Source organism: Microtus pennsylvanicus, chromosome 14 (assembly GCF_037038515.1).
Source record: "Microtus pennsylvanicus isolate mMicPen1 chromosome 14, mMicPen1.hap1, whole genome shotgun sequence".
In the NCBI taxonomy this organism is placed as follows: Eukaryota; Metazoa; Chordata; class Mammalia; order Rodentia; family Cricetidae; genus Microtus; species Microtus pennsylvanicus.
The window spans coordinates 34,266,119-34,481,165 of NC_134592.1; the positions used below are offsets into that span (position 1 = coordinate 34,266,119).

Genomic DNA, 215,047 nt, shown 5'->3' on the forward strand with positions numbered 1-215,047 from the left:
GCCAGGCAATCTGACTTTCAGAACACTATGGCTCTACTTTCCAGGTGCTAGATGCTGTATTTTGCTGCCATTTCTTCATATCAGATTTTCAAAATTCTGAGACAGTACACAAATAGTCTCATCTGTATAGATAAAATAGCTTGATGTTTAAAGAAAATAACTTGCCCCAGATGTATAGCTGTTTGGTTACCAGATCTGGTAGTTTATTTCAAACCAGTAAGGACTCCTGTAATCTTGAAGTACTTTAGAAAATGAAAGCTTATATATAATTAATTTGCTCCAATCATGCTGTTACATTTTTCCATTATGGACCATAATATGAACTTGAGTGTACTAAGGTAAATGCTCTATAGGCAAAGGAGTAGCACCATTCTGTCTTTATATTAAGTGTTTGGGAGCAATCGCAAATATTTACTCACCCTTTTTTATTGCCCGAACCTAAGATGGGAAGCAGAAATGGATTTTTGTCATAGTTTAATAAAAACTTATTAGACATGAAAATTAAGCTTTATCCCATGAGTTTGTATAGAACTGAGTTTGTTATTTTTTAAAAAGGCAGTTTATATTGTTGATCATTGGTGTTATAGGGTTTAAACATAGTTCATAATGAATTATTTGGTAAGTAGTCTGTAGTATTTATGGGATGACTATTGTGGTAGACAAGGTATGTCAGTTATTAGCTACATACTGAACCATTGCAAAAAAATAAGTCACTTACTGCAACAGTGTATCCGTAATTCTTTGAAAAGTGAAAATTCTGTCTAGTGATTATTTCTTCTAGTAGCATCAGGTGCAGCCCACTGGCTGAATGACTGTACCATAGATGGGTAGTCCAAGATTGTTTCTCATTATGCCTAGCAGTGCTGACTGTTGAGTGCCTTGAGTTTTTTCTCCACGTGACCTCTCATCTCTTCCAGAAGATAGATAAGACGTTTGCACAGCATTGGGGTGGGGGGTCTTCTGGAAAGCATTTCAAGAAGGGCAAATCCCAATGGAAAAGTACTTATCAAACCTTTTGTTGTACTTGTTAGCATCTTCTAAAAAATGTTTGCTACTACTATTATTTTTATTATTTATCTTTATATCCTCATGTTACCTGATTTCCTGGCATTTGACAAACATTTGGTCACATCAAATTACTGAAAGAAATGTTCATTTGCTTCTCTGAATCATATTTCCCTGCTACAGTCTGCTGCTGGTACATGGGAATTTAAATATAGCACCACCTAGATTTTGTCCTACAACAAGGCCTTCACAGTGTGTCAGACAGACTTGGCTTAAATGGCTGTCAAGAGGAGTGAGGTGCATGTCAACAAGGAGAGAATCCATTTGGCACCGTCATCAGATGATTTAGCTTCAGTATTCTGAATCGTGGGGGATATTCTTTCATACCCACTGTCCGGGCAGCAGGCAAGTCCCAAGTTTCTATTGAAGCTAATCATCACTCAACTGGAAGATCAAGACCTGAAAGTTCTCGCATATAGATACTAGTTTCACAGACTTGAAGATCATCACCACATTCTTCTGGATATGGAGCCAAAGCAGAATCTGGGCTGTTTTCTTGTCATTTGCAATAATTGATTTCTTTAATCTTGGAATTCTCCAGTAGTGAAGGCTCCTCTGGCTTGATCCAAGGTCTGTCAATCAGGAGAGCCCAGGGGGCTGTGGGCCATGATGATGATGTCCTTGGAGTGAGACAGTACTGGATCAGTTTGTCCTGGGTGAGGTATAGACAGCACTCAACCTGGCTAATAACCGGTTTTTTAGTTCAGGCATGTTCTATAGCCTTTCAGTCTAGAAGTGCTTGAAGTTGGAGATGCCCAGGGCTTCCATTAGCCACCAATTGTCTACCAGTTCTTCCCTGACATCCCAGGCATCCAAGAATGTTGTTTTACGGGTCAGAACACTGCCTTTATCATCTTTGGGGAGTAACTCCTTTTCAGGCTGAAGTACTTGTGACTGGTGAATAAGACAATCCAGTTTCAGATCTATGAAAGTCTTATGAAAGACTATCAGTTTTCTCTCAAAGCAGGTGGTCCACAAATTGCTGACAATAAAGAGCCTACCCCTCAGTTTCACAATTTTCTCTTCCATCTTCTCTTGGATTGTTTCTCCCATTTCACTCTCATTGTATATTTGTGGTCAATGTGACAATACCCAGCAACAGGGGCAACCTTCACAGCTTCCTCGGTTGGCCTAGGGGAAGACTTCCAGGTCCCAGGTCCCCAAGGGTCATCTTGGTTTGGGTACTGAACTCCACAAAGGCGGCATTGATTGCTGCAGAAGTCTTTCTTAGAGTAGATGTCTGTCCTTTTGTCAGTTTCTTCATAGCTGAAACAAGTCAGTGAAGTCCAGAATCAGCCTGTAAACTTGAGATCACAAGTCAGCAAACTTTCCCTCAAAAAGTCACCTAGTAAATGACTAGGGCTTGGTGTAGGAGATTATTCTGTTCATGTGTTTCTTTCATTGGTTAAATGAATAAAGAAACTGCTTTGGGCCTGATGGGGCAGAACTTAGGTAGGCAGAGAAGACAGAACTGAATGTTGGGAAGAAGGACAGGGTGAGAGACGCCATGGATCTCCTGCCTGAGATGGACACTGGTTAGAATCTTGCTGGTAAGCCACAGCCACGTAGCCATACACAGATTAATAGAAATGGGTTAAATTAAGATGTAAGAATTAGCCAATAAGAAACTAGAGCTAGGGGCTGGAGAGATGGCTCAGTGGTTAAGAGCACTGACTGCTCCTCCAGAGGACCCGGGTTCAATTCCCAGCACCCACATGGCAGCTCGCAGCTGTCTGTAGCTCCAGTTCAAGAGAATCTGACATTGTTATACCAACGTGCATGAAATAAAGTTAAATAAAAAAAAAAGAAAGAAACTAGAGCTAATGGGCCAAGGAGTGTTTTAATTAATACAGTTTCTGTGTTATTATTTTGGGTGTAAGCTAGCCGGGCGGCCAGAACAAACAAAGGGCCCTCACTCTCTTTGTAACAAGGGCTGGAGGGAGATGACTTAGCAAGTGAGGCACCTCCTGTGAAGCCTGAGGACCTGAGTGATTCCTGGAACCCACATGAACCTGGTGCCCTCAAGTTGTCCCCGACCAACACTTCAGCACCAAGATGCATGTGTCCCCCTCCCCCAACACACACACTTGTAAAATGTTTTAGGCTTACAGTTTTTTTTTATTTTTTTATATGTAAAAGCAACCATGAGTATCAAAAAGTATAGCTATATTCTAATAAAGTTTTATAGTAATGGATTACTTAATAGTGATACAGTCAAAGTACTGTCAACCTTGTAACTGTTTGTACTTAGGCAAACCTAGAAGGTTGAGCCTGTTCTTAGGTTTCAAATTCATATAGCATGTAATTAAACCTTTGTTTATCAAAACAGAAAAGATACAGTTTAAAAAAAATACTAGTCTATAGGATTTTCAGCTGCTAGGGTTTTCAAGAACCTCTCCCTGCCTTGTATGCAGTCCATAGGTGGCTAAACTATTGTATGTTCCATTACTAGTTGACAAAAAAAAAACCCCAAACCTCCAGACAAGTCCTTGTTAGACTCTTGTTCACATCACTAAAAATTATAGGCTAGACTTGTCTGAAGTAGTAAAAATGGAAGAATGTTCCCAGATGTTGGTCCCTTTGAGTTCTAAACGGAAAACTATTACACATTAAAAGAACGGCTCTTTAAAAATTCCTGGATGTGGAGAAGGCTCAATAGATGATGTGTTTGTTGTGCAAGCACGAGGGCTTGCGTTTGGCTACCCATTAACTGTGTAAAAGTTGGGCATGGTGGCACTCATCTGTAACACCAGTAGTTGGGCATGGTGGTACTCATCTGTAACACCAGTAGTTGGGCATGGTGGTACTCATCTGTAACACCAGTAGTTGGGCATGGTGGTACTCATCTGTAACACCAGTAGTTGGGCATGGTGGTACTCATCTGTAACACCAGTAGTTGGGCATGGTGGTACTCACCTGTAACACCAGTAGTTGGGCAGGTGGTACTCATCTGTAACACCAGTAGTTGGGCATGGTGGTACTCATCTGTAACACCAGTAGTTGGGCATGGTGGTACTCATCTGTAACACCAGTAGTTGGGCATGGTGGTACTCATCTGTAACACCAGTAGTTGGGCATGGTGGTACTCATCTGTAACACCAGTAGTTGGGCAGGTGGTACTCATCTGTAACACCAGTAGTTGGGCATGGTGGTACTCATCTGTAACACCAGTAGTTGGGCATGGTGGTACTCATCTGTAACACCAGTAGTTGGGCATGGTGGTACTCGTCTATAACACCAGTAGTTGGGCATGGTGGCACTCATCTGTAACACCAGTAGTTGGGCATGGTGGTACTCATCTGTAACACCAGTAGTTGGGCATGGTGGTACTCATCTGTAACACCAGTAGTTGGGCATGGTGGCACTCATCTGTAACACCAGTAGTTGGGCATGGTGGTACTCACCTGTAACACCAGTAGTTGGGCATGGTGGCACTAATCTGTAACACCAGTAGTTGGGCATGGTGGCACTCATCTGTAACACCAGTAGTTGGGCATGGTGGTACTCACCTGTAACACCAGTAGTTGGGCATGGTGGTACTCATCTGTAACACCAGTAGTTGGGCATGGTGGTACTCATCTGTAACACCAGTAGTTGGGCAGGTGGTACTCATCTGTAACACCAGTAGTTGGGCATGGTGGTACTCACCTGTAACACCAGTAGTTGGGCATGGTGGCACTCACCTGTAACACCAGTAGTTGGGTGATGAAACAAGATCCCTAGGATTGGTTGGCTTCCTGGCCAGCCAGTCTAGCCAAAATGGATAGCTCCAGGTTTAAAGAGAAACTGCACAAAAAAAATAAGATGGAGTGAGAGGAAGACACACTGTTAACCAACCCCCTCCACCAGCACGTAACATGGAGAGGGAGCACATAAGCACAACAGCCTCCAAGAGAGGAGCCAGCAAAAAAAAATCACAAACGTTCACTTTGTTCTGTTTTTGAAAGTTAACAGTGGCTATTGCTAGAATTGAAAGTGAGCACCCATGCTCAACCTGCTGTTCGGCTATGGATCATCGCATCTACTTCCTTTGGCTCTATGATGACAGGGTAGTCACCAATCTGATTACAGGGGAAGACCAGCTCAGGCACCCTCTCCACTATTGGTAGGAATCTTACCTGGGGTTATCCTTGTTGGTTCCTAGGAATTTCCCTAGCACCAGATTTCTCCCTAACCCCATAATGGTTCTACCAAGAGATCTTTCATTGCCTTCTCCCTTCATCCCTCCCCCAGCTCCACCATCCTGTTCCCTCATGTTCTCCCCACTCCTGCCCCCAACTCCTCCCCTCTAACATCCCACCCCCATCTCCAGTTTACCCAGGAGATCTCATCTATTTCCCCTTCCCAGGATGATCCATTTGTGTTGGGAGCTGTGACCCCCCCAGATCCTGAATTTCTTGTAAACAACGTGTTATGCTTGCAGCTGCTCTGAGCACAAGACCCTCAGGAGTTCCTGATGGCAGGAGAGTGGTTTCTGGTGTGTTTGGCTGGGGCGTGGCTATCAGTTAAGGATCCCTATATAAGTTGTCCCTGAACACAATAAAGGGGGGCATTCCTGTTTCAAGGATGACCCGTGGCTCTGTCTGTGTGTCTTTGTGTGTTTCAATCTCCAGGCCCTCGCCCAGCTGGCGAATGGTCCCGTGTAGTAATAAGAGTGGCAGGGCTTTGCTCCCATCACCCCGGCCGCCTGCTAGCTTATGCCCCGAAATAACACACAAACTGTATTCATTTAAACACTGCTTGGCCCATTTCTATCTAGCCTCTTCTAGGCTAATTCTCACATATTAATTTAGCCCATGTCTAATCATCTGTGTAGCACAGCTAGGTGTGCTTACCGGGAAGATTCTAGCCTATGTCCATCCTGGGTCAGGGGAGCATGGTGTCTCTGAGAAGAGCTGCATGGTTTCTGAGCTCACTTCCTCTTCCTCCCAGCATTTTGTTCTGTTTACTCCTCCCACCTATGTTTTAACCTATGAGGGCCAAGCAGTTTCTTTTTATTGCTTAACCAATGAAATCAACAGATTGATATATGACACTCCCACATCAGTCCCGTAGTTCAGGCTCTGCACTACGTAGTAGTATGGATGCCACACTTTTTGTCCCTCTTATGGTCTTCCTTGTTACCTAGTTTCTTTAGAGCTGTGGGTTGCAATCTTGTTATCCTTTGCTTTACATCCACTTAGGAGTGAGTACATACCATGTTTGTCTTTCTAAGTTTGTGTTACCTCACTCAAGATATTTTGTAGTTCTATCCATTTGCCTGCAAATTTCCTGATGTCATTGTTTCTTACAGCTGAGTAGTACGTCATTGAGTAAATGTACCACATTTTCTTTATCCATTCTTCAGTTGAGGGGCATCTAGGTCGTTTCCATGTTCTGGCTATTACAAATAATGCTGCTATGAACATAGGTGAGCAAGTGTCCTTGTAGTATGATTAAGCATCCCTTGTGTATATGCCCAAGAGTGGTACATGAATTGACTTTTTGGAGCACATTCCCTATAGTGGGATGCCTTACTCGGCCTTGATGCAGAGGAGAGGGGTTGGTCCTGCCTCAACTGAATGTACCAGGCTTTGTAGACTCCCTATGGGAGGCCTTACCCTTTTGGAGGAGTGGATGGGGTGGGCTAGGGGGCAGTGGGGGGAGCAGGAGGAGGGATGGGAGGGGGAATTATGACTGCTATGTAAAATTAATTTTAAAAATTAAAAAAGAAAGATATAATAAAAAAGTGAGCATCAATCATGGCCAGAATCCCACTCTTTAGATTCAAGCATTCACATGAAAATATTGAACTATATTGGACATTTACTTTATAGAAGTGTTCTCATTTATTGTTTAAAGTAAGTATACCAAGGCTGAAGAGATGGCTCAGAAGTTGAGAGCATGTACTGCTCTTGCAAAGAACCAAAGTTCAAATCCCAGAACTCAGTTTGCCTAGCTCACAACCATCTGTAACTCCAGTTTCAGGGGGTGATGCATAGTTAATAAAAACTCAGAGAGAAAAATTGGGGTTCAATCTGAATGTATGAAAAGCAAAACAACCAGCCACTGACTCTTACCTCGACCTCACTCCGAAATGGTGATCCTCCCTCCAGGAATCTCAGAATGAGACTGTGTTTGAGAGCTGTCCCCTCTCATTTTATGATCCTTTCTAGAACTGGGATTAAAGGTGTGTGTTACCACTGCCTGGTCTGTAAGGCTGACCAGTGGGGCTGTTTTACTCTCTGATTGTTGAAGGAGCTGCGGTGGGCTACGTTCCCACCCAGCTCCGCACGGCTAGCTTTACCCGAAATAATTACATGGAAACTGTATTCTTTTAAACACCGCTTGGCCCATTTCTATCTAGCCTCTTCTAGGCTAGCTCTCGCACCTGGACTAGCCCATTTCTAATAATCTGCTGTAGCCCACGAGCTGGCTTACCAGGAATGATCTTAACCTGCGTCTTCCTGGAGTGGGAGAATCATGGTGACTCACTGACTCAGCTTCTTTCTCCCAGCATTCTGTTCTGTTTTCTCCTCCCACCTATGTTTTAACCTATGAGGGCCAGCCAAGCAGTTTATTTTTTTTAACCAATGAAATCAACAGATTGATATATGACACTCCCACATCATCTGATCTTCAGGCAAGCTTTATTTATTAAAATACAAATGGAATATCACTACACAAGGGACATGATACCTTTGGTCTCCGAGGGCATCTGCATTCACATGCACACACATACACACAACTATAAACAAAACTCCATAAAATGAGCCTATTATTTTCCCTGTGTAGAAGATGGAAATTTGGGGTTTAAGAGGTATGAAGTTACTGTCTCCAGTTAATACAGAATTTTAAAGGAGTCAAAGTATAAAGCATGGATCCCAACTTTTTGAAAAGTGTCCCGTGAAGAGCCATGAGGTTTGATTGTATGTGCACAGACCACTGGTTACCTTCTTTAAAAATTAGTTCAAGTAACATCTCCTTATGTTATAGGCCACCTCACTTTGCCACAGAAATACCCTGAAACCCTGCTCCTGTGGAGGTGAATTGGAGACCTAATGTCTTGTCACCATGTGAATAAACTACATTGTGAATAAATTTTACTCAATGCTTTGGTAACCAATCTGCATGAGGGTGGGGGCTTGACTCAGTAACATTTGATTTTTCAAGTGATTACTTCAGGGAGTAGTTTGTTTTGAGTTAGGTAGGTTTGTTTTAGATGATCAGTGTTTTATAAGAAATGTGTACAGTGATATCTCATCAATTTTTAAAAGCCAGTTGTGGACAACAGATGTTACTCAATCACTTAACAGAAAATATGCATATACACTGGCCCATTTTGTAATGCTTTTATTTGCAAAAACTTAGTCATGAGACTTGCTCTAGAATCAAACTTGTCTTTATATTTCTAAATATGTTTCTCTGGAAAGTTTTTGCCCTGTTTTGAGACAAACCTATGTGGAAGTGACTGTGTTGCCCAGACTGGCCTCCCGCAGTCCTTCTGCCTCAGCCTCCTAGATGCCAAAATTAGAGGCATGTACCTAAACACTTGGCTTGGAAATGTTCAGGCCTAGTGAGATTGTTCAGCGAGTAAATGTGCCTGATTCCAAGCCCATCAATCTGAGTTTGATCCCTAGAACCCATATCATGAAGGAGAGAAAAGACTCTCCTCCTTTGTCTCCTGACTTCCACATGCCCACAGCACCATAGGACACAGGCACCCACACACATATACAAAAATAAATACATGTAAAAACTAAAGCTTAACAAATAATGTTTCACCATTGGCATATAACAAATCTCACATTCATCTTCCAGAGAAGGAAGATGCTCCAGTTAACTGTCAATAACTTGATAGCCTTTAAATTAAATAAGATGGATCTTCCTGCCTCATGATGTAGGGATTACAGAATGAAGCTATGGTTCCCAGTTTTTAGCAATGTACCAGAAACCCTCCCACCGTGATTTAAAATTTGAAGACAAAATGTGTTTAGGGAAAGAAGATAGATCATAGATCCTCAAAGTGTCCCTGTTTCAGCATGACCTGGTATCTCGTTAGGAAAACATACCATAGGTCCCATTCTTCACCTGCTCAAATCAGAAGCTGGTGATAGGGCCTACAGTAGATTTTAGTAGTCTCTAGAGGAGACAGAGACATTGGGAAAGGAATAGTGAGATGGCTTGGGGTTGTGGTTCTTGCCACCAAGCCTGAGAGCCTGAATGGTGAAGGGAAGAGCTAATTCCTCAAGTCCCCTGTAGTAATCCTCCCCAAATAGTTCCACCAACTGAGAACCAAATATTCCAACATTTGAATCTATGGGATTGTTTCTCATTCTAGGAATTAAGGCTCTAATTTAAGGGTTACAAGACTGAAACAAAACAGTCTGCAAGTTGGGGAGGATCCATGAAATGTCCATAGAAGCCCCTTTCAATGAGGTAATAGTCAATTCTATAAGAAGTTATATTTGGAAAATATCTACTAATATCTCTACTACTTGACAGTGTGACCTTTGAGAAGCCTGTTACCCTTTATGAATCTGGATAGATACCTTATATGAAAAGGATAACAGGCTTCTGGTTAGAGTATTATCTAAAATATATGTATAGGATTAAACCCATTAGAAACTACTAGCTGGGTGCAGAGCTTTGGTGGAGAATGGCTAGAAAGATGATCTTGTACATAGTGAGGAGATCAGAAAAGGGCCAGAGTTTGGGAGCCAGGCTCCTTGACTTCTAACTTCCGATGAAGAGAGAAGTAATACACTTAAGTAACATTGCATGGGTTTTGATATGTCATAGGGAAACAAATAAGATGATGCCATATGTAAGTGCTATACAGATCACAATATATTCATAAATCATGTAAGCAGGTGGTGGTGGCCAATGCCTTTCATTCCAGCACTCAGGAAGCAGAGGCAGGTGGATCTCTGAGTTTGAGGCCAGCCCAGTCTACAGATCTTGTTCCAGGACTGCCAGGGATACAGAGAAAGCCTGTCTCAAAAAACCCAAACCAAACCAAAACAACTTAAATAAGTTTTATCTCCCCTTATGGTTTTATCTTTGCACGGACAAGATTTTTTAAGACAACAGAAGTTTGTAATCCAAAGCAAGGTGCAATAAGTCCACCTGTTCGGCTTGTGCTCTGGTGCCAGGGGGACCAGTACAATCAGCCCAAAAGAATAAATCTCAAGAAGACCCCATCCATAAGTTATAGCACCCCTATTATTATAAACCTATTCCTCCAATCCTAAGTTCTGCTCGACTCTTTTCAAGAAATCTTCACACTTCTAATACTCCCACGTGTGTTTCTAGCCTCTCAGTTTCTACTACTTCACTCCCAGACCTGCATGTTTCTTCCACAGTCAAGTGCAGAAACAGGAGGGAGGAAAGGGATGAACACAAAGCCTTACTTTTATAAAGGCTGTCCTGGACACATCAAAGTTTCCTTTGGATTAATGCAAGTGATGTCTCTCCCCCCCACCCCCACCCCCGCAATATTGAAATTTAAACTCTGAAATATTGTTGCTATCTTCCTGTTTCCTTGTTTACTAGTAAGAGTGGGAATGCTTTTATAACTGGCACAGTACACGGTGTTGCAAGTTCTATGTCAAAGGCTATGGGAGCACTGAGGGAATAATTCATGTTGCCTATTTATAGAGTACAGTGAACTTCAAGCACTGCGTCCCAGGAGGTGCATACTGAAGGTGTGGAAATTCAGGCATATTCAATAAGAATATTATGTCTTCCTGGATGGAGTATGGAATGAACAGCAGCAAAACAACAAAAAACCAAACCATACCACCACTCCAGAAAACGTCACCAGACCCAAGTTGTTTTTTTTTTTTTTTTTTTTTTTTCGAGACAGGGTTTCTCTGTGGCTTTGGAGCCTGTCCTGGAACTAGCTCTGTAGACCAGGCTGGTCTCGAACTCACAGAGATCCACCTGTTTCTGCCTCCCAAGTGCTGGGATTAAAGGCGTGCGCCACCATCGCCCGGCTTAGACCCAAGTTTTTAAGCTTGTTAAAACAACCAAAAAATAGTGACGCATGGAGGCACAGCCAAGAGAATCTGATCATCATTATGTATTAACCCGTCTCCCGGTGGTGTGGAAGGTTAATTTCACAGCCACTCCCTCTCCCCTTTACCCCCCTCTTTTAACCCCCCCGCCCCCCCACATAGTCCTTAGCCTAAAGAGGTAAGGAGCTTCTCCTGTGGAGACAACTTGGGAGGCGACACCAGAAGCATTTCAGTGGCATTAGAGAGGCAAGGGCAGACTGAAAGGTTTTCTCTGGCTCAGCCTGGAAAATGGCACAGTGGGTGTTTTGTTTCCCCAAGCTCTCCTACTTTAGACCTTAGTTGGTGTCTCCATTAGATGGTCTGTTTTTTCTTTTTCGTCTCCATGTTCCTTGAGCCATCCAGAAGCACACAAACAGGTCGTAAAGTTGCTTAGTCCATGGAAAACAGGAATTCATTAACTACAGGCCATTGCACTTGTATTAACATTAAAGGTTAGGTTATAACTTAAGCCACGATTTAAAGTCTTCATCTGCTGAATTACCCACACTACCTTGTATTAGCTTCGGAAAAACACCCATACCCCTTAACTGAGTTATCAGGCCAGAAGGCACTAGTCAAGATCCAGACTATGAGAATTACAGGTTTTCCAAAGCTTAAATCCAATCGTCCCCGGCGTCCCGGAACCAAAACTCAGAGGCCTCGACTTCCGGGGAGTGGGGGACCGGAGTGTGTTAGGACGACTCGATTACTTCGGACTTGCGGAGGCCTACCGGGCGAGGACTCCGCGCCCAAAGCCAGTGTTCAGTCTACAACTTCGCTTGAGAGGCGGGCGAGGCCGCTGGACTCCAGGGATCGCTCTGGGGCCGCTCCAAAGGAGCGAAGCCGGCCACAGCTTCTGCCATGGTTGGGCCCGCCGTGCTGCGCGCTCTGCGCAAGAACAAGACCCTTCGCTACGGAGTCCCCATGTTGGTGAGTGGCTGCGGCCCGAGCAGGGCGGGGCTTGGGCGGGGCTTCCTGGAGAGGCGGGGCCACCTTCGCCGACTGGTGCCGTTGTGCTGCAGCCTGTGCTAGGAAGGGGCTGCTAGAGATGTTAGATTTTTCCTGGTTCACACGCAGAAGGGTTCTCTCTTTCCCTTCATGAACATGCGTGTTGTCACTGTCCCCGTTTCCTGGGGTTGAAGGTTGAGGTTGGCAGAAAACCAATCAGAGCACCAGTAATTATGTTCAAATTTTTGTTTGATCGTCGACAAGTTAATTTGCTTTAATATCCGCCCATATCATATTAAAGCTTTTAAATATACTTTTATTACTTTGGTGTGGCAATTGGCACAGGTGAATCTCCAGCTTTTGTATTTAAGCAGTGCTGAAAGAGAGAGGCTGACTTCAGAAATGTAATAAGATTTTTAGTCATCTTTGATGTATGTGGATTTTGTTTTCATCTTTAGGAAACTATGCAGTCAGCTTTAAGAGTTTCAGGATAAGCATTAGCTCTTAGAGAAACGACAACAGTTCGTGTAGATAAGGCATGGGTAAAATTTGTTTTCTGCAGTTCCTCTGCGGTTCGGAAACACTGATTTTAGTCGCTGACTTGGAATCACCCGTCTGTCACTATGGGAACCAATTTGATTTTCTTCCCTTTCAAAATAAGAAGTCAAGAACTTAGTGAAAGACAAAAAGAAAGCAGAAAATTAAACAACCCCTAAAGGCAAGGCTTTCTGCGTAGACTTGATTTCCTGCTCTATTTTCAGAGTTGATCAGCAAGAAGGAAACCCCTTCACAGTCGGTTTTTAAGTGGTCACATCAAGTGTTATGAAGACACATACCCTGGACCTGTCTGGATAAAACTTCTAAACCTAATTCGCTTTCCAGTCAGATGTTCTTCCACTGGGTAAACAAAGAGCACTTTCAGTGCCCACCCAATCTGAGAAACCCTCCTTTGAGGTCTGAGGCTTTCTTTTTCTGTTTTATCATACCATAATCAATCAGGTGTATACCACAATCAGGTGTGCACTGGCAAATTAAACCTCCAGCATGTAACAAAAGCAACATCTGCAGATGATGTATTCATTTTGATCTTTTACCCCACAGAAGTTTAACCAGTTATTCCTTTCTGTTTGTTGCGCGCGCGCGCGCGCGCACACACACACACACACACACTCACTCACTTCTAGAGTGTTTATGTGAAATAGCATTGTTTTTATTTAAAAATTATATATATTGAGAATTTCATAGATGAGTACTGTATTTACATCATTTCCACCCCCTACCTGTCCCCCTCCAACTTCTGCAATCCTCTTCTCCCTCACAAATTCATGGCGTCTTTAATTATTGTTGTTACATGTTGATATGTATGTATAACACAATTGCATGTTATATGTATGTATAAAGATAGCCTGATATAGTATTGGTCTTGTGTAATCCAAAGTAGTATTCTTTTTTAAAGTAGCTAAGAATATTTTATATGTATAATTGTTAAATATAAGCTTCTTATTGTGGCTGCTACTTATCTAAAAATCATGGGGGTGAAGATAAAGAGCCCTAAAACCTGAGAAGTGGCTCTCTAGACCGCAAGAGAGGCAACAGCAGGCGAGAGCATGCTTGGAGAGAAGAAAGCATCAAGTTAAGGCAGATCCTCTAACTGAGCCCCTGATCTAGTGAACACAGAGACTCTATGTCAACTGCTAGGTTTTGTTTTGTTTTGCTTTTTACTCCCCCTCCCCCATCTTTGAACACACATCATAGATGCTCTCCCCATTTGTTGTCCTTCTTGGTTCTGAATTGGTCGTTTATTTTTTTTCTTTTTTTGTGAGAAGTTTCAAAGTTACAACTGTGAAGTTTTGTTACTTTTATGAACCTCAGATTTTAAATTTATATCTCATAGTTTTATGCTCTTTATATTTTAATTATTTAATCAGTGATATAGGGATCAACCTTTTCCCCCTAATGGCTAAGCTTTTGCTTCTCTGGCCTGAGAATTACAGTTCAATTTCTGGTAAAATAGCAGTGGCAGTGTGAAATCTCTTTTAAGAGTTTCTGCATACTGAGAAATGTGGCCTACACTCCAAGACTCCTTTATCACATGATAAGAAAAAGGACAATGCCTTCCAAATGCTCAACTTTTCAAAATCATAAAACTGAAAGAAATTCTCCACAGACAAGGCCAGCATTTTATTCCTAGGTTTACCCTATGTAGTGATAGTATTAAAAGAAAAACCTGACAGGTGGGAGGGGTGGCTCCCGATTGAGAGCCCTTGCTGCTCTTTCAGAGGGCCAGTGCTCCCCAGAACCTCTCTCAGGCTGCTTGTGACTGCCCGAAGCTCCAACTCTAGGATATTTGATGCTCTCTTCTGCCCTCCACAGGCACCTACATGCACCTGCGCATTCACAGACATGTGCACATACACATGCATACATACTCAAATGAGAAAATAAATCTTAAAAATAAAAAGCTGTAAGCAAACAAATGTTACCGATTTTGTGTGAGCAAAGAAGGCTCATGAATCGAGCCACACTCAGAACCCGAAGAAGTCAATGACAGTGAATATTTATAAACAAAGACACTACAAAAATAACTTAATTGGTTAGAGTTAGACATTTGCAGGTTTTTTTTTTAACTTGGTCTTATCAGTTAGTTGACCAATCAGTTTTCTGTTTGTTTGCTTTCTAAGGTTACATAAACTCTCTACAGAAATTTAGGTATGTAGACAGCTTCACTCTAAACCTTATACTTAAGAGTAGCCTATCATTTAGTTGGGTGTGCTTTTATTTCCTCTTGAATTTGGAAACGGGAGGATCAGAAGTTCAAGGCTATCTTGGTGAATGAGATGCTGTGTCTTAGTTGGTGTTCTATTGCTGTGAAGAGATACCGTGACCACAGCAAACATTTAATTGGGCCTTGCTTACAGTTTCAGGGGTTTAGTCCATTGTCATCATGGCAAAGAACACAGTAGCATGCAGGCAGACGTGCTGCTGGAGAAATAGCCTAGAGTTCTACATCTGGATCTGCAGGTAGCAGGAAGAGAGAGACACCAGGCTTTGGCTTCTGACACCTCAAAGATCACCCCCAGTGACATACTTCCTCCTTCAAGGCCACACCTCCCAATCTTTCTAGATAATGCCACTCCCTGATGGCTAAGCATTTAAATATATGAGCCTATGGGTGCCATTCTTATTCAGAGTACCACACCCTGTCTCAAAAAAAAAAAAAGAAGAGAAAAGAAAGAAACCCAGCAAATCAGAAAAGTCAAAAACATATGTAGGGTTGATGTATAGCCTTCAGTAAAAATCTACTATAAATTTTCCAGCATAGCATAGTAGCCTCCATTACTGAGGTTTCACTTATTGTGTCTCAGTTGTTGTAAAGAAAAGAAAATAAATCACATGGAAAGTTCCAGGTATGGATAATTCATAAGCTTTACATGGCATTTATTACAATATATCATCACTGTTGTACTTCATTATTGGTTATTGTTGCTAATCTTATTGTACCTGTTTTGAAAATTAAACTTTGATAAAAAGGTATATATGTATAGGAAAATACATAATGTATTTAGGGTTTAGTATTTGTCCAGGTTTCTGTAGTGGTATATTATTTGTGTTTTAATAAATAAAACTTGCCTGACAAGATCAGAGAGTAAAGCAGCCATACTAGTCAGCCATACAGACCAGGGAATGGTGTTACACACCTTTAATCCCAGGAGACAAAGGCAGGTGGATCTCTGTAAATTCAAGGCCACCCTGGGGTATACAAGATTGAATCCGTCCAAAAGAGAAGCAGAGGTCACACAAAGGTGATCCCAGCACTTGGGATCATATACCTTTAATCCCAGTACTAGGGAGTTGGAGACAGGAGTGATATGGCTGGGCGGAGAGAGGAATACAAAGAGGAAGAGAAGTAACTCAGTGTAGTATGGAGTTTGAGGATTCGTGGAGACAGAATCTCTCTCGCCCCTTCCGTCTGAAGATTTGACAGAGGTCAAAGGGCTTTCTAGTGGTTGGCTGCTTTGCTTTGCTTATTTCAGGTTGAACCCTAATTTCTGTCTCTGGGTTTTTATTATTCATGCTACAGGTTTCAGGGGTCCCTGGAATGCCTTTGAGGACAACCCCACCACATCTACTTTTAAATGATAGTAATAATTTTAGATAGTTTTTTATATTCTGTCTTAGGCTCTGTTAACTGAATGAGCTCGGCCGAGGCTGCCCTTCTATTTCATACAGCTGTTCCTTTCTTTTGTTTCAGTTGCTGGTTGTTGGAGGTTCCTTCGGGCTGCGTGAATTTTCACAGATTCGATATGATGCCGTGAAGATTAAGGTAAGAACTGTGATTGGTGTTTGACTTGTGTCCGAGTGTATGGTTTTTGGTTAGAAGAATTCTATGCTCACTTCATTTAGCAATATTAATCTGTCTTGAAAAACCCAATAGATGATCTTTGAGCCTTCCCTTGTTTAAAATATCACTAATGAGGCCATGAAAGCGAACCATATATAGCATTTGGTGGCAGTTCTTTGTATTCACTAGGGAATTTGTAATATCATTGTTTCTTCCCCAAAATATTCTCAGATGTAGTTGCTTTTAGGATTTATAGGGAGTAAAGAACATGAACGAACAATCTTACTTCATTTTATTTTTCTAAATTATAATTTCAGTATTTTATTTTAATGCCAGTAATGTATACTATCTTGCATACAGTCAGTTGGCCATTCCAGAACAAAACTAGGATTCTCGTCCTCTGTAATTAGACATTCACTGTCAAATTTATGCCATATAGTTACATGAGAACTCTGGTTCATTCATTGAGAAATATGTTGTAATTTGGGGAGAGAGAGCGTATACTTGATATGTGAAGGTTTTTCTGAGTGATATGTAATGTATCATCACATGCCAATACAGACATTGTTCACTTTGGTAATGGACCCTCCATTGCTACATCACACCACGTAATATGACTAAGTGTGTATTTTAAGTAAGGCACTTGTGAATAGGACAGTTTGACTTGCCTATCCATTGTGCTTTGTTATAAGATACTACTATGTTAATATTTAATGTAAATATTGTGGCCCTATTTTTAAGATCAGACAATGAAAATAAGGATAACTGTAATAGCAGTGTTATATGATCCAGACATCACTGGAAAAGAAAGCTAAATAATTCTGTTACTATAATGACAGATGAAAAGGACACCGACAGCTGGATTAGGGAGTTAAATAGCCAAAATAGCCTACTGTACCATATGCCAAAAGAAATTGCAGTTGGGTGGTCTAGAGAGATGGCTCAGCAGTAAGGAGCACTGCTTGCTCTTCCACAGGTCCCGAGTTCAATTTCCAACAACCACAGGGTGGCTCACAACCATCTGTAATGAGATCTGGTCCCCTTTGAGGAAGAGACCTGGTCAGTTGTCCTCATCGACTTAGACCATGAAACCCAATATGGACAAGTTCAACCAAACCACCATATACAGGCTGCCCATGCTTCAGCATTGCCAGGGCATAAATTTTATTTCATTCATATTGGATACAGGGATTGGAACACATAAGAAGACTGGATCTCACATATCCAGTACAAGACAGACAAGTACTTACAAATCAGTCTTAAATCGGTTCATCTTAAAATACCAATTCTTAACCTCAAATAGTAATTGTTGCGTTAACTTGTGCATACCGCACTAATTTATTATACTTTGACTGATCTACTTTTTAAAATTACGTTTTTCTGATTAGGAAAGGTAGAACTAAATATAGCTTAATGGTGAACAAAAGTTGATCTTGTTCAGTCTTATCATGGGTCATCCTTTCTATTCTATTATACACAGTGGTAGCTTGAGCTAGGGGTGGAACTCAGCGGTAGAGCACTTACTTAACACGCAGAAAGTCCTGGGTTTGACCTGCAGCCCAATGTGTGTGTGTGTGTGTGTGTGTGTGTGTGTGTGAGAGAGAGAGAGAGAGAGAGAGAGAGAGAGAGAGACAGAGAGACAGAGAGACAGAGAGACATTGAATCATGGAAGCAAGAAATGTTTTCCTTAACTCTTAGGCAGTCTAACGTAGGGGGGAAATGGAGTTTCAAATTGTCATTTTATTCTTTGAAGATTTTAAGCAAAAGAAAAGGGAAGCATAAAACAAAAAGGTTGATGTTTTATAAAATGCCCCCGCCCCTAGTTTTCTTTCTGCTTTCTACCTGGGACTTTAAAGTCCATAGAGTGTACTATTAAACTAGGCCTAAGTTCAAGGGCTACAAGAGCTACAGAATGCATGTTCCTGTTAAACTATGGCTAGCTGCAGGTGGCTGTTAAGAGTTGTTGCGTGATCTGTTAAGTTATGTGTAAGTGCATGGGCTTTAAGAGCCTAACTCTTTTTGTATATATGCCCATCGCTGGATTCTGATGTCTTATCTTCTCATCACTAAATCTGTGTTTTGTTAAATTCGGTTTCTTACTAAACCCATCCTCTGACTTTGTGATTTGGTACATATTTTTCACTTCTCAGCTGTTCATTTAATTCTTTATTATGTATTTCAGTACTCTAGAGAAATTTTCCATAATGTTACATTTTATCCCTTTTTTCTAAACTCTTTATGAATTATAATTACTCAAAAGGCCCATCTTTTATAAGGATATAATTATTTAATTTTTCTTCATTTTTGACCATATGATTATGACTTTGAATATGTCTTATAATCATTTTCAGTTAAATATTGATTATTGTTTATAAGTAGCTGTAGATGTTCTAGGTGGTATTGCTTTCCTTCAGAAACAATTTATCTTTTTTTTTTTCCCTAAGTGGTAGAGCGGAATCTGGTCCCCTTAACACTTGGGTGTGAGCCGGGTCCTGCCTGGCTTGTTTAAAGTTGGAGTCAGCCCTTGTGTATCTCTTCCTTGCGCTTGTTCTTAAGACCTGACCCTACATGACTTTCAGTTAGGATCCAGGAAGCTCACCTCTACTTTCCAGAGATTTTCAGCTTAGCTGTATACCTGTCTTATGGAGTTTAGAATGTAGTAATTTCTTTGAAGGCGCTAGATCTCTGTCATGTGTCATTTGCTTTCTATGTTTGTTACTATAGCCCTGTGTGATGATTTCTCTAGCCCCCAGTAGCTGCATCTACCTGCCTTCCAGCTGTGGCTCCTCTTATTTTTAAATTAACATATAAACTGCACAGAGTGATAAGCCTCATCGTGGCATTTCCATACATGTATGTAATGTGCTTTGTGAATGTTGGCTCCCCTAGAACCCTTCCTTATCCCCCTTCTCCTCTCCCCTTTTCCAATACACCTTTCCAATAATCCTTGTACTTTCTGTCCTTATTTTTCCACAGTTTTCATATCTGAGAGCACCATGTGCTACCTGGCTGTCACACTAACCCTTGGTTATGATTCTGTACTTGTTCCTGGCTTGGCAAGTATAGCCAAGGGGAAAATGGGTTTCAGCTCCAATTCTCAGCTCTTAGAAAACCCTCTTATTATAGTGGCATTTTTTTTTTCTGTTGCGCCTTAAACTGAAGACTTAATTGAGTTTTTATTTGATTTTATTTGATTTTTTTTCTTGTTTCACAAATTATTTTGACATCATTGGATCCCTTTTTACTCTTACTTTGTACAGGAAATAGAAGCACAAGAAAGTAGCTTATGGAAATGTACAATGGGATAATGTTTACTGATAAGGCAGAAATGGCGTGTGACCAGTAGTGCTGATGTAATTCTGGCTTCTCAGGCATGCCTGTGCTGGGGTTTTTGGATCTGCTTGTCCTAACATACCTTGTTTGGATCTGTGTCATTTGTCTCCATCTACGTATCACGGAGTCCTGGGATTGTCCCCCAGCTCAGCACTTTGCTCACAGGCTGCTCTTAGTCATGCAGACGCAGCTGGTCCATTTCCTGTTTGTTTCACTGTCACTCTTCTTGGTGACATGCAGGTAGCAGGTATGCGCTTCAGTGGACCTCTGTGGAACCCTAAATATTCTATTGCTTGCTCTTCGTTTGATCCGTGGAAGGGGTTCTTTCATTTTTTAAGTGTGTTATATAGTAGCCCTTTAAATATTTCTGTGCTACAAAATCTGCATGGCTGGTGACTAAAGCTGCTCTGGAGGCAGAAGGCCGGTGCTCAGCACTGCACACGCATCTTTCACAAGGTACTTAAGCGTCTGCAGGTTTCCTGACATGTAATAATGAGGATGAAGTTCACGCTTATCTCACAGGTCTTGTGAGCATTAAACAAGATGGTGTGTCAAGTGTCTAGTACCGATGCTCAGTGTGCATTGGTGGCTATTAGTGGCGGTGTGTCCTAATTACCACAGAGGAGAGGAGAGATTTCCACATACGGTTTCAATGGACTGAACTGTCCCAGCCAGCTTTCCTATGACTTCATTTGAGACAAGGTCTCACTGTGTCCCTGGCTGGCTCAGGACTCACTATGTAGACCAGGCTGGCCTCAAACTCACAGAAGTCCTCCTGTTTCTGCCTCCTCAGTGCTAGGATTAAAGGCATGTGCCACCAGGCTTCAGCTCACCTGTGACTTTTAAAAGTAAAAAATGAAAACAAAATAAAGTGAAAAATGAATGTGAAAGAATTTAGTAACATATGGTTTTTTTCCCCTTTTCAACAGGTTGATCCCGAATTGGAAAAAAAATTGAAAGGAAATAAAATAACTTTAGAGTCAGAATATGAGGTATGGTATGTTAGTATTCTATGTTTGTAACAATCTAACTAGTCATCACTGGTTCTATTTCTTAAGATAAATCAGTAGTGAAGAAAGAATAAATTTAATCTGACTGTGTGACATTTGGTAAATTACCTAAGATCTCGAACCGGAAGTGCTGGAGATTATAGCTTTTCAGGTAAATGTCACCATGGAGCACTACAAATATGAGCTGCTCCAAACCTGGAAGCTCTTTGTTGCTTGGTTTGTTCTGTAAAGGGGAATCTGGGGACAAGCCCTGTTGTTTCCTGGGCCTGGTAACTTGGTAACACCTGTGCCAGGGCATTGTTCAGGCTTGGTTTTAAATTTGGCGTGGTGAGCCTCAAGTAAGCTTAACTCTTGAGCAACAGTGGCCTTTCAGTGTCTTAGCTGGGTGTCAGGAGCAGTGAGTACTGAGGAGAGGTCTGCACTCTGGTGGGTGGGGTGTGGAGCCCCTATCCACCCCACCCCATCCCCCGCCCTGGCTTCCCGACCCCCGACGCTTTCCTCACTATGTCTTAGGCTCCTCATTCAGTCCTGTGGCAGCTGGGTGTTAGGGGGAGGCTTGGGTCATGCCTAGCACATGCGCATAGCCTGGTGTTCAGCCAATTGCATGGTTTACAGATTGTCTACCAGGAGTTCTTCCTGTATATGACCTCTAAAGACAGCATGTTCTCATGACTCTGTCCTGCCAACCTTGGCTCACAGCTTAAGAATTATTTCAAATTCCCGTGAGCACATGTATGTTGATGTATCTGGAGAGTGGCTTGCTCTAGTAACACCTTCTCCCAGGACGGGTGGCCCATGTTTGTTATTCCAGTGCTTGGGGAGACTGCGGCACTAGGATTGCTGCCAGTTTAAAAGCCAACTTAGGCTACATAGTGAGTTCAAGGCTGGGCTATATAGACGATATCTCAAAAAAAAAGAAAACAGAAATAACTACACAAAAGACCTTTTACTACCTTGAGAATCTAAATGTCCTAAAGTTTAGATAGTTTCATAACCATACTTGAAAATACTTATTTGCTAAATTAATAGCATTTTGTACATCCACATATATGTGATCCTGACTTTTCAAGAAAAATGCTTTCATTTACTGCTTTCCTGTCATTTGGTAAAAACCTTGAACTGTCTGCTTGAGAAGTAATTGCTTTTGGGCAGTGATGTTCTGGAGGCTTTATCTGGGAGTAGATTTTCCTTGTAGTTCTGAAGAAACGATAGGAGTTAAGAGCCAAATATAGAATATTTTGTCTCACCTTTTGCAATCACTTACAATAAGAGTCGATGCCGGTCACGTGGTGGTGGTGCAAGCCTTTAATCCCAGCACTTGGGAGGCAGAGGCAGGCGGGTCTCTGTGAGTTTGAGGCCAGCCTGTTCTACAGAGTGAGTTCCAGGACAGCTAGGGCTGTTATGCAGAGAAACCCCGTTTCCAGGGGGTGGGGAAGAGTCGATGCCAGGGTGGCCTTGCTACATGCTAAAGATTGCATAGTCAGTAAAAGAGCGGATAACCTAGTTGATACTTAGATCTAAACCTCAAGAGAAACATAGATCATTTTCTCCAAGTTTGGATTTAAATTGTCCCTTGATCTCTCCTAGCCCTTTTCCTCCCCTCCTTAGTTATTCCAGGCCAGAGGCAGGTGTATAGAAGTGACCATTCGAGAGGATAAGGGACCTTTTCCGTCCATCCCTTTTCTCTTGCCTTCTTCCTGTACTCAAGACATTCGAGACTACGTGAAGTGGGGATGCTCCAAAGTGTAGTTGGGTAGTTTGCTCGCTGATGAGTGAGTTCCCTCAGGTTGCCCGTGGAGAGTGGCTTCAATCTGAAGCCCAGCGTCGTTTCTCAGGCACAGAAGAAGGAGCTTTGGTCCTTTTCTTTCATGTGAAGATGTCAGGGTCTTGTCCGCGGTGACCCACACCAGCCCTTCAGCTGTTGCTACGCTAGAGCAGTTTCCTGTCTACTCTTCTTTGCCCAGCCCCTCCCTTCTTTGTGCTCCTAGAAACAGAGGGTAGACGCCTTCTGTCAGTAATAGTCTGTCCTTATGGGGAAAGGTAGATGTGAAGTCTCTCCACAGCAAGCCAGGAGAGTTCTGAACCTCAGGAAGTTCTTGAGCTTGCTTTGGAGTTGGTTTATTTCCTGAACTTGTCTGGGAGCCTGTTGGGTTTTCCTTCCCTACTCAGCCCTCAGCGATGCCTCATCCAAAGCCCCTGGGCATTGGTACTAATGTGTTTAACTTCATGGTTCTATAGAAAATAAAGGACTCCACTTTTGAAGACTGGAAGAATATTCGAGGCCCGAGGCCCTGGGAAGATCCTGAACTCCTCCAAGGACAAAACCCAGAAACTCTTAAGCCTAAGGCAGCCTGACTGTGCTCAGCTTTTCAATAAAATGGCCCTGTACTCCACTAGGAAGAAGATCCCAGACCTGTACAGACTTGGATGTGAGTAATGTAATGGCAGAATGTTTCGATTAAAAAGTCAAATGTGAGTCTTTATGCTTCCCGGTCAGTCTGATTGCAGATGAAAGGAGCAGTGTTGAACACACGCACGCACATGCACGTGCACACACACATGCACCCCCTAGTAAAAATGTGACCACCATACGAGCCATAACTCCTGCCACCATAACGAGCCACACATCCTCCCTCGCTACCAACCACTAGTACATTTTGCTACATTATTTTGGATTCTGATGAAAATCAAAGGCTGGGATCCAAATTTTCCCAATAAAATTGTGACTTTATGTTAAACTGATAAGTGGTCATAATCTAGTAATGGTCTGTCTTTTATTCCTAACACGTCATAAAGCAGCCTCTGAAACCATTGAGCCGATTAAGGAAATTGTATCATTTACCGAATCCATGTGCAAGTGCAGTGCATGCCGGTAGGAAGATAGGCCACGTTCGTGGAGGTTATCAGATGCCTGCGGCTTGGGCTGGAAGTCAGTTCTATTTTGCCTGTGAGATAAGCTGTGGTCTGATTCCTCAGCGAAGTGGGAGGGAAGGCAGGGTTTGTTCTTAAACCAACAGCTCATTTTCCCCTTTCACCTCTGCTTAGGCAGGCCCAGCCCTCCACCCCGTGTGGTTATAATGCTGAACTCTAAATACCTGGAGTTTCAGCTGTGATAGCCCCACTATCACTGCTCCTCAAAATAACAAAACATCCTACTTTTCCCTCTACCAGGCTTCTAGTTTGTTTCAACAGATTAGTATTAGTAATCTTAGAATGATATTTAGTGGATAATGACAAACTGATTTCAAAGTTACTGTCTTAGTTACTTTTCTTTTTTTTATAATTTATTTTATAAAAGAAAACAAACTATCTTTTTTACCAATCCCAGTTTCCACTCCTTCCCTTCCTCCCATGGAGAAACATGCCTTACCGGCTTGCCCCCATCGCTGACCCAGCTTCATTTCTTATAAACCCCAGGGTCGCTCTTCCGTCAAGCACAATGGGCTGGGTTCTCCCACATCAATCGTCACTCAAGAAAATGACTTGCGGACTTGTCTCCAGGCCAATTATTACAGAGGCGTTTTCTCAACTCTGATTCCTTATTCCCAGATGACCTGATCTTGTGTAGAGTTGACATGAAAACTGAGCATAATATCCACCCCCTGTCAACTTGCAACACGAATACAGCACTTACTAAGCCATAGCCTGTCTTGCTCTTCCATGGTGTCATACTGATATTAATATGACAATGTAAAGACCCCAGTCTTTAAAAATTTCAGTCTTTAAAGTTCAGTCTTTAAAATATCGACTCTTTCAAAGTTCAAAGCCTCTTTATAATCCAAAGTGTCTCTGAAATATCCAAAGTGTCTCTAACCATGGGCTCCTGGAAGATGAAACAAGAACAAAACTAAAGAAAACAGCTAAATCCTTTCTTCCTCCGTGAGGGAAGAGCCAGGGCATGCGCAGTCACAATCAAATAAAATCATCCCAAAATTCACCAGTGTAAAGAGTTTGATGCTTGGCGTCTGGGATCCATTCACAACCATCCAGACAGTAAAGGTCACCTGCCACAATCCCCCAAACTGTGTGCTCCTGGTCTCCTGTGCCAGTGCATTCAAGGCTACTTCCCACTTTCCCTTTTGTCAGGTTCAGTGTAACTGGTTTCACACCGAGTTCCTCGATTCACTTGGACTTGAGTTTTGTGCATCTATTTGCAATCTTCTACATGGTGATATCCAGTTATGGCAACACCATTTGTTGAAGATGCTTTTCTTTTTCCATGGTACCATTTTTGCTTCTTTGTCAAAAATCAGGTGTTCATAGGTATGTGGATTAATGTCAGGGCCTTCTATTTGGTTCCAGATGTCTGTTTTTATGCCAATACCAAGCTGTTTTTATTATTATAGCTCTATAGTAGAGTTTGAAGTCAGGATGATCCCACCAAATGTTCCTTTATTGTACAGGGTTGTTTTAGATATTCTGAGTTTTTTGTTTTTCCATATGAAATTGAGTATTGTTCTTTCAAGGTCTGTGAAAAATTGTGTACAACATGATTTTTAAGATATACATGTGGGGGGGGGGCTGGAGAGATGGCTCAACGGTTAAGAGCGTTGGCTGCTCTTCCAGAGGTCTGGAATTCAATTCCCAGCAACCACATGGTGGCTCACTGCCATCTGTAATGAGATCAGGCACTCTCTTCTGACATGCAGGCAAACATGCAGACAGAACACTCTATACCAAATAAATACATTTTTTTTAAAGATATACATGTGTGGAAAGTCTTTTCTTTGTTTTCTCCAAAATGCTTAATACCTTTTGCCTTCGAGAGCACATGGGGTTATTTCAATTTATGTCGAAGCCATGGGTTGCGTTCTACATTGTCTTTTGAGCTCTCTATCCTAAAATTAGGGTTTTAACACAAAGTAGCAACATAAAACTTACCAGGATTTAATAGGGAAGAGACCAGGAAAGTTTATACAGCTCTACACTGTCTACTCAAGAAAAGCTCTTAACAAAATTTCCTCATAAAACCCTTTCTGTGTTGGACTACTCCTGGTACCCTGTTCTTGTCTCATCTTAGTTGGACCCCTGATGGATTCTATCTTTTCTGTTTCTGGATCTTCATTTGCTCATATACAGCACCCCCGCTCTTCCCTTATACCAGAGTTCACTAATGCATAGAGACATTAGCCCTTTTCTCCTATAAACTAACACACCCAAAGCCCAGATCTTCTGAAAATAAGCTTGTTCCTACTCTATACCATAGCAAGGAAGATGCTATTCTACAGGTTAAATGAAAATAGGAATTACCATCTTAGCAAAATTGAACTACTTACCTCCTCAGCCTCCTCTTGTAGAATCAGGGATAGTAATGCCAGTACCACTGTCATAAGTTTGAAATGAGTTCAGTTGTATAATGCTCTTAGAACAATGGCCAACACAGAGAAAATAGCCGATAGTCATTAGCTGTTATTAATACAAATCAGGGAAAGCTTAGTAGTAACAACAGTTATTATTAAATTACTTGGTCAGGTAGTGTTTTACTAACACTGTTTAGGAGACTGTTCCATAAGTAGCAGTTGCATGTGGAATACAGTGAGACTAGTGGACGTCAGCCGGACTCTCAGGTCTGCTATTTATAAACTGTGACCTTACACAGATTACATAACCCTTTTGAATCTGGGTGACTGCATTTATGGGCTGGAATTTTGTATTGGTGTCTGCTAGTTAACCTAGGCGGGAGATGCACGAGACCTAGTGAAGAGGCCAGAGGGAAGGAATAAGTAACAAAGAAGTGGCTGTTATTATGGGTTAGTGCAAGAAAGATGCTCTGTTCACAGGTGCTTAATAGGCATCACTGCAAGTAATACAGCATTTTCTCTTCTAACTCGTCGAGTTTGCTTTCTGATTTTTGGATCTTAAACAATGTTTATGATGTTGGAAGTCCAATTAGAATGTGGGAAGTGAGTGGGCAGCGTGTTTTGGAAACTGAGTGGATGATGGTCATGTACTGGCCATCAGACTGTGAGCAGGGAGGCAGGCACTGGATTTTGAAAGGACACCGTCAGTCAGTCTGCAGCTCTTCCAATGGAAATCACCATCTGGCAAGTGTTGAAGAGTTATCACTCTTACCACCAGAGGGAGCTCTAAGACCATACAACTCTACTGACTTCCGATGGTCCATGTTTTATTATGGTACAGAGGGATAAGTAGCCAGCCTGGTGGGGAGGCACGGCAGCAGGAGCAGGGAGCTGAAGCGTGAAGAAATGAGAGAAAACTAGGAATGCTGTGTGGTCTGTAATCTCGGAGCCCACTCACTTTTCTCCTTCATTTTTCTTGTCATATTTTTAAAATCTAGATTCTGCTTATGAATAAAGACACGGTACTTGTCATTTTCATTGATATTCTCTGGGGCTGGGGACGCGTATATGTCTCAGTAAAGGACTTGCCACATAAGCATGAGGACCTGAATTCAGATTCCCAGCCTCCATATAAAAACTGGCACATGTCTGTAACTGAGTGTGGAGTAAGGCTTAGGTGTTCAGATCCCTGGATCTCACTGACCAGCCAGTGCAACCAAACCAGTGAGTTCCATGCTCACAGTGAGAGACCCTGCCTCAAAAACTAAGGTGGAGAATGACTGAAGAAGACACCAGATGTTGACCTCTGACTTCCATGGATATGCACACATATGTACACATGCATGTTCATACACATATACACAAATATGAAACATATACATCACATACTAAATAAATAAATAAATAAATTTTTACTGGCAAAGATTAAAGCATTTGGTAACATGCAGGATTGATGAAAAGGGGTAAAATATGGCTCTGGGCAGATGGCTCAGTGGTTGAGAGTGTATACCGCTCTTGCAAAGGACCCAGGTTTGTTTTATAGCATACACATTGGGCAGTTCACAACTCCCTGTAACTCCAGCTCCAGGGCTTCTGACACCCTCTTCTGGCTTTCAGAGAGACGGCCATCATGTGCACAAACCCACATTCTCACACACACAGATACACATAATTAAAAATAACCCTTAAAAAGGAAATGTGAAAAAATACATACACGCGCAGTTGATCCTGATTTGATACAAGTTTGATGAAACATCAAAATTAAAAATTCTTTTTGGTCAGATATTTCCCCCTGTAAGTAAATAATCAGATGTTCTTTACAGTTTTGTTTGTATAAAGAAAAAAGTGGATCACCCAAATGTCTATAAAAATAGATCTAATTCATATAAGTTATATCTATAAGAACAGTATATAACCTTTAAAATGTGTGGACAGAGGACTTGTAGTCCTTGGCAAAATGACAGATTCCAATCTCTATCAGCATTGACTCTTGAAAGACCCTAATCATAACACAAGCAAATATGGGAAGATTCTGGAAGGAGTTAAGAAAATTGAAGATGGCCTGGCAGCTTCATAAAAGTAAACTAAGGACTGAAATGAAGTTCTCCCCTGGCCTCTGGATGGTAGATATTTTATTCTGTTCGTATTGTGGGTAGAGCTTTTGGTCAAGCATATTAAAAACAAACAGAAACCCCTCCTGGGCTGGCAAGATGGCTCAGCAGGCAAAGGCACCCGCCACCGGTGCTGCTGATGAGTTTGATTTCTGAGCCCTGCATAGAGGCTTCATGATGGGAAGGAGGAACCAACTCCTGTGGGTTGTCTTCTGGTCTCCACATGTGTGCCATAAAACATACGCACATGTGTGCTTGCAAACACACAGACACACACAAATGTAATTTTATAAATGTCTTGAAAAGAAGCATGATCGATCAGCAGCATGGGTAAATCATCCCAGGTTTTCCCATACATGTATTTACTTCTTAGTTTTAGGAGTGTTGTGCTCATGGACAAGATGGCTGAGAACCAGGTGGCAGCTAAGCAGGGGTTGCTAAATTCTACCCAGGCGTTCTAAAGAAACATACATACTTATTGTTAACCTGCATCTGTGCAGGTAGGAGGGAAAGAGAATTTTCACTAGCAGCTCTCTACTGTGGATCCTTTGAAAGTAATAGAATTAAGTTCGGTGAATAACAACAGGGAAAGGTCATAGGATTTTCAGGGAGAAGGGCGTGTGGAGGGTCCTGGTCCTCTTAGGTAGGGGATGCTAAGTCCAGGAAAGAAGGTGGTCACAGATTTGGTCCAGGATGGACTTACTTAGTTGTATCTTCTGCCCCCCAAAAATGCAGTGATTCATTGGCAATGACTGAATCAAGAATAGATGTAATTCCATTAAGCTCCTCTAGGAGTCAGCCTTCTCCAAACACCATCACACACTCCACCTGCTCTGCCTCCCTGATTTTCTTCAGCATCCTCTCTCCATCCCTTTCCCCAATAGTTCTTTTGAGCAGCAGTCACCACTTTCCCTGAGAACACCTGGATCATGAGTGGCATCTAACTTTGGTAACACTGGTGTTACAAGCTGCAGGGTTTGGCCTTACAAAGTGATCAGTTGGGCTAGCCGTGGAATTTGGATTGCTCTTGGCTTCATAGTTGCCATGGCTGATTCCCTGTGAGCAACTTAAGCCACCCAGGATCAGTTTGATACTTGAGATCAAGAAACCAAACCGGTGTAAAGGTTGGTAAAACACTCGCTGTGTGTTGAGACCCATGGCTACAAAATGAGAGCTGCGCAGTCTGTCCTTCCCAGCGAGGATTCATGGTGGAGTTGAAGGGATCTGGCAACTTGAGAGGTGACTCCAGGGTCTCCACTGTCAATAGGAATAGATGGGGTCATTTGAATAAACCTCTGGAGAAAACTAGAGAACCTAGGTCAAATTTGTATTAAAAACTTGCATGGAGGCATAAACCTGTAACAAGACAGGTCCATTTATCTAGCTGGGAACAGAGTAAAAAAAAGTTACCCTGGAGGTAACTGTGGAATTTGGCGTTAGTTTTCCGGCTCTGAAAGCTGTGTCTAAGATGCTGTGTAGGGGGGGCAGCACTAACAGCATCATTATACAGGGGTGGGAAGACCAAAATCCTGGGCCATCAAAAGGGCGACCTCAGAAGCCGCCTTGGCTTTTCATTGGAAGGCCAGAGAACTGCACACCCATTCAAATACACGTATGTGCCACATGATGACATTCCAGCCAGTGATGTGCTACAAATAGGATGGTCATCCCACACGGCTAAAATAATCAATCCTTCCATCTGATGAAACATGGTCGTTATCGTAGACCATAATGCACAACTCACATGCTTGTGGGGTGCTGGTGTGAGCAAACCTGCACCGCCAGCCATATAAAAGCACAGCTGTGTGATTAGACATACTCCTTATACATATTGGACACGGCTGTGACCTTCCTGGCTTGGGTCTGGAACCCCGACTGGGTAGTAAGGGGATGGAGAAAAGATCGAAACAGACACATGTACAGAAGAGCTGGGCTCAGGTGGTCTGTGCTGCTCTGACGGAACCACCGAACTGGACCCTAAGGTAGAGCATGGGGTGAGTAGTTAGCTGGTCTTGGTAGGAGGTCTCTGTAGGGGAGCAGTCTCAGGCTTTAAACATCTAGGAGGAAGAAGCTGCACTTGCTAGTTTTTGCACCACACAGGTCTATGGTTTGTAAACACGAGTACTTAGACCGGTATAAACCACTCATGGGGCGTCCATTTGCTCCACCACCCAGGAAACTGAGGGAGGGTGGAAGCCCAAAGTTTGAGACCAGCCAGGGTTATACGATGAATGCAAATCTAGGCTACACCATTTAGGGCCTAAGCAGCTGCTCTCCTGAAGGCTGCCACTCACAGCTACTCATCCACGAGTCATTTTATGCTCGTGTGTTTGGAAGGGGAGTTTCTTAGGCTCTGGAGGAACAGCATTGCAAACACTTTCCAGATTCTTCTCTTGGATGCACACAGCACTTAAGAGTGCGGGAGGTTACTGACTATCGGTATGTTCAGAGGTGGGTTCACATGGCATTTGACAAACTTTTGTTGCCGCACAGACATTCCTGTTAACTCTAACACAGGGTGGTCTGTCTTCTTCTTCTTCTTTTTGTGAATCGGGATTTCCTGTTCTATAGGTTGGCTACTCTCTCACCATCACTTGAGTCTGAACATATTCCAACTCTAGGTACAAAAGACAACAAAACACCACCAGTCAGCGGTGGCACACACCTTTCATCCCAGCACTTAGGAGGCAGAGGCAGGTAGATCTTAGTCCAAGGCCAGCCTGGTCTACAAAGTGAGTTCCACGACAGCCAGAACTATTACATAGAGAAACCTGTCTCCAAACAAGCAAACAAAACAACAACATCAAAGTTACTTTGTGTAGACCCTTGAGTTGGACATAAAACCAAGAATGTAGCTATGCATTGCTGTCCACATGCCCACCATCCAATGCAGTCAAAGCTTTGCCTGGGATGGCTCCTCTAATTCGGCACTATTCTCTCTTTGCTAACTTCATTGCTCTGGGTCCAGTTTTCCTCATCGGCTAAGGATAAAGTAAATAGATATATGTAGAACACTTAGAATAACACCTGGTATCTCAGATCCAGTCCACATAAGGGATATGTGCATATAACAGTTCATATCAAATGCTTGCATGTATGTACAGTTGCTTTAGTTGAAAGGAATCCACTTGATCCTTCACGATTGAGAATGGAATTAAACACGTTGTAGTGATTTTGTTTGTGATCTAACAAATAAAGCTTGCCTGAAGATCAGAGTGCAGAACTAAGCTGCTAGTCAGCCATAGAGGCCAGGCAGTGGTGGCACACACCTTGAATCCCAGCACTTGGGAGGCAGAGGCAGAAGGATCTCTGTGAGTTCAAGCCACTTTGGGTTAAACTAGATTGATCCAGTCTCAAAGACAAAGAGCCAGGCAGCAGTAGCTCACACCTTTAATCCCAGCACCTGGGAATTACACGCCTTTAATCCTAGCACTAGGGAGGTAGAGACAGAAGTGATATGACTGGACGAAGAGAGGGCTGTAAGGTGGGTGAGAGCAGACAGGAGCTCAGATGCAATCTGAGCATGTAGTCTGATGATCACTCGAGACAGGATCGCCCCTCAGTCTGGGATTCGGTAGAGGTAAAGGGTTTCCTCAGTGGTTGGCTGCACTACTTCTTTGATCCTTCAGCTCCTCCCCCACCCCAATATCTGACTCTGAATGTTTATTATTAAGAACAATTAGAATTTGTGTTACAAACTTCTCTCAATGTCTGTTCCCGTCTTTCCTCTTGTTTAGTGTTCTCTTCCTGGGGGTCCAAAGTATAAATGCTTCAAGTAACAGGAGAGAAGGAAGGCTTGCAGGGGATGAGAAACAGGGGCGAGTTGGATGCTGCCTGCCTAGGATTGGGATTTGTTTGCAATGTCTCCATTTTACTTTGGACTTCATCTGCAAGGTGGCTTTTCACTTGGATGCCGCACAGGGCTTCATAAGGCAGATTGACTGCATGCCAGTAGCAAGAGACCTTGACGAGATGGGAACCAAAGGACCAGTGTGTCATTTAACTAAGTAAGCAGTGCATACAGCCCCAGCTTGGGCTTGAGAGGACATGGCCGGGACCAGAGGTAAATAGAGAGGGAAAGGTTTATAACATAGTTACCTGACTTTTCTGTGTTCTGGGAACTGAACTTTACACATGCTGGGCAAACACTCTAACACTGAGCTCTAGCCCCATCCCTTCCCTGGATTTTTATTTTCTGACTTACAGTTATGTTTTACATGTGGATTGGTGACCTCAGAGGTCCTGTGTTAAAGGCATGGTCTCTCAGAGTGACAGGGGGTGGTGGAACCATTGAAAAGTGGAGGCTAGCAGGAATCCTTCGATCACTTGGAGGTGTGTCCCTAAAGGAATTATGGTATTCTACCAGCCCTGTCTCTTCCTGCTTTATTGTTTGTGGTGTTATTGGTTTGTTTCACCATGTTCTCCTAGCCTCTGTCATCTGGTTCCCTCAGCAGAGGCCCTAAGCAAAAAGGCCATCCAGACTTGTACAAGAATCTCCAAAACCTTGAGCTAATTACTTGTTTCAAGCTAATTATCCCCCATGTTTAGTTATAACTAAACTAGTACATTTGAGAATTGTTGGAAGAAAATATGAGTATCCAGCCAGACATGCTGGCACGTGCCTAAAATCGCTGCGGAGGCCAAGATAGGAGGACTGGAAATTTCAAGCCTGGTCTACAGAGTGAAACACTGTCAGTAAAATAATATAAAATAAAAGAAGAAAAAGGAAGTAAAGATGGTGGAAATAAGAAAACTAACAAAAAAAATTCAGAGATTTCTACTTTGAATTTACCCTCTTCTCATTTCCCATGAGTTCCGCCTTTTTGTCTTAGGAAGATAAGCACACAATAATTTAGCTGCCTTTTGCCCATCATTAGCTTTGTTAAATCAGTGTGTCAGTCTTATTGTTCCTGACCTGTAGGTAATAATTTTGGGGCTAGGAAGATTGCGGTTGTATTAACTTCCCTGGGGAGAGGAACAAATGTCTATTCTCCCAGACAGGGAACCAGTTGGGTTTATTTGCAGCATCTTGGATGACTAAAGGCAGATGAATCACTGAAAACCCTACAAAAGCAGGCATTTCTTGTCCCAACTACCCAGTCCCAAATATCTGTCTCAGAGGCTGAATATGAATTATAGATACTTAGCCTATAGCTCAGACTTATTACTAACTAGCGCTTACATTTTAAGTTAACCCATATCCTTATTTATGCCGTACCTTTATGAACATGGCATGTTCATCTGCTCCCTCTGTGTCTGCCACGTGTCCTCTGACTCCGCCCTTCCTCATCCCATCATTCTCAGTTTGGCTTTCCCACCTAACTGTATCCCGTTCAGCTGTTGGCCAGTCAGCTAGTTTATTAAATCAATCACAGCGACATATATTCACACAGTGTAAAGGAATGTTCCTACCCTAGCCTTCATACCTGGAGTTCCAGACTGGAGAAGTTTCCTCCAGGCCTCCACGGTGGTCAGATAGTCTTCTCTCAGAAGGTCTTACTGCTTAAATAACCTTAGGAAGAGGCCATGTGAATCTTGTTATTTTCAGAACTTCCTGAGACTTCTGAGGTCTTTGCTTCCTGAGTCTCCCAGTGGCCCTCCTGCCTCTGAGGTGGGGGTGGGGTGGGGGGGTTTCAAATGGGAGGAAATTGATACACAATAGTGGTCCCTGGGTAAAGTACTCATGGTAGAAGCATGGGCACTTGAGCTCAGCTTCCTAGCATCTGTTTCAAATCTGGGTGTAATGTCAGAAATATATAACCCCAGCACTGAGGGAGTTGGAGGATGCGCAGATCTCCTGCATGCCAACACCAGCTAGTCTAGCAGGATTAGTGAGCTTCAGTTTCGGTGAAGAGACCAGAGCTCAAAAATTAGGTGGAAAGTGTTAGAATACACCCAAGTATCTCTCTCTCTCTCTCTCTCTCTCTCTCTCTCTCTCTCTCTCTCTCTCTCTCTCACACACACACACACACACACACACACACACACACACACACGCATATACTCAACATTTTTAAGCCTAGTTATTTCCTGTGTTTTAACATGCAATAGACAGTTCCTAACAATTGTTTTCAGTGATTTAAAATCAAAGGCATTGAAAGAGATGAAACTATTTTATTGTTTAAGACATCATTCAGGCTTCAATTTAAATGTAACCCCCTACTTTCAGAGGTTAGGCCACAAAAATAATACAAGAGACTGTCTGAAAAGAACAGGGGCTGAGCCTTTTTCATCCTTAGATCTATAGCAGGGCCCAGTAGGTGGCTTGGATATTGTCATTCATGGAAAGCCCTTGTTCTGGGAGAAGGGCTTCAAAACCCCAAGCTCATTTGCAAGCAGAGGTTATACAGATGTGAATTCTCTTCATAGCCACGATGGGCTCTGCTAGATAACAGACTGGCTCAGAATATTGGAGCACAGTGCCAGGAACTTTCCAGCATCGTGAGTAATTCTCGTTCTTTTCCATGAATAGGACTCATTTCTAATTTTACATTATTATACTAATCGCCCTTGACATTTTATTCTTCTGAAGAGTGGTAAATTCAATTTCCTGCTGTACTTAGCAATTTGACTACAGTAATTCCTCTGGTAGGATATTCCTAAGAGAAGAAAGCCTATGCAGACACGTTATTTCCCCAAGTGACAAATATCTCCTTTGCTTCCTTTACAATATTGTGAAAATATTTTTGTAATAAAGACCTGGACTGTATTTATTGTTTGACTGTGACATCTTTTTTTTTATTTAATAGAAATCGTGTGTACGTGTGTGCCATGTGTCTCAGTTAATGTACCATGAGCAAGGCATTCAATTAGGGGTTTGTTTACAGTTTCAGAGGGTTAGTTCATGACCATGGGAGGAAGTAGACAGGTATGGCAGTGTAGCAGTAAGTGAGAGTTTACATCCTATTCTGCAGTCAGAGAGAGAGAGAGAAAGAGAGAGAGAGAGAGAGAAAGAGAGAGAGAGAGAGAGAGAGAGAGAGAGAGAGAGAGAGAGAGAGAGACTAGGCTTGGTATAGGCTTTGAAACCTCCTAGTGACATACCTACTCCAAGGCCATACCTCCTGATCCTTCCCAAGCAATTTTAGTCCCTAGTAACTTAAGTATTCAAATAGATGACTCTACGGGGACCATTCTCATTCAAACCTCCACATTCTACTCCCCGTCCCCATAGGCTTGTAGTCATGTCACAGTACAAAATGCATTCAGTCCAACTTCAGACATCTCCATAGTCTAACAGTCCCATCACTGTTCAAACATCCAAAGTTCAAAGTCTCTTCTGAGGCTCAGGCAGTCTCTTAACCGTAATCCCCTGTAAAATAAAAATCAAAAAGCACGTCATGTCCTTCTAACATACAGCGGTACAGAATATACATTGTCATTCCAAAAGCGAGGAAAGGGAACGTAATGAGGAAACACTGGACCAAAGCAAGATCAAAAACCAGCCAGGCAAACTGCAAATTCTGCAGCTCCATGTCTGATGTTCAAAGGGGTATTAGCTGGCCCTTCCCTCCTAGCTTTTTGAGTATGACCCCTCTCCCCCTCCTCTCTTTCCACACTCAGTCTGCAGCTTTCCTTAAGTATCCCATAGCACTGGCATCTCCAACATCTTGGGATCCCTAATGCAAGTCGGGCTTCACCTTCACAGCTTCATGCAATGGCGACTCCCCTGCCAAATCCTGGCTTCAGTGGCTTTCCTTAACTGTGGAGAGAGTTTCTAAATCCTTTTCCTGTATCCTTGACTCTAAATCCAGAACCCCATGGCTGAAACTACCAAGTTCTGTTTGCTGGAGCTGAAAACTGGCCCCCTTCTTGAATTATGGTCGCATAAACTTTTCAGTGTTGCTTAAGCCTAGGAAAGCCCTCAGCCCTTTCACAGGCTGCAGGGTTAGCTGGGTGGGGTCTTGCCTTCAATCATCACTCTGTATTCCATTTGGCATCAAGCTTTAGTTTAAGCTTTTTATTTCCTTGAGTACAAGACGTGATTCCAACTTTACATTCCCTGGTGATCCTTTTCTTCTCAAACTATACATTTTATATCTCTCTTTTCCCTGCCTATGCCTTCTCATTGTAGATCTGCATAAAAGTAATCACTACCAAGCATGCAACACAGTCAATACTAGGCTGTCTTGAAATTTCCACTACTAAAGGCCATAGTCCAAAACTTTTCAATTTGGCTTTAAGCATATTTTCGGGGCAAGGGCATAAAGCAGCCACATTCTTTGCCAAAACACTACAAGAATGGTCTCTACATCAATTGCTAATATTCTTCCTTTCTGAAACCTCTTGAGTCAGGCTTCCATGGTCCAAATTTCCCTCAGCACACTGTCTTTCCTGTTACTACTAGGAGAGCCAATTAAGGCCCAATTAAAATGATTAACCCCATTCCTAGTCCAAAGTCCCAAAGCTTATGAAACAAGGTCTCACTGGGCCTGGAGATGACCAAATGGGCTAGACTGGGTGGCCAGCAAATCTCGGGGATCCTCCTGCCTGCACCTCCCCAGCTCTGGAATTATAAGCATGCACATTTTTACTTGGGCTCTCTAATCGATCTCAGGTCCTCATGATGGTATGGCAAGTGTTCTTCCCACTGAGCCATTCGTTCCCAGCCCTGTTCTGGATTTTTATTTCACTTCTTGAATGCATGATTCTATTGCCTTGACAGTGCTATGGTCTTGAGACTGCAGCTATAAACCGGCCCTTGTCTTCTGGCTTGCCTGCCTTTGCTCTTAGGTTCTTTTTCTGTCTTGGTTCTTTGCTCTTCTGTAATGTTTTGTATTTTGTCCAGTGTGAGTATCCTTTAATTATCTAGCTTAGGGTTTGGAAACCTCCAATCTGAGTATTCTTGTCTCTCATCTATTTAAAAACAATTCAGCCTTCGTCTTCACAAATATTCTCTTTGTTGATTCTGCCGTGAAGTTCTGCGCTTCAGGATGTAAGGTAGGAGATCTTACTATGAACTTTGGGATTCTTCTGTCCTATTTATGCTTTGTTTCTTAAGTCCCTTTCTCAACTCACTAACCTTTCTTTAATTGTGTATAAACTGCCATCATCTCTTTGACTTTGTGTTTTGGGATAAATTACGTTTTCATATATTGAATATATTCATACTTTTTCAAAGATATATTTGTTTTTATTTAAAAGCACTTGTCCAGTCATTTTATAGTTTATTATTAGTATCCCGGTATCTTCAAGATTTGTTTTGTTTTTAGTTCTGAGGCTCAAACCCCATCTCTTTCACATACCAAGCAAGCAATCTCCCTCTTCTTATACCTTTAAAGAAGCAGTCAGGGATTGAAGAGCTAGCTCCTGAGCAAGAGAATGAGAAGCTGAGTTTCTCAACACCCTGCTAAAAGTCTGGGCATGGCCAGGTATGTCTTGGGCACCCATGCTACAGGAGGGCAGACACAGGAGGATCACTGGGGAATCTGGTCACCAATCCAGCTCCAGGTGCTCTGACAGACTTTGTTTCTAAAGGGAAAGGTCGAGGGATAAAGCAGGACATCTGAGGTCCTACTCTGGCTTCCACAATCATGGTGGAATTAGTCAATAGCATCCCCCCCTTCTGTTTGGTTTAAGCCTGGGTTCAAATACCTGAAGGATGGCAACACCATCTCTTCTCTGTAGAGTGGCCAGTTTTTACTTTTCCCCAAATGTAGCTCCATTTCTTGAGATATTCCATTCTCTGGCTTCCCACAAGATTCAAAAGGCCTCTCTAGACAGGTCCAACCTGCAGACTGATGGCTCATGTGGGCCATGGGAGCTCCGAGTGCAGCTCAACACAAAATGGTAAACTTACTTGAAACATTATAAAGGGAAGGTTTTTTAGATTAAAAACCATGTTCATGTCATGTGGTGGTGGCACATGCTTTTAAACCCAACACTCGGGAGGCAGAGGCAGCAGATCTCTGAGTTTGAGACCAGCCTGATCTACAGATTGAGTTCAAGGACAGCCAAGGAAACAGAGAAACCATGCCTTGAAAAAATATTTTTTAAAAATGTTCATTATCTTTTTTTTTTTTTTAAAAAAAAACTATTTACAAGCAACTCAATTACATGGTTCTCAAGAACGAACTTTGTAGATGACAGGGCCTGTGGCAAGATGAGGTTGACGTGTCTGGTAGAGCTCGCGTGCAGGCAGGCCTTGGCTCAGTTAGCCAGTCCTACCACAAGGGGGCAGTGTGAAGCAACAGAAGGGAAGCCAAGAGAAAGAATTTTAAACCGTGCCCCAGAATTTAACAAAACTTCAGTAATTTATCCTTGAGATTTACAGCTCGACTTCTCGTGCTTGCTAGGCGTTCACTCGCCATCGAGCAAAGCCTTCAGTCCAGAACAACGTTTAACCATTGTGTGAATTTCCATCAGACTCTGCTAGGCTGTACTAGTTCTAATCCAACACTGCGTTCACGGAGTGGAAGTGCTGCCAGATTTTTCCATTATGAATTTAATTTACTTAAATAGAGTTTATCTTTACCAAAAAACTGTGGTGATTTCTTTGGAATAAACTGCAATGGGTAGAGATGCTGGCTAAATTCCTCAAGAAGGATGCATCATTTTCCAATGTGCAGTATACGTTTTATTGCATTATACTTTATATTATCTTCATTATGCTCATTTCTATGTTAATTACTTGGGCTACCGTGGGTTGACTCTTTTATTCACACATTTATCCCCTTTCTGATCTTGATTTTCCAGTGGTACCCTTGATGTAGAATGTTTTCTGGATTGTTAGTCTTTAGTTTGGATCCTGTCACCCATAGGATAAGAAAGCACTGGCAAAAAAATTAGTATAATTCTGTTTTTAACAAGTACCTTCATTTCTTTTAAAGCCCTCTTTTCTGCCCCCTCTTCACGATCCCCTGGCTCTTTTCATTACCCAGTTTACACGGGGTCCCTGTGAAGAGTCTGTGGAAGCATCCAGGTCAGACTGACAGTGCTCGGGACAGGTCCCTGGACCCCGGACTCCATCATCTGACAAGGAAGCGCCCCGCCCCCAGCATCCCATAGGCTCTGCTTGGCGCACTAGATTCCATTCACTCTGTCCTGCAGCTGTTCTGAATTCACCCCAGAGCCACGTTTCCTGTCACCACATCGCCACGTTAAACAGCACTGGCATTCTGTAAGACTGAGGAGGAGATAAACAGTAAGCGAGCAGAAAGAGAAAAATGAGGCAGGAACTCTGAGGCTTGGGTGGGGAATTAATGTGAAATAGACTCCATTGTTTGGGATCAAGTCCTTGTATTATCTCTAGTGCGTCAGGGACAGTGATGCCACCAGAAGTTCCTGTATCGTACAGGATTGCTTTAGCTATCCTGAGTTTTTGTTTTCCATATGAAGTTGAGTTGCTCTTTTGAGGTCTGTGAAGAATTGTGTTGGGATTTTGATGGGAATTACATTGAGTCTGTAGATTGCTTTTGGTAAGATTGCCATTTTTACTATGTTGATTCTACCTACCCAAGAGCAAGGGAGATCATTCCATTTTCTCATATATTCTTCAGTTCCTTTCTTTAAAAACTTAAAGTTCTTGTCATCCAGGTCTTTCACTTGCTTGGTTATAGTTACCCCAAGATATTTTATATTATTTTTGGTTCATGGTCTATCAGTTGGCTCCATTGGTATGAGTCTGTGGTGAGGCAAAACACCATGGAGAAGGGGACACGCGACAGAGGAGGCCACCCCTGTCATCAAGGCCAGAAAGCATAGAGTGAGACAAGGAGGAACTTAGAACAAGATATAGCATCTAAGGACATGCTCCCAGTGAGCCACTTCTTTGACCTAGGTCCAAACTCTGAAAGTTTCTATCAATTCCCAGGAATGTTATCAAAGTCTGAATCCATTGTGGATTAATGCATTGATTAGATCAGAGCCCCAGGATCTAAACACCTTTCAATGTGAAGAAAGCCTTCAATGAACAAGTCTTTACAAGATGATGGGAAAATATTATACACAAGCCAGAGCAATATTAAAGCATGACATCTTACTCAGGGCGCTATGTGGTGGAGATTTTGGTTGTACGCATCTAGTAATATTTAGAGTCCATGATGAAAATAACCATAAATAATTGCCAATGAAGGAATTTGCAAACTGAATGATCACCCATTAGTCAAGACTTTGTAGAAATGGAAATGTTATCATACAGCTGGAACTAAGGCACTTCCAGTTTCTTCTTGGAACACACAATTTGTACACGTATGTGAGATAGATGCTTGCTCCAACACTTTCTCCAGTGCCTGTGCACAGCTCTTTCCAAGGCCTCATGAGTCTCACTCCCTGCCTTTGATAGTCCTTGTCCAAAACATTAATGCTAACTCCAATACACTTAAACTACAACCCAAAGCCACGTTTGTCTTAAGCAGCTTTTGGTCACTGTGACAAATATCTGGAAGAAATAATCTACAATGAAAAGGTTTATTTGGGCTCATGATTGTTGAAAATTAAAATGGATAGTTAAAAAATGTTCTAAAAATACAATAACCCCGTGCATTCATAAGCAGATTCTGGCTGCCCAGGAAGGAGCAGATCCTTCTCCTGTCACAGCAGCCCTCCCAGAAGTAGAAGGGGAGAAGCCTCTAGCTTACGTCCAGACTGCTCGGACCATGAGCTTCAGCTGGGTAAGAATACAATATTCAACTCTGAATGCTAAATGCTGGCTTAAAAACCCCTTTTAAAGTAGCATGCTAAAATGATCAGTTTATAAAAATGATGATAATGCTTACAAGTTCCTGTTTAGAATGGGTAGAGAGTAAGAAACTGTGGAGTGCACAACCCTCAAAGGGACATCTGTAGCTCAGCCCTCTCCCCAAGGCTCAGGAATCTTCAGGGAATACGGAGCAGAAAGAGTCCAGTGTCAGGGGTGGTTGATGACTCCAAGGAAACAGTGTTTGCTGGACCCAGGAGGGAAGCTCCAGGCATGCACTCACAGCTATTGTGGGAGTGTGTACAAGACCTGTTCAGTCGTCCAGACTGGGATGCTCTGGACCTCAAAATAGTTTGGAGTTTCATTTCTCTGATGGCTAGGGATATCACATGCTTTTAAAAATAGTTACTGTCCATTCTCTCTCTCTCTCTCTCTCTCTCTCTCTCTCTCTCTCTCTCTCTCTCTCTCTCTCTTTCTTTTAAAAAACTGTCTATTCAATGAATTGGCCAAATCACTGATTAGTAGTTTACTTTTCATGGTATCTGATTTGCAACTCTTTGTAAATTATGGTTATTAGTCCTCTGTCTGAAGTACAGCTAGTAAAGATTATCTCCCATCCTGTCTGATCTCTTGATGACTTTTTGTATTTTATTTTATTGAATGTAGAAACATTTTAAGAATTCCATCTTGTTGATACTTGGGGCTGATTCCTGTATTATTGGTGATATATCCAGAAAGTTCTTGTCTACCATAGTCTTGAAGAGTGTTCACTATGTTTTCATCTAAAAGTTCCAGTACTTCAAGTTTTAAACTAATGTCCTTTATCCATTTGGAATTGGTTTTTGTGCAAGGTGAGTGTTATGAATCAACTTTCATCTTCTGTAGGTAGATATTCAGTTTTTCCAGCACCATTTGCTCTCTATGCTTTTTCCCCTTTTGCTGTGATTTAATCTACACCTTTATTTTTTTAATGTGTGTTATTCAGATTAGCAGCAACGTTTATTGGGAGCTTGTTAAGAATGCAGAATCTCAGGCCCTTCACATATCTTTTGCAAGTAGTTGTGGGCTGGAGATAGTTTCTTGGTTAGGGAAGGGAGATCATGCCCACTTCTCCTTTTAGGTGCTGGGAACCCATTTTACTTGAATCTGTGCAGGAGGGATCACTATGCCCAATTTAAAACTGTACTACAGAGCTATAGTAATAAAAACAGAATTGTATTGACTGCAAAACAGACACATTGAGCATTGTAATGGAATTGAAAGCACAGACATAAACAAATCAGCACACCTATGAACACCTGATTTGATTTTAATAGAGAAGCCAGAATCACACACTCAAAAAAGACTGCATCTTCAACAAATGGTGCTGATCAAACAGTATAACTGTGTATTAAAGAATCCAAAATAGATCCATATTTATCAACCTGAACAAAACTAAACTCCAAATAGAACAAAGACCTCAAATTAAGGTCAAATATCCTGAATCTGATAGAAGAGAAAGTGTGGATTAGCCTTGAACTCACTGGCACTGAAAAAAGACTTTCTGAACAGAACACCATTAGCCCAGGCACTAAGATCAATGATTAATAATGGGACCTCATGAAGCTGAAAAACTTCTTCACGACAAAAGGACATTGTCATTTGGACAAAGTGACAACCTATAGAATGGGAAAAGATTTTTTACCAACTCCACATCCAATAGAGGACTAATATCTAAAAATATATGAAGAAATAAAAAACACAAAACATCCAGATATTGAGAAAACCAATAATCCAATTAAAAATGGGGCATGGATATAAATAGAGAATTCTCAATAGAGGAAACTGAAATGGCTGAGAAACTCTTAAAGAAATGTTCAGTATCCTTAGCCATCAGAGAAATGCAAATCAAAACCACTTTGAGATTTCATATTAAACCAGTCTGAATGGCCAAGATCAATAAGACAAATGTCAGCTATTGTGAGGAAAAGGCAACAGTCATCCATTGCTGGTGGGAGTGCAAACTTGTACATCCATTATGAAAATCAGAGAGCAGTTCCTCTGGAAGATAGAAATTGACCTATCTCGAGATTCAGCTATAACTCTTGAGCATATACCCAAAGGATACTTCATCATATGACAGAGACACTTGCTCAACCATGTTCATTGCTGCTCTATTCTTAATAGCCAGAAAGTGGAAGCAGCCTAGATGTCCCTCAATAGAAGGATGCATAAAGAAAATGTTACACACACACACACACACACACACACACACACACACACACACACACACAGGAATATTATTCATCTATTAAAAATGACACCATGAAATTTGTAGGTAAACAGATGGAACTAGAAAATAAATCACCCTGAGTGAGGTATCTCAGACTCAGAAAAACAATATGGTATGCATTCATGCATGTGTGGACATTAGCTGCTAAATTAATAATAACCAAGCTATAATCCATAGAACCACAGTGGGTAGGTGTAGATAGAGTAAGGGACTAGAGGGTACAGATGGATCTCATTAGGAAAGGGAAATAGACTGGACGGTTATAGATGGAGGTGGGCTGGAGCAAGAGGATCAAGTGGGGAAGGGGAGGAAAGAGGAGATGAAGTAGGGAATGTGGGAAGAGACATAAAATTAAGGGCCATTTTGGAGGTATGGGAACCTAATACAGTAGAAGCTTCCTAAAATGTATACATATATAAGAGCTATCTAAATGAAATTGCTAAGTAATGGGGGAGACAGTGTTCCAAATGGCCATCTCGTCAACAGATGAAGCTTTCTGGAGCCGAATTGGATTATATCTAATTGAGTTGTTGACCAAAGGGGTTCTATGGGACTCCCCAAACAACCCAGACTTTTCTCAAGACAAGAGGTTGCTCTCTACAATCTGACAACAAGGGCCTGTTGCTAAAGACAACAGCTGTACAAGTTATTGAATATGGGGATGTCAAGCTGTAACGGTGTAAACGAATGCAGACAGATTGTAAAAATATATATACAGCTTTAATGGAGAAATAGACTTACAGAACCACCATTCCTGCAGAGACCAGGAAAGCAGAAGCAGCTGCTGGGAGCATGCTTGCCAAATGTATAGGCAAACATTAGCCCGAGGAGAACACGCCCCCTTAGGGGCGGGACTTATCCCTACATCAAGCTGGTGTCTACATGGAGCCTTCACCTCTAGGTTCTAGTGTCCCTGGGACTCTGTACACTACCAAAGAGATATAGAAACATTAAACCAACCACAAACCCTTTGATCTACAATGGCGTCTTGCTAGATAGGCTAGGACAATGGTGGCACCAAACTTGTAGAAGTGACCAACAGATACCCCCTTGACTGAAGGCCCACTCCACAAAATGGAACCCATACCTGACACCTTTGGGGGTGATCAAGAACCAGAGATTAGATAGTCCAGGGACCTAAAGTAAAACCAAATAATAATGCTCTAAAAAAAAAATCAGCAAACAGACAAAGCAAAACCCGTAGTGATATAATGACTCATAAAGACATTGTGATGTACTCATAGATCAGGGCCTTATCTGAGAAGCTTCCTCCTGCAGCAGATGGGAACAGATACAGAGACCCACAACCAGATAGTACGCAGAAAGTGAGAGACATTGAAACACTCCCTCAGGCCTAAATGAGATGTCTCCATCAAATTCCTACCCTCGGAGTTTAGGAACCCCACAGGAAGAAGAAGAAGAGGCAGAAACAGTGAAAAGCCAGAAGACATAGAGGACACCAAGAAACATGGCCCCTTCAATCAGTAAGATCAAAGCTCACAGAGTAGAGACTGGGGCAGCATGCACAGGGCCTGCGCCATTCTGCATGAGCTCCTTTTCCTATATATTATAGCTTCCAGTTTAGTGTTTGATGGGATTCCTGAGTGGACAAATGAGTGGGTCTCTGATTCTTCTGCCTTCTCTTGGGCTCTTTTCCTTCTGTTTGCCTTATCCAGCTCTGATGGGATAGTTTTCATTTCATCTTATTACATTTATTTTGTTATATTTTATGATCAAGCCTTAGAAGCCTGTACTTTTCCAATGGGAGACAGAAAAGGAGTGGATCTCCATGCTAGGGAACAGGGGAGGAGCTGAGAGGAGAGGAAGGGGAAACCATAATCTTGATATATTACATGAGAAAAGATTCTATTTTCAATAAAAGAACTGAAAAATATCTATTTTCCCTGTTTGTATTTTTGTTTTCTTTGTCAGAATCGAGGTGCCCACAGGTGTATGAGCTTTTGTCTGGGTCTTTAATTCAATGCCATTGATCAACATGTCTGGTTTTATGCCAATGCCGTGCTTTAAAAAATCCTAATATAGCTCTCTGCAGTACAATTTGAAATAGAGGATAGTGATACCCCAGCAGTTCTTTTGTTATTCAGGATGATTTTAGCTCTCCTGGATTTTTGTGTTTCCATAGGAAGCTGAAAATTGTCCTTTCTGTTTCTGTGAAGAATTGCGCTGGGATTTGGTTGGGGATTGCATAAATCTTTCCATTGCTTTTGGCAGGATGGTCATTTTCACTAAACAAGTCCTACCAATCCATGAGCATGGGAGATCTTTCCGTCTCCTGACGGCTTCTTCACTGTGTGAGGTTTTATTATGGCAGTCTTTGACTTGCCGGGCTAGAGGCACACCAAGTTATTCCGTTTTGTTTTACTTGGAGGCTACTGGGAAAGGTGTTGCTCCCCAGAGTTTTCCCTCAGGCCCTTTGTCATTTGGGTGTTAGAGGCTACGGGTGTTTGTGCGCTCACTCTGTGTCCTGCCACTCTGCCGGAAGCACTTAGCAGGTATAGACATTTCATGGAGTAATTAGGATCTCTTATGCAGACAATCCCATGGCCGCAAATAAAGAGACTTGACCTCTCCCTTTCCTATTTGATCTCCCGTAGGTGTCTTAATGCTCTAGCTAAGACTTCAAGTACTATAGTGGATGGTATCAAGAGCGTGTGGGCGTTTTTGTTCCTGATTTTAATGAATAGGCTTTGAGTTTCTCTCTGTTTAGGTTGGTTTGGCTGTGGGCTTGTTGTGTGTTGCCTTCAATATGTTGAGGTATGTCCCCTGTGTCCCTAATATCTCCAGGACTTTTATCATGAAGGGATGTTGGGTTTTGTGAAAGGCCTTTTTTTGCAGCTAATGAGATGATCATGTGGCTTTTGTGTTTCATTTTACTTAGGGGTATATTACGCTTATCAATTTTCATTTGTTGAACTGTCCCTGTATCTCTGGAATGAAGATCTCTTGATCATGGCGGATAATCTTTTTGACGTGTTCTTGTCTTTGGTTTGCAAGTATTTGATTAAGAAAATTTGAATGTATGTTCATGAGGGAAATTGGACAGTAATTCTCTTTCTTTGTTGGGTCTTTGTATGGTTGAGGTATTAGGTTAATTATGCCTCATAAAAAGTAGTAGAAATGTCTCTTTTGTTTCCACTTTGCAGAAAATTTGAGGAGTATTGGCATATTTCTTTGAAGGTCTGGTAGAATTCTACACTGAATCCATATGGCCCCAGCTTTTTATCTCTTTTTTTAAATTTTTTTTTTGGTTGGGAGACTTTAAATTACTGCTTCTATTTCTCTAGAGTTATGGATCTGTTTAAATTGTTTAACTGATTTTGATTTAACTTTGGTAAATGGTATATACCAAAAAATATTCATTTCTTTTAGGTTTACAAGTTAGGTGAACTAAAGATTTCTAAAGTATGTCCTTAAGATTCTCTGGATTTTCTGTGTCTATAGTGATGTCCCTGTTTTGTCTCTAATTTTATTAGTATGGATTTCTTCTTTCCATCTTTTGTTTTATTTGGCTAAGGGTTTATTAATCTTATTGATTTTCTCAACCAACTCTTTATTTAATTGATTCTTATTTTTCTTAGTATTATTTGTATGTTTTTTGCTCCTATTTTGTAAACTAACTGTAACCCTGAGTTTGATTATTTCTAAAATATATCCATGTGTGAAGACAAGCTAAGTGAAATCGCCAAGTAATGGGGGAGACAGAGCCCCAAACGGGACTTCTCTTTTCACCATAGTTACATCGAATTAAGCTGTTGGACAAAGGTGCCCTACTGGAACCTCCCAACAACATAGGCTATTGCTGACACAGTAGGTTGTTCTCCACAAACTGACAACTAAGCCCTGTTGCTAAAGACAACACACATATCTCATCAGACACAGCAAAGAGAAGCTGTCTCCTCCCTGAAGCCTTCACCACTACAGACCGTGTTCACGGTAACTGAAAGGTACTCTGAATGCTACCAGGGAGACAGGTAAACACCAATGCAATTAAACGCTCTTTGATCTATAATGATGACTCACTTGCCAGATTCTCTAGTGTAGCAGCAGAGTGATTCTTGCGGTAGTAATCAGTTACTGCACTGGATTTGAAGCCCACTCCCCAGACACTGCTAAGGTGGCCAAGAACCCGAGATCAGATGGGCCACGGCCTAGGGAAAAACCAAATACGGTTGCTCTGCTAAAGGAACACAATAATAAAACGACTCTTAATGACATTCTGCGATACTCATAGCTCAGTGCCTTGCTCAGCCGTCATCAGAGACGCTTCCTCCTGCAGCAGACGGGAGCAAATACAGAGACTCCAGCTGGGCAATGAGCAGGGAACCTTGGAATACTTAGTCCTCCTCTCAGAGCTCAGAGAAATCTGAATATAAGGAGGGAGAAGGAGTGTAAGAGCTAAGCAGGATTGGGGGCATCAAGGAAGCAAGGCCTTCTATACACAGAAGGACTGATGTACATATAAGCTCACAGAGACTGGCAGCCTGCACTGAACCTACACAGGCCTGCGACAGATGGGGTCACAGTGCTGACAGAAGAGGACACAATGCCCCATTCCTAACCCAGAAGCTATCTCTAACTGATAACTACTCACGAATGAAAGATTAGTTCTAACAGAGTCTCTCATAAGGTCAGGCCACATGCCCAGCTGTAATGTCCAACACAAAATGAACTTAATGGCATATTTGGACGTTTTTCATTTCATAATGTCTTATCAGGGACTCTTGTATTTTTCTTTCTTCCCTTCTTTTTTTAACCTTAAAGGTCTTTTGTGTATGTGTATGTATGTATATATATATATATTATATATGTGTGTATGTAAACATACATATATACACATACATATTAGATTCCAGTTTTGAGTTTTTACTGGATTCCTGTGGGTATGATTCTTTCTTACCCTCTCTCAATTTCACTATCTCCGCAAGCATGCTGGCTTCTTGTGTGCCCGTTTGTGACCTTCCTAGCAGGAGATGGTTGCCACAGATCTAGACTGTAAGACTTCACACAACATTCAACAATGAGGAACGGGGCACAATGGAAAACCTTCACATTCATCAGGAAAGGGAAAAAACAAACAAACAACCAGGGTTTGGCCTGTGCTCATGGCAGAAACCGAATGACACAACCATGTCTAACCGTGAGACTAAAAGGCAAGCATCTAGTCAAGGGAGTGGAGTGTAGGATTTCACAACTGCCTGGGGCAAATCACAATTTATGTTTCTCCCTACCATTTTGACATCGTTTGGAAACATACTCTCTTGCTCAGGCCAATGCAAAGGAAGGGGGAAGTGGTCATCGGGCAACTAACATCTCCCATCACTCACGTGATGGGGTATCATCCTCAGAGCTCTGATAAGTAATAACAGGCAATGCAACTTCCTGTGCCCTATAGTGAAGGCTGGTCAAGAAGTGGGTGAGGTCTGTATGTAGCTCCTGCTTTTATCTTAGTCACAGAATGGAAAAGATGACAAAGATACCCAAGCTATAGGGCTATACAAAACAGATAAAAATCTTCTATAGATAGATTCATTGCAAAACACCATTAAGATGATGAGACTGGCTGAAAAATAAAGAGGCAGAAAAGATCAAATTTCTGGTAGGATCTTTGTTGAAAGAAGCTCCCCTTACCCTTTAAGACAAACAAGCAACACCAATCAGCCAAGTCCCTCTAGGAAGACCCACGTAGGAGGTCAATGATTAGGAAGCGTGTGTGATGATGAGCAGCCCCCAAACCTTTTAATACGACTTGTGTGTTTGTCTGTATCCCTTAACATGCACTGTGTGTGAAAATGAGACTAACAGCCACATGCCAAATACAACAATTTACTTTTAATCTGGATCCTGAGGTCTCCTGCCCCATCCTCATTGGTTGAGACCTTATGAATTGGGGAGGGGAGTCAAGAAGCTGCCCTAACTGTAGCACAGTACTGTTTAATCCAGGAAACAGCCAAATGGGACATAATCTGAGCTTTTCTCACCACAGTTTCTCTCTGGGCTAGATTCTTTGGTGCCACTGGAGCCTAGAGGCCAGTCTGTGACCTTACAAAGCAGGTCTGCGTGGAGACAATTCCTACGTATTAGTCAATATAAAAACTACTCCACAGAGCCTACTTATGAAGTGAACAACTCCGCTTAGTGTGCAGTTCTGGGAACAGGGCGTCCAGCGGGTGGACAGGGTGTCCAGGAGTTGTAGTGAGGACTTGGTGAAGGTCTGTCCTTAGCTGCATCATTTTATGCTGTAGAGGAAATGGGAAGATTCAGGGTGGGGCAAACAATTGGTCACCTTGCTGGGCAAGAGCGAAGAGAGGTGGGTAGTAGACTTGCTCCTTTTTTTCCTTTTTTTTTAAAAAATTTTTTATTGAGAAAAAGAAAAAAAAAGTTTCCGCCTCCTGGCAGCCTCCCATTTCCCTCCCCCTCTTCCCACCCTTCTCCCCCTCCCCTCATTCCTCTCCCCCTCCCTCTCCAGTCCAAAGAGCAGTCAGGGTTCCCTGCCCTGTGGAAAGTCCAAGGTCCCCCCCACTCCGTCCATGTCTAGGAAGGCGAACATTAGACTTGCTCCTTTTATGACTCTCCTCTCTGGCAAACTCAAGGGGTCATACTTGAGAACTACCTTCTGTGAGTAGGTCCCCAGGATCTAAGGCTCTCTCACTAGGCTCCACCTCTCAAGGGTTCCCAGCCACACCTGCTAAGGACCAAGCTGCCAAGACATGGCTCTTTGGCTCTGACACAAACCATGTCTAAGCCGTAATACTACATTATGCTGAATTGGAATTAAGATACAGAATGATTGCTTCTGACTGGTATTGGGCACACTAAGTTTATATGTGTATTAACTAAACTTAGAAACCCCAATAACAGTTCTCCTCTCAGATTGTGGTATTTGGATATTTAATTTCTTGGCAATTTTTTTTCTTGGCAATTTTATGCACGTCTGATTTCCGCACATATTGCTTTCAGAATTGGGTAAAAAAAAAATCATCAGTGGAGTGTTTTCTTTTGGTAAGGAGTGTCACCCGAGCAGATGCTGTTGTAACAGCTGACCTGAGCCCCAGCATGGGAAGCCCTAAACTTTTCAAGGGCTGTTCTCTTGTCTTTGAGTGGTGGGTTGCTCAGCAGGCATGGGAACATGACTGATAGATCAGGCCCGGAAGCTGTGTGCCGACTTCCTGAGGAAGAGGCTGCCCAGGAGCCTGGAGTTTGTCATGTCTTGCCCAATGCTGCTCTTCCACCTCTGTGGAAATTATCAGATGAATCACTGTGCTCCTGAACAGAACGTCCTTCAGGTTCCTGTACAATTATCGTGGATCAATCAAAATAAAGTAACACTTAAAAAAAAAGCACAGTGATTCAAGAAGACACTTTATTACCGCAGCTTTATTTCCTTGAAACTGTGGACAAAGGCAATAGACAGAGGGCTCCTTTCCCTATGAAAAATAACAGCCTGCCATTAGGAAGAGGAGCGATCAAGCCAGGTGAAAGAAGGGTATATTATCTTAGGAAAAAAAAATACAGGACTGTAGGCTGCTGGGTGTCTCTCTCCACCTCAGCTCTAACAGTGATGGCTGCTTTTTTATCCGTTAGACACGGCCACAGCCGCTCCTCTGCCTCACACAATATTTGATTCCATTCTAGTCAGCACACAATTGTCACTTCTGTAGAGAGACCACTGAAAGACAGGCAGAGAAGCTTCCAATAGAAAGCAAGTTCAGGTTGATGTGACGCAAGCGTCACAGACTGGGGTGGCCTAAACAACGGTCTCAAAGTCCAAGATGAAAGTGCTGGCTTCTTTTGGGGGGATACCTGGTTTTCAGAGTGGTACCACCTGGCTCTGTCCTCATAGGAAGAGGGAAGAAATAGCTTGTTCCCTTCCTTTCCTCATAACAGCATCGGTTTCATCGCTGAGGCTCTATTTCATGTCCTCCTCCAAACCGAATTCTCTCTCCAAGGCTACATCTCCAAAGAGCATTTCTTAAGAGCCTCTCTCTATAGCTAAATTTCCTCCATGACGGTATCCTCACTGTGGTCACTCTGAAGCCTTTCCTGGCCGGAGCTTCAGTCACAGGGCTTATTTGTACCTTAAGCTCATGAATATAAGCCTTAGTTCACTGTTTACTGTCCTCCATTGTCACAGAGACACAGTGAGGGGAGGGACTTTCTTGTGTTTGCTGAATATATAATATATATATAATATATAATCAAAACCTATACCCCCATAGGAAATTCCACAATGAACAAAGGGATGAATGGACGGGTGGATGAACAAATTACACCGCTCCCCCAGGCCCCATCACATATGAGGTGGGTTTGTGGCTGCCTTCTTGCCTCTCATCAAAGTGAGATGCTCAGGTGAATGGGTGGGAGATCATGCTGGGTGATACCATGTTTGCCCCCTCTACTGCATCAGCAGGACACGCAACAGTCATCTCTCCTTTCTATTCTTTCATTATTATTGTCATCGTCAACAACAGCTTCATCATCATCATAATCATTTTTAATTGAAATAGAATTAACACCACTTTCCCCTCTATTTCTGCCCTTTAACATTTCCCAGGTCTCCTTCCTCAAAACCCTTTCATGCGCTTCACTCTTAAAGTGATAGTCTCTTGCTGGGCAATGGTGGCGCATGCCTTTAATCCCAGCACTTGGGAGGCAGAGGCAGGCGGATCTCTGTGAGTTCGAGACCAGCCTGGTCTACAAGAGCTAGTTCCAGGACAGCCTCCAAAACCACAGAGAAACCCTGTCTGGAAAAACCAAAAAAAAAAAGATAGTCTCTTTTTGATTATTATGGTTACGTATGTGCATATAAAATATGACCTTCAAGGCCTGTTGTTGTTATTGGTGTAAGTGTGCTTTCAAGGCTGACCACTCTGCCCTGGACAACATTAAAGAGCTTCATTTCTGGGAGATGCTAATTCTCCTTCTCCCAGAAATAACTAGACCCCTGTAGCTCTTGGCTTAGAGGTGGGACCAGTGAGCATTTCCCCCTTCCACCCTAACATGTCTAGTGATAGTGTCATTGTCATGGTCTTGCTTACACAGCTATTTCTAGGAGAGACTGTTTCACTGAGGACTTCCTGGTGTTTTGAATATCACAGCAAACTCCATTGGACAAAATAGATCAACAGATGAAGAAGCTTACAGAACACCAAATAGACAAGACCAAAAACTTCCCCTCACCACATAATAATCAAAACACTAAACATACAGAATAAAGAAATACTATTTAGAGCTGCAAAGGAAAAAGACCAAGTAATGTATAAACACAGATCTATCAGAATAACACCTGCGTCCTCAGTGGAGACTCTGAAACCCAGAAGGTCCTAGACAGATGCTATGTAGACAATAAGAGATCACAGATGCCAGCCCAGACTACTATACCCAGCAAAACTTTCAATCACTATAGACAGAGAAAACATGATTTTAAACAGCACCTAGCCACAAATCCAGCCCTACAGAAAACTCTAGAAGGAAAACTCCAGCCCAAGTAAATTAGCTACACCCAGGAAAACACAGGCAATAGATAATCCTACACCAGCAAATAACAAAGAATGGAAACACACACACAACCATTAAAAAAAAGAGGATAAAGAATTACTAGTCATCAATATCCCTTAATATCAGTGGACTCAATAGAAAGGATATGAAAACTGGATCCATCCTTCTGCTGCATATAAGAAACACAGCTTAACTTCAAAGAGAGAAACTAACTCAGTAAATGATTGGGAAAAGACTTTCTAGTCAAACAAACCAAAGAAGCAAGCCAATGTAGCTATCCTAATATCTAACAAATTAGACTTCAACCTAAAATTATTCAAAAGAGATGGAGAAGAACATTTCATATTCATTACAGGAAAAAAATCCATCAAGATGAAGTCTCAATTCTGAACATTTATGCCCCAAATACAAGGGCACCCACCTTTGTAAAAATAGTGGGAGACTTCAACACTCCCCTCTCACCTATGGGCAGGTCTGCCAGACATAAAATTAGCAGAAAAATAAGGAAACTAACAGATGTTATGAATCAAATGGGAAACAACCCTAGCATGCATTCTCTGTGAGTCCCTATCCAGTGATGTCCAGAGCTCTTACAGCTACCACAGTATCATGAGACAGGAGTAAGCCAAACATGGCCCTGTGGAATTTTCCACCTGCGAGATGGCTTCCCTTGAAAAGTGTCATGACGTAGTGGGAATTCCTTTCTGGTGGGCCCTAGGCTATTTGAAGACCACTGTGGGAGTCACCGAGTGTACAAAAGTGGAAATTCATGGCTTCTGCTAACTATGGCAAGCAAGGGAGCATAACGAGCTATTGTTCCTTTTAGTCCTTCAACCAGAGTGTTCCCAATAAAGGACAAAGACCAAAAATAGCACAAGTGCCTAAAGTTAGGCAGTCACCTTAGCTCCGGAAGCCTTGATCATCAATGCTCTCCTTTCCATATTATTATGAATGGTTTGGCCCTTGCTCGAAAAGAGCTCTCTTAAAGGGGAAAGCACTGGGATGTTCCCACCTCATGGATCCCCAGGATAGAAGTAAAAATTAGGCATGTCTTTACATTTATGCCAAGGGCTAGATGTACACTCTTGCTAGGGTGTGTCTTATTACATTCAGATATCACTGGTAGTAACCAATACACATTTTACTCCTTAAAATACACAATGCCAGGCTCTTGGGTAGAGGCATTTAATGAAAATTTCATTTCAAAAGGCCCCAGATATTTGGTTTAATTAAAAGACATAAAGTTCTCCTCAAATAACTCCTCTGCAAATTCCAACAAATAAGCCCCTAAATACATTTCTGTTTTGTCCCAGATCTTATTTTAAATATTTGAGGCTTGTCTCCATAGGGCTGGAGGCTAACTTCAGGATGCATGCTTTCCCGAGACTCAGTGAGCATAGATTGCCCCATGGCTCGGAAGTGTTCGTCAGATGACAGAACTCGTTTCTAACACAGTTTCCACCAGAGAAAGAAGTCAAGTGCCCAGGCTGTCAAACACAGCTGTAAGCTACTGCCCTGAAGGGTTTTTCTAACTGTTGATTTGTCTATTTTTCTTGGTTTACACTTTGGAAGCCCACATAAATGTCTCCACTTAAAAAGAATACCACAGTGGCAGACCCTAGACAATCACCACAACAAATGAATTAGTCTCGAAGGTTTTCCACCTCTCTCACACACTTTTGATCAGAGGGTTTGACTCCTCAGCCCCTGTGGGCACCGGTTTCTTGCATGGAACTGTGAGCAGTAGGTGATTTCTATTACTTCTGACATTCTCCTGGCACACCTGACTGGCACATTCGAGTCTAATTCTCCTGCCTCCTGGACTCTTCTAGAGACCGGTTATTTTTGCACCTGTCTGTTCTCAGAGAGACAAGACTCAAAAAAGTCACATTCCCATTAAAATCAGAAACTCAAAAATACATCCATTTTTCTATCATTCAACTTAGCTTTATGAGTTTTAGTCAATACAATAAAAGTGAGATGACCATTATAAAAATGGGAAAACAACAACTTTAAAATTTTTAGTTTAAAGGGGTAATTTCTTAAAGCAATTGAGGAATTTTGCTTAGGACCCACATTTCCTCATTGGTAGATCTGGTGTGATGGCATCAACTACACAGAACAGTCATGAAACTTAATGTGTGGACAATGCTTATCTCATTGTTAGTTGACCGTCAACACCAGAGCTTATTGTTGAAGGGATCATATGAAGTGATTGGATACAGAATCAAATGTGGAAATTCATAATTTTAATTAACAGATATTTAAGTGTCAGGAGGATTAAATTTTGCTTTTAATAAAGACCAGAACTGAAAAACACACTACAAAGACTCTCACAAGAAAGGAAAAGAATAGCAAAGTTGAAGAGGAAAATCATCAGTATGATAAAAAGGTCAACAACAGCAAAGAACAATCCAGCAAGGAAATTGAGATTTTGAAAAAAATAATAGAAATGTGGAAATGAAAAACACAACTGATGATGGAAGTTACAAAATAATCTCACACTAGTTCAGAATTATGTATAATAAAGGGTTATTTATTTAGGGGTAGACTCACAGATCACAGTCCTATCACAATCCTCTGCACGAAATGGGGAACAAGAACAGAATCTAGCAGCCAGAAGCAAGAGAGCAGGAGAGCACATGCTATACAGCTGCATTTATAGTATAAGAGACTACACCCAAGTGTTCTGGTATCTTAAAGGCTATTGACTGAAGGAGCTCCCATAGCATCTCTCCATTTTGTTTAAATAAGAGAATTCCAAACCCAATACAAAACTATACACACTAGGAACAGATATCAAGTATAAAATTAGAATTACAACCAGCATAAACAATATTAAGCAAGGAACATATGTTAAATATTTTAATAAGCATTCTATTCTAAGTCACCTAAGTCTTGTAATGGCTTGGCTAGATTAGAAGAGGAAGTAACTACGACTATCTAATTTTCAACCCCACTGAAGGCCTGAGAAGGGAGATAATATTACTCAAGTAGGTAGGAAGTGTAATCAAGCAGTTTCCAAAATGTTCAGTAGATGACAGAGATAATTGGCTGCCTGAACAATCACATTTGTAATGTTGAAGCAACCAACTTTGGCTAAGACCTAGAGTAACTGACATGATTTTCAGAGGCAGGAAAATTTTCAGAACTATTTTACCCTGTCCTGGAAAGGTTTGGCAGTCTTTTTCTTATATCCTGCTAGTCCAGTCCAGATATCATGCACTTTGTTAGTGGTCAAGACATGGGTAGTTCCTTATCAAAGGCCAGTTGTGCAAGAAGAAAACAAAGCTCCAAGTAGAGTGTCTTCAGTGCTCAACACTCTCTCAGGAATAAATTGGTACTGCCAGGAGCAATTGTGTTTCACATCAACAGAATCATAAGTTATTTAAATGTCATATGCTACATATCTTTGAAGTGGTTGAAGATTACCTATCTATGCAGAATATAATCTCTATGTATCTAAAGAACCTAATTAGTCTGACTAAAAGTATAACAAATATGTATGACTATTGACCTATAATACTTAATACCTATATAACTTAAACAACTATCCAGTAAAGGAGGACAATGACTTCAAAATGTAAACAATGTGTAAGTATCTTGATCAGAGTTAGAAATGTATATTGCAATATAATAAATATATCCTAAAATTTTATCAAGATAAAAAATATCTTAAGCAAAGGTAGAAACATGAATGCATATAATCTGACAAAATAACTTTGTATAGGTGTACAAATATTGTAAATAGAAATAGCACATCCAATATAACAAATATGACTTTAACTTGTATCAATATACAAAAAATCTATACCAATGTAAATTGTCTATAAGTAATAGCTCACAAGAATTTACTCTGTTGCTCACTATTATTACTATTAGTGTAAGTTCACACTAATCTACCTATTATCCCATTTAGTTTTCTGTCTTTATTTATTTGTTTGTTTGTTTTTGAGACAGAGTTTCTCTGTAGCTTTGGTGCCTGTCCCGGAACTAGCTCTTGTAGACTAGGCTGGCCTCGAACTCTCAGAGATCTGCCTGCCTCTGCCTCCTGAATGCTGGGATTAAAGGCGTGTGCCACCACCGCCTGGCTTTATTTTTTTTTTATGAGATCTCTGGGCCTACATAATTTCTACCCAAACCCCAAACCCTATTTGAGTAATAATAAACCCCCAAATGGTGTTCCTAGCCCTGAGGACAACTTTGTTGGAAGAGGGTATGCCATCTTCTAGGATTGCTTCCAGCTGTCACTGGGTGAAGTTCTTTCTTTGAGATCCTGTAAAAGTAAAATGATGGTTAAGTTTCAAGATTGCTGCTTTGCATAATTGCAAATGGTCTCTGAGTAGTCGATAGGGTTTTGCTGAAGTTCTTATTTGGAGTTCAATCCAGAATATTGTAAGAAGGTGCATCATTTCAGCAGCTGGTATCCAAAAACCAGTCTCATAGTATTGCTATCAGCACCATGATGTCATATTGACCAGATGGAGTCATTGTGGGGCCCCATATTCTTCTGGAAACTTCAGAGATTACTGCAGGAAAATCTACTGTTCATTGTAGAAAACTTCAACATTATTCATATAGACATATACTCAATGAAAGATATAATATAGACAAAATGGGCACAGAGAAAAGTAAAATATTGCCTTAAAATCTATCTTCTTTCTGTTTTATACCAGATGGCTCCTGACATGAGACAGAAATTCTGAATTTTTTTTACAACATGCTTGGATTTAGAGAAGGATCACCATTGTCCAACTCCAAAGCCAGCTCTGATTTTTAAGTAGAGTGTATACATGTCCAGATAATCAAATTTTACTGTGTCTTTTTTTCTATTTGCTTGTTGATTCTTTCTGGATAGCTATCTTTTCTTCTTTAGGCATCTAGATGCCCAAAGTCTCTCGACTCTTTGAAGATGAGTAGTTTTCTGCAAAGACAAGAACAGAACTCTGCCCCCAGTGCTTATGAAGTTTTCTTATCACCTATATGATTGCCACCTCTGTGGATGAGCTGTCATTTCTCTTTCTCAAGAGGTTTTTCCTTTTCAAACCAAATGTCTATTAATTTTGATGGTATCCATAGCTTTTCTTCTCCTGTGGAAACAGGAGCGAAACCCTTTCCTCAATGTAGCACATCTCCTGGCTTCCATTGTGAGGTCAACACATCCTTGAAACACACTGGTTGATTTAATTTAACAAGTTTTTTTTCTATTATCCAATATCTCTCTGCTGCTGTTATTCCTTGCTCATTAGCATTAAGAAGATTCAAGGTTAACAAAGCATTATGCAATCTATTTCTGGGGTATTTTACATCCTCTTCTGTTTGTTTAGCATATCCTTTATAGTTCGATTTGATCTTTCTACAACTGCCTGACCTGAAGGATTGTTTGGTATACCTGTAATATGCTTTATATTATAATAAGCAAAAAACTGTTTCATTTTCTTAGACACATATGCTGGACCATTGTCTGTCTTTATTTGTGCAGGTATACCCATGATGGTCATAACTTTTAATACATGCATGGTTATTGAATAGCCTTTTCTGAGCTCAAGGCAGTTGCCCATTGAAAACCTGAAAAAGTGTCAATGATGTGGTGGTACATATTTTAATTTTCCAAATTTTGTAAAGTAGAACACATCCATCTGACAGATTTCATTCATTTGAGTAACTTCTGTCCCTGCATGTAATAGAAAACTCTTTCTTTAAACCTTTGCTATTGACATGGTTTTTTTTTGAAATTCTGAGGCCTTCAGCATATTTTCAATCAATTTCTGCATTACCTTGTGCTTAAGGACCAGGCAGACCCGTATGGGATCAGATGTGTGTTATGTATTTGGGACAAAACTATTCCTGATAATATCTTGAACCTGAATAAATAATTAAGTCAATTCTGTATCATCTTGTATATAATCAACAGTTTCAATATGCAAGACAACTCTTTCTGAATTTTGTGAATCAGTAATTATATTGAGAGGTTCTTTAAAATCCCTTGGTACCATGAGAATAGCATATAACTCTGCCTTTTGAACAGAATTATAAGGGCTTTGTTTCACCTTACTTAATTCTTCTCATTTGTAACCTGCTTTTCCTGATTTATTTGCATAAGTATAGAATGTACAGGCTCCAGTTATTGGTGTGTCACGTACAACTTGGGGAAGAATCCAAATAGTTCTCTTTATAAGGTTAATTCTAACACTCATAGGATAATTGCTATTAATTTCTCTCAAAAAATTAGCACAAGCTCTTTGCCATGGTTCATTGTCTTCCCATAATTTTTAATTTCATCAGTAGTAAAGGGCACTATAATCTCTGCTGGGTCTATACTTGCTAGTTGACAAAGTCTCAATTTTCCTTTTATAATTAATTCAGAAGCTTTTTTCCACATAAGTTTTTAATTGGTTTATGTGGTAAAATGATCCATTCTAAGAAATATCTTCCCGATGCATTAAAATTCCTGTAGGGGAAATTCTGGGAGGCAATATGACTAGAATACAATTAAGATTTAGATTCACTCTATCTCCATGTGCCTCCTGTAATTTCTCTTAAATGACTGTCAATTCTTTTTCTGCTTCAGCTGTTAATTACCTGGGACTATTTAAGTCTTTGTCACCATCTAATGTTTTGTTTAAGTAAATTAGTAAATTATTAGATCAGGTATTATCCCAATAGCCAGTCATAGACTGGAAACGCCATCGAATAATCTGTGGAAGTCATTAAGAGTCCTCAATTGGTCCCTCCTAATTTGTGCCTTTTGTGTTCTAATATTTTGTAAATCTATTTTGTAACTTAGGTAATCGATAGAGTCTCCTCTCTTTATTTTTAGGAGCAATATGTAGTCCCCATGTAGGCAGAACTTTCTTTAATTCTTCAAACATTCTTCCTAATGTATCGACATTTGAGTCAGATAACAAAATAACATCCATGAAATGGTAAATTATAGACTTAGGAAATTGCTTTTGTATTATTTCTAATGGCTGACTTACAAAGTTTTGGCAAGGGGTGGGGCTATTGAGCATTCCCTGTAGGAAGTTTGTCCACTGGTATTTCCTAGTAGGCTGAGAATTATAAGTAGGCACTGTGAAAGCAAATTTTTTCAGTCCTTTTCTTGTAAAGGTATAGTGAAGAAAAATCTTTTAAGTAAATAACTATAAGAGACCACCCTTTTGGTAATAGAAAAGGCAGAGGAATTCCAGATTTGTATAGGGCCCATAGGTTTAACAACGTTGTTGACAGCTCTTAGATCTGTCTCCATTCTCCATTTTTCCAGATTTCTTTTTAACAACAAATACAGGAGAATTCCAAGGGCTGGTAGCTTCTTCAATATGGCGAGCCTCTAGCTGCTCCTGTACCAGCTATTCTAAAGCCTGCATTCTTCTGCTAAAGGCCATTGTTTAACCCATATGGTTTTCTCAGTTAATCATTTTAAAGGCAGGGCCATTATTACCTCAGAAGGTTTGCTAGTTGCTTTGTGTTCTTGTACAGCCTGAATAGCTGGTGACCTTTGTTTATAATATCTTACAATATCCTTCCCAGAAACATGAGTTTTGTGACTGCAGCCATGTTAACCTGGGTATTCCATTGCTGCAATAGGTCATGGACCCATAAATCCAGTGCAATGTTAGCTATATATGGCCTCAGCCTTCCTTTTTGTCCTTCTGGCCCAATGCATTCAACCCATTTCATGTTTTGTTTCACTTGAGATAGGGTTCCAATTCCTAGGAACTGAATATCTGCCTCTTGAAGAGGCCAATTCAGATTCCAAGATTCTGGAGTAATGATACGTTCACACCCATGTCTAGTAAACCCTCAATTGCAATGTCATTTATATGTACTCTTAGCTTTGCTCTTTGAGCATTTATAGAAGTCTGCCAAAATAAATGTTTCTTATTTCCTATAGGAGTTTTTGATTCATCTGCCATGTCTATTCTTCATCTAGAACAGAATGTTTTTTTTTTTTTTACAGTAGGCACTGGGTTGTTTAATTTACCTGGTGAGATGTGTTCTCCTCAGTGACTGGGAATGACTGGACCTTTTTTGACATGAGGGCCTATGAATGGATAAAGAAAATGTGATATATGTATACACACACACACACACACACACACACACACACACACACACACTCAGTATAGTTTATGCAGGCACAATAAAAAATGAAATATTTTTATTTGCAGACATTTGCAGAAAAACGAATACAACTGGAAATCATTATGTTAAGTAAAACAATTGGGAAAGACAAAGTGAATTTTTTCTCTCATATGTGAAATCTAGATTTAAAATTGTATTTATGTGCACTCATATATGTGTATTTATGTGCATGGGATGAGGTTATGAAATCAGAAAGGGCATCATGAGACGGGAGGCAGAGATTTTAAGTGATATGAGAAATTGGGTAATGACACAGTAAGAAAGCAGAAGTGGGGCCGAGAGTGGTGACACATGTCTTTAATGCCATCACTAGGGAGGCAGAGGCAGGTGGATTTCTGTTAGTTCAAGTCCAGCCTGGTCTACATAGTGATTTCCAGGACAGCCAAAGCTATGTAGAAAGACACTGCTTTGAAAAGAAAGAATGAAAGGAAGGAAGAAGGGAGGGAGAGAGGGAGAAGGAAGGAAGGAAAAAGGAAAGAAGGAAAAGTAAGTAAGCCATCTCAATAAATGGGGTAGGAGAGCATTTTCTAATGTTCAAAAAACAATGATTTTAAAACAAAAGAGTGAAAAAATATTAAGAAATGGAGAAGAGAGAGGCATTCCACTCCTCCGAAGATTTTCTGTAAGGCACAAACAGGACCGTCATAGTTAGTGGGACAGGACTGCAAGCACTTTCACTGAGTTCAGGTTTACAGTTTCAGAAGTTTAGTCCATTATCGTCATGGTAACACATGGTGGTGTGCAGGCAGATGTGATGCTAGAGAGGAAGCTGAGAGTCCTCTATCTTGACCCCAGTCAACAGGAAGTGGTCTGAGGTACTGGACGTCCACAGTGACACACTTCCTCCAACAAGGCTATTTCTATTTCAACAAGCCACACATCCTAAATAGTGCCACTCCCTGCCAGCCTATGGGGGCCAATTACATTCAAACTGCCACCGGACCCCAGGGCCTCCCCACTTTCCCTCTGCTTCCCAGCTGCGGGTTTATCACACACAGGAGTGAGGAGTCTCCTACCGTGTCCTACCGTGTGGACAACTGTGATGTATTGTACTCCACAGCCCCAGACAATGGGGATAAACAACCTGGGATTAGGAACCTATGAAATCATGAGCCAAAATTTCCTTTCTTAAATTTATTATCTTAGATATTTTATTGCATCAACATATAACTGACTAGCATATGGTGATAACTATTTTTCTTGCACTTTCTAGAAGTTCAAAGTTCAAGATCAAATATTTAGCACATTTATTTTCATTCTTCCTAACCTGCAAATGTCTTCCCCTTTGGTGTTCTTACAAGGTCATTCACTCGTCTGTATCCCAATCTTTCTCTATAGATACTTGTCATATTGCATTGAAGCTTACCTAATTGCCCTGTTGCAAATTAATCACTCTTTTTCCAAATTATCATTCTCTCTCTCCCTCTCTCTCTCTCTCTCTCTCTGTCTCTGTCTCTCTCTGTCTCTGTCTCTGTCTCTCTCTGTCTCTGTCTCTCTCTCTCTCTCTCTCTCTCTCTCTCACACACACACACACACACACACACACACAGCATGCAAGCATGTGTTCATGGAGACCAGAGGTAGACAACATCAGGTATCTACTTCATTTTTCTCTTTGTCTTATTTGAGACAAGATCTCTCACAGAACCTGCCTCTGGAGACCGGCTGAGCATCTTCCTGCCTCTGCCTATCCAGGGCTGAAGTTACAACTATCTACTGCTACATCCAGGTTTTACCTGACTGTGGCAATCAAACACATTTTTACACAGCAAGCACTTCACAGATGAAGCCATCTCACCAGCCCCTTAAATGATCACACTTTAAGTGAGGCACTGGTGGTTAAGGCTTCAATATGAATTTTGAGGCACACGATTCAGATCCCTAATAAGAGTCTGACTTTAAGCTCTATGACTGGGTGGCATAGCTTCACTTTTCTGTGGAACAGGAGGTTTACGAGTCTCCCACCGCCGACAGTAAAGAGCTTGTGCGCTTGCTATCCTATGATAATCCCCTTTAGTTCTAGCACAGCCAGGAATAAATGATCAAATGACGGCAGAAGTAGAAGACAGACTCTCATCAAATTTGATGTTTTCCATGAAACGAGATCATTCAGAGTTCAGAGAAGCCTGAGACTTCATTGGCCACAGGAAAGGGGCTGCTGAATGTAATGGTGGCGGGGGGTGGGGGTGGGGGATAGGCTAAGAGAGAAAGAGATGGAGAATGAAAAAAAATCACTCATATTTAGGAATTATTTTATAATCAGAGTCTCCCCAAATCCTCACAGCTCCACTCAGAGGGTGTCATTATCATGACTGTTATTAATATTCCCATTTTCCTGATGAGGATGTTAAGGCCCAGAGTGTGAGGCTCACCTTTGTTGTTTTGGCCTCCTGAGGACTTCTCGAACCCACACAAAGTAACTCTTTATGTTCTGCACATCTCTGGCCTCTCCCGCCCTTCTGCTCAGCCATGCCCTGACAGGGGTTAGAGGACACTGTGCTTCCTGCCTTGTTGTGAGCTATTTGATTACACTGTGTGAAGATGTGGCACTGTGATTGGTTTAATAGAAAGCTAAATGGCCAATAGCTGTACAGGAGGGACAGCCGGGACTTTTGGACAGAGAACTCTGGGAAGAAGAGAGCCGGAGTTTCCAGCCAGACTGGGAATAACCAGATGGGCGTAATGGAGACGAGGTAATGAGTGCATGGATGAGCGTAGATTCAAAAATATGGATTAATTTAAGTTATAAGAGCTAGTTAGAAACAAGCCTAAGCTAAGGCCGAGGTTCCATAATAATAAAACTCCATGTTGTTTATTGTAAGCTGGCGGCCCAAAGAAAAATCTGCCCACATTGTCTGGTTTTTTATTTTTAATATCTTATTAGTGGTGGTGGTTTGCTTTTTAAGAGTCAAGAATAGTATTATTCTTAATGTGGCTGGTGGTGCGTGGTTTTAGAGACCAGTTAATGTTCAATGAAGACCCACTTCATGTGATGGTTACTGTTGATTGCCAGAATCTGGAACCACCTAGAAAGCAAGTGTAGGCACACCTGTGAGGGATTGTCTATATTAGGCTAGGCCCTGGGCTTGCCGGGTTCATCCATAGGGAAGGCTCACCCCGCAATGGGGTGGCACCATTCCCTAGGCCCTGGTCCTGAACTGGACATGAAAGAGGAAGCTAGCTGACTGTGAACGCACGTCATGCTCTGCTTCCTGGCTGCAGGTGCAATGTGACCATCTCCCAAGCTCCTGCCACCATGCCTTCCCATCGAGATGGACAACAGACTGTACGGGGGAACACTGAGTCTGAATGATGAGCCCTTCTTCCCTGAAGGTACTTTTGGCAGAGTGTTTTTTTTTTCTCTCACAGCAACAGAAAACTAAGATGAATAGCAATAGATGAGCGTAACAAGGAAGACCGCAACAAAACTATCCAGGGAGGCTTATCAGCTAGCAGTAGAGTGGAGAAGGGGTGCACGCAAGGGGCTGGGGAGAGCTTTGGACGAGGGAGACAATCCAGTTCCTGATTTTGTTGTTGCTTTGCTTGTGAACACTTTTTACCAGACTTGTTGTGCAAGTTAATGTAGCATTGCCATCATAAGTGTCTAAGAGAAAAGGTTGGTTCTGGGTGCTCTAACCCATGACTGTGGGTTTGCAGTTGCTTAGGGTCTGCTAAGGCAGGGGCATGTGATGGCCAGAGCACGTGGCAGAGCAAAAATGTTTATCTCATGGCTAGGAATGAAAAGAGAGGTATAACCTCACGGTCTTGTATGTGCATATGTTTGCTGGTGTGTGTGTGTGTGTGTGTGTGTGTGTGTGTGTGTGTGTGTGCGCGCACGTGTGCTCCTGTGCGTGCATGTGAACATGCTCTCTAACTTAGTTTCTGAGACAGGGCTCTCACTGAAGCTGGAAATGCCGAGTTGACTGGTCTGGCTGGCCAATGCACTCCAGGGATCCTCCCGTCTCTGCACCCTACCTGCTGTCCAACACTGGATTACAGGCATATGCCACCATACCTGGCTTTTATATGGGTTCTGGGGGATCCAAACTCAGATCTTCATGATTGCATGACACATACTTTACCATCTGAGCTCCCTCCCCCTCTCTCCCTCCCAATCATTTCTGAAGGTATGTTTCTAAGACCTAAAGACTTCCCACTAAGCATCAACCTCTCAGTAGAACCTTAAAAGTAAACCTTCATGGGAGGGGGGCACTGAAGATCCAAACTGCCACAAACATCAACTTATGTACTTAAAGCAAGTGGTTTGATTGTACATAATTTACTCCTCAAAAAGTATGTGTGTATAAATTTAAAATCACTAGAAATCCTACCACCAAGCATAGCCACTTAAAATGTTTTATGTGTTTTTATGTTGTCGTGGCACGGCCACACCTCCCCCCCCCCCCGCCTTTTTCTCAGTCTCATATATCATGGAAACCTTTCCACGTCAATACACAGACTGCTGCATCAGCATTTTATATGGTAGTGTGTCACTGCAGAGTGATGTATTCCACCAATTTTGTTGAAAAATTTCAGGTTTCTCCTGTTATAAGTACCACCACATACATCCTTGTAACCCAGCTCTTTATGCGTACCCTTGGTTATTGCCATATTCCAGGAAGATGACTGAGTCCCAGGACCTGTCACTTTCATAAGGGATGTGAGGCGTCTTTGGGAAAGGATCACCTTTCCTAAGAGCTGTCCCACGGTGCACACCCTCCATCCCTCTCTGTCTTCACTGCAGTCCAGTCAGATGCCCCACGACTGCTTCATGGAGCAGCGCTACCGTTCCATGTAGACAGCATAGGGTAAAATCCTGCTGCCTGGTGTATATGATACCTCACCCCTTCGGGAGTCACTGAAACCGGACAAAGCCAGAGTTTCAGCCAGGAAGCCTCCACATTCAAAGCCCACAAAAAGGTCTGAAAGCACTCCTAACAACCATCCTGGATGCCGAACCATCCAGGGCCAGATTGCTTCCTGACTTGCTAAAGAAACACTGAATCAAGGGCCTGACGAAAAGAGTATTTTCTCTTCCAAGCTCGGCTGCTTTCTGCCTCGTATTCTCAGGTAATTCTTTGGAGCAAACTCTGTTGGAGAGGCACATCTCCCGGGTCGCAGGGACCTAGAAGTTGTGGCATCACACCTGCTGCTTGTTATTACACCTCCAGTTGTACCCCTATTCCCAGCCTGCTGCACGTAGCCTCAGGATAGCCGGTTCAGCTCTTCAAGACAAAATATCAACAACAAAAAAGTGCAAGTAGTAATCGCGTTTGTTTCCTACCCTCCTGTGAGGATGCCATCAAATAATGCAACCAAATTCGCTGGCACTAACCCTAGCCCTGCTCAGGAGATGCTGATGTCTGGTGTTATGACGCCCTGTGATATGACGCCCTGTGATTCACCCCTATACTTGGCCTCAGGCAGGAGAAGCTTTGGAGAACGGTTTCTGTCCCATCTACAAAGGGGCAGTCACTACTCTCACTTCACAACTGCCTGAGGACACCGATAAACTGAGGACACGCAACCCCATCCTTAGGTGTGGTCTGTCCACGCCTCCTGCAACCAGGACCACGCCTGACAAATAGAACAGAAATTACAGGCGTCTGATTTAAGGCTGTGTGTGTGTACACTACTCTCGAGCCAAGCCCCAAACCCTAGCTCTGTGGCTGCATCAAAGGGCCATCTCTGCTCCAGCCTCCAGGCCCAGAGTAAGCAGCAATTTGAAAGGCAGCCCCCTTTTATTTTTAGCCTCAAAAAAACCCCAAAAGCTTACAGAGCAGCGCTCACCAAAGCGTCTCTTACAAAGCTGTTGTTTGACTTGGGTTGAGAAAATGACAGGCTGAGTTCTGCACCAAGAAGAGAAGGGGGATAAACGGCAAATGGGGGGGGGGGAGAGAAAAAGGAGTGCCCCCCTGCCAACCTCCATCTCCCTGAGTCCTCCCCTAGGCCTGGGTGGACCCTGCCTGGGTAATCGTCCCCTGCTATATTTAAAAACCACAGATGTGTTTGGAGGGGACTTAATTTTGGAATTGCGGGCGGCGTCTCCTGGGGACAAGGGGAAAGCCGGTGCTGAGCTCCCGCCTGCTAGCTTCCAACTCTGGGGAATCCAGGTCAGGACGCGTCGCCTTCTCGCAGCTGCCGCCTGCCGCGAAGCTCCAAGCTCCAGGGCCCAACGATTGGGTGGGTGGCCTCCGGGTAGGGCTTGCGTCCGCGTTCGATCTTCCGGGGGCTCTCTGTGTGCGAGGATCGGGCCCGATGTCCCTGGCCCGCCGCGAAGCGCTGTGCAAGTCTCTCCTCCGTGTGCCAGGCTAAATATGCGCGGCTTGTCATTCGGTGTGGCTGTCTCCCAGCTGATAGGGTGACGTCGGGTTTGGAGGCTTGGAGATTGGCTTTTTGATTTGGCTTCTTGCGGAGGCTTAATGGGCAAAGCTCTAGGCTCGCCCAGAAACCGGCCCCTACGCTCGTCCCCTGTGCACGCTGCGAGGCCGAGACGTCTCCCGCGGTGACGGCGGGCGAGGTTGAGTCGCGCGCTCCCAGCCTCGGGAAAGCCCGGGCGACGCGGCAGCCAGCCCCCGCCGGGGTCCCTCCGAGCCGCCAGGGCGCGCCGCGCTGCTCTCCGTCCCGCCCCTCCCGCAGGGATCCCCAGGCGAAGGCGGCCGGGACTCCGGGCCTTGCCCGGGCCACTCTCGGGCCATCCGTGTTCCTTGGCTCGGCGCCGCCGAGGGTCCGCACTCTGCGCCCTGAGCCCTGGCCCCCCGGCGCTCGAGTTCCAGATGCGCTGCCCCGCAGCCCCCTGACAGCTGCCAGCCCACGAGCTCCGGCGGGTGGCCGCGGCGGACTGTCATGCCCTGGAAGCCGCTGCAGCCGGCCCGCAGCCCGCGGGGGCGATGAGCCGCTGCGGCCGGTGAGGAGCCGGGCGGCTCGGGCATCGCGCACCTTTCTAACCCGCCTCACTTGCCCATCGGGCTCCGGAGGCTGAGTGGAATCGGTGAGTAATGGGATGAGCCCACAACCCACCCCCACCCCGGTGGGCGGCAGAGGCAGAAGACGCCAAGATCTGGGGTTTAAGATACCCCCAAGAGGGTCCCTGGTGGAGAAGAATCATAAGTTATTTCTGAAGATCATTCGCATGCACTGCCTTCCTGTAGGTTAGTGCCAGAAGTGGGGGAGGGAGCTCGGGAAAGTGTACGTTGTGTATGCGGTGTTGCGGGGAGGATCTCGCAGAGTGTCTAGGCGAGGGTGCTTGGGTTGCCTCCAGAGATGCCTTGTGAGCCACGGTACTGGAAACGTGGCTACAGTCCTGTCGTGGGTTTGCTGACTTAATGGAGGGGGGCATCTCAATGGGGGAATCTGCTTGCCAGATGTGTGTGTGTGTGTGTGTGTGTGTATGCGCGCGTGCGTGCGTGTGTCTCGCCGGTGCCAGGGCTTGTTGGGCTCCTGGGGCTGACTGCCCACCGGTTCTGGGGTTAGGAGGGGGACCGCGTTATTCGCTTGGCACGGACCCAGGTACACACACATACACACACACACATACACACACACACACACACACACACACACACACACACACCACCGCACACTGCACACGTACACGGGCACACCAACCTTGGGACTCCTTTGGCGCCGGCCCGCAACTGCAGCCCTAGCGCGCCCGTTTTCCTCCACCCCCCCCCACCCCCCCCGCAGACTCCTGGGCCAAGCAGAAGATAAGAGAGACTCCTAAGTCCTGAGATTTCAGAGCCCCCATGGTCTGGGAGATCCCAGGCCCTGGAGAGAAGTGAAAGTATATAACTAAGCCCCCCTTCTCATCAATCCTTCAACTCTCTCTTCCTCTCTCTCTCTCTCTCTCTCTCTCTCTCTCTCTCTCTCTCTCTCTCTCTCTCTCTCTCTCTCTCACACACACACACACACACACACACACACACACACACACGCCCTCATTTTAAGGCTAGCCCTGCTTCTGCAGGCCCTGACTGACCTGCCCTGAGAACCTGAGCCACTGGGGCAGAGGATGAAAACGATTTGCTAGAGGGGCTTTGCGGGGTGGGGGGGCGGGGGAGGAGGCAGTTTTTTCCTTTTTATTCGTTGTGTTTTATTTTTAACCATGTTGAGGGGGGCTAAATAGAGCAAACGCCTTTAATGCAGTGCTGTAAATTTCCTCGCTCACTGCCTGCCTCCTATCCCTCTCCCCCCTCCCCTTTCTCTTTTGGCAATTAAAAACAAACCTCTGAACCTTTGGTGCTAAGGTTTGTTTCCCAGGCAGAAAGATTGAAATTGGGTGCAATTTATCAGAAATGCAGGCTGCAGCTGGGCGCCAGGTGCCCAGCTCCTGGGTGGCCAAGAAACCCCAAAGGGGGAGGCTTGTGGGTACATGATAGGAACACATCCGGTCTTCTGGTGGGGTACCAAAAGGGAAGCCTGCGGGCCTCCAGCGACCTGGTGACTTGCAGCCGCGCTCCTGTGATTAATCTTCCACAGCTGTTGTGCTCTGTCTGTCCAATTGAGCTGAGCTCTTGTTTACCTCGGTTTTCAAATATAGCTGCTGCGCCACGATCTTCCTGAAACAGGGGCGTCAGTTCACTGTGGATGGACAAATGACCTCCGGCTGGCCCTTCTCCCTATCTTCCCAGCCCCATAACTAACTGCCTCTGTCTGGCTCACCCAGCTGTAAGAGGAAGCTGTTCCTAAACTCAGGCCTTGCAATGTTGCAAAAGAGGATGGTTGATGGCCAGAGCTTTTGGCGACTGGATGGGGACTAGTCACACGGGGCTGGCACTGCAATCTACATTCTCATTAGCCGTCCTTCGCACACGTCTCTTTCTTTAAATAAATGAACGGTGTGTGTGTGTGTGTGTGTGTGTGTGTGTGTGTGTGTGTGTGTGTGTAAGGAGATCCCACAGAGCCCATATAACTGGGAACTGACTGTAGTGGTTCCTTCTTAATTTGATGAAGACCAGAAGGCTATGGTGCAGGTCCCTTTACATGGAATGCCCATTGTTCTTCCACATGCCAGTCCTCAACACCCCTAACGGGGGAAAGCCTTCCATTCCTTCTGACTAGGCTCGATTTCCTTACTCTGTCAACCCACAATCTGAACCTATCACTTTGAAGTGATCTAAGACGCAACTCAATTTTACTGATGTAACTGAGCAACGCTGAGAGCAGCTCTGGACAATGAGCCCTGCAAAGACAGGAGGAAGGATAACTGGCTGTTTATCCCCAATGCATCCCCAGGGCCTAACCCTGTGCCTGGCATCAAGCCGGCACTTGGTGACTGTTTTGTTAAACTAATGGAACCAGAGGGTTATGCTGCATCCTCGCCCCTGTGGGTCTTCTACTCCAGGTCAGAGAAGAGAGGGAAGTTTCCGAACTAACTCTGTTTTGCTGTTGTTGGCTTTGTTTCGTCTGTAGAATCAAGCCAGGCCTGGCAGCGTCTGTCTGTAGCCTCAGCAGGAGGATTACAGATTCAGGGCCTGCCTGGGCAATGTAGTGAGAGCCCATCAACAACAATGAAGAAGATTGGTGTGTGGGGGTGTGGGCCAGTAAAACAAGGTTGTAGCTCAGTGGGAAAGCTCTTGACTAGGATGATCGTTTAATCTGTAGTACTATAAAAAATAAAATCCCCTCGCTCTGGATCCCTCCATGAGCTGGCACCCTGACTCCGTGCTCCAGCCCTCTTCTATTCCTTGTGCCAATCAGTTCTTTTGTATAATCTCTGGTCACAGTGATGCGTTTCATTCCTAGGCAGCGGTGTGACATTGTTTCCCACCCTGTCTGGTCCAGCCATTGCCCACAATCAGGATTTGGATTTGGGAGATGTCACCATCTTGGTTTCTTTTCACAGTCTTAAGTTTGATAAGTGGGGTGGAGTAATTCCCTTCACTCCAGTCCAGTTGCTTTGCCTAGAGGTTCAAATATTTTCTCCAAAAGAGAAAGCCTTCTCTTGATATTTTGGGGAGACATTTATTGAACAAACATTCAGAACGCACTTACTCTGCCAGATATAAGCTAGGTAACAGAGGCATGCGAGACCGAATGGTTCCTTTCCTCATAAACACACATGCTAGCAGGGACACCAACCAATGAGGAGTCAAATACTGTATAAAGTGATTTCTGCTACCCGAAGGGCAATGTCAGATCAGTGGAAGTAAATGGAAACAGTCACCTCTTCTTGGGGCCTGGAGGCTACCTCTTAGGACAGATGAGCTCAGAAAGGAAGGATGGGTTCAGGTTAGCTTTGGTGAAAGCAGAGAGGGGATAGAGGGGAAAAGAAGACAGCGCTGAGCAAAAAGATCAGTGTTTGAGATGTCTAAAGTGGAGAGGGTTTTTTCTAAATGCCTGGACACAGAGATGCAGGGGGATGAGGCCAGAGAAGCTGTAGGGTCAAACCGCGAAGGGCTTGCACTCTGTGCTAAGGAACCACACGGAATTTTCCAGTGAGGCTTTAGGAAAGCTTTAACTCCAGAAGTGAAGGAGCAAACTAGAGTTTTATACAATGTGCAGACACTGGCTGGAACTGGGATGTAGGACCAGTGGGAAGCTTCTGTAGCTCTCCAAGTGTGCTAATGGAGAGAGGGGTTATGTGCAAACTAGAATGATCTTATAGTTTGGGTTGTGAACCAAGCTTTTAAATATCTCCAGCCCTAGAATGTCCTTTCGAGGAAGGTGGTCCTCTGATTTTCTTCAGTGAGGCCGGCTTATGTTTGACTGTCCATATATGTCTCGAATAGACATTGTAAACACAGCCTTGGAGGAGAGAGGCCTTGAGAGGAGGAATGGCTCCAGCACGGAAAAGGCTTACTTCCTGGTACTCTGAGCTACAAAGCAAGACAAACCCTGAAAGATGAAGGATGGAGAGGTCTTTAAGGATATAAAAGCCTTCCCACCCTCAGAAGGAGCACTGGAAGATGAGACAGATTCATATTTATATTAAATCTGTCGAGACCATTGGAGCAGGACTTCTAGATATGTGTTATGAAGACAGACTTCTTGAAGGAACCGTTTGGGGGAGTTGCTAAATCTAGTCGCAGGATCCTGGATACTTGGCTGTTTTATACAGAGTCCCACCTACTAAGAAAACCGCTTCACTTCATCCTAGATATAGCATGGAGCAGGCCAAGAAGCACGAGCTGCTCTGATTCGTGGCTTGACAAAATCAGGTGACCCCGGTTGTGCAAGTGCGCTGGGTCATGTGGTAATTGAATCTGGGAGCAGGGACTAGAAGCTAAGTCTCCCTTGCTTCCAGGTGGTGCTTTCTAGATCCTTTGAGAGGAGAGGAACTCACTGTCCAGGGGAATGAAGACTGTGTGGTGCAGTCAGACCCTTTCCCTGTATCATGTCTGTTCCACTCGGCTTAGGACCCCTCTTCTTTTCTGAAGAACTACCGCTCTCTTGCTAAACAGGACTCCTCTTATCTGGAGTCGCTTGCACCTTGAACACAGAATCCTGTCTCTCCACAAGCCCTGCTCTAAAAAGAGTGTTGCGTGTCCACTTTCCCCTTCCACCACCCTCTCCCCATCTGACCTTATTAAAGTTTTGAAATTGTATAGTGGTAATTATTTTATTTCCTTATCACTCCATTGCTCATCACTTCCTGCTTTTCACCTTCTACCCCAGGACCTCCCGCTCTCCAGACTGTAGTGAGCATGCTCTCTCTCTCTTTCTCTCTCTCCCCATACTCACTTTCATCAGATAATGTGGACCGTTAGCTCCTAAGACCTTTCCTTGCTGGGCTTCTGGTGGATTGAGCTCTCCTATGGTCCCTCATCTTCTTCTCAAAGAATCTTCCCCCTTCCCATTTCTCCCTTTCTCCACCATCCCTTGGCGGTCTTCCCTGGTGGCTTGTGCTATTACTCCAGGATGTTCCTGGAGCGTGTGCCTCTAGCTCCGCATGCCTCTGCCTTACGTCTAGCCACTTGCACACTGTCTGAAACAAGATGTCCATCAGTTTCAGGAATTGGATATACTCAGTGATACTCAGTTGACCTTCCTCAGTGTGCAGTCCCTAGTGGCCTTCTACTGCAATACTCAACGGCTTTCTCAGAATGACTGGCAGTGCTCTGGGCCCCCAAATGCTCCAACTCTCCTGTTTCAACCTCAGCAACACTTTCTCCTAGGGAAAAAATACGTTAAAATAAGAATTCAATACAAACACTGTGTCTAGGGGTCTACCAAAAGCTCTGCCCATGTGGGTCATGTGACCCACACCCGTCATACTCCCTCCCTAGCCAGGCAGGGAACCACCTTGTGGCTGTGCCTTTTTGCTCCTCAGAAGGAACTAAAGGGGGAGTAAATTTGAGGGGAATCATGAAGGGAGGGGGAGAGAGAAAGAGAGAGAGAGAGAGAGAGAGAGAGAGAGAGAGAGAGAGAGAGAGAGAGAGGAAGCAGCTTCAATGACAGCAGCAGCTAGAAGATGTTCCCTGTGAAACAGAGGCAGGCCCGCATACCACTGGGGTTGATGGCATGAGAGAAGCCCCCAGCTCTATCTCAGAGAGACGACTCTGATGGCTTGCCAGACCCCATTTGTTTTTCATTTAGGCAATGATATGATTGAATTCCCTATTTCAACATTTTAAAACTTAAGATAAATGAAGTGACATTAAAATGAATCAAACCATGGGAGAACGGTCTAAGGAAAACCTGTGTAAAAGACAGCAATTCCCAGCTTCCCTCAGCCACAGGTCAGAAGGACGCCAGCACTCTTGCATTGACGTTGAGTCACGTCAACCGTAGAGTCTAGAGGTGGTCTCTGTGGAACAGCCAGGGACAGGAGGAAGAGCAACATCTAGGTAGATGTGGATGTTTCTCACACCTCTGCCCGCTGACCCAATTTTCTCTCAGTTCAGGGATTGCTTTTCTTTGGCCCTTCCCCCGCCTGACATATACCAGCAGGATGGGTGGAAGGAGACTTCTGTAATCAGCGTAGAAAAGTTCGCTCTTGGCTCCATACTTATCTGTATAGAAATCTTGACTGTTGACTGAACACCAGATTCTTCATCTGTGTGATCACCCCCCCCCCCGATAAAGATAAAGGGAGACCATGCAAGTGAGAAGGCCTTTGTAAACTCTTGGCGCATTGACTAGCTAAATCTCTGTTGAATGAATGATTCAGGGTCAAAACGGGTTCTCATGCTCATAGCCTCCAAAACAAGAGGCAGGTGTGGGTGAGAACGCTCCAGCTGAGGGGAGGAACTGAGCTGATTGGACTGTAGGCAATGCTCTCACACCACATGGTTCTTCTGGTTCGTCTAAAGGAACAGAACTTGCTGTTTTCTGAGGGTTTTAGCTAACTATTTACTTCTCTCCCTACGGGTCATCGGGAAGCTTTGAAGTCTCAAAATACATGGCTTCCTAGTCATTTAATTCTATGGTCATTCTTCATTCATTCAATAAATATGTATCGAGCCCTCCATATCCCAGTCTCTAGTCTGAAGCACATTTCTTGCCCGGATAGAATTTTTGTTTCTTGGTAAGCCAAAAAATAAATAGACAAAAGCAACAATGTGTTCAGCAAGTGATATGTGCTCTGAAAGGCATGAAAATGACATGGCAGAGAGTCCTGGAGAAGGGCCAGAGTCTGGGAAGGAAAGTGCCATTGGGGACCAGAATGGAATGAAAAAGGGACATGTGTGGATGTGGTTGAGACAGACCCATAGCCAGAATCATTAGCTCACTTTACCTTAGTGGGGCTGCAAAGCATGTCAACAAGAGGTAAAGTCGGTCAATTAGCAGTTAGAAGAGGAGCAAAGTGTCCAGAAATGCTGAGGTGCAAGGAACGGCATGATCTCTTTGGTAGGTAGGTTTGTTTTTTTTTTGTTTTATAAATATCTAATTGGTTTTTGGTAGCACTAGCTTGTAATCCCAGCACCCAGAAGACAGAAGCAGGATAGCAAGTTCAAGATGAGCATGGGCTGCACAACGAGGCCCTGTCTCAGGAAAAAACTATCTTGTGGGGAGCAGAATATGAATTGGGGCAAGACTGGCAGATGTATTAGTAGTCAAGGCGAGATATGCAATTCTGACTGGACAGAAGTTAGGCCAGAGTGTGACCCGTATTTACACTCAGTAAATCTGAGAACACATGCAGGCAGCACCACCTTCAAAGAACCTATGAGTTTTATGGGAACACTATAAGTACTCAGCAGATAAGAACCATCACCATCACCACTACCATCACCACCCCAACCTCCCAACTCCCCCACCACCACCAGGGAATAAATAAATAAAGCCTTCTTGTACTCAAACTTGGGTGTGTATTAATCTTAAAACTTTGTATCTTTCAAAACTAAAAAAACTTAAAAATCCCCATAGCAGCGTTCCCTCTACAGGAATTACATTCTTATTTTTTGACAGACAGGAGATCTCTAATCCCACCCCTTCTCTAATGTTCTCAGCCAGTGATTTTAAGTTCCCAGACCACTTGCTTGAATTTAGATACTGACCTGTGTACACTTCTGTGTACTCATTGGGGGTGGAGACAGGGACACTCCGTCAGGCTACTGAATCAACAAAAGTCTTCACCTCCACTAAACTGAGGAGCACACTAGTGCCTTGATTGGATTCCAAGGACTCCCTGCGCTCTTCCTTGGGGCAGGGGAGTCATGTAGAACTCTTGCTGGTCTTATTTTGTTTGTCCAGTGTTCCATAAAGTCCTGAGCTATGTAGGTGTGTGACTTGGATCCTTTGTGACGATTCCTCCAGCTCCTCTTTCTGTGGTCCTGGATCTCTGAAGCAGAAGGAGTGTTCGTTGGAGGACCAGTGTGATGCAGAAGATGCCAGTGTGATGAGCTTGCTGCGAGCCTTCATTCCTTTCTTTGTCACTTTGTTGTCCCCGTTCTCCGTCTTCGACTGATTCTACCTTAGGTAGCTCTGAAATCCATGGCTTCCTCAGCATTAGTTTCTCCTCCTCCTTTCCCCAGTGCTGAGAGAGTTTAAACAGTAGGCCCTGCTTTTGTTCATCCTGGGGGGGGGGGAGTGTTCCATGTTGCCGTCACCTCAGACTGTTTGTCCAAAAGAAAATCTTAATCCTATCTCTCCTCTGCTTAAAAAACTTTCAGCTTATATTGCTCCTCATATTTTCCAAGGTGATGCCCAAATTCTTTGGTGAGGCATTCAAGGCCTTCTAGAGATTTCTCACCTAGTTCCACAGCTGATCTCAGATGCCCTCTGCCACAGCACATTGTCTCCCTTTCTCTAAATGCACATTGCGCATCTTGAGTTCCACAAATTCCTTCTACGTTGGGCTTCCTGCTGTCCATGTTGACAGTACACCAGTTTTCGCCTAGCTAGCTACCATTCAGTTTTCAAGTCGTAGATATGTAAGCTGGGTCACAGAACTGGCCCCAGTGGCCCCATGCCAGTCTAACCCTTTCTTCTTCAAATTTCCTTGCCACATCGTTGTATGTCCTTCCACATATAACACTTGTTTTGTCCTAATTACTCAGTTTTCTGTCACTTTTCCCCAATGCAATGTGTGCTTCTCAAGAAGGATGATATTTTTGTTCGTCTTACTCAAATTTGAAAATCTTTGCTCACAGCATCCCCAACAGATGGTTCTCCATCCTCCAGTCGAACGCTGCCAAGGGTGGGGGAAATCAGTGGATATTATTCCTACTAATTTTCTTCTGCGCATCCATTCAATAAATCTACTGAGTATCTACTATATGCTAGACACTGATTTAGGCACTGGGGATACAGAAATATGATTTTAAAAAAAAAACCTCTAGCCCCTCTTAGAATTTGTTTTGTGTGTGTGTGTGTGTGTTTGTGGGGAAAAATATGTTTAGGACAAAGGTTCAGAGTAACCTCTCACAGCGTGTCAACCTGCGTCACTTCCACACAGAGTTTCACGCAAGCACCAGTTGGAGAGCGAATGAATGAAAAAAAGGTCACAGGAACTAGAGATGGCCTGTGCTGCCATCACTGAAAGGAAAAATAACTAGAAATCTGTTTGGCTGAAACCAGAAGAGCAGCATCCCTGTAAGGGAAGAGCACTCTAGTTCTATATATCCTTAGTATGAGCAAAACACGGCAAGCTTAGAGAGAACAACCAAAGGGGGAACTATCCTTATGTGAAAGAGAATGCTATCCTTGGCACTTCACAAAAGCATATGGGAGTCCCTGAGGGTGAGAGTCTTGCACAGCAAGGCTTCATTGCAGTCACGTGTAGGTCATGATGCAGCGGAAGTCCTTCTGGCCCAGGAAAATCCTTAATGGTTGAAATCCTCAAGAAGCATATGTAGTCAGATTATAGTGAGGGGACGAGCAGGCCTGCTTTTTGTCCTGCCCAGCTCCCGCATGGCTAGCTTTACACCTGAAATAACAACACACACATTGTATTCATTTATACACTGCTTGGCCCATTAGCTCTAGCCTCTTCTTGCTAACTCTCATATCTTGACTAACCAATTTCTAATAATCTGTATAATACCACAAGGTGGTGGCTTACCGGGAAAGATTCAGCATGTCTGACCTGGCAGCTGGCTCCATCGTGGCTGGCCTCACTTCCTTCTACCCAGCATCCTGTTCTGTTTACTCCACCTACCTAGTTTTCTGTCCTATCAAAGGGCCAAGGCCGTTTCTTTATTAACCTATGAAAGTAACACATAGACAGATGATATCTCCTCCATCATCAGATCCTGGTTTTCTTTCCCAAGATTCTCAAACTTAGCAGTATCTTGAAGATCAATGGAGGATCTTGATAAGAACACAAACATCTAGGCTCTAATCCTAGGAAGCCTAAAATTAGAGCGGAAGTAGAACCTAGACATCCACCCTTTTTGGGGATCCCAGGTTATTCTGACACACAGACATCTCTAGAATGTGGACTTCCTTCATCACCGTCTCCAGCTGAGGGAGGACGTGAAGATGTAGATTCCGTTAACCTAAGCAGAGGCCCAATCCTCCCAGGTCTCTGGCCCATTCTCCCTATTGGCGACTCCACAGATTTTCTGGATTTTGTAAGTTTAGTAAATTGTAGTATCTTCCAATCATGAGATGTTATAAGGAAAAAAGATATCCAAGTTTAACTACTTGGCTCCGATCAGTGGTTCTTCATTGAGAATAGTCACTCATCTAAATCTCAAACAAGAAGGATAGATTGCTCAGTAACCATTATCACTGGCTACTTTGGCAGAGCATCTAGATTTGGTTTCAAGCACCCACATGGAAGATCCAAACTGTCTATAACCCCAGTTTCAAGGAATCTGATGCTCTTTTCTACTCTTTATAGGTGCTTCGTGCATGTGGTTCATAGATACACGTGCAGACAAAACACTTACACACACAAAAATAAGTACATTTTTAAAAACTTAAGCAACAAACTCTTCTCTAAATTGAGTTGAAATCTCTCATGGAACTGCCAGAAAAGTGTGGATGTTGTGGCCATACACAAATAATCCCAGGGCAGTGTATATGATCTTCTGTGTGGATAACTCATTTCTGAAGTAGAGGAGGGAGGCGTCGCTAGGAAAGGCTTCCCAGAAGGAGTGGGATGTCTTGGACCCCAGTTTGCTATCCTACTTGTCCAACAAGCTTTCATTCCCTGGGGCTTAGAAGCCGACTTTGCAGTTGACATTCTGAGTTTCAAAGCTCAGATGTGTCACTTGCTTGGCTAATGGACCTCCTGTGAGCCCCCATATCTTCTTCTCTAGAACACAGAACAACGTCTGTCTCACTGTGGCACTGTGAGGTGTTAAACAGAAGACACGAAAGTGCCTAGCACGATGCCAGCCATCGAATGGGTTCTTAATGGAGGCTCAATTTTATTGTCATTCCCAAGTCTGTGCTTTGTATATAGTCTGAGTAGACTGAAGCTCTGCTCTGTCTATAGACTTTCTTTTCTTATGTGTGGGGTTTCCTTGAAAGTGTTGACAGGTTTCCATGGCATAGTCACATGGTTCAGGTGTCATTAAAACGTGTGAGGTTTAAGAGAAGGCAAAAGATGGCATTTGTATGAGACTGGAGGAGGAAGGACTGTGCAATATGACTCCCTGTGTCACTGTAAGATTGTCCACATTATTCTAAAGTTCTAATGCACTTCATCCGCTCCCATGTCACCACCTTAGAGCCACCTACCTGAGTGCTCAGGGCAGCACAGCAAGAGAAGGGCATCAATGACTTCCCAGGCTGTAACTGTATTCATCAGAAGATAAACTCTGCGAGTTATAACTCATTCATGGCTGTACCCCAATCAGCAGCACAGCGTCTCTCCCTAAATGGACAAGGAACAGTTGCTTACAAAATGGACTCAATCCAAGAGGCTTTTGGTAAATCCAGAATGAAAACTCTCCTTGACCTTGTCTCAGCCTCTTCTCCCTACCACCCTCCCGTGGCTTATTCTTTATCCTCTGAGCTCTGCTTGGGAATCTGAACTCCAAGCCTGGCTCTCCTACTGCTTGGGCTGATCTAACTTAAATATGTCCCTTCTGGATAATCAAAGCATCCTTGTGTCGAATAACTGTAAACACTGTCGAACCCAACCTGAGATTTAGGGATAATGCAGGTATTGCCCCTAAGAGCATCACGGACTTCTCAGGGTCTCCCACTCACTGAGACACAACTGTGAATCAATCTTGCCTCTTACTTTCAAATTCAAGGCTTACTATTTTGTTCCAAGCTGCCTTGGAACATGTAGGACCTGCAGGCTTGTGGGGGCGGTGGAGGGAAGCCTCTGTATCCAGGAGGACTCAACTTTATTCTCTCTGGGCTCTTGCTCAAACATGGGACCCAATATGATGTGTTCCTGACGCAGACTTCCAAAATTCAGGTGCCTACCATTCCCCTTAGTAACTGTGATGTTGGTCAAATGACTGAACCTTTCTGAGCTCGAATGTGCCATCTATAGAATGGATATGATCGTGCCTCCTTCCCTGGTAAGACAAGAAATAATGCAAGGAAAGCATTGAGCATCATCAGGTTTTCCTCCACGGATCCAGATTCTAATTGCATCAGTCGAACTACCAGAGCATCCCAAGTCACATCTGTCTGCCATGCCCCTTAGACAGAGCAGGGTGAGCATCTGAAGACACATCTGTCTGCCATACCTCTTAGACAGAGCAGGGAGTTGAGGACCTGCAAGGACTCTGCACAAACATCTCCTGAGGTGGGCAGAGGAAACCCAGGAAACTCTGCAGTGTGCTTGCATCCAGATGACATGTCAGAGCAAGCGCAGCCGGGCTGCATCTATAACTTTAATGTCAATTGGCTGTGACGCCTGTGCAGGGGCGCCTGGATTTAGAAGCAGAGCAGATAGACTCTACCGAGGCTGGTGACAGGCCCTAAACTCTGTTCCCATTGGAGAAAGTGGAGGGCGTAGCGGGAGGGAGAATTGCTCAGTCTGGCCTGGTGGCATTGTTTTATTAATGATCTGGACGAGCAGAGGAACAGTGATTTTAATTAAATTTGCCAGCAATATTAAAAGATGTCGGGAGCTACCGCTGAGGACACAGACACCTTGCAGAAGGCCCTGGGGAGTGAGGGGGAGTGAATTAGGAGAATAAGCTAGGAAGGAGACAGGAGGTCATGGACTAAGCCAGGACATGTGTTCTGCTGAAGGGATAGAAGGGAAGCAGGGGGTCACTCTGTGTGGAGTAAGCCATAGTCCCCTATTATCTGCAGCTGCTCTGTTCCCAAGCGTATTTTGAACTAATCTTCCTCTTCCAGTCTTTTCTTCCTTAGAGCTATCCTAAGCCTTTGGGGAAATGGATTTTTCTGAAACACAAATCAGACTGTGTTATTCTTCTGTTTAGAATCCCATCATTGGTTTTCCTTGTCTTAGGATCAAATTCCATCTTCTCAGCCTGCCATGGAAGACCTATAGTGAATGGACACGTCCCTGCCATCCGGCTTCTTCTGGCTTCTCTTTCCTGTGCTCTCTTTCCTGTCTCAAGTCGCCACGTCTTTGCCGGGGCTGTTCTCTTTGACTGGAAGGCTCTTCTTGCTTTCTTTATTTTCTTTCTTTCTTTTTAAAGCTCACTCATGCTTGAAGACCTATTTCAGGGATCATCTCCTTCAGAACTGCCTCCCTGAGTCCCACGCTGGCTCAGCGCCCTCCCCGAGTACCCGGAGCCTTCTGCCCTTGCCCCCACACTTTGTAGGGAAACTCTCTATTTTTGTGTCTCTTTCTCCTCCTACTCAAGTGTACCTTGGCGGGCAAACACTGCATCTCGTTTTTCATTTTACCCACTGGCATGTCGTGGCAAATCACAGGCATTTGTCAATATTTGTCAAGTTGAATGATGAGGAGAATATTCAGGTGGGTGACAGAAGCAGGCAGCCAGTGTAGCCCTGAGCCTGGGGACTCCGAAGCTCTGCCAAATGGCTAGTGTCTCCTCTGTGGGTACAACCACACAGTCACATTGATCCCGAGTCTGCATCAGACTGGGAGCTGACTGGAGCCATTCATGTTCTACAACAAAATGGGACCTTTTGGTAAAATCGAGTGAGTGGCTTAAAACTGTACGCTTTATGTCATATCCTTGTATATTTTGGCTCTATTAATGATTTCTTTTGGCTTAAACTTTGAGTAAATGATTGAAATAAGACATTTTCTCAAAAATATAAAAAAAGAAATAAAAATTTTACTAACTTCGTAGGGTTGTTATAAAAATTACTAATAACATGATGTGTGTAGTAAATGCTTAGCAATAGCAATTGCTGTTAATATCTTTTCCAAACTGAGCCCTATCGCTGGGTCTGGGTCTTTAAAAGGGTAAGGAGATACCCTGAAAGATTAGAATCTGCCTCAGTTTGTATTTGGGCCTGGAACAATGGCATTAAATAAAAAGACAATTGACTTTGTAAGTGGATTTGTCCCTTACAGTCTAACAACGCTGCAGCCAGAATCTATTTCTGGGGTTCGGAAGGCAGAAAGAGAAAGCAGGCACTCAGAGTTTCTTCCTTCAGCGCCAAACACTGGTGCGAGTGCTCCCTAGCCAGTCGCCTTTCTGCCTTTTCCTTTTATTCTTGCCTTCAGCTTGCCTGTTTTCTCAGCCTCCAAGTCTAGTCCCATGACAGGGCATTCCCCATGACAGCCTGGAGCCACAGTCTGTCTGCAGGACTGAGGAATAACAAAGACCATGGCTCTGCCCTGCTGAGCAGGACAACCACCTCCACGATGCCCCACGTCTGTGGATGGCTGCCCACTTGGGGATGCCACCTTCATTCACCCCATGGGCTCTTGATTAAAAAGCTGCTTCAGCTGGGCCCACCTCCATCTCTTCCTGTAAGGCGCCTATGAGAATCAACCAAGTCAGGAGTTTTCAAAGTGGAGGCTAGAAGGCAAGATCCTCCTTTGTCCGCAATTCTCAAGGGCAAATAAGTATCAGATTTGTGGATGGGGATCTCTCTGCACACCACAGCTCCAAGACCATTTTCCAAGCTTTGGATGTGATGCTGAACATTTTCAAGCACTCTGCTCCTGAACAGTTATCTCATGACCCCTTATCTTCCACGTGAAGTCAAGGACAAGGACCCCACGCCACTGTTATGGTGATGCTGCTCAGTTCCTGGATTAGTGTGGGCCCCAGCCTTGGGCTGCTGTTCTGGGCAATATGAAGGGAAGGTCATCTATAGCTCTCTGGAAAGAAGACCTTTGTAGTTAGAGTATAGGCTGCATATCTTTGTACTGGGGGGAATTTCTGTCAGTGAGTTTTAGGAATTTAAAGAGAGCCTACACAACCTCTAAAATTGACTCATGATTCATCTATGAGATCTTTATATATTTCCAAAGCAATTAACTATAATTTAGATCATAAAATAGTTTTTGAAGAAGGCTGATTGATCTCTCAGGAGGCTTTTTTTTTTTTGGTGACTACATTTATCCATTTCAAAAGTGCGCATTTGAGAAACCCTGCTAACACCTACTCAGGATTCCACAGTAAACAGGGGAGACCCAGCCCTTGCTCTTATGTGAGCACAGAGTAGTGGATAAGACATTAATCATCTAATACTAGAAAATAAACATACAATTTCAGAGCATTTGAAATGCCACAGAGAAAGACTCCAGTGGGAGGAGATAACAGAGAGCACTGACCATTTTAATCAGTCAAAGGACATTTGTTGTTGTTGTTTGAGAAAGTGATACTGGGTTGGTACAGAGTGTTGTTGGGATTGGAAGGTACAAAGAGGAAGCTCTCCTTCCAGGCATGAATAACGGCACGTGCAAAGGTCCTGAGGTAGATACTAGCTTGTATAACCAGGGAGAAATGAAGGAAGGGCATTGCTGAATTGTAGTGAGATAACAAGAGGATGAAGTGGGAAGATAATGAAGGATATAGCTCCCACGGGGCTTTTTTTTCTGGTCATAGTAGGGAATAAAGGATTTATACCAAAAGCAAGAAGAAACTACGGAAGATCTTCAGCTAAGGGGGAGTGAGACACTTAAATCTGTGGTTTTATGGGGGTGGGGGACGGGTGTTTGATGACTATGCTTGACTGGAACTATTGTTCAGTGGAAGGGTACTTGTCTAGCAGGTGTGGGGTCCTTGGTTCTCGTCCCAGAATCCCAATAGTACTGACCGAAGAGGAAAGCAGAATTGAGATTTATTCTCTGGCAAGAGTTGGAGTGGGGCTTTTCGTTAGAAGGTCACTGTAGCAGGTTCATCGGATAGGGGACAATGGTGGCTTGGACCTTGAGGGTGGTGGTGAAGACCGGAAAGAGAGCTAACAGGATTCAGTGCGGGACTGGACACAGAGCAGGAGGGAGAGGGTTGCTTGCGGACGAACACCTGTTACCTGCACAGATAACTGGGTAGGAGGGAGCGACGCTTTCAGAAGTGAGAACCACTGGAGAAAGAACAGCCTGTGTGGAAGATGAGGACCTCAACGCCTCTGAGGCGTTGAATAACTGGAAGCCCATGTCCACCCATTACTAACCACACTCCACAGGGTTTTAGCAGCGAGGGAGAAGTGGATGGCTTGCCTATAAAAACTCGGGCTTGGTTGTTTCCATTCCTGTTCTGTCTGAGTGAGCCAGAGAGCGGAAGGACTTACAGTCACAAATGAAGTTGCCTCCGTTGGAAACCCTGAGTGTCCTTCCAGTCTCTTCAACAGGGCCACCATGCAGTGCTTTGAGCCCAACAGATAAGGCCGTGTGCCTTCCCCAAATATGCTTCATGTCTTTACAGACGTGTTTATGAGAAACGTTCACATGTTTTATTAGTAACAATGTCTACTTATTGGCCCTCTCCATGTTTTCCCTCAGAATTCTGCCGCTGAATGATCCATAGCCTGTCTTGCGCATGGTTTGATAGGTGAGCCAGAGAGAGGCACAGTCGGAGGCACACTTTGCAGAGTTTCAGTTTAGCTCCGATGCAGACAGCGGTCACTATGAAATTAATTTTATTATTTTTACAAGGAGCCTCAAAAATCCCTGGCTGCCTCCAGAAGTTTTGTATTTGAGGAAGGAGCTTTTACCCACAAGAGCTCAATTACACACAGAACAAGGTGTTCTATCCCAGGGACCAGCCCATTAAAAACACACCTCAATTCAGCACATGCGCTTGCAAACCCGTGCTTTGCAAGGTTCTTGAGTATGGAAGCAAGGCAAAGAAGACTGAGATTTCTAGCAATGGTACAAGTGGGAAAAAAGACTCAGGGCACAAGGACCTCTTCGAAGTTTATTCTAGGGACAAGGGGAGCTACAACTCAGGACTAGGGGGTGTCATTTGGGTTTCCACTCCTAGCCTTGCCAGCTATTTCAAACCATTCTGCCACCGAGTCTCCACCAGATGGTTTTTGAGGCCAGAGAAGCTATTCGTGTCTTCCATTGACATCCAGTTTTCCAAGTGAGAGACAGCTCCGTATGTCAGTGCCATATGTCAATTGAGGTGAACCATCCATTTGTGTTGGTGGGAACCTGCCATTTGTTGACCCCATTTTTTCTCATGTCTTTTCCTGCCTCTCTGATTTTTCTTTCTAGGTCTCAGGCCTGTCAGGAGGACCATTGGTGCTGTGGTGGAGCAGGAAGCTAAGTCTTGTGTATGGCGTGGTTACGGTTGCAGCCTCTCACCTCTGCCTTCCTCCATTTTGGGCTGGTTACTTTTGTGCTCTTCCTGAATGGTCTTCGAGCAGAGGCCGGTGACTCGGGGGATGTGCCCAGTGCAGGCCAGAACAATGAGTCCTGTTCGGGGTCATCGGACTGCAAGGAGGGGGTCATCCTGCCAATCTGGTACCCAGAAAACCCTTCCCTTGGGGATAAGATTGCCAGGGTCATTGTCTATTTTGTGGCCCTGATATACATGTTTCTTGGGGTGTCTATCATTGCTGACCGCTTCATGGCGTCGATTGAAGTTATCACCTCCCAGGAGAGGGAAGTGACTATCAAAAAGCCCAATGGAGAGACCAGCACAACTACAATTAGGGTCTGGAATGAAACTGTTTCCAATTTGACCCTGATGGCCCTGGGCTCATCTGCTCCAGAGATTCTCTTGTCTCTGATTGAGGTGTGTGGTCACGGGTTCATTGCTGGTGACCTGGGACCATCCACCATCGTCGGCAGCGCGGCCTTCAACATGTTCATCATCATTGGCATATGCGTCTATGTGATCCCGGACGGGGAGACCCGGAAAATCAAGCACCTGCGAGTCTTCTTTGTCACTGCTGCTTGGAGCATCTTTGCCTATATCTGGCTCTACATGATCCTAGCAGTCTTCTCTCCTGGTGTGGTCCAGGTGTGGGAAGGCCTCCTTACCCTCTTCTTCTTTCCAGTGTGTGTCCTGCTGGCTTGGGCGGCAGATAAGCGGCTGCTCTTCTACAAATACATGCACAAAAAATACCGCACAGATAAACACCGAGGAATTATCATTGAGACAGAGGGCGAGCACCCTAAGGGCATTGAGATGGATGGGAAAATGATGAACTCTCACTTCCTAGATGGGAACCTGGTCCCCTTGGAAGGGAAGGAGGTAGATGAGTCTCGCAGGGAGATGATCCGGATTCTTAAGGATCTGAAACAAAAACACCCAGAGAAGGACTTAGATCAGCTGGTGGAGATGGCCAATTACTATGCCCTTTCCCACCAACAGAAGAGCCGCGCTTTCTACCGCATCCAAGCCACCCGCATGATGACAGGTGCAGGCAATATACTTAAGAAACATGCAGCGGAGCAGGCCAAGAAGACCGCCAGCATGAGCGAGGTGCACACGGATGAGCCCGAGGACTTTGCCTCCAAGGTCTTCTTCGACCCGTGTTCCTACCAGTGCCTGGAGAACTGTGGAGCTGTCCTCCTGACTGTGGTGAGGAAAGGAGGGGACGTGTCCAAGACCATGTATGTGGACTACAAAACAGAAGATGGTTCTGCCAATGCCGGGGCCGACTATGAGTTCACAGAGGGCACGGTGGTTCTGAAGCCAGGCGAGACCCAGAAGGAGTTCTCGGTGGGCATCATTGACGATGACATTTTCGAGGAGGACGAGCACTTCTTTGTGAGGCTGAGCAATGTCCGTGTGGAAGAGGAGCCGCTGGAGGAAGGGATGCCCCCAGCCATGCTCAATAGTCTTCCCTTGCCTCGGGCTGTCCTGGCCTCCCCTTGTGTGGCCACAGTGACCATCTTGGATGATGACCATGCAGGAATTTTCACTTTTGAATGTGATACCATTCACGTCAGTGAGAGCATTGGCGTCATGGAAGTCAAGGTTCTGAGGACATCAGGTGCCCGGGGCACAGTCATCGTCCCTTTTAGGACAGTAGAAGGGACAGCCAAGGGTGGTGGTGAGGACTTTGAGGATACGTATGGGGAGCTGGAGTTCAAGAATGATGAAACTGTGTAAGTAACCTTCCCATATTTCCTTCCCGCACAGCCCACCCTGCGCCGCCTCTCTCTGAACTTCCACACAACTCCTTCCATCGCTCTGTTATGTCTGTGTTAATTGCAAACTTTGCTTTCATCACAGGTATGCGGGATCAGCAGACACCACTGGACGGGGCCTGTGCCCAAGCCCCCCTTAAGTTTTCTCGTTCTAAATTGTTTCTAGACAAAGAGTCCTGTGGCAAGGTCTAAGCACACAGAACGTTCTGTCCATTAAAACTCAAGACGATGCATGGCAGAGGTGTGAGACAGTAGATGTTTATATGCGATCTTGGAGAATGCTAGCCAGCAAGCAAGAGCTGGGAAAGCACACAGGCTTCTCCCTCTTCTCTCTTCCGTACCAAGGGTTATGAGTTTGGAAACTTACTATTCTAGGACAATAATAGTCTGGTCATAATATCCTCAAGGAAATAATTGGCACTGGTTTATTTCTCCCCAGGACCACATTGCAGTTGTGCTACGTCGCCAGATTCCAGACACTCCCCTTTCCATTTAGAAATTGAGAAGCTGATTGAAACTTGGCAAGGTCTTTAAATATCCATAAGCTATTTTGTGGAACATGGCTTGTCTAACTTGAATGAGACAAGTTAATGACCAGAGTACTGGAAACGTCATGGAGAGGGAAAAGTCTTAGGGCCATTGTCTTTGCCTCTAGGTCCGGTATAAGCTTCAAATTCTGGCTAGACACTGAAGGAGACTTGTGAAAGAAACCACGTCTTCTGTGTGGTTTCACAGTCCAAGTCTCCCCTGCACTGTTTCTGCCCCATCCCTCCCATCAGAACCTGAGAGGCTGATCTTTTGTCGTCTCTCTTCACTGATCCTTCCTGAAAATGGGGCATTCTGAATCTCTGGTTGCACAGATACACTGAAAAAGTAAAAATTGGCTTTCTTAGCTTGCAGCAGGGTCAGCTTTTCAAGGAAGCTCATGAGGATACCAATGAGAAAGGTACCCTCCTCTGAGTACCTACTGTTCCACAGTAGGAGATGCTGTGGAGGAGAGATATCAAGGGGGATGGAAAACTGCTCCCAGAACCTGGGACTTCTATTCAGGAGAAATGGAATTATTCAGAAAGCAGAAGGAAAGGAAGGGAAGGGTCTCATGGAAAGGGGGATCAATGGTCCCAGGAAAGGTGTTCTTGGAGAATTTCTTCTTGGGTCTGCCTGTTGCGCAGCCATGGGACGACCTAAAAGGCTTCAATTCTGCTGGCAACAACTGGGTGGCCAAGAGATTCTTCTGTTGTGTTTCCCCGTCTTTTTTGACTTTGGACAAGTCACTTAGTAACTGAAAGAAACACTCATATAAAGTGTGACAATAATAATACCTTCCTTGTCTGGAGGCAGGGTTGGATTATCACACATGTCCTTCCAGCTCTAAGATCTTCTGAACCCAAATATAGGCATTGAATGTTGGTCATATTATCACTCGCTATAAGAATAGGGCAAGGGAAACTGACTCCTGAATTGTAATAGCTTTGAGAAGTTGGTTTGTCAGAACACTGTTGAGACTTTTTTACTAGGAAGGATAATCATTTGTTAACATAAGCAAAAACCTGTGCCTTCTGGAGAATACTAGCCATTTCTACATGATCTACGATCGTATTCATGCATACAAGGAAAACCAGGCTCTCACTGGGAAGATAAACTTTGTGAAGTTTCACACATTTCATGGTCTTGTTGGCATGTGTCCATTGTCAGACATTAGATGACATAAAATCCACACAGTTCCCTGTAGTTGGCTAGATTTGGGGGGGATTCGCAGTCAATATTTGTCTTTCAGTGTCATAGACAGTTAGTTTGGGGGAGATCAGAACTTTCAGAAATTGGTCCCTAATTTATTCATTCTCTTAATCATCAGTTATTCATCTAGGATCTCTGAGTATGACTCCACCTACTTAAAACTCCCCCCTCCCTCCCTCCCTTTCCCCCTTTCTCCCTCCTCTCTCCCTTTCTCTCCCTCCCTCTTTCTCTTTTCCTCCCTCCCCTCCTCCTCTTTCTCTCCCTCCCTCTCTCTCATTCCCTCTCTTCCTCTCTCTTTCCCTCCCTCCCTCTGCCCCATCCCTCTCCCCTCCTCTGCTATGTGCACATGCGTATGTGTGCCTTGGCTTTGGTAAACAAGTGTGTTTCTATCTATCCCTTTGCACTTTTGCCTCTGTACAGTTTGATCCTTTACTCTTTCTTTACTACAGAACAGCAAGCCCAAAGCATGTTACTCTATTGCCATACAGTCACCTGACCCATGGTGCTTTAAACTGTAATTTTATAACCAGAGGCAGCAGAGGTATGGAGTTGAGCAACCATGGACTCTGCATACTTTTGGTCAGAAGCCCAACTTCTCCACTGACTTAACCACACGAGTAAGAAACATTTTATTACCTATGATGTAACTCTCTCACTGATCAAATAGGAATGTCTTTCTTCCAGAACTTATTGGGATGTCTCGCGATGCTCTGGTTTCACGGTGTGTGTTCAGTAAGCAAGGCTGGTAGCAGCAGTGTGGTGAATGAACAGCATCTCCAGGAGACACTACTGAGGGGATCAGGTTACTGAAATCTCTGTATGACTGTAATTAATGCTCGTGCTAGACTCTGGTCACTGGGATGAGTCCTCGCTTGAATTTATGAAATAGTAGAACCAGACAGGGCCTTGCACCTTCTAAAGCACTTGCTCCTAAACATTATTATCAGAAGTACACATAGGGTAGAGCATTTCCTGTAAACCCATGATGGTGCTAGTCTCAACTTACAAGTAAAGACTATGAAGGCCCTGACCAAACCATGAGACCTAGAAATAAAAACAGCTTTTCAAATGACTTGCTTAATTGAGTCAAGAATGAGTACTTTCCAATTCCAACTTTCAAATCGCAACACAGCAACAACCCAACTCTTACTAAGGCTTCACTAATTGTAAAGTCATTCTGGGAACTGATTCTGACACCTTCAGGAACTTGGACAGAAGCTGAGTGATCTTTGGAATAATCCCTGTTTTGACTCCTTATCTTTTGAACCGTTGTTTGCCCAATAATTATCAAAACTGGCGATACTGGAACTTTTGCCTAGGTATCACCAAGCTCCAGGCAAGTCCATGCTCTCTCAGGAATACTGGAACCAAGGGGATGGCTCAGTGAGTAAGCATACCTGCTGTGCCTCTGTGAGAAACTGAGTTCGAATCCTCAGAACATGAAAGATGAGCACCTGTAATCCCAGGGCTCCTGTGGGGAGATGGAAGATGGAGACAGGAGAATCCCTGGGAGTTGGCAGGCCAGTTAACCTAGCATACACAGTAGAGAAACAATAATGAGATCCTGTCTCAGAAGGTAGAAGATGGCTGACAGCCAAGCTTGTCTTCTGAGTTCCACACGAGTGCTGTAGTGTGTGAACCCTTGCATTCACACACTAGAATGCTTGTGTGCACACACTAGATCCGTGATGTTTCTTATTTACTCCTTTAAGGGAGCATCGTGGTACGATGGAAAATCCCGAAGCCTGAAACCTGATAAATAGATATGGACCCAAGGCATAGTGATGTCATCTGCATGGGTTCTAGAGATTTTGTCGTTGCTGAAGCAATAGAAATAATATGATCTATCTATCTGTGAGATAATGTTAACTTCAAAATACAAATAGGAAAAAAAATGCACCCTTATCTCTCTGCCATCTCCTTCAGGTGCTCAGTCATTCAACAAACATTTACTAAATGTTTGGTATGTCTTAGTTCATTACTCAGCCCTGAGGATAGAGAAATAAGACAAGCTGGCCTTTCATCTCCCAAGGATCTTCCTCTCAGAGAGAAAGGACCAGTGTACACACACAAATATAGACACACAGGAGAACAGTATGTTTTGGAAGGAGTCAATAAAAAGGGGAGCAAGAGCTCCCTACCGTGTGTGAGAGACAAGCTCCTTGTGTGCCAGAGACACACTCAAGTGTTAAGGCACCTTCATTAAGGACATAGTAAGTGGGAGGGAAGGTGGTATGTGACTGACTTTCTCCTGTATTACAAGGAACCGTTGACATGTAACAGATACTGCTGACGTCTTCAGAATTATGGCTGCTGAGTCTACAGCAAACAGTAACAAAACCTCTTGGAGACAGGAGTTTCGCCTGCATGCTAATTTCACTCATTAAGCAAGTGACTGGCTTCTATATATCTCCAGCTCACAGCACGCGTCTTCAAAATAACAGGTTTTTGCAGCTCACAGACCTTTGGGGGGTCTCTGGAAATAGTCAAAGCCACAGATGTCAAATATGCAAATGGCAGGATCTACTCTAATTAAATAGCAGAGGCCTCCTGTAAGGAAGAACGCAGTATTGACTGTGTGGCATGTGTGTAACCCAAATTATATGCTGACGCTGGAAAGTATTTGACCTCTCATTTTACAAATTATAAAGATGAATTCAGAGGGTGAAAGTGATTTTTCTCAATATCACATTAGATATGATGGAAAGTCAGGCTTGGGAGAACATTAGAAGCTACCAATGTGAATGTCCCCTTCTATTTCAGACATCTCTGTTTTATTTTTATTCACCAGTAAAATGTTAAGTTTGGAAAGAATATGACAATTTGGATGTGAAAACTACCTTGGGAGTGCGAATCTTGGAATATTACGTGTCTAATGTCTTAACTAAGAATAATAATACAGCATGGACTATTTTTAATACCTTGGTTCACCTTGAGACTGTTTGGGAAGTAAGACCCTGTACCATTGGGTTTTATCCTTAATAAAGGTTTGTCTTCATTGGACTCTACTGACTCCAAAGGTCAAAGTTTCCTCTTTCACTCCTAAGAACAAAGGCAATTGATGCTTTCATAGAGCCAGGCTAGTTAGTGAGGCTCCTTCTTGACCTGATCTTTCCATCAAATTCCTAGGTGGTTTTGTATGGGTTAGACGTGTGCCTTTCTTTCTACCTTTGTATAGGCTTCCCCTGGCCCCATGAAGGAGGCAGGAGACTGATTATTCACGATGTTGTTTTCTTATTATTTTTTAATGAGAAATTAAACTATGCTTCCCAATCCAGTCTAAAGTCCTGGCAGAAAGCCAGTAGTATATACTTGATAGCCAAAGACAGACTACTTGATCTTCAAATACAGTAAGCACCACATATGTAGACTCTACGTCATTGAGGGACTTTTTGTAATAATCAAATGATTTGAGGATTTTGCTAACTAACATTGCATAAATATTCTCAAGTATCACACTAGTTATCATTCATACAAGTTATACTCTTACCTCTACCATCCACTGAGTATACATGGAAGAAGGAGAATAGAAAGGAACCAGCAGAAGTTTGGAGGAGGGGTGAGGAGGGGTGAGGAGGGGTGTGGAGGGGTGAGGAGGGGGATGGGTTGACAAATGTGGGCAAAATTATGTGATCTATTATGAGAACGTCACAATAAAACCCATTATTTTATTTGCTCATGTGAAAGAACTGACTTAAAACTTAAACTTTAAAGAAGGATTTAAAGCTAAAAAGTATTTATTCTGGAACATTCTGATAAGTGGATGCTAGTACAAGGTCAGCCATTGATGCCTTCCTTTGCTAAGTGTCAGCATGTGTGGGTACCTTCTGGAAAATCTGTCCTTGCATGCACCCAGTCCAGTTGCCATTTCGTGTCATGTGAAGTCCCCGAAGAAACACTCATTCATGATCCAGATGACACTGTAGTGAGCCCTTGAGCTGGTTCTCTCAAAATAGTGGCATCTTGGCAGCATCTTACTACTCCAAATATAAGAAGTCTGACTGTAGAATGGGCAATGAATGCCATCTCTCTCTAGTAGGCCAGTTCCTCCCAGACATTTTGGTCTAATTTCTCCTGTGTATCCCTTGTGACATTTCTTGAACCCACGGCTGGCTCTAACCTTTTCTTTCTGGGTTGTGGTGACTGAGAAGACGAGCTGTTAGCAGCATGGCAGCTACCTCAGCAGGACAGTCGCCCATTGCCTGGGCTGTAAACCTTCACATGTGTTCATTCTGCTTCCCTCTGCTCCATTAATCTGTATTTGTAGAGTATTTTCTCATGCTTGCTCTTTCCTATAAACATGCCCTGCTACAGCCTTTCTTGATTGATTGGATATGCTCCAGGGTCAGCGGCGCCTCTGCTGTGGTGTCCCTGCACTCAACATCTTCCTCCTGAGAGCCTTCAGTCCCTCTTCTCCTCTAATCTGATACCCCTCCCGGCATTCCTTTCATCCTCACTGTTGGCATCCCCACTAGGCTGTCCTCTGTCCTCTCTCTGATCTATGACTTTGAATAAGCAAGAAGAAGCTGGGAAAGTATCTCTTTAAAAGCCTGTCCCTTGGACAGCAACACTTTCTGCATGGTAGCACCAAGAAGATGGATGTCTCCCAGGAACCAAAGCCCCGTGATGGTGCTCTTTCCTCCTTCACCGTAATGAATTTGCTTGTCTCTGGGCAAGGCAGAGAGATTTAACCCTGAAGATCCAGCAGAGACGAGAGCTGGTATCAGAGAGCCACCTGGGACCGAGGCAACAAGGAGGGTTGCCTTCTTGTTCTGACGGATTTCCTCCTGAGTCAGTGTGGCCTTAGTCTCTCGGCATCTCTGTCCCTTGCCACCATGATTTCATTAATTTCTTCTGGTACACTATAGACCCTGACGACCACCGCTTCTCTCCAGGCATACTTGCAGCCTCTCCCCCAACCTGGAAAACTCTCCAGTCTTAAAGGTCAAATTCTCTGGAGGGAATTGATCTTTCTAGAAATCTGACCATATAAAAGGCCACTGGCTACCATGTGTTTGTAGTCAAGTCCTTCCTCCTCCTCTCGCCTTCCCACACCAACTAACCTTTCTAACTGGTTGATGGGGTGGAAACATGAAGTTGCCATGACAATTCCGTGAGTGACCTAAAGAGTTGTATTGATAGATGGTGGGCAACGTGACTTAGAAGGGAGTCTCTGGCAAGACAGGCCCCCTGTCCTCTCTAAACTAGCACAGAGTATAAGGTCTGACATGGGGCACCGATGCTACAATGGTCTATGCTATGACAGTTAGCTAGACGAATGCAAGCGCCCATACCTAAACAATGCATGTCACAGCCAGGATGAAGCATGCTGGAACAACAGAAAACATTCCCAGTGGGTGATGCTGAGTGGCACAAAATCTCAAAGCGACCAGGGTGATTGCTCTGTTCACTGATCTGCCCTCTCCAGGAGAGTAACATCATTGGATAATCTCCATTTTCAGTTGCATTATTTGGGACTGAGTCCCTTCCAAAGGCTCTTCTTAGGTTTGAGTATCCAAAGTAGCCTGTGTTCAAGACCAAGGTAGAAAGTTGTCATGCTTCTCCTAAGAGTCAAGTGACACTCCTTCAACCTCTTCCCCTCTACCTGATCCCTGCTGGACCAGTCGGATGACTGGATTCAGCGGGACCCAGCAGGAAAATCTTCATTATCCTAGGAGGTGCAGCTTGAGGCCTTTCCAGGAACTCCTGGGAGCTCTTCTCCATAAGTGGCACAGTGTGTGTTTCTATCAGGTGTCCAGGGCTGTGGAAGAAAATAAGACTCTCCATCAGTGTCAGGTCTGGGAAATGAGTAGCGGCTGTCGCAGGGGGCTGTGTTGAGAAGGATCTGTGAGATCATACCTGAACTCGGCTGTAGATATGAGATTAGGCTGCTTATCTGTCAGACCTATTACATGGGGTAGAAATAGAGAGACATTCATGAAACAGATGAAATAAGAGCTTACGTCTCCTTGAGATGTGTTAATGCAAACTGACTATTCTTTATTTTTTTATTTATTTAAAACATTTTAACTTTACATACTAGCCCCAATTCCCCCTCACTCCTCCTCTCCCAACCCCTCCCCTCCTCTTCCTCCCATCCCACCTCAGAGGAGGTAAGACCTTTCTTGGGAAGTCAACAAAGTCTGGTATACCAAATTGAGGCAGGACCAAGCCCTTCTCCCCTGTATTAAGGCTGAGCAATGTATCCCACCATAGGGAATGGGCTCCAAAAAACCAGTTGATACACCCAGGATAAATCCTGGTCCCACACCAGCCCCCCACAACAGCTCAAGCCCCATAACTGTCACCCACTTTCAGAGGGCTTAGTTTAGTCCTATGCAGGATCCCCAGCTCTCGGTCCAGGGTCCATGAGCTCCCACAAGCTCAGGTCAGCTGTCTCCATGGTTTTCACAGTCATGGTCTTGACTCCCACACATTGCTCATATGATCCCTCCTCTCTCTTTTTAACTGAACTCCGGAAGCTCAGCCCAGGGCTTGACTGTGGATCACTGCATCTGCTTCCATCAGTTATTACATGTAGGTGCTATGGTGACAATTAGGGTAAACACGAATTTGATTATAGAGGAAGGCCTGTCCAGGTACCCTCTCCACTATCGCTAAGGGTCTTAGCTGGGGTTATCCTTGTAGATCCTGGGAATTTACCTAGCCCCTGGTTTCTTCCTAACCCTACAATGGTTCCCTCTATCAAGATATCTTTTTCATTTCCCCCTGTCAATTCCTCTCCCAACTCAGTCATCTAAAGCCCTCATGTTTCCACCCCCCATTCCCTCCCCTTCTACCCTTCTCCCAATTTACCAGGAGATCTTAACTATTTCCCTTTTCTGGGGCCCTCCATGTGTATCGCTCTTAGGGTCTTCCTTTTTACATTGCTTCTCTGGAGTTATGGATTGTAACCTGGTTATCCCTTGCTTTACATCTAATATCCACTAATGAGGGAGTATATACCATGCTTGTCTTTCTGAGTCTGGATTTGAAAAAAAACCTACTCAGGATGTTTTTTTTCTAGTTCCATCCATTTGTCTGCAAATTTCAAGAGGTCATTGTTTTTTTGATAACTGGGTAATACTCCACTGTATAGATGTACCACATTTTCTTTATCTATCCTTCAGTTGAGGGGCATCTATGTGGTTTTCAGGTTCTATCTATTATAAATAATGCTGCTATGAACATAGTTGTGCAAATGTGTTTGTGGTGTGATTGTGTATCCTTTCAGTATATACCCAGGAGTGGTATCGCTGGGTCTTGAGGTAGATTGATTCTCAGTTTTCTGAGAAAACCACCATACTGATTTCCAGAGTGGCTGCACAAGTTTGTACTCTCATCAGCAGTCAAGGAGTGTTCCCTTTACTCCACATCCTCTCCAGCATAAGCTATCATCAATGCTTTTATCTTAGCCATTCAGACAGGTGTAAGATGGTATCTCAGAGTTGTTTTCATTTGCATTTCCCTGATGATTAAGGGTGTTGAACATTTCCTTAAATGCCTTTCAGCCATTTGAGATTCTTCTGCTGAGAGTTCTCTATTTTGGATCTGTACCTCATTTTTTAATTGGATTATTTGGAATTTTAATGTCTAGGTTCTTGAGTTCTTTGCATATTTTGGGGATCAGTCCTCTGTCAGATGTGGAGCTGGTAAAGATCTTTTCCCATTCTGTAGGCTGTCATTTTGTCTTGTTGACCATGCCCTTTGCTTTACAGAAACTTCTCAGTTTCAGGAGGTCCCATTTATTAATTGTTGCTCTCAGTGTCTGTGCTACTGGGATTATACTTAGGAAGTGGTTTCCTGTGCCCATGCACTCAAGGCAATTTCCCACTTTCTCTTCTATCAGGTTCAGTGTAACTGGATTTATATTTAAACCTTTCATTTATTTGGACTTGAGTTTTATGAGTGGGGGACATACATGGATCTATTTGCATTCTTCTACATGTAGACATCCAGTTATGCCAGTACCACTTGTTGAAGATACTTTCTTTTTTTCCATTGTACAATTTTGGATTCTTTGTCAAAAATCAGGTGTTCATAGGTGTGTGGATTAGTATCAGGGTCTTCAGTTTGATTCCATTGATTCATGTGTCTGTTTTTATGCCAATACCAAGCAGTTTTATTACTGTGGCTCTATAGTAGAGCTTGAAGTCAATGATGGTGATGCTTCTGGAAGTTCCTTTATTGTATAGGATTGTTTTGGCTCTCCTGGGCTAATTTGGTTTTTCCATATAAATCTGAGTATTGTTCTTTTGAGGTCTGTGAAGAGTTGTATTGTGATTTTGATGAGGATTGCATTGAATCTGTAGATTGATTTTGGTAAGATTGCCATTTTTTATTATGCTGATCCTACCTATCCAAGAGCATGGGGAATATTTCCATTTTCTGATACCTTCTTCAATTTCTTTCATTAAAAATGTAAAGTTTTTGTCATACAGGTCTTTCACTTGTTTGGTTAGAGTTACCCAAAGATATTTTATGTTATTTGTGGGTTTTGTGAAGGGTGACCTTTCTCTGATTTCTTTTTTAGCCCATATATCATTTGTATATAGGAGGGATACTGATTTTTTTATTTAATCCTATATCTTGCCACATTACTGAAGGTGTTTATCAGCTGTAGGAGTTCCCTGGAAGTGTTCCTGGGGTCACTGATGTATAGTATCATATCATCTGCAAATAGCAAAAGTTTGACTTCTTTCTTTCCAGTTTGTATCCCCTTGATCTCCCTTTGTTGTCCTTTTTTCTCTACTTAGAACTTACAGTAATATGTTGAATAAATGTGGAGAGAGTGGACAGCCTTGTTTTTTTTCCTGATTTTAGTGGAATCACTTTGAGTTTCTCTTCATTTAATTCGATGTTGGCTGTTGGTTTGCTATATATTACCTTTATTATGTTTAGGAATGCTCCTTGTATTCCTGCTCTCTCCAAAACCTTTAGCATTAAAGGTGTTGGATTTTTGTCGAAGGTTTTTTGCAGCACCTAATGAGATGATCATGTGGTTTTTTTCTTTCAGTTTATTTATTGACAGATTTTTGTATGTCAAACCATCCCTGCATCTCTGGGATGAAGCCAACTTGATCATGGTGAATGATTTGTTTGATGTGTTCTTTGATTTGGTTTGCCAGTATTTTATTGAATAGTTTCACGTCAATGATCATGATGGAGATTGGTCTGTAATTCTCTTTCTTAGTTGAGTCTTTGTGTGGTTTGGGTATCAGGATAACTGTAGCTTCGTAAAAGAAGTTTGGTAGTGTTCCTTCTGTTTCTATTGTGTGAAACAATTTGAGGAATATTGGTATTAGATCTTTTTAAAAATTCTGGTAGAATTCTATGCTGGAGACATGTGGCCCTGGGTTTTTGTTCTTCTTGTTGTTGGGAGACTTTTAATGACTGCTTCTATTTCCTTTGTGGTTATAGGTCTACTTAAATTGTTTATCTGGTCTTGATTTAATTTTAGTATGTGGTACCTATCAAGAAAATTCTCTATTTCTTTAATGTTTTCCAATTTTATGGATTACTGGTCTTTAAAGTATGACCTAATGATTCTCTGGATTTCCTCAGTGTCTGTTGTTATGCCCCCTTTTTATTTCTGATTATATTAATTTGGGTAGTCTCTCTCTGCATTTTGGTTAGTTTGAATTAGGGTTTGTCTGTCCTGTTGATTTTCTCAAAGAACCAACTCTTTGTTTCACTGATTCTTTGTATTGTGCTCTTTTTTCTTTTTTTTTTAATTATTGATTTCAGCCTTCAATTTGATTATTTCCTGGCATCTACTCATCTTGGGTGAGTCTGATTCTTTTTGTTCTAGAACTTTCATATATGCTGTTAAGTCACTAGTGTGAGATTTCTCCAACTTCCTTATGTGGGCATTTAGTGCTATGAACTTTCTTTCCTCTTAGCACTGCTTTCATTGTGTTCCATAAATTTGGATACATTGTAATTTCATTTTCATTGAATTCTTGGAAGTCTTTAATTGCTTTATTTATTTCTTCCTTGACCCAGTGATGATTCAGTTGAACATTGTTTAATTTCCATGAGTTTGTAGGCTTTCTGCAATTAGTGTTGTTGGATTCTTACTGTAAGCCATGGTTATCCAATAAGATACAGGGGTTATTATTATTACAAATTTTTGTATCTGTTGAGGTTTGCTTTGTTATTGAACATGTGGTCAATTTTAGAGAAGATTCTATGAGGTGCTGAAAAGAAAGTATATTCTTTTGTGTTTGGGTGGAATATTCTATAGATATCTGCTAATTCCATTTGAGTTATAACGTCTATTAGTTCCCTTATTTCTCTGCTAAGTTTTTTGACTGGCTGACCTGTCCATTGGTGAGAGTATGATGTTGAAGTCTCCCACTATTAATGTGTGGGGTTTGATGTGTGATTTAAGTTTTAGTAATGTTTCTTTTATAAATGTTGTTGCACTTGTATTTGTGGCATATATGTTCAGAACTGAGACTTTGTCTTGATGGCTTTTTCCTGTGATGTGTTTTAAGTGTCCTTCTCCATCCCTTTAATTAATTTTAGTTTGAAGTCTATTTTCCTAGATATTAAGGTAGTTACATCAGCTTTCTTCTTAGATTCATTTGATTGGAAACTCTTTTCCCAACCCTTTACTCTGAGGTAATTTATGTCTTTGAGGTTGAGGTGTGTTTCTTGTATGCAGAAGGATGAGTCCTATTTTCATACCCATTCTGTTAGCCTGTGTCTTTTTAGAGGTGAATTGAGTTCATTGATATAAAGATATATTAATGACCAGTAATAGTTAATTTCTGTTATTTTTGGTTTTGTTAGTTGTGGTGGTAGTGTTTGTGTATTTCCCTCCTTTTGGGTTTGCTGGTGTAAGTCTGTTTCCTGTGTTTTTGTGGGTGCAGCTAACTTCCTTGGGTTGGAGTTTTTCTTCTAATGCTTTCTGTAGAACTGGATTTGTAGATATTGTTTAAATCTGGTTTTGTCATGGAATATCTTGTTTTCTCTGTCTATGGTGATTGAGAGCTTTGCTGGTTATAGTAGTTCAGCCTGGCATTCGTGGTTTCTTAGTGTCTGCTGAAAGTCTGTCCAGGACCTTCTGGCTTTCAGAGTATTTATTGAGAAGTTGGGTGTAATTCTGATAGGTCTGCCATTATATATTACTTAGCCTTTTTCCTTTGCAGCTCTTAATGTTCATTCTTTATTTTGTATATTTAGTGTTTTGATTATTACATGCAAAGGGGATTTTTTTGGTCTAGTCTATTTGGTGTTCTGTAAGCCTCTTGTATTTTCATAGGCATATCTTTCTTTAGGCTGGGAAAGTTTTCTTCTATGATTTTATTGAATATATTTTCTGTGCTTTTGAACTGGAATTTTCCTTCTTCTATCCTTATTCTTCTTAGGTTTGTTCATTTTATGGTGTACCAGATTTCCTGGATTTTGTGTTAAGCTTTTGTTGGATTTACCATTTTCTTTGGCTGATGAATCTCTTTCCTCTATCGTATCTTCAACACCTGAGATCCTGTCTTCCATCTCTTACATTCTGTTGGTTATACTTGCATCTGCAGTTCCTGTTCATTTACCTAGGTTTTCCATTCCCAGAATTGCTTCAGTTTGTATTTCCTTTATTGCCTCTACTTCAGTTTTCAAGTCTTGAACTGTTTCCTTTACTTGTTTGATTGTTCTTTTCTTGGCTTTATTTAAGGGATTTATTGACTTCTTCCAATTTTCTGCTTGTCTTTTCTTCCATTTCTTTAAGGGAATTTTTCATTTTCCCTTTAAGGGCCTCTATTATATTTATAAAGCTAGTTTTTAAGGTCATTTTCTTCTGGTTATTCTACGTTGTGATGTTTAGGTCTTGCTGTTGTAGAACAATCTGTTTCTGGTGCTACCATATTGCTCTTCATGTTGTTGAATGTATTCTTCCACTGCTGTCTACCCAGCTCTTCCTCCACTCATTGCAGGAGGGGCCTGTGTCTCCGGTGTCCACTCTTCCTCCAGGTGCACATGGGGCCTGTGGCTCTGGTGGTTGCTGATGTGGCAGGGGATAATGGGGGTGGGTGGGGAGGATGCTGCTGCCTGGTCACTTGGGGGTGCTGTAGGTGGCATGACTATTCTTTCTTTATGCTGGGCCAGCCTATCTCTTCCTTGTCCTTCATAACATGGAACACTATGTGAGTCCACAGAAGCATGAATTCTCAATGGACACGTGAAGCATATAGTTTTTAAAAAATAAGACTAGAATCATCCAGATTCCCTTCTAATGCACTAGGTTTCATAAATTAGATGACTATTTTCCAAATTTCTTCTATCTCGGGTCATTTTTACCATCTGCCATTTCTCTTAGGTACCTATGTTCTAGGACATTCTGATCTGGTAATTAACGATTACATTTTTATACAAGAGAGCAAACATAACCAGGGTTACTGCGATGAGTTAAAATCAGAGAGAAACGACATCTTAATTAACCTTTGTGGACTGCCGAATCTATTGTGTCTGCTTTGGGGGCTGAGGAGAGGATGGAATGAACTCAGCCAAGTTCTGACTGTCAAAGGGATTAATGGATGGCAATGTTTTGAAAATGGTATGTACTGATGCTGTGAAGTTGTCTGATGTGGTAACTCTGTAGAGATATTGGAATATTCTAGAAGAATGGAAATATTGTTAGTTCCTGGGCCTTACCATTGCTGTTCAGAATTCTGGGAAAGCGTATTATTGCTCCTGCTAATGTTCTTACATAATAAAAGTTCCATTATTTGTGTAATAACACAAGAATCCACTTCAAGTATATAAGGATTTTGTGATTTCATTAGGATGACTATTTGCTTTGTTCAGATTAGTTAATTTGCCCCAGAGCATGGGTATTGTTAGGGTTAGGTATCGAAACTTGCATCTTCTGATTCTGAACACATAGTCCATCTACTTAATCACATATTTTATTTAGTACTGAGATAAGGTCATCAATCTGGAAACAACCCTTCTCTTTTATCTCACACTAAGAAGGAAACCATTTCTCTCTCCCCACCCTGTGTGTGTGTACTGTGTTGTTGTTGCTGCTGCTGTTTGATGCATGCATGTGAGTTAGCAGGTGTAGGTGCTGAGGCCAGAGCAGGCCTTGATCTCCTGTCTCTCTTTTGCTCTCCACTGTGTTGCTTTGAGACGGGGTCTCTCACTAAACTGGGCACTCACCATTTTGGCTAGCTAGCTGATGAGCAAACACGCTGCTGGGGGTTATAGGCATGCTTAGTCATGCCAAACTTTTCACGTGGATGCTGGGGATTTAAAATCAGATCCGCATGTTTGCTGAGCAAGTCCTCTGACTCATCAAACCATCTCCCTAGCCTCCTACTTTTTTTCTCTTTAATAGCAAGAGTTGCTGGATACCCAAAGCCGTCTCAGGGTGAGAGAAATGCTGACAGTGCTGAGCAGGTTCCCAGCCCTGATTCCGAGCTATATCACTGGGCTTCAGTGATAAAAAATGAATAGTGTGGTTTGGCAGCAGAACAGACTTGTACACTAATGGCTTCTTTCCTTTTAATTCTGAGACAACTGGGCCTAGGGGATTAGGCAGGGCCCAAACAAACTCTGTAACTCCTAGCCTAAAAATCTGGATTCATGATCTTGACTCAGTTCCCCTACTTGCCCAAGGGAATCCATAGAGGTTTCTTAATTTCATCCTTTTATCACCAGATCCTACCAACAGATGATGCATTGAAAGGCCTGTTGCTGAGGGAAAGACCGTGCAGTTAAGTCCACAAGCTGTCTTTCATGCAGTCTCCATAGTGTCTGAAAGCAGCCAGAACCAGGGACTAGAGGGAGTTGAAAACAAGGGGGCGTGGCTAGGGCTTAGCCTATGATATCAGGAGAGCCTATGACAGCCCTCCATATCAGCGAGGCCAGGAGAGGTCAGAGGAGGATGTCAGTTACTTAGTGTGTAATTGGCAGGCATTTGGAGAGTTCGTCCTGGGGCTGAGCAGTAAAAACAGATGGTCCCTATCCTCAGGGAGGCTATGGTCTGGTGAGAAAATGGTTCTGTGTAATAGTTGTCTCTTCTGTAAAAAGGAACCGCCAACGGCTGAGATGAAAGAGAGGCAAACCTCCCCCTGTCAGTTTGGTGTCATTCATGGTGACTTGCGTGCTCCATTCTTCAGCGGATTCAGAACTTATTAGAAGGAATAACGAGTTGGCCTGGGCTCAGGGTGGCACAGACAGACACCAGAAGGTGCTGGCTTCAGGAGTGAATGGTTCTTGTGTAGTCTACATCCTTGACCAGGGTACCACCTGATTCTAACCCCCATGTCTAGCAGGATGCTCCACATAGTACAAGGATGGGCTTAATGTCTGTGGAATAAGTGAATTACTAACTGAGTGATGGATGGGTTTGTTCATGAGTGGATTCCCGGCTTATCCTCTGTCTGTGTCTACTTGCGGGTTGCTGAGCGCTCAGGGGCAGGGGCTCCGATTGGATTGTGCCTCTTGGGCCTGAGGACCAGGGAGTGCTTGCAAACCTCCACTGTCTGTCCCTTATCACTCCTTCTCCCAAGTTCAGCAAAATCCACAGGACCCTCTGGACACTGGCATGCTGAACCACCCACGCAGTCTGCCATCTCTCTGGCACCAGCTCTCCAGAAGGACAGCGTCTGTACCGCTCGGCTAACCCTGAACACTGGCAGTCTTTTAATCTCTTGAGACACCCTGAAAAATCAATTAAGCATTTCCTCCAGGGAGCGTGTAATTATGTCCTATCTGGGCCTTGTAATGACAGCCCCCTACCACTGCATGGGGAGCTGTCCTGCTCAGCTGCCTAGAACCTTTCCCCGGGAGGAAACTAATCTTCTTAGGCCAGACTGGACTCATTTCCATGCCGCACTTCCTGACTGTCCCTGAAGCCAGTCCTATCATGAGAACAGGCCTGTCCCTCAGAGGAACATGGGTTTTCTCATTCTTGTTCTGGTCCCGGTCATAAACTACATTGCTCAGAGTTGCACATCTGACAGGGAAGAGACTAGGTGAAGAGTCTGCCTCCTTGATCCCCTCTAGTCCTGACAGGGTTTGGAAGAAGAGGAGAAAAGTAAAGGCTTTTTGCCTTTTTTCTGTTAGCTTGAAGGGAAACAGTGTCGTAGTGGCAGAGTATCTAGCAGCCTTTCCCTAGTTATCCAGAGCAGGAAAGGCTGTCTGCTTTGTATCAAACTGAAGAAGAAGTTGCCTCAGCTCTCTGTGTGATTCTCTTGGCTGTTTGGCTTCATTTCTCCATGGCCCTTTTGGTGGAGGGCTGGCTTCTCAATCTGTCATGGACAGTGTTCAGAGGTGTCTAGAGTCCCTGCCATGTTGAGAAGAAAGCTTAGGTCTACTTACCTCCCATCTTCAGAAATTCATATTCCTTTTTTCCCATTATGGGGGCGGGGGATCTGCCCAAAGTACCTGTGGTAAGCTGTAGTGGGTTCACTAGTGCATAGCCCTCCCAAGTTCATGTTCGTGCAGAACCTTGGAAGGGAGCCTTATTTGGAAGTCAGATCTTTGCAGTGCAGTTAGCTATGATTAGACTATACTAGGATTCTGATGAAGATGCCAGGTGAAGACACACAGAGAAGCAGGCCACACGACAGCAGGCCACACGACAGCAGAAACAATGAGGAAAGTGCTGCCGACAAGGGACCCTGGTCAGTTGCCAGTGAACACGAGAAGCTAAGAAGGTAGCACAAATCAGATCTTCCTTACAGCCTCTGGAGAATCCACCCCACGTGTTAGTCAGGCTTGACTCGGCTGTGACAATCTGAGAAAAGCAGCCTACTTTTCCCAACCAGACCCCACTTCCTAATAACCCTTTCAGTGTGAACATACGATGAGTTAACGCATCAGTGAACTAATGCCTCCATGATCCAGTCTCCTCCCAACAATTGGCTCTCCCAGCTAGCAACAGAGTCTAGGGTCCACGAGTCTTTAGGGGGAATAGTTAGTATCTAAATGATATCACCCTGCTGTTACCTTGATAATGGATTTCTAACCTTTTGACCCGATAAAAACAAATAACAAATTCCAATTGCTTGAAGATCCCTATTGTACGATCAGCCTCAGAGTGGAAGAATATCTTCCCTGCACAGTGCCTCTCTGGACTTCACTATGCATGTGGCCAGTATCGCAGCATCCACAGCATCTCTCAGAACACTGATCCTTAGGACCTGTGGCAGGTGGCATCCAGAACCTTCTCCACCAGCTTTGTTATAGACAGACTAATTACAAACCTCTTCTATTCCTGTTTGCAAATAGATGGGTACCATCAAAAAAAAAAGACCACCTGTCTAAGTCACAAACCCAGGTCTGCTTAGTTACTTAGTAACCGCAGCTCTAAAGGCCTTTTCTTCTTCCATCTGATTCCCTTATCCTTGGTCCCTTCACAGCCCTTAAACTGTGTCACCATTCTTAAGCAACTTCAACAGCTTCAGACTGTGATCCAACACAGCATGCTTATGTCTGCTCATCTACCCTTCCAGACTGCTGAAGTCTGGACCACTGGTATCTACAGCATCCTTCCGTGGAGTGGAGTCTTACATCTTGTAGCAGGGTGCAGCAATGGTTACAATCACAGTACTCAGAAGGTTGATGCAGAGGCAAGAGGACTATGAGTTGGAGCCAGCCTGGGCTACATAATGAAACCCTATCTCATGATAAAGAAATATTTTATCTGTCACAGTCAAGGCAAAGCAGGATTGGTTCTCTAGTCTTTCTCTCTTTGGAGTTACTTGGTACCTTGAAGCTGACCCTGAACTGCAGGCATGTTGCCTGCTTCTCAGGAAATGAAGGTGTTACCGGTTGTCTCTGCAAAGAGATGAACTTGGCTTGAGTGATGCTGAAAATGCCATGAGCAATCTAGGGACAACCATGACTATCTGTGACGAGAAGACATTACTGATAGGTGTGTAGGAGGACTCTGATGGTTCATCTTCATTGTCAGCTTGACTGAACTTAGAATCACATATGAGAGCCACCTCTAGGCATATATATATATATATATAAAGTGTCTCCAGAGAGTTTTAACTGAGGAGGGGAAGACCCACCCAGAATGTGGACAGCACCATCCTCATGGCATGGGGTCCTGGACTTAGTAAAAAATGGGACCAAAGAGAAAGTGAGCTGAGTGTGAGCATTCACCTCTGCCTGTTTCCCGACTGTAGATGCAGTGTGACCAGTGGCTTCACGCTTGTGCTTCACACCTTTTCGGCCATGATGATGGAACATATCCCCTCAAATCATGAACCAAAACGAATCTTCCTATTTAAAGTTGCTTTTGCCAGGTATGATTAGAAAACGAATACAAGTACCAGGTGTGCATCTAGGAAGACAGACTCCGCTTTATATCTGTAACAGAGCTATCACCAGAAACCAAACCGTAAATGCCACTGTGTGTACCAGAGCACGTGTGCACATAGCTCAGTTGAACACCAGGGGCTGTTGTCAAACCAGCGGAGACAGCGTCTCCAGTTGGCTAGTCTGGGGTTCCAGAAAGAGTTTCCTAACCTCTCATTTTACTTATTAATGCCATGTGGACATCTCAGGGCTGTTGCGAATTTGCAAGCATTCACCAACAGAGAATGCTTACCTTTGTGTCCAGTCCCAGTTAATCGCCAGCATGTGGTTAAGTATTAGTTAAGAAACTAGTAGAACCTTGGCGAAGTCTCTACCTTTCTGACCTACCTGGGCCAGCATCGTGCTCCAGTTTGCCTTCATAATTAGATTCCCTACCTGTGCCCAAGGTTAGCTTTTAGGAAGAGATGGTTGATCTAAAGATAGAAAGAAAGCCAGAGAGTATTGTCTGGAGGAAGGTAGAGGAAAATGTCATTATCTGGGCTTCCTTTGACAATGTCAGGGAACATGACAGGCTGCTCCCCAAGGTAAGAGCTGCCCCAGGCCAGGGCCGAAGGTGACCCTGAGGTTCATTTGTCTGCATCCTGATGTGGAGTTAAAGGTAGGAAGTGCAAGAGAATAGAAAGAGATGGAAGAAGGCCAGAGGGGGAGGGGCAGAGTCTTTCTTGTCTGGCAGGTAATTAGATGGGAAACCATTCACCAGTGGCGACTCTAAACTGGAGCAGCTACATTAATCACAGGCCAGGGCCCACGAGGCCCTATGTGTGTCTCTGAGCACACTGAGCAGTACAGAGGTCTCTTCCTAGACCCCACTGCCACAGCCCCATGATGTGTGCCCTCCACCCAAGCCTGTTGACGATCAAATGGCCCCATGAGAGCATTGTGGTCACAGAGTCACACTCATGGCCTTGAGGGCTGAAACCCTGAAGACTGAAAGGCCTGTCCTTGGTGGCTAAGTGATCCACAGAAAGACCCTCTGTTCTGTTGTGGCCCCGTCCATGGTGTGTACCGTGTCAAATAATAATAACATCATTCATTTAGTTCTCATTACTTGCCAGTGTATTATTATTATTATTATTACTATTATTATTATTATTATTACACAAATAATGAAAACTCAGGGTCAGAAATTGAGGTTCAATCCTGAAGATCTGAAAAGCACAACAGCCAGCCACTGTCTCTTACCTTGACCTCAGTATGAAATGGTGATCCTGCCTCTAGGAATCTCAGAATGAGACTGTGTTGAGAGCTGTTTCCTCCCGTTTTATAATCCTCTCTAGGGCTGGGATTAAAGGCATGCACCACTGTGATTAAAGGCATGCACCACCTGATTTCTATGGCAACTGGTGTGGCTACTGGGATTAAAGATGTGTCTCATTGTGGCTACTGGGATTAAAGATGCCAGTCATTATGGCTACTGGGATTAAAGGTGTGTGTTACCATAAACTGGTCTGTAAGGCTGACCAGTAGGACTGTTTTGCTCTCAGATCTTCAGGCAGTCTTTATTATTAAAATGCAGTCAAAATGCCACTGCCCCAGTGTATCCAGTACTATAGCAAGTGTGTAGCCTGACACTTAGGAATTTTACACTGACTCCCCAGTGACACAGCCTGGACCCCACCCCAACCACTCTGCCCACGCCTGTGCTTTTGCAGCACATCTTGTCACGTAGCCAAAGTCAGAATGTGGAGGTTGGCCTTGAGGTTTCACGGATGCCCTTTCTACAGTTTTAAAGGACCCTTGCCTGAAATCTCCTGTGCTTAGAGTGTAAATGCTGTCTGTGTCAGTGACTTCTTGTAATGGAAAGCAGCTCAAAGGAGGGCTATATTTTGACTCACAGTTGGAGGATACCATGGCAAGGGACCTCACACCAGCAGGACTGTGAAGATGCCGGTCACACTGGGCCCTCAGTCGGGAATCAGAGGGAGATAAACGGTGCTACTCTGTGTACTTTTACTCATCCTGGGGTCCTAGTCAGTGGAATTGTGACACTTACAGTATTCCCACCTCATTTAGAGCTTTCTGGAGGTGCCTTCACAGGTGCGCTCACAAGCGTGTCTCCTAGGCGAGTCTAAATCCTGTCAACCAAGGTGAACCATCATGAATGCTGTCACTGACAGAGCTCCTCTAGGCTCTGAACACCGTGCGTCACCGGCTCCCTCCCTGGATAGTGTCCCCACTCGCTTATTTACCATACTCAAGAAGTCTTTTCCCACTAAATATTTGGCTTCTGCCCTGCGTCTGGCCACTGCCTTGGCCCTGGTCTGAGGACTGGTTAGGCCTTCTCCCGGCACACACTTGTTGAATCATATGCGTTTGCTATTTGTGTACATCAAAATTTTGGTCACAATGGTGATTTTTTTTTTTTGCATTCGTTCAACAGTGGAGACCCAACGTTTCCCCCAAAATCTTCTGACAGCTATTTTCTCAGCACAGAAAAGATAAAAAATACTTCCAACCCTCATCTCTCAAACACTGAGTGGCTGGCCACCCTTTTCCCGGACTCTTATTGTTACCATCCAAGACCAGGATCCCCCTTTGTGTCAGGCCTCAGCTATTACATCTGAACGTCCTCATATCCCTGCGTGCCACCTCTCTTCCCAAGTGCTAATCATTAAACAAAGAGACAAGCAAACAGCTGCCCAGATGTGCACCATGTGGTCTGAAGGGAAAGAGCATCATTTAGGGAGGCAGGTGGAATTGTGTGCTTGCCCTGACTCTGCCATCCATCCCTCGGCAACATATATTAGTTTTCTCTCGCTGCACCATTTCCCACCATGAGCAGCACTTAGCCATCCTCCATCAGTTTCTGGGTACAGATGGAGATGCCAGCTAGGTCTGTTCTCTCATCCGAGTCTCGGGGGTCTTTTTCCAGTCTCAGGATTGTTGGCAGAAGAAATGTCCTCCCAGCTATAGACCCCATGGCTTGCTTTTCTGAGTCCATCAGCAGCAAGAACCTCTCACTACCTGTTAGGGATCATCTAATTAGTTAGGCCTATGCATGATATTTTCCCTTTAAGTCAAGGCTGGAGCGTCAGCTAATTAAGGACCCTATTATCTGCAACAGCCCTTCACCTTCGCCGTGTAACAGAGCCGTGGTATGTAATTATTGCCAGATTTACAGGTCTCACACTTGAAGGAGAAGATGGATTTTTCGAGGCATGCACGTGGGAGCAGGCAAAGGCATCCGGGTGTCTTGTTATAACCCTGCCTCCTGTCCTGTAGAGCATCAGGTACATCGACTGGCCCTCTCTAAAGCTAACCTCCTTAAATGGAAAGAAGGACAATGCCAGGATTGTTATAAAGTACACACAAGATGTGGTAGTCTGTTTTCTGTTGCTTTAATAAAGTGCCCATGGTAGGTTAACCTCCTAAAGAAACTGCATTCGCTTAGCTCATACTTTGGAGGTTAGAAGCCTAAGTCAGACATCCTGATGGTTCAGCCTCTGGTGATGATCTAGCAAGGATGGCTTCCTGGCAGGAGCGTGAGAAGGAAAGTTGACACTGTGATTCGGGAATCCAGGGACCAGTTCTTATGAAAACTCGCTCTCAAGAAATCTCAGGGAGTAACAGGAAAGCTACCTTAGTCCCTTCTGAGCACGAATCCTCGATGACCCAAGGACCCCCCCCCCCCAAGTCTCACCTCTAAAAGTTGTCACCCATATTCACATTGCTGTACAGGGGATCAAGCCTCCAGCACACAAACCATTGGCGGACACAACCATATCCAAACCATACCGTGCAATCCCCCAGTTTCTTCCCGTTGTTGTCCACCCATCCTGCAGCCTCTGCGATCAGAAATAGAAAAGCATTTCAAGGAGCTGACCTTATGCCAAAAAAAAAAAGCATAGTTGTATCTCATCCGCTGCTGCAGTTATATTTTATATATAAGGTTGCTTCAAACATTTGATTAATAGTAAAACATTACTTCTGGAAGGAGTGCTGGGTTAGGATTCTGTGGACCTCTGGTCACAACATCTTTACAATCAGTGCATAGGCTTCTCCTGTGGGTGTTTGTGTTAAAGACTCCTTCTCTCACAGATGCTGTTGATTCATCAATACTGAACTCGTGGGTAGCGACTCCAACTCATGCCTAAACAAAGCCCATCTAACTATGGTGACATCATAGCCTTTTGCACTTAATAATGCTTGTGGAAATTCAGCCGTAGTGCTGGAGAGACGGCTCAGGGATTAAAAGCACTGGTTTCTCTTCCAAATGCCCCAAGTTCAATTCCCAGCATGCACTTGGTGGCTTGCAACTAACTCCAGTTCCAGGGGGATCTTCTATGGGCACCAGGCATAGAAATACATGTAGGCAAAAGGCTACTACATATAAAATAATGAATAAAAGAAATCCAGCTATTTGTTTGGCTATTTGTGGGAAGAAGGGTCATTTTGAAGAAGACATATACCCATACACATGAAAAATATGAAAAGCAGGGCACAGCGCACCGGGCAGAAGGGACAGGAGCTGAAGCAGGAAGAATGTCACCTAGGGTGGCCTCAGCAGAAAGAGTCAGGCCAGTCGGATTTTACACATATGTGAAAATGTATGTCAGAGGAATGGGTTACTTTTTCCTGAAGTATTTTCCTAACATTATTTGTTTGTCTGAGATAGATAGATAGCCCAGGCTAGCCTCACACTCACTATGCAGCTGAGGAGTGTCTTGACCTCCTGATCCTCCTGTCTCTACAGCTTTGTACCACTTTGCTCAGATAAATGCTTCCCCCGCCCCTGCCAGTGAACACATAAAAGAACTAACCAGGGTCAGAAGCAAGAACCCTGTTCTCCTATTGAAGCTCTATGGAGAACAGCTGTTTCCCCTCGACACTTTACAGTTCTCTAAGTACCCACTTAAAAAGGGAAACCAAGTCAGCGTGAATCTAAAAAAAAAAAAACCACCTGTGCCAGACACTAGGGCCTCAGATGGAACATACTGGGAGGCCTTTTGCAGACAGGACTCAGCACCCTTGCCTTGCTGCAGACCCAGATTCCTGCCAGAGATAACTTAGCTGGAACTACCCAGCCGTGGCCTTGTCAATATTACAGATCTTTGTCCAGAGTCAGGAGACACGTTCAGCACGCATTTAGCAGAATGCAGAAGGGGCTGTGGGCCAGGGCTTAGAGCAGACTCTGGCTGTGCCAAACAAGATGTCTTTGCCTTTGTCCCCTGCCTGTGTTGAAGATGGCAAATGCAGGCCACTGGTTTTGTACTGATCCAGAAGACCTTAATCCTGCACACTCTCTCATTCTGATATTTCTGCCTTCTGGGCTTCCTCCTCTCCTCTTTTTTCCTTTTCTCTGTTGCTTTGCAATGAGCTTCCCTGAGCCTGGCGTTAAGCCTCCTCCTAACTGGCCTTGGAACCTATCCCTCCTCCTCCCCTGCTAACCCAGATCTCTAGGGCTCAGTGGCAGGGCTGTGTGCTGGGATGCAGCAGTTGGGAAGCCAGAAACAGGGCTTGCAGTTGGGTGTAGGGGACAGAGTACGGCCGTGGTTATCTGAGGAAGGTGAGTTCATTTGTTTCTTTTGTGCATCCCCTCTTCCCACGCACACTTTTACTACACCCAGGAAAAACAGAAAACAGTGATCTGTTTGACAGCGGGACTGTCTTCGGGTACTAAGCCTGCCATCTGCGGAGAGCCCTCCTATATAATCAGTTGGCAAAACAGAGCCGAAGCCTGTGTTTTGTAGCTGATACAGCAGAGCGGCATCTCCTGTGAGGGGGTTGGGATGTCTGTTTCCTCCACTAAAAAATAGCAAAGCTGATTCCATATTTAGGAGCTACGCTTTAGTGCAGGTGTGGGGGTGGGGGCACCAACCGGATCCAGCTGGTATCGCTGTCTGTTCTCGATGTGATGTATTGAATTTAATAATGGAGGTATATGAAATTCAGGGTGATTTAGGGGCTCTGCATAAAATTGATGTGGGAAAGACTTGCTGAGGGATGTCTCCCAATACTTCTTCAGTTTTGAGACCAAAGATGCGAGCATTTATGAAAAGAAGCTGATAAATTCGAAAGAGTGTTTAATCCAAGGATTTCTGGGCTTCATCTGAAGCATACTTTAGGATAAGAACTGTGAATTTTTATTTCCCCAGTCAGCAAATAAGATCTGTGAGTACTTAGTAAGTTCAGGCCATGGGGCTAAAAGGGGTCACCAAATGTCCTCGTTTAGCAAAGCCCAGCCGAGCACCCGCTGGTGCCAGCACTGTCTGAGCTGTCCTATGAAGATTGATGTAGGAGAGCATCAGGCCTGAAAGAGCTCAGCTTGTCAGGGGCCATCATCATACAAATACGACAACCAAATGATGCTGCCATTTTAGAAACAGTCACGGCATCCGCGGAGTTTGCAGATGCGTTAAGACAGCAGCACATGAACCTGCATGTGCAAGAAAGTGACCGTCGAAGACAGTCGCAGAAGGATGCAATTGACAACTGAAATATACAGACTGTAATGGTTGTAAAAATTCGTTTAAAGAGATCTTTATGAGCTGGGAACAATCCAAGAGACTTCCTTTTGGAAGTGGGTTGGGAGCCAAATCTTGAAGGGTGAATTACTTTTGTTCTGACTTCCTATAAAGAAACGTCTTTGTGTTAGGTGGAGGTGAATGGACTGAGGTTGTGAGAACATGGAGAAAGGTTTGTCTGATACCAAAATCCAGTATCTTTCTGGCCCACATGATTTGGGGACCCACTGTGTGCCGAGTTCTCTGACACACAGTAGGTATACAAAGAAGAATCCAACACCTCAGGCCTCCATTCAGAAGACAGGCAGAGTCAACGCAATGATATGAGTTCTTCAAGAGGGCATGGTCACAGTTTGGGGGAATTTCTAACCTTGAGGGTGGGGAAGTGAGGGGAGTCCTGGGTAATGGTAAGGGATGCACAGAGTAGAGGCACTGAAGGGAGGGAGGCCATTGGGACAGATCTGCCATCCCAGGACAGCAGCCGGGGGGCTTTGTTTGCAGAGAGAACGGGTTGGTAGGTAGCAGGGAGTCACACTGGGAGGTCAGTCTTAGAGAAGAACAGAGAGAGCTGACCTCAGAAATGGGTCCCTGGGATGGGAGCACATATTCAGAAAGGCTTCCAGGGGAGGGGTGAAATTACTAAAAGGGTAATATGTAACTTCTGGTGGGTGTATATTAATTGTTTTGTGGTATTCACTAAAAATAAGGTATTTTTCATCAGAGAGTCAGCCAAAGCATCCCATGCCTCTAAGTCAGGGAATAGCTTGCTTTGCTGAGATGTTTAAAAGGTTAGGAGAGGGGCGCTGAAGTCTTCGGTCTTTTTGAAGAGGCCCAAAGATCAAAACAAAGCTCATAGTCCATTGATGAACTGTTGCTTTGGATCCCTGTTACCAAGCATTAAGCTTAGGGTGTTTAAATCTCCATACCGTCATTTATCAGCTACGCAGCATCCTGGCTAGTCACCCACCCCATGATTCCTAGAACACAGGGGGAAGATGGTGCTTGAGAGAGAAATTTCAGTGGCCTAAACCTTGGATCTTCCTGTTGCTGGCTGTGTCATTTTGAGCAATTACTTAATATGGCGATGGCTCCTCTTCTACCCATATGAAAGGCGTCCTTGTCCTACAAGCAACTGTGCAATATCTCAACAGCATAAACATGATACAAGGAGTGAGGGTGGGGGCTGATCTCAGAGGCTTCATTCAGCCCATGTTCACTTGACTCCACTGCTTTTGGTCTGTAGTGAAGCAGAATGCATGTCGGTACCATATGGTGATTGCTCACTCGTGGTGGGCAGGAAGCAGAGAAGGCAAATCCAGAGGAAGAGTTTAAGGACAAGATATAGCCTTCAAGGGCTTCTCTCCTAGTGACCACCCACTTCCTCTAATCAGGCCTTACCTTGCACAATTTCCATCACTACCTAATCTACTCATTCCCCCAAACCCATCAGCTTTGATACTTGAGTCGTTGGGGAGATCTTTTTGTGTGTTATGTTGTGGTTGTTGTGTGTGTATTTGTTAGTGTAGGTTTGTTTATGTGTGTGTGTGTAGGTGCATCTGCATGTGTGATGTCAAAGAAAGACAATGGGTGTCTTTCCCCTTGATTTAGTTGTGCTGGCTGGTCTGGTTCCATGTCCCTGCCCTCCGCTGACACCAGCGCTGGAGTTGCAGGCAGGTACTACTCTAGCAGGCTAACTCAGGTCCTCGTGCCTGCACAGCAGGCATTTTTACCAATGGAACCATCTCCCTGGTCTTGGGTAAACTCTTTTTTTAATATTTATTTATTAATTATGTATACAATATTCAGTCTGTGTGTATGCCTGTAGGCCAGAAGAGGGCACCAGACCTCATCACAGATGGTTGTGAGCCACCATGTGGTTGCTGGGAATTGAACTCAGGACCCTTGGAAGAGAAGGCAATGCTCTTAACCTCTGAGTCATCTCTCCAGCCCTTGGGTAAACTCTTTATATCCAAACCATAACAACTTCTACTGCTGCATGCAATGATAAACTCTTGATAGATTCTAGTTAAAGTCAACTAAATAACACCAACATATGACCTTCAAGAGTTATGGAAGGGTCTATGGTAATTTAATCAAAAATGACCCCCCCTCCCCATAGGTTCTTATGTTTGAGTACTTGGTCCCAGTTGGTGGAACTATTTGAGAAGGATAAGGAGGTGTGGCCTTGTTGGAAGAGGTGTGTCACTGGGGGTGGGCACTGAAGTTTCCCAAGATTGGCACCATTCTTGATGCACCCTCTCTACCTCCTGCGTGTGGATGCTGCCAGCTGTTCATACAGTCATGTCTTTGCTCTGATATTATCGACCTCTGAAGCCATAATCCCAACTAAATCTCTCTTGTGTAAATTGCCTTGGTCATGGTATTTTATCACAGCAATAAAAAAGCCACCAATACAGAAGTTGGTACCAGGGAGTTGCCTATTTTCTGACAGACCTGACCATGCTGCTTGTTGCTGTTGTTGTTGTTGTTTTGAGAAATGTGAAAGATCTTTGGACTGTTGTAAGCAGATATTAAGAGGCCATCTTAGTAGGAGCTTGGAAGACAGCAGTGCTGAGAGCTTTGTGAACTGCAGAGGTCCAGCTCAGAACACTTTGGAAGGAAGCAAGGGTTTTAACAGCAACTGGGCTAGAAGTGTTTCTGAGATATTTTGACAAAGAATCTGGCTACCTTCTGCCTCTGTCCTAAGACTCTTCCTAGGACTAAATTAAAAAGTAAAGGACTAATTTTTTTTGGATGCCATGAAAGAGTGCCCTTAAAGGGCCTGGCACCATGCCTAGCATGGAGTGAGTATTCAATGCCTTAGTTATGTTCAGCATTCGCATCACCATCCTCTTCTTCGAGTTTCCCTGGCTGTTTAACAGTGATAATTCAGCAGAACCAGAGTTAGCCGAACCCCTACTGCGTGTGCACAGTTACCATAGAGATTCAGTGAGGTGTGGGTTTCTCCCTCTGCCCTTGCACAGGGGATAATATAATTAGAGGAATGTCAAGTAGATAATATAATTAGAGAGATGTCAGTTATAATGGGAGCATCCAAATACCAGCTAGAGGTTCCCTCCGGAAGGGGCATGCAGGGGATCAAAGAGAAGGGTGCACCTTGAGCATTTAGAAAAGCAGGGTGAAGAGTTAGTGATGAACATACCTTCTAGATAACACGCAAAATTATTCTTACCAAACCTTTACAGCATAGTGCCAATAGCCACCACCCTCAGACCATAGAGTAGGAAAGCAAAGCTGAGACAGATTCCTTTGCCCAGAATCCCAAGGTTCGAGGAACCAGCACCCGTATCTATTGCTAATTCATCCAGGATCCATACTCCCTGTCCCCCGTGGTGCCTGCTTGTGAACACAGGTGCCGCTGGTATACAGGGAAGAGTGGGGGACTATTCTATGAGTGGAGGCCAGTTGGACCCAGCAACAAGCTGTACACTTCTTTATCCCAAGTTCCCCTCTGTGTTCAGTGATGAGTGTGTACGTACATCTTACTGTGCAGTGATACAATGCGTGTGTAACCGATTCATAGTGCAACCAGGGCCCAGACTGCATAACACTGAGGTGTTTTGTTTTTTATCTATTCTCTCCAAGAATTTTACACCGAATCATCGTCTCTCCCCAGGTATGCTCTTTTAAGCTCACACCTTAATGATAACCTTGAGTCTGTGATTGCCTAACAACTTTTGTTGTTTAAAATCCTTCCACCTGTCTAGTTTAAAACACCCATCCCAAAGTTAATTTGAAACCTCCTCCTCAGACGTTAACTAGGTTCAGGACCCCAGGGATCTGGAGGAAGATGAGAGACGTCAACTTCTCTTCCTCCCCAGTCTCTGCATCTTTGGAGTACCATCAACCAAGAGTGCAAGGTCATCCTGACTCCTCTTTCCTTTGCCCCACCCACACTGCCTCCCTCCAGAGCTGAATCTCCTTTGGTATTTGGTATTTTGGGCGATGACAGAAGATAAGAAGAAATGTCTGGGGGTTGTCATTCACTCTGGTTTCACCCTCTGATGTCATGTTAGTTATTTGGCATGATACAGACTGTCACGGTCCTCAGTCATTTTGGACCCTCTCAGAGAGTGACCACTTCACTTTCCTTGGGTCAGGTCCATTTCTTCAGCCCCTGGATCAAGAAGCACCACCTTCCTTGTTCCAGCTCTGTTCCAGCAGCTGCCTGAGCAGTTCATGGCTCCCCTTGGCCTCTAGTCTTTATGTTCTGCTCTGAGGTGCTGTGGAGACCTGTGTTCTTCTTCATGTCCTCTAAGGTGCAGAGGTGACTGGGGCCACCAAAAATCCCCATCTCTTCTTTTTAGGGATTTATGCAACTGACCCTCCTCAGCTGACTGGTCTGGCCCCTCCAGAGGCCTCCTAGCTGGCATGATCCCCCATGTAACTATGTGTCCCATGCTCTTTGGACCACACCAGTCTCTAAGAACTATCCTCTCTATTCTGATCATATTGATGATGCTAGGACAGGGACCAAGCAAATTCCAGCGCTAAGAGAATTTCACTGCTACCATCTTATAGGTGCAACTGCTATTCCCTACCCCAGGCTGGTAGGGATGAGAAGGGATGTTATCTCCTCTCCCCTGTGAAAGAGAAGGAAGGAGCTGATAGTCAGAGCTTAGTTCAGAGCTTTGCCCTGTAATCTTGAGAACCTGAATTCAGTACCCAGATCCTACATCGGAAAAGCCAGGCACAGTGACACCCATTTGTGATCCCAGCCCTGGGAGAGCTCTGGGGCTTACATTTACTGGCCAGCCAGCACAAACCAGTGAGTGGCCGTGTCTCATAAATAATAGTAATAATAATAATAAATAATAGATAGACATTGACTAGGAAACAATAACAAAAATTATTATTTACCCTCCCCACATATGCATATACTTATATATACACACTGACACCAAGAGGAAGGAGAAGTTAGTTAGTTAGTTAATTAATTAACTAATTAATTCTCCTTACTGGTGGAGGAGTCAAACAATCCTCTCTCCTTTCCTCCTCCATTTTGCAGGCTGGAAAGGACAGTACCTGAGCAATGAATGACTGAGCATGGCAAGGTGGTTGAGATGCCTTTTGCCATGTTCTGAGACAGTGTGTGTGTCCTCAGCTATTGGCCACCGCCTTTAAGGCTGGAAAAACTTAATGAGTCTTTGATTCAGCTTTGAATGCTAACTGGTACTGTTGGACAACACAAATTTCCCGTCTAGCACCCTGCTAAATATGCCATGCATACAAGCAGAGTCCCTAGTTACTGGTGCTTTCTAAGTGGGAGCTAATAGGAGGTCTGCTACATTGTTTTTCCAATTTAACAGACCTCCTATTAGGTCTGTTCCCTCCAAGGTGGTGCCTTTGTTTGCCCCCACACAATAAGATAAACAGAGTGCTAAGACTGTGGTCCCTTCTGCCCCGTGTCCTTGTCCCACCTAGGAGTCTGGAGAGCAGTGTCTAGACACATTTCGTTCCACTGATGTTTGTTGAAGCCTCTTCCATGCCAAACACGACACAGCCAGAGTGTCTCTTCAGAACTCTGTACCCAGTCCTGTGTCAACTGGCTTTAAATATGGAGACAAAGAAGGAGATGGCTGTTGTGAACACAGCTGCAAGCTCTCACTCCCCCCCCCCCCGCCAGGGACTTATTGCTCATTCCATGGGGACAGAGGTGTGAACCAGGATTTAGTGCCTAACTTGGGTGAGTGGTACTGTGTGCTGAGTTCTGAGCTCAGAGTAAGGGAAGTAACCAGCTCAAAGAAAGATATGTCGTCATATCTACGCTGCTTGGTGCCTGGTGGGAAGTACACTGAACCATTTGCTCATTCTCCCTTTCCAGCAGTGAAGATACCTTGAGCCTTTGTTTCATGCGAGGTCCTTCTTGTTCTGGGTCCTGAAAGGGCAGCAGTGAATCCGACAGGCAAAACCTGCCTCCTTGGAGTTCACATTCTAGTGACAGGAGGCCCCATTCTCAGCGGCCACTCTCTGAGAGATGCCAGGATGCTCTCCTAGTCTTGAAGCCAATCCTTCCATGGTACAGGAACCATCAAGCAACACGTCACCCCTTTCCTGCTACCTTCCCTCTTCTCCAAACAAGAAGCGTCTGTCATCCATCACTCTTCATCAGGACCAACAGGATAGGTGCATGGAGGAGGCTGAGAAACTGAAAGTTCTTGTTCACCTGGCCCAGGAGGAAGCCTGCTTAAAGGCCAGCCATCCTAAGTCCTTCTTTGTTCGCCCCTAAAGAGGGGAACTGAAAAACTTCTTTCCCCCAAAGGGTCAAATTAACAAAGTGCAGAGAGATTTCCAAATTAGTCAAAAATGGTTACTACCAACTCTCAGGTCAGATGGCCTGGTGGGCTTCTTTGGGGATACAGACTGTTGAATTTGACACTGAACCCTGAACAAAGGGTAAAGACATGAGTTTATATTGAAAAATCATCTGCCTTTGGGCATGTCGAACAAATAAGTCTCCCTGTGTTTTCAGAACAGAAGCCACACCTTTGCCTGGATAGCATCTATGCCAGTCTCTGCAAAGCTGAATTCCCCACGGGTTGCAAATTAGGATCCGACTGCTCATTTTAGAGATCAAATGACCTTAGGATTTCTTTTGGGTCGCTAGCTCCCCGGGTCCTTTTACAGTATGATTAGGTTTCTGAAGACTTGACAGCCACACTTATTTTCTTAATAACCTCAGCAAAGCAGACTAGTAGAAAAACATGTTTTAATTCTTAGAGGCCCATTTTCTGATTCTCGTTCTGGCTCCTATGGGATGCGTTACTACCTCCTTGACTGGTCCTTCTGTGATCCACTGCAGAGTGTTCCAAGACTGCTTTCTGCCTTCAGTAAGGGGACACTCAGTGAGCTGTTATATCAATGGTACGTTCCTTTATTCGCGCATTCAAAACAGAGTCTTTGAGTACCTTCCTTATGCCAAGCTGTGTAGCATGTGGAGAATGTTTGGCGAAGGAGCTCTTCCCAGGAGAGACTGTGAGCTCATTTTAGAAGAACAGCCCCACGTGACTGGTCCATGCCTCTACGCAGTTCTTATTCTAGAAGAGTAAAGCAAGCCAGCAGCTTTGTAACTTAACAATCATTTGAGGCGACTGTGGAGGGGGAATGAGACAGGATGCTTTAAGCGTGTGTCGGTAGGGTGTTCTGGAAAGGCCTCTCTGAATGGTGAGATTTAAAACAACTCCAAATCTAAGAAGATATCTATCCCATGAAGAGCTGGAAATAACAAAACATTCTAAGGGAAACAACCAGTGTGTGCAACATCCTGAGAGGGGCTATGGGTGTATCGTGTTCTGAACACAGAGAAAAGTGAGCTGTGTGAGGTAGACAGACACCACAGCATACAGGTTCTTGGAAGCGTGAGTATTTATTCCCAGAGTAATATTACAAAGCAACACACACACACACACACACACACACAGACACAGAGGAGGTGACTTGAAACCACAGAAGTATGGTGTCTCACCAGACTGATTGCTGGAAGCCTGAAACCAGGTGGTCCTTAGTCCCACAATCCCTGTGCAGCTACAAAGGATGTCTCCCTGAATCTCTTCTTGTGACTTGATTCTCACTGATCATGGTTGCTTTTTTTCCCTCATAAGGACACATTTCAAAGTATTGGGGGTTAGGGTTTCCATCTTTGAAGTTTAGCGGGGCACAGTCAGCCTGGAACAGCAGGGTAAGGAGTCCGAAGTTTGTTCCGTGTGAGGAAGAAGGACAAGACAGGCTTGAATAGTCGTCTGTTCTCTAGATTAATGTGGGGTGAAGTAGAGGAAAGAATCTGGGCTACTGCTCAGACATTTTCCCCTCTCTGCATGGAGGTGTGGTGGTGCCATTTGCCTTGTTTGAACAAATTTGGAGAGGAGCTGTGCCAGCAACTGTTGCCCATACTGCACACACTCACTCCTTTTCCTGTGGCTGGCTGTCAAATACATCAGTTCTAGTCCCAGCATGGTCGTAGAGTCCCTGTGTGCTCAGCAAGCAGGTTCCTTCCCCTGTTAAAGGAGTTAGCTCTTGCACAATTTTATAGCACTGATACATTATGATTCTCAGTAATAAACAGAAAAGCTGTATGTCATGCAAGAGATTGCCCCTCCCCAGCATTCAGAGAGGCCTGAATGTGTCTCCTCCCCCCCCGAGCTATGTTCTCAGGTGAATGACTTCCACTTGTTTTTTTTTTCATTATTAAGATTTATTTATTTTTATTCTCAGTGTGTAAGTGCTTTGCCTGCGTGTGTATTTATGCATCACATGCCTGGTGCCCGAACAGGTTAGAAGAGAGCGCCAAATGCCCTGGAACAGGAGATACAGATAGTTCTGATGCACCGTGTGGATCCTGGGGGGGGGGGGGTAAACTCCAGTCCTCTGCAAGAGCACTGAACTATCCCACCAGCCCCAGGATTTTCATTTCTTGGTTTGAGTTCCTTGCTCCCACTTTAACTGAGCAAGAAGCCACCAACGAAAGGAGATGCACCAAGACAATCTCTTTCTTCTGCCATAATTTGTTTCATTTCAACGGATCCCACAGGAAAAGCCAAGGGATCCAGACCCTGCTACTCTGGTCTTCAGAGCTTTCCATTCTAGATGAGAGGGCAACAAGGATGTTCTCTAACAACCCCCCTCAACACACACACACACTCTCTCTCTCTCTCTCTCTCTCTCTCTCTCTCTCTCTCTCTCTCTCTCTCTCTCTCACACACACACACACACACATACACACCCAAACACACACACACACTCTCTCTCTCTCTCACACCACACACACACTCTCTCTCTCACTCTCTCTCTCTCTCTCTCTCTCTCTCTCTCTCTCTCTCTCACACACACACACACACGCACACACACACACACACACACACACACAATGGCTTCCTTGGTAACTTTCTCATGGGGCTTAGTACCTGAGGAGTCTGGTTTAAAGACAACTCTGCTCCACCTCCACTCTCTCCTCTGAGACCTCACCTTCTCTATCCTCGTAGTCTTGTCTATTTGTTCAATCATTGTACTGGTTATTTCTGATTCATCCCTAGGATCACTGAGGTTGCTCGCGTGTTCACAATGTCACACATGCAGGGCTTGGTTAAGCATTTCTTAACTCAGTAACTTCTGTATTAACTTCTTTAACTAACACATTCCCCTTTCTCAAATGTGAAGACCACTTAGGAAGCTGCACGGCATGAAAGAACGGAGATGATGCCTAGCATAGGGCAACAACAGGTAGAAAGAAAAAAAGAGGTGGATTTTGGGTATGTCTGAGAAAAGGCTTTTAGGCTAAAGGACATGGGATTGGATTGGGATATAAAGTGAACACAAGATGAATTGAATAAATACCAGATTCTCTACTCTAGCTCTGGTGTCTGTCTCAGATTGTGCCACTGAATGAAGAAATAATGGTTCCATGGGAAAGACTGGCAGATCTTGGGATGCCCGTGATGCCCATGAAGCCTTCAAATAGAAATGTCCAGAAGACAAATGGAAAAATGACTTAGATGCAGATTTGAGTCTGCTTGGTAGAGGTACTGATTAAAACTTGAGTGGATGAAATGGATTGAGAAGACAACACCAAAGACACCAAAGGTGGGCCTCTTCGGGTCCGTGATGTTAATAATGCATGAAGCCTGATGGACTGAGACTTACCAATGAAAGAGATTGAATGCGGAATAAGGAAAGCCAGGAGACACACTATTCTTTAGCATGTGTAATCTTTGATGGTCTCAGAGAAGAGGTCAGACTACAGAGGGATAAGGAGAACAAGGAAGTGAGACATAGCGAGGGTCCAAAGTTGAGTGGGAATTGGAGGTGGGAGAGCACGGAGGCTGAGCCAGTGTGGGAGGTGGGACAGTGGTGTGCTTTGGCCGCGTTATGGAGTCAGATGGAGTTTTCACATGACCGTTTAGCTTGGGATGGATCATTTAAACTTGGAACCTGTTTCTTCAATGGGATTAATATAAGAAAAACTAGATTTGGGGCTTCATAGCAGATGCCCAATACAGGGAACAGAAGGGGACAGGTCATCCTTTCTGAAAGACAGGTTGGACTGAAATGATTGAGACAGAGAAGACCCGGTCAGACATGAGCTCTTAATAACAACATGCCACCAGAGTGAGCTTCGTTCTCGCAGGTTCTCAGGGACTCCATCTTATCAGCAGAACAGGATGCAACATCCCCATCCTGAAGAACGATGTCATCAGTGACCAGAACCATCACCGAGCAGTCTCGTAGCTCTTTACATTGCTTCACACTTTCTGCTTTAACAGCACAGCACAGCTTCTGTTTTTTGGACCAGAATCCTACTGTGCCTTGTGTCTCTGGGTACTGCTCCTCTTTCTTAAGTGTCTTGAGTACCGCCACCTTTTCCTTGCCTAGAAACTCAAACTCATAGGCAGGTCACCTCTGGAAAGCACACACACACGATGCTGTGAGTATTATATTTTGATCTTTCCTAATATTTTACTTTCCTGTTGTCCTCTCAAACATCACTTCACAACACTCTGTTTATGTGTCCGTCATCCTCATCAGAGTAGATGACAGTGATTTCAATTCAGCATCCTTACTTAATCCAATACCTGGAACACAGAAGTCACTGAATGAATGTTTAGAGGCCGGAGGAGCAGCTGCACCAAGCACAGAGTATGTGTCTACAGGTGGCTTCCTTTTCTTCCCTCCTCTTCTAACCTTTGTTTTCTCCTTATAATTAACCAAAAACACTTGAAAAATGTGACCCTGAGAGCCAACTTGGAGAAGGGAACAGGAGAACACCTCTGAGCATAGGACCATATGCCACCTGCTCTTCAGTCTGTAGTAACACATCTGGATATTGGGGTCCCTCAGGTTCTTATCAATGGCATCCACAGGTGGGATGCTACCAGTAGACAACCTTTCCAAGGTGAGATTAGGCAAGGGCAGGGGCTAATAATACCAGAAGAGAACCTTTGCATGTGGTGGCTGTTGTGTGCCCAGCGACTGTTTAAACAGCAAAGTGATCAATGTCAGCGGCTCCTTTCTTCCAAACCGAGGGTGAGAAAAGTGGGTTATAGATGTTGTGTCGTTTGCCTGAGAGATACGACTGGCAAATGTCTTGCATGGTATTCAAATGTTTAGATAGCACAGGTTGCTGAGAAGACCTATTTTCAGGCGGGGTTTTCATAGCCAATTAGCCTTCTTTCATGTAGGACCACATCACAGCTTGAGATGAATGACAGGAGTGAGAAGGAAAGAATTGGCTGTTCTGAGCACGGGCTGTGTGTTGAGGACTGCCTTAAGGCTTTTACAGATGTATTGCCTAATTTGTCATACTAGCATGGCAAGATAGATCCTTGTGTTTGATGTGTGAAGAGGCGTGGCTCAGCGAGGCTGGATGAACTCTCTGAGATGGCCTAGGAAGTGGCAGGGCTAGTACTGGGGTGCTTTGACACTGCCCCACAATCAGGCCTGTGGCAACCAGGGCTGATGCATAGGAGCAAGTCCAAAGGAAAAAAATATCACCAGTTTACGCCAGCTTAATATGATGGTTTGGTTTCTTATTTACACAAACATGAGGCACAGTCTAGGACATGTTGCCTACCTCATTTACCCCAACATCACTTCTGAGCGCACGAGAAAGGGAAGAAATACTTAAACTTTTGACTGCTTCAACTTTGTTTTTTTTTTATTGAGAAAAAAAACAATTTCCGCCTCCTCCCAGCCTCCCCCTCCTCCCCCCTCCTCTCCCTCTCCCCCCACTCCTCTCCCCCTCCCTCCACTCCTCTCCCCCTCCCTCTCAAGTCTGAAGAGCAGTCAGGGTTCCCTGCCCTGTGGAAAGTCCAAAGTCCTCCCCCCTCCATCATGGTATAGGAAGGTGAACATCCAAACTGGGTACTCTCCCACGAAGCCAGAACATGAAGTAGGATCACAACCCAGAGCCATTGTCCTTGGCTTCTCAGCAGCCCTCATTGTCCGCCATATTCAGAGAGTCCGGTTTTATCCCCTGCTTTAACTTTGAAATGAGACGTTGTACTTTCATTGATGGTCTGTTGGCCAGTGCTGGTTACATGGCCAGCCTGATTGCAAGCAACCTCAGAATCTGATAGAGAGCATGGATGCTGGGGGGGGGGGCACTGTCTTTACTATCACGGTGCCTGCCTCCTAGCCTCAAGGACCACCACTGCCTTTTCAAAAAGATGCTGACTCTTCAGTTCTCCTGGGATGCTTCCAGGCCTTCCCTAGGCTCCTTGGAGCTCCCTTCTTCCTTATAAAAATGAACCTCTGTGGAGAAAAGACTCAGGGAGTTCTCAGAGGGACAAACAGACAGATGCCTGTTGAGCCCTGTGCCCTCAGGCTCAGAGCCCCGTGAAGCTCAACAGTGTCTCTTTGCCTTCCCATGAGTGAAAATATACTGCCATAAAAATCCAGCTAGCCCTGCCCTCATTTCCCAGATGTGGGAACGAGGGTGCCTGGAGCTGGGGGAAGGGAGCACTGGACAGGTTGAGATGGTGGTGAGGGGATTCGAGGGGTATGGCTCTCATTCCACACCTAGTTCAGACCACAGCAGAAAGCAATCCTCTTTTTATTAAGGTATAGTGCCTCTTTCCAAATAATTTACAGCACACAACCCAGCCTGCTGTGCGGCATTACAATTTGTCATTAAAACTCCATTCCTCTTGCCAGAGTAAATGAGCCATTTACAGCCAGGGTGCCAAGATGGACTGTTGTTATTTTTTCTGCCCTGGTATTATGAGTGTTCACGGCTCTACTCAGACAAGCCCCTGGGGATTCCGAGAGGACGTCTCCTGTCATTCAGGTCAGTTATTCAGGCTGGAGGGTTGGTTCCTGGATGCAGGTTTTCTTCCTAGGAGAGGCTTGCAGAAAAGCTGAGCAGGGTTCCCTCAAGGTGAACGGTACTCCTGAGAATCATTGCTTATACATGAACCCCGTGGCCCCTACCTCTCTCCCTCCCTCCTCTCTCTTCCTCTCCTAGCATGAGCTCACATATATGTATACACATGTTTGAACAAAAGCAATTATGCATCTGCACCTTCCCAGTCAGAAGCATTATTGCCCCTCTCCCAGGTGTGGCAGCGTGTGACTGAGCAGGTGAACTTCACTGCTGAGGGTCACTGGAGAGAGTGGTTAATGGCCTCTGGGATGTGATCCCAATAAGAGCCAAGAAAATACTTTAAGGTTTGAAGGTCTTTCCATAAACATTCAGATCCCAGAGTTGGTCTTGGGTGTTTGACACGAAGGGGAAAGAGAGAGGAAACAGGTAAATAGAATAAAATGAAGAAGGCACCATGTGTTTAAGAGGAAGAGAGTGACGTGGCCCCGGGGACAGCAGACAAGGCAGGGATTGCCGAAATGAGGTATGCCCTGACGTCTAAGGGTGAGAACTCATAGTTATCTCTAAATCTTACCTTCCTCTTTCACACCACCCAGGCAGGTACAGGGAATCTCTTGCTCATTTCTTGCATCCTACCCTCTCCTCTATCATACTACCCTGGCAGGAAGATGTTTAATAGCTCTTTTAAACTGGTCTTTGTACTAATGATTGAATCTCACCGACAAAGGGTGTGTAGTTGAGTCTTACCAAAACTATGTGCCTTGGTATCTTTTACTTTTCAAGACTGACTTATACTCAATGATCCCAGCCCAAATTCTTTTTTCTAAGGAAGACTTCTGAATCTGTTGCAACCCCTGTCTTCTAGCAATATGTGATTTCCTTGAGTAGACAGCCATCTCCCCCAGTGTCCTATAAACTTCTTATATTAGGAGCATATCTGACTTACCTTCATCTCATCTATAGTGCCTGGCCCCAGATGATCAGTGAGCGCATCAGAGCAATAAACGTTCTATTTATTGGGTCACAAAATATGAAGGTTTTTAGAATGTGTGATAAAAGTAACCACAATACCCAACATAGGAATGCTGAAATAGTTGAGAAAACAGATAGACAACTCTTAGCCCAGTCACCTAGATGTTAGAAACGGTAGTCATTCATGCCATGGTGCTCTCTAGGGCAGGGTTACCACAGCATTGTTTGTCTGTGCTTTGTGTCCAGGAGTCCAGACTGGAATGGTCAGGCTCTGGGCCACCATGCTTTCTGTGAGAGCTTCCTGAAGAAGATGTGGACAAGGTAGTCCTGGTTCACCTCATGTCCTCTTGTGCTTTTCTTTCACCCAGGCATTGAGCGAGGTTTAAGAGGGGTGTGATCTGAGACGGACTGCATATGGGAGAAAATATGCCTCCTCGAGGTCTGGATTAGGTGCAAGGATTATACATTGATATTTAGGCCCAGAGCCCCCGCCAATGGTGAGACCTCCTTCATACACAGAGCACGGTTGTACTCTCATCCCGCAACTACTAAGCCCACAAGTACAACAGAGACCAATTAGCTTAGTGATGACCTTGACAAATGCCAAGGCAACCAAGCTTCAGCTATCCTGTGCTACTTTTGAAGTGGTAGGGAGGGAAACTGTTTAAAATCCTGAACGCCCAATGGTAAGACTTCAAAAGCACAAGGCACAGAGGTTGCAAGAGAAACATCTTGGCTGTCTGAAGCCGATTAGTGGAGAGAAGATATTTTCCATCTTCTGTGCTGTCTTCTCTGGGGTTTTCCCAATGGTTTTATTGCTTCTAACAAATGTCTTGTGAGTCTTAAATCATTAACATGTCATCAAATTCACGTTACAATACTTGAATTGTGGCTACCCTGGGAGCACATACAGGATGGAAGGTCCTTCATGGAAGAAGTGGGGCTCTGGAAAGACAATATGGGGGGGGGGAGTCTTCTGGACGTGAGAGGGAAGTATGTAGGGTTTGGGAAAGGCCTGAGTAATAAAAGCGTAGCACACACAGGGCACAGAGGGAAGGGATTCCCGGGACTGAGCGAACAGTGGAGAGCCTGTATTGACAGGCTGAAGTACATCATTTTGCAGGCAGTAAAACAAACACAGAAGTGTTTGAGCAAGAGAATAGCATGACAGATCTGTGTTTTGGAAAAGTTAGTCTAGCAGCAATATGGAGGATGGAGAAGCAGCAGATGGGGAGACGCCTTGAAGAAAGGCGCTAATTAAAGAGTTGTCACAGCAATGTATGTGAGGGTGGCGGGGGCCTGGAGTGTGTCCATTGAAAGGAAGGGGAAGTGGCTAAGAAGCCATCTATGATAAGAGACTAGAGCAGCCTGGGGATGAGACAAAAACGAGAGAGCATACATTAGATTATTTTATTCCTCTAGTTCTTGGAATGTCCAATAAAAGTCTTTACATCCTCCAAGGTGAGTGGTGGTCTCTCCTGGTGGGAACTCATTAGGACAGGAAACAAATATTGTCAGAACTTGAACGCACCTGAGAAGCAACACAGTGGAACTCTGCTCTGTGTGAGGTAAAGTGGAGACATGGTGAAGTTGAGGGATTTTTTTTTTCAGCCATACAGATATTCAGAACATCAGGGCTTCCAACGTTCACTTTCCTGTCCTTAGCACAGTAGTTCTCAGTCTTGGAGATATTTAGAAAGGACTAGACCCAGATAGATCTATAGAAGATAAGTTAAATCAGGACAAGTAAGGAGAAGGCTCAGACATCAGGATTAATTTTCCAAAACTCCCTAGGGTTGAGAACCACCACTCAACCTACGAGGTCTCAAATTTATTGTAGCTCAAAATAAGATTTTTTGTTAAAAAAATGAAAGAATTTAAAAATATTTATCGGGTATCTACAGTGTGCACAACTCAGGTCTAAGAGATCTAGGCTTGGGAAGTAGGGAAAAGTTGGATTTCAAGCTAACAGAAAAGACATAAGGCAAAAGGTAAGAATGTTCCCACTTCTCATTGCCACCCCATCCTTTTGATAATGGAAAATACTGCCAATTGATCTTCTTGCTTTTTCTTTGATCCCAATTGTCTTATAAACATTTTCAATCCCGGACTCTAGGGAGATGTTACCTTTTGATTTCTTGACTCCCAAAAAGAAACTCATTTCTATTCTTCTAGTTAGTGAGATGAGTTGCATAGTTGAACCATCAGGAAATGAGGGGGCAAGGGTGTGATGGGAAGGTTTACAATAAGGAAAAAGGACAGTCTGAGAGACGAAGTGACAGGACTTCAAGATGGATTGCATAAACTAACTGAGGGGAAAGAGGGAAAGAGAGAAAGAAAGAGAAGGGAAAGAAGGAGGAGAGAGGGTGGTCGACCAGATAACCACTGTACACACGTGCGTACGTGCGTGCGTGCGTGCTTGCCTGCGTGCCTGCGTGCTATTGCTGAAAAGAGAGAAGCAAGTGGAGTTACTACATTAAATACATTTGTTTTCCAGACATTCTACCACTGGGGAAATATGTTCTGAGGTGGCACCAGGGTACTTGTGGAGTCAAATTCTTTCTCCACCAACTATCTACTGACAAAAAAACTAGATGGAGAGTCAGCAGGCCTTTGAACACACTCTATATTCTCTAGAATGGAGCCAGTGGCATTGTTAGTCCTGAGTGGGTGATTAACTCACACAAGATGGCATGGCTGTGTGAGCAGCAGCCCCGTGCAGCTGGTTGATCATGGAGTCTTCTGGCTCATCCTCATAGTCGAATGCTGGCTCTGGGGGACCAGAGCCTGGGAAGGAAGCCAGGCCCGGAGAGGACAACTTGGAAATATTTTCTGTGAAAAAGATAATTAAAGTTTGGGAATTGTTAAACCCTCTTAAATAGATGTCAAAAGCAAAGGAGATCACATAGACAAAATGTTAGATAATACCACTTTTAAAAGACTTTATTTCTATAGTAAAAGCCATATATATATATATTTCACACACTCTCCTGCTATCAAACACATCGTTAGAGCTCTGTTGTATTTCTCTTTCCTATTTGCTTTTAGTACAATTATTTAGGAAGAATGAACAAAGCAAATGATAAATGAGAGTTTTGTTTTAATTAGAAGATTGTGAACTGTGAGGGTGAACATGATACATTTTTAGAAAGTAGGAATGAAGTCATTGTCCCCTACTGGTAGGAGAACTCTGAGGGCCACCAAGCCCAAACTTTGTAAACATGTCTTGCTAAGTCTACGTTTATTAAAGAGCCATCATATCCCAGGCTCTTGACTAAGTGTTTTCCATGATGTTCTAAACTATGCTTAGCAATCCTGTGAGGTGGATATATTACAGAGAGAGAAACTGGAACCCAGAGGTTTTGACCTGGTCACAGAGCTAGGAACGGACAAAGTCGGGAAAGATCAAGTCTATTGACATCAGAGCACACGCTTTTCACGCTGGTGCCATCCGGTGCCTCCCCTGATGCCTTCGACCTGTAGCTCTTCCAACAGGACGGTTAAGGACATGGTCCCAGGGGACTGTATCAGTCAGAAACAGCTGGGAATGGCCTGAGAAATGAGTTTCCTGTGAAACAGTACAAGATAAACGTGAATCAGACGGCAATAGTCATTACTAATTTTTATTCGAAGGTATGGTGTGAGACGGAGGGCATTGAAGCATCCGAGTCACATTCAAGAGACTTGTGGCTGTCTCTCTAGGCTCTTACCTCCACATCTCCAACATAACAAATCCCTTTCTGGTTGTATCACTAGCTTCTTCAAGAAATGGGTACCACGACCTCTTCCTGGTGGGGCAGGGACATAACGGCAGCTGTGGGGATGAGCTGTGAGTGAACCCTGAACACAGAGCCCTACTTCACAGTCACATACAGTAAACCTCGGGCCATGGCTCCGTTTCTTGCTACCTGGGTTCCATGAGCAGAGGATGGGGGACTTCTCTCAGAAGCTATAGGAGTCAGAATTGCTGACAAGATTGCTTTTTCACAGCCCCCTGCCTCATTGGAAAGAAAGTCAGCTCCATTCCCAAGCAGCCTCCTGCAGAGCATCTTCAGCAGAGATCAGGCTGTTCCCATGGCAACAGAGTAAGGGGCTTTTTGTTTTCCCTGGTAGGTTGAATCCTTGGGAGCAGAAGGTAGCTACTGGCTCCCCCCCCCCCCATCAACACTCCACCCCTACCCTTGTTTGCCTGCGTGGCTAATTCTGCTGCCACTTATTTCTAAACAGAACTGGGAATGGTACAATAAATAAAACCCAAAAAGCTTACTGCTCCAGAGGTTCCCGTGGCAATCACAGGTCATATCCAGGAATGCTAGACTTCACTAGAGCAAACATCACAATCTGTCAGGGGAGCGTTGAGAATCCCCTCCCCTTTAGTAGCATCTGCTGGATAGAAGGAGTGCTTTCCTGAAGCAAGGGTGTAGATGGCCCTGCTCTCCAAAATTCCCATCAGGCCCTTCAACAGGATGAGTGTGACACTTTTCCAAATGTCCCTTCCTTTCCAAAGCCATGGCTGCAGACAACGGGTCTCGGCTGCCACACTTGACCCGATCTACCTTTAAAGGGCTTTAGATGAGCCTTTTCATCTCCCTGAGCCTTGGATTCACTTAGAAAATGAAGGAGTAGGAAGATGCTAGGTCCAGACTTTCAGGGTCAGAAGTGCAGCATTTTTAAGTTGCAAAGAGGGAAAAAAGGAGAGACCTTTTTCTGAATTGTTCTGATTGCGGAGTCCAGGGTCTTCCAAAATGAACACCTTTCTTAGACTACTCGGCCTGGCGAATGGTCCTTAACCTGTACACACCCCTCTTATTTTATATCAAGGTAAGTGCAGGCTTCAAGGCCATGAAGACCACTTCTCTACCTGACTCTGGGCCTCTGAGCATCTTGATTTCAGAGAAGCATCTTTGAAAGACCGTCACAGACATTCGCACCCTGCACAGGAGTCCCTCCCTGTTTGCTGAGTGGATGAGCTTGCAGAACTCCCAGGTCATTAGCGCGGAGGACACTTTAAGATTCTCCAGGCCCTCATTCTGCAGATAAGAAAGCTAGAGCTGGGGCATCATGTATGGCTTGACCAAAGGTACATAGCCACAGGGACAGATAAAACCGAGGCCTGACTGTCACCGTTCCTGAAAGACTTCTGATTTTTGTACTGTTCTTGCCAGAGATATTACAGAAGAGCTGGGCTGGAATAATAGGCCATTGTCTTGCCACTCATCAGGAAAGCACTAAAGACCACAGAGCTAGCCTGTATTTTGCCTTCTTGTCCACTGCTGTAACACAGCAGAGGAATATCACTCTTTGAATGAGTACCCTTCCCTCTGTCAGACCCCAAAGTTGCAGCCAGGGTCATGTAGGCCACATACATAATGCATACACACTAATCTTCACCCTTGTTCTCCCCACATGTGTCCATTTATGTCACTTATTTGTTTACATTGAGCCAAAGTCTTGTGTAGCCCAGGCTTGCCTCTTTCATCTTCGAGCCTATAGCCTCCAGCTCCCAAGTGCTGAGATTGCAGGTGTGTATCACCATATCCCGCTTTGCAATGCTAGAGGTTGACCCCAAGGCCTCATGCACGACAGGCGAGCACTCTACCAACCTGAGTTCCAACCCTAGCTTCCCAGTTTGAAGACAAACCACAACAGTGCATGAGTCAGGGTATGTCTTCCAGCTGCCACCATAGCCCTCAAATCTTGTGGTGTTCACAGGGAAAGTTTATTTCTTGCTCATATATTGTATGCCCTGATTAGCTGGCTCTCTGAACTGTAAGTCAAGGAGACAGGCCGCGTTTTATCAGTGACTCCATCTGGGGATGTTGAGTTGCTCCGGCATCGTCCAATCAATAGACCAGCCGCATGGCTTTCCAGTGTCACTTAGTCAAGCCCCTTAAGCTTGCAACCTACACTCCCACCTCTTTGCCCATCATTCATTCACGGTTCTGGCTATATGCAAAGAGTTCTGGGAAATGCAGTTTTTCTCTGGTCAGCAAAAATCCAACAAATTCTTGGCAATGGAAGAGGAACCTGCATTTTTACTGGTTTGTAACACAGGTGCTGACATTTATACAACACAATATTTGCCAGGCATTGTCCTATGTATTATATTAGTTAATTTTCATGATTGCCCTATGAGGTTATTCTCCTTAAAGTACAGATGACAAGGTTAACTGCAGAGATATAATTTAACAAACACAAGGATATTCAAGCAGTTGGTGATAAATCCAAAATTGAGGCTAAATCTCCAGAGTCTCTAACTTCAACATTCTTCCCTAAAACCTGAACTGGCCAATAAGCACTTCGTGTGGTATTCAGTTTCCCATCTGGACCTAGCTTTGCTCCTCTGCCCAACGAGGGTGTTAAACTGGATGATTCCCTGCCAGCTGGGACATCACATGATCCGTAAGGGGAGTGGGTGAAGTGGGGAGAATTCCCAGTGATGCATAGGCATAAAGAGGCCTTTCAAAGATTTCCCAGTGCTCCCCAGAAATGTGGGGGACCTTACCATGTCCATGTAGGGGAAATAGGTTTAATCATTCCCATTTATCTAATAAATTAATATGTAAAGGAAAGAAATAAAAAAGAGTACTTACTCTTCAAGCCATCAGAGTTTCTTAGAATAGCATTGGGAAAGAATGTTTGGGAAATGAGAGAACAGCTTGCGACACTGGCTTCGAACACTCTTTCCTGCCTTTGCCTCCCGAGTTCTCAGATTACAGATTGAGTGTGCCAGTCTCAGTTTGTATGGTCCTGGGGATCAAACCTAGGACTCTGAGCATGCTAGACAGGCACTCAACCATCTGAACTGCATCCCACCCATCTGTCTAGTACTCTAGTACATCCCAAGGAAACAACCATTCCAAACAAAAACACTTGCATGCGCATGGCTGAGTGTCACTGTGAGAATTTAATGAGCAGTATCTCAGAGGGTCCTTTGGCATTGACGTGTTCTTGGAGAGCTTGAGCCATGTGAATTGCCCCATGCCATGCTCCCCAAAGGCTTCGGACGCTATTAAAATAGATGCTAACCAAATGTTTAGTGGAAAGACAGTTCTTGAACAGTCTTATAGAGCAAAGCTTTATTCCACTGTGAACAGTCTCTCTCTCTCTCTCTCTCTCTCTCTCTCTCTCTCTTTCTCTCTCTCTGTGTGCATGCATGCATGCGCGCACGCACACGCGTGCACGCATGTGCATACATGCACATGCACTTATGTGTGCTCTTTAGTTATAGCCTTTATCAGACATCTCCATCCACAGTATTCTAAGCCCTATATCAGGTTCTTCTTAAAATTCCCAAGCTTGGTTCAGGGGATTCCTCCAAATAATTTACAATGCCTTTTGGAGGTTTTATATACATTGAGAAGTTAAGAGACAGAACTAGATCCTCCAAAAGCATTTCCTAATTTATGTGGAGATACGTATGCCATTAATATGAGCTTCCCCTCTCAGGAATAAATTTCGTCTTTAGAAGCAGGCTGATTCCACAAGAAGCCAGGGAGGAGAAACAAAGACTCAGGCTTAGTCCTTACATATAACCAGAGCCAAGAAAACCAAGTTTTAGGCAGAAAAAGACTCCAGAATAAATTTAGAAGACCCGGGAGCTTATTTAGGTAGGAAAGTCTTTGCTCTTGCTTGTGCCTGTTCCAAAACAGAGAGTCAGAGGGTGGATGGAAACAGGATAGAGAAAATGGAAAATTTGGATCCTGCCTAATATAACTTGGTCTAGTGAGCACCAGGCAGCCTACTGAGAAGTGACTAACAGGGACGCCTTCTTTGCGATCCTCCGACTTAAAGGGCAGGATCCTTGCAAGGACTCCGGTGTTTGGAGGACTTGAAGGAAGCGGTTTTTGAAAATTACATTTGAAAATGTACCTGGAATGTATCTTCATCAGATGTGGTGAAATGGACAGGTGCAGAAGTGACCATCACGAAGGGGGAAATACTTCTAATCCCAGCTGCCTGGCAAGAGGAGACATAGCCTGCTGCAGGATTGTGTGGGGAAGCACTGGGGTGGGCCAGAAGGTGGGAAGATGGGGAGAAGCGTGGACAGAGCCTCTGCCATGGTTTCTCCAGGGGAGGATTGGGAGAGGCAGCATGAGAAGGTTTAGAATTGTCTAACTTGAGTAGCTGCATGGGACTGTGGGGCTTAGGGAGCCTAGGGAATCAGCACACATGAAGGGCGGCTCAAGTGTAAGAGTTAGTTCCTCGAAAGAGGTAGTGGAGGTCTGGGTGATGGATTGTGTGTGAACGGTGTCCTTGCAGATGGGTCCTTCACTATCTTCAGAAATTAGCTAGGCCTGGGAGGGGCAGTCTCTTCCAGAGCAGCAAGGGCCAAGACGTCAGAGTGTTGGGGGAAAAAAAGAAAGTATATTTTGTTTAAAAAGATTGTCATACCTTTGGGAGGTCTAGTTTATGGTTAGTTAATCATGGTGGTCAGGTTCCCTAGTTATCAAATCCTAAACATGATATTTGCACAAACAAAGGCGATTCCACTAACAGAGCCCTAAGGCCAAATACCTGAGAAGGAAGAACAACCCAGTGCAGGCAGAGATGGAATGCAAGTCAGCCACACAAAGGTCACAGCGCATCCCCAGAGGGCTCTTCAGATGTGTTTCAAATAGAAGCAAGGAGTCAGGCAGCTTCTGAGAGTGGGGCTCTCCGCCTTACACCCACATGTGGAAGCATCATCTTCAGCGAGCTGTCTGTATACCGTGCCCCGAAAACTAGGGCCTCAAGCATCCTTGGCATACTCAGCAGCTGCATAAAGGAAGGATGGCTTCAGTCCTGAAGGGTCTGGAAGGCTCTCTTCACCATTCACTGGAGTGAATGGGACAGGGAAGCAATATCAAAAATAGGCAAGGAACCTTTGGAGGACCAAGGGATTTTTTTTGGCAAATGAATATGAAGCTATATGATAAGATAATTTGCTACTAAAGAGTCTCCAAACATCCTAGCTAGGGTTACCATTGCTGTGAAGAAACACCATGACCAAAGCAACGTGGGGAGGAAAGGGTTTATTTGACCTATGCTCCCACAGCACTGGTCATCATCAAAGGAAGTCAGGACAGGAACTCAAACCCGGAGGCAGGAGCTGATGCAGAGGCCATGAAGGGATGCTACTTACTGGCTTGCTCCCCATGACTTGCTCAACCTGCTTTCTCATGGGACCCAGGACCACCATTCCTGGGGATGACCCCACCCCAGGAATGGGCTGGACTTCCTCCATCAATCACTAATTAAGAAAATGCTCTACAGGCTTGTCTACAGTCTAGTCTACGGAGGCATTTTCTCAACTGAGGCTCCCTCCTCTCCTGGGACTCTAGACTGTGTCACGCTGACATAAAACTAGCCAGCCACTCCAAGCCTTCAGGAAAATGATCTAAGAATATACAAATATGAAATTCTCAAAAAATAAGTGTTTTAAAATTCCCCAAATTAAAAAATATCAACAGTTCTTGCAGGGGTGGGGAGGTCATCAAGACAGATTGGCTTAAATATTATATTGAAATATCTGATGATTCTGTTCAAATAAAACAAGTTACATTGGCATGCTTGTAGGGCAGCAGTATCATTGCTAAGAATTCTGTGAAGTCGTACTGGCTTTGGGGGAGCCTAGGCAGTTTGGATGCTCACCTTACTAGACCTGGATGGAGGTGGGTGGTCCTTGGACTTTCCACAGGTCAGGGAACCCTGATTGCTCTTCGAGCTGATGAGGGAGGGGGACTTGATGGGGGAGAGTGAGGGAAATGGGAGGCGGTGGCAGGGAGGAGGCAGAAATCTTTAATAAAGAAATAAATTTAAAAAATTTATACAAAAAAAAAAGAATTCTGTGAAGACAATTTAGCCTGGGGCGTTTTCTTTCTTCTGAATTTGTTCCTAAGGGTAGGTGTTCATCCTGTCCCTACCCTGGCTCTCAAGTGACAGAACCAGCTTCCTGCCCGAAGTGTAGAGACAGCAGCCCTGCCAGGAGGAGTGGCTACAGTCTCCTTTTGTCAGAGGAGGAAGAGTTGATGAAAACGATCTATTTGAGGAGCATTATTTGAAAAAATGGCTCTTTCACTTTCCAGTCCCTGGAACCCGCCCACTTACAGGTGCACCCACAGAGCACTGAAGAGTGGGAGACCCGTGTGCCCACTTGAAAAAGCCTTAATGGTTGGTCATCACAGCAAGAAGGTCCACTGCACGACCCTAGTCACTTCCATGGTGTCTGCGAAAGCCACTGACCTTAGAGTCAAATTCTTAACATGTTCTTCCTGCTGGTCTCCACAGATCCTTTCCACGACTCTGCACACACACACACACACACACACACGCACGCACACACGCACACACACACACACAACTATCAACACTTACCATTTGTTTACTGTGCACCAGATGTGTGTGGCATCTGGTTCCATTCCTGGTCTTTCAGCAAGTGATTTGGCAGACATTGGAGAAGGCTCCAGAAGACCCAAGGACCATTACTTATAATCCCTTGGCAGCCATGGCCCATGCAAAGATTCAAAGTCCGTGATTCTTGTTTTTGAATTTTCAGCATAACTCCTTTTGTGGCAGCCACCTCCCTTTCCCGTCATTATTCTCTGTTGAAAAATAAGCATAGGTCTGGGTATCTTGGGAACCCTGAAACTGACCCCGAAAGGTCTCTGATGCCTGACTTATTTAACGGATGAAGGGGAGGGAGGTCTGAAAAATGCTTTTCAGGCAGCATAGGGATTCTGTTTCTCTTCCCTCCCCCATTGTAACCACTGGGAAAAGCTTTTCTTGGGAGTCTACAATGTAGGGTGGGGTGATGGCTCAGCAGTTAAAGGGGCACCCTGCTCTTCTGGAAGCTGTGAGTTCCTAGAACCTACATTGGGCAGCTCACAAGTGCCTCTAGCTCCAGTTCCAGGAGAATCTGTTGCTTCTGGCTGCCACGGGCACCTGCACTCATACACACACACCACTCACACACACAGACACACACACACACACACACACACACACACACACACACATGCAGGCACGCACAGAGAGAGACACACACACATGCATGTATATGCGCACACACACACACATGCAGGCACGCATGCACACACAGAGAGAGACACACATGCATACACGCATATGCACACACACACACACACCCCATATACACAGTTAAGAATAAACAAACTTTAAGAAAGAACTCTACAGTGTGAAGACTGGGCTGCCCCTCAGAACTAACATTGCATATCTGAAGCCTAGAATGGTTGATGATTTGACCCAGTTCTCAGTCTAGAGTCTCTAAGTAAAACAAGTCAGGAAGAACACATGAAGCCATCTGCCCACAGGCTGTGTGTTCAGCACTCCGCCGCACCTGTCTTCGGTTGTGCTGCCTGCTCTCCTCATGTCCCCGCTACCAGCCTCACCTTCTGCTGTGGCTCCCAGCCGAGACTTGGCCAGTCTCCCTTCTCGTGTGTAGGCTTACTAGTGACAGCAGCTCTGTGTATTAGCATTTCCTGTGTGCCTAGACTCATGCCATGTGCTTCCCTTGAAGTAACCCACTCATTCCTTACAGTATCGGTGTAAAGGAAGAGCTACTGTCACGTCTGTTTTGAAGAAACTCAAAACCTGGGCGTTGAGATTCAAAACAGTCTCTGCTTTTAACCAGCATGCCACCGGAATCAGTGAAATACTTTGCACCTGGATTGATTTTGCAAAATTAATGTTTTATTATTATTATTATTATTTATTAAAGATTTCTGTCTCCTCCCTGACACCGCCTCCCATTTCCCTCCCCCTTCTCTAGTCAACTTCCCCTCCCTCATCAGCCCAAAGAGCAGTCAGGGTTCCCTGCCCTGTGGGTAGTCCAAGGACCTCCCACCTCCTTCCAGGTCTAGTAAGGTGAGCATCCAAACAGCCTACGCTCCCACAAAGCCAGTACGTACAGAAGGGTCAAAACCCAGTGCCATTGTTCTTGACTTCTCAGTAGTCCTCATTGTCCTCTATGTTCAGAGAATCCTGTTTTATCCCATGCTTTTTCAGACCCAGTCCAGCTGGCCTTGGTGAGTTCCCGATAGAACATCCCCATTGTCTCAGTGTGTGGGTGCACCCTTCGTGGTCCTGAGTTCCTTGCTCGTGCTCTCTCTCCTTCTGCTCCTGATTTGGACCTTGGGGTTTCAGTCCGGTGCTCCAATGTGGGGCTCTGTCTCTGTCTCCTTTCATCGCCTGATGAAGGTTAATATCCAGGAGGATGACTATATGTTTTTCTTTGGGTTCACCTTCTTATTTAGCTTCTCTAGGATCACGAATTATAGGCTCGATGTCCTTTATTTATAGCTAGAAACCAATTATGAGTGAGTACATCCCATGTTCCTCTTTTTGGATCTGGCTTACCTCACTCAGGATAGTGTTTTCTATTTCCGTCCATTTGCATGCAAAATGCCCTTCAATGGAAGAATGGATGAAGAAAGTATGGAATATATACATATTAGAGTACTACTCAGCAGTAAAGTTAATGTTTGTGTATGTGCATGTGGATCTGTGTGTGTGTGTACTCACAGACACACATGCATGCGAGTGTGTGCTTCATTTTGAGACAGGATCTCGCTATTAAGCTATGTATAGCACTCTGAACTTGAACTCACAGAGATATTCCTACCTCTGCTCCCAGAGTACTAAGATGAAAGGCGTGTAACACCACACCCCCAAAGGCTTGTTTTTCGCCATTGACCAGAGGAAGGACCGTTTTCTCAGATGTTGGAGAAGGTGGAACAGACATGAGAGAAGCCCATGGGATGTGGTGTCAAGTGCTCTGCTGTCTGGTCCTGACTGTCACTGTCTTTCTGAGTGTTTCCTGTGTGCTATTTATCTTCTGGGGCCCAATGTTCTTCACCAAAGGGGGAAAAAGGAACATTAGAGATGGACAGACGCGGTGATCATAAGTATTCACAGAGCAAGGCACTTTCAGGATCTGTGATTCTGTATCCTTTGGGTCGTCTTTGTGTAGGGAATTTGTGTCCGCATTTCCTGATGATGGAATCTGATATTCATCCCTCATTCCCATGTTGCCTCTGCTGGTTGTGTTGCATACAGAGAGACTGGGACAAGGAAGAGTGTCACCTTTCACACTCTTTGGAGCAACCTTACCACATGTATGGCTGAACACACTTGTGTATATAGGTGTGTGAGCACATATGCAAATACATCACACACACACACACACACACACACACACACACACACACACACACACACACACCTCTGCAATTCCCTTCAAGGATTTTCTTTTCCTCTCAGCTGGTACAACCCCCACCCACCATAAACTCATTTGGGTTTTGTCTGGTATGATAATATGTTCAGTTGCGGGGTTACATAATTGCAGATCCGATGATGATCTCCAGGCCAATTTCAAGTCAAAGCTATTTTTAATGGAATTGCCAAAGGATAGCAGGGAGGGGGGAAAGGGAGAGAGATATTTAAAGTGTGCTTCTTAAAGAGCCATTAAGTCTCCAAAAATTTTAGCCTCTGCATTTCTGAGCCTAAACTTCCAGGGAGGAAATTGGAGAATGCCAATTAAGTCATAGCAGGTGTATGTGGGAGCTGAGTTCATTTCCTGCACAAACGTTTTGGTTTGGATGCTCTTCAGGTAGTGGAAAGATGACTAGGCTAAGAGTCAAGAGACCTGGGTGTGCTCTTAGCTAAGCCAGAGCCCTTGGTGTGGCCTTGAGGAAGTCCCTTCACCTATCGGTTGTCTAGGCTATAAGTGCGCCCAACTTCCCTTCCAACTCTAGGATCAGATGACCCTAAAGCCTGGAACTGCGGGATGGCACGTGATCCCCAAAGGCTGGACACCTGCTGTTTGTATTCTTTCCCTGACGTGTGACTTCTCAGTTATTTGTTCTGGTCCAACCTCTCCTCCGTATACAAGAACCTACAGTGTTGCTTTATAAAATTTCTCCGAGGAAAATGTAAAAAGCACCTACTGTGGGGTTATGAAGCTGTCTGGGAAGAACACGGTTTGGGTTATTCCCAATGCAGGAAATTTATGAAGCTCATTCATGTCTTCAGAGAAGACAAGTCTATTAACACGTGGAGACACTGGGGTGGGGGCACACTGTGGCGTGGTCAGGTTCGGCTGCTGAGATCCACTCCAGCTGAGGGACGGTCTGTCATCGAGCAGGGAAGCGAGCGATCATGAAATGCTCTACAGCCTGTTGCTTGCTTTAGCGCAGATGTAGGTCTCTGAACCAATTTCCAGCAATCCCGCTTCTCTCGGCGCATGCTGATTTAGTCTGTGGGTGTAGTGTGGGCACTTTAGCGATGTGCCCCATTTTTAATCTCGCCTTCCCTTCTGCAGGGTCATTTTCTCAGTGGTAAAGGATCAACTTTGAGCTAAGAATGGCTAAGGAACAGCCTTTTCTGAAACACAAATGGCTTTGTGAATGAATGAAGATTTTTAAAAAAATGAAAGCGGGAGGCATTCTTGGCTTTATTGCGGTTGGTAACTGCCATATACTTCTGATGCACTGCTCAGAGCAGCCGTGATAGGGGAGTCTAGTTCCAGACCATGTTTCGTAATCGTTCCCCAAGCTTGAACTTCCCTGGGCACAACGAAAAGTGTCCCCCAAAAGTCCAAACCACCCAGTGTTTCAGAATATATAATCTTTGTTGTTGCTATTGTTGTTGTTTGAGACAGGGTTTCCCCTGTAGCTTTGGAGCCTGTCCTGGAACTAGCTCTTGTAGACCAGGCTGGCCTCGAACTCACAGAGATCTGCCTGCTTCTGCCTTCGAGAGTGCTGGGATTAAAGATGTGCACTATCACCACCCTACCTCAGAATATAATCTCATTTGCAAATAGGTTTTATCATTGTAAATTAAAGTTAGTTCATGTGAGAGTCTGGAGAGCCCTAATTCCAGTGTGGCTAGTGTCCCTATGAAAGAGGAAAACAGACACAGAAGCAGACAGGGGAGGTGACCTTGTGAGGGCAAAGATGGGAACGCTGAATGTGACCTTGAGATGACGGGAAGTTGTGAAGCTGGCTGTTGTCACCAACACCAGTCCCTCTCTCCAGGTTCTCTCCACCCAGACTGCCAAGGCTGTGTCATGATCCAACCCCACTTCTCCTGTGGGTGCCCCGCCCCACCTGCTCAGTGACTCTTCAAATCCTCCCACTTTTCCCAGGGCTCCCATTCCATCCCACCTGCCCTAACCTCAGAAACGATGAGGTCAGGCTTCTTCCTTCAGCCCTCCACGTGTGTTCATGCCAGGTATTTGGCTCTTCCTTCCCTTCCCTGGTGTTCTCAATCCCAAGTTATCTCTAGAAACGTCAGAGTTGTTCTCCCAGTTCTTAAACAGTGGCTGGCCGCAGTCTCCTCTCGTCTACTTTTCCCACCTCTGTTTCCAATATCATTCTACAAACAGATTCATTCTCTCTTAAAATCAAGTCAGACAATAAATACAGTTCCCAAACAACAGCCTGCTTCTTCCGCTTCTCTTCAGATTTCTTTACAGAGCTGTTCATCACCATTCTTGCTTTAGCACGTCTTATAGACAGGCTTCTGGTTTTGCCCACAATTGTATCCTACTAAATAATGAAAACCCTAATCTATAGCAGGACGCCTCTGCCTTGACCCCTGCCTTCACCCCAGGTAGATTTATCTGTCAAAATTCAGGTCATACATAAAAATGTATCCCAAATCATCAGAGCCATTGTTGCCATGGTCACCTTACCTTATGTTTGAACAGTTTGCCCTTCGGTCCAGCTTGCGTCCTGCGACAGGTTAGTGCTTTCATTATTTAGCAGGATACAGTACTGTTTCCTCTAACTCAGAGCTCAAGCAGTACTTGGCAATGTTTTTCTCTGTGCATTTAAATTGACATTGGCTCATAGAAAAAAATCAGTAATTCACAGCAAGGTTTCTTTTTAAAAAGATATTTATTGGGCCGGGCGGTTGGTAGTGCACACCTTTAATTCCCAGCACTCGGGAGACAGAGGCAGGCAGATCTCTGTGAGTTTGAGATCAGCCTGATCTATAGAGTAAATTCCAGAACAGACTCCAAAAGCTACAGAGAAACCCTGACTCGAAAATAAATAAACAAACAAACAAAATATTTATTTGTATAAGGTGTGTGTGTGTGTGTGTGTGTGTATGCCTGTGTCTATGCATATGTCTATGAATTACCTTTATATAGGAACCCTTAGAAGTCAGAAGAAGGCATCAAGACCCTCTGGAACTAGAATTACAGCTGTTTACAAACTTTCACGTGGATTCCAGGACTGATCGTGGACCCTCTAAAAGAGCAGTAAGTGCTCTTGATTGCAGACCCATCTCTCATCCTGATTTCATATTCTTAAAATGTTTTCCTATGTTCTTTCCAGACAAAACCTCACTGAATCCCTATGGCTGGGTGTGGCGCTATTGGTCTTTTGAAAAGTATAAACAGGTAGCCGGCTAGGCAGTAAGTCACTGTCTTTGGCCACTTCTCTGTATTCTCTTGTCACTCAGCACAGTGGCCTGCTGTGCTGATTGTTTACACCCTGGTCACCTCCTTCCTTCTGTTTGGAGCCTCGCTTGTGATAATAAACGAGAAGAATGCTTGTCTCTGTATCGTGTTTGATGGTGTACAAAATGTTTTCAAACGAAGCATGGCCCTTAATCCCCAAGACAGTCATCCCTTAGAAAGGATGGTCTCGGTTTTAACATCTGGACACTTCTTGAGCTAAATGTCCTTGTCACAGTTGGCTCAGGGCCTCATCTACAGCACGAAGGTGGCATTGGTAAATGGTCATGGCAGCTTGAAAATTGAGTACCCATATTCACTCCTGTGCAAATCAAGCACAGTCTTTGTGTGTCTCCAGATTACAGAACTAGAGCCCGTTAGTCAGAGAAAGGGAACTGTGGGCTTGGTATAAAATCCTTAGAGCGACCCAACACTCTACCTCCCTCCAGACATAATAAGCACTTGATTCCTATGTCTGGGACAGAGAACATCCCTACATCAGCGAGAGGGAAGGGTGGCTACCTAGACTATATTCTTCATTAATTCCTCAGTTTAAAAGGAGCTTCCTATGCAGCAGTGATGAAATCAAAGTTCCTTTCTTTGAGAAAGTTTCAACTTTCTGGGAAAAACTGAATTACACAAAAAAGCATATATATATATATGTATATATATATACACACACACATATATATACACATACATATACACATGATATATATACACGATATATATGATATTATGATATTCTATATATAGAATATATATACATGATATACATGATATTATGATATTCTATGACAAGTGCTATGGGCAGCATGACAGAGTAATGAGTTTGAGAATAATGGGTGACCTTTGCTTTGAGAGACCTCTTGATAATTCAGCATTTCAGGTGGAACCTGAAAGTAGCATAGGAGTGAAACTGGCAGTTGTTCATAAAGAACCACGTAGAAAGAGAGGCCCAGGGTAGGGAAGAGCTTAAGAAGAAATGTCAATAAAGAGAGTCATAGTGGCAGGACAAATGGGACAGAGATGGAGAAAAAGTTCCACAGAACCTGAGGAGCTGGGACCATCTCCTCCATACGATTGGAAGCACGGGAGATGGAAGAGAGTTGGGCATTCTGGAAAAAATAAGACTCCTGTCTCCAAGCTAATTTGTCTGAGGAGGGCAGAGTCTAAAATAGAATTCTGTGCACTTGGACCACCCTATCATGAGCAATAATTGCTCTCATTGAGAGCAAGTTCTCATCCCAAGCATGCTGTGTAGACAAAGCTCTATAAAGGATACATTCATTTGTTCTCTAGCAGGTACCAGCAACAATCCACCTGCAGAGGTACTTGACATGAGCAGGGGATAAGGCCACAGTAGAATTCAGATGGTTGGGCCAGGGGTGAAAAGATCGGAGTGGTGACCAGCTCTTGTCACTGTCTTTCATTCACTGAGTTGAGTCATACAAGGAGAACTGTGCTCTGTTTCTATTCAGTGGCTGGAGGGGACTAGGAAGAGAATCTTAGAAATACCCCTGGCTGGCTGTTCAGTCATTGGTGGACTATGATGGGACCTCTATTGTGATGCAGGCTGTATAGAACATTGCCATCTGTCAGAAATGGACACAGGCACAACCCTGGCTATCATCACAGTGGACATGGGGGAGCTGAAAGCAACTCGTATTGGAAATCATCATGAACCTGTCCAGGAGTGGAAAGATAAAGGACAAATACATGCAGTGATGCCAAAAAGTCTACCAGAGGCAGGAAAATGGACTTGCAGGAGCTGCCCTGAATAATGAAAGATTTGGGGGAAGGAATATAGGCAGGAATTATCTAGATGGCCAATTTATCTGCCCTGATACCTCACCCTCCAATCCTTTTTCTATGAAGTCCCAACATAAAAAGTTCTTAAGTCATTTCCAGGATAGTATACAAAAAGGAAGGCTTCAGTTCGGGTGCACAGGCTTCCTATAACTCACTCCTGGTGTAGAGAGCTGCTGCTTAAATAAAAGAATGTGCTCCAGTCCCTTGGGACACAGTATTGGCATGAGTTAATCTACTGCAGCATCGCTGCGCGTCCAGAGGCCAAAGCTGTGTGCACAGGGCAAGCCAACGATCTCCCTGCACAGAGACTGAAATGCCCTGGACGTCCTTGTCAATAGGATCTGATGTATAGATCTGAGCCTACAAGTGTGCCGTGGCTGCTGGCAGCATTTCTTACAACTTGAATGTGAAATGTGCTATTCTATTCAAGGGTTCTGAAAATATCAACCACAGTGGATGTAGAAGAGACATAGTTCTACTGTGGCTGACTAGAGTTATCTTGTTTTCCTATTCCTATATTACCAAATCCTGTCCTCTCTGAGCCACTGGGTGTAGCTTTATTTGATTTTTTATAGACTAGTAGATCAGTTTCAGTCTTATCCTGTTGTCAGCTCAAAAGGGCCCACAATCCACTGAGAACAACTTATGCTGGAGAGGATGTCGGGTAAGGGGAACACTCCCCCATTGCTGCTGGGAGTGCAAACTGGTACAGCCACTTTGGAACTCGGTATGGTGGTCTCTCCGAAAATTAGGAGTTAATTAACCTCTAGACTCAACAATACCACTCTTGGGCATATACCCAAAGGATGCTCAATTACACCACAAGGAAATTTGCTCAGCTTTGTTCATAGCAGCATTATATGTAATAGCCAGAACCTGGAAACAACCTCGATGCCCCTCAACTGAAGAATTGCTAAAGAAAACGTGGCACATTTATGCCGCGCACTGCACCCCCATGTCTGTGCTCTGTGCGCTGGCACCCAGTTCGCGAGCTTTGGGCAAGGGGTTGGAGGTTGAGAACACAGACGCAGAGATAGACTGACACACGCAGCTCCCAACGCTGGCTCAGAAAGCCCATCTTTATTAACACCGTGTAGACTTAAATACACTGCAGTTAATGGTCAACAGGTGATCCTCTGATCCTCTAACTAGGCACAGCTTCTAGTAACTTATATTAGAAGGTTCTAGGAGGGAAAAGCAACTGAAGGCCAGGACTCATTAATCCCAACACATTTACACAATGGAGTACTACACAGCAGTAAAAAAAATAATGATATCTTGAAATTTGCGTGCAAATGAATGGAACTAGAAAAAAACATCGTGAGTGAGGTAACCCAGAAAGACAAATATAACATGTGCTCATTCATACGTGGCTTTTAGACAAAAATCAAAAAATAACCAGGCTATAGTCCACAACCCCAGAGACACTAGACAACAAAGAAGACCCTAAGAAATAAATACATAGATCCACCTAGAAAGGATAAGAAGGCAACGTCTCCTGAGTAAATTGGGAGTGTGATGAGTAGGGAGTAGGGTGAAAGGGGAGGGGGAAGGAAGGAAGCAAAGTGAAGAAAAATGTATAGCTCAATTGGAAACAAAAAATAATATTTTTAAAGGGCCCATAATTTGTCCTAATCTACCCTTTCTGGCTCCACCCCTCTTTGTTCCGCATTGTCTTGTTCTTCTGTGCTATCTGTGGGGTCCTAAACTCATTTCTGTCCATCACCCAAGTCCTTTGCTCATCACTGGGGTTCCTTTCCTCATCTTTTATGACCCCACCGACATTTCAACACATCTCAAATTTCTGTCCTTCCCCCGCTAAAGAATTTCTTTCTCTGTGAGTCCTTGAAGATCAGACCCTGTGCCTGGCATTGGGTTACAAGGTGTCCTCAAATCCCTGTGGTTTTTGAGGTCTGGTAGGAACGTGGATGCAGGTTCAGCTTCCTTCAACAGAGGTATAAAAGATAGTATGAAAGGAAGTTTTTAACACCAAACTACATCAAACTAAACACGAGGGATAGCCCACCAAGACGAGGCTCCTGGTATGCTCTGGTGACTTCACCTAGCTTCCTTCTGGGCCCAATGCCTCCATCCTCTTCTGAAATGAATGCCATTACCATTCTCCTTGCTAGAGCAGCAACCTGGCTGCCACTACGATCACACCATTAAACCACTAAACCCAAGGTTACTCGTGTGTAACTTATCCAGAGCAGCACTGTGTGTGACAGTCCTTCATGGTCTGGAATAATCTCAGTTTGTAAAGGTAGCGCTATATTGTAAGACTTCTACCACCATCCAATGTGGGCGTTCCACTTATAGATATTATCAAACACGGGCTCTTAAAAATATTTTTATAAAGTAAAAATACATGAGAGGATATAAATACAAATGATTTGCAAAATAAGTGTACTTAATGAATGTCAGGTAAGACGCAGGTGGCATAAGAATGAGAAAGCTGTGGCCAGGGTCGTATCTTTATTATTGCCATGGTTCTAACTAATGTTCCTGTTCTTTCTGGTTTTCGAGGTCACAGTTTTTACGTAGTCCCAACTATTCTCAGGCTCTGGGTTGGAAAGTCTGTATCTTGGATTTCCAGTAACCCAATTTTCTTAGACAATTTAGGCAATCCCATGTTTTGCCATTTGACTCCTCCTGGTTTATAGAAATTCACCACAATGGAGAGATGGGTACCATACATACATACTGCATTTCAGTAAGTGATGTCCGTCCTTCAATGTTGCTCTTCTTTTTCAAAGGTTGTTCTCAGTCTTTCATACGTCTCTATTCATTTCAGAATCAGTTTGTCCAATTGGAAGCTGTCGTGATTACTTTTTTTATTGCTGTAATCAAACCCCTGGGCCAAGGCAACTTATAAAAGAAAACATTTAATTTGGGGCTCATGTTTCCCGAGGATTAGATTCCATGGCCATCATGGTGGGGAGCATGGCAGCAGGCAGACAGGCGTGGCATTGGAGAAGTAGCTGAGAGCTGACATCTGTCAGAGAGAGAGAGAGAGAGAGAGAGAGAGAGAGAGAGAGAGAGAGAGACAGAGAGAGACAGAGAGAGACAGAGACAGAGAGAGACAGAGAGAGAGGGACAGAGACAGAGAAAAAGAGAACTGTCTGGGAATGGCGTGGGTTTTATAAACCTCAAAGCCTACCCCAATGACATACCTTCTCCAACAAGGCCACAACTCTTAACCTTTCCCAAACAGTTCTACCAGCTATGGAAAAGACATTCAAAAAAATGAGCCTAAAGAAGACATTCTCATTCAAACTACCACATTGCAAGCCCTGGCTCCCGTGGGCTTCTAACCATATGATAATGCAAAATGCATTTAGCTCGACTTCAAAAGTACCCATAATATTTCATACTCTGAACACGGTTTAAAAGCTCAAAGTCTCAAGCCGGGCCTTGGTGGTACATGCCATTGATCCTACCATTTAGAAGGTAGAGGCAGGTGGATCTCTGTGAGTTCGAGGCCGGCCTGGTCTACAGAGCAAGTGTCAGGGCAGGCTCTAAAGCTAAACAGAGAAACCCTGTCTCGAAAAACCAACAAACGAAAAACCTCAAAGTCTCTTCTGAGACTCAAGGAATCTCTTAATTATAACCACATGTAAAAATCAATAAGTAAATAACATGCTTTCAAAGTACAATGGCACAAAGTATATATCCAAAAGGATAAACTCCAAATCCCCTCTCTGTGTCTGCTGTTGGCTTAGACGGCTTGGCCCTTTCTGCTTTGCTGCCTGTGACAGAGACCTTTTCACTTCATTTATTTATTTGAGGCTTTTGTTTTCAAATGGTTTGTACCACTAGCGCAGAACTCACAATGCAACTCGGGCTGGCCTAAAAGTTGCAATCCCCCTGCTTCAACCTTCCAAATGTTGCAATTGTAAGTATGTGCCATCATGCTTGGGTTCAATTATTTATTTTTAAAGTTTGGTCGTAATTATAAGGAATATGTTCTTGACAAACATGCCAGTTTGCCTAGAATTAAAACCTTAACAATACAGGAGCTTTCCGCCTATGAACACATACCTTTCCATTTGCTTAGATATGTGATTTCTCTCTGGGATGTTTTGTTTTATAGATTGTGTGTGTGTGTGTGTGTGTGTGTGTGTTCATGTGTCCATGTATGGGCATGCATATATGTAGAAGGCAGGGATCAACTTTGGGTGTCTTTCCTCGGGGTTATCCACTTTAGTTTTGTTGATCTGGTACTCTCCAAGTAGGCTAGAATAGCTGGGCAATGAGCCCCAGGTCTCTGCCTTCCCAGTGCTAGGATTACAAGTGTGGGCCGCCATGTCTATCTGCTTTTTTTTTTACTTGGCTGATGCAGTCAAATGCATATGCTTGCACTCTGAAAGCAAGCTCTTTGCCAACTGGGCTATCTCTGTGTCTGGTGACTCGAGGTGTAGACATCATTCACATGTTTTGTGAATTTTATTTCAAAGAATTTTAAGGTTTTTATTTTAATTTCAAAGAATTGTATGTGGTTTGTTTATCTATCTGTTTGCTTATTTATTTATTATTTTGAGATGAGGTTTCATGTAGCCCAGGCTAACCTGGAACTCACTGCATAACTGAGACTGACGTTCAGCACCTGATGTTCCTGCCACCACTTCAAGAGAACTGAGATTACAGGTACACCTAGATGAATATCCTAATATCCATGCTTCCTGGAAATACATAAAAATACACTTGAGATTTTGCTCTCTGGATATCTTGTGCCTTGGGATCTAAGTTCATCTAGCAACCAGTAGTTGATTTATGTTTTCTCTAGGACTTTAAAAACTGCCAATCATAGGCAGCTGAATTGGTAGAATATTTTCTGAGCATGTAGAAACCCCCAGGTTCAGTCACAGCACCACCTAAGACAGGTTCAGCTGCCAGCTGGGAAGTGAAAGCAAGAGGATGAGAGGATCAAAGGAGTTCTCAGCTACATATCGAGCTCCAGGCCATGTCAACCTGCACTTACATGAGGGCTTGTATCAGAAAGAAAAAGGGGTAAATAATCTTAGTTCTTTCCTGTCTTTATGCATTTCCTTTCCTTTGTTCTTTTGTATTTGTACTAGTTAAGATTGAGATATTTTATTTTGATCCCTACTTCCTTATCATCTCTTTTCACCATGATTAGGAATTGAATTTTGTGAGTTTTTATTCCTGTGTCATGTCACAGGCTCATCCTGTTTTTCTTCTTAAAGTTATTAACATAGTTTAACTACATAGGTTGATTCATAGCTTCCACTGTTGATATAAATCCTGCTCGGCACTTCCACGCTGCTGTGTTTGACCTGGCCTGCTTTGTTAAAGGTCTTTTGTACCTATTTTCACAAGAGGGGCTGAGAGGCAGGTCTGCTGGCAGAGGGCTTGCCTGGTGTGCACGAAGCCCGGAGTTGGATCCTTAGCCTTCCTGCGCTACTGGTGCCATACATGAGACTCTGTACTGAAAAAGTAAAAATAAAATGCCCATCTCTGTTTTCTCTGTTTTCACGAGGGGCACCAGCCTGTGCTTTCTTCTCCTGTCAGGTTTGCTCACACAACACTAAGGAGTGGAGAACAAGGTTACCCAGGCCTCACAGAATAAGTCAAGAAGTTCTCCTTTGTTTTCTGAGAACTGAGTCACTTTGAAATTATTCTTTTCTTTAGACAGTCAACTGAATGTACCTGTGAAACCATTTGACTTAGAATTTCCTCTTAGGAAGTTTTTTGACAAAAATATAATTTCTAGTTGTCCAATACCAAGTGATCACATACATACATACAACCAACACTATCAAACTCAGCAGGTTGTACGTATACATTTATATATAAATGTAACAAGAACAATAAAAAGGACAGATATTTGAGAGGGGAGAATGGGAAGAGTTGGAAGAAGGAAAGGGAGTGGGGGAAAGGAGGTAATTAAATTCAATAATAAGTTTTTAAAATTTAATTTCTTTAATACACATTTTATATTGCCTTGTACCAATTTTACTGAGTTGTGTTTTATTAATTTTGTGTATAATGTGTGTGTACACTTGTGAATCTGTGTGTATGAATGTTTGTGTGTATGAGTGCACGCACTCGTGTGCCATGGTGATACACAGCAATCAGAGAACTTGGAAAGTCAGTCCTCACCCTCCATCTTGTATAACTCTGGGTTTAATTGTCATTTGTTCTTACATATGCTTGGTTAGCTGGTGCAGAATTGTTATTTGCTATTGCATGCTTGGCTAGCTGGCCCACAAGTTTCTGGGACTATAAAGTCCAGTGTGTATTGTGTTATATGTGTATGTCTCTCTCACACACATACATATATATTTTCAACTTGCTCAATTTAAAGTTAGTCATAGGTATATGACTTCAGGACTGACCATTTGGAATTGGATAACCAGTTACCAGTTAGTGTGTTCTTTTTTTATGAAGACTATCTCTCCCAATCTCAGCGCTTCTGTTGCCTATAGCACTTTGTCTATTTGTGGAGCCCCATGAGATTTATCCCTATTGTGTTAGCATGTATATTGGTGTTGTGCTTATTTAGGTCTTGTTGAGGCAGCCACACTGTTGAGGCGTCATGGGCAATGCTTCCCTGTAATTCCTAGAAGATTCACTCTCACAGCAGCTTCCCTGGTCCTCTGGCCTTCCCTGTAATTCCTAGAAGATTCACTCTCACAGCAGCTTCCCTGGTCCTCTGGCCTTGGTCTTTCTGCCTTCTCTTAGATGATGTTCCTCAGCTTTAGGTGCAGGAGATGTGCTGTAGATGTATTAGCCGAGGCTGGGCACCTTGTGACTATTTAGTTCCCTGCCTTTTGACTAGTTGTGACTTTCTGAAACTGTCTCTATAGGGTGCAAAGAGAAAGGGCTTTGATGAGGGGTGAGAGGTACCCTTATTTGTGGCTATAAGAATAAGTTTTAGAACGCAATTAGCAACTATGCTGGTTTTGGTAAAGTGGCCATTGTAGGTTCTCCTTCAAGATCCATAACCTTACTACTGTGATTTCCCTCCTGTTGAGTGGGCCTTAAGTCCAATTAGAGAGCTGTTGGTTCCTGACAAAATGTGAGTGGTACTATTGCTCCCTCAGTGTTACTGTGCCAAGCTGGCCGTTATTGTGGGTCACAGCTGGGTCAGAGTATTGGTTGCTCCCCTCCCTTCGAAGTGTGCATTGCACTTGTTGATCTGTGAAGGCTACCCTTCAGGAAAGAGGCTTTCAAATTAGAACCATCTCGGGTTCCCCAGGGCTTCTGTCTAAGCATGGTGTCTTCAGCAACAGGGACTTACCTTCAACCTCTGAAAGGCAACAGCTTATGTTTTTTAATTAATTTGAATAATATCTTATTATGTTGTTACTTATACCTTATTATCTGTGTTAATAAATTTATTGACAAAAATCTGTCCTGATATCCCTGTATTACCTTCAATTGTCTAGAGGCTCTATAGAGATTTGCTAGGAGATTGAATAGGAGCAAGTGATTGTCAGTTCACATAGTTTCCTTTATGCTTATTGACACAGGCTAAGGGTCCAAAAAGCCAATTTTACATTTTACAATGCTTTATTGTAAAATGAAACATCTGTTTCAAAAAGAGAATTCTACTTTATACTCATTTTGCTCTCTGAATTAAGGTCAGAAAATAGCCGGCAGAATGGAGGAACGAAGCAACCCTCTGAAGTGAACTGATCTGCATCAAGAGACCTCACCAGCCATTTTGCTGCCTCTGCTCTGAGCTTTGGCAAGTCGCCTGGCTGTTTTGTGTCTCAGGATTGTTATAGTATTCTTGATATTTGGTGTAGGGTTTTGTGATGTTCAGAGGGAGCGTGTAAGATACTGCTTTATTGAAAAGTAAAAGAAAAATGAATGTTAATGTAAGGTTTTAAGCTTCTTACTAATGATAAAGTTAATAAAAGATCCAAAAGACAGAGTGATCCATCATTTATTCAACAAATACATATTAAATAATAGGCACTTGTAAAGCCTGAACCTCTGTTCTGGATTGGCAGTGTATTCTCGAGGGGTGGACAGACCTCAAATGTAAAACCACATAATGACAATGTAAGTAGGTGCTTTGAAAACTTAGAAGGTGAAATAAGGGGCTGGAGAGATGGCTCAGCGAGTAAAGGTGTTTACGACTTGAGTTTCTCCCTGGTATTCTCTTGGTGGATATCCTGGTGATAACCCTGGTATCCTCCTTTCAATTGTTCCCCAAACTCCATATGGATGGTGTGACATGCAAAATTAATTAATGTTTAAAAAGAACCAGGCTGAACTTGTGCCTCTGGCCACTGCAGTGTTTCTAGAATTGATCTATATGGTTGAAAACAACTTTAAAACCAGCAGGACCGGCTCACACCTATAATCCTAGAACTTGGTAAACTGAGGCAGGAGGCTAGCTGGAAGCCAGTTTGAGCTACATAATTGGGCCTCGTCTCTGAAAAATCTGAAGATAATTAAAGAAATCATTTTCAGGCATTGAACCCCAAGCAATGCAAAATACGGTCCTTGTGAGAAAGGAAATACATAAAGCAACAGTAGGATCCCTTCCAGCTTGTCCAGCCTTCCTGGAGATGATTTCCTCTTTTGGAACAGGGGTCAAAAGTTCTGGATTGTTGAGGTAGATGAAATTTTTAGTGTGGAGGTCCTGGGAAGAGGAGCAATGCAGGATACAAGGGGAGGAAGTTGGGAAGTTCAAAGGTTTCCATGGGGACTTCCTGCAGGCCTTTAACTGAGAACTGAGCTACACATAAAACACTGGCAAGGATCCACAGGTCAGCAGCTGTCTATTCCTGCAGGCTTGGGAATGAATGATGAACACATTGACAGCAGGGACAGACAGCATGTTGAGAAATACTAGAGTCTTAACTCAATCCGTGAGAGCTCCCTGACTAATGCAGACAGCGGCAATGATTGTATGAGAACCACATGGTGCAACAAGAGCCCTGAAATCATTCTAACCAGAGATGTCATGTTCACATAATAGTGACTTTTCTGCCAGAAGGAGAGCTAATGTCCTTTAAAGGAGGATAATATAATCGATATTCTTTATAATATTTTGTCTTAATGTTTAGCAAATGACAATTACCAGACATATGGGAAAACAGGGACATGTGATCAATATACAAGACAAAATTTACACAATAAAAAATGATCCCTGGATTCAATCCTTCCATATCCCATAATCCTTAGCCTTGCTTGTTCCCTTTACTGCATGTGTGCATGCATTACTGACTAGAGTCTCCATGAGAGAGAACATGAAGGTTTTTATTTCAGTGTGACCTCAGTAAACATTATATATTATAATTAGATTCATTCTCCTGCAAATTTCATGATTTGATTTTTCTTTAGAGCTAAGTAATATTTAATTTTAGATATATCAAACATTATCTTTCATCAGTTGTTGGACAATTAGGTTTGATTTCAGCTCTTCCAGGTATTGAATGTGAGTTATAAACATGAATATAAAAAATAATTAGAAAGGATAATTCTTTTTCTAATTCTAATGTCATGGGTTTTTGTTGTTGTTGTGACGGTGTATAAAATATAATTGATGGCAGAAGTACAAAAACCAGTGTGAAGCTCCACAGCTCCCATTCTGAATGGCTACTCTGAATCTGTAGAGGATCACTGATTTAGTCTTAAGGGTTGCTTAATTTTGGTGTGTGATTATTTTTATTTGCAACTTTTTAATAACAAAGTTTAAATTTTTGAAAAGATAAATGAACACAATGGCCTGGATGTTGACATTAAATAAAAGAACTCGAGGCAGGTTTTGTGGCCATGTTTAAGAACATGAGGAAGGACCTGGGGGATAGCTCAGAATTAAACATGGATATTGCTTCTGCAGAGGACTTGAGTGCAGTTTCTGGCACCCATGTCAGGAGGATCACAACCACATGTGAGTCCAGTTCCAAAGACTCTGACTTCTCATGGGCACCTACACACACACATGCACATACCCACCGATATACACACATAATTAGACAAAAAAAAAAACTTTAAATGAATTTTATTTTTTATTGATTTTATTGAGCTCTACATTTGTCTCTGCACCCCTCCGTGCCTCTCCCCTCCCATTCAACCCTCTCCCATGGTCCCCATGCTCCAGATTTACTCAGGAGATCTTGTCTTTTTCTACTTCCCATGTAGATTAGATCCATGTATGTCTCTCTTAGGGTCCTCATTGTTGTCTAGGTTCTCTGGGATTATGATTTATAGGCTGGTTTTCTTTGTTTTATGTTTAAAAACCACTTATGAGTAAGTACATATGATAATTGTCTTTCCATTTCTGGGTTACCTCACTCAAAATAATGTTTTCTACCTCCATCCATTTGCCTGCAAATTTCAAGATGTCGTTTTCTCTTTTGTTTTGTTTTTTGCTCTGTAGAACTCCATTGTGTAAATGTACCACATTTTCCTTATTCATTCTTTGGTCAATGGGCTTTTAAGTTGTTTCCAGGCTCTGGCTATGACAAACATTGCTGCTACAAACATAGTTGAGCACACGTCCTTGTGGCATGATTGAGCATCCTTGCGAAATATACCCAAAAGTGGTATTGCTGGGTCTTGAGGAAGGTTGTTTCCTAATTTTCTGAAAAATCACCATACTGATATCCAAAGGGGCTGTACCAGCTTGCATCCCCACCAGCAATGCAGGAGAGTACCCTTTACTTCACAAATTCTCCAGCATAAGGTGTCATCAGTGTTTTTTTATCTTGGCCATTCTTACAGGTGTAAGAAAGAAATTCAGAGTTGTTTTGATTTGCATTTTTCTGATGGTTAAGGATGTTGAGCATTTCCTTAAGTGTCTTTCAGCCATTTTAGATTCCTCTGTTGAAAGTTCTCTGGATAGGTTTGCACTCCAGTTTTTATTGGATTATTTGTTCTTTTGATGACTAGTTTCTTGAGTTCTTTGTATATTTTGGAGATCAGACCTCTGTCTGATGTCTTTGGTGAAGATATTTTCCCATTCTGTGGGCTGTCGTTTTGTCTTGTTGACCATGTCCTTTGCTTTACAGAAGCCTTTCACTTTCAGGAGGTCCCATTTATGAATTGTTTCTATCAGTGTCTGTGCTACTGGGGTTCTATTTAGGAAATGGTCTCCTGTGCTCTTAATATTCTTCCTTTATTCTGTATGTTTAGTGTTTTGATTATTATGTGGCAAGGGGACTTTTTTTTAATCCAGTCTATTTGGTGTTTTGTAAGCTTCTTGTATCTTCATATGCATATCTTTTTTTAGTTTGGGAAATTTTTCTTCTATGATTTTGTTAAATATATTTTCTGTGCTTTTGAGTTGAACTTCTTCTCCTTCTTCTATACCTGTTGTTCTTAGGTTTGGCCTTTTCATGATGTCCCATATTTCCTGGATATTTTGGGTTAAGTTTTGTTAGATTTAATGTTTTCTTTGACTGACCAGTCTATTTCCTCTATTATATCTTCAGCACTTGAGATTTTATCTTCTTTCTCTTGTATTCTGCTGTTTATGTTTGCATTTGTGGTTTCTGATCATTTTCTCATGATTTTTATTTCTATAATTCCCTTGGCTTGTGCTTTCTTTATTGTCTTTATTTCAGTTTTCAAATCTTGAATAGTTTTTCATATGTTTGATAGCTTTTTCTTGGTTTTCTTTAAGGGATTTGTTGATTTCTCCCAATTTTTTATTTGTATTTTTCTCCATTTTTTTTAAGGAAATTTCTTCTTTCCTTTTTAAGGGCCTCAAACATTCTCCTGAAATTATTTTTTAGGTCATTTTCTTCTGCTTCATTTATATTTGGTTGATCAAGTCTTGCTATTGTAGGGCCACTAGATTTTGCTGGTGTTTTGTTGTTCTTTATGGTCGCTGGCTCAGTCCTGTTCCTGTGGAATTCGCCATCCCAGGCCTGCTCTGGCCTAGGTTGCTGGCTCAGTCCTATCTCCACAAATGTCCCTGGTCTAGATCCACTCCTGTACTTGTGGAGTTTACTGTCCCAGGCCCACTCCAGCCCAGGTCAATGGCTCAATCCTGCTCCTGTGGAGTTCTCTTCCTCTAAAATGCATTTTAAAATGCATTAATTATGAGTAATGACGAAGGCTCTAAGATAAGGGATGAAAATTATGGAGAAAACCTAGAGGTTGGAGATGTAGTTTAATGGTGATTGCATGTGTGTAACATGTCCAAGGTCTTAGATTCAATCTCCCCATTCAAACAAAACACACTTAAGGAAAGAACCATAGAAATTCTAGGCCCAGACTGGAAATGGTATAATAAAGGGTGAGGGAGAATCAGAAGGGAGAGTGTGACACTCCATTCTGAAGAGCAAGCAAAAATAGTTTGAAAATAGTGTGTGGTTTATCAGACAATCTATCCTGAGTGTAACTACAGTTCCAGGAAAAGAAGACAGAAAACAAGACAGTAAACAGAAGCTTTTAGAGACTCTCAAACCTCTAAGCCGGATGGATACAAAGCAACCATATTCTACTCATCACCCAGAACCTGTTGACAACACAGGACAATAGAAGGGTCTTGAAGGGCAGCAAAGAAAAGAATATTGTATTTGGTAAAAACAATGAGTGGTGTTACTTCATAAGAAGCAGGAAAACAGGACAACGGACACTAAGATCATGGACAAACTGTCCAACCTAGTCTTCTGTGTCCAGCAATTCTATGTTCTAGTAAAGACGTGATAAGATACATTGTAGTGGTTTGAATGAGGATAGGCTCATTTGTTTGGATGTTTGATTCCCTGTTGGTGGACTGTTTAGGAAGGATTAGGAGGTGTGGACTTGTTGGAGAAGGTGCATCACTGGGAGTGGGTTTTGAGATTTCAAAAGTCCAGCCAGGTCCAGCCTCACTCTCTTTTTGCCTCCTGCATGTAGGTCAGGGAGTAAACTCTCAGCCACTGGTCCAGCCCCATGCCTGCCAGCCCCTCACATTCCTGCCTTAACGGTCATGGACTCACCCTCTGAAACTGTAAGCAAGCCCCCAGTTAAATGCTCCCTTCTGGAAGTTGCTTTGGTCAAGGTATTTCATCACAGCATTAGAACAGCAACTAAGACCTAGACTGATAGTCATTCACTAGGATAGAAATGACATCAAATGGGAACAGGTCTACAAATAGACCAGCAAGTCAACAGAAAAAAAATAAAAAGAGACATGGTAAATGTGTGTTTTCTACTCTCACCACTCAAATGAGGATTTGGAGCAGAAATTGTACTGTTTTATTACAACACCTGAAAAGACACATAGGAAGGCATGGATAGATATGGGGGGTTTTGCATTTCCTATGAATCAGTGTGGTACCATCTTTTAGATCATGTTGATAAATCCAAGTTGTTTATTGTCATCCCAACAGTAACCAACCAAAAAATAATTCAAAGGGGCACAGGTCATGAGCCGGCAGAGGAATTAAAATAGAATACTAAAGTTAATTTTAAAGGAGCAATAAATGTGGAATTGAGAAATAATAGCCATACAATATGAAAATATGACAGATAATAAAATGGTGAAGTTAAATCCAACTATAGTAGTAAGCATATTATATGAAAAGACAGAAATAGACAGAAGTAATAAACATAATAGAGAAATATCAAACTCTGCATTATTCACGAAACATGCGCTTAAATGCGAAAATATAATAGGTTTACAATAAAGTGGTCATAAAAGATAAAGTCAATAGGCTAAGATCAGCCAAACAATTCAAGACCAGAAAATTTCCTCAAAGAGGAACATTTCCATCAACAACCAGGAAAGAGCCCCTGGTTTCATCGGGAAGAATGATTATAAGTATATTGTCTAATACCAGAGTTTCAGATAACGTGGAACAAAAATTGCCGAATCTAAAGAGAAACAGCCCGGCTCATAATCATAGGGAAGGCTTTCTAATTCAGCCTTTGTCTTCGTAAGTCATGAGCGGCTTCAACAAGATAGTGAAGCTCTGTGTGACATGAGTCACATTTGCTGTTGGCAGCCGTCAGGCCATCTGTACCAGTGACTGTAAGGAGCAGTTCCTCTTGAAAGACGTTCATCTTCTGCAGGAGCTGAGGTCAAAATTTTATTTCATCTCTGGCTTTGATAAACATATCAACAGAAGTTCCTACTTGTCTGTCTGTCTGTCTGTTTGTTTGTTTGTTTGTTTGATTGTTTGTTTGTTTGTTTGAAGCAGGTTTCTCTGTGTGACGGCCCTGGCAGTCCAGGAATTGCTTTGTAGGTCAAGCTGGCCTCAAACTCACAGAGATCTACCTGCGTCTGCCTCCAGAGTGATGGGACTAAAGAATTGTGCCACCAAACCTGGCTCAGAAGCTCCTTCTTCGACTATAAATTCTCCCTCCCTCTTCTTCTCCTTCCCCTCCCCCTCTTCCTTCCTCTCTCTTTCTCTTTTCCTCTCTCTTCCAGGTAGCTGTGCTTGTGTGGGCACACATATATAGACCAAAGGTCAGCATTGGGCTTAGTAATTGGAAGCTGTCCACCTCATTTTTTAACACAAGGTCTCTGAATGGGACGGGACTTTTGCACTAGGCTAGGCTGGCTGGCCAGTGAGTCTCGAAGATCCACTTGACTTTGCCTTCCCAGAGTTGAGTTACAAGCATATACTGCTGAATTTGGCTTTTATACATGGGTGCTAGAGGTCAAACTTGGGTCCTTATGTTTGTACTGAACTATTTCTCCAACATCCACCCGCCCCCCCCGTTTTTAGACAAAGACTGTGCAAAGACTCGGCTATTAGTCTCAAAGCCCTACAGTTATTGAAGCGCTGTTGTCCCTGGGTAGAAGTGATGTGTTCAGCTGGCATCTCTAGCCCCCTCCTCAGAACAACTGGCTAAGGCTAAGAATAGCATGTTGCTGATCCAGGTTTAACCTTGACCTTAGAAGCACCTTCTACCGTCTCAGTATCCTTTTAACTCAGCAGCCCAGTTATCTATTTCAAGGTGTCTCTTTCAGGGAAGTTAAACTTGGTGATTCACGTAATCATCTATAAAATATGGAGAAGAATAAAATGATAGACCATGTGGGGTTTGGTTTGGTTTTGAGAAAAGGTCTCTCATATAACTCTGGCTATCCTGGAACTTGGACCAGGCTGGCCTCCAATTCACAGAGACCCACCTAGCTCTTCCTCTGAGTCCTGAGCTTAAAGGCCTGTGTCACCAGACCCCATGGGTGTCTGTTTCTAAATGTCTTCTAGAGATGATAGGTAAATCAGCACAGGGTTCTAATGTACAAACCTTGTTTTTAGAGCACTGGTTCTCAACCTTCCTAGTGCTGTGGACCCTTAATACAGCTCCTCATACAGTTGTGGTGACCCCCAATCATAAAATGATTTCATCGCTACTTCACACTGTAATTTTGCTACTGTCGTGAGCCATGATGTAAACATCTGACATGCAAGCCCCAAAGGGTCATGACCCACAGACTGAGAAACCCTTGTTTAGAGGTTCTTATGCACTGGCCATGATGTACATGAGCAGCAATCCCAGCATGCTCACCACCCAGTGTCTTAGTCACTGTTCTATTGCTGTGAAGAGACACCATGACCAAGGCAGCTTATAAAAACAAAGTGTTTAACTAGGGGCTTGATTACAGTGTCAAAGGGTGAGCCCATGATCATCGTGGTGGGGAGCATGACAGTAGGCATGGTACTGGAGTGGAGCAGTAGCCAAGAGCTTCCATCTGATCCATAAGCCCGAGAGAGAGAGAGAGAGAGAGAGAGAGAGAGAGAGAGAGAGAGAGAGAGAGAGGCAAACCTCCTCCAACAAAATCACACCTCCTAACCTTTTTTCAGCAGTCCACCAGCAAGGAAACAAGCATTTGAATATATGGGAAGCATTCACTCAAACCATCACTTTAGGGATCCCCAGGCCCATGGAGTGCACAGGGGCCTGAGAAAGCTGGGAATTCTAACTCCTGAATCTTCCTGAAGGACTCGAGTCTGACATTTAGTCCAAACCAAGAGGCAAAATAGTTGTGATCCAGGTAATTGTTGAAAACAACGTGGGGCCTTCTCTGCCACTCTTCAGACTTATTTCCACACCGTCCCCAGTGACAGTAGAACAGGCATGTGACTGTAGTAGGGGTAGATGCTTGCAGTTCCAGCACCAGGGAGAAGGACAGGTCATCCAGTCTAGTATGAGGCAAGTTCCAGGTCAGGGCTCCAAGTCAGGCCTCTTTCCCACAAAGAAAGATGAATGGAGCCTGTGGAACGAGAGTGGAGAGTAGAGGTTGTCTTCTAGCCTTCACGCATATGCACAGTCATGTTCACCCCCTCACGAGAGAGAGAGAGAGAGAGAGAGAGAGAGAGAGAGAGAGAGAGAGAGAGAGGAGAGAGAGAGAGAGAGGCTTTAAACTTTAAAGAATAATGTAACTACATGCCATAAAGCCAATGATCTAATCCATGGAAGAACAAGAATTTGACATGACAACAGTCTGGTTCTATGGCCATTCAGGGGCCATCAGACTACCCCTGTACATAAAGAGAGTAAATATCGCCTTTGTGGTTTCTGTTGTGTATTCTTTCGGGGGGGGGGGCGCCTAAAAGTGTAAAAATCGCTTTGGATGCAGAAATCTAGCAAAACAGCTCCTCGTCCAATTGGTGCATAGTGTTGTGGTGGCCCGCTTTTTATCCAGTGTGAAGACTAGTCCTTAGCAGGTAAAGATTAGCATGTGGACAGTGGAAACTCACAGGAAACTGCCAAGGGCCTGGGAGAGGAAGCAGAATTACAGTAGGTACCATCCCTGCCGGGTGACGTGAGATCAGGCACCAGATAGGCACCTGGCAGCTGTGCCAACCAGTGTCAGCTTTCTCGTTGAGAATCTTTGAGGAACATCACGACTCCAGCAGCCAGAGCTGGAGGGAAAAGACTCCTCAAGGGACACGGAGACCTGCAGGGAAGAAAACGCCTTTGCATCTAGCTGACCTTTCTCCTCTGCACTCCCTTGATCTTCATCAACAAAGCCTGGAGTCAGCAGCTTTTTTATTTTTATACTTTAATATTTTTTTCCAGCTGCTGAGTGTCTGTTTGAGAGACTCCGGTGGTAAATATTTATCTCAAGCCGAAAATAAACTGTGGTTCCCTTGCCACATTCACGTAGGGTGGCTCTCAGAATGTTGCTGACCAGCGTGGCTGACTGTCGCCAGCCAGCGTGGTCTCTGGCTGCAGGCTAAAGAACCCCTTCCAGAAAAAGTTGCTGGGTCAAGAGGATTCTTGGGACTCCCGACTGTCCCCATGTAACCAACATCTCCATCCCCTCTCTACATGGTCCCCTGCCCTCTTCCTTTCCCTGGCACAGACATATCCTTTTGCCTGGCAAAAGGATTCTTGTTTCCATGGAAGCCTCATTAAATCTACATCTTGCTCAGTTTGGGTTTGATCACAGCTGCCAGAAGTATTTTTAGTCCATTCGGTTGCAAAATGAGATGGGAATTTGAGAGGGGGAGGGGACCGTATGGATAGAGAGAATATATATATTAAAGGTAGAAAAAGAAGGCAAACTCAGGGAAAGGGGGTTTGAAGGAAGGGGGAAGGGTGGGGCACTTCTCTTGGGCAGCAGAAGCTGATGAACCGTGACTTGATGCTTGGAAGGTGGCCCAGGATGCTTGCTGTGACAACTGTTGTGGTCATATGTCCAGGGAACCTCTGATCTCCCTTTCCATGAGCTCAGTTGGCTGCAGCCAGGGTGACACCTAAGCCGGGGTGTGAGTGCCGTCATTGGGTTTCCCTCTTGGGAACTGAGAAAGAAGCAAGAATAGTGGTAGGGCCAAGGGCTGGTGATCGGGGACAGTGTGAGACAGGGAAGATCGGAGCTGCATAGAGAAAAGTGTCGAGACATCGGAGGTTTGTGTGCAAAGACGGTGCCAAGTGCATCCCTTGGCTGATTTGGTTCTGAAAACTCTCACATTCTCTGTAGTTGGACTCTGCACTGGCCCTGAGCCTGTGCTTCAGAGAGCTCCTGAGGCTGGGCTAGCTGACAGGACTGGAGTTGTCAGTGTGTATGTGTGTGTGTGTGTGTGTGTGTGTGTGTGTGTGTGTGTATACAACATGTAAAGACCTAAAAACCATAGGCATAAAACCATAAGTGGCATTTCCCAAGCCTTTGCTGGCATCCCGGTGTCTAGTCAATGTTGATTCATTTTCCCTTTTCTGATTTGGGAACTTGGACGATGACTTTGCCCTCTCCACTGACAAGGAACGTGAGACACAAAGCATCTGCAAAATGTATTCACAGTCACCAAGTTAGCTCACACAACCTGACCGGAGAGTCAGCAGACGGGAGCCAGCATGGTCCGCCGGGCAGCCACACACTTTTAACTGCTTTCGGTATGCAGAATCATTTATAGTAGCTTTGTACTGATGAGCTGGAAGGCATGTAGATATGCCGCAGGAATTTCATTCATCATCAAAGAGGTGGATTTTTTTTAAAAAAGATTATCAGAGGGTGGTATCTAAATTTATCAAGTCTTTGCGATCGCGATTCCCCTGAGTTCCATTCTGACTCTGGTCCTGCCTACACTTCCCATCAGCCTTCCCAGCCTCACCCAAGCTTCTGGGCCTCCTGATATTTCTTCAGGACTGTGTCCCAGCTTCCCTTTTCTGGTGCAGGAGTTTCTGTTCTAGTCTGAGACCACATTCCTGTCACCCTGGTCTCAGGACAGTATTTGGTTTTTTTTGCACTTTTCTGAACGACTTTCCCCCAAGTCTCTAATTATCTCTTTGCTGACCTGAGTCTTTTCAAAGTCTTAGTTCTCTCTGAAGTTGCCAACTGGTGTCTTCACTCCTCAAACACAGTAGCATGGAGAAAACAGAAGAATCAAAGCCCAACTCACCACCCCACCTGCCATGACTATCTCCTCATGATGTGAACTTAATGGGAGGTGTCGATGGAGGGTTTACCATACCCCTTTACCCCCAACTCCACAGCAATCCTATGATCTGCTGCCTAAACATCCCCATTTGACAGATGAGTAAACCAAGGCCCAGAGATGGAGTACCTTGCTCAATTGTCACACAACTAGAAAGTAGCTGGATATATGATGGAGGGCTAGACAGTTGGACCCCGAGATCCATGATGTTTCGTTGTCCCTACTTGAAGATGCTGGAGGACATGGCTGAAGGCATCAAAGAGATGCCTGACAAAGCAGCCATCCTGATGCTGAAGTGAAGAGCTTTGTCACTCGTTGCCAGGGTCGCATGTTCAATTCGCCTGAGTGCCACAACGATTGAATGCCATTAGAAATGCCAGTGACCATGATTCCGTCTATGATTAAACCTATCCAGATGGCAAGACAGGAAGAACAGACATATATTGTTCATGTCACTGTCTTGGTCACAAACAGAACCGAGAGCTTAGGAAAAAGCAGAAGTTGGATGCCTGAGTTGAAAAGGTTTCTTGCAGAACTCAGGAAGGCAAGCAAGCCTCATGAGATGCTGAAGACAGAAGCTAGGGCACTGTCGTGTCTTCCTTTGTCTCTTTCCCTGAAACGAAAATGGTTTCTTACCACTTGCTTTTCTCTCCCCCTCCCTCCCTCTCTTTCTCCCTCCCCCCTCTCTCTCCCTCCCTCTCCCTCACTCCCTTCCTCTCTCTCTTCTTCCTTCCCTTTCTCTTCCTCTCCCTTCCTCTCCCTCCTTCCTCTTCTTCCTTCCCCCCTCTCCAACACCCCTCCTCACACCCTCTTTCATTGAGTCTCTTGTACATGAAAAGTGTGCGCTTCGGCACACCCAAGTCTACACAGCCTTACCTCAGACAGCCAGAGTATCCACAAAACTGTACTAATGGAGAAAAGATGCAGCTACCGAGTCTGCAGATAACAAGTAGAGAAGGGAGGAAGCTGTTGCCATGGTCTACATGACAGTTCAAAAGGTCAAAGGTCATGGCAGAAGTCAGTGCCATCTTCTTTTCAGATGGAGAAACTGAGGCAGAAAAGGAAGCTGGCAGAGATTCCTGTGTCTGGCCTTGTTAGTACTCAGTCGACTTGACAGAGTCTCTGATCGTAATAGTACATGTGGTTTCTCAGCCTAGTCACCAGACCTTATCCCGTGACCCTTCAGGGGGTCCAGGGACCATGGAACAGTCTCCAATAAAGGTTCTGAGAACAAGAATGCCCTAAGTGAACTTCTGGAAGTTCTGAGTGCTGGCATAAGGACGCTGGGTCCTAGGAGCAGTTGTGATGCGTTTACCAAATCCCATACAGTGCTAGCACAGAGTGCAGTGAGATTCAGAATTAGGTCTCTAAAGCCTGTATTCTTCGTGCCCTGTGACAAAGGACGGGCGCTCTGAGACAAGGTTACAAATGAGCAAACTGAGACCCACAGGATAAGCAGTTAGTTCAAGGTCACCCTGCTGAGCCAAGAGAGAAATGCCACTTTGTGTCGTGCTCCTGAGAGCCTGTCATGTCATTTGCAATACTCTTGCACTGGCTTCATTTCCCGTCTGTCAGATGGGAGCGATATCACCCATCTCACGTGGACATTGTGAGGGGGAAGAAGATAAAAGGAGAGAAAGTGCTTTGAAAATGTCAGCAAGCTCCTGCGGATGGGAATTACTTTTGTCACTAGCATAGGCTGCCAGTCCCTGGGGCTTTGCCGAGCAGTCCCCAGCTCAGAGCTCTGGAGACCCCTCCCTTCCACCAGCACCAAGGGGCACGGTCTGCCTTCCGCAGAGCCCCACCCTCTCCATGTCTCTCTCTTTTGGGAAGCCATTTAGCTCATGTGTGCCCTCTCTTGTCACCGAGGAAATGCAGAACCCAGAATTGGGTTTCTGCTCGTCGTCAATAAAGGGGAACATATTGTTTCCACTGTTTCCTCTGGAAACATTCGTTTCTGGAGCCAGATTGTCCCTGTGATTTCCTTCCTAAAATAGGAGAGATCCCACTTACAGGATGCTTTCTGTCTTCTGCCTGGAAGATGGGAAAGGAAACCAGCATTTGCTCGGCACCTACTGTATACAGCTGGCTGTTGGCATCATGTTTGCGGGGCAACATGAGCCTTATTATCCCCATTCCACAGACTCTTCCCAAACATTATTTTCCAAAGACAGGTGACAGCAGGTCAGAGACTTGAACCCAAGTCTCCAAAACCTCCATCTTTCTACCACCGCCTTCTACTGGAGGGGAGCCCCTGGAATGGCTTGGAAATCTCTTTTAAGTCTAAAAGACTAAGAGGCTTCTGGAAGAACTTGTTTCAAGGACAAGGAAAAAAGCAGAGTCAGAACTAGATAGAACCCCTCAAACAAGTAGCCCATGCTAGCCCACTTTTGTCCTTCCTGGGTTTCACACAGGATGGCTGTGCTCTCCGAAGGCATTCTGGGTATTACGAAAACCAGTGCATTAGTTAGGGAACATGCCAGAGAGTGTGGGTCATAAGGACAGAGCAAGGAGGCAAAAGACTCAAGACTCACTTCTTTTTAATTTTTCTTTGTTGCTTTTATTGAGCTATATATTTTTCTCTGCTCCCCTCCCTTCCTCCCCCTCCCCTTCAACCCTCTCCCATAGCCCCCATGCTCCCAATTTACTCGGGAGATCTTGTCTTTTTCTACTTCCCATGTAGATTAGATCCATGTATGTTTCTCTTAAGGTCCTCATTGTTGTCTAGGTTCTCTGGGATTATGAATTGTAGGCTGGTTTACTTTGCTTTATATCTAAAAGTCACTTATGAGTGAGTACATATGATATTTGCCTTTCTGTGTCTGTGTTACCCCACTCGGTATGATGTTTTCTAGCTCCAGCCATTTGCATGCAAATTTCAAAATGGCGTTATTTTTTTCTGCTGTGTAGTACTCCATTGTGTAAATGTGACACATTTTCTTTATCCATTCTTTGGTTAATGGGGTATTTAGGTTGTTTCTGGGTTCTGACTATTACAAAAAATGCTGCTATGAACAAACATAGTTGAGCACACGTCCTTGTGGTATGATTGAGCATCCTTTGGGTATATACCTAAAAGTAATAGAGATGGGTCATCAAGAAGATTGATTCCTATTTTCTGATCACCATACTGATATCCAAAGTGGCTGTACCAGTTTGTACTCCCACCAGCAATGAAAGAGTGGTTCCTTTATCCACATACTCTCCAGCAAAAGTTGTCATCAGCGTTTTGATCTTGGCCATTCTGACTGGTATAAAATTGAATCTCAAGCCGGGCGGTGGTGGTGCACGCCTTTAATCCCAGCACTCGGGAGGTAGAGGCAGGCGGATCTCTGTGAGTTCGAGACCAGCCTGGTATACAGAGCTAGTTCCAGGACAGGCTCCAAAACCACAGAGAAACCCTGTCTCGAAAAAAAACAAAAAAACAAACAAACAAAAATAATTGAATCTCAGAGTTGTTTTGATTTGCCTTTCTCTGATGGCTAAGGATATTGAGCATATCCTTAAGTGTCTTTCAGTTATTTTAGACTCATCTGTTGAGAGTTCTCTGTTTAGATATGTACCCCATTTTTTTATTGGATCGTTTGTTCTTTCGATAACGAGTTTCTTGAGTTCTTTGTATGTCCTGGAGATCAGCCCTCTGTCTGATGTGGGTTTGGTAAAGATCTTTTCCCGTTCTGTAGGCTGCCGTTTTGTCGAGACCCATTTTCATCCTTAAATACTGAGCCGAGAGGCCTTTTCAGAGCTGTGGTGGTGACGTCAGGGTCAAGAAACTGGAACTGACAAACACACCAAGAGGACAGAGAGGAAAAGGCATGTCAGACTTGGGGAGGCTCACCTCAGCTCCTTCATAGAGCGCATCAGGACAGTTCTTGCAGGAGTGACCCTGCCTTAGGCCATGTATTTATTATCAAAGCGAACCTGTCAGCTTTTCAGTGGCCTGTTTGTTTAGAGACAAGCCTAACATGAGTCTCCAGGAAAGCGTAGCTAAGGATAAAGTGCTGCTGGGTTTCCCCATCCCAATATCTCAGAAGTATTGTAATGTATATAAGATATGCTTTTTCCATCTGGCAAATGGGGAAAGCATGGCCCAAAGGAGTAGTATTGTTTTCTCAAGGCAACCTGGTTGGTTATCAGTGTCCACATAAGTCATTTCCTCTATCTCTTTCTCTCATTTTTCGAGACAATGTTTCTCTGTAGCTTTGGGGTCTAACCTAGAACTTGCTTTGTAGACCAGGCTGGCCTCGAACTCACAGGGACTCACCTGCTGAGTGCTGGGACTTAAGGCATGTACCACCACTGCCTGGACAGTTATTTCATCTCTTACAGCCAATGTTCTATGCACCATGCAAGTAGGAAACCAACCAGGTGACCAAGTAGACTGTTGTTGATAAGCATGTGGTCTTTCAAGATTATGCCTGAGGAGAGCTAATTATTGACAGCTGTTAGAAATAGCTAACACTTCTGCAGGATAGTTGACCTAATACCAACAGAACAAATTCAGACTCAAGTAGATTGCTGGTCAGAATGCCTACAGCCGCTACTTCACGATACAGTGCTAACTCCCATGGGACCCTCGTACAACTGTGACGGTGTAGCATGTGTGCAGTCACCTCACCCCTGAGTGCCATGATGACAAATGTCACTTCAGGCTTTAAACTGAAGATAGTTATATTTATGGACCCCATATTGGATGCCAAATCCAGAATCCACTACTAGCTGTAGGGACACAAATAAGATGGTGGGCGTTTTTTGAGAAGATTTGTTGGTTGTGAATGGCAGAAGCTCAACTTTGACGTCACTTCAAAGAGAGGCTTTGCCTCGAAAGCCTGAGAAGCAAGGTGCAAGCAATGACCACAGGCAGCTGGGATCTTACCAGTTTTTCTCCTCCCTCCATTCTCAGACTTGCTTCCTCTATTAGTAGAAAGGAGACACAGCTCTAAGCAGCCACCAAATCCACATCTTCAATTGAAACATTGGATTGTCCTTGTGTCAAACATTGCTTAGAATGGCCGCTCCTATTTGAACCACACAGCTGAGAATTTGAGGGATGAACATTCCCCACGTTAGAAATCCTGGAGGAATATGATAAACAATAATATCCACTGTCTTTCCTCAGGGAGGTTTTAGTGTAACAGTGGTTTACTGGCTACTAAAGCAAAGACGGAAACAAAGGGAAAAATAGTATTTGTCCACACAGTTTCAAAGGTTTGAGTTCATGAGGTGGAGAAGGCACAGTGGAACGGCTGAGATCAAGGCTGAAGGAAAGCATGGACCAAGAACCAAAGAGTGAGACCTGGATCAGGGACTCATTAGAACCTTCAAGGACCTAGCTCCCATGGCTCGTACCCACCAGCTAGGCTCTACCTCTTAACAGTCTGCAGCGTCCTAAAATACCAATATCATCTGACCAATAAGCACTTAAAACATGAGCCTGTTGGGGCCACTGCAGACTCAAACCATAGCACAGGAGTGCGATTAAAATCAAGTCGGCCAACAAGTGTACTACACAAGAGCCCTGGCTGTCTGGAGGAGGGGTGTACCTGGGAAAGCATGGGAAGGGGTATCAGGAGAGCATCATGGGAGAGCTGGGGGCTACTAGAGCAGTCAAAGAACAACCTGAACAAAGTATGTGAATGGTGACGGTGGAAAGTGACGAGGTGACAGCTCCGGCTTGACAGTGTGTATTTATGACATGGTGGTGTCTTGGAGTATCCTCCTTAGGGAGGGGAAAAGAAAAATCTCTAATTGCTTTATGATAACAAAGCTCCTCCATATGCCTGAAATGTTAATAGATGCTGCTAAGAGGCCCAGGGTGAGATGGGCAAAACAGATCACAGTGCCATTTGTAATTAGTGGTTACTACGTTGTTCTAGTTTTCCTTTAAATATGACTTTGAAAAATCAGTGAGCTTTGGGAAAAAAAAACTGTTGGGAGAGGGAGATTACATTGCCTTGAGTTTTAAAAGAGTAGAACAGTGGTGATCCAGACATTCAAACGTGCCCAGCCACCAGGCGGGATTCAGGCGAACAGTCTTGGGCTCACAAATCAGATATGTTCAGAGAAGTATGGAGGGAGATAAATCCCAGACACTTGAAAGATTGGAGCCAATGGAAGATTTTTTAGGTGCCACCTTTGAGATGAGACCTAACAAAAGACGGTAGGTGTCTAGGGAGTATGTGATACAGAGAAAGCAATGAGCTAGGGTTTGTAGGGGAAAGCGGCAAAAAAAGGAAACCTTTTTAACACAGGAGCTCCCTTCTTCCTGCTTTTAAAAAAATACTGGTTTATTTTAAGGCAATTTGTTTTTTTATTTAAAGGAGCTATTTTGTGCTGACTTCAATCATAAGAATGAGAGATCTGATGCTGTAAAATAGAAATCTCATAATAGAAATGAGTAGAAAATTTGATGCCCTGCAGAAGGAGAGATGGAAATGCACTCAGCCATGCTGGGCTTGATTACACAAGGCTAGGTAGCTCCTGCTGGGCGGTGTAGCTACTGCCCAGCGGTGCACACTTTCCTGGCAGCTGTTCCTTCACATCCTGAGGTCTGCGAAGTCCCTCACCCATCAATAACTGATCAGTAATTGATCTTTAGTGTTTATTAGCCTGGACTCCACGGGTCGTTAGGGGTTCGACCACTGGAGTTTTATGGGATCTGTGAGCCACCTGAAATTATATGTAAACTATTGTTTATGCTTGGCTACACTTGAATGCTCAGAGAAATTCATAACTTCCCAGAAGACGAATAATCTCTCCTAGAGCGTAGAGAGAACCAGACGCAACTGACACGGCTGTCTCACCTGGTGTTCAGTCTGATTCTCCAGCAGTGGGGCTACTGCTAGCTGAACAAATTCACCACGAATGTCTTAGAGTGTTTCTGTGAGAATCCCAAAACCATCAAAACCAGAAATACCACCTATGGGGCTTGTTTAGAATAGGTATCACCGTGAATAAGTGCCTTCAAAGATAAAAGGTCTCTTAATACCAGGAAAGAACACCACCGGATCCATTTCAGCCCTGAAAAATAGTTGTGGCTTCTCTAAATCAAACTTTTCTACCTCTTTTAGGATTATGTAGTCAGATCTGGAAATCTAGGGGTAAAGCGTAGCCCTCCTGAAATGCCGGCATAGTCTACTTTTATCTGTGAACAGACATGAAGCTTTTGAAATTGACAAGTGAGCTGCAGGATGTGCGTATTTATGCACAATGTTGAAGGTCTCCCGGATAGTGTGTTGCAACAGAGAAAAATATAATCCAGAGCGTAGAATTTTTTCAAATGTCAGATCAAGTGGGAGAATTCACAAGGAAGGCAGCGAGGGAGCGAGAGTCCTTCTGGTAAAATGTAGATGAATCTACAGGCAGTCAATGTGCCGATCAAAGAAATTGTCTTTGGGGAAAAAACAATAGAAGCCTGTTGAAAAACCAAGCATCTCGTTGCAGGAAAACAGCAAGCAGGGGTCAAAGTGGCATGGTTGTGCGATGAGGTTATTAACAGCTGGAGTTACAAAAACAGGCTCAAAAGAGAGGAAGAGTAGTTGGGAGGGAAAAAAATAATCCTAGCAGATCTTCAATATAAAACGACTATGTGGACTGTAATTAACAATGATTAAAAGCATGTATTGGAACAGATAGCAGAGCAGACTTTGCCAACACCAAGACGTGGCAACCGTTTGAAGTGATGGGCATGTCAGTCCCCTCGTTTGATTGCTGCACATTGCATGTGTACGTCAAAATATATCCCGTACCCCACACCCTCATAGGCTTCTTACATATGACACAGCAACAGTAGAGAGGGCGTTAAGGAGGGAAGCTCGTTTCGGTCTGAATATGCTGGTAAGTCATCCTCGGTGTATTGCTTTTCTCTGAGTATATGCCCGTATTTGAAGATATCATATATGTAAACAGATTTCACACTGCCTTCTTTGTGTATAAGTCTTGAGTCTGTGTCTACACATTTCCCAAATCAGTACACGCAGCCCGTAGGGATCATTTTCAAAATTATCCCCTTCTCTTGCAGAAGTCCCAAGGTCTGCCTATGATAGCGCTATTATCTCCTTCAGTAGGAAGCATTTGCCTTAGCCACCGTTTGTGCATTTAAAATGTCTCTACCTTCTATCACTTCTCTTTTGTTTCTTCATTCATTCCTTTCATAAACAAAACCAACAAGCATACAGCTGATCTGGAGTTAGTCATGGCTCTAGAAATGGTCACATTATCAAGCAATTGCAGTTGAGCAGAGGACACAGGGTAGCTACCATACCGGTCTAAGGAGACTGGGAGATGCCTGAAATCTGGAGGATATATGGTGCGGTAGCTGGAATATAATTGGCCCACATAATCTCATAGGGAGTGGCAATATTAGGAGGTGTGGTTTTGGTGGAGTGGGTGTGGCCTTGTTGGAAGAAGTGTGTCACTGTGCAGGTGATTTGAGTTTTCCTATGCTCAGCATAATGCCTGGTGTCTCAGTCTATGTCCTGTCACTGACAAGATGTAGGACTCGCAGATACTGTCCTCCTGCATGATACTGTGCTCCCACCATGATGATAATGGACTGAACCTCTGAAACTGTAAGCAAGCTACCCCAATTAAACGTTTTTTTTTAATAAAAGTTGCCATGGTCATGATGTTTTTTCATAGCAATAGAAACCCAACTAAGACAGTAATTGGAACCAGGGACTGCAGTATTATTGTAATAGGCCTGACCATGCGTTTGTTTGGAAGACTTTGGGCTTTCATGCTTTGTGTTTAAAAAGCGGTGGAATGCTTTAAGCACTGCTTAATGGGCCATACTAGTAAGAACATGGAAGACAGTGATGCTAAGGGTTATTTGAACTATGGGGGGGATCCCTTAAAAGGTTTAAGAAGAGAAGAACTTTAGTATGTTGCCTAGAGATTGTTCTTGTGATATTTTGGTGAAGAAAGTGGCTGGGGTTTGCCCTTGTCTGAAGAGTCTGGCTGAGGCTAAAATGAAGAGTTTTGGATTAGTTCCACTGACAGAAGAAATCTCAAAACAACCTAGTATAAACTCTGCCATGCGCTTGTAAAGATTTATAATGAAAAGGAGCAAGCTGAGTAGGGTAAATTACAAAATATAAATTTTGAGGAGAAAAGGAGCACCAGGAAGTGGAGTGGAGTGAAGTCCTGTGTTCTAGGAGATAAATGGATTAAGAAATGTTTTAAAGGGAGTGGTGACCTCAGGTCAAGATCCCACCCAGCTAAATTTCCAATTTGTAGGAAGAAACTGAAGAAAAGTTTAGAGCTGGGTGTGGTGTGGCGTATGCCGGTAGGGTTTGCTGAAGGAGGCAGAAGCGGGAGGATCTCTGAGTCTGAGGTTAGCTTGGTCTACAGAGCAAGTTTCAGGACAGCTAAGTTTAGGCAACAAAGGGCAGAAAGCTGGTGAAGATGTAATAAACAAGGGTCCATGTTCAGTAAGCCACAGGCTTGGGCAGCTTCAGTCACATGGTCTGGAGTTAAGGATAGAAGAAATGAATTGTGGTATTTGCTCCCGAGATTAAGAAAAGCTGCTGAGGCCAGGCACGTGTCAGGGACAGAGACACCATTGCATGAAGCTGTGAAGTTGAAGCCTCAATTGCCTTGAAGAACTCAGTATGTTAGAGAGGCCAGAGTCCTGGGGTACCTGCTAACAGGGAATGGGACCAGCCCAGGAGAAAGAAGTGTGTTGCAGTCACCAAAGCTGAACAGAGTTGAAGATCTGAAGAGTTTTTTGATATCACACAGAAAGATGCAGACTTTGGAGTTTGCCCAGCTGGGTTTTGGTCTAGCTTTAACTCAGTATTTCCTCACTATACTCCCTTCCAGATATGTTGGAATGGTAATGTATATGCCATTCTATGTTGGAAGTATGTAATCTTGCTCTGCTTTTTCATTTGGTTTCACTTGAGAGTGTAGTTAGGAGGTTACATGAATCTCAGAAGAAACTTTGAACTTTGGACTTTTAAACCTTATTGAGACTGTTATAGACTATGGGTGCTTTTGAAGTTGGACCAAATGCATTTTACTTATAGTTATAATGGTAACATATTGTTATAGTCTTATGGGGGCCAGGGAGTGAAATCTAGTAATTTGAATATAAATGGCCCTCTATAATCTCATAGGGAGTGGCACTATTAAAAGGTGTGGCTTTGTTAGAGTGGGCATGGCCTTGTTAGAGGCTGCGTGACACTCACTGTTGGGGCAGACCTTGAGGTTTCCTATGCTCAGGATACCACCCTGTGTCCCAGTTGACTTCCCATTGCTCACAAGATGGAGGATTGTTAGCTACTGTCTGCCTGCACTCCATCCTGCTCCCACCATGATGATAATGGACTGAACCTCTGAAGCTGTAAATGAGCCACCCCAATTCAATGTTTCCTCTTAAGAATTTCTGTGGTCGTGGTATCTCTTCACAGCAATAAAAACCCTAACTGAGACAGATGGTGTCTTAGTTTCTTTTCATATATGTATGTGTATATATATTACATCCCAGTCCAGTTACCCCTCCTTTCTTTCCTCCCAGGCCCTCCCCTAACTTACCCACTGTGTTCCCAACCCCTCCCCTCCCCATTCAGTCCTCCTTCATTTCTGTTTTGGAAAGGGCAGGACTCCTGTGAATATCAACAAAATATGACATATCAAGTTTCAGAAAGACGAAGCACCATGTATTAAGGCTGGGCAAAGCGACCCAGTATGAGGAGTAGGGTCCCAAAAGCCAGTAAAAGAGTCAGAGACACCCCTGTTCCCACTGTTAGGAGTCCCACAAGAAGACCAAGTTACACAACTGTCACATGTATGCAGAGGGCCTAGGTCAGTCCCCTGCAGGCTCCCTGGTTGTCGCTTCAGTTTCCGTGGACCCAGGTTAGTTGACTCTGAGAGTTTTCTTGTGGTGTCCTCAATCTGTCTGTCTCCTACAATCCTTTCTCCCCCTCTTCTGCAGGAGTCTCCAAGCTCCGCCTAATGTTTGGCTGTGGGTCTGCCTCTGTTTCCATCCGTTGCTGGGTGAAGCCTTTCTGATGACAATCTACGAGTATAGCAGAATATCATTAGGTGTCATTATATTGAAACTTTTCCTCCAGTCATGTTTGGTTCTATCATAGGGCCCTGGGTCATCCAGCCTGTGGGTCCTGGTGCTCCAGAGAGCATCAGGGGTGGACTTACTCCTATTGTCAATTATTAAAGAACATACTCTGACAAAAGTGACTTTAATGGAGACAGTTTTAATTTTTTATCTCACAGTTCCAGGTTAATTTAACACGGTGGGGAGGTCAAGACATCAGAAGCTCAAAGCAGCTGGCCATATTGCATCTGCAGGAGAAGAGATAAATGAATGCATGAACGCTAATGTTCAGCTCAATTCCTCCAGTCTTATATAGCCCAAAGTCCCTTGTCTAGGGATTGGTGCCACCCACAGTGGGCTGGTTCTCCCACTTCAAACTGTAATCAAAATAATCTCCCCCACAGACATATTCGGAGGCCCATTTTCCAGGTGATTCTAAATTCTATCAAGGTTGACAATTAACACTCATCATAGTAAGTGTCATGAGTGAGAACCAAGCTTGCAAGCGGGCAAGAGGGCAAGGAGGCAGGTAACAAACAGTATTCTGAGAAATGGCCTCCAAAAGGAAGGAAGGGCGTAAAGGAGATTTGCTCCCGAACAGATGCAGAGAATGAAGTTGAGTGGGCTTGAACAAGCTCAGGAAACTGAGTTCCAGAATCCTTGCCAGAGACCTTGGGAGCCCATACATGAGAGTCTGGGCAGGGGATAAAAGGGTGAAAGTATACTTGTGAGATGTAACAGGCAAAAGCAACAGAAGCTAGTTTATGATCAGAAGCTCAGTAGTCCAGAGAGGGAGCCAGGAGTGAATAGGCAGCTTCAGAATCTGCTGACATGGGGCTTGAAGGAGAGGAGGCTTTGGCTAAGTAAACAGTGAATTCATCTGTGGGATGTTTGCATTTGATAACTTGATGGTGGTGCAGGTATAGATGACAAGGCTCAAGACAGACTTGAGGGTGGACGGCTGCAGTGGAGGTTAAGGTCACTGAAAATGAAAAGATCAAGGGTCTGAAGCCAAGGGTTATTAATTAGTCATCTTGGGTACCAGCCTCACCCAGGGTGCTGTCAGGAAGACTGTGAGCCAACCACCAAAGTCATCACTGACGAAGAAGTGACTCAGAAGACAGCGGTGGGAAGCAGCAGGAGAGGGCTTTATCAGCTGAAGGGGAAAGAGCCATTACCTCAAGGTAGCAGAGAGGACAAGCCATTCCCAACTGTCACAGCTCTGAGAGATTTGCTTCAAAACAATCCTTAGGAAGGAAGCAGTGAAACCCATGAGGGGCGTCGGGGGTGAGGGGAGAGGGTGAAATCCTGGATTCTCCAGTAAATCTAGTTAGCGGAATTCTCTTTCGGGGCATGCTGATCTAAGAGGTCTGCTCATTCTCAGAAGCATCTCACAAGGCAGCATCCCACACCTTTCTGCTGCAGCCATGGGGACCAGTTCCACCCTATGCTTTCTCGTTGACCCACCGCTCTTTTTGACTCCACAAGCCTCCCGCATCCCCAATGACCGTCCCTGTCTCAGCTCTTCCAATAATGTTTTAATGTCTACTAGTCAATGGCTCTTCCCACTGACCATATATTTCCCACTGCATCTTCCTGTTCTCCATCAAGGCCTGTCTATTATGCAGATGTATAGCAACCGCTTGAAGAGTCGAAGGTCCAGTTTATACTCCTCAGTTTCTAGCCCATCCCTTCCCTGTATAGTTAGGTGCAACGTGAGTATTTAGGAAGCTGGTTAGCTATTTTCCATTTGGCAGGGGCAACATTCAGGCTTGTGTATCCTTATTACTGAGTGGGAATGGCAGACGGGGCATGGCGTTCAAACTCTGAGAAGCAAAACCATGAGACAGAAGATGCTGACGATTCCTCTGGAGTCTTGCAGAAATTTTTTTGTGTTTGCTTCAGTGGCCTAAGAACTGAAATTGTGAGTGGCAACCTAAGCTAAGTGTTCATCCAGAAATGACAATTGAAACCTTGACCCAGAGTGGCTGCTTAAGACAGGAAAGGGGGCAAAGAACAGCTCTTGAGATAATTTTACAGCAAAGCGATAAAAAACAAGCGAAGATGAGTGAGATCAAACATCAAGTCTGTAAACTTACTGGACCCAAACCCCAATGGTCACTGGTAGACAATGCTTCTATGACTCCCTGCCCATCAATAGATAACAGCAGAAATGTTTAGTCAGTGTTCTGGAAGTCCGAGGGGACGGATGAGAGCTATGCAGTGGCCCAAGAGCCTCCTTAGGAAGGCTGTACTTCTTCAGCGTCATCTGCCTCTCTGTCTCCTCCCTGTGATTCCCTAGTCTTCATATTGACCTATATCTATTTTCCTGATTTTATGATGATTATCTTTTGTGTTTGTTTTGTTTTCTCTGAGACAGGGTTCCTCTGTGTAACAGCTCTGGCTGTCCTGAAACTCTCTTTGTAGACCAGGCTGGACTCAAATTCACAGAGATCCACCTGCCTCTGCCTCCTGAATGCTGGGATTAAAGGAGTGCACTACCACTGCCTGGCTGTGATGGTTATTTTAATGACACTCTTAACATAGACTTTGGCCAGGACAGTTGAAGTTAAGAATTATCCTAAATTATTTTTTCCCTTGGAGCAATTGTAGTGGTTTTTAAAATATGTTAGATAGTTGGGCATGTTCAGTCAGAATCTTTCCGATTCTTTGGATAGTCACAAAGACAGTGAGGCCTGGGTTTTGAGTAATGGAACGTGGGGGTCTGAAGTCCCTAGCTGCAGTCAGTTGCTGCCTTTGTAACTGCAAGAGGCTCTTGTCAGGTGTCTGTCTGTAACCCTTTCCCTTCAGGGCCCCTTGCTCATCACTACCTCCCTATAGTAGGGGATCTGATTTGTGCCATTTGATCCAGCTCACAAAATCGTGGACACAGACGTATTCCTGGAGGAGAGTGCTAGGCATGTCTGCTCTCAGGCAAAGGGAATAGAAACACTAATTCTGGAGTTATCGAGATTCCATCGCAACTCAGCGCTTCTGTAAGAAGAAATGTGGGTCAAAGGAAAGCTTGGAGCTTGGAATCAGCCAACCGAGCTGGCGTTCTGGCTGCATTCCACCGCTCTATGCTATTTTAGACATTTTACTGGGTTGCTCTAATATACCATCAGCATCTGGAGCGTGCGTCCACTTGCAATGGAAATTAAATGAGATAAGCTGGAAGGAACATGCAATCAGTGCTGGCTATTAAAATGCCATCGAACTGGGCGGTGGTGGCGCACGCCTTTAATCCCAGCACTCTGGGAGGCAGAGGCAGGAGGATCTCTGTGAGTTCAAGGCCAGCCTGGTCTAGTTCCAGCTAGTTCCAGGACAGGAACCAAAAGCTACGGAGAAACCCTGTCACAAAAACCAAAAAAAAAAAAAATGCCATCGAAGCAGGGCGGTGGTGGTGTACGCCAATAATCCCAGCACTCAGGGCAGGGGGGGCAGAGGCAGGTGGATCTCTGTGAGTTTGAGGCCAGCCTGGTCTACAAGAGCTAGTTCTAGGACAGGCTCCAAAGCTACAGAGAAACCCTGTCTCGAAAAATCAAAAAAAAAAAAATGCCATCAAGAACACAAGGTTGCTGGTTAGTTTTACGCTGAATTAACACAAGCCAGAGTCATTTGGAAGGAGGCATCTCAGTTGAGAAAGTGTTCCCAACAGATTGACCCATGGGACATTTTCTTGACTGATGATTGATATAGGAGAGCCCAGCTCATTTCGGGTAGTATAAGAAAACAGGCCGAGCAAGCCATGAGGAGCAATGCACTAAGCAACACCCCTCCATTGTCTCTATAGCAGTTCCTGCCTCCAGGTCCTTGCTCTGAGTTCCTTGCTCTGGCTTCCTTCAGTGATGGACTTACACAAGCCGGAAGGTGAAATAAACCTTTTCCTTCCCAAGTTGCTCCGGTCACAGTGTTTTATTACAGCACTCTGAAACCTAACCAGCCACAAGGTTACAGTGATGCCCCAAACTCCTTTTGTTTCTTTGGATGTGGAGCTAGACTTCCCCAGTTCAAAGTCTACCTCTCTCACTTATCAGCTGTGTGACCTAGGATGAGCCTCTTAATCCCTCTGTGCCTCAGCTTTACCATATGTAAAAGAAGAAGCTGATAGCTTCTATAGTTAGTGGGTTGTAGTGGCCGGATGAGCTCACCCATGTACAGCAGCCAGTGCCTGGGCCAAGTTCAAGGGCTTGAGAGTATGAGTGGATGTTGCTATTAAATGACATGTGGCACAGGACATTTAAGAATTCTAGTCTTCGAGGTTCTTTCCTGTTGTATAAATCAGATTGGGCTTAGAGTAAAAATGTCTGCTCACACGTATGCCTTCTCCACCAGACTGGGAACCCCTAAAGAGCAGGGTAATTGTTTTCCTCGTCTTTGCCTGGCATAGCTTTTCATTATGCCTCCCACTTACCAGGCTCCAGACATTGTCCTGGGAATGTTACAGGAATTTAGACTCACTGGTCAATGCAGGGGAGGAGGGGAGCCAGGTTAAAGGTGAGAGAAGAGCCTTGGGCATCACACTACAAAATAAACAATGCAGACTGTCTTCACTGCTGTCCAGGAAGAGTAGGGGGCCTTAGTTCACCTTCACAGAGAACTGCATTCTCTGTTGTTCTTACTGTGTGGTTTTGTGCACGTGCTGGTGTGATTTATTTTGCCGTACATGAAAAATGGTGAAAACAGAATTTAGTGCAGTTTTCCAAACATGTATCTGTAGGCTATTAACTTAACTATGAGGTATAGTTCTTAATATTTGTAAGCCACCTCATACTAAGTTATTTTTTTAAATGAAGAATAACATCTTGCTCCTCTTTTAACCCCTTCAGCCCCTAATACCTACCACGTCCCACAGAAAGCCATTCATCATTTATAAGGGGCTTTGGTTGTCTCGTTTGCCTTTTCCTACTTCTGTTCCACTACAGTGTGTCTAGCTGCGTCTCCCATTCACCGCCAACCTCGTCAGCTTCATAGAACTTCCCCAGGTGCCTTCCTCCCCCACGTTGTTCTTCCACACTTCCACCCCTCCATTTGTCTTACACAGGAAAAAAAAAAGAGTTCCACTAAGGAAATGGAATTCTAGGACTCTGAGTGCCTGGAGCTCTTCGGGGCTTCCAGTCTAGTCTGTTGAAGTCCAGCAGTTCTGTCTGCTTCACCTCATTGGTTAGTCTCTGATTCTCCAAGAACAGGCAGCAATTCCAGAAAATAGTCCACGGTCCGCTCAGTTAAGGCCATGATCCTGGACACCACCCTCCTCTCAGAGACTGAACGCTGGGCAGAGATGAAAAAGTACTTTGAGATGCGAGGTGTTGGTTCCTCTGAGAGAAATGCTAAGTGCTCTAATCTGACGGCCTCGGTGACGAGTTTGCTTCCTTAGAACCTTGACCAGATAGAGTGTGAGCACAAAATAAAAAGATAGCAGTATGTCAAGCGCCGCTGAAGAATGAACAGCTGGCTGAAAAGGTACGGTAACCACGCTCTTGCAGGATTTCTGTCCTCAGGACCAAGAAGGCTGATGACAGCAACAGCACTGAAATGCCTCTTAGTGCGGGGTATAAATAATAATAATAATGATAATGAGGAGGAGGTAGAGGAGGAGAAGGAGGAGGAACCCGCAGCTGTTTTTAGGAAACAGGATAGGAAAGTTTATTAAAAGAGGGGACGCTGAAACCTGTGAGATGCAAACGCCATCTTAGAAAAGACCAAGATGATGCCATCTTTTTCGTGATCCTCTAATTAAAACCGATGCAGTGATTAATGTCAGCACGGTGGACAGCGGCACAGCAATGAGGGCCTGTGTTGAGCAATTCGTGTCGAGCAATTCACAGGAAAGCATCTCACTTAATTATCGTGTCACCCTATCACAGATGAGAAGCCAGAGACTTAAAATAACCCGTCCTGCAGCTAGTGCTATCTAGCTGTAAGTGGCAGAGACAAGATTCACGCCTAGATCAGTCTCTGCACAAAATCTCTGCTCTTCACGTCTCCCTCCGCTACAATATTCTTGGTTCATGAAATAGGCTGTCTCCACGCATTTCTTTTGTTGCCTTCAGGATGTCTAAGTTGGGATTAGAAAGGCCTGTAGACAGGCAGGAAGAAAGCGTATCGGGATGATTTCCGACTTCATTAGCTGAAGGCGTGAGCCTAATGCTCACTGTATCCATTCACCAACTACATGAACTTAGGCAGAGGCCTTGACACCCTGCATCTCAATTGCCGCAGCCCACCAATGAGTGTGAATCTAACTCCGAATGGCTGTGCAATGTTGTGATAATCAAATGAGCTATATTAGAATTCTCTAAACCAAAGAGTTCGTTGTCTATGCAAAGGATTTTTTGTGTTCTCTACCCTTTGAAAATTAGAGACTGGTGGTAGGCAACTGGGAACAAAAAAAATACGGCCCACTGCCTACACGCTCTTGATGTATTCAAATTTGAATGCAAACTCATGAAAAGTTTCTTCTATTAAAAGTTTCCTCTGTGAAAAGAGGACTCATTCCACTCTCCTTTCACTCCAGAACTCAAGGCAATTGCAGCTGACACTCAACAGACCCACCCCCTCCTTGGGAGAAGGAGAAGACGCCAAAAAGCTAGCCCCGCCATTCCCCATTCAGTAATAAATAAAATAAATTCCTTGATATCTATTCTGCTTATCCTACAAGAACATTGGAAAACTCTTCTGGGAAAGCATTTTAGAAAACTGCCAACAGCTATGCAGACAGTGTCAGTCTGAACCCGAGGGCTCCATGCTGGAGGCATGCATCCTCAGAAAACATCACTCTGGGTATTCAGCCACAATCTAAAGAAGATGCTGGGAAGAGAGGCTGGATCGGGTTCCAAGATTGGAACAATCAAAGCTAACTATAACTGCACTGAGCTCGTGAAGATTTTAGGAGTGGAATGAGCCACTTTCCTTCTGACCATGAGCTTCCATTTTGAATATAACTAGGTCCTCTCCGCTTCCGGTCCCATTCCATTCTGCCTTCCCACCCGCTTGCCCCTGTCCCCAGAACAAAGTGCTAGACTATGAAAGCAGATGCTAGCTCAAGGGGCTCAGTACAGACAAGACAGAGAGGAACGCAACCACGAGCCTTCCCTCCCGTGCTGGAATTCCTGGGAAGCTTGTGGACTTAGACTGCCCGTTCTCAACTCCCTCTGTGCCCACAATTCCTTGACTCCCTTTCATTTCATTTCCCCTTTGTTTCAATTTCCTGATCTTATGTGGAATCCTCCACGGTGAGTAACCACAGTCTGCCAACAGGAGTGTGGCCTAGCCAGAACCCCTCAGGCTCACGGGGCCATGAGGGTGAGGACGAAGGAAGAAGTAGGTGCTGCATACAAAGGCCAGCCGTAGACCCAAAGTGAGGGGTCTGAAGGGTTAGACTCATGGATGAAGTCACTGGAGATTTCTGGAGAAGAGATCTCAGCCTGCAGGTAGAGCTTGCATAATAAATGTTCTGCAACCCCTTTGTTATTGTTGTTATAGTAAGATTTTATTAAGGAAAAAAGATACCGAAAAGCTCAAACAACAACAACAAAAGAATCTTTTAAAATTTACTATCAGCTAAGCCAGACCTGGGGGCACATGTCTGCAACCCCACTACTGGGAGGCTGGGGTGGGAAGATGGAGAGACTGAGGCCTGCGTAGGCTCCAAGGAGAGTTTAAAGCTGGTTTGGGAAACTTTGCAAGACTATCTCAAACTAAAAGGTATAAAATAGTGGCCAGGAATATGATAGAGCAATTGCCTAGTCTGTGTTAGGCCCTAGGTTCAATTTCAAATAATGCTCCAGAGTGCAATCTGCAAAGCTGAAAGAATATTCTTTTTGGTGCTATCTTTTTACCCAATACTGTATTTTCCAGAAACTTCAGCTACATGTATTCACCACCTAAAAACAAAAATGAAATAATTCATTATTTTAGAAGAACTCATCATGAGAACTTACTTGGACTGCACATACTTACTTGATGAATTAGTTTGGGATAAGACAATATATACACAGATCTTGGAATCAAAGCACTGAGACCAAATCCTAATTCTATCACTTCCTAGTTGTATGATGCTGGGCAAAAGTTCTCAGTGTTTCCTGCTTCCTCTTCTGCAAAGTGGGAACACTGATCATGTCTCACAATGTGTAGGAGAGGACTGTGTGAGTTATGTGTGTACTGCACAAAGTCTGGACAAGAGGGAGCTGCTGATCATAGAGGAGAGAAATGTCATAAAGCTTGAAGAAGTGAAGGGACCTAAAAATTTTAGTTCAGCCTTGCTCCTTCCTTTGTCAAATGAGTCTTCTAGTCCTTCAATGAAATGAGAAGCCAAGTATCCATTTCCCTGGATGGCTTTCTAGACTTTGTGCTTGTCCAATACATATTTTCAATACAAACCTCATGTGCAACTTTTTTGAGGAATTTTCATCTGCTAAACGTCCCATTGATGCTCTTGAGCAAGTCCCTCCGACTCCATGCTCTCCACCCAGAGACTCCTCTCAAGGATATCTGCTCTGTTAGGCTCAGCAATAGCCTAAGGTCGGGCAATGGTTGTGATCTTCTGTAGATGTTGTTGACCCCATAGATTAGAGCCCCAAGGTTTAACAACAGACAGAGGCGCAGAGGGTGATAAGAAAACCACTGAATGGTCCAGCTTGACTTTTATCCTTTTTGTTTTTTCAAGACAGGGTTTCTCTGTGTGGCCTTGGCTGTCTTATAATTCACTTTGTAGACCAGTCTTGCCTCCAACTCAGAGGTCTGCCTGCCTCTGTCTCCTGAGTGTTGGGATTAAAGGCATCCACCTCCTCTCCCAACTGCCTGAGTACTTCTTTTTTTTTTTTTTTTTTTTTTTGGTTTTTCGAGACAGGGTTTCTCTGTGGCTTTGGAGCCTGTCCTGGAACTAGCTCTGTAGACCAGGCTGGTCTTGAACTCACAGAGATCTGCCTGCCTCTGCCTCCCAAGTGTTGGGATTAAAGGCGTGAGCCACCATCGCCCAGCCGCCTGAGTACTTCTTGATGTTTGATCTCAGACAAATGAGAAATCAGATAGGCTAGGAAAAGAGATGTGTAATGTGATGTTCAATCTTCCCCAGACAAATTCTTCTGCTTTCTCGTCCAAATACTAGCACCCCAGATCTGCTAGATCAGCATCTTGGACTGGGACATAGCAGCCAGCACATTTACTGTACCCCAGGGTTTTTAAGATAGATGCAGCAGAGACCACATTTTGCAAGGTCCCACCCAGAATCCTAGAAGTCGAACTGTTCAAGATGAACTCTTCATGTCGGCAATGGCAGCTCTAACTTTAGCTGCTTTGGGGTTACATTTCACTGTACCCTTTCTTCACTTGCATTATATTCAGCTTTAATAATAAATTATTTCTGATAACCATTGGTATATCAGGATAGACAGCAGATTTGGATTCCAGGTGGTCTGAATTCAACTCCACCATTTGTCAGCTGTGAGACACTGGGCAAATCCCCAACTCCCCTGTGTCATTTCCTCATGAAGAGATAGAGATAATCTTACTTACCTAAGCCACTCCAAGGACCCAGTGAAATGATGCTTTAGGAACACTGGATCTTTCTGCAGTGCCCGGTTTTGTGGTCAGCCCGGAGCCTGCCTGCCCACCTGCAAATCCACCAAGTACATCAGAGTTCTGAGCACATTTTCATTTCTACCCTTGTATGACTTTGACTTCTCCTATGGACTGAACCCATGACAACCCTGGGCCATGATGTAGGGACAGAGCTTTGTTCTTGAGAAGGCGTCTGGACTGAATAACTTCTGAACTCCAATATAACCGATGTTATTCATCTGCCCAACCTCACTTGCTGTCGCCTGACTTGATTGATAGTGGAGCCATTTGAGGAAGGCTGCAGGGCTTACAGCTGTGTTCAGGGCAGGGAAAGGAAGCAGTTTTTAGCACGGTCCTCTTTCCCTTCCTTCCCCTTCCCCTCCTTTCGCTTCCCTTCCGTTCTGGCCTTTACCAGGCGGTACCTGTCTCCTCGTAGCATCTCTGGATGAAATGCACAGACAAGTCTCCTTGGAGAGTGCCAGCTCACAAAAACAGTCCACGGGCAAGGCTGCTGATCTTCGTGGCTGAGCTCCATGCTTTCTTTCAAGCTGTCCTTTCCCCCTCCCCACTCCACCGTCACCATAGCAACCCAGTGGTGTAAAAAAGTAAAAGAGCTAAGGCATCTAAATATAGTCCAAGTTTCAGCACTTCCAGCATGGTGCCTAAAGCCTGTGAGGTAGAGGCATCCAAATGGCAACTGCCTCAGAAGAGAGGAGAGTGGGAGGGAGCGGAGGTCAAGGGGCAAAAGAAGGGAAGGGGCAACCGTTTGCTGAGCCCGCTGCCTGTGTTTTCTCATTTAACTCCCACAGCCACCCAGTGTGGAAGTCATCTTCCCATAACTGCTGAGGAGACGGATGCTCAAAGTGGATAGGAATGTGGCCAGGGTCACACAGCTGTTAGCAATAGAGAATGAGAACTGTTTCCGTTCTCCAGACTTTTCTCCCTCCCCCTACACTGCATAGACAGGCGCAGGTGGGGGATTTTGCGGGAGGTGCTAGGCTTTCGAAACAGATCCCGTAAGAACTTGAGTCTCGGGTGCAACTACATTATCGGATGATGCCAGACGAACTATGATTTCTATTAAACTGCTACCAGGGACCTCAGGGACCAAGAGTGAGGCAAAGGTAAGGCAGTAGTTTCTCGGGAATCTGATGACAGGATTTGCACTCAGACCTATGCAAACGGCACCCTGGAAGCCCTGCCCCAGAGATGGCTCACTGTGGTTCCTCCTATCACTCATGTCTTCCTTCGTTCACCCAGCAAATGCTTTTGTTAAGCATCTGACATATATGCTCTCACCTCAGGAGGTAGAGGTAATTAATTAAAGCAAGCACAGCTCTTGTCCTCATAGACTTTAGGACAGCAAAGACGACAGGAAAGGTGGCAATTGCATAACGGATCAATTCTGTATAATTGTGATGTATAGTATAAGTACATATGAGAGGAATGTCATTTGCCGATGGCATCAGTGAGAGGGAAATACAGAAGCTCCTACAAGTGAAAGACACCTACCAGGTGATATGCACTTTCAAGGTAAGCAGAGACTTTTAGGAGCTTAGTCTCTGCCATGCGCTCATACAGACAGAGCATGCTCCAGTCCATTACCGACCCTGTAGCTTCACAAGATCTTAAAGCCACATAAATGAGACTTTACAAAACCAGAAAATAGGCTCACATGATCTCTGGCAGGAAAAAAATGCACCCCTCATCCCTTGGTATCATTACTGTAAAACCGAGTCGGTGTGTGAGGGTGCTTGTGTCCCCCCCCCCAAAAAAGAAGAGGTGAGCAAGCTGTAATGATGGCTGCTTCAGGGGAGCCAGAGTGGCCTTGAGAATTTCCCCGTGCCTGCGCCCTTCCATAGGAATGGGAGGGGAGAGAGCTGGCATAGGAACTGTGAATCTCTGTGGATCTGGAGCTTTCCAAACTGCCTGGAAGGCAGCAAATGTGGGGGATACCCCATGAATGGGTTTGAATTAGATAATATCATGTGTGTGGAGCTCTTGAGTGCTTCAGAGAAAATGCTGTCTAAATACACAGTGCTCGCATCAAAGATAATGATACGGTGCTCTATTTATAGCGCTCCGCTACCTACCTGCCAGCTATTTCCCAGGGCTGGGGGAAAGATGAATGGGCAGGATGGAGGGAGAGGGCTTTGAAATCACGATTAAGAGCCCTCCGGGCAGATGCAGAGTTTAAAATGCATTATATTATTGTCACCATCGTTGTGTTTTCTTTTATCACCCCAGAATGTCACCTCCTTCTGTTTCAGGTGACTGAGTCTGTCTGACTGTCCCATGACCATAATTGCATCCAGGAAGGCAGCAGCCCCCAGATGTGTCATATACACAAATGCGTCTTTTTCCTGAACTGCCGCCTGTCAGTTGGATCCGGCTTCTCTGTAAATCCAGGCTTTCCCAAACTCATTTTATTTCTTCCACTAGGAAATGAACATGCAAATGCCCTGTGTAAAGGGAGTGTTGATTGCAAGCCTTCTGAACACAGCGGACAGATTTGAGCTGTTGGAATGAGAAGAAGGGACCACTGGGCTCTAAGAGGGGACAAACAGACTCTTATAGCGCAACACCTCAACCCACTCAGGGAAGAGCTCGGGAGAATTCACTGAAGTTGGGACAGGGTGGCAAAGGGACTTGAGAACTTAGAAATAATATCAACAATTCAGATTCTGGGTGTGAGTGGGTGTCCACAAGGCCTGATCACTCTTGGAGAACTTCTCCCTATCCAAGCCAAGAGCCCCAGGAATATAAATTGATCTCTTTGGCTTCCTCCTATCAGGGAGGTAAAACAGGAGCCTGTCAATCTATAATGGGATGTGGATATGCAGATGAGCCGCTTCTGTAGTCAGAAAAGAAAGAGGGCCGAGTTGGAGAATAGGGAAGGTTGCCCAGTGACATGGGGGCAACAGGTGAAGGGAAAGGTCACTGAATAAGGGAAGACTAAGATACAGGAGTTTGACAACAAGACACATCCCTTTATCCGTGATTCTTTGTCCGCCCACCCATGTAGTTGAGAAAGTGCCCTACCTGGCCCCAAACAAGCACTATTGAACTGATAGGTAGATAACCCTCATGGGAGTGCATCCTGGGAACCGGAGAAAGAACTGCATCAGTTATAACTTAAACAGAAGATCATCAAATTAACATTTCTGACTACTTATTCTTTGCCAGTCCCTTGCTAGAAACTTTCCTCGGGTTGCCTCCTTTGGTCTTCTCAATGACCCTGTGAAGTAAGTCTTACAACTATGTCCTTCTTCAGATGAGGAAACTGAGGCTCAGAGCGTTTCACAAATTAGTCAAAAGGCTAAAACGTTTAAGTCCTATAAACAGCTAGCTCTGATGCTAAGGCTGGAACTCTTCGCCACTGAGTGAGGGGAGAATCTTTATCTCCATGACATCAGTCACAAGAAGGAGCAGTGGGGACAAGCTGAGATGTAGAACTGTCGTCAATACTGAGTAACTGAAGTGGCCAGCGGAATGAGGACTGTAGACAAGACGACTCATTCTGTGCATGTTTTATGGGGTCTAGACGGTTAGGAAAGAGCTGAGGGAAGCAATAAAGCCATCTCTTCATAGCGGTGGCTTCATGACCATGCTTCTCAATGGAGTAGTGTGTGCAAAACAGAAATGAGAGAGACAGCCAAGGGCTCTTCTGCACCCCACCCAGCAATCTTACGCTAAGCGCTAAGCCTGGGCTCTGTGCTGTAACGCCCTGGGCTTAGCTTCTGACTCGACCACTATGGCTATTCCAAAACCATTCATCCCACGCATATAAACTGCCCGTGGGCCAGAGTGTGTGCTAGGCACTGGCAAATGGGACAGGCAGTGTTTCTGCTTTTAATGGCGTTTGTATTCTAGTGAGGGAACCAGGTAAGCAGGCGGATAGAATGCAGGTGAGACCGGCTGGCATAGAAAGGTGTTGTAAGAGAAGATGGGTATGTGAGGCAAAGGCAGCAGAGGGAGATCAGCAGGCTGTGCTCTGCAAAACAAGCCAGGTGAGCTGTGCAGGCTCATTCAGCATTCAAGCACTTCCTGGGCATGTGTCCACAAATGCATATCCTCAGGGCCTGTACAACCCTGCTGCAACTTGAACTCTGGGACTGAAGCCCAGCATGCTGTGCTTCCTCAAACCTTCCAGAGTTCTGTGTCTCAGTTTCTCAGCAAGATTGTCCAGTTTCAATTGTATGCTTTACTTTTAAGGTTTATTTTTTATTTTCCCTTGGATTAGTTTTTATTTGTGGTGTATAGGTGTGTGTGTGTGTGTATGTGTGTGTGTGTGTGTGTGTGTGACAGAGAGAGAGAGAGAGAGAGAGAGAGAGAGAGAGAGAGAGAGAGAGAGAGAGAGAGAAAGAGAATATGTCAGTCTACAGATGCCCTCAGAGGTCAAAGCAGGCATCAAATCTCTTAAACTGGAGTTACAGATGGTTGTGTGCCACCCGACATGGATGCTGAGACCAGAACATGGCGTCGTCAAGAGCAGCAGACACCCCTAACAGCTGCCATCTCTCCACCCCGTTCAGTTTCAGTTGTATTCCAAGTGTGGCGGGGTCTGGTTCACAGAACCTGAGTAAAAAGTGGCACATTGGGACTCTCCTCTTTTAAATTTTGAATCATCTGTTCTTTTCTCATTATTCTTTTTTATGAACACCGCCATCACTTTGAGCGCTCTGGTACCACAGTCCTTCTCGTATGTATCAAACTCTTTCTGAACAATGAGTTCTGGGTTGCAGGATAGGACTTATTTTTGGGACTATCTTTAAATCCTTGGTCAGCAGTTCAACAACTCACAAATACTAAAGATTTTCTCTTAAAAGTTACAGAAAGACTCTGGCTGGTAAGAGAGAAGACTGAGTCAGGACATGAGGAACGGGAGCAAAAAGTGAGTTAGGTGGCTACTTGATGGAGGTGGGCCTTGTATCTTATCTGTTGCTCTCATTGGTTAACTAATAAAGAAAACTGCTTGGCCCTAATAGGACAAAAAAAATAGGTAGGCGGAGTAGACAGAACAGAATTCTGGGAGGAAAGAAGCCGAATCAGTGAGTTGCCATGATTCTCCCACCCGACACAGCCACAGGTTAAGATCTTCCCTGGTAAGCCACCTCGTGGGCTACACAGAGTATTAGAAATGGGTTAGATCAATATGTAAGAGCTAGCCAATAAGAGGCTGGAACTAATGGGCCAGGCAGTGTTTAAAAGAATACAGTTTCTGTGTAATTATTTCGGGTAGAGCTAGCAGGGTGGCGGGAAGCGGGCCCGCCGCTCGCATAACAGCTACTGTGAGAGTCCATGTCTGAGGTGACAGTGACTTGAGGGGATGGTGTCACCAACAGGAGGTCCCAGCAGATGGGGCCATGCTGAGGAATGGGAAGTGTGCAGTTCCCACAGCCTGACTGCACAGGATGGCAGGAGCTAGAGCCACAGAGAACTAGCTGCCATCTGTCTAGGCACAATTCAAGGACCGTATCCTCGCCATCTTCTGTATCTATCCCACCCTCTGGCTTGCTCTTCTGCTGCGTAAGAACAGGGAGCACGCTGGAGCCTGGGCCTGCAGAACACTTTAGGCTGATGCATGGCAGCTGGCTTCTTGCAGAGAGAAGGTGAGAAAGAGTAAGATCCAGTGGAGAGTAGGAGCCGTTGTGGACATGCAAGCAGTAAGACCGGGAAAGCAGTCCCTGAGGATGAGTGAGGAGCCCTGTATGACAGATGTGCACACATGCACATACACACACACACATGCATACATACACACATACAGAGAGACACGGTTCACACATAAACACCCACACAGGCAAACATACACACACACACATACACATGCACATGCTTATGCACACATACACACAGACATGCATGAACACACACATACACACATGCACACATTCATAAGAGCATGCATATGCACACACACATGAACACACATATAAACACACATATGCATACCTGCACACATTCACACTTTTGTTTGAAAGGGATCTGCAATTACAAAAAGCAAGGTTTGTGGGGTTTTGCTCCCGCAGTTGCCCATAAACATCCCAGAGAGGAGTCTCTTGCTTTCCTTGGATAAGAGCAGGTGTCCTAGGAGGACGCACACAAGGGAAAGAACAAAGTCGGCTGCTTTCCTAATCCATCATTCTTGCTGTCATGCCGCCAGGCACCAGGTAGCACAAGAATGCCGCAACAGGCTAAGAGGAGAGTGAGGATAAAGCTTGGGAGACGGTCCTCATCTGAAATTTGACATTTCGTTCATGATGGATTTTCCCCCCATTAATTCTGGTTTTTTTTTTAAGGCAGTATTAAGATGCCGCTTAGCTTGAGTGCTGAAATCTCTGGTGTCTCCTTACACTGTGCACCCAAGCCTCCTTAGTTCGTGTGAAAGTATTACGACCTCTGCCTCCCTGCATTCAGGAAAAGCATGTTTTGAGATTCTATTCTTCCAGAAGTTTGTCTATCGTGACTGCCCCAAGAGCAGCAGGCTCTGTGAAACCAGGAAGATTGCTGGTTTTGCAGTCCCTGCTTTAGTTTGGTCCGTGTCTGGTACAGTCAGGAAAATGCCTATGGCCTCAGTGAATCTCCCTATGTCGTTGAGTCTCTAACTGAAGGAGTTTCTCTCTCTAGCCCAGGTGCAGTCATCTCTCCTAGGTTTGCTGTTCAACGGCATCCCTAGAAACTTCTCACCTGCAATGAGAGGCTTGTAGATCTCAAGTAGACAAGCAGGTAACGTGGAAGGGGAACCATTTTGACAGGGCTTGACACAGGTCCTATGGAGCCAGCGGCTCTCTCTTCCTAATTGTTAGAAGGTTTTCCCCTGGGTTTGAAGCTTTATGTCTACACAATAAAAAGAAATTCTTTCCTGCTTGGGTCAAAATCATTCTTTAAAATGAGAGCCCTGCCAGAGAAAGGAAGGCAGAAAGAGAGGCCCAACGTCTCTAAAGCTATGAATCAGATAACCAGCCATTTCTGTCTATGGTGCAGGGAGCAGACATACTGTTAAATAAATTATTTTATAGATTATTCCCCTTGCCTTTCCCAGAAGGGGATTTATCAGTTTCAGGACACAGAAACCATCTATTCCTAGACCGCTGCTGGTTTTTCACTTTTCATCTTGACATGGAAGAAGGAGGGAACTGGAGCAGTGAATCTTCCTGTCGCCCCACCACCCCACTCCCTTGGGTGGATTTGGGGCAAATGTGGGGCTCCAGGAGGCTTGTAAATACAGAGCTGAGACATGGTTATACTTATTGCTATAAAGATTGGGGATTGTGTTCTGCGGTGACAGGAACTGGCCAGGGCCCTTGCAGAGATCACTTTCCAGGAGGGCTCCTTCCCTCTCAGGGTGGCTCTCTGATGTATCCTTCACTTATTCAATCAACAAATGCTGCCTCTGCCTCTTCTAGCTAAAGGAATTCAACATCCAAAAGTAATGAAGCTCAGAGGATCATTCGGTTCGGGTGCCCTCCACAAAACGCAATGTTCTAAGAGGCCAGCCAGGCCTGGAAAAAGTTTTCCTCATCCCTTTGGGGTTATTGGGAGATCTCCCAGGAGAGTCATCTCCAAGAGGCACAGCCAGGTCCTGAGGCAGGAATGCCATATATTCCAGTACCTCCCAGCAGAAGGCTAGTAGGAATAGCTGGTGCTGGCCCTGTAGCCTCAGATGGCATTGCTGGCTCTCCAGACAGCTCATCAGGATAGCCTATGTCCGTGTCCACTCAGAAGCAGCCACGGGGCTGCAAAAAAAAAAAAAAACAACTGGCAACACAGAATGAAGCATTATGAACTCCTCCCCCTAATCAATGGCTCCCATATTGGTTATAAACACTGTCTTTCCCAAAGTGGACAAATGGAGAAAGTTAAGTAAGCTGAAGGCCTCTCAGACATTGTGTCCCTTAGAATCCTTGGGCATGCCATCCCACAGTAACCTTCAAAGTGTTATTTGTCCTTTCTCACATTTTTTTCTAGAAGAAAGACATAAGACTCCAAATGTCTCAGCAACTGACTCAACAGTAATTACTCTACGAGGTCTTTCTGAGGGTTTCTTGTGTGCTGGGTGTGTTCCAGGCAGGGACTGAAGCCTACACTCGAGTAGGAACAGACCGACAGGAAACAGTAACCACCAGGCTAACTTCAAGCCATGAACTGTGTGGTGAAATCCAATGGAGTCTGGGTAGGAGGATGATTCTAGGGGCTAAGGTGACATGGAAGGCTCCTTCAGGGAGGTAAGGAGGACAGAAAACCCAACAGATGAGGATAAGTTCAGGCACAGGTGAAGAGCATCCCAGAGAAGGAACACGAGGAAGCTTACCCTGAGTGGGAAGCGACCCGATCTGAGAAGTAGAGAGATGAGGGTGCCTGGGAGGAGAGCAAGGGGACCTTGAGATGAGAGAGACCTGAAGTTTAGGGCAGCTGGATGGAGAAGCTCCTCTGGGACATGGGGTTCTGTTTATTCCAGCTGCAGGAGGTATGGCAGGATCAGGACTGTGTGTTTGAGTCAGGGGCTGACTGGGCAGCCAAGGTTAGCCTGTAATTAGGTAGGCCAGCCTGGTCTCAAGTTTTGCAATCCTCCTTCTGTCTCTGGAGTGCTTGGATTTCAAGTGCGTGCCACCAAATCTGGCTACATTGCCTTTTAAATCTGCCGCTCTGGTTGTTATATGGGAAAGGGACTGAAGAGAAAAGAAACAGAACCAAGGACAGGAAGAGTCTCTTCAGAGGCTGTAGGAGTCCAAGGGAGAGGCTGTGGTGTCTTGATCTTGGTAGCAGAAGGAAGGGAGGTGGTCAGGGGGTTTAGAGCAGACAGCAGGTGGAGAGGAAAGAGAAAACAAGACCAGAGGGAGGGGTGGTTCCAGGTTAAGGGCCTGAGCCAATTGGTAGACGATTTTGCCACTGCCTGAAGTTGAAGGAACCAGTTTGGAAAGGACTCAAGGCCCAGCTGGTGACGCCTAGTTAATGTTCTGTGATCTCACTTCTGTGGAGGACAGAAATGAAAATGTTGTCAGTTTGGGGAAACTGTGAGGGCTTTCTCCAGCCTCACAGGCGGGGTGACACCTTCCGTGGAAACAGATGTGATGTCTTTCCCACAGATGAGCTCAGTGGGGGAACCCCACACCCTGCCTTCACCGTTCATCCCACCTTCCAGCTGGTCTCTCCAGCCAGCTAGCTTCGTTTCCTCCTTCTGCTACTCAACACCTGTCTTCCTTTCTCTTATCTTCTACTACAGTCTCTGTGGAATCTCTTTGCCTGTGTATTTGTTCTCTAGAAACCAAAACGAACACAAGTAGTGTTGTGTAGCCTGTTCTATAAAGCCCAGAGCTTATCACTGATAATGGCAGATGCCAGATTTTGAAAGAATGGGAGTGAGTCTCTTCCTGCAGCCCCCTAGCACTCCAAGCCCCTGTAAGAATCCATTTAGGCATCTATTATCCTGGTTTAGCCAGCCTTTTCTTGACCTGACTTCTATTTGCAGAAAACACTATTTATTGATTCCCCCCCTTATTTTCTGACTTAATGGCTGCAGATGGAGAGATCCCCTTATATATGACTCTCAAGCTGGGATTATTGTTATGCTTAATGATAATGGTTTCTAGCTGTTAAACCCTCAGCAAAGAATGTGCTTCCCTCCGTGTGCCTCCTTGTTGTTTGAGGGGCACTGCAGAACAAACGCTGTGGTGTCGTTTCGCACTGGAGACTTCACATTTGAAACAGGTTGCATCTTGAGGTCTTTATTAAGTCGCCCAAGGCTACCCAGATAGGGAAGGTGGAAAAAAGATTTCAACCCAGTCTATCGGTCTCTGGAAGAAGAAAAGTCACTGTGCTGTGGTTTTCACAGACTGCAAGGGCATTGCTTTCCATGATAGCTACCCTGGATTTCGTGGACTGTAAAGGATATACAGGCCATCGAAGTTCAGAGTGTCATTTCATAACCATTGGTGGCATGGTCCAGGCAAGATCGGCAATGATTATGCTCACTTCGAGAGGGATGGACCCAGTAAATGAGGTTAGTAGAGGAAACGTAGACACCAAAAAACTCTTGTGGGTAACTTGGGGAGGCTTCAGAGAATAAAGAGTCCGTGCAAAGTTAGACTATAAAGATAGCTGTGCTTGATTTAAAAGGAAAGATTGGGACAGAAGGCCTCTGTCTGTCTGCAAAGGTCAATCGTAGAGGCATGTCTGGAAGGGGGCTGCTGATGGAAGTAGACCAAGGTCCTGCACAGCTCCGCATGCCTATGCAGTTCTATGCCACAATAGCAGCAGTGCCCCATCCCCTCCAGTGGAGGTGATATGTGCCAACTGGGTCTGGTCCTGAAATGCCCCATCATAAGCAATAGCTTGGAGCAATACCTCTGCAGAAAGGAGAAGCAGAGGGGTGGGTGGGTAGGTGGCACAAAATAGTTACCTACACATTCGCTCTACAAAATAATACATTTTCATACACAGAGCTATGTAGGTTATTGGGGTTGGCATTGGCCAATGGATCACCATAAAACTTAGACACCGATTCCAGCTCAGACAGCTCCAGAGTTAAGTAGCCTGCCCTCCCATCCCTACACTGCAGCATCTCATCTGTAGATAGCATCTCCCAATCACTGTGAATTAGACAATGTATGACACAAAGCTAACCATTCTCTTGGCCCCTGGTGCTCTCCACAACCACACAAAAAGGAGAGAGCATCTACTATTCTGGGCAGAATTCCCACAGGCCTGTTTGTCCCTCTCTTTCTGTTCTTTCTATAAAATACGCACTTTCAGTCGTCATCTGCTGGTTCTAGAAGGCAAAAAAAAAATCTTCCTTGTCCCAAAAGCAAAGCGATGAAGAATAAACCTTCTGAGAAGGCCTATGAGTGCAACGTTCTTATGTATGCAGTAGCCTTTCATCAATCTCCAGAGGGACTGTGGGGAATAGGGAGAGAGGAGAAGATGAGACACAGCTGTAAGGACTGGATGCTGGCAAGCATGATATATGTATCTCTGAAAATGTCACAGTGAACTCACTGCTAGATGCAATGCATAGGCGTTAGAGGTTTTAAATTTTAACTGTGGGAACCAGACACTCTCTTTCGCCTATGACAAACCATTGTCTGAAAATACTAAAGGGAAACTCCAGAAATAAACCATTTATACATTTTAAATCGCTCTTATTATAGTGTGTTGTGGGTATTTCTGTTTTGGTTTTGTTTCTGAGATATGGAATTGCTTTTGTAGTCCAGTTGTCCTCAAACACACTGTGTGATCCATGCTGGCCCCAAGCTCATTGTGACCCTCCTTCCTCAACCTCTGAGTACTTGGGTTACAAATGTGTATGACCACGCCCAACTGGCAATGTTGTAATCCTTCTATTTTATCATTGGTTGTTAATTTCATGTTGTGCCTAATCTATAAAGTAAATGTCATCATAGTTATGCGCAAGTAGCATGTATGAGGTCCAAGACTAGGCATGGTTTCACATGTTCACTGGTCTTGAAACATACCCTTACTGGATAGAAGGGGTGCTGCATAATCCCTGATAGTAGGTAACAATATATGTCTTGTTTTATATTGGTTTCACTATTTGCCCAAGATCACACAGCATTTCTGGGATTTGAACTTGGAACCTTTGGCTGTAAAGCCCGAGCTTTGATGGAGTCTTCAAATATGGTTGTAACATGCAGCCACATGAAACCCAAGGAGACTCCCTGAGGCAGGAGGGGGGCCAGGACAGCACCTTCCTCCATGCCCTTGCGGAATTGGGGCCAACTGGGACCTTTTTGGGTCTCTTTCTCTCTCCCTCTCTTCTCCAGCTGCCTTGCCCCGATTCTGCTCCTTGCTTATGATACTTTATTTTTCCATCCACAGCAAAACAATTCACATCAAGGTAATTGATGATGAGGCGTATGAGAAAAACAAGAATTACTTCATTGAGATGATGGGCCCCCGCATGGCCGATATGAGTGTTCAGAAAGGTGTAGTACCCTGTCCTCCACACTAACAGTAACAGTCTTTTCTCCTTCCTTTCTTCCTCTCTCCAATCCTTTGCCTTCTCTTCCTCTTGCCTCCTACCTTTCTGTTTCCTTCCTCTCTTGCTCTTTTCTCTTCTCCTCTCTCTGTCCTAACCCTGCCAACCTGTCACATGGTATCCATAGAGGGGTCTTCAAGAACCAATGGCAATTTTTCTGGGGTGGCAAAATGAATATGGGTGAGGTAAATGAGAGAGAGAGAGAGAGAGAGAGAGAGAGAGAGAGAGAGAGAGAGAGAACCCACACTCTAAGAATATGGTAAATGAGGTTCTCTGTGATGTAGTATGGGGACAAGAAAGACGGCTAGGTTTACAGGTAGTATGCATCGTGAGAAACAGATACCTAGCACAGATTTCCATGGCAAAATTATTCTCAAGGCTGAGTTTATATCTCAGGAGATTGAGAACCAATATATTTGGACCATACTCTGTCCCACTCCCACACAGAACCCTTAGAGCCATCTTTATCTGCCATGTCTCTGCCATCAAAGTGTATTTCTCTCCCTGACCTTGACTGAGCTTAAAGTGCAGGTCTCCATCAAAGACCTTCCTGCTGTTTGCTACTCTTCCTATTAAGGGGAGCGAGATGTGGAGGCAGGGGGAATAGTAATGAGAGAATTCTGACCTAAGGTGGATCTTTCCCTGCAAGCCCATATGATGTTACAGAACGGACAGAGCTGTGCTTTCCATCTGAACGACCTTATATAGCTCTGGTCTCCAAGAGGAAGTCAGGCAATCCTTCCTAGGATACGTTGTGCTCTGGAACTGCTGGGTCAGTATCCCTGGACCAAACCATCATCATGTTGCTCTAAGTCAGACTCATTTCAATCTCATGCAAGAGTCCCTGTGGTAACGAAACAGGTTCCCGTCTTATAGACAGAGGAGTCTCTGACCTACAAATGCTCAATGATTGTGTCCACCCAACAAGGTATGAAAAAGAATCTTAAGTAAAATACACACAGACACACACACACACACACAAGCTATCACTGCTTGTGTTTTATTGGTAGCAAGGTGAAGCACATCTTCAGAATGTCAAAGGAACATCAAGGATCTAAGGACATTTAAGTTGTCGTTTATCCTCTTTTCCCTTTGAGAGAATTGGGTTCCACTGTCTTCCCTGAAACAAATAAACCTCAGAGAATAGCAATCCCAGCTCCATCTCTCACTGGACCTACTAACTACCACTGTGGTTCCTTGAGGTTCCAAGAGAAATCAAACATAAAAATATCCAGACCCCCACTAGAACCTCCTCGGCTAGACCACATGACTGAATGAGGCTCAGGTAAATACTTGGAGTGGAGTATGTTTCCAAAAACAAAACTTGCTTTTCTTTGTAACTGACACTCCACTGTGTTGGTACCCAGTAATAGACAGTAATCTCCACAACCTTGTGTTCTCAACCCAAGTTAATCAGTGTTTAGAAGGTCTGCCTTGGGGCGCAGCATCCCTCTGTCAATGGTGTGGAATTCCTGTATCATATTGGAGCTAACCCTTATTTGGGTTCCCTGAGCCTCCCTAAAGGATAAAAAAATGAGAAAGTTAGGAGAGCCCTTCCTCCCTTTCTCCCTATCTCTTCTCTCTCCCCCTTTCTTTAGTCTTCCTCTCCATAAATACTTTTAAATTTTTCTTAATGAGGCAAAAGAAGGGACTGGAGTCCTAGGTTCTGCAGAAACATTGTTCGCTGTGAAGGGTTCTGGGTCATTCCCAGTAGGCAGGTCATCTACTTGTTGCCTAAAGAAATGCCACTGTTACCATGTGACACCAATGGAATGTGCTGCCCAACTTACTTCTTACTAACCATTGGCAGGATCTAAAATGGCTCCTCCCCACCATGATCCCAATCTTTTTCCTCCCAACTCCCTTCCTTCATCTTGGCTCCCTTTGCCCACTTTTCCTTGTCCTCCTGTCCCTTTTCCTCTCACCTATAAGAACAACTGTGACCGAGGAGACAAGAAAAGCTAAGAGCATTTTTTTTTAATAAGACAGCACACTCCACCAGAGTCCTGTCTAAGGCCACCATGGCAGGATGGGGCTGCATGTGCCAAGAGTGATGGGAATGGTTATTACAGGCTGTGCTCCAGATGAACACCCAAGCTGGCCACCTAGTCGACACTCTCTCTCTTGTTGTCCCTACAGGAAAACCATAAGGGTTAAAATAGTAGATGAGGAGGAATACGAAAGGCAAGAGAATTTCTTCATTGCCCTTGGTGAACCGAAATGGATGGAACGTGGAATATCAGGTGTGAGATTCTTTAAAAATCAAAGCAACAACCAAGAAAAGGCAAAGAAAAAGGAAAGAAATTTAAACAAAAGAGGCAATTTAAAAAAAAGAAGAAGAAGAAAAAGTGACTCTTATTTTTGCCCCCACCTTTTGTTCCCTTCTCCTCCTTCTCCTATTGACAGAAAATTTTATGCTTTTCCCTCCTGTATTCTCGCTCCCACCCTGTTTCGGTGTCATCTCTGCCTTCTTAGTCATAGTTTATTTCCATATTCCTCCTTTCCCACCTTCTGGGCAGTGCTGCAGCCTCAACTCCTCATTGCCCTAATGAGTTATTCCTGTGCTGTGCTATAATCACCCAGTTATTCGATTGTTACTGTCCCCTGTACTTTCCCCTATTCTCTGCCCCCATACTATAGCTTGTCAATGTGAAAACTCCTTGGTGGGTGGGGAGGAGGAGAAAAAGAAAGGAATGTGATGTGTTGCATGCTTGTGCCCCTTCCTTGCCACCTCTCAATCTAGCGGGCATTGACAATAATGGGGGGGGGAGTTGGAGGAAGGGTGGGACCCACGTTGCCATAATGCTTTGACCATTTTCTGCTGCATTCCCCAACCTTTATTGAATGCTTGGCAAGCTCTTCACTTGCAGAGTGGCCCACAGGTCTCTCTGCTCTTCCTGGAGGTAAGTGTGTTATCTGCCTATTCCCAGTTGGGTAGACCATGGCTTGGAGAGGTATACCAGTTGGCCATGGTCTCTGAGAACTCTCTAGGAGAGAGCTGGCTTTCTGAAGTAGCCCTGCAACATGGAATCCCAAGCTCTCCTTTCGCCCTTTGACATCTCATCCATTGCATCCTACCTTTCTTCATAGACTAAATTAAGGTACCTTATGTGGGCCAGTTTGGGATAATGAAAATGGACAATTGAAAATCTGTAAGAGAAACTAAGTCATTTTAGGTTCAACTGTTCCATGAGCGTGTGGGCCCTAGAAAAGAACATACTTGAGTAAGCCCAGAATGCTTATTTATGATTATCAAAGAAAGGAACACTAAATGGAAAAGTGGTTTGGATCACTGAGGCACTAAAGACAGCCAGTGGACAGCCGATGGATACCTGCCTTCACTTAGCATCTGCAAATGAAAATAATGTTCAGACCTCATGGCACCTCTCACCTCTGACTAGAGAAGTAGATGCTATAGTTTTCTTGGCACGTACGTCTCAAAATCCCAGCCAAAGGCTCTTCCTTAGGAGAGTGACACTGGCATTGTTGCAACCAGAAAAAATAGATGCCTTTCTCACTCAATGGAAATAATCAGAAGCTACCACTTTGAAAACAGTGATGGAATAGGTATGGGAATGCAAAAACATCTGTTCATCTAGGAGAGCTGACCATTCTTCAGCGGCTTCGCATTCAGCAACAGGGAGCTACACTGGCAGGTCTAAGAGAGTAAGGTCAACAGCAACCCTTTCAAAGCACCCCTTCAGGTCTTCTCCTCAAGCTTGGTGGTCAATTATCACCATCCGCTGGAACTGTCTGAAGAACTCAGCTCTGTGCCAGCTCTGGATTGGACGCATCTAGCCCTCAAGGGGCAAGGCGAGCTAAATAGTTCATTGCCCGCTGAGTAAAGTATTCCTTCCAATCTGACAACCAGAGAGTACCCGAAGAAAGAGAATCTCATTCCATTGCCTCTTACACTATCCCAGCCTATCGTCCAGCTCCCACTTTCCGGAATATTCTCAGAAATTGTCTCTGCACCTGCCCTACCTCGTTTCTATCGCATCCCCGTTGTGCACCAACTACACATCTTTAGGACTGGCTGAAAACAAAAGCTACCCAAGGCCCATGTAAGGGCTCGAGGCAGGAGGAACAGATTAGAAGCCCATCTATGCCTTTATTTTAACATTTAAAACAGCTATTTTCTGCCTCCCTTTGGGTCCCCTACCAAACAGTAGGACAGAAAAGGTTCTAAGGGAAGCCTTGAGCTCTTTGATAGACCTGGCTGAATACAAACACCTGTGGCTGCTCCCCATTTGAGGTTGCCTTTTGCCTCTGAAATATTTAACCAAGAAGAGCCCAGAAGAGTCCTTGTGAAGCCTAGCCCTGGGGAAGGAGGTAAGGAGACAAGGATTTAAGAAAATTATTTGTGTGATATGCCCCCCAGATTTCCCCAAAGACCAAGGTACCGAGGTGGAAGTTGCTGGTAAGAAATGCGTGGGTTTCCCAGCCTCATGCCCAATGGTCTAGGCCTTAGACTCTGGGATATTAATTTTCAGTCTCTTCAGTTCTTCCACAATATTGGCATCAGACCATGAGGTGAAAGGTTATAAAACCCAATTGTCTAGATTCAGAGTCAAATGAAAATCCATTCTGATTTGCAGGGTGCACTACTGTTTTCAGAGTGAGAGACGGTACAGTGAAAATTGCTTTTCATTATCACTACCGTCTAGGAGAGACTTAGACATTCAGCCTAGCATTGTCTCTGCATGGTCAAAAATGACAATAGAATTTAAAAAAAAAAATGACTGGGCTTGCAATAGGAAACTCTATTCTGAGCAAACACAACAGCCTTTGGAGGTAATATTAAAAGTTCTGCATGATCTGTGGTAGAGAAAAAAGGAAAGAATTAGAGAAAACATAATTTCTGTGGCATAGAGTAAGCCCCGGAGTGTGAAAAAGGACTTCTTTCACAAGTGAGGCAAGATGAGCTGCTTCATTGTCCGGGCTAGTTAGTGGGTCAATGCCTGGCCAGAGGAAGTCTGGAAAAGTCAGGGAAAGGGAAGCACTGTCCCATAGTGGGGGCTGCTTCTTTGGCTTCTTTCTACATTCAGGGACACACCCTGTCCAGTGTCCCACCCCTAGAAGTTTCCTGAGCTATCTTCTTTTCTAATTGTCTCTGGGGGATCTGAGCAGGGATGAATAAGTCTCACCTGAGGACCAATACACGGAACACAAGGAAAAGACCCTGGTGGTAGTCAGTCACTCCACACTGACCTCCGTGGATCTCACAGATGCATCTGTTCCTCCTCAGTAAGAACCCTCCAATTCACAAAGACAAGAAGCAGAGAATGTCTGGCTTGCCCATCTGAACTTTAGGGCCTGAAGTGTTCTTCCTGCAGACCCATGGAAGGAGCATGCCCATGACAATATCATGAGAATAGCCTCCGGCCAACTAATCACCTTCATGGTCTAAATGGAAACAACTGGGAAAAATCAACTGTGGCTCAGCTACTTACACACCATGTAGATTCTGAGTCCACACATATCTTCAGAGGCTGTGGACGTGAAGTTATGGGTCTCAGGCATGAGCTGCATTCCTTGAGGTTACTAGAAGAAGCAATTTGTAGATATCCCCACCTATGCCCACATACTCTCCTTCCTTGTCAGTCTCTAGCAGGAGTAGGAAGCAGGATGTTTCCAGTTCTGACAGGATGAGGGGTATAAAGTTATACATACAATCAGGATAAAAATGAGGTGGGAAATTCACAAGAATTTCTTCTTAGCTTGTGCATTTGGAAGTCCAAGAGAGTCTTGCATAGACTAAGCTCTTCTCCCGTGTGATGAGTCTCTCATTCACTGGGGGAATCTGTCAGGTTACCCTAGAGACAAGAGAGAGCAAAAAGAAGCTCCAGACATCCTGTGTTGTGTATGTCTCTGACTCTGCTCCCCAGTCTGCGCAGAGACCTTGCGTTTATCATCTTCCATCCTCAAACAAGTTTTGGTCCGACAGTCCCTCTGTTCTGGAGTACCCGAAATCCAGAGTTCACCTACCCTTTCTGAACAAAAAGACTGTCAATTCCCAAAGCTGTAAACAGCACGCCTTTATTGAACATTACTAAGGGCAGGGATAGGGCTAGACAGGGGCTATCATCCAGGGACCACAGTCTAAAGGATGCATCTTTCCTTACATCATTCTTTCAGTGAAGATCAAAGCTCTGGCCCTCATAGTAGCTGGGATACACTGGGAAGCAGAGCATGCTCTGATTGCAAGGCTGGGGCTGGGAATGGTAAAAAGGGAACACCGTCCTGTTCTTGCATATTGTTCTCTGGGGCTCACCTTCAAGACTTACTCCCTACTTGCCATCAACAGTCCATCTACTCTGGCAGGGTTACAAAGCACACACGGTGTTCATGATAGTTAGCCAGAATCACAGTGGCCACCTAAGTGTCTTTTTCACCCACATGGCCCCTCATCATCATACCCCCATCCTTAGCACTCAGGTTTTCAGGGAAGGTGTGGGGTAACTTCCTTGTAGCTGCTCAGCAGTCTTTCCAGCTTCTCACGCCTCTTGCTGCTGTTCTTGCCGCGCATGCTCAAATGCTGCCGTTTGCATGTGTTCTTGCTCATTCTCTCACTGCCTCCCTTATGCTGCCAGGAACCACAAAGCCTGGGGCCTCTTTCAAGATGGGATCTTAATGTTCTTTCCTTTTCTTTCTCCCCCTTCCCTGATACCCATTTTCAAACAGCGCTCCTGTTATCTCCAGGTAAGAGGTGTCTGCCTTTCCCCCTCTTTTCTATTCTTGCCAGTGCCATTACTTGGTTTAAGATCAATGTCCATTACATTACTTAACAGGAACTACAGGGTCAAGGTAACCTGACAGCTTCTCCCAATGACCAAGAGACTCCTTACTTAAAGTAATTGAGGGGAAGTAGATAATTCCTTGAACACCATTTTCACCAGTGAGAGTGTGAAAATGCATAGTTAGCTGTTAAAATAAAACTTACCCAGAAGATGGTAGGTCATAGATTTCCCTGCATCTCAGTTCGTCCGCCTCTTCTGTTGTTGGAGAGGAGATGGGAAGAGTTAAGACCAGACTCTCCAATGGGATTGACATAGGGCTCAAAAGGAAAGACTGACTTCAGCGACCCAGGGAGAAATAATGAAGAACTGCTGAGAACAGTAAAAGCGGTTTGTCTTTAAAAAAAAAAATTACAGACTTTTACTGACCCTGGAGACCTTCTAACTCATCACAGATGAGTTTTGATTTGATTTGATAGCTAGATTTGAACTCATTTGTCATTTATCCTTAAAGTTACATATGCTCCAAACAGAAAAGCTATGTGTGGGAGCAGGGAGAAGAAAGATATTTATAGATTTTATTTTAGCAAGATTCTCATTCAGAATTTAGATCCTGTGTAGGACACAGACCTACTTCGAGAGTATGCCGCCGTGAGTGGAAGCCCATCACAAACAGCATCCAACTTCAGGACCAGAAAAGGAAACAGCCCTCCATGTCTGGCAGCACTGTGCTCAATACAGATGGAGTGTGCGCCACAAGACGGTTTCAATCTGTTTTAAAAGAATGCCTTACATTTCATCTGTTCTTTGAACACACACACAGAGACAGACAGACAGACAGACAGAGAGAGAGAGAGAGAGAGAGAGAGAGAGAGAGAGAGAGAGAGCACCATTGAAGAGGCAAAAGATCTTACAGCATGCACTGGTGTTCCAAGTCACCTACAGGCCACCCCTTGGACTTAAGAAGAGGCAATAGGCATAGTAAGATCATTTGCCTCCTTGGAGCCTACAGCAGAAAGTGCACAGAGTTAATATGTTTTCCTTTTGTGGAAACATTGCTCCAGGCTCTTCATCTTCTTGCTTATTTTTATGCCGACAGGATATGGGCTAGCTCAAACTCTGTGCTCTGCACTCTCCTCCTGGGGTGTTGGTCTTTCTTTCCCTCTCTGCTCATACTACCCCACATGGATACATTCAGGTTTCTTTGTTCCAGTTCTTGCCTTCACTGCTAACACACATATTTGTATTTGGGTTAAGTTTCATTATACTTTTAACAAGATTTCAGACACCAATGGAAATATAAAATGCAGAGGGGGGCGTCCTACACCTCCTCTGAATCAGGAGCCCTTGATTAGGCTTTTCCACCCACCAGAAGCCTAAGGTTTCAATTTCCATCTTCCTGAGGGGACAGGCCGATGTGATTGACAGCACCTGGTGGTGAAAGAGAGTAAATGTGTTCATCCTGGGCTATTCCATCAAGTGTGAGGGCCTTAGAGTGAGAGCCCTGGCCACACCACTGCTTCTTCGTAGGGATATCCACAGGACGTTCACAGCCTATCCTTGTCCAGCCTGGAGAGCTCTTTGTTCTTCCAATATTTGTCCAATCTGTCATATTTACATTCTACCTCCTCCCCCATCTCTCTCCCTTTCTCTTCCTATAAATGAGGGTTTGTTTAGTCGGCCTGCACATGGAGATCACCTCTCATTGTTCTCTTCACTTGAAATTCTGAGGAGCCGTCAGAATCATTAGCATTCGTCTTTTAAGTCTGGGGCTTGTGAAATTAACTTAACTTGAACTTAAGCTATGACCAGTCTATAAAAATTAGAAAAGGAGGAGGATTGACATCAAGACACTAAGTCGGGGTTCATAGAAAGGCATGTGAGTCGGTTAACAGGAATATACAGAGTACTTCTGTGGGACTGTGGGTGACTTGCCAATAGAGCATTGGCTATTTGTCAAAGGGATTTTTGCAGAAGGCTAGACAGAAAAAGTGACTGTCACCACAGGGGTGGACAGGTCAGCAGGTGGATCAATAATATGCCAGATGGATATAGTGCTAGATTGACAGCTAGACAAGGGGTTAGACAGGTACATTCACGTGTCACTGAAGAGCTCATTATGGCGGTATAAAGTTCCTGTGGCACATGTGAAGTATGACATGAGGGAACTGGTGAGGGAGGAGCAGAATAACACTGTCACTGCTGAGACAAGCGGTGGTATATGATGCCAAAGCCAGAAGGAAGAGGAGACGGCTACTCATTCTTTCAGGAGTCTGTCTTCCCTAAGGGCTTTTCTCCCAGGTTGCCTTGCAGTTCCATTTCCAGGGCTGCTGTTCTTGTAAATAGTCCCAGCACATTCAGACTCCTGGATTTGCCTTCTGAATGAACTCGTATGAGACCCATATTAAATGAAGTAAGTGAGGTGAGGCTGTACCGTAAGATGTCCTCCAGCTTGGAAATATAAAAGAACAAGGAATAGCTGAGTGTTCAGCCACAAACAAGGCATGTATGCCATCCCTCCAAGACTCAGAGAACACCATGGGAGAGAAGCAGGAAGAATGTAACAGCCAGAGAATGGGGTGAAGGGCCACAGAATGTCATCTCCTGAACACAGTACAGCCATTCTAACCCTGAACTCAATACAACTGCACTCGCCTACCCTGAACCTGCACAAGAACGGACCTGTCAACAGCCAACCACAGAAGGGAAACGCACTCAAGAGGACCCTCCCAACCTGCGACCCTCATGACCATGATAGATTCTTGGAACTAGAGAGTTGCTGCCATCAGTTGAGTTACCACTGGTGAACCCACAAGTCTCCAGTAGAGAATTTCAAACCCATCCTTATGTGGATGGCCCAGGTTAAACTCAACGAGTCTCAAAATAAAACCTGAATGTGTGAACATGGAAAGGGGACTTGTAAGATTGAGAGAGACTTGATGGGGTGATGGAGAATGAGGAAGGGGCCTATAGAATACATTACATGTGTGTGAAAAAAATGAGCACAGTGTTTGTGTGTGTGTGTGTGTGTGTGAGAGAGAGAGAGAGAGAGAGAGAGAGAGAGAGAGAGAGAGAGAGAGAGAGAGAGAGAGAGAGCTTAATCTTCCAAAACCACCAGAGCTATTATGGTGCAGCACCATGGACAGCTCCCAAACATTGTCGGGATGGCCTTCTCGTTCATTGGTTGTAGAGTCCAGTAGCAAGTTCAGACACTGGAGTCTGCACACCATCAACTGTCCTCATTCTCATTCTGGCTAACCAAGGAAATCTTTATATAAATAAGTCTCCTACCTAGTAAAACCCAGCAGTATTTTATAGTTTTTCCTGTGGATTGCTTTTATTGCAACCTCAAGAACCCAAGCGGGGGGGGGGGGGGGGAGAAAAAGGAAATGAAAAAGACTTCCTTGGCCTCTGACCCATTTTGTCCTTGGGATTATCCAAGGACTAGAGGATTCCCAAGGGACGTTTACTCTGTGGAATGAAAGCAATTAAGGAGCTGAATGAAAGAACTAATTACATGTGAGAATGCGGACTTGGATGGGGAGATGTTTAAATGAGCTCTGAAAGAAACAGACTGCCAAGAGCGATTTTCTAATCAAAGGGGAATGAAAAGATTCAATCTCTATTTCACTCTAATCCAGAAAAACATGTCTTCATGGTGAAGTGGCTGAAGTGGAAAACCTGTTTAGCTGTTCAGCGTGAGAAGGGACCGTTGGTAAATGATGCAAGACGCTGAGGGCCGCAGAGAATGCTTATAAAGAAAATAAAGGGAGGACTTTGTTTTATTTTTACTTTGAATGTATTTTTAATCCCAGAAGAAATGGCCCTGCCTTGTATAGGAATCCTGGAGGAATCTATCTCTGGAACACCATGAAGTGTCCTGGGAATTGTCCAAGTTTCCCATTGTGAAGATGTCAGTCACCTGTATGAAACGGAGATGGTTCTGCAAACATTCCCTTTCTCTTTCATAGATGCAACAGTGCCAACAATGTTGAAAACAAATGACAATGGGGGCCAGTAGGCAGTGCCTTTGGATCAGTGTATCTTCCAGAACTCTTACATGAAGTAATGGACAATCAGATCCAGCAGCGCAAAATAGTTAAGACCATGCGATTTGGCTTTTCTTCCCAGCTCTGCAGCCACTCTCTAAATGGCTTGGGAGCATCATTTGGTACCATTCACTGGGAATTCTTTGGGTCAGATTCCCTACCCGAAAATAAAATCAAAAGAGAAATGTTCATTCTCGGTTCTACCAGGAGCATGTCTGTGGCCTGATCAGGGTGTTCAGCCATTAGTAGAAAGAGAAACTAGAGATGCCCAGTCCCTGTTCTTGAGAACGCCTTGCTTTCCACCCACTGCCCATGCCCCTGAGCGATAAAGTCCTGGGAGATGGAAAAGGTGCTAAAGCTCATCTGATTTTTCTTTTGTTGCAGAGGTGACAGACAGGAAGCTGACTATGGAGGAAGAGGAGGCCAAGAGAATAGCAGAGATGGGAAAGCCAATATTGGGTGAACACCCCAAACTAGAGGTCATCATTGAAGAGTCCTATGAGTTCAAGGTCAGACCATCAGTGAGGTCTATTGATAGCTAAAGTGGGAAACAGAAGAGATGAGGCTTTTTTCTAATTTCACCGCGGAAAATGTGAATTAGAAACCAAACAAATCACTTCTCCACCCCAGGGCTCAGTTTTCCATTTATAATATGTAACAAGTGTTCTGGTTATTTGTATGCTAGCAATACTATAGGGAAACATGATATAAAATATGAAATAAGTAGGGCAGGGTGCTCTTAGATATGTCACCACAATTTTATGTTTTAAACATAACAAAACTCACTACTGCAGACCAAGGTTTACTGACGTCTTATTCTATAGTTACATTTCAAGCCAAGTGTGATGGGCCAAGCCTTTAATCCAAGGCACTTGTGAGGCTGAAGCAGGTGTGTCTGTGAGTTCAAGGTCAACCTGGTCTACGGAGAGAATTCCGTGACAACTGCTGCGTAAGAGAGAGACAGACCCTGTCTCAAAAGACCACTAAATCCTCTGTAGTTACATTCCTCTGAACACCCAGGGTCTGAATCCACAATTAGAGAAAAGGGAAGTAGGGGGATTGCCCAAAAAGATCTCATCCAAGGACACCACCTCATGAAAAGATTTTAGAGCCCTTGCGATTCAGGGCATCTTCCATTCCTTTGTAACAGGGCAGGCCTCATTAGTCTTGAGAAATCTAACCTCATGAGTCCAAGTTTTTCTCTCCATGATAGAGTACAGTGGATAAACTGATCAAGAAGACAAACCTGGCGCTGGTTGTGGGGACCCATTCTTGGAGGGACCAGTTCATGGAAGCCATCACTGTTAGTGCAGGTAAGAGGACCCTCACGATAGCCTTTCTAGGAGTGCAGATAGCCGCCAAGAAAGAAGATCACGGCCCCCTTAGTGGCTCATCACTTTCAAGGAGAGCTCTTCGGTGGAGTCTTCCCAGCTTCGGTCTGAGATGCTTATCCCTTCAATGGGTAACTAAAAGATAGAGGGTAGTGACGAGCCAAACGTTGGTGGCACACGCCTTTAATCCCAGCACTCGGAGACAGAGGCAGACGGATCTCTGTGAGTTCAAGGCCAGCCTTGTCTACAACAGCTAGTTTCAGGACAGGCTCCAAAGCTACAGAGAAACCCTGTCTCGGAAAATAAAAATAAAAAAAAAAGGAGGGTAGTGACATCTGGATTCAATTCCTGATTCTTCTGTGTGAGCTAGTGCAAGTATCCTTTCTATCTTCAATGTTTTCAGTCCTAAAAAGAACTGCTGTTGCCTTTCTCAGAAGTACAAGTACAAAATATGTACCCGTGAAATCCAGTTTCCATCATTCCTCACCTCCCCACAAGTTTGCTTTTCCTTTTTGGTAAAATGGGAAAGAATTCTGGTTTAGAGACTGGATGTTAAGAGCTAGCAAAATGCTTTGCATTGACCTCCCTGGTGAATCTCTACCCTGGATGAGTTCTTTGACATTAACAGAATGACTCCGCCATAGTGTCGCCAGCCTAGGCAGAAGTCCGAGATACCCACAGATGTGTTGGAATGAGAATGGACAGGGTCTCCCAACTGCCCCTGTATTGTCTCTCAGCAACACTATAGTTCTCTTGAACAGACAAGCACTACTGGCCTTGTCTTTTTCCATGAGATTTTGTTGTCATAGCAACCCACGGGGTTACATCCCTAAGGTCCCAGAGCCAGAGCAAAAGCACAGCCAGGAAGAGAGGCTTGCTACGGCTGCTGCCCTGCTTCCACATCCATTCTGCCAGGCCCCTTCTGATGACATGACTGTGCCCCTCGAGAGACCACAGAAGGAATGTAGGCCACACAGTCTACTTCCCTTCACAAAGGAAGGATCTGAAGTTCAAAAAACTCTAAAGTACCCCAGGCTAAGATTCCTTTCATTTAAAATTGGAATTAGAGCCCAGATTCCTGATTTCTGTTCTTTGCAAACTGAGAGCATTTAAACTTGCCCTTGAAGGGACACAGGTACCTCAGTACATTCTCTCAGGGGGCGGTCACTGGCGGGGCACATGTACCCATAGTTGCTAGCAAAGACAGAGACCATCCCTGCCCTGTTCCATGGGCTATCTGAGGAAGGGTACAGCCTCTATGTTCTGGAATGACAGCCATCCCTCTGAGGGTGGATGATGGCAGAATTATGGTCGTATCGCTGAAGACAGGTTAGAAACTTGAGAGGAACCTCACTGGCACCCAGTGAGGAGTGGTCAAGCACACAGCCGGTTCTGTTTCCTTTACCTAGAAAATCAACTACAGCCTGTCCCTGCCTCCTTTCTTCCCCCTCGTCCTCCTGTTCTCCTACTCTGCCTCTTACTTGCATCCTCTCTTCTTTTTCTATAGTCTACAGTTTGTTCGCTTAGCACCCTGCATTGAAACTAGGTCATAGATGACCCTATGACCAATTCATTTCCCATCATCCCCACTGTGTAACTGGTGCCCACACGCTGTCCCTCGCTTGCTGTCCAGAGAGATCAGCATCCCCACTCAGCCCAGGATGCCTGTAGCATGGGTTGGACTTGACTTTTTCACGAATGAAGATCTGACCTCACTTCCCTGTCTCAAGCCTGTTTATCTTACCTCCAGCAGGGGATGAAGATGAGGATGAATCGGGAGAGGAGAGGCTGCCTTCCTGCTTTGACTACGTCATGCACTTCCTGACAGTCTTCTGGAAGGTGCTTTTTGCCTGTGTGCCCCCCACGGAGTACTGCCACGGCTGGGCCTGCTTTGTGGTTTCCATCCTCATTATTGGCATGCTCACCGCCATCATCGGGGACCTGGCCTCTCACTTCGGCTGCACAATTGGGCTCAAGGATTCAGTCACAGCTGTTGTCTTCGTGGCATTCGGCACCTCTGTGCCAGGTGAGAGTGAGAGGTACTTAAGTTTGCCAAGGGGATATCCCCTGGTTCAAATGACCCCTGGACTCTGCCTCATCTCAGATAGGAAGCAACAGACACTGTGGGTAATAACCAATTCACACGTTCAATCACTGCTCTGCTCATCAAAATCTTAGACAGGAAAACTGAGGTCTACCAAGGATATAGAACCTGACCAAGTAAGCGGCCCAATTTCTTAGCCTTTATATTGTATTACTAGGACACAAGAAATGCAATTAAATGCATACGAAAATGTCCTTCCGTTTGCCTCTGGCAGCCTCTGAGAGATTATTACCTTGCTTCCAAATGTCCCTATCAAAATGTCCACAATCCTTGGCCTCCCTTGCTCCCGTGGGCATCTATGAGGGCAAAGTGTCTCCTATCAGAACAGGCATAAGAACCTTAGTTGAGATTTGTCTTTCCATGTGAGGAATTACATGCTCTTTATTTCCTTCTAAATATCCCAAGGCAAACAGCAGTAAGGATTCATTAATTCACTTAGTAGACTAATATTTACTGAGCTCCCGGGATGCCAGATACAGTGCCGTGCTAGTTGCTCATCTATTGTGTGAATTGAGGCACACATGTTTCCTTCTCAGCCCTCAGCTAAAAATCTAGCAAAGGAGACTCTACCCAAATGATTTTTTTTTAAAAAAAAATCTCAACGATTTCTATGAAGTAAAGGTGTCAAACAGGGAACCTTAGTTAAGTCGGGTTAGGCCAGGTCCTGCGGAAACCAGGCCTGAATGACAAGCAGCAGGTAGCAGATACAGGGTGACTGCAGTAGGCCAGGCTCCCTACTTAATTTAGTCTGGGTCTCTACGGCACCTGAACTCTGACCTTTTGCTAGCTTCAAGTACTTGGGCTAAATCTTACCAGGCAGGAGTCAGCAGGGGGAACCAAGGGCAACTTTCGTTGGAACAAAGAAACATCCTGCTGGAGATCAATTACACCTATTCACTTCTTCAGCATGGCCGTGACAAAAGTCCCAAGGAAAATGCTTAAAGAAGGAAGGATTCGTTTCACTCACGTTTTCAGGAGTGTTAACACAGCATGTCAGGGAAGGAGGCATGACGGAGAAAAGCAAGTCACATCATGGCTGACAAGAACCAGAGAATGAGAACGTAGGACAGACCCAAGGCAAGCTATAGGCCCCAAGTGAGCTACATCCCCCACCTAGGTCCCTCCTACCTTTCACTGCCGCCTAATATCGCCATCGTATTGTGACTCTAAAATGGATTCGTCCATTCCTTGAGACACAGCTCCTGGGATCTAATAGTCTCTGGAGACTTCATAGCAGGTACACCCAAAGGTGTGCTCTACCACTTCCCCTGGGTGGCTCTCCATCAAGTCGAGTTGACACTCAAAACGAATCGTCACACTATATCAACACCACACTCCAGGAACTCCTCCTTCTCAACTCCCAGGACAGACCAGGGCAGGGGTAAGGGTGTCTTAGTCATGCCAGAAGTCTGGCTATTATGGAAATAAATCTGTTGATAAGAAGTCAGATAATGGCAGGAGCTTTGCAGTTGAAATGCCCTGTGCTCGCTGTTCTCTGGGCCTTGGTGTGTCTAAACTGATGGAGGGGAAGGATCCCATGTGAGGGGAAAGAATAAAGTAGGGAAGGAGAGCTTGACTTCAAGGGCATAGTCAAGTTGGGGCAAGAAGCTTTCTCTGGGTGATCTGAGAAATTTGACAAGAGTGAGACATCAGGCTATACTGGTAGAGAGATCATTCGGGGATTTCCAAGGCCTGGAAGTTGGTCCAGAAAGCACCTGACAATCCTGGAGATTTCAGAAGAATATATATACGGAGGCCCATGCCTCTGCCATAGCTCTTGTGAAAGCTCTTTGGGAATGAGAGGGTGTTATGGGCAGGGTCCTCCCATGGGGATTCTAGAGTCAAGTCTCTTGCTCACTCAAGTGACCTTGTGTAGATGCCTGATCCTGATTCTCCTGTGTGCATGAGCATTGCTCAGTCACTTTCAGGGTTAAACGAGTGCATGCCCCACAGGACAGTTACAACCAATCACCTGCTCCAGCTGCTTCCCTAGGATATGAAAGTTGCCTGGGCAGATGTTATGAAGTGACTGAATCTTCTTTGCTACAAACATGATATGATTGTTAGCAGGGAGTGATAGGCTCCCTTGGTAAATATTAGAACAGGAATAAATAGCTCTTAGGGTGTTTCATACACCTACAGATGAGGAACAGGAAACCCAGACCCTTCATTGGATCTATAATCTTTAAAGCTATACAGTTCATGAGTGACAGGGCTGGAAGTGGCCCGTTTGCCCGCGCTGCCAATCTGCCTATGAGGGATACTCAAAGGCAAACCCTGCACATCCCAGTCTCCCACGGCTCCCATTTGTCTCTGTCCTTTTCCAGATACGTTCGCCAGCAAAGCTGCTGCCCTGCAGGATGTGTATGCAGATGCCTCCATTGGCAATGTCACCGGCAGTAATGCTGTCAACGTCTTCCTGGGTATTGGCTTGGCCTGGTCCGTGGCCGCCATCTACTGGGCCATGCAGGGACAGGAGTTCCATGTGTCTGCTGGCACTCTAGCCTTCTCGGTCACTCTTTTCACCATCTTTGCATTCGTCTGCCTCAGTGTACTCTTGTACCGTCGGCGGCCCCACCTGGGCGGGGAGCTCGGAGGTCCCCGTGGCTGCAAGCTTGCCACTACGTGGCTCTTCGTCAGCCTGTGGCTCCTCTACATACTTTTTGCCACACTGGAGGCCTACTGCTACATCAAGGGGTTCTGAACCGCAGGAGCAAGACCTCCACAGGGCAGGCCTGGAGCTTCTCCGAAGAGAAGGGCGCTTCCTCGCCAACCTCTCCAGGTTGAGCGCAGCCCTGGAGAAGCAGCATTGGGACCCAAGCCCCAGGAACGTCACCTGACCTAGGCCCTGGCACTGCACAGAAAGGGCAAAAAATCTAACCAATCCAATGGAATGGAGGAGACACCACCTGTCCAAAGTATTTAATTAAAAACAAACCAACAGCAGCAACAAATCCACCTCTGCCCCATCCTCCATTCATGTCCCCGAGCCGTCTCTTGTGTATCCCACTATTCCGTTGACTCTAGTTCCCTGCGGGGCAGGATTTCCCCTGCCTCCTGTGACATGCATCAAGACTCCCTCATTCAGCTGTCAGGGTGTGAGGGCGAGCCATCTCCACATGGCTGATTTTGGGGTGCTCTCTTCATCAAATTGCCAGTGTGATCACTTTCGTCTCCCTGCCAGGCTCCACTTATTGTCTTGTCTTTTCTTTCTGAAGTTAGTGACAAAGGTCCCTGAAGGAACTCCAAGTCTGAGCGACAGATGGAGGCATGGGCTTGCTGACACACACCCTCCTGCTCTCACAAAGCCGCAGCTGTCTCTTGGCTCCAACTCAGGGTGCAGGAGTTTCGTCTGCTTGCATTGACATCACACCAAAATTACAGCGCAGTCACACTCATTTTTACGGAGGTCATTCTGCTTCTCCGTGTTGTATGTCAGCCCCTGTATGTGTGCCCTCCCACAGAGACACTTGCCAAGTTGAGGCTTGGTAATAGGAAATAAGAGTCCCCCGTGCTGACCAAGGGCAGCTGGAGAAATAGAAGGGAAACCCCCTCCAATGTTCTGGTGTTTGTGTCTGAGGTGGGAGAGAAGAGGGTGCCCGACTGGGGAGGTCTCTAAGGGAATGGATCACATGTAGAGGGTCAGTGTTTCTGGAGAACGCTGGCATTACCACCCCTCCCTCTCCAGTGCGCCATACTCAAAAGGCTAAGGAGATTGCTTGAAGTGATGTGAGAATTTGGAGGTTTCTAAGAGAACAGGGGGCCCCTTCCTCCTCTCCTGGCCTTCAGGCCACTTTTGAAAGCATGCCCACAAGATAGGAACTGGAATCTCTCATTTCCCCCACGTTCCTGCTTGTTTTTAAGCCTCAGAAAGTTCTCGACCCAGCCAGTGGGGTATTTCTTATACCCCCTCCTTTCCCAGGAATCCAAGTCATCACATTCCCAAAGAGCCAGGGCTCTTAGAAAATGAGGATGGACACACTGACACCCCCCCCCAGACCTTTTCCTGACGTATTTGAAAAGTCCTGGCTTTAACACACACACACACACACACACACACACACATACATACACACACTACAAAACTGCCCACGGGTCTTGAGGCTTTCTGCATTGACATAAATACATTTTCTAAGACAGAAAAAAATGAAATTAAAATAACACCTGTTTAATTTTGAACACATTTTTTTAAGAAAAAAGAAAACAATGTTCGTGTCCTAAGCTATGTTGACAGTTGCTGGTGGAAATGTTGGGTTGGTTCAAAAAATAAATAAATAAAAGTGAAAGATCTACTTTTATGTCTCTCTACTCACAGCCTGTTTCTGCCCATGGTTCTTCCTTCAATGAATGGTCCAAGGCCCGTCTTGGGAATCTGCTGAAGCAGAAGCAATTGAACCAAAGGTGTCATCTCCCATCAAACACAAGTGTTAATGTGCTAGGCATTGTAATTTTTTCAGAAAAAAAATGTTTAGGAAACACTGCCTGTCACAACCCAGACGTAAAGAAGCTGGAAGACACAGGTAATAAGAACTGTGCTGATGAAGGCTAGGGAGCATTTTGTACCAGAAGGGCACAGCAGGGCAGGACTGGGACTAGGAAGTCATATTTAGCCAGAGCTCCGCACATAGACCCAGAACCAGCATTCATCTGCTCACCGCTCACTCCACAGTCCTGCAGTGATCGCCTCCCACGTGTTGTTCCACTCTGTGACACCGTGAAGATTCAGTTCCTGACCACAAGAAAGTCACAGTCAAAGAAATGAAATAAAATTTCTTTTAATATGGTGCTTCGCTTTAATCCCAGCACTCGGGAGGCAGAGGCAGGCGGATCTCTGTGAGTTCGAGACCAGCCTGGTCTACAAGAGCTAGTTCCAGGACAGGCTCCAAAGCCACAGAGAAACCCTGTCTCGAAAAAAAAAATATGGTGCTTCGGGGTTCTAAGAGACAGATACCAATTAAATGGTTCTAGAAATAGATGTGAAAGCATTGGGATGCCTGGTGGGGGGAGGTTTTTGAGAAACTCAGATCAGGAAGTCCTGAAAAACCAAGTCTTCCCTGCCTCCCATCCATGTGTTCCCTCCAGTCCTTGCTTCTGTCTGACTGTGGAGCCCTTCGCTCCCCCTGTCTCCCTAGGAGACCCCTTTGTTTGCCTTGACCTACAGTCCAGCTCAGTTGACAGCTTTGGTGTGATTTCATGGCCTCACAACTCCACTCTACAGAACTGACTGAAACTCTTTTGGGAATCTGAGAGCAAATTCTCA

General features: G+C 44.3%; 2 protein-coding genes, 1 long non-coding RNA gene and 2 pseudogenes across 14 annotated transcripts; 2 read left to right on the plus strand and 3 right to left on the minus strand.

Moving 5' to 3' along the window:
* Positions 1 to 1,434: 1,434 nt before the first annotated feature.
* On the minus strand, positions 1,435 to 2,329 carry LOC142834715 (aldose reductase-related protein 2 pseudogene; annotated as a pseudogene).
* Positions 2,330 to 11,786: 9,457 nt separating this feature from the next.
* Positions 11,787 to 23,211, plus strand: Cox16 (cytochrome c oxidase assembly factor COX16). Its single transcript, XM_075947578.1, has 4 exons — positions 11,787 to 12,032; positions 16,303 to 16,374; positions 20,655 to 20,717; positions 22,974 to 23,211. Exons 1-4 carry the CDS (start codon positions 11,964 to 11,966, stop codon positions 23,088 to 23,090), a joined length of 321 nt encoding a protein of 106 aa, XP_075803693.1. The 5' UTR covers positions 11,787 to 11,963; the 3' UTR covers positions 23,091 to 23,211.
* A 43,620-nt stretch (positions 23,212 to 66,831) lies between these two features.
* Slc8a3 (solute carrier family 8 member A3) lies at positions 66,832 to 214,094 on the plus strand. Of its 12 annotated transcripts, none has more exons than XM_075947582.1 (8): positions 66,862 to 66,896; positions 84,637 to 86,481; positions 195,407 to 195,513; positions 202,251 to 202,268; positions 206,737 to 206,861; positions 207,566 to 207,665; positions 209,434 to 209,709; positions 212,115 to 214,071. In XM_075947582.1, exons 2-8 carry the CDS (start codon positions 84,698 to 84,700, stop codon positions 212,489 to 212,491), a joined length of 2,787 nt encoding a protein of 928 aa, XP_075803697.1. In that variant the 5' UTR covers positions 66,862 to 66,896; positions 84,637 to 84,697; the 3' UTR covers positions 212,492 to 214,071. The 12 variants fall into 12 exon arrangements, with proteins under 12 accessions (XP_075803703.1, XP_075803697.1, XP_075803695.1 ...); XM_075947580.1 differs by having other exon boundaries at positions 66,866 to 66,911; XM_075947585.1 differs by lacking the exon at positions 66,862 to 66,896 and adding an exon at positions 66,987 to 67,704 and having other exon boundaries at positions 209,437 to 209,709.
* LOC142834757 (uncharacterized) lies at positions 174,151 to 184,111 on the minus strand. Its single transcript, XR_012907669.1, has 3 exons — positions 183,991 to 184,111; positions 183,524 to 183,621; positions 174,151 to 174,255 (listed from the first exon to the last, which is right to left on the minus strand). It is a non-coding gene; the product is annotated as an uncharacterized LOC142834757 (long non-coding RNA).
* LOC142835414 (small nucleolar RNA SNORA40) lies at positions 188,258 to 188,378 on the minus strand (annotated as a pseudogene).
* Positions 214,095 to 215,047: the final 953 nt, after the last annotated feature.

What these genes read in the sequence shown, in the direction of transcription:
- Cox16 (XM_075947578.1), top strand. Translation starts at nt 11,964, where the DNA reads ATGGTTGGGCCCGCCGTGCTGCGCGCTCTGCGCAAGAACAAGACCCTT. An exon ending in GCTACGGAGTCCCCATGTTG is followed by an intron (nt 12,033 to 16,302) that starts GTGAGTGGCTGC and finishes CTTTTGTTTCAG; the next exon opens with TTGCTGGTTGTTGGAGGTTC. An exon ending in CTTTAGAGTCAGAATATGAG is followed by an intron (nt 20,718 to 22,973) that starts GTATGGTATGTT and finishes ATGGTTCTATAG; the next exon opens with AAAATAAAGGACTCCACTTT.
- Slc8a3 (XM_075947582.1), top strand. Translation starts at nt 84,698, where the DNA reads ATGGCGTGGTTACGGTTGCAGCCTCTCACCTCTGCCTTCCTCCATTTT. An exon ending in AAGAGTCCTATGAGTTCAAG is followed by an intron (nt 206,862 to 207,565) that starts GTCAGACCATCA and finishes TCTCCATGATAG; the next exon opens with AGTACAGTGGATAAACTGAT. An exon ending in AGCCATCACTGTTAGTGCAG is followed by an intron (nt 207,666 to 209,433) that starts GTAAGAGGACCC and finishes TCTTACCTCCAG; the next exon opens with CAGGGGATGAAGATGAGGAT.